The sequence below is a fragment of the Salmo salar genome, chromosome 13 (genome assembly GCF_965601325.2).
Source record: "Salmo salar chromosome 13, fSalSal1, whole genome shotgun sequence".
Lineage (NCBI taxonomy): Eukaryota > Metazoa > Chordata > Actinopteri > Salmoniformes > Salmonidae > Salmo > Salmo salar.
The window spans coordinates 106,377,727-106,638,270 of record NC_138303.1 but is presented as its reverse complement, the minus strand read 5'-3'; the positions used below and the strand labels follow the sequence as shown (position 1 = coordinate 106,638,270).

The 260,544-nt window shown below is 45.4% G+C and overlaps 4 protein-coding genes across 20 annotated transcripts in view; 3 read left to right on the top strand and 1 right to left on the bottom strand.

Moving 5' to 3' along the window:
• The first annotated feature begins 33,722 nt into the window (after positions 1–33,722).
• alpk2 (alpha kinase 2) lies at positions 33,723–56,680 on the top strand. Its single transcript, XM_014138851.3, has 10 exons — positions 33,723–35,342; positions 44,666–46,352; positions 46,644–46,791; positions 51,180–51,307; positions 53,061–53,108; positions 53,286–53,584; positions 53,796–53,884; positions 54,142–54,359; positions 54,554–54,602; positions 54,741–56,680. The coding sequence occupies exons 1-10, from the start codon at positions 33,723–33,725 to the stop codon at positions 54,943–54,945; spliced, it is 4,491 nt and encodes a 1,496-aa protein (XP_013994326.3). The 3' UTR covers positions 54,946–56,680.
• Positions 56,681–67,364: 10,684 nt separating this feature from the next.
• nedd4l (NEDD4 like E3 ubiquitin protein ligase) lies at positions 67,365–189,518 on the bottom strand. Of its 17 annotated transcripts, none has more exons than XM_082960560.1 (32): positions 189,007–189,518; positions 177,501–177,574; positions 161,660–161,741; positions 160,049–160,087; positions 155,732–155,785; positions 130,401–130,451; positions 129,809–129,859; positions 123,651–123,736; positions 123,094–123,202; positions 117,569–117,729; positions 116,938–117,073; positions 116,157–116,369; positions 115,918–115,995; positions 110,935–110,991; positions 108,296–108,322; positions 107,956–108,090; positions 107,356–107,508; positions 99,851–100,051; positions 97,440–97,517; positions 89,709–89,763; positions 86,597–86,655; positions 85,066–85,131; positions 82,183–82,412; positions 80,363–80,484; positions 80,125–80,195; positions 78,881–79,050; positions 77,206–77,266; positions 76,822–76,881; positions 74,166–74,273; positions 73,263–73,359; positions 73,019–73,091; positions 67,365–71,170 (listed from the first exon to the last, which is right to left on the bottom strand). In XM_082960560.1, the coding sequence occupies exons 1-32, from the start codon at positions 189,049–189,051 to the stop codon at positions 71,068–71,070; spliced, it is 3,105 nt and encodes a 1,034-aa protein (XP_082816686.1). In that variant the 5' UTR covers positions 189,052–189,518; the 3' UTR covers positions 67,365–71,067. The 17 variants fall into 17 exon arrangements, with proteins under 17 accessions (XP_082816686.1, XP_082816687.1, XP_082816688.1 ...); XM_082960561.1 differs by having other exon boundaries at positions 123,675–123,736; XM_082960562.1 differs by lacking the exon at positions 130,401–130,451.
• A 10,849-nt stretch (positions 189,519–200,367) lies between these two features.
• prlra (prolactin receptor a) lies at positions 200,368–235,778 on the top strand. Its single transcript, XM_082960556.1, has 9 exons — positions 200,368–200,592; positions 226,071–226,173; positions 228,358–228,490; positions 229,675–229,844; positions 231,694–231,860; positions 233,066–233,207; positions 233,403–233,499; positions 233,630–233,699; positions 233,814–235,778. Exons 2-9 carry the CDS (start codon positions 226,104–226,106, stop codon positions 234,777–234,779), a joined length of 1,815 nt encoding a protein of 604 aa, XP_082816682.1. The 5' UTR covers positions 200,368–200,592; positions 226,071–226,103; the 3' UTR covers positions 234,780–235,778.
• Positions 235,779–244,872: 9,094 nt separating this feature from the next.
• The window catches only part of agxt2 (alanine--glyoxylate aminotransferase 2), a 21,074-nt gene continuing 5,402 nt past the window's right edge, over positions 244,873–260,544 (top strand). Inside the window, exons 1-10 of the mRNA XM_082960555.1 lie at positions 244,873–245,084; positions 251,142–251,230; positions 251,544–251,734; positions 251,923–252,046; positions 252,283–252,377; positions 252,632–252,725; positions 253,561–253,654; positions 254,978–255,078; positions 255,809–255,901; positions 256,122–256,254. Of these exons, the coding sequence (XP_082816681.1) occupies positions 244,985–245,084; positions 251,142–251,230; positions 251,544–251,734; positions 251,923–252,046; positions 252,283–252,377; positions 252,632–252,725; positions 253,561–253,654; positions 254,978–255,078; positions 255,809–255,901; positions 256,122–256,254 (1,114 nt within the window). The 5' untranslated portion in view covers positions 244,873–244,984. The remainder of the gene's footprint in view (positions 245,085–251,141; positions 251,231–251,543; positions 251,735–251,922; positions 252,047–252,282; positions 252,378–252,631; positions 252,726–253,560; positions 253,655–254,977; positions 255,079–255,808; positions 255,902–256,121; positions 256,255–260,544) is intronic.

Below are 260,544 nucleotides of genomic sequence, written 5' to 3'. Positions count from 1 at the left end.
CTCCTCTACGACATGACCCCTCATCCTCTTCGACATGATCCCTAGACCCTCCTCCCTACGACATGACCCCTAGACCCTCCTCCTCTACGACATGACCCCTAGACCCTCCTCCTCTACCACACTCCTGTAGATCTGAAAGGATTGGATAGCTGTGAGCAGTATGGCCATCAGTTAAAGGAATGATGTGGGGCTGATTTATAAAGATGACCGTATTCATTGTAAGATGGAAGATGTGAGGTGTAAATGATTGTATAATTTGCCATGTATAAAACCTGAAACATAAAGTCTGAACAGAGTGGTATGTTAGAATGTAATACTATTTCTATGGTTAGAATGTTTAAAGCTGACTGTAGTATTGAGGTACAATGTTACTTAAGAGGCCAAGCAGTATAAGAAGAGTTCTTCACTAGATACATAAAAATACAAAGGCCATTTTCTCAAAAGTGAGTTTACAACTTCATCAACTTACAAAGCAGAATTACTTTCCCATTGTTCCTCAAATGCTGTGTATGATAAAACATTTTGCTCTGAGTCTCTACTTTTATCCAATGAAAAAAACACAATTTCAAATTTTGCTACATAAGACTGAGTCCAGGTGGTGAGTGACATATGTCACAGCAATGGGTTATTAGGCAAGTGTTTGTGGGTCTCTCATACACCATGGTCTTTACCACTGCATGACCACAAAATCTAGCTTAGCCTTAGCCCAGTAACCCAAAAATGTCACTGCCAATCGTTCAACCACCCCCATCAAGTTAGGTATCAATGCACTCAGTCTTCCCTGTGGCTCGGTTGGTAGAGCATGGTGTTTGCAACGCCAGCATGGTGTGTGCAACGCCAGGATTGTGGGTTCGATTCCCACGGGGGGCCAGTACAAATATTTTTTTACAAAAAATGTAAATAATAAACGTTTAAAAAAAAAATGTAATGCATGAAATGAAATGTATGCATTCACTACTGTAAGTCACTCTGGATAAGAGCGTCTGCTAAATGACTAAAATGTAAAAATGTAGTCAATCCATTCCCTTGGTTTTGAAACTGGAGCCTCCTGATCCTGAATCCATCAGTAAATAAACAAATAAGATCCTAAAACCACAGAGAGCCACAGGGAGAAACAGGGACCAACAGGGAGAAACAGGAACCAACAGGGAGAAACAGGGACCAACAGGGAGAAACAGGAACCAACAGGGAGAAACAGGGAGAAACAGGAACCAACAGGGAGAAACAGGAACCAACAGGAACCAACAGGGAGAAACAGGAACCAACAGGGAGAAACAGGAACCAACAGGGAGAAACAGGGAGAAACAGGGAGACACAGGGATCAACAGGGAGAAACAGGGAGAAACAGGAACCAACAGGGAGAAACAGGGAGACACAGGGATCAACAGGGAGACACAGGAACCAACAGGGAGAAACAGGAACCAACAGGGAGAAACAGGGACCAACAGGGAGAAACAGGGACCAACAGGGAGAAACAGGAACCAACAGGGAGAAACAGGAACCAACAGGAACCAACAGGGAGAAACAGGGAGAAACAGGGAGACACAGGGATCAACAGGGAGACACAGGAACCAACAGGGAGAAACAGGAACCAACAGGGAGAAACAGGAACCAACAGGGAGAAACAGGAACCAACAGGAACCAACAGGGAGAAACAGGAACCAACAGGGAGAAACAGGAACCAACAGGGAGAAACAGGGAGAAACAGGAACCAACAGGGAGAAACAGGAACCAACAGGGAGAAACAGGAACCAACAGGAACCAACAGGGAGAAACAGGAACGAAACAGGGAGGCCAACAGGGAGAAACAGGAACCAACAGGGAGAAACAGGAACCAACAGGGAGAAACAGGAACCAACAGGGAGAAACAGGGAGAAACAGGGACCAACAGGGAGAAACAGGAACCAACAGGGAGAAACAGGGAGAAACAGGAACCAACAGGGAGAAACAGGAACCAACAGGGAGAAACAGGAACCAACAGGGAGAAACAGGGAGAAACAGGAACCAACAGGGAGAAACAGGAACCAACAGGGAGAAACAGGAACCAACAGGGAGAAACAGGAACCAACAGGGAAAAACAGGAACCAACAGGGAGAAACAGGAACCAACAGGGAGAAACAGGAACCAACAGGGAGAAACAGGGAGAAACAGGAACCAACAGGGAGAAACAGGAACCAACAGGGAGAAACAGGGACCAACAGGGAGAAACAGGAACCAACAGGGAGAAACAGGGAGAAACAGGAACCAACAGGGAGACACAGGAACCAACAGGGAGAAACAGGGACCAACAGGAACCAACAGGGAGAAACAGGAACCAACAGGGAGAAACAGGGAGAAACAGGAACCAACCGGTAGAAACAGGGACCAACAGGGAGAAACAGGAACCAACAGGTAGAAACAGGGACCAACAGGGAGAAACAGGAACCAACAGGGAGAAACAGGAACCAACAGGGAGAAACAGGGACCAACAGGGAGAAACAGGGAGAAACAGGAACCAACCGGTAGAAACAGGAACCAACAGGAACCAACAGGGAGAAACAGGAACCAACAGGAACCAACAGGAACCAACAGGGAGAAACAGGAACCAACAGGGAGAAACAGGAACCAACAGGGAGAAACAGGAACCAACAGGGAGAAACAGGAACCAACAGGGAGAAACAGGAACCAACAGGAACCAACAGGAACCAACAGGGAGAAACAGGAACCAACAGGGAGAAACAGGAACCAACAGGGAGAAACAGGGACCAACAGGGAGGAACAGGGAGAAACAGGGACCAACAGGGAGAAACAGGAACCAACAGGGAGAAACAGGGACCAACAGGGAGGAACAGGGAGAAACAGGGACCAACAGGAACCAACAGGGAGAAACAGGGACCAACAGGAACCAACAGGGAGAAACAGGGACCAACAGGAACCAACAGGGAGAAACAGGAACCAACAGGGAGAAACAGGAACCAACAGGGAGAAACAGGGACCAACAGGAACCAACAGGGAGAAACAGGAACCAACAGGGAACCAACAGGGAGAAACAGGAACCAACAGGGAGAAACAGGAACCAACAGGGAGAAACAGGGACCAACAGGGAGGAACAGGGAGAAACAGGGACCAACAGGGAGAAACAGGGACCAACAGGGAGAAACAGGGAGAAACAGGGAGAAACAGGGACCAACAGGGACAAACGGGAACCAATACGGAGAAACGGGAACCAACAGGCAGAAACCGGAACCAACAGGGAGAAACAGGAACCAACAGGGAAAAACAGGAACCAACAGGGAGAAACAGGAACCAACAGGGAGAAACAGGGACCAACAGGGAGAAACAGGGAGAAACAGGAACCAACCGGTAGAAACAGGGAGAAACAGGAACCAACAGGGAGAAACAGGGACCAACAGGGAGAAACAGGGACCAACAGGAACCAACAGGGAGAAACAGGGAGAAACAGGGACCAACAGGGAGAAACAGGGACCAACAGGAACCAACCGGTAGAAACAGGGAGAAACAGGGACCAACAGGGAGAAACAGGAACCAACAGGAACCAACAGGGAGAAACAGGAACCAAGAGGGAGAAACAGGAACCAACAGGGAGAAACAGGAACCAACAGGAACCAACAGGGAGAAACAGGAACCAACAGGGAGAAACAGGGACCAACAGGGAGAAACAGGAACCAACAGGGACCAACAGGGAGAAACAGGAACCAACAGGGAGAAACAGGGAGAAACAGGAACCAACCGGTAGAAACAGGAACCAACAGGGAGAAACAGGAACCAACAGGAACCAACAGGAACCAACAGGGAGAAACAGGAACCAACAGGAACCAACAGGGAGAAACAGGAACCAACAGGGAGAAACAGGAACCAACAGGGAGAAACAGGAACCAACCGGTAGAAACAGGGACCAACAGGAACCAACAGGGAGAAACAGGAACCAACAGGAACCAACAGGGAGAAACAGGAACCAACAGGGAGAAACAGGGACCAACAGGGAGAAACAGGAACCAACAGGGAGAAACAGGGACCAACAGGGAAAAACAGGAACCAACAGGGAGAAACAGGGACCAACAGGGAGAAACAGGGAGAAACAGGAACCAACCGGTAGAAACAGGGAGAAACAGGGACCAACAGGGGGAAACAGGGACCAACAGGGAGAAACAGGGACCAACAGGGACCAACAGGGAGAAACAGGAACCAACAGGAACCAACAGGGAGAAACAGGAACCAACAGGGAGAAACAGGAACCAACAGGGAGAAACAGGAACCAACAGGAACCAACAGGGAGAAACAGGAACCAACAGGGAGAAACAGGGACCAACAGGGAGAAACAGGAACCAACAGGGACCAACAGGGAGAAACAGGAACCAACAGGGAGAAACAGGGAGAAACAGGAACCAACCGGTAGAAACAGGAACCAACAGGGAGAAACAGGAACCAACCGGTAGAAACAGGGACCAACAGGAACCAACAGGGAGAAACAGGAACCAACAGGAACCAACAGGGAGAAACAGGAACCAACAGGGAGAAACAGGAACCAACAGGGAGAAACAGGAACCAACCGGTAGAAACAGGGACCAACAGGAACCAACAGGGAGAAACAGGAACCAACAGGAACCAACAGGGAGAAACAGGGACCAACAGGGAGAAACAGGGACCAACAGGGAGAAACAGGAACCAACAGGGAGAAACAGGAACCAACAGGTAGAAACAGGAACCAACCGGTAGAAACAGGGACCAACAGGGAGAAACAGGAACCAACAGGAACCAACAGGGAGAAACAGGAACCAACAGGGAGTAACAGGGACCAACAGGGAGAAACAGGAACCAACAGGGAGAAACAGGGACCAACAGGGAGAAACAGGGAGAAACAGGAACCAACAGGGAGAAACAGGGAGAAACAGGAACCAACCGGTAGAAACAGGAACCAACAGGGAGAAACAGGAACCAACCGGTAGAAACAGGAACCAACAGGGAAAAACAGGAACCAACAGGGAGAAACAGGAACCAACAGGGAGAAACAGGAACCAACAGGTAGAAACAGGGACCAACAGGGAGAAACAGGAACCAACAGGGAGAAACAGGAACCAACCGGTAGAAACAGGGACCAATAGGAACCAACAGGGAGAAACAGGAACCAACAGGAACCAACAGGGAGAAACAGGAACCAACAGGAACCAACAGGGAGAAACAGGAACCAACAGGGAGAAACAGGAACCAACAGGGAGAAACAGGAACCAACCGGTAGAAACAGGGACCAACAGGAACCAACAGGGAGAAACAGGAACCAACAGGGAGAAACAGGGAGAAACAGGAACCAACAGGGAGAAACAGGAACCAACAGGGAGAAACAGGAACCAACAGGGAGAAACAGGAACCAACCGGTAGAAACAGGGACCAACAGGAACCAACAGGGAGAAACAGGAACCAACAGGGAGAAACAGGGAGAAACAGGAACCAACAGGGAGAAACAGGAACCAACAGGTAGAAACAGGGACCAACAGGGAGAAACAGGAACCAACAGGGAGAAACAGGAACCAACCGGTAGAAACAGGGACCAATAGGAACCAACAGGGAGAAACAGGAACCAACAGGGAGAAACAGGGACCAACAGGGAGAAACAGGGACCAACAGGAACCAACAGGGAGAAACAGGAACCAACAGGGAGAAACAGGAACCAACAGGGAGAAACAGGGACCAACAGGGACCGACAGGGAGAAACAGGGAGAAACAGGGACCAACAGGGAGAAACAGGAACCAACAGGGAGAAACAGGGACCAACAGGGAGAAACAGGAACCAACAGGGAGAAACAGGGACCAACAGGGACCGACAGGGAGAAACAGGGAGAAACAGGGACCAACAGGGAGAAACAGGGACCAACAGGGACAAACGGGAACCAATACGGAGAAACGGGAACCAACAGGGAGAAACAGGGAGAAACAGGAACCAACAGGGAGAAACAGGAACCAACAGGGAGAAACAGGAACCAACAGGGAGAAACAGGGACCAACAGGGAGAAACAGGGAGAAACAGGGACCAACAGGGAGAAACAGGGAGAAACAGGGACCAACAGGGAGAAACAGGAACCAACAGGGAGAAACAGGGAGAAACAGGGACCAACAGGGAGAAACAGGGAGAAACAGGGACCAACAGGGGGTAACAGGGGCCAACAGGGACAAACAGGGGCCAACAGGGACCAACAGGAGGCAAAAGGTGCCCAAGTGGGGCCAACAGAGGCCAAAAGGGGGAAACTGGGATCAACAGGAAGAAACAGGGGCCAACAGGGACCAACAATGGGAAACATGGGCCCATGTTGTGCTAACAGGAGCAACAGGGGCCCAGGAGTGCAACAGGGGCCAACAGGGACCAACATGGGCCAAGGCAGTGGATGCACTGATTGGTCATCTGATGCAGTGGGCCAGGTCAGGTGATAGTGGTGGAGGCTGGGCACTAGTCACTAAGTTTAGCTACGTGTGTCACTGTAATCAACCGCTTGCTGACACAAATTAATCATTTTTACACTTATGACTAATTTCTCCTGATTAAATTGGTCAGATTCTTAAGTATAATTACTGTATAATTATCTCCATCCAATTTCATAATTTAACTTTTTGAAAAGTTAACATCAATGGCACACAATAGAACATAACCTACTGTAGTTCCACTGAGGACCAAGACAAGTTAAGGTGAAGAATGGGTCCCTCTAGAGGTCAGTTTGAGGAATGACAGGCTGAAGTGTGAAGTATGAAGTCTGTGTGTCAGTACCTGAGTATGTGAGGATCCAGACCACTAGACATGGCAGAGAGAGAGTGGGTAAAGAGAGATAGTGGCAGAGAGAGAGAAGTAAAGAGAAAGAGAGAGGTAATAGAGAGAGAGGTAATGAGAGAAAGTGGTAAAGAGAGAGAGGTAAAGAGAGAGAGAAAGCGGTATAGAGAGAGAGAGGTAAAGAGAGAAAGTGGTAAAGAGAGAGAGGTAAAGAGAGAGAGAGAGGTAAAGTGAGAGAGAGGTAAAGAGAGAGAGAGGTAAAGAGAGAGAAAGGTAAAGTTAGAGAGAGGTAAAGAGAGAGAAAGGTAAAGTTAGAGAGAGGTAAAGAGAGAGAGAGGTAAAGAGAGAGAGAGGTAAAGAGAGAGAGAGGTAAAGTTAGGGAGAGGTAAAGAGAGAGAGAGAGAGAGAGAGAGAGAGAGAGGTAAAGAGAGAGAGAGGTAAAGTTAGGGAGAGGTAAAGAGAGAGAGGTAAAGTTAGAGAGAGGTAGGGAGAGAGAGAGAGAGGTAAAGAGAGAGAGGTAAAGAGAGAGGTAGAGAGAGAGAGAGGTAAAGTTAGAGAGAGGTAAAGAGAGAGAAAGGTAAAGTTAGAGAGAGGTAGAGAGAGAGAGGTAAAGAGAGAGAAAGGTAAAGTTAGAGAGAGGTAAAGAGAGAGAGGTAAAGAGAGAGAGGTAAAGAGAGAGGGAGGTAGAGAGAGCGGTAGAGGGAGAGAGAGGTAGAGAGAGAGTGGGTAAATAGAGAGTGGTAGAGAGAAAGAGTGGCAGAGAAAGAGAGGTCGAGAGAGAGTGGTAGAGAGAGTGGTAAAGAGAGGGAGAAAGTGGTAAAGAGAGGTAAAGAGAGAGAGAAAGCGGTATAGAGAGAGAGAGGTAAAGAGAGAGAGAGGTAACAAGAGAGAGGTAAAGAGAGAGGTAAAGAGAGAGAGGTAAAGAGAGAGAGGTAAAGTGAGAGAGAGGTAGAGAGTTAGAGAGAGAGGTAAAGTTAGAGAGGTAGAGAGAGGTAAAGAGAGAGAGAGGTAAAGAGAGAGAAAGGTAAAGTTAGAGAGAGGTAAAGAGAGACAGGTAAAGAGAGAGAGAGGTAAAGTTAGGGAGAGGTAAAGAGAGAGAGAGGTAAAGTTAGAGAGAGGTAGCGAGAGAGAGAGAGAGGTAAAGTTAGAGAGAGGTACAGTGGGGGAAAAAAGTATTTGATCCCCTGCTGATTTTGTATGTTTGCCTACTTACAAAGAAATGATCAGTCTATCATTTTAATGGTAGGTTTATTTGAACAGTGAGAGACAGAATAACAAACAAAAAAAAACGAGAAAAATGCATGTCAAAGATGTTATAAATTGATTTGCATTTTAATGAGGGAAATAAGTATTTGACCCCCTCTCAATCAGAAAGATTTCTGGCTCCCAGGTGTCTTTTATACAGGTAACGAGCTTAGATTAGGAGCACACTCTTAAAGGGAGTGCTCCTAATCTCAGTTTGTTAGCTGTATAAAAGACACCTGTCCACAGAAGCAATCAATCAATCAGATGCCAAGCTCTCCACCATGGCCAAGACCAAAGAGCTCTTCAAGGATGTCAGGGACAAGATTGTAGACCTACACAAGGCTGGAATGGGCTACAAGACCATCGCCAAGCAGCTTGGCGAGAAGGTGACAACATTTGGTGCGATTATTCGCAAATGGAAGAAACACAAAAGAACTGTCAATCTCCCTCGGCCTGGGGCTCCATGCAAGATCTCACCTCGTGGGGTTGCAATGATCATGAGAACGGTGAGGAATCAGCCCAGAACTACACGGGAGGATCTTGTCAATGATCTCAAGGCAGCTGGGACCATAGTCACCAAGAAAACAATTGGTAACACACTACACCGTGAAGGACTGAAATCCTGCAGCGCCCGCAAGGTCCCCCTGCTCAAGAATACATATATAAATGCCCGTCTGAAGTTTGCCAATGAACATCTGAATGATTCAGAGGACAACTGGTGAAAGTGTTGTGGTCAGATGAGACCAAAATGGAGCTCTTTGGCATCAACTCAACTCGCCGTGTTTGGAGGAGGAGGAATGCTGCCTATGACCCCAAGAACACCATCTCCACCGTCAAACATGGAGGTGGAAACATTAAAGCTTTGGGGGTGTTTTTCTGCTAAGGGGACAGGACAACTTCACCGCATCATTTGACGGGGCAATGTACTGTCAAATCTTGGGTGAGAACCTCCTTCCCTCAGCCAGGGCATTGAAAATGGGTCGTGGATGGGTATTCCAGCATGACAATGACCCAAAACACACGGCCAAGGCAACAAAGGAGTGGCTCAAGAAGAAGCACATTAAGGTCCTGGAGTGGCCTAGCCAGTCTCCAGACCTTAATCCCATAGAAAATCTGTGGAGGGAGCTGAAGGTTCGAGTTGCCAAACGTCAGCCTCGAAACCTTAATGACTTGGAGAAGATCTGCAAAGAGGAGTGGGACAAAATCCCTCCTGAGATGTGTGCAAACCTGGTGGCCAACTACAAGAAACGTCTGACCTCTGTGATTGCCAACAAGGGTTTTGCCACCAAGTACTAAGTCATGTTTTGCAGAGGGGTCAAATACTTATTTCCCTCATTAAAATGCAAATCAATTTATAACATTTTTGACATGCGTTTTTCTGGATTTTTTGGTTGTTATTCTGTCTCTCACTGTTCAAATAAACCTACCATTAAAATGATAGACTGATCATTTCTTTGTCAGTGGGTAAACGTACAAAATCAGCAGGGGATCAAATAATTTTTTCCCCCACTGTAAAGAGAGAGAGGTAAAGAGAGAGAGGTAAAGTTAGAGAGAGGTAGGGAGAGAGAGAGAGGTAAAGTTAGAGAGAGGTAAAGAGAGAGAGAGAGAGAGAGGTAAAGTTAGAGAGAGGTAAAGAGAGAGAGAGGTAAAGAGAGAGAGAGGTAAAGAGAGAGAGAGGTAGCGAGAGAGAGGTAAAGTTAGGGAGAGGTAAAGAGAGAGAAAGGTAAAGTTAGAGAGAGGTAGAGAGAGAGGTAGAGAGAGAGTGGAAAGTTAGTGGTCATACGCACATCCTTAAAACCTGAGGCTCTGGGCTAATGAAGCCTACCTGTAAAGAACAAGAAGGCCCGCACAGTGTTTATGCTCCCAATTCATCGCTTTATTGACAACGTTTCCATCCGAAACGGATCTTCGTCAGGTCAAACAGACTGAGTGCTCACATCCCGAAAGAGAGTGACTAATCAGGGTGACTGACATCATTAGGCACTCAGTTGGTCATCATGACGCAACCATGCAAGGCAGAGATCGTCTAGCTCCGGACTGACAACTGATGCTCTTCCTTTGGGGGATTGATGTCTCACATTATAGGCTACCTGCTGGAAAATGGGTGTTAGTGCTTCGTGGTGTCACATTTAAGGTCCCCTCCTACCCATCACAGAAAGCCAGCCACTGTGTGTATCAATATGGGGACCAGCCACTGTGTGTATCAATATGGGGACCAGCCACTGTGTGTTTCAATATGGGGACCAGCCACTGTGTGTTTCAATATGGGGACCAGCCACTGTGTGTATCAATATGGGGACCAGCCACTGTGTGTTTCAATATGGGGACCAGCCACTGTGTGTTTCAATATGGGGACCAGCCACTGTGTGTATCAATATGGGGACCAGCCACTGTGTGTATCAATATGGGGACCAGCCACTGTGTGTATCAATATGGGGACCAGCCACTGTGTGTATCAATATGGGGACCAGCCACTGTGTGTATCAATATAGGGACCAGCCACTGTGTGTTTCAATATGGGGACCAGCCACTGTGTGTATCAATATGGGGACCAGCCACTGTGTGTATCAATATGGGGACCAGCCACTGTGTGTATCAATATGGGGACCAGCCACTGTGTGTATCAATATAGGGACCAGCCACTGTGTGTATCAATATGGGGACCAGCCACTGTGTGTATCAATATAGGGACCAGCCACTGTGTGTTTCAATATGGGGACCAGCCACTGTGTGTATCAATATGGGGACCAGCCACTGTGTGTATCAATATAGGGACCAGCCACTGTGTGTATCAATATGGGGACCAGCCACTGTGTGTATCAATATGGGGACCAGCCACTGTGTGTATCAATATGGGGACCAGCCACTGTGTGTATCAATATGGGGACCAGCCACTGTGTGTATCAATATAGGAACCAGCCACTGTGTGTATCAATATAGGGACTAGCCACTGTGTGTATCAATATGGGGACCAGCCACTGTGTGTATCAATATAGGGACTAGCCACTGTGTGTATCAATATGGGGACCAGCCACTGTGTGTATCAATATGGGGACCAGCCACTGTGTGTATCAATATGGGGACCAGCCACTGTGTGTATCAATATGGGGACCAGCCACTGTGTGTATCACTATGGGGACCAGCCACTGTGTGTATCAATATGGGGACCAGCCACTGTGTGTATCAATATGGGGACCAGCCACTGTGTGTATCACTATGGGGACCAGCCACTGTGTGTATCAGTATGGGGACCAGCCACTGTGTGTATCAGTATGGGGACCAGCCACTGTGTGTATCGATATGGGGACCAGCCACTGTGTGTATCGATATGGGGACCAGCCACTGTGTGTATCAGTATGGGGACCAGCCACTGTGTGTATCAATATGGGGACCAGCCACTGTGTGTATCAATATGGGGACTAGCCACTGTGTGTATCAATATGGGGACCAGCCACTGTGTGTATCAATATAGGGACTAGCCACTGTGTGTATCAATATGGGGACCAGCCACTGTGTGTATCAATATGGGGACCAGCCACTGTGTGTATCAATATGGGGACCAGCCACTGTGTGTATCAATATGGGGACCAGCCACTGTGTGTATCAATATGGGGACCAGCCACTGTGTGTATCACTATGGGGACCAGCCACTGTGTGTATCAATATGGGGACCAGCCACTGTGTGTATCAATATGGGGACCAGCCACTGTGTGTATCACTATGGGGACCAGCCACTGTGTGTATCAGTATGGGGACCAGCCACTGTGTGTATCAATATGGGGACCAGCCACTGTGTGTATCAATATGGGGACCAGCCACTGTGTGTATCACTATGGGGACCAGCCACTGTGTGTATCACTATGGGGACCAGCCACTGTGTGTATCAGTATGGGGACCAGCCACTGTGTGTATCAATATGGGGACCAGCCACTGTGTGTATCAACATGGGAAATTATTGCAGGGAGTAATATTCAGGAAGTTATGTCTGTTGTTATGTGAGGTACCGGTATATGGCTCCTATTAGCTTGTTATCCTCAGGTAAACAGAAGTCGACGTGTTCATTTAACCTAAATGAAGGTTAGTCAGTTCAGAATACATTCTGAATGACATCATCCTGGCGTCTGTCCTGTCTGCTCCTCTCGTTTTGGTTCTAAGATTCATTTATGTTGTTCAGTGTGATTATGACATCAACGGTCCGTCTGTCACAAGACACTATGTTACCGTAGACCCTAGAATTCTCTGATTCCAGAGTTACGCCAAACATCTCAACTCTGGCGCAGTGGCAAAGGGAAAATACTCACGTGTCAGACACCCCCCCCCCCCCCCCCTCCCCCGTATGCATCTGACCGCGTCAGTACCGGGAAGTCAGTCAGGAGTCAAGAACTGGGCCGCCGTTCTACTTATGTGTGTAACACCATTATCCACTTGGCCTGGCTAGAAGGCCAGCAGGCCAACAGGATGGTGGGAGGGATGGGCTGTTTTAAATATAACTGCTGTTGGAAAGCTAACACCAACCCTCTGCATGTCTCTGACACCAACTCCTAGGGATGTTAAGATCGAGGCTGGGACTGAAGGAGGATATCGTTCACAGGCTAGGAGCTCAACAACAACAAATTATCTGGTGTGGGCAGCTTGATTCTCTAATGTTGTTACAAAGTCGCTATTGCACTTAGAGGGCTGTCAAAATGGTGATACAAAGTAGCCATGACACGTTGAGGCCAACAACATGGAGGCAACGTTGTGTGATGGTTGTGTGTTTGCTGGGTCTTTCATGGGTCTAAAGCACGGCTATATTCCATAGATAAAGCCTCTAACAAGAACATGGTCCCGAAGAGCATAGTAGCATTCATTTCATCCACCATAGCATACAACACAGTGCAGTATGTAACATTCACAGTCTGAATGCAGCCCTCTAATGCACAAACACAGTCCTTCCCTCCTGTAGACAGGAACACACACAGTCCCCTCCCTCCTGTAGACAGGAACACACACAGTCCCCTCCCTCCTGTAGACAGGAACAAACACAGTCCCCTCCCTCCTGTAGACAGGAACAAACACAGTCCCCTCCCTCCTGTAGACAGGAACACACACAGTCTCCTCCCTCCTGTAGACAGGAATACACACAGTCCCCTCCCTCCTGTAGACAGGAACAAACACAGTCCCCTCCCTCCTGTAGACAGGAACACACACAGTCCCCTCCCTCCTGTAGACAGGAACACACACAGTCTCCTCCCTCCTGTAGACAGGAAGTATTTACTCAGGAATAATGAAAGACTTGCAGGTGATAAACTGATATTTGTTGACTCAGTGAAGTCACTGAGAGGCACTGGACAGGGCACATCCCAAAAGTAGGAGGGTTTGTTTTACTCATAGGATGCCCTGAGCTCTGTGTACCATGGTCCGAGGGGCCCGGAAGAGGCTGAGGAGTTGGACTGGACAAACAGTACAGTACTGCATCCTCACTAGAGCCCCAGTTTCAGAGTGTTTAATAGTCACATGTACATGGTTGCAGGTGCGATTGCAGGGTACAGTGACAATTTTAGGCTTCAAGCTTCAACATGCAGGACAAAGTGAAATAAACAAATTATAAAAATAGCACTATATACATAATAACAACTGTGGCAGTTTTGAATAAATAAATGTCAATTGGAGTGGAGGGAGAATAAAGACTGTTGGGGGGGGGGGGTGGAATGACCACAGGGGGAGCAGCAGCATGATCATTAAAGGGGTGGGGTGGAATGACCACAGGGGGAGCAGCAGCATGATCATTAAAGGGGTGGGGTGGAATGACCACAGGGGGAGCAGCAGCATGATCATTAAAGGGGTGGGGTGGAATGACCACAGGGGGGAGCAGCAGCATGATCATTGAAGGGTGGGGTGGAATGACCACAGGGGGAGCAGCAGCATGATCATTGAAGGGGTGGGGTGGAATGACCACAGGGGGAGCAGCAGCATGATCATTGAAGGGGTGGGGTGGAATGACCACAGGGGGAGCAGCAGCATGATCATTGAAGGGTGGGGTGGAATGACCACAGGGGGAGCAGCAGCATGATCATTGAAGGGGTGGGGTGGAATGACCACAGGGGGAGCAGCAGCATGATCATTGAAGGGTGGGGTGGAATGACCACAGGGGGAGCAGCAGCATGATCATTGAAGGGGTGGGGTGGAATGACCACAGGGGGAGCAGCAGCATGATCATTGAAGGGTGGGGTGGAATGACCACAGGGGGAGCAGCAGCATGATCATTGAGTGAAATAAAAACAAAAACGTTATAATATACATATTAACAACTGAAACAGTGATGAATGTCGTTGGGGTGGGGGCAGAGTACATTTTTTTTTTGGGGGGGGGGGGGGGGGGGGGGTGAGTCCCTGATGATCTTCTTGGCCTACCTGCGACACCTAGTGTTGTAGCTGTCCTGTAGGGCAGGCAGTGTGCACCAAATGAAGCCTTCGGCTGCACGTATGGAGTTGCCGTACCAGGCTCTTATGCAGCCCGACAGTATGCTCTCGATGGTGCTCCTGTAGAACACTGTGAGGGCCCCCGAGGACAGGCCGAATTTCTTCAACATCCTGAGGTTGAAGAGTCACTATCGTGCCTTCTTCACTACGGTGTCCGTGTGGTTAAACCATTTCAGCTTCTCTCAGATGTGTACACCGAAGAATTCAAAGTTATTGACCGGCTCCACGGTTGTGCCATTGATGAGGATGAGGGCGTGTCCAGCCTGGTTCCTCCTGAAGTCCGCAATCAGCTCCTTTGTTTTGCTGACATTGAGAGAGAGGTTGTTTTCCTGGCACCACGTCGTCAGAGTGCCTACCTCCTCCGTCTCGTCGTTGTTGGTGATCAGGCCTCCTACTGTCGTGTCGTCAGTGATCTTGATGATGGAGTTGGAACTATGTGAAGCCACGCAGTCGTGGGTATACAGGGAGTACAGGAGGGGACTGAGGATACACCCTTGTGGGGCCCACGTGTTGAGGATCAGTGTCGAGGAGGTAATGTTGCCTACCTTCACCTACTGGGGCCTGCCCGTCAGGAAGTCCAGGACCCAGTTGCATAGGGAGGAGTTCAGGGCCGTGAACTTTGTAATAAGCTTAGAGGGCACTATGGTACTGAAGGGCGAGCTGTAGTCAATGAATAGCATCCTCAAATATGTATTCCTTTTGTCCAGGTGGGTGAGGGCAGTGTACACTGCAATGGCGATTTCGTCATTTGTAGATCTGTCAGGGCGGTAGGTGAATTGGAGAAGGTCGAGTGTGTTGAAGAGTTGATATGGTCTTTGACTAGCCTCTCGAAGCACATCATGATGGCGGAAGAGAGTGCTACTGGTCGGTAGTCATTCAGTTCAGTTACTTTCCCTTTCTAGAGAGAGATTGAAAATGTCAGAGAACACAACAGCCAGCTGGTCTGCACATGCTCTGAGGGCACGGCTAGAGATGCTGTCTGGCCCGGCAGCCTTGCGAGGGTTAACACGTTTGAATGACTTACATACGTCCTCAGTGGAGACTGTCAGTGTGTAGACCATGTTGTCATCGAGGGCTCTCCTCGGCAGCTCAGGGTCATTGTGCTCGAATCTTAAGAAAAAAAGGTGTTTAGCTCGTCCGGTAGGGGGGCGTTGGTGACCGTGATGTGGTTGGCTTTGTTTTTGTAACCCGTGATTGTTAGGAGCCCCTGCCACATACGCCTTATCAGCCACTTTGTCTATTGATATGGCAATATGAGCAACACATGTACTGCTCTGAAGACCATGTTCACTCACTGAATACAAAACCACTTGATGTCCTAACATTGTACCCTGCTGTTGTCGTTTCATGAGTGATCATTTCTGCAACCAAATGAGAGACTAGAATAGTAATGTATCTGGATGGAACAACAACGTTATGAACACACATTATACAATAAACAGTCGCAGTACATGAATATGTACATAAACACTATCTGATGACCTTTAACCTCATCACTTGAAAGCTCAATTCAAAGGGGCAACTCCATTCATAGAGTATGTTATGGCTGTCGTCCAGTTAGAAACATGGTTGTCGTCCAGTTAGGAACATGGTTGTTGTCCAGTTAGGAACATGGTTGTCATCCAGTTAGGAACATGGCTGTTGTCCAGTTAAGAATATGGTTGTCGTCCTGTTAGGAATATGGTTGTTGTCCAGTTAAAGAAATACATTTTCTTGTCCGTCTCCATGACAATTTCAGTGAAGGTCCAAGTGACCAAATTTTTACAAATATTTGTATAATTCTTATTTAGACGGCCTACCCCGGTCAAATCCTAACCTGGACGACACTGGGCCAATTGTGCGCCAGCCTATGGGACTTACAATCACGGCCGGTTGTGATACAGCCTGGAATCGAACCAGGGTGTCTGTAGTGACTCCTCTAGCACTGAGATGCAGTGCCTTAGACCGCTGCGCAACTCGGGAGCTGAATGAAGAACAGTTGTGAGGCCATCGCCGTCTGTTACAAAACTGGTTTTCGATGGGAGGTCAGCAGAACTTGACATTTTAAAGAAGAAATTAGAAGAAGTAGTGACCTCTCGTTCCTTTTTACCTACACAGTATAACTGTTTATCTGTTCTAGGGTGCAGGGAGAGGAAGGGAGGGAGAACTTCTACATAAATCTACCTCAGCAACAGGCTCATCCATTCACAGAACCAGGAAGAAAGGAGCTTCCTCGCTCCCCGATCTCACCCCCCCCCCCCGGTCCTCATTAAATTCATATTTTACTGCCGTGTTGAGTTTCTGAGTTTACCGTGGCACCCACCACTCCACACCTGTTGCTGTTCCAAAGACAATGAGACACAACCCATGGTGACACATCAGTTATTATACCCAGGTTATAAAACTGACTCTGTGTGTCTGTATCTGGGTGATGATGTAACCATTGTTGTTGGTCTTCTTGGAAGAGAACGTAACATCAAACAAAACTGAACATGAATCGCACGAGACATACCAGTGACTTCCCACACTAAAAAATAATTGTTGATCTTCTTTGAAATAGTATTAATAATAAGATTAGAGAGGTGTTTATTAAAGGGAAATAGATCGCTGAATGCTGGAGGTCCGAGGCGTGAGGTGCGATTGGATGACGTAACGCCGTCCTGAGAGTCTGGTGGTGGTTGGTCCACTTGACCTTGAGGTGCGGCAGTGATAAGGAGATGCCACAGCCTGAAGGGATGCCAGCCCTGAGGGTACGGCCTGGGAGGAACGAGACGGGGAGAGGGTAGAAAGAAAAAAAAGGGAGAGGGGACGAGGTAGAATGTAAGAGCTGGAGATATGTAGGTAGATGATTTGGGAGAGGGAAGCAGAATGGAACCGGGAATTTAATAAGACACTTGTGGTGAGTTTCCATCAGAGATTTAACCCGGTGTTTTACACAACAACCTCAGACTTTTCTGTTTCCATCTACGTGGGCCGGCACCCGTGTCTAACTGGGCTATGGGTCTGGCGGACCTGCTCTGACTTTTCAGCTGGCATTGGCCCAGCGTTGTTAGGGGAGGGTTTGGCCAGCAGGGATGTTCTTGTCCCATCGCGCACTAGTGACTCCTGTGGTGGGCCAGTTGCAAATGCATGCTGACACGGTTGCCAGGTGTGTGGTGTTGCCTCTGACACATTGGTGCAGCTGGGTTAAGCGGGTGTTGTGTCAAGAAGCAGTGCGGCTTGGCTGGGTTGTGTTTTGGAAGACGCACGGCTCTCGACCTTCGCCTCTCCCAATGAAAACTGACCTTGGTTATTCTAACAGCCCACAGGGCTTTCAGATGAAAACTGACCTTGGTTATTCTAACAGCCCACAGGGCTTTCAGATGAAACCTGACCCTGGTTATTCTAACAGCCCACAGGGCTTTCAGATGAAAACTGACCTTGGTTATTCTAACAGCCCACAGGGCTTTCAGATGAAAACTGACCTTGGTTATTCTAACAGCCCACAGGGCTTTCAGATGAAACCTGACCCTGGTTATTCTAACAGCCCACAGGGCTTTCAGATGAAACCTGACCCTGGTTATTCTAACAGCCCACAGGGCTTTCAGATGAAACCTGACCCTGGTTATTCTAACAGCCCACAGGGCTTTCAGATGAAACCTGAGCCTGGTTATTCTAACAGCCCACAGGGCTTTCAGATGAAACCTGACCCTGGTTATTCTAACAGCCCACAGGGCTTTCAGATGAAACCTGAGCCTGGTTATTCTAACAGCCCACAGGGCTTTCAGATGAAACCTGACCCTGGATATTCTAACAGCCCACAGGGCTTTCAGATGAAACCTGACACTGGTTATTCTAACAGCCCACAGGGCTTTCAGATTAAACCTGAGGGTCTTAGGTATTTTGGTCTTGGTATCAGCTTAAGAGTACACTTAAGGCTTTGTCTCAGACCTGAGTAAATGTGGATACTGGGTTGGGTTCATTACGCACCAAACAGAATAACACGGACTGAAACGGGGAAGGACTACATGGACTTGTCCAAATAAGAAACCCTCATATTCATTTTGTGCTAAAACGTGTCTTAAAACTTTTTCCGTCGCATGCCCTAATGAACATGACCCTGCAGTCTGATGTAAAGCTGTTGTTGCTCTCTTTTTGTCTCATGATTGGTCAACATTCACTTAGTGGAAACATTTCACATGACTAGAATACCATGGACTTAATGAAAAATAACTCAGCCATAGGTCATTATCAATAAAACCAGAAATAATGATGAAATACCTATGTCTCCACCCTAACAATGGAGAGAGATGCTATGCTACTAGCCTAATGTTATGAATATGCATAGTCATCACTTGACAACAGCGATATCATTTTTTTTTCTTCTCAAAGTTGTCTGGATTTTACGTGTCCTACTTAAATCAATACACTAGTAACAACTTAAGCAGTACAAAACTTAATTTGGTCAAATAAACCGCATGTAGCAAATAAGCCATTATATTTTTTTGTTGAACAAATTCGACGCCTTTTCATTGACCTCCATACAAAACGCCTCGGATGGTGAGCGAAAGAAACTAAACAATGCCACCTGCAGGTTTTTGGCCCAGCTTCACCTCTTCCTCGCTGATAAAACGTTACAATACGGTGCAGAGTGTTGGATTTGGCTGCTGGAGAAGACAGGTTTTTGGCCCAGCTTCACCTCTTCCTCTCTGATGAAACGTTACAATACGGTGCAGAGTGTTGGATTTGGCTGCTGGAGAAGACAGGTTTTTGGCCCAGCTTCACCTCTTCCTCTCTGATGAAACGTTACAATATGGTGCAGAGTGTTGGATTTGGCTGCTGGGGGGCAAGGAGGCCCCAGCTCCACTAAACCGTTGACAAATGTGTTCCGTTTTTAAGGGATTGTTAAATAAATGTTATAGCTATTTGTTTTTAATATCATCTCAACTGTTTAAAAGCATAGTCAGAACTACACATGTCCCATTATTCCACATTTAGCTCTCATCAGAGTTCGTCACGAACCAGGCTTCCCTAAAACGGGAAGGAGGCGTGATAACGATGTGATTTTGGAGGTATAGCAAAGGGATACTATATAGCAAGTAACTGCATGTTTTCATGATCAGTAAGTTTATCAATTGTTCATGTCATTTCAGATACATGTGGGTAGCCAATCCATTTGGCATGTATATAGCTAGCTAACTAGGCAAACAACGTGTCATTTAGCTTGCTTCACCAGACTGGCATTCAGGTCCAAGTTTCATACCTCACTGCAGCCATCAAAATAATACAGTGAGTTGATGAGATCATGTTTCCCACTGACTGTGACTTTGACTTCCACCACCAAGGTAGTAACAGGTCGATAAATCCATTCAGAGCGGAGGGGAAAACTCTTTCCATGCTGTTCCGTGCCAATGTTTTCCTCGAACTGAGAAACGGAAGTAACTTTATGTCAGTCCCCCTCGCCAGCCTGGCTCACGAAAAAGGCCACCTGGCAGTAAGAAGCACCTCACATCACTAACTCACGTGGGGCTGGAGCTGGCCTTGGCTCTGCGGGCCGTAGAAATAGAATGACAGAATATGACATCAAATTGAGTTCTATTTCTATGCCGTGGGCTTCTGTTGTCAGTCTGGGGACCTTCTTTCAACTCTCAGCAGATCTATAATGTTGTAACAAGCTATAAGGTTGTTACCACCACGCTCCCCAAGAGAGCCTTTCAGATTCCTCCTAGTGTCTTGTGTCAGACTGTTAACATAGAAAAGCCTTTCAGATTCCTCCTAGTGTCTTGTGACCAACTGTTACTGTAACATAGACAGCCGTTAAGATACCTCCAAATGAATTCTCACCCTCCTCACAACACCGTGGCCCACTGGCCCTGCAGGCTGGTCATTAGCTGGATTCGTGAGATCATGTTGGGCCCTGACGTAAGGCTTTAGACCACTCAGCTGACTTGATCAGTGACTTGATCAGCTGACTTGATCAGCTGACTTGATCAATTTAAAAAACAGATTTAAAGACTCACATATTACTCTAATGACTTCACTGCTGCCGATGAAAAGAAAACAAGACTCTTGAGATCGGTCAGTTCTGGATGTTTGTAAGCTAAGTTAGCTAACACGATGATACTCAGTGAAACTGCAGAAGGCGTAAATATACAGTACCAGTCAAAAGTTTGGACACACCTACTCATTCAAGGGATTTTCTTTATTTTTACTATTTTCTACATTGTAGAATAATAGTGAAGACATGAAAACTATGAAATAACACATATGGAATCATGTAGTAACCAAAAAAGTGTTAAACTAATCAGAATATATTTTATATTTATATCCTTCAAAGTAGCCACCTTTTACCTTGATGACAGCTTTGCACACTCTTGGCATTCTCTTAACCAGCCTCACCTGGAATGCTTTTCCAGCAGTCTTGAAGGAGTTCCCACATATGCTGAACACTTGTTGGCTGCTTTTCCTTCACTCTGCATCCAACTCATTCCAAACCATCTCAATTGGGTTGAGGTCAGGTGATTGTGGAGGCCAGGTCATCTGATGCAGCACTCCATCACTCTCCTTCTTGGTCAAATAGACCTTACACAGCCTGGAGGTGTGTTGGGTCATTGTTCTGTTGAAAAACAAATGATAGTCCCACTAAATGCAAACCAGATGGGATGACGTATCGCTGCAGAATGCTTTGGTAGCCATGCTGGTTAAGTGTGTCTTGAAGTCTAACTAAATCACTGACAGTGTCACCAGCAAAGCACCCCCACACCATCACACGTCCTCCTCCATGCTTCACGGTGGGAACCAAACATGCGGAGATCATCCGTTCACCTACTCTGCGTCTCACTCAAATTTGGACTCATCAGACCAAAAGGACAGATTTCCACCGGTCTAATGTCCATTCCTTGTGGTTCTTGGCTCAACCAAGTCTCTTCTTCTTATTGGTGTCCTTTAGTAGTGGTTTCTTTGCAGCAATTCAACCATGAAAGCCTGATTCACACAGTCTCCTCTGAACAGTTGATGTTGAGATGTGTTTGTTACTTGAACTGTGTGAAGCATTTTTTTGGGCTGCAATTTATGAGGCTGGTAACTCTAATGAACTTATCCTCTGCAGCAGAGGTAACTCTGGGTCTTCCATTCTTGTGGCAGTTCTCATGAGAGCCAGTTTCATCATTGATGGTTTTTGCGACTGCACTTAATTAAAGAAACTTTCAAAGTTATTGAAATGTTCCGTATTGAGTGACCTTCATGTCTTGAAGTAATGATGGACTGCCGTTTCTCTTTGCTTATTTGAGCTGTTCTTGCCAAAATATGGACTTGGTCTTTTACCAAATAGGGCTATCTTCTGTATACCACACCTACTTTGTCACAACAACTGATCGGCTCAAACGCATTAAAAAGGAAAGAAATTCCACAAAAAAGGCACATCTGTTCATTGAAATGCATTCCAGGTGACTCTCATGAAGCTGGTTGAGAGAATACCAAGAGTATGCAAAGCTGTCATCAAGGCAAAGGGTGGCTACTTTGAAGAATCTCAAATCTCAAATATATTTTGATTTGTTTAAAACTTTTTTTTGGTTACTACATGATTCCAAATGTGTTATTTCATAGTTTTGATATCTTCACTATTATTCAACAATGTAGAAAATTGTACAAATAAAGAAAAACCCTTAAATGAGTAGGTGTGTCAAAACCTTTGACTGGTACTGTGGGTTACGTCTCAAATGGCACCCTATTCCCTTTATCGTGCACTAAAAGTAGTGCACTACATGGGGCATAGGGTACCTTTTTAAGACATGAATATAGATGTGGGGTGTTAAGTGTTCAGGATCTGCACACGTCCCAGCTATCAGGTAACTGGCTGTACTGGAGGGACAAGTGTTAGAAATAGCCCCAGAGTCCCTGAAGCTTCAGCTTTGACCTGAGCACGTTACCGTCTCCTTCATCTAGCCCCTGTATAATCAGCTATACGGAAGAAAATACGGTATGTAAAAGCATGCTGAGAATATACCAAAGGGTAGACAACTATTCAGAGAAGTGTTAACACACTGGGCAAAAACTGGTTGAATCAATGTTGTTTCCATGTAATTTCAACCTAAATGATGTATGTTGAATTCATGTTATTTGACAACTCAACCAAATTTATTTTAAAATTAGAAGTTGAACTGATGTCTGTGCCCAGTGGGCACGTTCTCCTTGTGTTGATGTGTGTGGATTTGCAAGGTTTTATATACGTGTTGTCAGTGTCCGTGAGATGAGAAATAGAGTCAATCGCAGGACACAGAACTGAGTAAAACATACGTCTTTACTCTAGAAAAAAGCTCATCATACAAATTCCACGCAGGGATAATACAATAACAACAAACATGACCAACAGTAAAACAATAACGCACAAAACATCATGATAACCAGAGGGTTTAAATAGGGAAGTAATCATAACGAAATGGGAACCAGGTGTGAACAATCAAGACATAACAAATGGACAAAGAAACATGGATCGGTGGCAGCTAGAAAGCCGGTGACGATGACCTCCGAACGCCGCCCGAACAAGGAGAGGCACCAACTTCGGCGGAAGTCATGACAGTACCCCCCCCTGATGCGCGGCTCCAGCAGTGCGATGACACCTGCTTTGGGGACAACCCGGAGGACGAGGCGCAGGGCGATCTGGGCGGCGACGGTGGAAATCCTGCAGCAAGGAAGGGTCCAGTATGTCATCCGCCGACACCCAGCTTCTCTCCTCCGGACCGTACCCCTTCGGACCGTACCCCTCCGGACCGTACCCCTCCCAATCCATGAGGTACTGAAGACCCCTAGCCCGACGCCTGGAGTCCATGATCGCTCTCACAGTATATGTCCAGATGTCCAGAGGTGGCGGGGGAACCTCCCGTACCTCAGATTGCTGGAGAGGACCAGCCACCACCGGCCTGAGGAGAGACACATGGAACGAGGGGTTAATACGATAATTAGTGGGAAGCTGTAACCTATAACATACCTCGTTCAGTCTCCTCAGGACTTTGATTGGCCCCACAAACCGCGGACCCAGCTTCCGGCAGGGCAGGTGAAGGGGCAGGTTTCGGGTCAAGAGCAAGACCCGGTCTCCCGGTACATATACCGGGGCCTCACTATGGTGGCGATCGGCGCTCGCCTTCTGTCTCCTGATGGCCCGTTGCAGGCGTACATGGGCAGCATTCCAGGTGTCTTCCAAGCGCCTAAACCAATCATCCACCACAGGTACCTCGATCTGGCTCTGATGCCACGGTGCCAGAACCGGCTGATAACCTAGTACACACTGAAATGGAGACAGGTTAGTGGAGGAGTGGCGGAGGGAATTTTGGGCCATCTCTGCCCAGGGGATAAACACCGACCACTCCCCCGGCCGGTCCTGGCAATAAGACCGCAGAAACCTACCCACATCCTGGTTAACTCTCTCCACCTGTCCATTACTCTCGGGTGAAACCCCGAAGTCAGGCTGACCGAGATCCCCAGATGCTCCATGAACGCTCTCCAGACCCTAGATGTGAACTGGGGACCCCGATCAGACACTATATTCTCAGGCACCCCGTACGGCCGGGAAAACGTGCGTAAACAGGGCCTCCGCAGTCTGTAGGGCCGTAGGGAGACCGGGCAAAGGAATGAGACGGCAGGACTTAGAAAACCGATCCACAACTACCAGAATCGTGGTGTTTCCTTGTGACGGAGGAAGATCTTTCACGAAATCCACCGATAGATGTGACCATGGCCGTTGTGGAACGGGTAGGGGTTGTAATTTCCCTCTGGGCAGATGTCTAGGTGCCTTACACTGAGCGCACACCGAGCAGGAGGAAACATACACCCTCACGTCCTTAGCTAAAGTGGGCCACCAGTACTTCCCTCTAAGACAGCGCACTGTCAGATCGATGCCAGGATGACCAGAGGAAGGTGACGTATGAGCCCAACAGATCAATCGATCACGAACATCAGGCGGAACGTACTTACGTCCAACTGGGCAGTGGGTGGGAGTGGGTTCCGCACATAATGCCCGTTCGATGTCCGCGTCAACCTCCCATACCACCGGTGCCACCAGGCAAGGAGCCGGGATTATGGGAGTGGGATCCATGGATCGTTGCTCTGTGTCATACATGCGAGACAGTGCATCTGCCTTAGCGTTCTGGGAACCTGGTCGGTAGGATAGAGTAAACACAAAACGGGTGAAAAACATGGCCCACCTTGCCTGGCGAGGATTCATTCTCCTCGCCGCCCGGATGTACTCCAGATTGCGGTGATCAGTCCAAATGAGAAAAGGGTGTTTAGCCCCCTCAGGCCAATGCCTCCATGCTTTCAGAGCTCCAACTACAGCCAACAACTCCCGATCCCCCACATCATTGTTTCTCTCCGCCGGGCTGAGCTTCTTTGAGAAGAACGCACAGGGACGGAGTTTCGGTGGCGTACCCGAGCGCAGAGACAGTACAGCTCCTATCCCAGCCTCGGACACGTCCACCTCTACTATGAACTGTAAGGAGGGATCAGGATGAACCAACACCGGAACCGAAGTAAACAGAGCCTTCAGTTGATTAAAAGCCCTGTCTGCCCCAGCTGACCACTACCGGTCCCCCCTTAAGCAGTGAGGTAATGGGAGCCGCTACCTGCCCAAAGCCCCGGATAAATCTCCGGTAGTAGTTGGCAAACCCTAAGAACCGCTGCACCTCCTTTACCGTGGTTGGAGTCGGCCAATTACGCACGGCTAGAATGCGGTCATTCTCCATCTCCACCCCTGACTCTGACAGACGATACCCTAGAAAGGAGACGGATTGTTGGAAGAACAAACATTTTTCAGCCTTCACATACAGGTCATGCTCCAGCAGTCGACCAAGCACCTTGTGCACCATAGCCACATGCTCGGCGCGAGTAGCGGAGTATATTAGAATGTCATCTATATAAACCACTACTCCCTGTCCGTACAGGTCCCTGAAAATCTCATCAACAAATGATTGGAAAACTGATGGAGCATTCATCAACCCGTACGGCATGACAAGGTACTCATAGTGCCCAGATGTGGGACTAAATGCCGTCTTCCATTCATCCCCTTTCCGGATACGCACCAGGTTGTAAGCACTCCTGAGATCCAATTTGGTGAAGAAACGCGCCCCATGCAATGACTCAGTCACACTGGCTATAAGAGGCAGAGGGTAACTATACTTCACAGTGATCTGATTTAAACCTCTATAGTCAATGCACGGGTGCAAACCTCCATCTTTTTTCTTCACAAAAAATAAACTCGAGGAGGCAGGTGAAATGGAAGGTTGAATGTATCCCTGTCCCAGAGAGTCGGTGACATATGTTTCCATAGCCGCCGTCTCCTCCTGTGACAGAGGATACACGTGACTACTGGGAAGTGCAGCGTCTGCCAAGAGATTTATTGCACAATGCCCCCGTCGATGGGGTGGTAATTGAGTCGCCTTCTTTTTACAGAAGGCGAGAGCCAAATCGGCATATTCAAAGGGGATGTGCATGGTGGAAACCTGGTTTGGACTCTCCACTGTAGTTGCTCCTATGGAAACACCTATACACCTCCCTGAACACTGACGTGACCATCCTGTAAGAGCCTTCAGTTGCCACGAAATAGTGGGGTCATGATAAGCCAACGAGGGAAATCCCAATACCCCTGGAAACGCAGGAGACTCAATCAGAAAAAAATGAATTCTCTCCTCATGACCTCCCCCGCGTTCTCATACAAAGTGAAACCGTGACCTCCCTTATAAGACCCGATCCTAAATGACGACTATCTAAAGAATGTACAGGGAAGGGCACATCAACAGGAACAATAGAAATCCCTAAACTACGAGCAAACACACAATCAATAAAGTTCCCAGCTGAGCCTGAATCTACTAGCGCCTTATGCTGAGAATTCGGGGGAAAACTCAGGGAATTCTATAGAGAGAAACATATGCGCAACAGGAAGCTTTGGGTGAGTTTGGTGCCTACTCACCTGGGATGATCCACCAGCACCCTGCCTGCTGCCTCGATATTCTGGGGTACCTCTCCAGCACCGACCAGCAGTGTGTCCTCTGCGGCCACAGATGGTGCAGGAAATAGCTCCCCCTCCAGTCTCCCTTAGAGCAGCACCCCCGAGCTCCATCGGTGTAGACTCGGAGGAACTGGGGGATGGAACGAATGGACCCCGATCTGGACGTCCGCGGGTAGCCAACAGGTTATGCAGCCGGATGGATAAATCCACCAGCTGGTCGAGGGTAAGAGTGGTATCCCTGCAGGCCAGCTCCCGACGGACGTCCTCTCGTAGACTACATCGGTAATGATCGATCAGGGCCCTCTCATTCCATCCCGCGCTGGCAGCCAGGGTCCTAAAGTCCAGTGCGAAATCTTGAGCACTCCTCATCCCCTGTCTGAGATGGACATAGCATAGGCCCACCCACTTGGGAGCCAGGCCAACCCACTGGGGAGCCAGACCCAGCCAGTCAGCATGCCAATTGCACGCTCCCTCAAAACATGAGACATCTGTGGCATTGTGTTGTGACAAAACTGCAAATTTTAGATTAGCCTTTTATTGTCCCCAGCACAAGGTGCAACTGTGTAATGATTACACTGTTTAATACGTTTCTTGATATGCCACACCTGTCAGGTGGATGGATTATCTTGACAAAGGAGAAATACTCACTAACAGGGATGTAAACAAATGTGCGCACACAATTTGAGATAAATGAGCGTTTTCTGCGTATGGAATATTTCTGGGATCTTTTATTTCAGCTCATGAAACATGGGACCAACACTTTACATGTTGCGTTTATATTTTTGTCCAGTAATATGTTCTGATATTGTGAACTAAACAATTTAACTTCAAAACATCTTAATACATGTAGATTAACAGCATGTAGATTAACGTCATATTATGTGTTGACAAGGATTGAGATGTAATTTGTAAAACACATGGGTCTATTTTATATGTTGTTTTAGTTATTAAATCATGGATACCAAGTATCCTATTAATATCCCACAGGACCTATGTTTTCATTATACATTTTATAACTTTGGGATTCAATTATAGATTCAAATGTATTTAGACATCAAGACGGCAGAATTGTCTTCATTACATTTTTTGAAAACGTTTGCTCAATCAGGTAAGTCAATTAAGAACTAACTCTTATTTGAAGAACTGTTATTTGAAATGAAGACATGTACGACTATCTTTGTAGCTTGGTGTGGACAGTAGACCTGGAGTCATAACAGTGATCTGATGGATGAGACCCCTGCAGTCAGAACAGTGATCTGGTGGATGAGTCCCCTGGAGTCATAACAGGGATCTGATGGATGAGACCCCTGGAGTCAGAACAATGATCTGATGGATGAGTCCCCTGGAGTCAGAACAGTGATCTGATGGATGAGACCCCTGGAGTCAGAACAATGATCTGACGGATGAGTCCCCTGGAGTCAGAACAATGATCTGACGGATGAGTCCCCTGGAGTCAGAACAGTGATCTGATGGATGAGTCCCCTGGAGTCAGAACAGTGATCTGACGGATGAGTCCCCTGGAGTCAGAACAGGGATCTGATGGATGAGTCCCCTGGAGTCAGAACAATGATCTGATGGATGAGACCCCTGGAGTCAGAACAGTGATCTGATGGATGAGACCCCTGGAGTCAGAACAGTGATCTGATGGATGAGTCCCCTGGAGTCAGAACAGTGATCTGGTGGATGAGTCCCCTGGAGTCAGAACAGTGATCTGACGGATGAGACCCCTGGAGTCAGAACACTGATCTGATGGATGAGACCCCTGGAGTCAGAACAGTGATCTGACGGATGAGACCCCTGGAGTCAGAACAGTGATCTGACGGATGAGACCCCTGGAGTCAGAACAATGATCTGACGGATGAGACCGCAGAGTTTCACTACAGCTATGTGACCACAGCTTTATTATTTCTTCATGCCAGAATAGACCAGACTCTGACTAATATCTATCTATCTATCTATCTATCTATCTATCTATCTATCTATCTATCTATCTATCTATCTCTCTCTCTCTCTCTCTCTCTCTCTCTCTCTCTCTCTCTCTCTCTCTCTCTCTCTCTCTCTCTCTCTCTCTCTCTCTCTCTCTCTCTCTCTCTCTCTCTCTCTCTCTCTCTCTCTCTCTCTCTCTCTCTCTCTCTCTCTCTCTCTCTCTCTCTCTCTCTCTCTCTCTCTCTCTCTCTCTCTCTCTCTCTCTCTCTCTCTCTCTCTCTCTCTCTCTCTCTCCCTCTCTCTCTCTCTCCCCCACACACACCACACTCACACCACACCACCACACACACACACACACACACACACACACACACACACACACCTGTGGAGGCTTCTGAGGGGAGGACAGCTCATAATAATTGCCAGAGTGGAGTGAATGGAATGGCATCAAACACTGACACACACACTCCAGAGGGTCAGATACCAACTAGATGTAGAAATGCAGCTGTCTCTTAGCACTAGTCATGTGTTTGTTGATGTATGTTGGTCATAGTCTTGGACACTTTCTGCTTGAAGACATGCCTAGTTTTCACCTTTAGCTCTTTGAAGTCTGAGTTGTCCAACTTTAGAATTGTACAGATCACATCAGCATCCCTTTCTAAAGGATCATCTGTCGTATTTTGGAATTTTTACACTCCAATTGGAATTGCCTCACTTTGTTATGTAATAGATTTAAATCAGTTATCATGTTGGAATTTGCTGTCAGAACTCCTTAGAGTGTTAACTCGACCACACGGCACTACAGAGGGTATTGTGTACGGCCCAGTACTGCCATCCAGGACCTCTATACCAGGCAGTGTCAGAGGAAGGCCACAAAAATGTTAAAGACTTCAGTCACCATAGACTGTTCTCTCTGCTACCGCAAGGCAAGTGGTACCAGTGCTCCAAGTCTGGAACCAACAGGACACTGAACAGCTTTTACCCCCAAGCTATAAGCCTGATAAATAGTTAGTTAAGTAGTTAACCAACAGGACCCTGAACAGCTTCTACCCCCAAGCTATAAGACTGATAAATAGTTAGTTAAGTAGTTAACCAACAGCTACCCGGACTATCTGAGTTTACCCTTTATGCACTCTTAACTGTTTATCATTTACTCTGCTGCCTAGTCACTTTATCCCTACATATATGTACGTACATTTGGGGCTCCCGAGTGGCGCAGAGGTCTAAGGCTAGAGGTGTCACTACAGACCCTGGTTTGATTCCAGGCTGTATCACAACAGGCCGTGATTGGGGAGTCCCATAGGGCGGCTCACAATTGGCCCAGGGTCGTCCGGGTTTGGCCGGTGTAGGCCGTCATTGTAAATAAGAATTTGTTCTTAACTGACTTGCCTAGTTAAATAAAGGTTAAATAAAATATGACCTTGTACCCCTGCACATGGACTCGGTACTGGTTCCCTGTATATATAGCCATGGTATCATTACTCACTGTGTATTTATTCTTTCTGACTGTATTGTGGGATAGGACCGGGATAGGACTGGGATAGGACTGGGATAGGACTGGGATAGGACCGGGATATGACCGGGATAGGACTGGGATAGGACCGGGATAGGACCGGGAAATAAGTATTTCACTGTTAGTCAACACCTGTTGTTTACCAAGCATGTGACTAATATTTGATTTGATTTGATAATTGATTCAATGCATAATGAAGGCTTAATCAATACTATTTGTAATAATGTATCTCTGTTTACATCTTATCAAAGCTTGAATAGTGTCAGGTGGGATTAGTTTGGAAGGATTGGAATGTCTTGTTTTAGAATGTCATGGAAAGTGGTATGTTAGTCAATAGCTGTGGATATATCTTGTTATACTACAGTGCTGAGGTCCAGGCTAAGGTGCCCTTCATCTAAACTGGAATGACAATAATGCAGCACATGGGTGAACTGGTATTTTTCCACAGTCCCTGCCACCAGACACCTACCCAGCTGGATAGCTTAGCTCAGTGCAGAGCAGAGCAGGGTAGGGTGGAGAAAAAGGGGCCATCTCCTTCAAGCACTAATGTCACTGTCAATATACTTTATCTGTGCTTGATTGAGCTTGTCTGTTGCAATGGAACCAAAAGAAACGTTTAAAAAAAAACTGCAAACCCAACCACAGACAACACAACTAAGTATTGTATTTTAATCCCACTTCGCTATCCAAAAATACAGTACAACAGACAGACAGATCATTTGTTTTCAGAGGAGAGTAGCAGATTATTAATTTATAAGTGTCTTGAAAGCGAGAGGGAGATAGTGGTTAATCAACAGCTAAAGGGAGGTAGTGGGTTTATTGACAGCTAAAGCGAGATAGCTAGAGGGAGACTGTGGATTTATTGACAGCTAGAGGGAATCAGTGGTTTTATTGACAGCTAGAGGGAGATAGTGTGTTTATTGACCACTAGAGGGAGATAGTGGGTTTCTTGACTAGATGGAGACAGTGGGTTTATTGACAGCTAGAGGGAGATAGCTACAGGGAGATAGCAAGAGGGAGACAGCTAGAGGGAGACAGCTAGAGAGACATAGCTAGAAGGAGATAGAGGATATGGAGACAGCTAGAGGGTGATAGCTAGAGGGAGACAGCTAAATGTAGACATATAGAGGGAGGTAGTAGGTTTATTGACAGCTAGAGGGAGACAGCTAGAGGGAAATAGTAGGTTTATTGACAGCTAGAGGGAGATATGTATTAGATTGTGGGTTTATTGACAGATAGAGGAAGATAGCTAAAGGATATAGTGGGTTTACTGATAGCTACAAGGAGTGAGTTGATTTATTGATAGTGGGTTTATTGACAGCTAAAGGGAGACATTGAGTTTATTGACAGCTAGAGGGAGATAGCTAGAGGGAGACAGTAGGTTTATTGACAGCTAGAGGGAGACATTGAGTTTATTGACAGCTATAGGGAGATAGCTACAGGGAGATAGCTACAGGGAGACAGCTAGAGGGAGATAGTGGGTTTATTGACAGCTAGAGGGAGATAGGATAGTGGGTTTACTGACAATTAAAGGGAGATAGCTAGAGAGAGATAGTGGGTGTATTGACAGCTATGTGGAGATAACTACAGTGAGATAGCTAGAGGGAGATAGGATAGTGGGTTTACTGACAGTTAAAGGGAGATAGCTAGAGGGAGATAGTGGGTTTATTGACAGCTAGAGGGAGATAGCTAGAGGGAGATAGTGGGTTTATTGACAGCTAGAAGGAGACAGTGGGTTTATTGACAGCTAGAGGGAGACAGTGTGTTTCTTGACAGCTAGAGGGAGATAGCTGCAGGGAGATAGCTAGTGGGATTTAGTTAAAAGGAGATGGTGGATTTATTGACAGCTAGAGGGAGATAGAGGTTTATTGACAGCTAAAGGGAGATAGTGGATTTATTGACAGCTAGAGGGAGACAGCTAGAGGGAGATAGCTAGAGGGAGACAGTTCGTTTATTGACAGCTAGAGGGAGACAGTGGATTTATTGACAGCTCGAGGGAGATAGCAACACAGAGATAACTAGAGGGCGTTAGCTAGATGAGGATAGTAGGTTTATTGACAGCTAAAGGGAGATAGTGGATTTATTGAATGCTAGAAGGAGACAGCTAAAGGGAGAGAGTGGGTTTATTGACAGCTAGCGGGAGATAGAGGGTTTATTGACAGCTGAAGGGAGATAGTGGATTTATTGACAGCTAGAGGGAGATAGTGGGTTTATTGACAGCGATAGGGAGATAGCTAGAGGAGATAGGGTGTTATTAACACCTAGAGTGAAATAGCTAGAGGGAGATCATGGTTTTATTGACAACTAGATGCAGATAGTTAGAGGGAGATAGCTAGAGGGAGCCAGTGTGTTTATTGACAGCTGAAGGGAGATAGCTAGACAGAGATAGTAGGTTTATTGACAGCTAGAGGGAGAAAGCTAGAGGGAGATAGTGTTTTTGGACAGCTATAGGGAGATAGCTAGAGGGAGATAGTAGTTTTACTGACAGCTAGAGGGAGATAGTTGATTTATTGATAGCTAGAGGGAGATACAGTAGCTAGAGTGAGATAGCGAAGTGGAGATAGTGGGTTTAATGACAGCTAGAGGGAGAAAGTGGGTATATTGACAGCTAGAGGGAGATATCTAGAGGGAGATAGTGGATTAATTGACCGCTAGATAGAGACGGTGGGGTTTATTATCCCCTCAAGAAAAAAAATGTCCCGAGTCTGAATCTAGCTGATGATCCCTGTTGTAGGCTATCTATTGCTTATCTTCTCCAATGGTCATTTATTATCAAGCTTTAAGAGATTAGGATCGGTCCTAAGAGACTTAAGGTGTTGTATTATTTTGTGTAATAAGATCCATATTTTACTCCACAGATCTTCCTGAACAAACCCATTCGGAGTGGATGACAGTACGGTAGAATGGACGAAGGAACAGTCGAACAAGAAAGTTGTTGTTACTAGCTCTTGGTGGACAATATCTAAACGACAAGGGCTGGTGTCACCACAACCAGCTCCGGTCCACAGACCCGTGTAGTGCCCAGCCTCGACCCCAGTCTGCACCCACCTGTTGGCCCAGTGACCTCCTACTGACCCAACCCCAGCCTGCACCCACCTCTCAGGGGCCTCCTACTGCCCCAACCCCAGCCTGCACCCACCTCTCAGGGGCCTCCTGCTGCCCCAACCCCAGCCTGCACCCACCTCTCAGGGGCATCCTACTGCCCCAACCCCAGGTTGCACCCACCTCTCAGGGGCATCCTACTGCCCCAACCCCAGGTTGCACCCACCTCTCAGGGGCCTCCTACTGCCCCAACCCCAGCCTGCACCCACCTCTCAGGGGCATCCTATTGCCCCAACCCCAGCCTGTACCCACCTCTCAGGGGCATCCTACTGCCCCAACCCCAGCCTGCACCCACCTCTCAGGGGCCTCCTGCTGCCCCAACCCCAGGTTGCACCCACCTCTCAGGGGCCTCCTACTGCCCCAACCCCAGCCTGCACCCACCTCTCAGGGGCATCCTACTGCCCCAACCCCAGGTTGCACCCACCTCTCAGGGGCATCCTACTGCCCCAACCCCAGGTTGTACCCACCTCTCAGGGGCATCCTATTGCCCCAACCCCAGGTTGTACCCACCTCTCAGGGGCATCCTATTGCCCCAACCCCAGCCTGCACCCACCTCTCAGGGGCCTCCTACTGCCCCAACCCCAGCCTGCACCCACCTCTCAGGGGCCTCCTACTGCCCCAACCCCAGAGGGATGAACTGTGTTGGTGTCGCGGGCGGGATCTGAATCCTGCTCTCCCACGGAAGAAACCAACTTCTTAACCGTTAGCCCAATAGGAAATTCCCTTTTGACTGTGAGCCTGACTCACGTTCGATACATTGACGCTATGGAGGAAGATATACCACCCCTCTTAGAGCCAGACACCCTGACACCAGCCTGCCCCAGCCTTAGCCGCAGACGGATGTACAGGCTCTGTTCTACGGAACCCATACCACCCCTCCTAGACACCGAGCCCAAACCTGCACTCACCTCCCAGGGCCCAGAGCCCCACTGCTGCCCAGGTCCCAGCCCTGACCCCAGAGGGATGGAAGGTGCTGGCTCCATGGAGCCCATATACCCTAAGCCAAATACCCAGACAGAGAACAGCATCACTAACCCTGACACACTTGTCTTAATCCACCCCTCCCAGGGGCCAGTGGCCCCCCATCGCCCCTGTCCCAGTCACAAACGGATACATGGTGTTGGTATTGGTATCAGTGTTGGCCCTATGGAACCTATACCCCCTCACTCAAATACCCAGGCCAGCGTCACTGACCCTGACACACTTAACCTAATCCAGGAGACGCGACAGATGCAACAGATTACCCAAAAAAGTGACACAGTGGAGGACAATGTGACTGACTGTCACTGTGACACACATGTCTTAATGCTAATCACTCAGGATCCGGTGACAGGACTCTTACACCGCCACCACCATGTTAGGACAGAGAAAGAGGACATGGCCCAGTCAGAGGGACTAGCACCGGGCTATCGTGATGCTACACCACCACCTGTCGATGCTTATTGGGTCTTATGTGATAGCATCACTAGTGTGACACATGATGGGACAGAGGGAGCTAGTTTAAAGCCCTCAGAGGAAAACAATGACAGTCCTAACGAGTTGTGGCTGGACGCATGCCAGTATCAGACCCTGGCAGCTGAGGATGGGGAGGGGGAAGAAGGGGCTATTTTGGGTGGGGACGAGTGGGGCCTTTATCCTATCAGAGGCAGCGGTGTCACAGAATGTCCGGACAACACAAAGGAGTCGGGTTTCCTACTGGGAATGGACGCTGCTATTGGTCAGGGAGGCTGTGATTCGGACCAGTGGTTGTCTGTGCCACCTTTTGATAGGTCTGTGTCCACTGACAGCTGGTATAGCACGTTCTCCGACTGGGCTGTCATAGTCCCTGGAGGAGGACCGCGACCCGAAGACTTTACAGGAACAGCTGCACTCACACAGAAACAGGGACAGGCACAAGCATATCCACAGACACCCATGGCCATCCAACACCAGGCAGTGGAGCCCCGAGCCAGCACAGAGAGCCCCATCCTCGCTGGGCCAGAAGAGCTACTGGTAGTGGGTAGCCTCCAGGACAGGGAAGGGGAAGGGGAAGACACCCAGACAGAGGAGTCCCACAGCGGGTGTATATCATCAGCAGGGCAGGGAGATCAGGAGCCTGTTGGTGAGCTGGTGATCACTGAGGATGACTGCTCTGCCTATCCCACAGATAGCCACTCAACCCTGGGTTCATCGTCTGACACACTGGCCTTTCCCACCACCAAACTCTACGGGCTGGTGATCAATACGACTGAGGCGGTGCTGGCTCCTCCGCCCATATCCTTTTCCTCATCTGCCTCGGGAGCTGCTCCTGTGGGGAGAGATGTGTTGGAAATGGAAACAGACATTGATCTTAGCAGGAGAGACAGTTATTTACTAGAGGACAGTGTTGGCAGATTTCAGAAGCAGGTAAGATTTCAGGTTTATTATGTTATTGATTTAGATACTGTAGAAGTTGATCAACAGCAGTGGATTTGTTTGTTTACAACTGTGCAGTTAACAAAATATTTGGTTATTTCTGTGAAATCATTTTATTTTTCGAGATGGGGAAGGTATGTTTTTTTAGACTTACTAACCCAAGGACGCGACAGTGGCGTTGTACTGCCACACACAAACACTTTCACTAGAGATATGTCTTTCTGTCTGTCAGAAACTAACCCTGAGGCGACACTCACCTTTATCATATACTAATAATAGTTCACAACATCAATTTCACTGCAACCTGAAACATCATCACAACATTCAGTATTCCATACCTTCACAGCCAGCCCAGCACCGAGAGAGAGAGAGAGAGAGAGAGAGAGAGAGAGAGAGAGAGAGAGAGAGAGAGAGAGCGAGAGAGAGAGAGAGCAGAGTATAGGAAACTATTCTGTAGGGCAGAGCACTATTCTGTAGCCAGTGGCACGTAGTCCGACTGAGGACTGAAGGTGGTCTGAAACAGCCAAGCCACCCTGATCGCTACAGTATGTTGGTTTATTCACCCTGACTGAGTCAGATGTGGAAGAGTTATGTAGTATCTGTTCCTTGATTTCTCATGTGGGAGCCTAGCTCTGGGCTAGCTCTGGGAGACTAGCTCTGGGAGACTAGCTTTGGGAGACTAGCTTTGGGAGACTAGCTCTGGGAGACTAGCTCTGGGAGACTAGCTCTGGGAGACTAGCTTTGGGAGACTAGCTCTGGGCTAGCTCTGGGAGACTAGCTCTGGGAGACTAGCTCTGGGCTAGCTCTGGGAGACTAGCTCTGGGAGGTTAGCTCTGGGAGACTAGCTCTGGGAGACTAGCTCTGGGCTAGCTCTGGGAGACTAGCTCTGGGAGGTTAGCTCTGGGAGACTAGCTCTGGGAGACTAGCTCTGGGAGGTTAGCTCTGGGAGACTAGCTCTGGGAGACTAGCTCTGGGAGGTTAGCTCTGGGAGACTAGCTCTGGGAGGTTAGCTCTGGGAGGTTAGCTCTGGGAGGTTAGCTCTGGGAGACTAGCTCTGGGAGACTAGCTCTGGGCTAGCTCTGGGAGACTAGCTCTGGGAGGTTAGCTCTGGGAGACTAGCTCTGGGCTAGCTCTGGGAGGTTAGCTCTGGGAGACTAGCTCTGGGCTAGCTCTGGGAGACTAGCTTTGGGAGACTAGCTCTGGGAGCCTAGCTCTGGGGGACTAGCTCTGGGAGGTTAGCTCTGGGCTAGCTCTGGGAGACTAGCTCTGGGAGACTAGCTCTGGGAGGTTAGCTCTGGGAGACTAGCTCTGGGAGACTAGCTCTGGGAGGTTAGCTCTGGGAGACTAGCTCTGGGAGACTAGCTCTGGGAGGTTAGCTCTGGGAGACTAGCTCTGGGAGACTAGCTCTGGGAGACTAGCTCTGGGAGGTTAGCTCTGGGAGACTAGCTCTGGGAGACTAGCTCTGGGAGACTAGCTCTGGGAGGTTAGCTCTGGGAGACTAGCTCTGGGCTAGCTCTGGGAGGTTAGCTCTGGGAGACTAGCTCTGGGCTAGCTCTGGGAGGTTAGCTCTGGGAGACTAGCTCTGGGCTAGCTCTGGGAGACTAGCTTTGGGAGACTAGCTCTGGGAGGTTAGCTCTGGGCTAGCTCTGGGAGACTAGCTCTGGGAGACTAGCTCTGGGAGGTTAGCTCTGGGAGAGTAGCTCTGGGAGACTAGCTCTCGGCTAGCTCTGGGAGACTAGCTCTGGGAGGTTAGCTCTGGGAGACTAGCTCTGGGAGACTAGCTCTGGGAGGTTAGCTCTGGGAGACTAGCTCTGGGAGACTAGCTCTGGGAGGTTAGCTCTGGGAGACTAGCTCTGGGAGACTAGCTCTGGGAGGTTAGCTCTGGGAGGTTAGCTCTGGGAGGTTAGCTCTGGGAGGTTAGCTCTGGGCTAGCTCTGGGAGACTAGCTCTGGGAGACTAGCTCTGGGAGGTTAGCTCTGGGAGGTTAGCTCTGGGAGACTAGCTCTGGGCTAGCTCTGGGAGACTAGCTCTGGGCTAGCTCTGGGAGACTAGCTCTGGGAGGTTAGCTCTGGGAGACTAGCTCTGGGCTAGCTCTGGGAGACTAGCTCTGGGCTAGCTCTGGGAGGTTAGCTCTGGGAGACTAGCTCTGGGCTAGCTCTGGGAGACTAGCTTTGGGAGACTAGCTCTGGGAGCCTAGCTCTGGGAGACTAGCTCTGGGAGACTAGCTCTGGGAGGCTAGCTCTGGGAGACTAGCTCTGGGAGACTAGCTCTGGGAGACTAGCTCTGGGAGCCTAGCTCTGGGCTAGCTCTGGGCTAGCTCTGGGAGACTAGATCTGGGAGACTAGCTCTGGGATAGCTCTGGGAGACTAGCTTTGGGAGACTAGCTCTGGGCTAGCTCTGGGAGACTAGCTCTGGGAGCCTAGCTCTGGGTTAGCTCTGGGAGGTTAGCTCTGGGCTAGCTCTGGGAGACTAGCTTTGGGAGACTAGCTCTGGGAGACTAGCTCTGGGCTAGCTCTGGGAGACTAGCTCTGGGAGACTAGCTTTGGGAGACTAGCTCTGGGCTAGCTCTGGGAGGCTAGCTCTGGGAGACTAGCTCTGGGAGCCTAGCTCTGGGCTAGCTCTGGGAGACTAGCTTTGGGAGACTAGATCTGGGAGACTAGCTCTGGGCTAGCTCTGGGAGACTAGCTCTGGGAGACTAGCTCTGGGAGACTAGCTTTGGGAGACTAGCTCTGGGAGACTAGCTCTGGGCTAGCTCTGGGAGACTAGCTCTGGGAGACTAGCTCTGGGCTAGCTCTGGGAGACTAGCTCTGGGATAGCTCTGGGCTAGCTCTGGGAGACTAGCTCTGGGAGACTAGCTCTGGGAGGTTAGCTCTGGGAGACTAGCTCTGGGAGACTAGCTCTGGGAGGTTAGCTCTGGGAGACTAGCTCTGGGAGACTAGCTCTGGGAGGTTAGCTCTGGGAGACTAGCTCTGGGAGACTAGCTCTGGGAGACTAGCTCTGGGAGGTTAGCTCTGGGAGGTTAGCTCTGGGAGACTAGCTCTGGGAGACTAGCTCTGGGCTAGCTCTGGGAGACTAGCTCTGGGAGGTTAGCTCTGGGAGACTAGCTCTGGGCTAGCTCTGGGAGGTTAGCTCTGGGAGACTAGCTCTGGGCTAGCTCTGGGAGGTTAGCTCTGGGAGACTAGCTCTGGGCTAGCTCTGGGAGACTAGCTTTGGGAGACTAGCTCTGGGAGGTTAGCTCTGGGCTAGCTCTGGGAGACTAGCTCTGGGAGACTAGCTCTGGGAGGTTAGCTCTGGGAGGTTAGCTCTGGGAGACTAGCTCTGGGCTAGCTCTGGGAGACTAGCTCTGGGAGGTTAGCTCTGGGAGACTAGCTCTGGGAGACTAGCTCTGGGAGGTTAGCTCTGGGAGACTAGCTCTGGGAGACTAGCTCTGGGAGGTTAGCTCTGGGAGACTAGCTCTGGGAGACTAGCTCTGGGAGGTTAGCTCTGGGAGGTTAGCTCTGGGAGGTTAGCTCTGGGCTAGCTCTGGGAGACTAGCTCTGGGAGACTAGCTCTGGGAGGTTAGCTCTGGGAGACTAGCTCTGGGCTAGCTCTGGGAGACTAGCTCTGGGAGACTAGCTCTGGGCTAGCTCTGGGAGACTAGCTCTGGGAGGTTAGCTCTGGGAGACTAGCTCTGGGCTAGCTCTGGGAGGTTAGCTCTGGGAGACTAGCTCTGGGCTAGCTCTGGGAGACTAGCTTTGGGAGGTTAGCTCTGGGAGACTAGCTCTGGGAGACTAGCTCTGGGAGACTAGCTCTGGGAGGTTAGCTCTGGGAGACTAGCTCTGGGCTAGCTCTGGGAGACTAGCTCTGGGAGGTTAGCTCTGGGAGACTAGCTCTGGGCTAGCTCTGGGAGACTAGCTCTGGGAGGTTAGCTCTGGGAGACTAGCTCTGGGCTAGCTCTGGGAGGTTAGCTCTGGGAGACTAGCTCTGGGCTAGCTCTGGGAGGTTAGCTCTGGGAGACTAGCTCTGGGCTAGCTCTGGGAGACTAGCTTTGGGAGACTAGCTCTGGGAGGTTAGCTCTGGGCTAGCTCTGGGAGACTAGCTCTGGGAGACTAGCTCTGGGAGGTTAGCTCTGGGAGAGTAGCTCTGGGAGACTAGCTCTCGGCTAGCTCTGGGAGACTAGCTCTGGGAGGTTAGCTCTGGGAGACTAGCTCTGGGAGACTAGCTCTGGGAGGTTAGCTCTGGGAGACTAGCTCTGGGAGACTAGCTCTGGGAGGTTAGCTCTGGGAGACTAGCTCTGGGAGACTAGCTCTGGGAGGTTAGCTCTGGGAGGTTAGCTCTGGGAGGTTAGCTCTGGGAGGTTAGCTCTGGGCTAGCTCTGGGAGACTAGCTCTGGGAGACTAGCTCTGGGAGGTTAGCTCTGGGAGGTTAGCTCTGGGAGACTAGCTCTGGGCTAGCTCTGGGAGACTAGCTCTGGGCTAGCTCTGGGAGACTAGCTCTGGGAGGTTAGCTCTGGGAGACTAGCTCTGGGCTAGCTCTGGGAGACTAGCTCTGGGCTAGCTCTGGGAGGTTAGCTCTGGGAGACTAGCTCTGGGCTAGCTCTGGGAGACTAGCTTTGGGAGACTAGCTCTGGGAGCCTAGCTCTGGGAGACTAGCTCTGGGAGACTAGCTCTGGGAGGCTAGCTCTGGGAGACTAGCTCTGGGAGACTAGCTCTGGGAGACTAGCTCTGGGAGCCTAGCTCTGGGCTAGCTCTGGGCTAGCTCTGGGAGACTAGATCTGGGAGACTAGCTCTGGGATAGCTCTGGGAGACTAGCTTTGGGAGACTAGCTCTGGGCTAGCTCTGGGAGACTAGCTCTGGGAGCCTAGCTCTGGGTTAGCTCTGGGAGGTTAGCTCTGGGCTAGCTCTGGGAGACTAGCTTTGGGAGACTAGCTCTGGGAGACTAGCTCTGGGCTAGCTCTGGGAGACTAGCTCTGGGAGACTAGCTTTGGGAGACTAGCTCTGGGCTAGCTCTGGGAGGCTAGCTCTGGGAGACTAGCTCTGGGAGCCTAGCTCTGGGCTAGCTCTGGGAGACTAGCTTTGGGAGACTAGATCTGGGAGACTAGCTCTGGGCTAGCTCTGGGAGACTAGCTCTGGGAGACTAGCTTTGGGAGACTAGCTCTGGGAGACTAGCTCTGGGCTAGCTCTGGGAGACTAGCTCTGGGAGACTAGCTCTGGGCTAGCTCTGGGAGACTAGCTCTGGGATAGCTCTGGGCTAGCTCTGGGAGACTAGCTCTGGGAGACTAGCTCTGGGAGGTTAGCTCTGGGAGACTAGCTCTGGGAGACTAGCTCTGGGAGGTTAGCTCTGGGAGACTAGCTCTGGGAGACTAGCTCTGGGAGGTTAGCTCTGGGAGACTAGCTCTGGGAGACTAGCTCTGGGAGACTAGCTCTGGGAGGTTAGCTCTGGGAGGTTAGCTCTGGGAGACTAGCTCTGGGAGACTAGCTCTGGGCTAGCTCTGGGAGACTAGCTCTGGGAGGTTAGCTCTGGGAGACTAGCTCTGGGCTAGCTCTGGGAGGTTAGCTCTGGGAGACTAGCTCTGGGCTAGCTCTGGGAGGTTAGCTCTGGGAGACTAGCTCTGGGCTAGCTCTGGGAGACTAGCTTTGGGAGACTAGCTCTGGGAGGTTAGCTCTGGGCTAGCTCTGGGAGACTAGCTCTGGGAGACTAGCTCTGGGAGGTTAGCTCTGGGAGGTTAGCTCTGGGAGACTAGCTCTGGGCTAGCTCTGGGAGACTAGCTCTGGGAGGTTAGCTCTGGGAGACTAGCTCTGGGAGACTAGCTCTGGGAGGTTAGCTCTGGGAGACTAGCTCTGGGAGACTAGCTCTGGGAGGTTAGCTCTGGGAGACTAGCTCTGGGAGACTAGCTCTGGGAGGTTAGCTCTGGGAGGTTAGCTCTGGGAGGTTAGCTCTGGGCTAGCTCTGGGAGACTAGCTCTGGGAGACTAGCTCTGGGAGGTTAGCTCTGGGAGACTAGCTCTGGGCTAGCTCTGGGAGACTAGCTCTGGGAGACTAGCTCTGGGCTAGCTCTGGGAGACTAGCTCTGGGAGGTTAGCTCTGGGAGACTAGCTCTGGGCTAGCTCTGGGAGACTAGCTCTGGGCTAGCTCTGGGAGGTTAGCTCTGGGAGACTAGCTCTGGGCTAGCTCTGGGAGACTAGCTTTGGGAGACTAGCTTTGGGAGACTAGCTCTGGGAGACTAGCTTTGGGAGCCTAGCTCTGGGAGCCTAGCTCTGGGAGACTAGCTCTGGGAGGCTAGCTCTGGGAGACTAGCTCTGGGAGACTAGCTCTGGGAGGTTAGCTCTGGGAGGTTAGCTCTGGGAGGTTAGCTCTGGGCTAGCTCTGGGAGACTAGCTCTGGGAGACTAGCTCTGGGAGGTTAGCTCTGGGAGACTAGCTCTGGGCTAGCTCTGGGAGACTAGCTCTGGGAGACTAGCTCTGGGCTAGCTCTGGGAGACTAGCTCTGGGAGGTTAGCTCTGGGAGACTAGCTCTGGGCTAGCTCTGGGAGACTAGCTCTGGGCTAGCTCTGGGAGGTTAGCTCTGGGAGACTAGCTCTGGGCTAGCTCTGGGAGACTAGCTTTGGGAGACTAGCTTTGGGAGACTAGCTCTGGGAGACTAGCTTTGGGAGCCTAGCTCTGGGAGCCTAGCTCTGGGAGACTAGCTCTGGGAGGCTAGCTCTGGGAGACTAGCTCTGGGAGACTAGCTCTGGGAGCCTAGCTCTGGGCTAGCTCTGGGCTAGCTCTGGGAGACTAGATCTGGGAGACTAGCTCTGGGCTAGCTCTGGGAGACTAGCTTTGGGAGACTAGCTCTGGGCTAGCTCTGGGAGACTAGCTCTGGGAGCCTAGCTCTGGGTTAGCTCTGGGAGGTTAGCTCTGGGCTAGCTCTGGGAGACTAGCTTTGGGAGACTAGCTCTGGGAGACTAGCTCTGGGCTAGCTCTGGGAGACTAGCTCTGGGAGACTAGCTTTGGGAGACTAGCTCTGGGCTAGCTCTGGGAGGCTAGCTCTGGGAGACTAGCTCTGGTAGCCTAGCTCTGGGCTAGCTCTGGGAGACTAGCTTTGGGAGACTAGATCTGGGAGACTAGCTCTGGGCTAGCTCTGGGAGACTAGCTCTGTGAGACTAGCTCTGGGAGACTAGCTTTGGGAGACTAGCTCTGGGAGACTAGCTCTGGGCTAGCTCTGGGAGACTAGCTCTGGGAGACTAGCTCTGGGCTAGCTCTGGGAGACTAGCTCTGGGAGACTAGCTCTGGGATAGCTCTGGGAGACTAGCTCTGGGAGACTAGCTCTGGGCTAGCTCTGGGAGGTTAGCTCTGGGCTAGCTCTGGGAGGTTAGATCTGGGCTAGCTCTGGGAGGTTAGCTCTGGGAGACTAGCTCTGGGCTAGCTCTGGGAGGCTAGCTCTGGGCTAGCTCTGGGCGTATACTGTAGCTCTGAGACTGGCAGCTGGGTCTGGCCCTGTGAAGTGGTCTAAGGAAATGAGAGGCCTAGAGAAACCTCAGATAGACAGAATAGAAATGGCATTGCTAATTATAGTGGATGTTTGATGATAATAGCACGAACCCCAGGATGGAAGCACAGCTAAGGAGTGTAACAAGACTCTCTTCCCCCCTACTCTCTCTCTCTCACACACACACACACACACACACACACACACACACACACACACACACACACACACACACACACACACACACACACACACACACACACACACACACACACACACACACACACACACACACACACACACACACACACACACACACACACACACACACACCTTCAGAGCAGTCTAACAAAGCTCACTCACTGGGTTAAAGGCCTGGGAGGATAAAGGGACATTTTGATTGGGTTAAACATTTTGAGTTGCACAGTTAATAGTGCACTGCCCATAACAGTGCTATAGACCAGACCACTCCCACATTTACAGTAGGTTATATGGAAGGCAGTTGACTCTAATCAACATAATGCAAGTTGTTATATAGCAAGATATGTTTACGACAATCTATGACAACAAATATATGAGAAATAAGTATGTTTTAGATAGATGTCTTCGGGAACAATGTTTATCCTTCTTTATTGTCTAACCTGCTACTAACTTACGACTTATCTGAACATGTCTTTTGAATCTTTGCATATTGAACCTTTCAATATTAACCTGTGTAGTGTGCAGTAATATTTGATATAAAGTATATTATATATACATTGCATGTGACTTGTAATAAGACTAAGCAATTAGCCTATTAAAATGTTTATCTGAGTCCATCAAGATAAATAGCAATGTGCAAGAACACAGAAATAGGTATTGAAGAAAAATCTGAGAATGGAATTCTAAATACAGGTGTATTTAATAACTTTGTAAAATGAATGGATTCACATACAAGGCACATAGCTTAAGTTACAAGGTATTAACAAGCATTAGAAGGCATTGCTAAGCATGTACTATAGATCCTAAGGGTAACTTACAAGACAAAGCATGAACAAAGAGATGCTTACTGGGCCAGAGGTCTAGAAGCCCAGAGGTCTAGAAGCCTAGAGGTCTAGAAGCCCAGAGGTCTAGAAGCCTAGAGGTCTAGAAGCCCAGAGGTCTAGAAGCCCAGAGCTCTAGAAGCCTAGAGGTCTAGAAGCCCAGAGCTCTAGAAGCCTAGAGGTCTAGAAGCCCAGAGGTCTAGAAGCCCAGAGGTCTAGAAGCCCAGAGCTCTAGAAGCCCAGAGCTCTAGAAGCCTAGAGGTCTAGAAGCCTAGAGGTCTAGAAGCCCAGAGGTCTAGAAGCCTAGAGGTCTAGAAGCCCAGAGGTCTAGAAGCCTAGAGGTCTAGAAGCCCAGAGGTCTATAAGCCTAGAGGTCTAGAAACCCAGAGCTCTAGAAGCCCAGAGCTCTAGAAGCCCAGAGGTCTAGAAGCCCAGAGGTCTAGAAGCCCAGAGGTCTAGAAGCCTAGAGGTCTAGAAGCCTAGGAAATGAGAATTGATCATAGGACCTTCCTCCATGGACTGGATACAGGATAAGAGAGAGAACAAGGACTGGATACAGGACAAGAGAGAGAACAAGGACTGGATACAGGACAAGAGAGATCATACATCCATATAGTCAGAGTTATCCTCAGTGAACAGTTACCATAGAGATCATACATCCATATAGATAGCATCAGAGTTCACCCTGTCCAGATACAAGTTGGGTATTGTCCATTGTGCTTTCCTTGTGTTCCTGGACCATTTGTCATGCAGCTCCAGGTGACAGAGAGCACATACATTAGGGCCGAGCCTACACCTTTGGTGACTATTGAACCATTTGAAACATTGTTTATTTCTCCCCATGTAGCACCTTAGAGATGCAGTGCGGAATGTGACAGAAAATAGTGTCTCCCAGCTGGGCGGCTTGTTCATTGAGGGGGAAGATGAAGAGAGAAGATATGGGTCGGTGATCGTCTCCGGTTACCCTTCCAGTAGCAAGGCACATCAGGTGGAGCATCTGTGTGGCGACAAGAGACATCAACAGTCATTTCAGAAGTTTCAATGTACCACAGACTCTGACAGGAACACATACGTGACGGCACACAGAGACACACCGTCCCGAGGCACTAAGGCGGACGTACATGTGTCCCCCAACACAGACAGGAAGGACCTCCAGGAGACAGAGGGGAAGAGGCCACAGTGGGGGAATCCACCATTTTTAATGCCTGTTATGCCTTTAGCTCCTCTGAGTCTCAGTGTGGGCCGATCTCTCTTTTGCCGGACGAACAGCGCTTTGGAAGGGGATACCATCCACGCCAGTCCTAAGAGCTCACTACTCAATGAACAGAAAGGTCAGAGTTGTGGGTTTATACAATCTAATGTGCCCCGACTGCCTGTTTTGCCCGCCTGTTTCCGAGGGAAGATTGATAAGAAGACACCTGTGGTAAACAAAGAGGAAAAACTGCTGTTGACGAAAACAAAGAGGAATACAGGTTCTAGAGATACAACATCAGAGGACAAGGGTGGAAAGTTGACCATTTGCTCTGGTCACAATCTGAACAGGGACTTTCCAGCATCGTCTTCATCAAGTGAGGAATCAACAGCATCTTGGTCTCTTGACAGAAAGAAAAACATCACAGTCCCACATGAGGTCATCTCCCTCGGTAAAGAACTCTCCAACTCTATCATTGTGACCGGTGATCACTTGATGATCTCAGAGAAGGAACGTGTTGCATACTTCACTCTAGACCAGGAGAACCCTCTAGACTCCAGAACGTCCTTGTTGAAACAAATACAATCAGACAGAAATAAAGAACCCAATCACTGCGTTACAGCAGACGTAAAGAAAGGCTCCAAGATGCCTCATAAAACCAGAACACACTCCAAGAAAGACAAACCAGCTGTGGATCACCATCTGGCCACACCAACCTCCAAAACACAAGAGAACCTACCGCTCGGATCTAACATTAAATGTGACCCCCTAACAACACGCGAGGATGGCGACGATGGATCTGTGACTGTCAAAGAGACTATCGTCATAACAGAGAACGTTAACACCAAAGGCCACGCCCACGGGAAGAAGAAGAAACACTCTGGGAAACACTCCCAGAATGCAACAGTGAAGAGCGAGGGGGTAGAGGCCCTGGTTGAGGTGGAGAACAGGGCTAAACAGAAGACTGCTACCAATGGGAAAATAGACACCTTTGTTGCCAAATTTGGACCCAAGGCTGGGAAAACCAAAGATAAGACTACAGCAGCTCTGCCTTGCAAGAAGGACAGTGTTCATTCAGACAGTGCTCAGAAACAACCTGGTGTGAAATCTCTGGTTGACGCTTCTGTCATCAGCCAAGTTGCCACAGTGAGTGACCCTTCCTCCAAGGTGCCCCAGTCTACCATCCCCATTGGCCAGCAGCCCAATGATGATGTCATCAAGCGGCGCCGTCTGTCTGAGGACAAGTTTGGTAAACACGAACCCAAGGCTGCTGTTGAGACGACTCGTAGGAAGGCCTACAGCGATGTACTGAAACAGAGAACACATCATGCACCAAAAGAAGGTGGGAATGCACTGCAGTATACTCTACTATTACACCGACCTGGGTTCAAATGGTATTTGTTTTCTTTCAAATACTTAGAGCGTTTGATTGAGCCTACTTGGAGCGCCACATGGGCAGGATTTGCACTTGAAACAATTCCATTGGTTCGATTACGCAGCTTAACTATTTGAAAGAAAACAATAAATCTATTTGAGCCCATGTCTAGTGTTATGATAACTACTCTAAAATGATTATTAACGATAATATACATTTTCTGTGTAATTCTTAGACATATGTGTATATTTTCTCCAGTGCCCAGAGTGGTGCAGCGGATCCAGGCAGTGCCTGTCAGTGGCGATCCTCAGAGCCTCAGTCTAGGGTGTCAGTTCACGGCTGTCTTTACTGACTACACCGTCACCTGGACCAGAGAGGGGGCAGTGCTGGCTGAGATCAAGAGAAGGTACAGGTCCTGATTTGATTTGACAGTATATTATATTGTCCTTGCCCTTAAATTTTCCCACGGGAGAGCTAGTTACCCTACCCCGTTACCATATTTCAGTGTTTCTCAAATATCTTATTGAATACTCCCAGACATTCCATTTATTTAATCTATTTCAGTACTTACAATGCAATCAGAAGGTATTCAGACCTCTTGACTTTTTACACATTCTGTTACGTTACAGACTTATTCTAAAATTGATTAAATTGTTGTTTTTCCCTCATCAATCTACACACAATACCCATAATGACTAAGCAAAACCAGTTTTTTTTAGAAATGTTTGCTAAATTTTGCCCAGCTCTGGGAGACATAAATATTCAGACCCTTTATTAAGTATTTTGTTGAAGCACCTTGGCAGTGACTAAAGCCTCGAGTCTTCTTGGGTATGACACTACAGCTATTTTCAGGTCTCTCCAGAGATGTTCGATCGGGTTCAAGTCCAGGCTCTCGCTGGGCCAATCAAGGACATTCAGAGACCTGTCCCGAAGCCACTCCTCGTTGTCTTGGCTGTGTGCTTAGGGTCGTTGTCCTGTTGGAAGGTTAACCTTCACCCCAGTCTTAGGTCCTGAGAGCTCTGGAGCAGGTTTTCATCAAGGATCTCGCTGTACTTTGCTCCGTTCAGCTTTCCCTGTATCCTGACTAGTCTTCTAGTCCCTGCCACTGAAAAACATCCCCACAGCATGATGCTGCCACCACCATGCTTCATCGTAGGGATGGTGCCAGGTTTCCTCCAGACGTGACACTTGGCATTCAGGCCAAAGAGTTCAATCTTGGTTTCATCAGACCAGAGAATCTTCTTTCTCATGGTCTGCGAGTCCTTTAGGTGTCTTTTGGCAAACTCCAAGCGGGCTGTCATGTGCCTTTCACTGAAGAGTGGCTTCCGTTTTGGTCCCTCTACCATAAAGGCCTGATTGGTGGAGTGCTGCAGAGATGGTTGTCCTTCTGGAAGGTTCTCCCATCTCCACAGAGGAACTATGGAGTTCTGTCAGAGTGACCATCGGGTTCTTGGTCACCTCCCTGACCAAGGTCCTTCTCCCCCAATTGCTCAATTTGTCTGGGTAGCCGGCTCTAGGAAGAATCTTGGTGGTTCCAAACTTCTTCCATTTCAGAATGATGGAAGCCACTGTGTTCTTTGGGACCTTCAATGCAGCAGAAATGTTTTGGTACCCTTCCACAGATCTGTGCCTCGACAAAATCCTGTCTCTGAGATCTACGGACAATTCCTTCAATCTCATGGCTTGGTTTTTGCTCTGACATGCACTGTCAACTGTGGGACCTTATACAGGCAGGTGTCTGCCTTTCCAAATCATGTCCAATCAATTGAATTTACCACAGGTAGACTCCAATCAAGTTGAAGAAACATCTCAAGGATGATCAATGGAAACACTACCTAACCTCAATTTCGAATCTCATAGCAATACTTATGTAAATAAGGTATTTCTGTTTCTGTTATTTTTAATACATTTGCAAAAGTTTCTAACTATGGGGTATTGTGTGTAGATTGATGAATAAGAACATTAATTTAATCAATTTTAGAATAAGGCTGTAACGTAACAAAATGTGAAAAAAGGGAAGGGGTCTGAATACTTTCCGAATGCACTGTACTAGCTACACCAGATCCAGCTAGGTACACCAGATCCAGCTAGCTACAACTGATCAAATCAAATCAAATCAAATGTATTTATATAGCCCTTCGTACATCAGCTGATATCTCAAAGTGCTGTACAGAAACCCAGCCTAAAACCCCAAACAGCAAGCAATGCATGTGAAAGAAGCACGGTGGCTAGGAAAAACTCCCTAGGAAAAACTCCCTAGAAAGGCCAAAAACCTAGGAAGAAACCTAGAGAGGAACCAGGCTATGAGGGGTGGCCAGGCCTCTTCTGGCTGTGCCGGGTGGATATTACAACAGAACATGGTCAAGATGTTAAAATGTTCATAAATGACCAGCATGGTCAAATAATAATAATCATAGTAGTTGTCGAGGGTGCAACAAGCACGTCCGGTGAACAGGTCAGGGTTCCATAGCCGCAGGCAGAACAGTTGAAACTGGAGCAGCAGCACGGCCAGGTGGACTGGGGACAGCAAGGAGTCATCATGCCAGGTAGTCCTGAGGCATGGTCCTAGGGCTCAGGTCCTCCGAGAGAAAGAAAGAAAGAGAGAAAGAGAGAATTAGAGAGAGCATATTTAAATTCACACAGGACACCGGATAAGACAAGAGAAATACTCCAGATGTAACAGACTGACCCTAGCCCCCCAACACATAAACTACTGCAGCATAAATACTGGAGGCTGAGACAGGAGGGATCAGGAGACACTGTGGCCCCATCCGATGAAACCCCCGGACAGGGCCAAACAGGCAGGATATAACCCCACCCACTTTGCCAAAGCACAGCCCCCACACCACTAGAGGGATGTCTCCAACCACCAACTTACCGTCCTAAGACAAGGCCGAGTATAGCCCACAAAGATCTCCGCCACGGCACAACCCAAGGGGGGGGCGCCAACCCAGACAGGAAGACCACGTCAGTGACTCAGCCCACTCAAGTGACGCACCCCTCCCATGGACGGCATGGAAGAACACCAGTACGCCAGTGACTCAGCCCCTGTAATAGGGTTAGAGGCAGAGAATCCCAGTGGAGAGAGGGGAACCGGCAAGGCAGAGACAGCAAGGGCGGTTCGTTGCTCCAGCCTATCCGTTCACCTTCACACTCCTGGGCCAGACTATACTTAATCATAGGACCTACTGAAGAGATAAGTCAAACTAGCTACACCAGATCCAGCTAGGTACACCTGATCCAACTAGCTACACCAGATCCAGCTAGCTACACCTGATCCAGCTAGCTACAACTGATCCAACTAGCTACACCTGATCCAGCTAGCTACAACTGATCCAACTAGGTACACCTGATCCAGCTAGCTACACCAGATCCAGCTAGGTACACCAATCCAGCTAGCTACAACTGATCCAACTAGCTACACCTGATCCAACTAGCTACACCTGATGCAACTAGCTACACCAGATCCAGCTAGGTACACCAATCCAGCTAGCTACACCTGATCCAACTAGCTACACCTGATCCAACTAGCTACACCTGATCCAACTAGCTACACCAGATCCAGCTAGGTACACCAATCCAGCTAGCTACAACTGATCCAACTAGCTACACCTGATCCAACTAGCTACACCAGATCCAGCTAGGTACACCTGATCCAACTAGCTACACCTGATCCAACTAGCTACACCAGATCCAGCTAGGTACACCTGATCCAACTAGCTACACCTGATCCAACTAGCTACACCAGATCCAGCTAGGTACACCAGATCCAGCTAGGTACACCTGATCCAACTGGCTACACCTGGTGCAACTAGCTACACCTGATCCAACTGGCTACACCTGGTCCAACTAGCTACACCAGATCCAACTAGCTACACCTGATCCAACTAGCTACACCTGATCCAACTAGCTACACCTGATCCAACTAGGTACACCTGATCCAGCTAGCTACACCTGATCCAACTGGCTACACCTGATCTTACTAATTAAAGGGTTGACGATTAGTTGGCTCAGTTGAATTAGGGTACTATTATAGTAATGGTATAGATCACAGCTGAGGGTACTCCACGAGAGGTTTTGGAGACACGACACTATTTGAAAGAACACTTGGTGTTGCTCTCTCTCAGTGTAAGTTACTGTAGCAATATATTTGGCAGATATTAACCCATCAGTATGTGATTATGATTCAGCCATGAGTGGGAGGAAGGTCACGTTTTTATGTAACGCTATGATTCAACTGTGCTATATTGCTGTTATTGTTCCAGAAATCTCCACTTAGTTGGAATATGGCCAGTCACGATTATTGTGTAAGATTATCTGTCTCTACTTACATAATACAACTTTTAGAAATAACATTGTTGAATAATGTCTAAACAGTGAAGGTGAGTCAACACGTATGTTGAGTCAGATGTATGTTTTGAACAGAGACCAAGAAATGAAAGGAATATAGCCTCCAGTCAGACTCTTATTGCTCTCAATATAATCATTTCATGATTCATTAATGAATCAATGTTTTGACAGCAAGCTGCCTTCATCAGGGTTGTTTAATAGAGCAGTGGTTTTCAACATTTTTCGATTAATGTACTACCAACTGAGTTTTGCTCTGCACAGAATACACCTGAAGTACCCCCTCATATGCATTTTACCAGTGAGCCTATGGTCTCATAGGCCAAGTATCCACAGGTCCTAGTGCCCCTGGTTGGGAAACACTGGAGAACAAGCCTTAGTATGAATAGATTATGTTAATTCAGAATAATGATTAAAGGTTTATTCTTTCCTTTCTGCTCTGTGTAGTGCTGGAGATGAGAGCAGAGTGTCCCTCACCATCACCAAGGCATCCAATAAAGATCTGGGAAAGTACCGCTGTAGTCTCCTCTGTTCCCATGCCTCTGTCGTCCTAGACTACCTCCTCACCTACGAGGGTAAGATACGTTAGACTACCTCCTCACCTACGAGGGTAAGACATGTTAGACTACCTCCTCACCTACGAGGGTAAGATACGTTAGACTACCTCCTCACCTACGAGGGTAAGATACGTTAGACTACCTCCTCACCTACGAGGGTAAGACATGTTAGACTACCTCCTCACCTACGAGGGTAAGACACGTTAGACTACCTCCTCACCTACGAGGGTAAGATACGTTAGACTACCTCCTCACCTACGAGGGTAAGATACGTTAGACTACCTACGAGGGTAAGACATGTTAGACTACCTCCTCACCTACGAGGGTAAGACATGTTAGACTACCTCCTCACCTACGAGGGTAAGATACGTTAGACTACCTCCTCACCTACGAGGGTAAGACATGTTAGACTACCTCCTCACCTACGAGGGTAAGACATGTTAGACTACCTCCTCACCTACGAGGGTAAGATACGTTAGACTACCTCCTCACCTACGAGGGTAAGACATGTTAGACTACCTCCTCACCTACGAGGGTAAGATACGTTAGACTACCTACGAGGGTAAGATACGTTAGACTACCTCCTCACCTACGAGGGTAAGATACGTTAGACTACCTCCTCACCTACGAGGGTAAGACATGTTAGACTACCTCCTCACCTACGAGGGTAAGATACGTTAGACTACCTCCTCACCTACCAGGGTAAGATACGTTAGACTACCTCCTCACCTACGAGGGTAAGATACGTTAGACTACCTCCTCACCTACGAGGGTAAGACATGTTAGACTACCTCCTCACCTACGAGGGTAAGACATGTTAGACTACCTACGAGGGTAAGACACGTTAGACTACCTCCTCACCTACGAGGGTAAGACATGTTAGACTACCTCCTCACCTACGAGGGTAAGACATGTTAGACTACCTCCTCACCTACGAGGGTAAGACATGTTAGACTACCTACGAGGGTAAGACATGTTAGACTACCTCCTCACCTACGAGGGTAAGACATGTTAGACTACCTCCTCACCTACGAGGGTAAGACATGTAAGACTACCTCCTCACCTACGAGGGTAAGATACGTTAGACTACCTCCTCACCTACGAGGGTAAGACATGTTAGACTACCTCCTCACCTACGAGGGTAAGATACGTTAGACTACCTCCTCACCTACGAGGGTAAGATACGTTAGACTACCTCCTCACCTACGAGGGTAAGACATGTTAGACTACCTCCTCACCTACGAGGGTAAGACATGTTAGACTACCTCCTCACCTACGAGGGTAAGACATGTTAGACTACCTCCTCACCTACGAGGGTAAGACATGTTAGACTACCTCCTCACCTACGAGGGTAAGACATGTTAGACTACCTCCTCACCTACGAGGGTAAGATACGTTAGACTACCTCCTCACCTACGAGGGTAAGATACGTTAGACTACCTCCTCACCTACGAGGGTAAGATACGTTAGACTACCTCCTCACCTACGAGGGTAAGATACGTTAGACTACCTCCTCACCTACGAGGGTAAGATACGTTAGACTACCTCCTCACCTACGAGGGTAAGATACGTTAGACTACCTCCTCACCTACGAGGGTAAGATACGTAATACGTCACACTCACATCCAAGTTTCAAATCTGGTTTTATTTGCCATGTGCAATGAATATATTGTAAATCTTACTCAACAGGGTTCTCACAATAAAAACAGCGAAATACAAACATATTTTGGAAGTTAACATCCCCCACTGTTTCTGTCTGTCTCTTTCACAGTGCTGAGTGAGATTGTCATCCTGGCTCATCCCCAGAAAAACACCACAGGTGAGTAACGATCTAATGTTGAATTTCAGTTTGATATACAGTATACATCTGAGACAAGGTGTTAGGTAATAAAAGTTCAGAGGTCATTCAAAGGTCATTCATTGTGGAAGCATCTAAATATGTTTTTGCTATATTAAAGGCTCTTTCTGAATGACTGTATTCCTCTCTCTACCTCAGCTGCTCCCACTGAGCTAGTAGGCGAAGAGGAGGTTGTGAAATGTTCCTGTCTGTTGTTCAAAGAGGACTTCCTGTCAGAGCAGTACTTTGATAAGAACCAGCCAGCCAGTCTGGTGACAGAGAAGGAACACTTTGGAGAGGGTATGCACCGAAGGGCCTTCCGGACCAGGCTCAAGGCCGGTATGGTGCCTATCTTCACCCAGGGCCACCACTGTGTGCTCAAGGTACACAACGCTATCAGCTACGGGACCCAGAACAACGAGGAGTTGGTTCAGAAAAACTATAACCTGGCCGTGGAGGTGAGGGTTTATTTACCTTGATATCACCAGACACAGGGTCAGGGGTACGGTTAGGGTCAGAAAAACAGTTACTCTCACTATTTGGCATTGTGTAATACTCTGACCCAGGGTTGGGGTCAATTTCATTTCAATTCAGTCACTTCCTGAACTCTGTTGTAACCATCAGCAGAACTGCTCAGATTTAACACATATGTGTATTGTGTGATTCCAGGAGTGCCATGTTCAGAACACAGCCAGAGAGTACATCAAGGTCTGGACAGCCGTGGCCCAGACACAGGAAGCCTTCGGAGAGGTTCCAGAGTGAGTATGATGTCATCGCTGTCACATCATCATCTGGCGGGGTGTGAGCCTGCAAATCCCAGTGTCAAATCCTAGATGACATCTTTTCTCCTGCCGTTGTGTCCTTGTGTCCCACTCAATTGAACCCCTAAACTTCACTCCAGCTCACCTTGTGTTCCAATCTCTCTGTTAAAGCAAAAACATGACATCCTTTTTTTCACAGTGAAATATGCAAAACAGTAACCTTCCTGTTTCTTCCTCTTCTCTCCCCCTTCCAGGATTATTCCAATATACCTGGTCCACCGTCCGTCTAACGATATCCCGTATGCCACCCTGGAAGAGGAGCTGATGGGGGAGTTTGTCAAGTACTCTGTTCGGGACGGGAAGGAGATCAACCTGAAGAGGAGAGACTCAGAGGCAGGACAGAAGTGTTGTACCTTCCAGCACTGGGTCTACCACAAGACTGAGGGTAACCTGCTCGTCACTGACATGCAAGGTAGGTTACCGCATCTGCACAGTGAGCCAAGGTCCAGTCTGGCTACTGTACTTAACAGCAGTGCAAAGAAAGTATGAGATTAGAAATATAAATCATATATTTACTGTATAAGCATGTGTGACAACTGCTGCTTATAAAAGGGCTTTGTAAATAACTTGAATGACTGATATTTCATTTCTCTCGTTTCATTGTAGGAGTTGGCATGAGATTGACAGATGTTGGAATAGCCACGTGTAAGAAAGGGTGAGTAGTGAAAAATAAATACAATACAAAACCTGATGGTTTAAATCAAAACGATACAAACACTGTTTTCACCTGTGTGTATTGTACATTACGCCTCACAAACCACATGCAATGTCTGGTTCTTTTTTTGTTCTCTAGATACAAGGGGTTCAAAGGAAACTGTGCCACGTCATTCATTGATCAGTTCAAAGCCTTGCATCTGTGCAACAAGTACTGTGAGATCCTTGGACTCAAGTCTTTACAGCCAAAACCCAAAAAGACTGTGGTCCCTAAACCCAAGCCAACTCAACCTGCCACAAAGACTAAAAAGACTATCGGACCCACCGTGAAGAGCAAATCCTGATAGGAGGAGGGCCTTTACATTTTAACATTGTCTCATTCAGATAAGAATCTATTTTTACGAGACCTGATAGTAGACCTAACAGATTTGATACTGGGGAATATCGCCCAATGAATAAACCTGATCTACAATACACTGGAGAACTAGCCGGATGCGTGCTTGTCTATCTGGTGTATAAAGAGACTGTTGGGTCAATGGAAGTACGGCTGTATGAATAAATGTACTGAAGATGTCCTGAAGTGTCATAGACGTCTGCCAGTACTCTTCAGTCAATCTACCTAGGGAGAGGATCTGCTGCTGTCAACCATGAAGGGCTTGTCTCATTCAGTTGAATAGGTTCTCCCATGTATTTCTCACGCTGTGATGAAGCTGTGATGAAGCTGTGATGATTAGAACGAAGAGGCAGTATAATCAGAGATAATAGGTTTCTACCATCTCTGGTATTGTTTCTCTCTTTGATGAGGTAGCATAGCTATAGGCTATGTTGTTTCTTCTGTGTTTTGTCGGTATTCTTTTAGTGTATTTAATTTTTTTTTTTACTTTTTGAGGACACGTTTAATCACATAATTATTGTGTAAGAACATAGATACTTCAAGAAAATTATATAAATCATAGGACTACAATTTTATGCATTTTCTTTGACGTACATGATGAGTGAAAATCTCTATTTATATATTTGTGTTACATGCGTTTGTTTTTGATTTCGTCTTTTGTTGTTGTAAGGTAACTAGAGGTTACCAATAGATGTAATTTGAAATGATGTATAACAGATATTTAAGATGTACAGTATCAAACTGAAAAATATACGATGGTACGGTAATGGTACTGCAATAGCAGCGATATGGTAGTAGCCTGCAGCACACATACAGTTACAGTGACAGAATAATGACGGACCAGTCAGAGTGAGAGAACACCACTTCGCCCCCTGAGATCTCCTCCTCTTGACATCCCAAGCCAGCTGTCTGATGTGCTTGGCCAGGCCAGAATGCCTCTAGCTATGCTGCCCCTGCAGTCTGCCTCAGAGATAAAACGACTCAATATCGCCATCTGCCGGCCTTTTGGGCTACCTCAGCGCTAGGCTACAGTAAACAATGTCCGCCATGTCTGAGTAATCGTCCAGCGGAGGTATTCATTCATACTGACTCTCCGATTCAATACAAAACAAATGATCCAAATCACCATATTGATATTGGGTTATATGTAATCGGATATTGCCTTTTCCATTTTTTATTAGAGTGTAATACTCCTCTGGAGCTTTGCTTGATAAGTTAGATATTATCTTGTGATGTTGGTGGCGCAGCACTCTCAAGTGAATGTGAGTCATGTAGGGCCCCGATACCGATTTATGAATGTATGTTTTTCCTAAACACTTCTCAGTATTTGGTATTCAGACTTAACCTATTCAGTTGCCTCTGTGGGTGTGGCTACCTTGCACCCTCTGAATAAATGTCATTCAACCACTGAAAACCCTCCCACTTGCTGGCCAACAGATTTTCTCGTGAACTTTTCATTCAGTGGGGTTTTCAGTACATGTATCTTAAACCATCCCTTTAAATACAGAATATACTGTAGGAATCAATGAAAGACAGTCATCTATTCGTCTCTTTTTCAGCACCAACTGGTAGATTTAAAAATACTTTGATCTTGTAGATTATTTAGGCACATTTGGGGGTTAGGAAATAGACTGTGTATGAATAAAATAATAAACAGTTTGGAGAGCCTTTATGCCCAGAATATATTGATGAGTAAAACATTCATCCTGAAGTTCAATACATGAAATATTGGAAGGTGGAAAAAAGTGTACAATAAGGATTGAACAATAAAATCCAGCTTAATTCTCACTAATCATCAAGCGTCCAGTCATCTTGAACCGTGCGCCAGGCTCCAGGTTTAACCTGCTATGTGCAGGCTGAGTTCTATGATGACGCAAACAGGCTATGTTACGTGGCCCCCAATTATTGCACAACGTTTGCCTAATATAATCCAATAATACCAGGGAGCCTCAGGAACAATTTACAAGGACGTGACAGGGGAAAGAAAGGTAAATGGATTGAAATGATGCAAAAATAAATATATGTGGGTATTACTGACGGTGGCTAACGATAGTGGCTAATATTTAACACGATACAAATTGTAAAACAAAACAGAGAAAAACTCGGGCATTTAATCCAAACATTCTAAAACGCGTACATCAACTCAGCAGTTTCAGCCCTTCAGAAGCCTATAGCTTGGGTCTCCAAATGTCATCCAAGAAAATCACGAGGGCACGCAATTAAAATCGCAACGGCACAGCTATTTATGTCCTATTTCAATGTGGCCACAATACATTTCATGTTGATATGATTTTCAGTTTGCTTCCATACGGCTGGTTACACAATCCACTTCTCCAAACGGATTACTCATTTATTTAGGTCTTATAAATGTATCAATTAAGGTGCACGGAGAATGCTGTTATTTCTATTTGAAAAAGAAAGCAGATGCTTTTTCCCACTTGGAACTGGCAGGTTCGCTTGACTTTATTCATGGTTTCCTTGTGGTTTTTCTTCCCCCCCCCTCTGCTGCAGTGGAGGCTGCTGAGGGGAGGACGGCTCATAATAATGGCCTGGAACGGAGAGAATGGAATGGCATCAAACACCTGGAAACCATGGAAACCATATGTTTGATACCATTCCACAGATTCCACTCCAGTCATTACCATGAGCCCCTCCTCCCCAATTAAGGTGCCACCAACCTCCTGTGATTGTCTGAAAACCCCCATTAACACCGTAGGCTCCCTCTTTGTGTCCCAGGAGGTGTTGTTTTTCTGATTCTCACTGAAACACTCAACCTTATTGGAATTTAAACTTCCGAAGTGTGAAAGGTCATGTCCTACAGCCATTAAACTAGACACCAAAGACCAACATTATGTACTGTAGAGATATGTTTTTAATTTTGGTTTCATTGACAACAACATAGACAGCACAGAGGACGCAATACCGTTTTCCTCCAGCATCACATGAAAACACAATGGGTCATGTATCTTATCTCTTAAAGATGTCTGTGCATTAGTAACACAGAGAAGGAAATGGGTCAGCAAGCATCGGAAGCTTCATGTTTCAAAATAATCTGTAATCACTTACATTGCAGTCAGCATGTGACCAATCACGACTAGTCATTAAAATCTCATCCAGCCAAACTTTACTCAAACAACAAACTTTATACGCTCTCTGTATTTAGTTTATTACCTTATTTCCCATGGTGGGTAGGAGGAAAACATGCAACAACAATCCCCTGTCAAACCAGCAACAACAAGATTCAAGGCCTGTGAAGAGAGAACCAAACCGCATTGAGTTAACCAACCAGGATATATGGCCATGGACGGTGTGATCCTTACTTCACCTCCACTATCTCTGTTTGACTGACCTCAGGACATGGGGTCGCAGTGACGCTGTTCTCTTCTCACCGTAGCTATATAGTGTAATAATGGCGTTTGACAGCAGAGGACACAAACACCATTGTCACACTCCACAGCTTCGGAGGATAAAGATGGAGGGAGGGAATACCTGGGATGTGGGGAGAGAGAGAGAGAGAGATTAGTAATCTATTGTACATTTGTCCCTGGTGAATTTCACAGGCTGTTGGATGTGTTTCAATGTAGAAATGACCACCTACAAATAGTATTTCAGTCTTAAAATGAATTTAGACTGATAACTAGTGAGACAGCCATGTAACAGTACAGACTCTCTGACCAAGGCCCTTCTCCCCCGATTGCTCAGTTTGGCCGGGTGGCCAACTCTAAGAAGAGTCTTGGTGGTTCCAAACTTCTTCCATTTAAGAATGATGGAGGCCACTGTATTATTGTGGACCTTCAATGCTGCAGACATGTTTTGGTACCCTTCCCCAGATATGTGCCTCGACACAATCCTGTCTCGGAGCTCTACGAACAGTTCCTTTGACACGGCTTGGTTTTTGCTCTGTCATCTGTGAGACCTTATATAGACAGGTGTGTGTCGATCGATGTGCAACTTATGTAAATAAGGTATTTCTGTTCTTTATTTGTAATACATTTAAAAAAAAAAATCTAATTTAGAATAAGGCTGTAACAAAATGTGGAATAAGTCAAGGGGTCTGAATACTTTCCGAAGGCACAGGTGTACTACAGTAGAATATAGTATATAAAGATATATACAGGTGTATTACAGTAGAATATAGTATATAAAGATATATACAGGTGTATTACAGTAGGAAGTAGTACAAAAAGATATATTCAATTGTGCTACAGTAGGAAGTAGTACATAAATATATAAAGATATATACAAGTGTACTACAGTAGGATGTAATATATAAAGATGTAAAGATATATTCAGTTGTGTTACAGCAGGAAGTAGTATATAAAGATATACAGATGTATACAAGTGTACTATAGTAGGAAGTAGAATATAAAGATATACAGGTGTACTACAGTAGGATGTACAGGTCTGCCGTGTAAAGGCTAATTTCTCCTCACATTATGAGCTTCTGTGAACATTCATCCATCTGCAGTAAGGCTCTACTCAGCTATGTGAATAAACCTGCCGCTTGTCAGACGGAGCAGTCAGTCTAGTCCAGTCCAGTCCGATCCAGTCTAGTCCGATCCAGTCTCGTCCGGTCTAGTATGAAATACACCAATTCCCCCTCCTTGATGGTGTAGACTTGTGTTAGTTTCTGATTACCACTAGATGACGTGCTCCTTGAGATCCTACGGTAACTCACCGTGAGACTACTTGTTGGTGGACCGTCTTGGCACCTCTCCCCGTTCCACTCCCTCTCTATAGGCCCCAGGACAGGACTGCTCTCTTTCTCTCCGAGTGCATCCAAAACGACACCATTTTCCCCGAATGCTCAAGTGGTGCCATTTTTAGACACAACATGTGTCTCCTTTTTTGTACCGTCTCATCCAGGCTCTTCAGTAAAGACCAGGTAGCCTACAAGTCCAGTCCGGTTTGCAGCAGTCCGTGGTGGGTTGACGCAGGTCTGTGGTCTGTGGAGAGGTGCAGGTGTGTGGACAGAGAGACGGTCAGCATTTGGGAATGTTGCTTTCCCTTCACCTCCCTTTATGTAGCCAGAAGGGGGTTGTATGGACGAACAGTTAATTCCCCTCAGTGATAAGCGGCAGAGAAGTATCGATTGACCCTGACTAAGTAGTGGAGGAGGGGGGCACCAACACACTAACCTGGTAGGGTAGACAGGCAGGCATCTACAGTACCTATTTAACATTCAGCTATTACTCATAAAGACACTATCTTACACAATATCTTTGTAACTGTAATTTACAGAAACTATAATTATAAAGACAGGAACTGTAAGGTAGCAACTTTACTTTCCCTTCATTGCATGTATTGCCCACCATCTTTTTGTGTGCTTAGTGTTTTTTTTTTAAAAGGATCTAATACCAGTGATGAAGAGCCTGATCCTCATGCCAATGAGAGAACACACCCCATACGACCACAGATGTTATCTTAGTCAGACAGAACTGTCCATATCACTGTCTACATGGTGCAGTGTTCTTCTGAAGTCTTACCAAAGTCCCCTTGCCTGTCACCATCCTCTAGTCTACTGTAACCTGCAGTATGAACAACTCAAATTTTCGACAGCTTGACTTTGAAAAGTTGGACATGGCCTGGGGCCAGGGATGAGAGAAGAATCTCCAAATCTTACCTTCAGCCGTTGTTTACAAACTGTCATAACAGATCCGACAATGAATTAATATTCAAATAAACCACAACATTTGTTGGGACTTACAGTATGTTGGTACTCTTAATGATGTGATCTTGTGAACAATAATCATACTATTTACCTTTTCACATCAACAACAACAAGCTTTCCCCAAAGAAAAGTCTGCACACTGTGTACATGATACACAAAAGTATGTGGACACCCTTTCAAATTAGTGGATTTGGCTATTTTAGCCACACCCATAGCTGGCAGGTGTACACAGCCATGTAATCTCCATAGACAAACAATGGCAGTAAAATGGCCTTACTGAAGAGCTCAGTGACTTTCAACGTGGCACCGTCATAAGATGCCACCATTCCAACAAGTCAGTTTATCAAATTTCTGCCCTGCTAGAGCTGCTCCAGTCAACTGTAAGTGCTGTTATTGTGAAGTGAAAATGTCTAGGAGCAACAACGGCTCAGCCTTGAAGTGGTAGGCGCTTGGTGCGTAAAAATCACCTGTCTTCGGTTGCAACACTCACTACCGAGTTCCAAACTGCCTCTGGAAGCAATATCAGTGCAATAACTGTTTGTTGGGAGCTTCATGAAATGGGTTTCCATGGCCGAGCAACTGCACACATGCCTATGATCACCATGCGCAATGCCAAGCGTCGGCTGGAGTGGTGTAAAGCTCGCCACCATTGGACTCTGGAGCAGTGGAAACGCGTTCTCTGGAGTGATGAATCATGCTTCACCATCTGGCTGGACGAATGTGGGTTTGGCGGATGCCAGGAGAACACTACCTGCCCGAATGCATTGTGCCAACTGTAAAGTTTGGTGGAGGAGGAATAATTGTCTGGGGCTGTTTTTCATGGGTCAGGCCCTTTAGTTCCAGTGAAGGGAGATCTTAACGCTACAGCATACGACATTCTAGACGATTCTGTGCTTCCAACTTTGTGGCAACAGTTTGGGGAAGGCCCTTTCCTGTTTCAGCATGACAATGCCCCAGTGCACAGAGCGAGGTCAATACAGAAATGGTTTGTCGAGATTGGTGTGGAAGAACTTGACTGGCCTGCACAGAGCCCTGACCTCAACCCCATCGAACACCTTTGGGATGAATTGTAACGCCGACTGTGAGCCAGGCCTAATTGCCCAACATCATTGCCCGACCTCACTAATGCTTGTGGCTGAATGGAAGCAAGTCCCCACAGCAATGTTCCAACATCTAGTGGATAGCCTTCCCAGAAGAGCGGAGGCTGTTATAGCAGCAAAGGGGGGAACAACTTCATATTAACGCCCATGATTTTGGAATGAGATGTTGGACGAGCAGGTGTCCACATACTGCTCATGTAGTGTATGTCAAAATGTAATTGATGTTACTCTGAGCATTTTTCTGTGTTACAATATCAAGTCCCAACAGAGGTCAACTGAGGTCAAGTTCATCCAGAAACCTGTGGCTCATTGATAGGTCACTGATTGAAACGACACGCCACCTTGGGTATGCTCAGTATTTCTCTTACTAAATATCTTTCATTGAAAATAAAAAGTGTTACTACCTGTTGGTGACAGTGCAGTTGTGCAGCAGTTTACACCCAGGTGTCCTCTAGTTTTATGAAAACAGCCGTGTTGCTGGAAGGATTTCTGGCCCCTGGTTTGTTTGTGAGAGACAGAGAGAGAGAGCTAGCGAGGGGGCTTGATAACATGTGCCAGGACAAACAGGCTGATTTTATTTGCTCGTCCTTGGAACACATAAAGTCCTAGATCGCCCGTGTGAATGAACTGGGTTTCCTTCACCGAAACAAAAAACACGTGCACGCAACACACCTGCCTCACAGCATCATCAACAGCTTTGTGTAATGTATGCCTAGGCATTTTCCCTCTTTACGGAATGATATGACACTCAATGAAATGTCACAATATAGCTAGACTTCTGTCCAGTACTCACAATGAAATGTCACAATATAGCTAGACTTCTGTCCAGTACTCACAATGAAATGTCACAATATAGCTAGACTTCTGTCCAGTACTCAAAATGAAATGTCACAATATAGCTAGACTTCTGTCCAGTACTCACAATGAAATGTCACAATATAGCTAGACTTCTGTCCAGTACTCACAATGAAATGTCACAATATAGCTAGACTTCTGTCCAGTACTCACAATGAAATGTCACAATATAGCTAGACTTCTGTCCAGTACTCACAATATAGCTAGACTTCTGCCCAGTCCTCACAATGAAATGTCACCATATAGCTAGACTTCTGCCCAGTACTCACAATGAAATGTCACCATATAGCTAGACTTCTGCCCAGTACTCACAATATAGCTAGACTTCTGCCCAGTACTCACAATATAGCTAGACTTCTGCCCAATACTCACAATATAGCTAGACTTCTGCCCAGTACTCACAATATAGCTAGACTTCTGCCCAGTACTCACAATATAGCTAGACTTCTGCCCAGTACTCACAATATAGCTAGACTTCTGCCCAATACTCACAATATAGCTAGACTTCTGCCCAGTACTCACAATATAGCTAGACTTCTGCCCAGTATTCACAATATAGCTAGACTTCTGCCCAGTACTCACAATATAGCTAGACTTCTGCCCAATACTCACAATATAGCTAGACTTCTGCCCAGTACTCACAATATAGCTAGACTTCTGCCCAGTACTCACAATATAGCTAGACTTCTGCCCAGTACATAAGTTCCGGAACTCCAATTTGAGCAGCAGCAGCTGAAAAATGAGCTCCTACAAATATTGAAATTTACATGGTTTTTAGAGTGAAGTACATCGGAAAAAAGCAAAAGAAAACTGCAAGACTGAATAGGAGAAAAAACAAGCAACAAACAAAGAAGATAGGCTTTTGAAAAATAACTATTTTTCATAAAATTGTAGTTATCTTAGCAAGCTGAATTGTTTACCAGTTGCTAAGCAGTTGCTAGGGACTCTTTTGGAAGAAGCTAGCTAGCTAACGAAGAACAACAAAGAATATCTAGTTAACAGAAGAAAAGAAAGAGAAAATCAGGACAGAAGAAAAAGGATATCAAAGTGAAACAGTTCTCTAAAGACACAGGAGACAATAATACAAGAAACAACACTTCTGTAGCTTGTCAACTATGTGTCTGTCTATCCCTGTTCTCTCCTCTCTGCACAGGCCATACAAACGCTTCACACCGCGTGGCCGCTGACACTCTAACCTGGTGGTCCCAGCGCGCACGACCCACGTGGAGTTCCAGGTCTCCGGCAGCCTCTGGAACTGCCGGTCTGCAGCCAAAAAGGCTGAGTTCATCTCAGCCTATGCTACCCTCCAGTCCCTAGACTTCCTGGCGCTGACGGAAACATGGATTACCACAGATAACACTGCTACTCCTACTGCTCTCTCTTCGTCTGCCCACGTGTTCTCGCATACCCCTAGAGCATCGAGCCAGCGGGGTGGTGGCACTGGAATCCTCATCTCTCCCAAGTGGACATTCTCTCTTTCTCCCCTGACCCATCTGTCTATCTCCTCATTTGAATTCCATGCTGTCACAGTTACCAGCCCTTTCAAGCTTAACATCCTTATCATTTATCGCCCTCCAGGTTCCCTTGGAGAGTTCATCAATGAGCTTGACAAGTTCCTTTCCTGAGGATGGCTCACCTCTCACAGTTCTGGGTGACTTTAACCTCCCCACCTCTACCTTTGACTCATTCCTCTCTGCCTCCTTCTTTCCACTCCTCTCCTCTTTTGACCTCACCCTCTCACCTTCCCCCCCTACTCACAAGACAGGCAATACGCTTGACCTCATCTTTACTAGATGCTGTTCTTCCACTAATCTCATTGCAACTCCCTTCCAAATCTCCGACCACTACTTTGTATCCTTTTCCCTCTTGCTCTCATCCAACACTTCTCACTCTGCCCCTACTCGGATGGTATTGCGCCGTCCCAACCTTCGCTCTCTCTCTCCCGCTACTCTCTCCTCTTCCATCCTATCATCTCTTCCCTCTGCTCAAACCTTCTCCAACCTATCTCCTGATTCTGCCTCCTCAACCCTCCTCTCCTCCCTTTCTGCATCCTTTGATTTTCTTTGTCCCCTATCCTCCAGGCCGGCTCGGTCCTCCCCTCCTGCTCCGTGGCTCGACGACTCACTACGAGCTCACAGAACAAGGCTCCGGGCAGCCGAGCGGAAATGGAGGAAAACTCGCCTCCCTGCGGACCTGGCATCCTTTCACTCACTCCTCTCTACATTCTCCTCTTCTGTCTCTGCTGCTAAAGCCACTTTCTACCACTCTAAATTCCAAGCATCTGCCTCTAACCCTAGGAAGCTCTTTGCTACCTTCTCCTCCCTCCTGAATCCTCCTCCCCCTCCCCCCCCCCCCCTCCCTCTCTGCGGATGACTTCGTCAACCATTTTGAAAAGAAGGTTGACGATATCCGATCCTCGTTTGCTAAGTCAAACGACACCGCTGGTCCTGCTCACACTGCCCTACCCTGTGCTTTGACCTCTTTCTCCCCTCTCTCTCCAGATGAAATCTCGCGTCTTGTGACGGCCGGCCGCCCAACAACCTGCCCACTTGACCCTATCCCCTCCTCTCTTCTCCAGACCATTTCCGGAGACCTTCTCCCCTTCCTCACCTCGCTCATCAACTCATCCTTGACCGCTGGCTACGTCCCTTCCGTCTTCAAGAGAGCGAGAGTTGCACCCCTTCTGAAAAAACCTACACTCGATCCCTCCGATGTCAACAACTACAGACCAGTATCCCTTCTTTCTTTTCTCTCCAAAACTCTTGAACGTGCCGTCCTTGGCCAGCTCTCCTGCCATCTCTCTCAGAATGACCTTCTTGATCCTAATCAGTCAGGTTTCAAGACTGGGCATTCAACTGAGACTGCTCTTCTCTGTGTCACGGAGGCTCTCCGCACTGCTAAAGCTAACTCTCTCTCCTCTGCTCTCATCCTTCTAGACCTATCTGCTGCCTTTGATACTTTGAACCATCAGATCCTCCTCTCCACCCTCTCCGAGTTGGGCATCTCCGGCGCGGCCCACGCTTGGATTGCGTCCTACCTGACAGGTCGCTCCTACCAGGTGGCGTGGCGAGAATCTGTCTCCGCACCATGCGCTCTCACCACTGGTGTCCCCCAGGGCTCTGTTCTAGGCCCTCTCCTATTCTCGCTATACACCAAGTCACTTGGCTCTGTCATATCCTCACATGGTCTCTCCTATCATTGCTATGCAGACGACACACAATTAATCTTCTCCTTTCCCCCTTCTGATAACCAGGCGGCGAATCGCATCTAAGCATGTCTGTCAGACATATCAGTGTGGATGACGGATCACCAGCTCAAGCTGAACCTCGGCAAGACGGAGCTGCTCTTCCTCCCGGGGAAGGACTGCCCGTTCCATGATCTCGCCATCACGGTTGACAACTCCCTTGTGTCCTCCTCCCAGAGTGCTAAGAACCTTGGCGTGATCCTGGACAACACCCTGTCGTTCTCCACTAACATCAAGGCGGTGACCCGATCCTGTAGGTTCATGCTCTACAACATTCGCAGAGTACGACCCTGCCTCACACAGGAAGCGGCGCAGGTCCTAATCCAGGCACTTGTCATCTCCCGTCTGGATTACTGCAACTCGCTGTTGGCTGGGCTCCCTGCCTGTGCCATTAAACCCCTACAACTCATCCAGAACGCCTCAGCCCGTCTGGTGTTCAACCTTCCCAAGTTCTCTCACGTCACCCCGCTCCTCCGCTCTCTCCACTGGCTTCCAGTTGAAGCTCGCATCCGCTACAAGACCATGGTGATTGCCTACGGAGCTGTGAAGGGAACGGCACCTCCATACCTTCAGGCTCTGATCAGGCCCTACACCCAAACAAGGGCACTGCGTTCATCCACCACTGGCCTGCTGGCCCCCCTACCTCTGAGGAAGCACAGTTCCCGCTCAGCCCAGTCAAAACTGTTCGCTGCTCTGGCACCCCAATGGTGGAACAAGCTCCCTCACGACGCCAGGACAGCGGAGTCAATCACCACCTTCCGGAGACACCTGAAACCCCACCTCTTTAAGGAATACCTAGGATAGGATAAAGTAATCCTTCTAACCCACCCCCCCCCCCTTAAAAGATTTAGATGCACTATTGTAAAGTGGTTGTTCCACTGGATATCATAAGGTGAATGCACCATTTTGTAAGTCGCTCTGGATAAGAGCGTCTGCTAAATGACTTAAATGTAATGTAATGTAATGTAATATAGCTAGACTTCTGCCCAGTACTCACAATATAGCTAGACTTCTGCCCAGTACTCACAATATAGCTAGACTTCTGCCCAATACTCACAATGAAATGTCACAAAATAGCTAGACTTCTGCCCAGTACTCATAATGAAATGTCACAATATGGCTAGACTTCTGCCCAGTACTCATAATGAAATGTCACAATAGCTGCTCTCTTCTTCCTGGAAAAGTCAAGGACATGACCACTTTATTCTGGTCAAGGGAAGTTGGTTTAAAGTAAAACCTGCGAGCTTAAAACGTTTGCTATTGCATAAATAAATGGAACAGAAAACCACTATAATTGTTAAAGGGAGAGCATTGTCTAAAAATGTAATATCCTTAACACTACGTTAAATAACATTGGAAAATTAGGGGTACTTTATCAGTTAAACTCGGGAGGCCTTTTTTGGGTGCATTTTCACCTAAAACGACGTACCCAAAGTCAACAGAAAACTCTAATAAGTATTATTGGATGTTAAAACAAGAACCATTTCACACAACAACACTGAGTTTCCATGTTTCAGTTTTAATTTGACTCAAGTTATATGAACCGCAAGGGCTTGTTGTGGAATTTAACAAAAGTGAACTTTTAATTTTCTCCATGAATAAAAAAGAACAACCCCTAAAAAACAAGTACATAAGGAGAGAGGGAGGACACTAGTGAACCACTTAGTGGAGCAGGAACAGAGCGATGAACAGATAACGGAGAGGAAGAGAGGAGGAGAGGAAGAGAGAGAGAGAGAGAGGAGGACGAGTGTGAAGATCCATTCTTCACGACTGTCACTTTATATTAGCAGCAGGCAGATTTACAGGACTATTGGGGTACGCCCAAATGGCACCCTATTCCCTATATAGTGCACTAGTTTTGACTAAGGCCCATAGAGCTCCGGTCAAAAGTAGTGCACTACATTGGGAATAGGGTGCCAATTGGGACATAATTTAGATATTGCACCGGGGTAAACAGGTGCTCTTCTCAATGAAAAATAAATCACATTCAAGTTAATGATAAAAGACATACGACAGGCAGGTAGGCATCATGACCTTAGTGTGATGGATAAAGTGCCCTTTAGGTTTAGTGGTGTTAAAAAATAAGAAAATAAACAATACCAAAACAAAATCTGCATCGCAAATGGCACCCTGTTACTTAGTGCACCACTTTTGACCAGGGCCCATAGGGCTCTCTGACCAGGGCCCATAGGGCTCTCTGACCAGGACCCATAGGGCTCTCTGACCAGGACCCATAGGGCTCTCTGACCAGGGCCCATAGGGCTCTCTGACCAGGGCCCATAGGGCTCTCTGACCAGGGCCCATAGGGCTCTCTGACCAGGGCCCATAGGGCTCTCTGACCAGGGCCCATAGGGCTCTCTGACCAGGGCCCATAGGGCTCTCTGACCAGGGCCCATAGGGCTCTCTGACCAGGGCCCATAGGGCTCTCTGACCAGGACCCATAGGGCTCTCTGACCAGGACCCATAGGGCCCTCTGACCAGGACCCATAGGGCCCTCTGACCAGGGCCCATAGGGCCCGACCGGGCCCTAGGGCTCTCTGACCAGGGCCCATAGGGCTCTCTGACCAGGGCCCATAGGGCTCTCTGACCAGGACCCATAGGGCTCTCTGACCAGGACCCATAGGGCCCTCTGACCAGGACCCATAGGGCCCTCTGACCAGGGCCCATAGGGCTCTCTGACCAGGGCCCATAGGGCTCTCTGACCAGGGCCCATAGGGCTCTCTGACCAGGGCCCATAGGGCTCTCTGACCAGGACCCATAGGGCTCTCTGACCAGGACCCATAGGGCTCTCTGACCAGGACCCATAGGGCTCTCTGACCAGGACCCATAGGGCTCTCTGACCAGGACCCATAGGGCTCTCTGACCAGGACCCATAGGGCTCTCTGACCAGGACCCATAGGGCTCTCTGACCAGGACCCATAGGGCTCTCTGACCAGGGCCCATAGGGCTCTCTGACCAGGGCCCATAGGGCTCTGGTCAAAAGTAATGCACTATTATAGGGAATAGGGTGGTATTTGGAACACAACAGACATGTTCTATTGGAAGAACTTGCTGCTCTTCTATTAGTGGCAAATCACAGCCACCTCTCACAGTTCAGCTTCATGTGTTATTCATTATTAATACTTTATTATTACATGTTATACATGTATATATAATAATGAAACAATTTCTAAATGTTTTTCAAGAAATGAATTTACAGCATTATAAACAGGGAAGGATAAGCATAACAGTATTGATATTACCATTGTGAGGAAAACCTCTGAGTTCACAAAATGGTTCCTTTTTATCCCAAGAAGGATCTTAGTTTAAACCAAAGAGAATAAGCAAACACAAGATAACATTTTCATGCTGTTTTCTTGGCACTACAATAACCATGTTATTATTTAAGTCACCCTAATATCATTGTTTTCCAATGGCCAGATTTACACAGTCTTCTTATACACAGTCAAAATAGTAAACGTTTATCATCGGTACAAATAAGTCAGAAGTGTGTTTTCCATAACAATGATAATAATAACGACATTAAAATTCAAATAAAAATTATCCCGTTCCTTCTTGGCTTGCAAAATAAAATAATAACGAGTCCTTGTAGTGAGAAAAAGCCCCGTGCATTTCCCTGGTGGATAGACCTTATTCTACAGACAGGTAGAGGGAGGGAGGGAGGGAGGGAGGGAGGGAGGGAGGGAGGGAGGGAGGGAGGGAGGGAGGGAGGGAGGGAGGGAAAGAGAGAGAGGGCGAAAGAGAGAGAGGGCGAAAGAGAGAGAGGGCGAAAGAGAGAGAGGGCGAAAGAGAGAGAGGGCGAAAGAGAGAGAGGGCGAAAGAGAGAGAGGGGGAAAGAGAGAGAGGGGGAAAGAGAGAGAGGGGGAAAGAGAGAGAGGGGGAAAGAGAGAGAGGGGGAAAGAGAGAGAGGGGGAAAGAGAGAGAGAGGGAAAGAGAGAGAGAGGTAGGGAGTGAGGTAGTGAGAGAAAGAAAGGGAGGGGGGAGAGAGAGAGAGAGAGAGAGGAAGGGAGGGAGAAGTAGGGAGAGAGGTGGGACCAGGCAGGCATAGTAGTCGAACAGTGAGAGAGACATGGCTAGGCTTATATCCTCATTAGTGAATCTGTGATTGGTTAGCATTCCTAAGGTTATCTGGTAGTGTAGTACTGTAGCAGTAAGGTAACCTGGAGAGGAGTTAAGTAGTGATTGATCAATGCAGGATTCCAATCGATCAGTGATTATATATACACAATGCAGTAACCAGCAGGTTAACTTAGAGAGAAGAGTAGTAATTTGATTCCTTTCATACAGAATGCAGTAACCAGCAGGTTAACTTAGAGAGAGTAGTAATTTGATTCCTTTCATACAGAATGCAGTAACCAGCAGGTTAACTTAGAGAGAGTAGTAATTTGATTCCTTTCATACAGAATGCAGTAACCAGCAGGTTAACTTAGAGAGAGTAGTAATTTGATTCCTTTCATACAGAATGCAGTAACCAGCAGGTTAACTTAGAGAGAGTAGTAATTTGATTCCTTTCATACAGAATGCAGTAACCAGCAGGTTAACTTAGAGAGAGTAGTAATTTGATTCCTTTCATACAGAATGCAGTAACCAGCAGGTTAACTTAGAGAGAGTAGTAATTTGATTCCTTTCATACAGAATGCAGTAACAGGCAGCTTAACTTAGAGAGAAGAGTAGTAATTTGATTCCTTTCATACAGAATGCAGTAACAGGCAGCTTAACTTAGAGAGAAGAGTAGTAATTTGATTCCTTTCATACAGAATGCAGTAACCAGCAGGTTAAGGCTATGCACTCCACAGCACAGTGAAGTCACAGGGATGGTGGGTGTCAAATACAACAACAGGAGAGATATTCATATTGAAAAGCATCAGAGATTCCAGCACTGCAGATTTCAGACAGGGGTGCAGTGTTTTGCATTGGCTACACTGTAGTGGCCATGTTCCCCAGCACCTTGACATAGGAGAAGACAGACATGGCTCGTTGTCTCTGTCACATTCACTACAGTCTCAAAGTAACCTCGGTGGTTGATCATGTGCATATAACATGCTTGCAGGATGACCCTGCTACGGCCACGGTCTGCAGCTGTAGAATGGCAGTCAGTCAGTTGTTTTTTTAACGTTCTGTGGCAGTTGGTTTTTAAACGTTCTGTCCTGTGGTGGTGTGTCGTCTCCGTGGTGGTATTCAACCAAGATGGCTGACGTTAGTTTAATCGACACCCTCGAAGCCTTGAGCGTTCTCCACAGCCATCAGCAGCCTCTCTCGGAGGTCATCAAACGACTCGTAGGTAGGCAGGTCCAGCCTGTTGAAGCTGGAGAAGAGAATCACAGGGTTTGTTATCTCTCACAGCAGTCTGATTTATTCAGGATACATAGGGGCGAAATAATGGAAACACTCAAATCATCATATCAACAACCCATAGAAAACACAGTACATTCAGAAAGTATTCAGACAGTGGCTTTTTCCACATTTGGTTACGTTACAGCCTTATTCAAAAATTGATTAAATAGTTTTTTTCCCACTCATCAATCTACACACAATACCCCATAATGACAAAGCAAAAACAGTTTTTTTATGTAAAAATGTACATAAGTATTCCGATCCTTTACTCAGTACTTTGTTGAAGTACCTTTGGCAACGATGACAGCCGTGAGTCTTATTGGGTATGACGCTACAAGCTTGGCACACCTGTATTTGGGGAGTTTCTCCAATTCTTCTCTGCAGATCCTCTCAAGCTCTGTCAGGTTGGATGGGGAGTGTCGCTGGACAGCTATTTTCAGGTCTCTCCAGAGATGTTTGATCTGGTTCAGGTCCAGGTTCTTGCTGGGCCACTCAAGGACATTCAGAGACCTGTCCCGAATCCACTCCTGCGTTGTCTGGGCTGTGTGCTTAGGGTCGCTGTCCTGTTGGAAGGTGAACCTTCACCCCAGTCTGAGGTCCTGAGCGCTCTGGAGCAGGTTTTCATCAAGGATCTCTCTGTACTTTTCTCCGTTCAGCTTTCCCTCGATCCTGACAAGTCTCCCAGTCCCTGCCGCTGAAAAACAGCCCCACAGCATGATACTGCCAACACCATGTACATCGTAGGGATGGTGCCAGGTTTCTTCCAGATGTGACGGTTGGCATTCGGGCCACATAATTCAATCTTGGTTTCATCAGACCAGAGAATCTTGTTTCTCATGGTCAGAGTCCTTTACAAACTCCAAGTGGGCTGTGATGTGCCTTTTACTGAGGAGTGGCTTCCGTCTGGCCACTCTACCATAAAGGCCTGATTGGTGGAGTGCTGCAGAGATGGTTATCCTTCTGGAAGGTTCTCCCATCTCCACAGAGGAACTCTGGAGCTTTGTCAGAGTGACCATAGGGTTCTTGGTCACCTCCCTGACCAAGGCCCTTCTCCACCGACAGTTTGGCCGGGCAGCCAACTCTAGGAAGAGTCTTGGTGGTTCCAAACTTCTTCCATTTAAGAATGATGGAGGTCACTGTATTATTGTGGACCTTCAATGCTGCAGACATGTTTTGGTACCCTTCCCCAGATCTGTGCCTCGACACAATCCTGTCTCGGAGCTCTACGGACAATTCCTTCGACCTCATGGCTTGGTTTTTGCTCTGACGTGCACTGTCAACAGTGGGACCTTATATAGACAGGTGTGTGCCTTTCCAAATCATGTCCAATCAATTGAATTTACCACAGGTGGACTCCAAACAAGTTGTAGAAACATCTCAAGGATGATCAATGGAAACAGGAAGCACCTGAACTCAATTTCAAGTCTCATAGGAAAAGGTCTGAAAACTTATGTAAATAAGGTATGTTTTTATTTATTTAATTTGCAAAAAGTTCTAAAAATCTGTTTTCTCTTTGTCATTATGGGGTATTGTGATGTCATTATGGGGCATTGTGATGTCATTATGGGGCATTGTGATGTCATTATGGGGCATTGTGATGTCATTATGGGGCATTGTGTGTAGATTGATGAGGGGAAAAAACCGATTTAATCAATTTTAGAATAAGGCTGTAACGTAACAAAATGTGAAAAAGGTCAAGGGGTCTGAATACTTTCAGAATGTACTGTACAATGTGAGATTTTCATGTTTCACAAATGTCATGTTCACTACTTCATAAAAGTAGTTTAACCAGACCACAAACTGTAAGATCAATACATACCAGGTGTGTGCTCTGGGCAGCTTATCAGCTGTTCCCCACTGCTCAATGGTGAACAGCTGAGGCCCATTGGAACCTGACATGACATGGGAGAAGACAGAAGTGGTACTAAAACACACAGTACCAGTGCAGGTATGGATGGAACACAGAGAAGTGTACTATTGGGCTGTACACTGCTGTTACTACACAGCCCTGCTCATAAACAGCTATCCTAGCCTACTGTAAGCATTGAGTTGCTATCTCTCACCATAGAGTTCAGCAAAGCCGTTCATAGGGACTCTGGACGTCCCGGTGACAAACTGAAGCAGACGGATCCTCTTCTCAGCATCCATCAGCAGGACAGCCTGCAGGGTGGGACACACAGAACTAAACACATTAGGATGTTGGAACTGGACACGCATTCAATTCAATACAATAATTTATCCCCTTGGGTGGGTTATAGGTTTCACTGAGGTGACTCATTCCAGGTGTAGGTCCTTCAACTTCTAATGAGACAAACATGCGTCTGAAGCTAACTAGCAAAACAATATCCCAAAAGGACTCTGGGGCACATGACACTATACTGTACAGAATCTGTTTAAACCAGTCCCCTGAATCAGACCATCTGGACTGGGGGGGTTCTCCTCTGTTCTGTATCACTGTGTGTGTGTGTGTGTGTGTGTGTGTGTGTGTGTGTGTGTGTGTGTGTGTGTGTGTGTGTGTGTGTGTGTGTGTGTGTGTGTTTTAAAAGTGCTGGTGGACCCAGATAGAGTGACAGGGCAGATAACCAGGCCAAGTACTACTCTGACCTACTCTTTTATCAGAGAAAACATGACCGGTTTAAACAAAACAGACTTTGCTCTTTAAACCCTACACAGGTTTTGGCCCCAAAAATGATTGACTACCGTGTCAACTGAATGATACATGTAGTCGTATGTGGTGAATTATTTCCCTCTCATTAATGATTGGTAACAACAACTGGTGGTCTGAGTAGTTCAGTGTTTCTCCTGCTGGATATTAACCCACCCACACAGATAATGTTTCATTAGGACTGATGTAACCTTTCACACACATTGCTGGGCTAAACATAGGTAGGTGTGAGTGAGTAAGTGAGTGAGTGAGAGAGAGGGAGAGAGAGAGAGGGCGAGTGAGAGAGCGAGGCCTGTCTTACCTTCCAGAACCACTGTATAACTGGGTGGTTGGGGCAGTATCCGTTCTTGTAGACGGTGTGTTGTCTCCAGTCATTCACATCCACGTCACCCAGACCACACATCAACAGCTAGGGAAAACACACAACACCAATATAAAAGATCTCTATCACTCACATACTGGCCAACTAACATACAGAAATGACAGCACTCAGAATAATATTGTTGATCACTCTTTTCTAGAGAACACAGGTTAGGTATTAAGAAGCATCATTCTGGGTTTCTAATATCCAAACACAGGGGCCCTTAGACAACAGAGACAGAGAAACAGAAACCCATGGTTCCTTTAGCCTACAGGGTCATTCCATGTTATTTCTGCAAGCCAAGACACCCACAATCTCAGATTGTTCTGAAATGGTTTCTGCAGTTAGAAACAGATAAGATAAGCATTCCTGCAACATCATTTAGTTGAAAGACGATTTGAACTCTGAGAAATGTAGCTAATTGATTGAACCCAAATTGTCCATTTCAATTGATAGGATTCATATAATATTCAATAAATATAGTACCCAACATCTGATTTGCACAAAAACTTATTCTTAACAATAATTAAGATGTGAGGAATCCAAATAAATGGGCAAATGCCACACACGGACCTCCCAAACCACACACTTATCCCACCCCACCTCAAAAACCATCACCAAATTCACAGAAAATAAATGACAGTATGAATAAACAATACTCTAAGCCACAGCTTCGTACTACTTGTCAAACATAGAAAACTGATACTGTATACTGGCTGTTGGGTGGGCGGCGTTTGACCATTTATTTGGATTCATCACATCTTAATCATTGTTAAGAGGTTTTTGTGCAAATCAAATGTTGGGTACTATATTTATTGAATATTATACGAATCCTATTATAAATTGAAATGGACAATTTGGGTGCAATCAAATAGCTTAATTTCTCAGAGATCAAATTATATTTCAACAAAATAATGTTTATCTTATCAGAACAATTTGAGATGGTCAGTGTCAAAATACAATTTCTTGTGCTTTTTAAGGTGGAATGATCCTACAGACAGACAGAAACGTAGCCTACAGACAGACAGAAACGTAGCCTACAGACAGACAGAAACGTAGCCTACAGACAGACAGACAGAAACGTAGCCTACAGACAGACAGAAACGTAGCCTACAGACAGACAGACAGAAACGTAGCCTACAGACAGACAGACACGAGCCACAGCGCGCGCGTAGCCTACAGACAGACAGACAGACGTAGCCTACAGACAGACAGACAGAAACGTAGCCTACAGACAGACAGACAGAAACGTAGCCTACAGACAGACAGACGAGCCTACAGACGCGCGTAGCCTACAGACAGACAGCGAAACGTAGCCTACAGACAGACAGACAGACGTAGCCTACAGACAGACGCGTGCAGACAGACGCGTAGCCTACAGACAGACAGTCAGAAACGTAGCCTACAGACAGACAGACAGAAACGTAGCCTACAGACAGACAGACAGAAACGTAGCCTACAGACAGACAGACAGAACGTAGCCTACAGACAGACAGACAGAACGTAGCCTACAGACAGACAGACAGAAACGTAGCCTACAGACAGACAGCAGAAACGTAGCCTACAGACGACAGACAGAAACGTAGCCTACAGACAGACAGACAGAAACGTAGCCTACAGACAGACAGAAACGTAGCCTACAGACAGACAGAAAACGTAGCCTACAGACAGACAGACAGAAACGTAGCCTACAGACAGACAGACGTAGGCTACAGTCACACAGACAGACACTTAGCCTACAGACACAGATAGAATGAAATGTAGCCTACAGTCAGACAGACAGAAACGTAGCCTACAGACACACAGACAGAAATGTAGCCTACAGACACACAGACATAAATGTAGCCTACAGACACAGATAGAATGAAATGTAGCCTACACACACAGAATGAAATGTAGCCTACAGACACAGATAGAATGAAATGTAGCCTACAGACACAGATAGAATGAAATGTAGCCTACACACACAGATAGAATGAAATGTAGCCTACAGACACAGATAGAATGAAATGTAGCCTACAGACACAGATAGAATGAAATGTAGCCTACACACACAGATAGAATGAAATGTAGCCTACAGACACAGATAGAATGAAATGTAGCCTACAGACACAGATAGAATGAAACGTAGCCTACAGACACAGATAGAATGAAATGTAGCCTACAGACACAGATAGAATGAAATGTAGCCTACAGACACAGATAGAATGAAATGTAGCCTACAGACACAGATAGAATGAAATGTAGCCTACAGACACAGATAGAATGAAACGTAGCCTACAGACACAGATAGAATGAAATGTAGCCTACACACACAGATAGAATGAAATGTAGCCTACACACAGTGCTTTATCTGCCATAGACACAAATTAGAGCAGGAATGTGAAGGTTAAACTCAACCATGAAACCATAATAATTAATTATGTTGCTTTTCTGTTTTAGCGATACACTTTAAAGTGAAACTACATCTAAATCTATTTATTGGTGCGACGTTTGAAAATGTTGTTTGAGAACTAACAATGAATCACGTGACGGAGCATATGACTGTAAATCCCAACACTATAAAGATGGCAAAACAACAACAATAATACTGTACCTCAAGCTCGTTTTCATCAAATATCTTGATGAGGTCGATGAGAGTGAGTTCAGTGAATCCCTGTTGGACAAAAATACGGGGGAAATAAAAACTGTAAATCACAATGTTGAACAACTATTGGAGTGATTACATGCAAGATTTACTCAAACTTCAGTTGCTACAGGTACAGACTTTCAACTGAACAGAATCAGGTGGCTAGAAGTTTTATCTGCAGTACGACGGTTATAATATAAACCTCAAAACCTCCAGATAGTCTTTCTAAAGATGGTCTCTCTACACTTCAAAACAAGGCCTGTTGACCTATTGGTCTGGGTACAAATCATTCTGCTTCACTGTCACCAAATAACAAGAGGTATTACCGCATACAGTTAAAGCAACACTCACCTCCAAGAAGGCATTCATCTGTTTCTGGACCCGGTTCACAAACCTCCACTGAATGACAAGACTGTTAGAAAACAGAACAATTAGTAGTGCCAACCTAGATACTAGTTACATGGACTAATATCACATTATGACAAATCAATATCTACAAAGACTGTCAATGCATTTTTAACCCTTTACACTCGTGGGAATTGGCCTATATGGGCAGGGCTAAAATGTCTCTCACAGAAGAAATATGAAAAGCATATGCATAAACATGGTAGCAATAGAAAGGGAACAGTTTGGAGATTATGGGAAAATGATTAGACTAAAGTTGAGGACAACAGTTCACCTGACAAGACTGAATCCAAACATTGGATTGTTGATTTCATGTGCATTTTACATTTAAAATGTCCTTTTCACCGCATTTGTGGATGAGGAAATCTGAAAACACTCTGGATACATTCAGTAATGCTGGGTAGGTGTAAGATGAGACCAAAAAAATGAGAAGGGTTTGAGTGAGAGGTCTAACCGGTGTTTCCAAGTGGCCACACACCTCTCCAAAATGTGCACAGTTCCCAAGAGTGTTCAAAGCTGTCATCAAGGCAAAGGGTGGCTACTTTGAAGAATCTCATATATAAAATATATTTTGATTTGTTTAACACTTTTTTGGTTACTACATGATTCCATGTGTTATTTCATAGTTTTGATGTTTTTACTATTATTCTACAATGTAGAAAATAGTCAAGAAAAACACTGGAATGAGTAGGTGTTTCCTACTCCTGTCTTTCAAAGATAATTCGTTAAAAAAAAAATAACTTCACAGATCTTCATTGTAAAAGGTTTAAAAATCGTTTCCCATGCTTGTTCAATGAACTATAAACAATGAATCCAGTGATGGTCCCAGTGATGTACTGGGCCGTACTGTAGTGATGGTCCCAGTGATGTACTGGGCCGTACTGTAGTGATGGTCCCAGTGATGTACTGGGCCGTACTGTAGTGATGGTCCCAGTGATGTACTGGGCCGTACTGTAGTGATGGTCCCAGTGATGTACTGGGCCGTACTGTAGTGATGGTCCCAGTGATGTACTGGGCCGTACTGTAGTGATGGTCCCAGTGATGTACTGGGCCGTACTGTAGTGATGGTCCCAGTGATGTACTGGGCCGTACTGTAGTGATGGTCCCAGTGATGTACTGGGCCGTACTGTAGTGCCTTACAGTCAGATGCCGAACAGTTGCCATACCACCTCAATATCTCATCTTTCTAAATACATGGAGTCCTCTTCATTTACAGCATTTCTCTCACTCAGACAACAAAACATTTGCAAAAATTGCCCAATTATCAGGCGGTATGTGGGCAACTTCTTGTTGTGTGTGGTGCTCAAGTTCAGAACGGTTATCAGCCAAAATCCATAGAGCACTGAAGCGCAGAGCCTGAGCTCTGACGTCATGCATAGCATGTTACTGTACAGCCACTACGTTCCAATTTAGGTGCGGATCAGTGTCCAAATCTGCCATTTTCAACCCGTATACAGGTACAAGTATAAAGGGTTAATACCGACTAATGACAAATAAACTTGAATATTGAGTCTTGAATCAAATTACAAAACCCCAAAGGGAAGTAATTCAATTAAATGGCGTCACATAAAAAAAAAAATCTAAAATAATGTTTGTGATTCAAGATGAAAGGTGAACTTACTCGATGTATTCCATTTTGTTGTGGTTGGTCACCACCATGTCACCACCACTGGGTTTCAGATCCACCTGATACGTCTGTCCAAAGTTATCCTCATCGATACAGAACCGCAGGTCCAGCTCAGTAGGATCATTCTCCAGGATCCACTTCAGAGAGTTGTAGTATTCACTGTCCTACAAGGTCAAAGTGGTGGGGAAACAAAGACATGACATATTGTGTGTGTGTGTGTGTGTGTCAAACTAGTTTTCTAGATTAAAGTCTGACTCCACTCAATGTGTATGCTTATGAAGCTGTTGTTTCTGGCTAGACACTTTTTAAATCTCCTAACTCATTCAGTGGTGTAAAAATACTTTAAAGTACTACTTAAGTAGTTTTTTTGGGTATCTATACTTTACTACTTTACCACATTGTATATAGACTTATTTTTCTACTGTGTTATTGACTGTATGTTTGTTTATTCCATGTGTAACTGTGTTGTTGTATGTGTCAAACTGCTTTGCTTTATCTTGGCCAGGTCGCAGTTGTAAATGAGAACTTGTTCTCAACTTGCCTACCTGGTTAAATAAAGGTGAAATAATATATTTTTTTAAACTACTGATATTTTGACAACTTTTACTCCAGTACATTACTAAAGAAAATAATGTACTTTTCATACATTTTCCCTGACACCCAAAAGTACTCATTACATTTTGAATGCTTAGCAGGACAGGAAAATTGGAAAATTCACACACATACCAAGAGAACATCCCTGGTCATCCCTACTACCTCTGATCTGGAGGACTCACTAAACACAAATGCTTCGTTTGTAAATGATGTCTGAGTGTCGGGAGTGTGACCCTGGCTTCCTATAAATAAAAAAATAAAATAAGAAAATCGTGCCGTCTGGTTTGCTTAATATAAGGAATTAAATGATTTATACTTTTGATACTTAAGTATATTTCAGCAATCACATTTACTTTCGATACTTAAGTATATTTAAAACTAAATACTTTTAGACTTTTACTTAAGTCTTTTACTTCAGTCATTTTCTATATAAGGCATCTTTACTTTAACTCAAGTATGATAATTGGGTACTTTTTCTAACACTGAACTTTAAATCTCTGAGATTAAACTAGCTAATGAAAGTAATGTTAATGATGAGATGATTCCAGGGCCTCACCACTGACTCCATGTCTTTCAGTGTAATCTCTGAGATTAAACTAGCTAATGAAAGTAATGTTAATGGTGAGATGATTCCAGGGCCTCACCACTGACTCCATGTCTTTCAGTGTGATCTGCTTCCCGAGCATCATCTTGTAGAATGGTCTGATGAAGAAGCCTGAAGAGAGGAGACAAGACAGCGTTCAATCAGACCTGGGGTCAAAAGATACAAAACGTACTTACAAAATGGACAATCAAAGACCTATTCTATTGTCTGTGGCATTGTGATGATAATATTTAGCATAAATACCAGAGCTTCTGATATACAAGAGCAGCTGATCTTACCGTCCAATAGCTTCCCATGGAACACGGCCATCCCTGCCACTCGACCAATGAACTTGAAGTATGAGAGGTGGTCCTCGTTACACAGCCCAGAGTTAGGGTTGATCTGTAGTGTGTAGTTATCTCTGCAGAGACAAGAGACAGAGGTTGGGGTCAGATGTGAAATGTGGCACACATTACCAAAATAATTTCCACATGTGGGACTATAAAGTTTATCTAACAGGGCCTGAAACTGACTTCTTGGTCCACCAGCCACTGTGGCAGGTAGACTTAAAATTTACCAGCCACTAAGATTTTTTACCAGCCCAATATCCCCCCCCCCCCATTATTAAACCAAAAACAACTCCGGATGAACATGCGTTGTGATGTTTCTATAATAATACATGTATTAGTCGTAAGAAGTGATGTGGTATATTACTCAATTACCCCCCCCCAACAAAAAAAAAAATTTGCAACCCGAGTCTTAACTAAAATATCACAGATGACACAAAAAATATCAGCTGCCCCTTTAAGGGCGGGAGGTTACCACGGCAACAAGTGGATTCGGGAGTCGTCAGTGACAGTGTGCATGTGAGTTAGAGAATCTGCTAAATGACTAAAATGTAAACAAAACAATGTAAATAGCCAAGAAACACAAGAACAAAGTCTCACTTCAGTAGACTTGAGTAAATTAGACCAACGGTGTGCAGCGCTTCTAAAAATGTATCATCTTCACCTCTTGAATCAGTGCGCCCCCAGCTCCCCAGCCAGGCAGGCTAACCTATATTATAGGACTCCTAGCTAGTTCTTTGTGTGACTAGCTACCAGATATGAAACACATCGACATAAACACTTTTTGAAAACTGCTACTGCAGCATTTATTTTGCTGTAAATGAGCTCATACTTCTAACTCAATTACTATTCGCTAACGTGAGTGAAATGCTTGCACTGTGGAGCCCTGACCACCCGCCACATGGCTGGTGTTCATTTTAGGAACCTGGTATCTGATCTAACCAATCAAATCAAGGATTACATCCCAGAACAGAAGTCAATGATCTGAAGTCACTTCCTAAGGTCAGGATTAGGATTTGTTTGGGAGATGTATGGTCAGAAAAGTAAATGGAGAAAGAAACAGGCATGTGCAAACTTTCCCTTTTGAGTCAAATGTCCCTGATTTTAAGGCTGGAAATTGTCTATATGCTGTTCTTCTGAGGAAAGCGTTGATTTTCAGGAAGCCAGAGTGAACGAGAGGAAGAGGGAGCCCATAAAACAGGAAATTGTCTGTGTCTCTTTTCATGACCATCTCTAGAATTTCTCGTTCCTGTTTTCGACACTATACAATAGAGCAGTGGTTCCAACCTGTGGTCTGCGGGGGTACTGCATGTATTTTCTTATTTACTTTTTTCCCTTCCAAAATGAATAACAGTTGGGAGTATTAATGGTATTATAAGCAATTTTACATTACTTTTCACAGTGCGAACTGTAAATAATAATAATACATTTATTACATTCACTGCAAAAATTTACCAAATTTGACTATATATATATATATATATATATATATATATATATATATCTATATATATACTATATATATATATATATATCTCTGACACTGCAAAATGGTGGTCCTCAAGAGTTTTTGATGAGGATTTAGATTTTGTGGTCCCTGGAATGGAAAAGGTTTGGGAAGCGCAGCAGTGAAGTGCACTGCAGACCCCAGAACTCGTCTCTTCCTCAGCTGTCATTACCAAACTGCACTGACGAACGAGAAATGTGCACATTTTCATTTGTACTTCTGTAAGTTGCTATAAGTGGTGGACAATGATAGAGACAGTACATACGTGGCTGAGTATTCAAAGAGTCCATAGTAAGGGTTGAACATCTCCTTAGACAACAGGAAGAACCACTCCCTGGCCACACCTCCGTAGTCCAGCCCCTTCTCTGACTCAAACTCGATCCAGAGGCGGGCCTTCAGGATATCTGGTCTCTTCAGAGACATGATACGGCGATACGACTCCTCAAAGATGTTGGTCCTGTGTAGCTTCATCTCAAACCTGTTAGGGATGTCCGCCTGGGGACACAATAGATGAAAATACATCATACACACATCCAGTGTTCCTAAAAGGGAATACAAACAAAAAAAATACATGTCTACTCTAAAATGTAGTTTGCCAGTTTATTTAAGTTGAGTTTACTTAAGTATTATTTATCTGTACAGGGGATGGATGGTTGTTCATATCACAAGCGTTTGGGTTAAAAGCCTCTTTCAGTGGTTCTAACCAGGGAACACACAAGGAGAAAGAAGAGGACTCATTTCTCTAAAGATGAATGATAACTAGGATGTGTGAGGTAAAGTAAAGTGTTTTTGCACTGAATGTAAAACAACATGCCACATTTGACAACTTATTTACAGTGAATGAATTAAGAATTAGGCGGGCCTAATTAATGAACAATTAATTCAGAGTCGCTGAAATGAAGGGTGTTGAAGGATATTTCATATGCAGTGCCATGCAAAAGTATTCAGACCTTTTGGATTTCTTCACATACATTTTTATTGTGTTACAAAGCGGGATTAAAATTAATTCAATTGTAATTTTTTGTCAACAATCTACACAAAATACTCTTAATATCTAAGTGGAAGATGAATGAGAAATTAAATAACCAAAATATAGTCGTTGCATAAGTACTCAGCTCCTTGAGTCAATACATGTTAGAATCACCTTTGGCATCAATAACAGCTGTGAGTCTTTCTGGGTAAGTCTCTAAGAACTTTGAACACCTGGATTGTACAATATCTGCCTATTATTATTTTCAAAAAATCTTCAAGACGTTGATGATCATGGCTAGACAGAACTGTTTAAGTCTCCCCATAGATTTTCAATCAGATTTAAGTCATAAACTGTAACTTGGCCACTCCGGAACATTCAATGTCTTCTTGGTAAGCAACTTCTTTGGTCTTGTGTTTTAGGTTATTGTCATGCTGAAAGGTGAATTCCTTTCCCAGTCTCTTATAAAGCAGACTGAAGCAGCTTTTCCTCTAGGATTTTGCCTGTGCTTAGCTCTATCCCGTTTATTTTTTATCCTGAACAAGTATTTGCCGATGTCAAGCATACCCATACAATGATGCAGCCACCACCATCCTTGAAAATAAGGAGGCAGTTACTCAGTGATGTCTAGTGTTGGATTTGCCTTAAACATTAGGCTTTGAATTTAGGCCAAAAAGTGTATTATTTTTTAAAAAATTTTTGTCTTGTTGTATAGAAGATGCAAGTTCTGGAATATTTGTATTCTGTATTATTTGTTTTCTTCTTTTCACTCTGTCATTTAAGTCATTATTGTGGAGTCACTACGATGTTGTTGATCCATCCTCAGTTGTTTTCTCCCATCACAGACATGGAACTCTGTAGCAGTTTTAAAATAATGGTAACATCCCTGAGCAGGTTTATTCCTGTCCTGCATCTCAGTTCAGAAGGACAACTGTCTTTGATGTGTCTGGGTGGTTTAATATATAATCCACAGAATAATTATTAACTTGACCGTGCTTAAAAGAGATTTTCAATGTCCGATTTGTTAGTGTCACCCATCTACCAATCCCTGCCCTTCTTTATGAGGCTTTCGAAAAGCTCCCTGGTCTTTGTAGTTGAAGTTCAATACTTGACTGAGGGACCTTACAGATGTTGTATGTAGGAGGGACAGAGAAAGGGTTAGTTATTCAAAATCATGTCAACCCCTATTATTTAACACAGACTGAGTCCATGTAACTTTACTCCTGAACTAATGTAGGATTGTGTGATTTGTTAAGCCACATTTTACTCCTGAACTAATGTAGGATCGTGTGATTTGTTAAGCCACATTTTACTCCTGAACTAATGTAGGATCGTGTGATTTGTTAAGCCACATTTTACTCCTGAACTAATGTAGGATCGTGTGATTTGTTAAGCCACATTTTACTCCTGAACTAATGTAGGATCGTGTGATTTGTTAAGCCACATTTTACTCCTGAACTAATGTAGGATCGTGTGATTTGTTAAGCCACATTTTACTCCTGAACTAATGTAGGATCGTGTGATTTGTTAAGCCACATTTTACTCCTGAACTAATGTAGGATCGTGTGATTTGTTAAGCCACATTTTACTCCTGAACTAATGTAGGATCGTGTGATTTGTTAAGCCACATTTTACTCCTGAACTAATGTAGGATCGTGTGATTTGTTAAGCCACATTTTACTCCTGAACTAATGTAGGATCGTGTGATTTGTTAAGCCACATTTTACTCCTGAACTAATGTAGGATCGTGTGATTTGTTAAGCCACATTTTACTCCTGAACTAATGTAGGATCGTGTGATTTGTTAAGCCACATTTTACTCCTGAACTAATGTAGGATTGTGTGATTTGTTAAGCCACATTTTACTCCTGAACTAATGTAGGATTGTGTGATTTGTTAAGCCACATTTTACTCCTGAACTAATGTAGGATCGCCTAAACAAAGGGGCTGAATACTTATGTAACGACTTAGATTTTAGTTACACATTTTTTTATACATCTTTAAAAATATAATTTTTATTCTACTTTGACAGAGTATTTTGTGTAGATTGATGACAACAAAAAAATTACAATTATATCAATTTTAATCCCACTTTGTAACACAAAATGTTAACAATCCTAGGGGTCTGAATACTTTTGCAAAGCACTACAATGTTGAGCAGCAAGGTAACATTTCTTACCGGTTTCTTCAACTTCTTTCTGAAGTAATCGTATTTCTGTTTGAATTCTCTAGAGTATGGCACAGCCTGCAATGGAAAGAACAAGTGTCAGTCAGTCAATATAACTGTCTATTCTAGAGAGAGACAGAGTGGCTTATCTTGGTCATGAAAGACAGTATCTTTGTAATGTGCAATGCTGTATACGGCATCATGGGGAGAGTATCTTTGCCTTATGTTAAACCACAATACTGTATATGATGGTAACAGTATATTTGGCTCATAGAAAACCACACATACATGCCCTGTCTATGCTATAGAGAGAAAGGGTGGCTTATCTTGGTTGTAAAAGACAGTATCTTTGCCATGTACAATACTGTATATGATGGTGACAGCATATAAATTAGGAATTAGAATGGACATGAACCTTCTTATTGATGGCTTAAAGTTCAGCCATTTTGGTCAGGGAGTTGGTCAACCATGGTTTGCCAGTGCTGTGATAAGATGGTGTAAAATGATGAATTTCAAGAATTTATCTGCACTAAATTTGTTAGATAAAATGCCAATAAGCTAAAATTCCATATAAACAACACAGTCAATCCACAGCCAGCCATACACTGTCTGAAATCAGTTGATAGGAGACAAGTTGTAAATACAAGTACTGATATTTTATCATAATAGTACTCACTGCTTTCCAAGAAAACAAAAACTTAAGACATTTATGGTCTGTTTGCATATATTTTAGAGGATATTTATACAGAAAATGTGTATTAAACCCATATAAACTGTATTTATGATTATATGACAATATTTTAGGTTGACAATAATTATATTACAAAATGTCTGCTATATCACATGCCTTACTTTTATTTAACTGCATAAGTAAAATAAGGATTATGCCTCTACTGCCATTCCAATTAGACTGGTTTGAATTTATACCTGACCAATACGGCTGCTATTTTCAGCCCATTCTGGAACTTTGAGGATTTATGGCATAGCCATCATCATGAAAACCCATTTGTGCATTAGCTAGAATTTCACAACACTAGCTAGCTAGCTAGAGAGAGTATTCCGCATTGAGTGTGTGAACTGGCGTTGATAGCATCCCTGCCTTTTGTTTCATTTGGATTGATTTGAGACTGGTTCAGCAAGCCGACACTAGCTAGCACATTTTCGTGAACATTTCGATTTTCATAAATACTGATTCTACCACCACAAAACACCTAATCTAGAAGTAGAATATGATAGTGATGATTTGCTCACGAAAGCCCCCTGTCAATGTTAGCTACAGGTTTATCGTTTTCTGGTAAGATTAACTGACTCTTGAGGATGAAAGGGGGTTCAGTGGACGATTTCACTCTGGTAACATTTTCTAATGTTAGTACAGCCAAACTTACTTTTAGCTATCCCTTAAGTGTTTGCGAGTTAAGACAGATCAGTGCAGACGGCCGTCACACTATCTGACGTGAGATAATGGACATAGCCCCTCTAGTAATTTAATAGGATCTCAGTGGGTGACAATATCTTCGCCTCATAGTAAACCAGAGATACTCACAGGCCCTGTGATAGCAGGACTCTGTAGACGAGGATCCTCCCATTGAGTGGCTTTGGTGTCTGAAGGTGACAAAATAACAGGAATATGGTTATACTGTATACCGTAATATACCACTAAAATAAAGCTGTAGCAGAAGAAGGAAAAAATCTTAAAAAAAAAAAAGGTTCCATCTTCAATTTTTTTGTTTTGTTGTCATTTGTTAATCTGTGAAATCCATTCCATCACTCACTCAATGAGTCAGTCAGCCACAACATCAACTGCTGACATCCTGCTTGTTAAATTGAGCACACTGTGAAGCTTTGAATAATGAATGCAGGTAACCTGATACATAAAGATTCAGAGGTATTGATCTATGAGGACAACATACAGAGACAGATAGACAGAGACAGTTACACAGAGACAGAGAGACTCTACAGCTCTACAGTGACACCCAGGGTTTTTCTGTATCAAAAAGGGGTTTGTGGTGGCCGTGGCAGGGGGGTGTGACAATGGGAAGACTGTAGAAGCCCCCGTCTTGGCGGTGTAGAGACATTTTTAAGCCAATGTCCTGCTCTTCTACACATCTTGCCATGGCGAATGCGGTGTTCTTTTTTTCATACATAACAAAATCAATAGTGATAAATTAATTGTTTTGGGAATTTTCGATTGTCCCTCACTTTAATTTTGGTCATTGTTAGTTCTCAAAGACGATATTATAAAAAAAATATATAGGTCCATTATCTTCTCTACCTACTTTACATCTGGTTTTAGACAATTAAGTTTACACTGAAAATGTTTTTCCATCCCCAAAAAACAAATACATTTGTATCTATCTATCTATATCTATCTATAGTATACAAAACATTAAGAACATGCTCTTTCCATGCCCCAACAAATTGAGGCTGGTTTGAGGGCATAAGGGTGGGGGTGCAACCCAATATGAGGAAGGTGTTCCTAATGTTTGGTATATTCAGTGTAAGGAAAGTACTCAGACCCCTGGACTACACATTTTGTTACGTTACAGCCTTATTCTAAAATGGATTACATATATTTTTTCCACTCATCAATCTACACACAATACCCCATAATGACATCACAATACCCCATAATGACAAATTTAGCAAATTTATAAAAAACTGAAATATGACATTTACATAAGTATTCCGATCCTTTACTCAGTACTTTGTTGAAGCACCTTTGGCAGCGATTACAGCCTTGATTCTTTGTGGGTATGACGTTACAAGCTTGGCACATCTGTATTTGGGGAGTTTCTCCCATTCTTTTCTGCAGATCCTCTCATTCTGTCAGGTTGGATGGGGAGTGTCGCTGCACAACTATTTTCAGGTCTCTCCAGAGATGTTCGATGGGTTCAAGTCCGGGCTCTGGCTGGGCCGCTCAAGGATATGCAGAGACTTGTCCTAAAGCCACTCCTGTGTTGTCTTGGCTGTGTCCTTAGGGTCGTTGTCCTGTTGGAAGGTGAACCTTCACCCCAGTCTGAAGTCCTGAGTGCTCTGGAGCAGGTTTTCATCAAGGATCTCTCTGTACTTTGCTCCCTTCATCTTTCCCTCGATCTTGACTAGTCTTCCAGTCCCTGCCACTGAAAAACATCCCTACAGTATGATGCTGCCAACACCATGCTTCACCATAGGGAGGGTGCCTGATTTCCTCCAGATGTGATGCTTGGCATTCAGGCCAAATAGTTCAATCTTGGTTTCATCAGACCAGAGAATCTTCTTTCTCATGGTCTGAGAGTCCTTTAGGTGTCTTTTGGCTAACTCCAAGCGGGCTGTCATGTGCCTTTTACTGAGGAGTGGTTTCCATTTGGCCACTCTACCATAAAGGCTTGATTGGTGGAGTGCTGCACAGATGGTTGTCCATCTGGAAGGTTCTCCCATCTCCACAGAGGAACCCTCTCGTTCTTGGTCACCTCCCTGACCAAGGCCCTTCTTCTCCGATTGCTCAGTTTGGCGCGGGCGACCAGCTCTAAGAAGAGTCTTGGTGGTTCCAAACTTCTTCCATTTAAGAATGATGGAGGCCACTGTGTTCTTGAGAACTTTCAATGCTGCAGACATGTTTTGGGTACCATTCCCCAGGTCTGTGCCTCGACACAATCCTGTCTCGGAGCTCTATGGACAATTCCTTCGACCTCATGGCTTGTTTTTTGCTTTGACATGCACTGTCAACAGTGGGACCTTATATAGACAGGTGTGTGCCTTTCCAAATCATGTCCAATCAATTGAATTTACCACAGGTGGACTCCAATCATGTTGTAGAAACATTAAGCATGATCAATGGAAACACCTGAGCTCAATTTCGAGTCTCATAGCAAAGTTTTGTATTTTTAATAAGTGTGAAAACATTTAGAAAACCTGTTTTAACTTTGTCATTATGGGGTATTGTGTGCAGATTGATGAGGACAAAATGTATTTAATCGATTTTAGAGTAAGGCTGCAACGTTACAAAATGTGGAAAAAGACAAGGGGTCTGAATTTACGAATGCACTGGATATACGGACCGCCCAGTTTATTAGGTACACCTAGCAGGTACATCTAGTACCGGGTCGGACCCCCCTTTTCCTCCAGAACAGCCTGAATTCTTAGGGGCATTCCAAAAGATGTCGGAAACGTTTTGCCCACAGGATTGCCGCTGACTGGATGTGTTTTGTTTGTCACATCATTCTCAGTAAACCCTAAACACTGCCATCCATTTCTGTGAAGCTGGATCCCTCACGCCTGGCACCGATGATCACACCATGCTCACCAAGTCTCCTAGGTAAAACATTTTTCCCATTCTCACATTCAATCGAACAGTAACTGAACGCCTTGAAGCCCATCTGCCAGCCACGTGACTCACTGTCTGTAGGAGCGATTCATTTTCGTGAACGGGATTGTGTATGTAATAAGTTAGGACTTAGACAACCCGGGGAAAAAAACACATTGGGAGGTTAGTAGAGAGAGAGCGAGAGAAAGACTGAGTGAGAAAGAAAGTGAGAGAACGAAAGAGAGAGAACGAAAGAGAGAGAAACATTGTCTGACCGTTTGAGGGAGAGAGACGGTCTTCAAGTATCCAAGAGAAAGAGATCAAAACAGTCAATATGTTAACACAGGGAGAGAGGGAGAGCCCTGGAACTTACTGTGGTCAATGTAGAAGGTCCTGCCGTCTGCATGGACCCGTTCCTCCCAGCCAGGCTAGAAAGAGAGCACAGTGAGTAACTGACTCAGACAGACGGGGATGACAGACAGCAGGGAAGGAGTGACACCAGTGACACCTGGTAATACCAGCACATCCATCCAGACCAGTACACCATTGATACAGTGACCATCCAGACCAGTACAGTACACCACCATCGACACAGTGACCACAGTGACAGTGACGCAGCGAGCCACAAACACACTGACTGTCAGTGGGACTGTGGGACAGAGAGAGAGAGCAGGCTAGGGGCGAGATTAGATTAGTCCACTAGCTTCAGTCTGACCCTGTCCCAGTCGGGTAGAGAGACGGCTGTGTATCAGGAGGAAGACCACCATACCTTTACATTTGCTTCATATGGTGGAGACCGAGAAAATAAAAGGGAGTCCACTCACATCATGCAGCACACCGGAATAGAATAGAGTGGACCACTACCTCCTCACCACCCTCCCTGGAGACCACTACCTCCTCACCACCCTCCCTGGAGACCACTACCTCCTCACCACCCTCCCTGGAGACCACTACCTCCTCACCACCCTCCCTGGAGACCACCACCCTCCCTGGAGACTACTGCCCTCTTCACTACCCTCCCTGGAGACCACTACCTCCTCACCACCCTCCCTGGAGACCACCACCCTCCCTGGAGACTACTGCCCTCTTCACTACCCTCCCTGGAGACCACTACCTCCTCACCACCCTCCCTGGAGACCACCACCCTCCCTGGAGACCACTGCCCTCCCTGGAGACCACTACCTCCTCACCACCCTCCCTGGAGACCACCACCCTCCCTGGAGACCACTACCTCCTCACCACCCTCCCTGGAGACCACCACCCTCCCTGGAGACTACTGCCCTCCTCACCACCCTCCCTGGAGACCACCACCCTCCCTGGAGACTACTGCCCTCTTCACTACCCTCCCTGGAGACCACCACCCTCCCTGGAGACTACTGCCCTCTTCACTGCCCTCCCTGGAGACCACTACCTCCTCACCACCCTCCCTGGAGACCACTACCTCCTCACCACCCTCCCTGGAGACTACTGCCCTCTTCACTACCCTCCCTGGAGACCACCACCCTCCCTGGAGACTACTGCCCTCTTCACTGCCCTCCCTGGAGACCACTACCTCCTCACCACCCTCCCTGGAGACCACTACCTCCTCACCACCCTCCCTGGAGACTACTGCCCTCTTCACTGCCCTCCTTGGAGACTACTGCCCTCCCTGGAGACCACCACCCTCCCTGGAGACTACTGCCCTCTTCACTACCCTCCCTGGAGACTACTGCCCTCTTCACTGCCCTCCCTGGAGACCACTGCCCTCTTCACTACCCTCCCTGGAGACTACTGCCCTCTTCACTACCCTCCCTGGAGACTACTGCCCTCTTCATTACCCTCCCTGGAGACCACTGCCCTCCCTGGAGACCACTGCCCTCCCTGGAGACCACTGCCCCCCGGAGCCCTGCCCCCCGGAGCCCTGCCCCCCGGAGACCACTGCCCACTTCACTGCCCTCCCTGGAGACTACTGCCCCTCTTCACTACCCTCCCTGGAGACTACTGCCCTCTTCACTACCCTCCCTGGAGACCACTACCCTCCGTGGAGACTACTGCCCTCCGTGGAGACTACTGCCCTCCGTGGAGACTACTGCCCTCTTCACTACCCTCCCTGGAGACTACTGCCCTCTTCACTACCCTCCCTGGAGACTACTGCCCTCTTCACTACCCTCCCTGGAGACTACTGCCCTCCCTGGAGACTACTGCCCTCCCTGGAGACTACTGCCCTCTTCACTACCCTCCCTGGAGACTACTGCCCTCTTCACTACCCTCCCTGGAGACTACTGCCCTCTTCACTACCCTCCCTGGAGACCACTGCCCTCCCTGGAGACCACTCCCCTCCCTGGAGACCACTGCCCTCCCTGGAGACCACTGCCCTCCCTGGAGACCACTGCCCTCCCTGGAGACCACTGCCCTCCCTGGAGACCACTGCCCTCCCTGGAGACTACTGCCCTCTTCACTGCCCTCCCTGGAGACTACTGCCCTCTTCCATTGCCCTCCCCTGGAGACTACTGCCCTCCCTGGAGACTACTGCCCTCCCTGGAGACCACTGCCCTCCCTGGAGACTACTGCCCTCCCTGGAGACTACTGCCCTCTTCATTACCCTCCCTGGAGACTACTGCCCTCTTCACTGCCCTCCCTGGAGACTACTGCCCTCCCCACTGCCCTCCCTGGAGACTACTGCCCTCCCTGGAGACTACTGCCCTCCCTGGAGACTACTGCCCTCCCTGGAGACTACTGCCCTCCCTGGAGACTACTGCCCTCCCTGGAGACTACTGCCCTCTTCACTACCCTCCCTGGAGACCACTGCCCTCCCTGGAGACCACTGCCCTCCCTGGAGACTACTGCCCTCTTCACTGCCCTCCCTGGAGACCACTGCCCTCCCTGGAGACCACTGCCCTCCCTGGAGACTACTGCCCTCTTCACTGCCCTCCCTGGAGACTACTGCCCTCCCTGGAGACCACTGCCCTCTTCACTACCCTCCCTGGAGACCACTGCCCTCCCTGGAGACTACTGCCCTCCCTGGAGACCACTGCCCTCTTCACTGCCCTCCCTGGAGACTACTGCCCTCCCTGGAGACTACTGCCCTCCCTGGAGACTACTGCCCTCCCTGGAGACCACTGCCCTCTTCACTGCCCTCCCTGGAGACTACTGCCCTCCCTGGAGACCACTGCCCTCTTCACTGCCCTCCCTGGAGACTACTGCCCTCCCTGGAGACCACTGCCCTCCCTGGAGACCACTGCCCTCCCTGGAGACTACTGCCCTCTTCACTGCCCTCCCTGGAGACCACTGCCCTCCCTGGAGACCACTGCCCTCTTCACTACCCTCCCTGGAGACCACTGCCCTCCCTGGAGACCACTGCCCTCCCTGGAGACCACTGCCCTCCCTGGAGACCACTGCCCTCCCTGGAGACCACTGCCCTCCCTGGAGACCACTGCCCTCCCTGGAGACTACTGCCCTCCCTGGAGACTACTGCCCTCCCTGGAGACTACTGCCCTCCCTGGCGACTACTGCCCTCCCTGGAGACTACTGCCCTCTTCACTACCCTCCCTGGAGACTACTGCCCTCTTCACTGCCCTCCCTGGAGACTACTGCCCTCCCCGGAGACTACTGCCCTCCCCGGAGACTACTGCCCTCCCTGGAGACTACTGCCCTCCCTGGAGACTACTGCCCTCCCTGGAGACTACTGCCCTCCCTGGAGACTACTGCCCTCCCTGGAGACTACTGCCCTCTTCACTACCCTCCCTGGAGACCACTGCCCTCCCTGGAGACCACTGCCCTCCCTGGAGACCACTGCCCTCCCTGGAGACCACTGCCCTCTTCACTACCCTCCCTGGGGAACACTACACTCCCTGGAGACTACTGCCCTCTTCACTGCCCTCCCTGGAGACTACTGCCCTCCCCACTGCCCTCCCTGGAGACTACTGCCCTCCCTGGAGACTACTGCCCTCCCTGGAGACTACTGCCCTCCCTGGAGACCACTGCCCTCCCTGGAGACCACTGCCCTCCCTGGAGACCACTGCCCTCCCTGGAGACCACTGCCCTCCCTGGAGACTACTGCCCTCCCTGGAGACTACTGCCCTCCCTGGAGACTACTGCCCTCTTCATTACCCTCCCTGGAGACTACTGCCCTCTTCACTGCCCTCCCTGGAGACTACTGCCCTCCCCACTGCCCTCCCTGGAGACTACTGCCCTCCCTGGAGACTACTGCCCTCCCTGGAGACTACTGCCCTCCCTGGAGACTACTGCCCTCCCTGGAGACTACTGCCCTCTTCACTACCCTCCCTGGAGACCACTGCCCTCCCTGGAGACTACTGCTCTCTTCACTGCCCTCCCTGGAGACCACTGCCCTCTTCACTACCCTCCCTGGAGACCACTGCCCTCCCTGGAGACTACTGCCCTCCCTGGAGACTACTGCCCTCCCTGGAGACTACTGCCCTCCCTGGAGACTACTGCCCTCCCTGGAGACTACTGCCCTCCCTGGAGACTACTGCCCTCCCTGGAGACCACTGCCCTCTTCACTGCCCTCCCTGGAGACTACTGCCCTCCCTGGAGACCACTGCCCTCCCTGGAGACCACTGCCCTCCCTGGAGACTACTGCCCTCTTCACTGCCCTCCCTGGAGACCACTGCCCTCCCTGGAGACCACTGCCCTCTTCACTACCCTCCCTGGAGACCACTGCCCTCCCTGGAGACTACTGCCCTCTTCACTGCCCTCCCTGGAGACTACTGCCCTCCCTGGAGACTACTGCCCTCCCTGGAGACCACTGCCCTCCCTGGAGACCACTGCCCTCCCTGGAGACCACTGCCCTCCCTGGAGACCACTGCCCTCCCTGGAGACTACTGCCCTCCCTGGAGACTACTGCCCTCTTCATTACCCTCCCTGGAGACTACTGCCCTCTTCACTGCCCTCCCTGGAGACTACTGCCCTCCCTGGAGACTACTGCCCTCCCTGGAGACTACTGCCCTCCCTGGAGACTACTGCCCTCCCTGGAGACTACTGCCCTCCCTGGAGACTACTGCCCTCTTCACTACCCTCCCTGGAGACCACTGCCCTCCCTGGAGACCACTGCCCTCCCTGGAGACCACTGCCCTCTTCACTACCCTCCCTGGGTAACACTACCCTCCCTGGAGACTACTGCCCTCTTCACTGCCCTCCCTGGAGACCACTGCCCTCCCTGGAGACCACTGCCCTCCCTGGAGACCACTGCCCTCCCTGGAGACCACTGCCCTCTTCACTACCCTCCCTGGAGACCACTGCCCTCCCTGGAGACTACTGCCCTCCCTGGAGACCACTGCCCTCTTCACTGCCCTCCCTGGAGACTACTGCCCTCCCTGGAGACTACTGCCCTCCCTGGAGACTACTGCCCTCTTCATTACCCTCCCTGGAGACTACTGCCCTCTTCACTGCCCTCCCTGGAGACCACTGCCCTCCCTGGAGACCACTGCCCTCCCTGGAGACCACTGCCCTCCCTGGAGACCACTGCCCTCCCTGGAGACCACTGCCCTCCCTGGAGACCACTGCCCTCCCTGGGGAACACTACACTCCCTGGGGAACACTACACTCCCTGGGGAACACTACACTCCCTGGGGAACACTACACTCCCCACTACCCTCCCTGGGGACCACTACCCCAGACACTGAACATTGTGCAGTCTGGGGGGGCTGAGTGGGGGCTGGGGGACTCTGATGGAGAATGAGAAGGGGGTGATGGGGGGGGGGGGACGAGCATAGAGAGGAGGGGGGAGCGATGAGACAACACAGTCATCCAACCATCATGCCAGTTATGAGAGAGAGAGAGAGAGTGCAGTCTGCAGCACAGGGCATAGGGCAGGCAGTCACAGTAAGACAAGGCAGGCAGAGGAAGGCTGCGCTGTACGGTTGCATTCAGCACCAACCTCCTCTGGTAGGTTTGGTAGGGTCTGCCAGTAAGACGGGCGTGGCACATAAGACGTCCCCCCCCACGCCATGGAGAGAACAGAGAGAAAACAAACACACCGCTAGCGCCAGGAAGCCTCATTTCATTTAGAAGAATAAGGGGTACAGCTACATGTCAAGTGTGTGCATTCTCCTCAAAGTGAGGGTTTGTCAAATTGTGAGAATTGCTTATACGTACAGATGTAACGATTCACCGATAAGCATCTGTCCGTGGTACCCCAAACAGATCCAAATATAGCATGCACCGGTCAGGAAATAGATTCAAACTTTACGAATTTACGCTTATTTGATTTTTTACTTTCTTTCAACCTTCAGAAAATACCTAATATTTTGTGACAACTGCGTCTTCTTCACTGTCAAACTAAGAATGCATTTATGCTAGGCATATTCCTGACCTGGCACATCTGCCCATCCGTCACCTTCAGCATTCAAATGTTTGTAGAATGACTTGTGCGGAATTAGGCTTTTTTTTATCTTTATTTAACTAGGCGAGTCAGTTAAGAACAAATTGTTATTTTCAATGACGGCCTACTGGGGAACAGTGGGTTAACTGCCTTGTTCAGGGGAACAGTGGGTTAACTGCCTTGTTCAGGGGAACAGTGGGTTAACTGCCTTGTTCAGGGGAACAGTGGGTTAACTGCCTTGTTCAGGGGCAGAATGACAGATTTTTATCCTTGTCAGCTCGGGAATTCGATTTTGCAACATTTCGGTTACTAGTCTAATGCTCTAACCACTAGGCTACCTGCCCCCTAGTTGAGTGACAACCAATGGCATTTGCTACATTTTTATTTTATCAAATGCGCTGTTGAAAATTGCGTTTTCCCGGGATAAAAGTAGCCTTAACAGTTAAAGCTATCTGCCTATACATGCTGATCTGGGCTGACAGATTGTATTCCGCTTGTTCAGGTTCACCATCAGCAATAGTTTTGGTAGTTTTGCTTGAAACCATCAGTATATATTATATGGTCATTTTTAGATATACAGGGTAATGATGGTAAAAACATATATAAATATTGATACATCACTAGTGCTAACACTTTTAATGTACAAAAATGGGGACAAACAGAAAACATTTCCCCCCTAACTGATAGCGGTGTGGTAGAGGCCCAGTTTCCCTTATGGCTTACATACACCATATTAACACACACACAGATCCAGCTCAGAGAGGCCCGGCTCAGAGAGGCCCGGCTCAGAGAGGCCCGGCTCAGAGAAGCACAGCTCATGAGCTTCATCAGCAGCAGATTTCAATTTAGAATGAAAAATGTATGTGATTATGCAACAAATGTTCGTATTGCGTCGAACTGAATCGCATTGATTCGTTCCTCTAATCAAACCGAATTGTTTCAAACTAAAACGTTTGGTTCCTGTATCTTATCAGAGCCATTGTATCTAGACACGTATCGAATCATCTTGAAAGGGAAAGATGCACATCCCTACTTATACCTAGCCAGTGTCTTTAGAGCTACAGAGTTCCTAGGTAGTAGAGGCTGGTGATCGATTCACATTTGGAATTCAGCAACACTCTACTCTCATTTCACACTGTGCCCGCCCGGCTTGCTTCATTCCCACACTCAACAAAAAAAAGGTCAAGTGTGCTTCCACTCCAAAGCTTTGCCAGGCCAGTCCATGACTTAAGCAGTTCCACAATAATAACCTCAAAAGGAGGACCAGGCAAAATGTCAGCATGTATTAAGTAGGTCTGGGACGATACCAGCTTCACAATACTTTTTCCATGGCAACAATGAAAACACGAAGCTGATCGACACTATTTGATCCCTTTAAAACCAGCTGTGGGTAAAATATTGTGTGCTTCAGCTTGGAAAATAAATACATGTAACTCTGGATGACAACATTATGATGTTTGTTTCCAACAGAAGTTATATCCACTTTGTGTTTTGTTTCCTTGCCACGATACTAACAAGTATGGTGATACTGGTATCGTCTCGGCCCTAGTTATAATCTCAGAACGGAAAATTATTCCGAGCAACAACAATTAATGCTTCATATTTTGTACATTGATGATTTCGCCCCATTCTGTAAAGGTGATATGTGATTGTTTAATGTTGAAATAAAATGTGCATTAAGATAATCCAGAGGAAAGGTGAGCTAGAGAGTACTTGGTCCTTCAGGAGATATAACGATTATGAAGGGTTATGAAGGGTTCAAAAGAGGTTAGAAACTGTACTTACAGGAAGAGGCCCCAGGTCACCAGGGTCCAGAGAGGCCTTTGTTCTCATGTGGACTGGATACTTCAACCTTGGGTCCTCCTGATGGGGAAATAGGAGAAAAGAGGACAGAGCGCAAGAGACAGAGAGAAAGGAGAGAGAGAGAAAGGAGAGAGAGAGAGAGAGAGAGAGAGAGAGAAAGGAGAGAAAGGAGAGAGAGAGAGAAAGGAGAGAGAGAGAAGAGAGAGAGAGAAAGGAGAGAGAGAGAGAAAGGAGAGAGAGAGAGAGAAAGGAGAGAGAGAGAGAGAAAGGAGAGAGAGAGAGAGAAAGGAGAGAGAGAGAGAGAAAGGAGAGAGAGAGAGAAAGGAGAGAGAGAGAGAAAGGAGAGAGAAAGGAGAGAGAGAGAAAGAGAGAGAAAGGAGAGAGAGAGAGAGAAAGGAGAGAGAGAGAGAGAGAAAGGAGAGAGAGAGAGAGAGAGAAAGGAGAGAGAGAGAGAGAGAGAAAGAGAGAGAGAGAGAGAGAGAGAGAGAGAGAGAGAGAGAGAGAGAAAGGAGAGAGAGAGAAAGGAGAGAGAGAGAAAGGAGAGAGAGGAGAGAGAGAGGAAGGAGAGAGGAAGGAGAGAGAGAGAGCGAGAGACAGGAAGGAGAGAGAGAGAGCGAGAGACAGGAAGGAGAGAGAGCGAGAGACAGGAAGGAGAGAGAGCGAGAGACAGAGACACACAGAGAGAGACACACAGAGAGAGACACACAGAGAGAGACACACAGAGACAGACACACAGAGACAGACACACACAATGTTCAAATCTAAATAATCCAATGTGCTGTCAATTTGACACAGGAGGGGCCAATCATTTAATTTCAGATAGATAACTATCCACACAATCTTTATTAACCACACAAAAATAAATGTACCCACTTTGCTTGGAATAAACCACATTCAATACAATCTCTCCTACTACACTCAAATTGATTACATTTCTTAAGGAGGTCCAACTACTGTAAAGTGGGGCTGACGAAATGAGATTGAGTGAGTGAATTTTTTTGATACTACTTTTGTACACCAGAGGTCGCCTCGCCCCCTCTAGTCTATACTGTAGACTAGAGCTGTTAGCTGTTGGCTCGGACACTTTGTTTTTAGACAAATGGGTCTGCGCAGAAAGCATTTTTTTAGGCTGTTCGCCTACTTGGCAGAACATCACCAATTTGCATTGATCAACAATCTGTAAATATGACAGATTTATCAAACCAGCTAATGTTCTATAGTCCCTGGGCAGGTCAATACTTATTTTTTTTAAGTACTAACAGTCATAAGAACATAAAACAAAATGGTTAGCACAATGGTTAGCACTATTATCAAACAGCAGCAGATAACAGGGCCAAGGGGAAGGAGCAGGGCCAAGGGGCAGGGCCATGGGGCAGGGCCAAGGGGCAGGGCCATGGGGCAGGGCCAAGGGGCAGGGCCATGGGGCAGGGCCAAGGGGCAGGGCCATGGGGAAGGAGCAGGGCCAAGGGGAAGGAGCAGGGCCAAGGGGCAGGGCCATGGGGCAGGGCCAAGGGGCAGGGCCATGGGGCAGGGCCAAGGGGCAGGGCCATGGGGCAGGGGCAGGGCCAAGGGGAAGGGGCAGGGCCAAGGGGCAGGGCCATGGGGCAGGGGCAGGGCCAAGGGGAAGGGGCAGGGCCAAGGGGCAGGGCCATGGGGCAGGGCCAAGGGGCAGGGCCATGGGGCAGGGGCAGGGCCAAGGGGAAGGGGCAGGGCCAAGGGGCAGGGCCATGGGGCAGGGCCAAGGGGCAGGGCCAAGGGGCAGGGCCAAGGGGAAGGGGCAGGGCCAAGGGGAAGGGGCAGGGCCAAGGGGAAGGGGCAGGGCCAAGGGGAAGGGGCAGGGCCAAGGGGAAGGGGCAGGGCCAAGGGGAAGGGGCAGGGCCAAGGGGCAGGGCCATGGGGCAGGGCCATGGGGCAGGGCCAAGGGGCAGGGCCAAGGGGAAGGGGCAGGGCCAAGGGGAAGGGGCAGGGCCAAGGGGAAGGGGCAGGGCCAAGGGGCAGGGCCAAGGGGCAGGGCCAAGGGGCAGGGCCAAGGGGCAGGGCCAAGGGGCAGGGCCAAGGGGAAGGGCCAAGGGGAAGGGGCAGGGCCAAGGGGAAGGGGCAGGGCCAAGGGGAAGGGCCAAGGGGAAGGGGCAGGGCCAAGGGGAAGGGCCAAGGGGAAGGGCCAAGGGGAAGGGGCAGGGCCAAGGGGAAGGGGCAGGGCCAAGGGGAAGGGGCAGGGCCAAGGGGAAGGGGCAGGGCCAAGGGGAAGGGGCAGGGCCAAGGGGAAGGGGCAGGGCCAAGGGGAGTATGAGGACTGGCTGATACTGTACAATAGCAGTAGACCTAGTAGCTGCAAGACGATGATGAAAAGGAAAAAGAGGGAAGAAGAATTAGAAGTAGCAGTATCATCTCACCCATGTGGTGAGCCTGCTGTTGTGGTCTATGAAGAAGGGTCTTCCGTTGGGTGCTATCCTCATCTCCCACCCCGGGGGCAGGAAGCTCTGCTGGGACTGATGTCCTGACTTGGGGGAGCTGTAGGGGGAGGGCTGGGGGGACTGGGGGTTGGAGAGGGTGTCCTTCACCGCCCGACGCACAGCTATGTTGTTGGCTGCCCCCTAGAGTAGGACAGAACCCAACAGACTAGAATGTGAAGGACTCATATGTCTTCAGCTCATGTGTGCCACACTAAGGAAATTCCTAGCAAGTAGCAACAATTTGTTGCACGGCAAAAGTTCCTATATATACAGTCTTAACTTCCGAATCACTTTTAAAGCAAATATGTCCAACTTAATTAGGCCAGTACCTACATACCCCTTAAAAAACACATTATCTTTCTGTTCCTTGATGATATCTGACTTTTAATACGAGAGAAAAGGTTGTCTTAATTATTCTGTTATCTCCTATGAAAAATGTAAATGACCACTTTGACAAGTTGAGGACTTCACCTCAATCTACTCTCTCTCTCTCCGTAAGTCTGAGAAAAACACTTCCCCAGTCCCTCCTCCAATCTTTAATTAACTCTCCTTCCAGTTTCCCTCTCTAGAAAGTTCCTCACCACTCAGATGAGGCTGCCATGAAAACAACTTATTTTGATTTTGTACATGCATTGTATTACAGTGCCAACCATAATTGACACAACAACCTTGTTCACTTGGGTTCTAAGATAATGCAGCATTATAATTACATATGACCTGCCCATTAGTGTAATTAACTGTGGGCTTTAATTGCTGTAATAAACAAACAAGTCTAGAGGGAGATTACCACCTGATCCCTCACTCCTGTTCATGTTCCTTTAGCTTGAGGTCTTATAATACAATTAAATGACGCATCTGATAATGAACAGTATTTAAAATCCTTAAGAGTCTATCGACGCACCCGTGCATCAATCTAAGTAAGTAAATCCCTATCAAAATCCAGCAGTTTAAGCTAGAGAGATGTTTTCTTTTGCATGGGCTGTGTCTTAAAATCCACCGCCTCCTCCGCTGATATCGCCGCCTCCCGCATCTGCAGTGAAAGGTGGCAAAGCTAGAGCGGTGTTTGTCATACTATGAGACATCTGGAAAAATCGGTCTTCTACAAACTTTTTCTGTGAAAAGACGAGACTCTCACGAACACCGTTTTGCTCTATGACCCCCACAAGCATCAAGGGACTAGTCTGAAGTCGGTACAGCCTCGTCTGCCAACTTCTGTCTGTAGCGTCCCAACAGTTTGGGCTACACACTAATATGACCCCTATGTGGAAAGTTGAGTCTCTCACGAACACGTACATTTCGGGTGTTTTGCTCTAGAATGCCCAAAAGTCTCACAAGACTCATCTTAAGGTCCCCACTACCTGTATAAAAAAAGTGTATATATGGAGATAGTTCAGTGACAAAAAAAGGGGTTAAATGCATGTATAAAATATATTTATACGGTGCATTCGGAAAGTATTCAGACCCCTTGACATTTTCCAAATTCTGTTACATGACAGCCTTATTCTAAAATTGTTACATAATTTTTTCCCCTCATCAATCTACACAAAATGACAAAGCAAAAACGGTTTTATATTCTATTTTTTGCTATTTTATTAAAAATAAAAACCTGAAATACGACATTTACATAAGTATTCAGACACTTTACTAAATACTTTGTTGACACACCTTTGGCAGCAATTACACCCTCGAGTCTTCTTGGGTATGACGCTACAAGCTTGGTACACCTGTATTTGGGGAGTTTCTCCAATTGTTTTCTGCAGATCCTCTCAAGCTCTGTCAGGTTGGACGGGGAGCGTTGCTGCACAACTATTTTCAGGTCTCTCCAGAGATGTTCGATTGGGTTCAAGTCCGGGCCACTCCAGAACATTCAGAGACCTGTCCTGAAGCCACTCCTTCGTTGTCTGGGCTGTGTGCTTAGGGTCGTTGTCCTTTTGGAAGGTGAACTTTCTCCCCAGCCTGAGGTCCTGAGTGCTCTGGAGCAGGTTTTCATCAAGGATCTCTCTGTACTTTGCTCTGCTCATCTTTGCCTCAATCATGACTAGTCTCCCAGTTCCTGCCACTGCCACCACCATGCTTCAACGTAGGGATGGTGCCAGATTTCCTCCAGATGTGATGCTTGGCATTCAGGCCAAAGAGTTCAATCTTGGTTTCATCAGACCAGAGAAGGTTGTTTCTCATGGTCTGAGAGTCTTTAGGTGCCTTTTGGCCAACTTCAAGTGGGCTGTCATGGCTATTTTACTGAGGAGTGGCTTTTGTCTGGCCACTCCAGCATAAAGGCCTGATTAGTGGAGTGCTGCAGAGATGATTGTCCTTCTTGAAGGTTCTCCTATCTCCACAGAGGAACTCTACAGCTCTATTCATCACATTTTCTTTAACCAATTTTGGTTTTTAATGTAGGGCCAACAGACAAGTTCCTTACTTTTCCCCCTTACATTTTTGTGGTAATGCTGGTTGTATTTTTGGGTCGAGCAGACATAACTCCACCAGTCCTATTTATGATATCATTTACAAAAGATTATACCTTTTTTTATTTTTTGAAAGAAATACATATTTGTTTAATCAATTAGTATATTTCAGTTTAACCACAATATTTGTTGTATTATTTGTTCTCTCTTTTCTGTTGGATTAAACTGAAATTGCAACCAACTTTCTATGGCTTGTTTTAAAAATAACCTTTTGGAGATGATTTCATTTTCAAATAACCGAAAGTGAGAGGTCGTAATCTGAATAAAGGGAAAAAGGCCATTCTTCAACAAGGTGTGAGACATTCTTTCTAATCTGTTAGTGAACCAGGTTGGATTTAAGCATAACTTGTGTATGACTGATGCCTTTAGTGAGAGGTCTAATGCTTTAATATTTTATAATTTCTGCCCTCCGAATTCATATTCATTATATAAATAGGCCCATTCATTTTGTCTGCCGTTCCAAAGTAAATTGAATATTTTTTGCTCATATCATTTAAAAAACAAGTTGCTAGGTGTAGGCAAGGCCTTAAGCAAATGGTTAAGCTGGGAAATGACTAAAGAGTTAAATCAGGTTAAACTGGGATATGACTAAAGAGTTACAATTGAAGTCGGAAGTTTACATACACCTTAGCCAAATACATTTAAACTCAGTTTTTCGCAATTCCCTGTCTTAGATCAGTTAGGATCACCACTTTATTTTAAGAATGTGACATGTCAGAATAATAGGAGAGAGAATGATTTATTTCAGCTTTTATTTCCTTTATCACATTCCCAGTGGGTCAGAAGTTTACATACACTCAATAAGTATTTGGTAGCATTGCCTTTAACTTGGGTCAAATGTTTCGGGCAGCCTTCCACAAGCTTCCCACAATAAGTTGGGTGAATTTTGGCCCATTCCTCCTGACAGAACTGAGTCAGGTTTATAGGCATCCTTGCTCAAACACGCTTTTCAGTTCTGCCCACACGTTTTCTATAGGATTGAGTCAGGGCTTTGTGATGGCCACTCCAATACCTTGACTTTGTTGTCCTTAAGCCATTTTGCAACAACTTTGGAAGTATGCTTGGGGTCATTGTCCATTTGGAAGACCCATTTGCGACCAAGCTTCAACTTCCTGACTGATGTCTTGAGATGTTGCTTCAATATATCCACATACTTTTCCTGCCTCATAATGCCATCTATTTTGTGAAGTGCACCAGTCCCTCCTGCAGCAAAGCACACACACAATATGATGCCGCCACCCCCGTGCTTCACGGTTGGGATGGTGTTCTTCGGCTTGCAAGCCTCCCCCTTTTTCCTCCAAACATAACGATTGTCATTATGGCCAAACAGTTATCAGACCAGAGGACATTTCTCCAAAAAGTACAATCTTTGTCCCCATGTGCAGTTGCAAACCGTAGTCTGGCTTTTCAATGGCGGTTTTGAAGCAGTGGCTTCTTCCTTGCTGAGCTGTTTTATTTTTATTTTTATGACGATGTAGGACTCGTTTTACTGTGGATATAGATACTTTTGTACCTGTTCCTCCAGCATCTTCACAAGGTCCTTTGCTGTTGTTCTGGGATTGATTTGCACTTTTCACACCAAAGTACGTTCATCTCTAGGAGACAGAACGCGTCTCCTTCCTGAGCGGTATGACGGCTGCGTGGTCCCATGGTGTTTATACTCGCGTACTATTGTTTGTACAGATGAACGTGGCACCTTCAGGTGTTTGGAAATTGCTCTCAAGGATGAACCAGACTTGGAGGTTTACAAAAACATTTCTGAGGTCTTGGCTGATTTCCCCATGATGTCAAAGCAAAGAGGCACTGAGTTTGAATGTAGGCCTTGAAATACATACACAGGTACACCTCCAATTGACTCAAATGATGTCAATTAGCCTATCAGAAGCTTCCAAAGCCATGACATCATTTTCTGGAATTTTCCAAGTTGTTTAAAGGCACAGTCAACTTAGTGAATGTCAATTTCTGACCCACTGGAATTGTGATACAGTGAATTATAAGTGAAATAATCTGTCTGTAAACAATTGTTGGAAAAATTACTTGTGTCATGCACAAAGTAGATGTCCTAACTGACTTGCCAAAACTATAGTTTGTTAACAAGAAATTTGTGGAGTGGTTGAAAAAAGAGTTTTAATGACTCCAACATAAGTGTATGTAAACCTCCGACTTCAACTGTAAATCAGGTTAAACTGGGATATAACTAAAGAGTTAAATCAGGTTAAACTGAGATGACTAAAGAGTTAATCGGGGTGATTTTTACACTGCTTAGACTGAGGTTTTTAAAACACAAAAAGACCATTAAAAAAAGGACAATAATCATTCAGATCACAACATTCCCCTGAATATAAGGCTAAGCACGCGCGCACACGCACACACACACACACACACACACACACACACACACACACACACACACACACACACACACACACACACACACACACACACACACACACACACACACACACACACACACACGCACACGCACACGCAGTGATGAGTGAGGTTAACCTGATAGGGCCAACAGCTGCTAACCTCACTTCATTACGATTATGTAACATTTCAACATCACCCGAACACAGATCACCGACACACCTTCCAGATGACCCAAAGAAACAGCGCTCTGGTTCTCTCCTTCCGCCTGGATATCTAACACCTTCTATACTCTATATTGGTAATGAAATATTCTTCAATCAAGTGGTGGCAGAAATCAGAAGACGTCGTTAAAGACAATCTTAGAAGAAAAAAAACATCCCACTGTCACCGAGTTCTCAGAAAGCGTATTATCAACACATTGAACTGAGAATCCATATGACGCCATTTGTCATCTCTTAAGAAGCATCATAAAAAACGCTATTTCTCAGCCATTCCCTTTCCACACAGTGTATACAAATTATTCAATACCACAATAAGGCTTAACAAAGGGTATGACAGACAGAGAAATAACAGGGTGAGCTTTGTCCCACATATTCACGTTCGCTTCGAGCCGAAAGCTTGCTTCAGATATTAAATCAGCGAAGCAGCAGAGCCTCTCAATCTATTGTGACATAACGTCTGGGACTTTTAGATGAGGCTGATAAAGGTAATAATGGAAACCAGATGATCTTTTCGGAAGCTCAATGAAGACACTTCCTTCCGCCCATAGCCTGGGGGGGTGGGGTTAACGGACAGGGGGGGTGGGGTTAACGGACAGGGGGGGTAACAGAATACTGACGTGTGGTTTATCAAGTCACATCAGAGCCGTTCAGTCCACCACATAATATAACCCTCTTCTTACATCTGGTGCACTTCTGCATCCGGTGACCAACAAGGAGTGCTGTGCCCTATTGTCACAAGCCTAGACCAATCACAGGTGAACTTGTCACATGGAGAATAACTAAAGCGTTCAGTGCTTTCATTGCATCTCATAGCAGATTAGTCATGACCCACTTCCAGGACAGGGTCCTGCATCCATCCATAAGCTGTGGAGTTTCAGTTTATTGCCTGGGCTGCATATGAATGAATCTCTCCCTCCCTCCCCTATGGTTTCAGTTCACTGCCTGGGCTGCATATGAATCTCTCCCTCCCTCCCTCTCTCTCTCCCTCTCCCCCCCTCCCTCCCCTCTCCCTCCCTCCATCCCTCCCTCTCCCTCTCCCTCCCTCTCTCGCCTATGGAGTTTCAGTCCATTGCCTGGGCTGCATATGAATCTCCCTCTCTCCCCATCCCTCCCTCCCTCTCCCTCCATCCTATGGAGTTTCAGTCCATTGCCTGGGCTGCATATGAATGTGTCTCTCTCCTTACGTCCCAAATGGCACCCTATTCTCGATGTAGTGTACTACCTTGTACCAGAACCCAATACGGACTATGTAGGGAATAGGTAGCCATTTGGGATGTAGCCTTCGTTAACTCTGGAGAGATCACACGTTGAGGAGATTAGAAAAGGAAAAAGATCTTTCCCTGATCATAGCTAAGCCATGCCAAGCCTCACCATGGTTCAACAATCAGTCAGACTTCAGCACTTTGAAACCCATTATATTCAGATTACTGAATTGAATGACATTGCTTGAAGTTAGTGGTGTTTAAAAATAAAATGTCAGCTTCAAAATGATCTTCAGATGAAAGATGCTCTCACAACGTGACATAAGGTTAAACTGAGGTGGTTAAAGTACTGGCTGAGAAGGAGTAAATGAGGTAAACAGCATTACAACGGTCAAGGGAAGATAATGACAGAACAGTGGCATGCAGCAGAGTGGTGCTGAATATGTGAATCTGAAAGACAGAAAGAGGAGACAGACAGGACAATGATAGAGGTAGGAGGAAGAGAGGATGAAGAAGAGAAAATGAAGAAGGAAGAGAGGCTGAACCTGAAACAGAGAGGAGAGGAGAGGTAGAAGGACATGAGAATGTTAGACGGGAGGAGAGCGGATGACGGAACAGAGAGTGTTAGACGGGAGGAGAGCAGATGACGGAACAGAGAGTGTTAGACGGGAGGAGAGCAGATGACGGAACAGAGCGTGTTAGACGGGAGGAGAGCAGATGACGGAACAGAGCGTGTTAGACGGGAGGAGAGCAGATGACGGAACAGAGCGTGTTAGACGGGAGGAGAGCAGATGACGGAACAGAGCGTGTTAGACGGGAGGAGAGCAGATGACGGAACAGAGAGTGTTAGACGGGAGGAGAGCGGATGACGGAACAAGGGAGGAAAGAAAAGTGTTGTCTAGAGGGCGGGTAGAGTGGTGGTGGGGTGCTCTCATCAGATAGATAGATAGATAGATAGATAGATAGATAGATAGATAGATAGATAGATAGATAGATAGATAGATAGATAGATAGATAGATAGATAGATAGATAGATAGATAGATAGATAGATAGATAGGAGAGATAGATAGGAGAGATAGATAGGAGAGATAGATAGGAGAGATAGATAGGAGAGATAGATAGGAGAGATAGATAGGAGAGATTGAAGGAAGGAAGTCCAACAGGACAGGCTGGATAATCTCACCTCTAAGGGGGAGGACAGGGTAACGGTAGGGGAACTGAGACTACGGGCGCGGCGTATTTGCGGTTCAATCAGGTGGCTATTGTTGTTGGCTGAGGAAGAGGTGGAGGCGGCTTCAGCCCCGGAGTCAGAGGTACTCGCCTCGTCTTCAGTGTGCTGTCAGGGAGAGACTTTTTAGTTAACACAGGTAGAAGGAGGAACAAGGCTGTGTGTGATAGACAGATGAAATGTGAGGGAAGTTACAGGGTAAGGAGATGATCCGGCAGAAGAGAGATCATCCAATGAATGCACGAGATACACGCACACCATTTTAAATTTCCACTGAAATCTCCCATTTATCAATACTTCCGAGTTACGTGCACATTTCTCAAGTTAGTATTTGGCACATAGTAAAAAATAGAGTACGAGAGGAGAGGGAGGAAGAGGGACAAACTCAAGGTGACCTGAAGTAAGACATGCACCCAGAGCCACACTTTAAGACAGGACGAGAGGACGAGAGGAAGAGTGGGACAATGCCCTGATGGAATGAGGACAGAAGAGGGAAGGAGGAGTAAGCCCAGGCCCATGCAGTCTCTCTGTGCCCCAGGTGAGGCCTCTAAGTACCTGGAGGATAGGCTTGGTCCAGGTGGTGCAGCGGTTGTTATGATTGACGTAATACGTGCGTCCCTTGGCGTCCTTCCTCTCCTCCCATCCTGGAGGTAGGCCTGGTGTGGTCAGGGCATAGGCTGCCGATTGAGACTGAACCAAGCAAGAGAAGCAAAAGTTATTCGCGCCGGACAATATGGCCACCTGGAACAAACTTGTGTAAACTGTATTTTTTTACACATTGATAAGAAATATAGAAACAGTGGGAGTGGCTTATTGACAACAAAAAACAGTAATGCAGTACAACAAGTAGCCTAGTACTATTGTACTACAATACTGCGACTCCTCAGAAACTCACAGAAGCAGGCCAGCAGAAGCAGGACAGCTTTAGAAAAAACAAACACACAATGACAAACAAACCACATAGAACAGCTTTCAAACCTGACATATATAGTAAGACTCACTCAAACATCCATCCATCCATCCATCCATCCATCCATCCAAACATACAGTGCATTCGGAAAATTATTCAGACCACTTGAACTTTTCCACATTTCGTTACGTTACAGCCTTATTCTAAAATGGATTACATTTTTCCCTCCTCATCAATCTACACACAATACCCCATAATGTCAAAGCGAAAATATTTAAAAAATACCTGTATCAGACTCGAAATTGAGCTCAGCTGCATCCTGTTTCCATTGATAATTTTTGCATTTTATTGAACTAGGCAAGTCAGTTAAGAACAAATTCTTAATTACAATGACGGCCTACACCGGCCAAACCCGGATGACACTGGGCCAATTGTGCGCCGCCCTATGGGACTCCCAATCACGGCCTGTTGTGATACCACCTGGAATCGAACCAGGGTGTCTGTAGTGATGCCTCAAGCACTGAGATGCAGTGCCTTAGACCGCTGCGTCACTCGGGATTGGAGTCCACCTGTGGTAAATTAAATTAATTGTTCATGATTTGGAAAGGCACACACCTGTCTAAATGAAGTCCCACAGTTGACAGTGCATGTCAGAGCAAAAACCAAGCCATGAGGTTGAAGGAATTGTCCGTAGAGCTCCGAGACAGGATTGTGTTGAGGCACAAATGGGGAAGGGTACCAAAAAATGTCTGCAGCATTGAAGGTCCCCAAGAACACAGTGGCCTCCATTATTCTTAAATGGAAGAAGTTTGGAACCCTCAAGACTCTTCCTAGAGCTGGCCGCCTGGCCAAACTGAGCAATCGGGGGAGAAGGGCCTTGGTCAGGGAGGTGACCAAGAACCCGATGGTCACTGACAGAGCTCCTCCGTGAAGATTGGACAACCTTCCAGAAGGAAAACCATCTCTGCAGCACTCCACCAAATCAGGCCTTTATGGTAGAGTGGCAGATGGAAGCCCACTTGGAGTTTGCCAAAAAGGCACCTAAAAGACTCACTCAGACCATGAGAAACAAGACTCTCTGGTCTGATGAAACCAAGATTGAACTATTTGGCCTGAGTGCCAAGCGTCACGTCTGGAGGAAACCTGGCACCATCCCTACGGCGAAGCATAGTGGTGGCAGCATCATGCTGTGGGGATGTTTTTCAGCAGGAGGGACTGGGAGACTAGTCAGGATCAAGGGAAAGATGAACGGAGAAAAGTACAGAGAGATCCTTGATGAAGTCCTGAGCGCTCTGGAGCAGGTTCTCAGACTGGGGCGATGGTTCACCTTCCAACTGATCAACGACCCTAAGCACACAGCCAAGACAACGTAGGCGTAGCTTCGGGACAAATCTCTGAATGTCCTTGAGTGGCCCGCCAGAGCCCGGACTTGAACCTGATCGAACATCTCTGGAGAGACCTGAAAATAGCTGTGCAGCAACGCTCCCCATCCAACCTGACAGAGCTTGAGAGGATCTGCAGAGAAGAATGGGAGAAACTCCCCAAATACAGGTGTGCCAAGCTTGTAGCGTCATACCCAAGAAGACTCTAGGCTGTAATCGCTGCCAAAGGCACTTCAACAAAATACTGAGTGAAGGGTCTGAATACTTATGTAAATGTGATATTTCAGTTTTTTATACATTTGCAAACATTTCTCAAAACCTGTTTTTGCTTTGTCATTATGGGGTAGTGTGTGTATATTGATGAGGGGAAAAAAACGATTTAATCCATTTTAGAATAAGCCTGTAACGTAACAAAACGTGGAAAAAGTTAAGGGGTATGAATACTTTCCGAATGCACTGTATATAGTAAGCCACTCTTAAACCTTACATACTGTACAACCTAACATACCTAGTAAGACACTCAAACTGCTCATTACAGATTAAAATACATCCCAGGTGGTGATGATGTGTGGACCTATCAGGGGAGCAGCAAACAAAACCACACGCACATATAAATATAAATTCACAGCCACTGAACTTCATATGAAGAAATGTATACACTTATTGACTTGGTAAGTGAGCTGAACTCTCCCATTGAGGGGTCACAACACAGAAGCAGGAGGGGAAACAGGTGGTCTAGTCTCCAGTCTCTAAGTCCTAACTTCTTAACCACCAGCTTGATACATAACGTTGGTGGGGAGGGAGGGGGACAAAACTAAAACGGTGCAGAGAGAGAGGATATTCATATGGCAGAGGTGCACTGATATACAGCAGGTAGATAGATGTGCAGTATATAGAATGGGACAACAATGATGTACAGCAGGTAGATAGATGTACAGTATATATAATGGGACAACAATGATGTACAGCAGGTAGATAGATGTACAGTATATAGAATGGGACAACAATGATGTACAGCAGGTAGATAGATGTACAGTATATAGAATGGGACAACAATGATGTACAGCAGGTAGATAGATGTACAGTATATAGAATGGGACAACAATGATGTACAGCAGGTAGATAGATGTACAGTATATAGAATGGGACAACATTACTGATGTACAGCAGGTAGATAGATGTACATTATATAGAATGGGACAACATTACTGATGTACAGCAGGTAGATTTGGACAACATTACCATGGGCTCCTCAACTCCAGTGACTGTTAAAGCTCTGGTTCTTCTGGTCTGGGAGCTCTGCTGGTAGAACACAGCTTTCTTTAGAGGGAAGGGGGGGTCTGAGGCAGGGGGGTCAGGGACAGATATGACCAGTGAGGGTGAGGCAGGGGGGTGGGGTCAGGGACAGATATGACCAGTGAGGGTGAGGCAGGGGGGTCAGGGACAGATATGACCAGTGAGGGTGAGGCAGGGGGGTCAGGGACAGATATGACCAGTGAGGGTGAGGCAGGGGGGTGGGGTCAGGGACAGATATGACCAGTGAGGGTGAGGCAGGGGGGTCAGGGACAGATATGACCAGTGAGGGTGAGGCAGGGGGGTCAGGGACAGATATGACCAGTGAGGGTGAGGCAGGGGGGGGGGGGGTCAGGGACAGATATGACTAGTGAGGGTAAGGCAGGGGGGGGTCAGGGACAGATATGACCAGTGAGGGTGAGGCAGGGGGGTGGGGTCAGGGACAGATATGACCAGTGAGGGTGAGGCAGGGGGGTCAGGGACAGATATGACCAGTGAGGGTAAGGCAGGGGGGTCAGGGACAGATATGACCAGTGAGGGTAAGGCAGGGGGGTCAGGGACAGATATGACCAGTGAGGGTAAGGCAGGGGGGTCAGGGACAGATATGACCAGTGAGGGTGAGGCAGGGGGGTCAGGGACAGATATGACCAGTGAGGGTGAGGCAGGGGGGTCAGGGACAGATATGACCAGTGAGGGTAAGGCAGGGGGGTCAGGGACAGATATGACCAGTGAGGGTGGGGCAGGGGGGTCAGGGACAGATATGACCAGTGAGGGTGGGGCAGGGGGGTCAGGGACAGATATGACCAGTGAGGGTGAGGCAGGGGGGTCAGGGACAGATATGACCAGTGAGGGTAAGGCAGGGGGGGTCAGGGACAGATATGACCAGTGAGGGTAAGGCAGGGGGGGTCAGGGACAGATATGACCAGTGAGGGTGAGGCAGGGGGGTCAGGGACAGATATGACCAGTGAGGGTGAAGCAGGGGGGTCAGGGGCAGATATGACCAGTGAGGGTGAAGCATGGGGGTCAGGTAGGTGATGTGTGGAGGAGCAGGAAAGACTAACATGGGGAAGGAGGTGACTTTAGAGTCAGAGAGTCCAGGGGTTGAGGCGGGGGACAGTAGGAGTACAGCTGGGTGAGGAGAGAAGCCATGCCCCGGGGGGAGAGACTCCTGTGATGGTAGGGACAGGAGACGTGGAGCATACCCAAACAGCTGACCACACAGGAGGAGAGGTGAGGGAAGGTGCACATGGAATCACATTACCGTGGGTGGATCATAGTTGTGGATTATCATTGTTTGATTGGATTACGGGTTGAGAGTGAAGTAGTATATAAACAGCTGAATAAAAAGCTTTTAATTTGAGAAATCTGGAATTGTTAGAATGATTATTGTTAATGGATGCAGAAAGGCAATAATTGTTAAGCTTTATTTTGTTTCTTTGAGAATCATGTGAGATGGATCTGACTAGCGTCACAGGTGTTGATGACAGTAGAGCACCAACTCACACAAAGAGAGTGGAATGCAAAGTGAGATAACACCACCCACCCACTCAGCCAATGTTAAGGAGAACTAGTGTGACTGATCTAGCAGGCTACAGGCACAGTCACACCAAATAACTCTGGGACTCTTTCTAACCTTTTCTTCCCCTCAATGCTTTTTTTAGTCATTACTGGCGCTCACCCTTCACTACGCCAGGTCGCAGTTGTAAATGAGAACTTGTTCTCAACTAGCCTACCTGGTTAAATAAAAGGTGAAATAAAAATAAATAAATGACTGGCGCTCACCCTTCATTACTGGCGCTCACCATTTTCTTTGTCATTAGCCACAATAACCCTTTTCTTTGTCATTAGCCACAATAACCCTTTTGTCAATAACAATAAGTATTTTGTCAATAACAATAAGTATTTTGTCAATAACAATAACTCTTGATAAGCCTTATGGAGAAACATGGAACTACATTGCACTCTTTACTGCACTTAACACATAAACCTACATTTCAAAAAGTACAAATAAAACACTTTAGCTGCCATATAATGAACCAACAACCAACATTTCCTTTAAGCAGCGAGCGTGCACACGCACGCAGCTCCCCAGGGGCTGCCATGCAGAAGAAATATCAGTCCGCGCAGAGAACAACGAAATTGAACTTCACACAGCTTTCTGGACTTTTCCCCCGTTAGTTAACACCATCAACGTTTCCCTTTACTGTGGGAATTGTGATCGAATCAGCACAATATTTGCCACTTTCAATGCAACATACCAAAATAAAAAAAACTATGCAAGACTTACATGCTGACCAGACCGCTGCGCATGTGATTTTGTCCACCCACACCAGACACGATCAGGACACGCAGGTCAAACTATAACTAACTATATTAATTTGGGGACAGGTCAAAAAGCATTAAACATTTGGCAATTTAGCTAGCGAGCATGCTCTTGCTAGATAATTTGTCCTGGGATATAAACATTGGGTTGTTATTTTACCTGAAATGCACAAGGTCCTCTACTCCGACAATTAATCCACAGATAAAAGGGTAAAAGTTTGTTTCTAGTCATCTCTCCTCCTTCAGGCTTCTTCTCCTTCTTTGGACTTTATACGGCGGTTGGCAACCAACTTTAAGGTGCATTACCACCACCAACTGGACTGGAGTGTGGACCTCAGTTCATCCTTCAATCACCCACATGGCGCTCGTTGACACACGCGAGCAGTGTGGTCAGCATGCTGGTATGCAAAACTAACTATGCGAGAGATTTTGTTGTAGGCAGAATGCATCGGAGTAGAATTTTATTGCATTGACAGGTACAACTCGGGCTCATACTTTACACAAGGCGGTGTGCCATAACCAATCAGAGCTGCAGTAGGCCTATATGCAAAGAGATCACTGCCGTATATGGACCTGTGCCATTCACTTTGAACTGGACTGTGTTTACAGCATGAGTCGCTGTGAATAGATGAGCTTGTTTTGAGATCAAAGCGAGAGCTACATGCAGCAACATGTGTACATTTGTTCATATCCTTTGCTAGTTAGTGAGTTATTAGCCCAGATAGAGATAATGTGTAGTCATCAATGGGGGAGTGATTGCTTCATACAAGAACACAAAACGTGTACATTTCTAGACATCTTTGAAAAGCGAGTCAGGTAAAGAGGGGTTTTTTTGTCTTAAAGGGACAGTGTTGTATTTTGAGACAGGCTTGAAAAATCTAAGTAACCAATAGGCAGCATAATTTGCCTGATTATCTATAATAATGTTATGGGAATAATGATGCATTTTATTTAGTAAAGTGATTTCTTGCATCAAACAACATTTTCAGTCACCACATTGTCTGAAGGACAAGTGGATAAACAGGTTAATGTCAAGTCCTGCATGTTTATTTCTTTTTTCTTCCAAAAGGTACTTGAATAGAACAGCTATTTCCATGTTAAAATGTTATGGGATGCATTTTCTCCATTGTTTTTGATGGTAGGCCACTCTGGTAGGCCTACATTATGATCAAATAGCCACAGTAGCCTACTTGGGCACTGTTAAAACTAACTTAAAGTGGGTACAGCCTCAGTCTTCATGGGTACAGCCTCAGTCTTCACGGGTACAGCCTCAGGCTTCACGGGTACAGCCTCAGTGTTCACAGTAAATACGCGCCAGAAGATGCACAGAGTTTTCACTATGTTGAAGTTTGCACTCAGTAAACCTGAAATTTGCTCAGTGATGACATTTTTTTTTTTAGGGAACATTGCCGACAACTAAGTTTCACCCCGGGGCGAGTCAGAGAGGGGTCAACTGCACAGGGCTGATCCGGACTAATAACGTGTAGCTAGCTTCCCTCCCTTCTGCAATGACTGAGGTAGTCTCACACACTGTCCACGTCAAGGACCATTCACAACAGCCTTGTCACAGCTTATTTCTATAGATATACTTTAGTCCGTCTGAGGGATAGTTCACTCCACAGCAAGAGAAACACTGCCCAGTCAGGGGAAGAATAACATAACCAACCAACCATGCTCAACCTACACATCCCTTTTCATTCCCAGGAAAGTGTGTCAAACCAAACCGGTATATGGGACAGATTGAGCTACATGTGGAAACTGAAATCTTCCCTTTGACAGCAGACCTGGGTTCATAGAATCCAAACCCAAATACTTAAGATGTATGTAATTGAGCTTGCATGGTGCAATGGTACCAATAGAGTAGTCTGCCACTCCAGGTAGGCTAGAGAAAATACTCAAAGTACTTTGAAAGATTTCAAATATTATATGAACCCAGATCTGCAACCTACACGTGCTTCCTAAGAAAGTGTGTCAAACCACAGAAACATATGGTGACTGGATTTAGCCTCTGACTGTGACAAATCCAGTCTAGAAAAAGCCTCATTCTGCTACAGTTGTAAAACCCTAGCTACACACTCATTCCACTTAACACTCATTCAGGTCCTGTTGTTGTAAAACCCTAGCTACCCACTCACTCATTCAGGTCAGTGAGATAAAAGGCTGACATCAGCACCTGTGCTTTTCCCTTCAGAAGCCCTGGCTCCCTGGGCTACTGTGACTCAGATCTCTGTCGAGGATGTGTTTGATTAGGAAAGATAGAATTACTGCCACTGTTACAGAAACACAGAGCCTGACACTGCAGAGTGAATCACCACCAGGCAGTAAGGAATCACAACAAGCAGAGAGGAGGAGGGGAGAGGACAGGAGGAAGACAGCAGGAGAGGACAGGAGGAAAGGAGAAGAGGGGGGAGGAGAGGAGGAGGGGACAGGAGGGAAGGACAGGTGGGGAGGAGAGGACAGGAGAGGACAAGTGGCGAGGATAGGAGAGGATAGGAGGAGGACAGGAGGAGAGGAGAACAGAAAGAGCTGCCTGTGAAGTAAAGGAATTGGAAGGAAGAGGTGGAAGAACAGAGGAGAGGAGGAGAGGAAGAAAGAGTGTGTGTATCGTACCGCTGGAGGAGGCTGGGCCTGGTCACTGACCCCATCTGTCATACTGGAGGAGCGCAGCCTGGAGGTCAGATGACTCTGCTGAGAGGAGACGGAGGGATTGTTTTCTTACGACTTTTTCATTCTCATCTTTTTGGCTACAAGAACAAATGTTTTCACACATACTGGAATGGTGCTAATGAGTAAGGTTAAAAAGTGGTCAATTTGCCTCTAACCGACTCAAACTGGTCAGTGATTCTCACCACAGCCGCGGCGTGGCTGGGGACGGCCACCTCTCCGTTGATGTCAGGCGGGGGGCCGGATGGGGCTGGAGAGAGAGAGAGGTGCAGGTTGATCTCCTCTGAGAACTCCTGGAGGGGCGGAGGGGCAGGCGTTTGGGGGATGGCCGTCACCATTGAGGAGGAGGGGCCAGGTAGGGGGCCGTCTGGACTCTCTTCAGTGATTGGCTCAAACGACTGCGCAGAGAGAGAGAGAGGCAGAGAGAGAGAGAGAGGCAGAGAGAGAGAGAGGGGCAGAGAGAGAGAGGCAGAGAGAGAGAGAGGCAGAGAGAGAGGCAGAGAGAGAGACAGAGAGAGAGGCAGAGAGAGAGGCAGAGAGAGGGAGAGAGGCAGAGAGCGAGAGAGAGGCAGAGAGAGAGAGAGAGGCAGAGAGAGAGGCAGAGAGAGAGAGGCAGAGAGAGAGAGGCAGAGAGAGCGAGAGAGAGAGACAGAGAGGCAGAGAGAGAGAGACAGAGAGGCAGAGAGAGAGAGGCAGAGAGAGAGAGGCAGAGAGAGAGAGGCAGAGAGAGAGAGGCAGAGAGAGAGAGGCAGAGAGAGAGAGTGTGAGAGTATGTACTGTACCACTGACTAGTTTGGAAAATCCTTCTGTATTCTGCAGTAAAGATAAGGCATTTATCCATTAACCTATTTTAAGTAACAATGTAGGCGTAATATTGTCCTGGTATGTAGCAATAGATGACCTTGGATTTACAAAGATATTGATTAAAACATATTGTACAGTTGAGGGGTCAAAGGTCAGACTCACATCTTCCATGTCTCTGGGTTCTGTGTGTTCATTCTCCAGGTCTTCAGAGATGTGTCGTCTGGACCTGAAAACCCGGTGGGCCTGGATGCTGTTCGCCCGCTGCTGATTGTCATTCTCCACCTCCGAAACATCATCCCTGTAGAGAAGAGATAATTAACATTTTACATGTTGGTGCACAGAGAGAACAAGAGAGGACCTAGCACCAAGCCCTGGAGGACACCAGAAGACCTAGCACCGAGCCCTGGGGGACACCAGAGGACCTAGTACAGAGCCCTGGGGGACACCAGAGGACCTAGTACAGAGCCCTGGGGGACACCAGAGGACCTAGTACAGAGCCCTGGGGGACACCAGAGGACCTAGTACAGAGCCCTGGGGGACACCAGAGGACCCAGTACAGAGCCCTGGGGGACACCAGAAGACCTAGTACAGAGCCCTGGGGGACACCAGAAGACCTAGTACAGAGCCCTGGGGGACACCAGAAGACCTAGTACAGAGCCCTGGGGACACCAGAGGACCTAGTACAGAGCCCTGGGGGACACCAGAAGACCTAGTACAGAGCCCTGGGGACACCAGAGGACCTAGAGCAGTTCTGATAACTGTGTGTACAGATAACGTAGCTGTGTATACATACACGTTACTGGGTCGTTTCCACTGTGTATAGCGGTTGTTGTGGTTGACGTAGTAGGTTCTGCCCAGGTTATCAACCTTCTCCTCCCATCCTGGGGGCAGTGGGGGCTGGACCGCCTGGGGCCTCTGGACGCTGGGATCGGCGGAGTCGTTCACTTCCCAGCCCTGAGAAGCACAAAGGCACAGGAGGAGAGTGCTCAAAGATACAGACAGAGAGAGAGAGACACGGCACAGCCAGGAAACAAAACACAGCTCTTTCCTTTTTGTGTACCTTACATTCCACTGTCTGTCTGAGATCTCGCAAGAAGGTTGGAGACATGAGATTTTCAGTTCTATTTTTTTCAGTTCTCCTGCTAAATGTTAACCTGGGTACCCGTCTGTTTAGCTACAATTCTACTCTTACCCTGTGTCATATGCCAAAGATGTTTAGCAAGACAAAGAGTGGAATGATAGCTATACGTCACCCTATCTAGGCCTCATTTTACTGAGTGAAAAACTACAAGCCATCTTGCCCACTCCCTCTCTCTCTTACTCAGATTAAGTCACTGGCACACAGAAGCACACAGAAGCACACACACACACACACACACACACACAATTTAATTTTCCATTAGATCAGACTTTTGAAAATGAAAGGAAGTGGGGAAGTAAGTGAGCGAGTGAATGGTGTTTCCAGAAAGAGAGGCCAGACCAGAACAGACTAGATGTTTTCTCCAGACTCCCTGTTGGCAGTAACAGACTTTTGTTACTCCACCTCCACAACTGTATGTATGCATGTACAGTGGGGGAAAAAAGTATTTGATCCCCTGCTGATTTTCTACGTTTGCCCACCGATAAATAAAGGATCAGTCTATAATTTTAATGGTAGGTTTATGTGAACAGTGAGAGACAGAATAACAACAAAAATATCCAGAAAAACGCATGTAAAAAATGATAGAAATTGATTTGCATTTTAAATGAGGGAAATAAGTATTTGACCCCCTCTCAATGAGAAAGATTTCTGGCTCCCAGGTGTCTTTTATACAGGTAACGAGCTGAGATTAGGAGCACACTCTTAAAGGGAGTGCTCCTAATCTCAGTTTGTTACCTGTAAAAAAGACACCTGTCCACAGAAGCAATCAATCAATCAATCAGATTCCAAACTCTCCACCATGGCCAAGACCAAAGAGCTTTCCAAGGATGTCAAGGACAAGATTGTAGACCTACACAAGGCTGGAATGGGCTACAAGACCATCGCCAAGCAGCTTGGTGAGAAGGTGACAACATTTGGTGCGATTATTCGCAAATGGAAGAAACACAAAATAATTGTCAATCTCCCTTGGCCTGGGGCTCCATGCAAGATCTCACCTCGTGGGGTTGCAATGATCATGAGAACAGTGAGGAATCAGCCCAGAACTACACGGGAGGATCTTGTCAATGATCTCAAGGCAGCTGGGACCATAGTCACCAAGAAAACAGTTGGTAACACACTACGCCGTGAAGGACTGAAATCCTGCAGCGCCCGCAAGGTCCCCCTGCTCAAGAATACATATACATGCCCGTCTGAAGTTTGCCAATGAACATCTGAATGATTCAGAGCACAACTGGTGAAAGTGTTGTGGTCAGATGAGACCAAAATGGAGCTCTTTGGCATCAACTCAACTCGCCGTGTTTGGAGGAGGAGGAATGCTGCCTATGACCCCAAGAACACCCTCTCCACCGTCAAACATGGAGGTGGAAACATTATGCTTTGGGGGTGTTTTTCTGCTAAGGGGACAGGACAACTTCACCGCATCAAAGGGACGATGGACGGGGCCATGTACCGTCAAATCTTGGGTGAGAACATCCTTCCCTCAGCCAGGGCATTGAAAATGGGTCGTGGATGGGTATTCCAGCATGACAATGACCCAAAACACACGGCCAAGGCAACAAAGGAGTGGCTCAAGAAGAAGCACATTAAGGTCCTGGAGTGGCCTAGCCAGTCTCCAGACCTTAATCCCATAGAAAATCTGTGGAGGGAGCTGAAGGTTTGAGTTGCCAAATGTCAGCCTCGAAACCTTAATGACTTGGAGAAGATCTGCAAAGAGGAGTGGGACAGAATCCCTCCTGAGATGTGTGCAAACCTGGTGGCCAACTACAAGAAACGTCTGACCTCTGTGATTGCCAACAAGGGTTTTGCCACCAAGTACTAAGTCATGTTTTGCAGAGGTGTCAAATACTTATTTCCCTCATTAAAATGCAAATCAATTTATAACATTTTTGACATGCGTTTTTCTGGATTTTGTTGTTATTCTGTCTCTCACTGTTCAAATAAACCTACCATTAAAATTATAGACTGATCATTTCTTTGTAGGTGGGCAAACGTACAAAATCAGCAGGGGATCAAATATTTTTTTCCCACACTATATACAGTACCACTCAAAAGTTTGGACACACCTACTTATTCAAGGGCTACATTGTAGAATAATAGTGAAGACATCAAAACTATGAAATAACACATATGGAATCATGTAGTAACCAAAAAAAAGTGTTGAACAAATCAAAACATTTGTTATACTTCAGATTCTTCAAAGTAGCCACCCTTTGCCTTGATGACAGCTTCGCACACTCTTGGCATTCGCTTAACCAGCTTCACCTGGAATGCTTTTCCAACAGTCTTGAAGGAGTTCCTACATATGCTGAGCACTTGTTGGCTGCTTTTCCTTCACTCTGCGATCCAACTCATCCCAAACCATCTCAATTGGGTTGAGGTCAGGTGATTGTGGAGGCCAGGTCATCTGATGCAGCATTCCATCACTCTCCTTGGTCAAATAGCCCTTACACAGCCTGGAGGTGTGTTGGGTCATTATTCTGTTGAAAAACCAAGTATAGTCCCACTAAGCACAAACCAGATGGGATGGCGTATCGCTGCAGAATGCTGTGGTAGCCATGTCGGTAAAGTGTGCCATGAATTCACCAACTGTGTCACCAGCAAAGCACCCCCACACCATCACACCTCCTCCTCCATGCTTCACAGTGGGAACCACACATGCAAAGATTATCCGTTCACCTACTCTGCGTCTCACGATGACACGGTTGGAACCAAAAATCGACAATTTCTACTCATTTCTACTCATTTGCAGCAATTCGACCATGAAGACCTGATTCACACAGTCTCCTCTGAACAGTTGATGTTGAGATGTGTCTTGAACTCTGTAAAGCATTTATTTGGGCTGCAATTTCTGAGGCTGGTAACTCTAATGAACTTATCCTCTGCAGGAGATGTAACTCTGGGTCTTCCTTTCCTGTGGCGGTCCTCATGAGAGCCAGTTTCATTAGAGAGCTTGATGGTTTTTGCGACTATTCTTGAAACCTTCAAAGTCCTTAAAATTTTCCAGATTGACTGACCTTCACGTCTTAAATAAATGATGGACTGTCATCTCATTTGAACTGTTCTTGCCATATGGACTTGGTATTTTATGAAACAGGGCTATCTTTTGTATACCAACCCTACCTTGTCACAACACAACTGATTGGCTCAAACACATTAAGAAAATAAATTCCACAAACGAACTTTTAACAAGGCACACCTGTTAATTGAAATGCATTCCAGGTGACTACCACATGAAGCTGGTTGAGAGAATGCCAAGAGTATGCAAAGCTGTCATCAAGGCAAAGGGTGGCTACTTTGAAGGATCTAAAATATATTCGGATATGTTTAACACTTTTTTGGTTACTAAATGATTCCATGCGTGTTATTTCATAGCTGATGTCTTGACTGTTATTCTACAATGTTGAAAATTTGTCCAAACTTTTGACTGGTACTGTATATACAGTGCATTCGAAAAGTATTCGGACCCCTTGACTATTTCTACTTTGTTACGTTACAGCCTTATTCTCCTCATCAATCTACACACTATACCCTATAATGACAAAGCAAAAACAGGTCGATTTCTTTTCAATTTCTTAAAATTAAACACAGAAAATCCTTATTTACATAAGTATTCAGACCCTTGCTATGAGACTCGAAATTGAGCTCATATGCATCCTGTTTCCATTGATCACCCTTGAGATGTTTCTACAATTTGATTGGAGTCCACCTGTGGTAAATTCAATTGATTTTACATGATTTGTAAAGGCACACAACCGTTTATATAAGGTCCCACAGATGATGTCATGTCAGAGCAAAAACCAAGCCATGAGGTCGAAGGAATTGTCCGTAGAGCTCCGAGACAGGATTGTGTCGAGGCACAGATCTGGGAAAGGGTACCTGCATTGAAGGTCCCCAAGAACACAGTGGCCTCCATCATTCTTAAATGGAAGAAGTTTGGAACCACCAAGACTCTTCCTAGAGCTGGCCACCTGGCCAAACTGAGCAATCAAGGGGAGAAGGGCCTTGGTCAGGGAGGTGCCCAAGAACCTAATGGTCACTCTGACAGAGCTCCAGAGATCCTCTGTGGAGATGGGAGAACATTCTAGAAGGACAACCATATGTGCAGCACTCCACCAATCAGGCCTTTATGGTAGAGTGGCCAGACGGAAGCAACTCATCAGTAAAAAAGGCACATGACAGCCGGCTTGGAGTTTGCCAAAAGGCACCTAAAGACTCTCAGACCATGAGAAACAAAATTATCTAGTCTGATGAAACCAAGATTGAACTATTTGGCCTGAATACCAAGCATCACATCGGGAAGAAACCTGGCACCATCCCTATGATTAAGCTTGGTGGGAGAGTAGACTGGGAGACTAGTCAGGATTGAAGGAAAGATGAATGGAGCAAAGTAGTTTGGAACCTGCTCCAGAGCGCTCAGGACCTCAGACTGGGGCGAAGGTTCCCCTTCCAACAGCACACAGCCCAGACAACGCAGGAGTGACTTCGGGACAAGTCTCAATGTCCTGGAGTGGCCCACCCAGAGCCCGGACTTGAACCCGATCGAACATCTCTGGAGTGACCTGAAAATAGCCGTGCAGCAACGCTTCCCATCCAACCTGACAGAGCTTGAGAGGATCGGCAGAGAAGAATGGGGGAAACTCCCCAAATACAGGTGTGTCAAGCATGTAGCATCATACCCAAGAAGACTCAAGGCTATAATTGCTCCCAGAGGTGCTTCAACAAAGTACTGAGTAAAAGATCTGAATACTTTTGTAAATGTGATATTTCAGTTCTTTCTTTTTAATTCTTATAAATTTGCAAAAATTTCTTAAAACCTGTTTTTGCTTTGTCATTATGGGGTATTGTGTGTAGATTGATGAGGGGAAAAAAGTTTTCAATCCATTCTAGAATAAGGCTGTAAAGTAACAACATTTTGAAAAAGTCAAGGGGTCTGAATACTTTCCGAATGCACTGTATGTAGGAAAAATATATTATTTTCTAAAAATCAGGACTGTACTGAATTTGTTAAAATGCTATTTTAAGCTTAATGGTTAGGTGTAGGGTTTGGGGTTAAGGTTAGCGGTTTTGGGGTTAAGGTTAGGCTTAGGAAAAACACACATTTTTACTCCCCAAAAAGTCCTGACATTTCACGTTAAAAAAAAAGCTGTGTGCGCTTGTCCGTGTCCCTGTCTTCTTACCTCCGCCTCTTCCCTGGTAATCCCTTCAGTGGTCTCTTCCTCCGGGCCTCCAGTCTTTGGCAGGTAGGCCATCTTTAGCCGTAGATAACCCTTCACCCGGGACTTGTGGCTGGAGACAGAAGAGGACACCAAAATGGCAGTTAATTGGGAGTTATTCAAAAGAAACCGGAGGTAGAAATAGATGGTTTTACCCAGAGCCATGAATTTCAGAGAGTTGGGCGATGACACTACAACATTCTATGGAAGCCCTGTTAGAGCCCCATAAACAATACATGGGGAATATTTTAACAATGCTATTAAAGTTAATGTCTAGAATTAGAACGATATTTGGAATTCAACAGAAACCAGAGAGGTGGAATGACAACAGTCTTAGCTAACAATGATTACAGTACAGTTACTTTAAACCAAATACCATAATGACATAAGCCTGTAGTTTCAGTGATATCTATCTAACCATGAATCTCCTTTGGATTAGCAACAACAGGTGGACATTGTTTGTGGGTAACTTGAGTGTGTGTGTGAATGTGTGTGTGTGAGTGTGTGTAGTTCCCTGTCACCTTCGTCGGTAGTCTGGAACTGACCTTCGTGGCCGTAGGAGGAAATCTTTAAACGTGTACGGCCGCTCCATCGTAGGGTCCTCGGTCTACAACACAAAGACACACCAATCAATCAATCAATCAATCAACCAATCAATCAAATGTATTTCAAATCTATTTTTATATTAGTGCTTGTCAAAGTGCCTTACAGTAACCCGGCCTAGACACCGAAAAGCAAGCCAAGTTTACAGACATGAAAACATATCAAAACATGTAGCTATAAAATAGAAAAACCACACTGTCCATCACATAAACACATTGTCAGACCAGAGTCAAATACATGTGATACGCTTGACCAGTACAATCTGTCCACCATGCACACTAGTTAAGCTAGCCTGAATCAAGAGCACAGCAAATATTTGAGAGGATGTGCCAGATTAAAGTTTTTCTCCCAGGTCTGATTTACATGCAGTACATGAAAACATAAACACATTATGTTGTAGCTATGAAATAAAAAGCCACACACACACTGCCATTCCATCACATGAAGATAAACCTTTGGTGACCGTCCTGTTGAAGTAGTTAACGAATGTCTCCCATTTCTTAGTTAACAGCCTTGTGTGTGTGAATGCAGAGTAGACCCTCTCTTGTTTCATAGTTAACTAACAGCCTTGTGTGTGTGAATGCAGAGTAGACCCTCTCTTGTTTCATAGTTAACTAACAGCCTTGTGTGTGTGAATGCAGAGTAGACCCTCTCTTGTTTCATAGTTAACTAACAGCCTTGTGTGTGTGAATGCAGAGTAGACCCTCTCTTGTTTCATAGTTAACTAACAGCCTTGTGTGTGTGAATGCAGAGTAGACCCTCTCTTGTTTCATAGTTAACCTCTTGAGGATACCCTAGGATAGGGGGCGCCACAGCGCATTTTGAAAAAAAATCGTTCCCATTTTCAACGGCCTACTAATCAAACTCAGAAGATAGGGCATGCATATACTTATTATATATGGATAGAAAACACTCTAAAGTTTCTAAAACTGTTTGAATGGTGTCTGTGAGTATAACAGAACTCATTTGGCAGGCAAAACCCTGAGACATTTTCTGACAGGAAGTGGATACCTGATGTGTTGTATTGAGTTCTAACCTATCCCATTGAAAAACACAGGGGTTTAGGAATATTTTGGCACTTCCTATTGCTTCCACTAGATGTCGCCAGTCCTTTCACAGTGGTTTGAGCCTTATAGAGTCAAAACTCAGTGAATGACAGGAGTTTGAAATTGGTCACAGGGGATGGGCCATCACCATTATGACGCCGGCGGCCATGTCTGCCCCCACCTTTGGAAACGGTTTTAAAGGCAATGAAATCATCCCCCTCGAATCTTATTGGCTCTCTTGGTGTTAGTGGCCCTGAACATTTATTTTATACAACGTTTGACATGTTTGAACGAACCTACATGCGCGAGGATTGCTTTCAGTATGAAGTGCAGAGCTGCGTTTGGAGAGAGCCATAGGACGCGCTACCAACATCAGGCTAATGGAACGTGAAGTATGGACTTTTTGACCGAAAATACATCTGTTGTGGACCTGGGATGCTTTCTGATGAAGACAACTAAAGGTAGGCGATTATTGACAATATTATTGAAGATGAGATGGTTCATACTGTTGCATCCAAGATGGCGCCGAGCACTGTATATTAGCTGATTTTCTGAGTATCGCATCTCCTTTTATCGCAAAGTGTGATTACCCAGTAAAGTTAATTTAAAATCTGGTATGACGGGTGTTCTCAAGAGATATTCATCTATAAATGTTAGATTGACAATATACATTTAAAAAATCGTTATAGTATAGCAATTTATTGAAACGTAGCATTGTTTACCGGGACGCTTTTGAGGGGAAATTAGGTAGTCAACGTCAGACAGAGATGTAAAATGCTGTTTTTATATATAAATATGACCTTTATTGAACAAAAGAATGCATGCATTGTATAACATGATGTCCTAGGGGTGCCATCTGATGAAGTTTGTAAAAGGTTAGTGCTACATTTAGCTGTTTATTGATAATATGTGATGGAAGTGGTTGGTCGGAAAATGGCTATGAAGCTGCTTTTTACGATGGACTCATCTAATATAATCTAATGATTTGCTTTTCCTGTAAAACCTTTTTGAAATCGGACGACGTGGGTCGATTCAGGAGAGGTGTATCTATAAAAAAAAAAAAAAAATATTTTTAATTTTTGTAAAAAATTATGATAATTTTTTAATGCTAATTGGCGATATGATTTTTCGCTGGATTTTGATCCCGCTAACGGGATCAGATGCTCAAGAGGTTAACTAACAGCCTTGTGTGTGTGTGTGTGTGTGAATGCAGAGTAGACCCTCTCTTGTTTCATAGTTAACTAACAGCCTTGTGTGTGTGTGTGTGTGTGAATGCAGAGTAGACCCTCTCTTGTTTCATAGTTAACTAACAGCCTTGTGTGTGTGAATGCAGAGTAGACCCTCTCTTGTTTCATAGTTAACTAACAGCCTTGTGTGTGTGAATGCAGAGTAGACCCTCTCTTGTTTCATAGTTAACAGCCTTGTGTGTGTGTGTGTGTGTGAATGCAGAGTAGACCCTCTCTTGTTTCATAGTTAACTAACAGCCTTGTGTGTGTGAATGCAGAGTAGACCCTCTCTTGTTTCATAGTTAACAGCCTTGTGTGTGTGTGTGTGTGTGAATGCAGAGTAGACCCTCTCTTGTTTCATAGTTAACTAACAGCCTTGTGTGTGTGTGTGTGTGTGTGAATGCAGAGTAGACCCTCTCTTGTTCCATAGTTAACAGCCTTGTGTGTGTGTGTGTGAATGCAGAGTAGACCCTCTCTTGTTTCATAGTTAACTAACAGCCTTGTGTGATAAACTCAGAGGTAAAGTGGACTGACAGACCAGTCGGTACTGGCTGGGTTTTAAGCAGCTATGAAACTCGAACCCTGTAGACTAAAAGTCTGGTGTGTTGGGGGAATGTAGAGAGACGCTGAATCCCAAATAAACTCCAAGACAAGATACTTGTGTCGATCTGAGAGGACTGGATAGGTGTAAGTGATATGAGGACTGGATAGGTGTAAGTGATATGAGGACTGGATAGGTGTAAGTGATATGAGGACTGGATAGGTGTAAGTGATATGAGGACTGGATAGGTGTAAGTGATATGAGGACTGGATAGGTGTAAGTGATATGAGGACTGGATAGGTGTAAGTGATATGAGGACTGGATAGGTGTAAAAGTGATATGAGGACTGGATAGGTGTAAAAGTGATATGAGGACTGGATAGGTGTAAGCATAAGCAATATGTATTGCGATTCGATACTATGATTTTATTGCTCACCATAGGACTGCTGCAGATAGACAAGACAGCACCATGACAACGCCTTTTGATCAGTCAATAAAAGTGCTGAAAACAAATCGTCTCCCTATTTAAAAAGAAGCTGGAGAACAAGCTATTATGGATTTGGATTTCAGTCTAGGTACAGCCAACTAGTGCAAAAATAATATTGCCAAAATGCAACTATCTTCCCCCCCCCCCATTACTAATAGCTACTAGCCCTGAGTGGAGACAGCACCCGTCAGTGACACTACCCCAAGGAACAGCAGATCACTCAGGACTAGTAGCTAGACAGTGGAGACAGCACCCGTCAGTGACACTACCCCAAGGAACAGCAGATCACTCAGGACTAGTAGCTAGACAGTGGAGACAGCACCCGTCAGTGACACTACCCCAAGGAACAGCAGATCACTCAGGGCTAGTAGCTAGACAGTGAAGACAGCACCCGTCAGTGACTACCCCAAGGAACAGCAGATCACTCAGGGCTAGTAGCTAGACAGTGAAGACAGCACCCGTCAGTGACGACCCCAAGGAACAGCAGATCACTCAGGGCTAGTAGCTAGACAGTGGAGACAGCACCCGTCAGTGACTACCCCAAGGAACAGCAGATCACTCAGGGCTAGTAGCTAGACAGTGAAGACAGCACCCGTCAGTGACGACCCCAAGGAACAGCAGATCACTCAGGGCTAGTAGCTAGACAGTGAAGACAGCACCCGTCAGTGACACTACCCCAAGGAACAGCAGATCACTCAGGACTAGTAGCTAGACAGTGAAGACAGCACCCGTCAGTGACGACCCCAAGGAACAGCAGATCACTCAGGGCTAGTAGCTAGACAGTGGAGACAGCACCCGTCAGTGACACTACCCCAAGGAACAGCAGATCACTCAGGACTAGTAGCTAGACAGTGGAGACAGCACCCGTCAGTGACACTACCCCAAGGAACAGCAGATCACTCAGGACTAGTAGCTAGACAGTGGAGACAGCACCCGTCAGTGACACTACCCCAAGGAACAGCAGATCACTCAGGACTAGTAGCTAGACAGTGAAGACAGCACCCGTCAGTGACGACCCCAAGGAACAGCAGATCACTCAGGGCTAGTAGCTAGACAGTGGAGACAGCACCCGTCAGTGACACTACCCCAAGGAACAGCAGATCACTCAGGACTAGTAGCTAGACAGTGGAGACAGCACCCGTCAGTGACTACCCCAAGGAACAGCAGATCACTCAGGGCTAGTAGCTAGACAGTGAAGACAGCACCCGTCAGTGACGACCCCAAGGAGCCAGAGCCTCTACACTGTCAGAGCTTTCAGAGGTGAATCACCATGACTCATGAATACTTCAACAGAACAGGCCACAAAGACACGGTGAGAAAGACAACACCCACCCAGCGTGACTAAGACCTATAGGTCCACAGAGAACAGACACACAGGGCAGTATGACACCTGACTGGCTGGCTGGCTGGCTGGCTGGCTGGCTGGCTGGCTGGCTGGCTGGCTGGCTGGCTGGCTGGCTGGCTGACTGACTGACTTCTGTGGTCAGGGTTATGTTCAGTAGGTACCAAAGGGAAGAAAATGCTCAGAAAAGAGTGAGACTGAGGGACTTATGTGAACTTGTCCAATAACTAGGGCTGTGAAGATACTAGTATTGTGATATTTTTTACATGGCAAAAAATGTAAACATGAAGCAGACCAAACTATTTGGTCCTTTAAAACCAGCTGTGGGTAAAATATTGTGTGCTACAGCTTGGAAAATAAATACATGTGACTCTGGATGACATTATGGATGTTAGTTTCCAACATTAGGGCTGTTTTCCTAAAGAAGTTATATCCGCTTTGTGTTTTGTTTCCTTGCCACGATACTAACGAGCATCGCGATATTGGTATCGTCTTTGCCCTATAAGAAACACCCGTTGGCAATCAGTTGCAAAACGTTTTGAAACTAATGAACATGAACCAGGTCTCTGTGTCCATCCAGAAGAAGCACAAGTTTACATCAGACTTGATCTCATGTTAATTCCTCCACCATAGGGACAACAGTAGGTGGTGCGTCATGATTAATAATTAACCTTACCACCTACGCAGATAGGCTTTTCACCACTTTCAAAAGTAGTTACCTCTTAGACTCACTACCGCACTGCTTTAGGGTCAAGCTATTTGACTGGCTTGATTGCTCAGCCACTCAATCAAGAGCCAAACATTCTTTGACAATGAATCATTTATGAGCAGGACTAAAGATTATTTGACAAAGGGTCATATAATCATTAGCGGCACTGCACTCTGAACTGCCAGAGATCATTCCATAGTTGGCCAATTATTATTATTATTATCATTATTTTAGAAGATAGATCATGTTCCTTTCATAAAACAATGAATCTACTTAAAACTTGATTAAACTACTTGAATCCGGCATTCATTTTAGGACTACAACTCTGTTTGTTATTGTGGCTTACCACCATCGAGGGATGCATGGTTTCTTTTTCCGTCAGCTCCAGTCCAGGGTAACCCTCCTCTCCTCAGACCCTGTACTGGCCCTGTTGTTTACATTCCTACCGGGTTTATTTCCACTCCTAACAGGGGGCTAGTCGCTCTCACTCTCCAGTGTTGTTGCTACTTAAAAAGCCTACGACAACAGGTTGCTCAAGAGAGGTTGCTAACTCTTCCCCCTCCCCTATGTCCTCACAACCTTCAGAGTTCACTAGGCAGAACAAACATGCTGTTTAAAACCAGTAGAGCATTCTAAAACCAAACAATGTGTGTGTGTGTGCACAGATATGCACACACACTGACCAGGAAATAAACACACACGTCGTACACAGACAACACACTCACCGGTAAATGATTGAGAGGCACATCGACCTGTCCCAGGAAATCATCCCTCGTCTGCAGAAGAAAGAGAGTACAATAATTGTCAGTCAAAATGGAGATTAATACTCTGACCACTGTGAAGAATGCCAACTGACTCCATTTCCAGCAGCAGGTCTTGAAGGCAAGGAAGACCCGACCACAGGAATGAGGGGGAATTATACTCCATATTACTGTTGCTGCTATAGCTGTGAAATAGAATCAGTTTATTTTGACAGGTTGTCACAGGCGTGGTAAGAAGCAGGTGCACTGAGAGGAGAGGTCAGGGGAGCGCTGATGTCACTGGGGTGGTAGGTCATGTAGGTAGAGGTACTATCACTTTAGACAGAGGGGGAAGATCCCATGACCCAGCGAGAGGAACAACCACCACCACCAGACGAGAGCGAGGGAGCGAGAGACAGGAGGAGAGGTAGCCAAAGGTTGTGCCAGCCACATGAAGTAGTCATTCTAACCACCACCATCATTATTGCCAAGAGGAAAAGGTCAGAGGTCAAAGGTGAACGTGATTGACTGGTCAGGTGACTTGACCGGTACTGTAGTCACACCAGACCAAGATTACCTGTCCAAGGTTGAAAAGCCCATTCTTGGAACGGTCAGAGTCCAACAGAGCCTGTGTAGTGGGATACAACTGGTTAAGACAAACAGAGAGGGAGAAGCAGAGAGCTAGTAGCTAGAGCCACAGGCTGAATGAGCATGTAGGAAGGAAGTAGGTGTGGTAGGAAGGAAGTAGGAAGGAAGTAGGTGTGGTAGGAAGGAAGTAGGAGTTGTAGGGAAGAAGTAGGTCTTGTAGGGAAGAAGTAGGTGTGATAGGAAGGAATTAGGTGTAGTAGGAAGGAAGTAGGTGTAGTAGGAAGGAATTAGGTGTTTTTGTGGATTGGAGTTAAGAAACTGTTTATTGTTTGCCTCTGGGATTCTGTAGGTGTGTTCAAATAGCCCTAGCCAACTGAGACTTCTTTATGTCAAGGGTTATATACAGAATGTCAAAAGGTGAGGAAATGGGAAAATAATATCAACGCAAAAAGGTTGGGGTTAAGCCACTGGAAAACCTTTACTTCAAAAGCAATGACAGAAACCGCTGGCCATTTTTTAACTTAATACTGAGCCAGTCGACACACTGGACTTTCCACTGACATTTAGCCAGACAGAACACAAGAACAGAACAGTAGCTAGCTGGGCAGTAGACAGTCTAGGCTACCTCTCTGGTTTAAATAACTGCCATTCTATGATGAAAGGTTACCAGTCACAGAGAGAGCCAAACCTGGTCAACGTTTGCTCTAGCCTGCTTGGAGTGCCAGATGGGCGGGGCTTACAGTTTTGGGACTATTCCATTAAGCCAGGCAAGCTCAATCAAGCATAGACAAAGCATTTGAAATGAGATAAAATAGTATTGAAGCCAGGTCTTAGTAGAGCACACAGACAGGTCACAACACATCTCTCATGTGTCTGTGTTATTGGAACTGGTGAGAGGAGAAGGGACGTATGGTACAGATTACAGGACTTGTCTTAAAACAGCAAATAGTATTTCAAAACCCTAAAAGGTCACTCTATACTTTTGGCAGATAGTCCGTAATATCTAGCCTACAGTAGAGGGCCAGTAAGTATGCCATCACCATGGATACCACTTGCTCTATTCACTCACTGGTCAGGTGTGGCAGCACTAATACAGGTACACACACGAGAGCACAAGTTGTGTCTGAGATATTATCAAGCGAACAGTTTCTGGATGGAACATAAGGGTTTATTATTGATGCCTCTGCTTCCGCTTCACTCAATCACTGTTTAGGTGCGACACTACACAGGAAAACATGTTGTTATCTAAAAAGGGACTAGTCAACTGGTTGATTCTTTGGTCATTAGGCTGTTGGTCGACCAAGATTGTTTTATTCGAGCAGTAACATATATTTATATATTTGTGCCAATCTCAGTGAATTAATCCATTGCGGATTAAAAGTCAATTTATGCTTGATCTGAAAATGTGGTCGGAGGCTCCATATGGAGGGTGTGACGTAATCGCCATGCGCCTCCCAATGCAGAGGGTTCGGTATAGCTCCTCATTGACATGATTGGCTGACAGTAAGTATGGGTGGTACATCCTGTAGAAAACACAAACTCACTTCCTTCACCACAGCTCTGCACTGCTCCACGAAGCACAAGAAGTGTGAATGCCCTGATTTCTGCAGCGGCCGTATCACCGTAAATGCTGCACGGCCAATGCAGACGTCAGATTAACCATGTAGTACCCAGATGCACAATACACTGCCCTCTCCAGAACGCGCCCTCTCCAGAACGCGCCCTCTCCAGAACGCGCCCTCTCCAGAACGCGCCCTCTCCAGAACGCGCTCTCTCCCACCAATTTGTGCACATTCATTGTTTCATAACTTTATTGTGTGAATTGTTTGCATTTGATTGTTAGTGTTGATTGTTAGTGTTTATCAATTCCCCATTACATATATAACCACTAATACCTTTACCATTAATTCCTAATCTACACTTTTTATTACTTTGGTTACAGGAATTTATTTTAATGCATTCAATGTCATTATACCAGTCTTCTCGTTCTCATTGTGGGCTTATTGTTTGCAGAGTGCACAACCTATGCTATACTGGTGAGAAACAAGTTTTGGTTTATTTGATTATACATAGAAGTAGGCCTATAGGCTACCTGGCCTGATTATACATAGAAGTAGGCCTATAGGCTACCTGGCCTGATTATACATAGAAGTAGGCCTATAGGCTACCTGGCCTGATTATACATAGAAGTAGGCCTATAGGCTACCTGGCCTGATTATACATAGAAGTAGGCCTATAGGCTACCTGGCCTGATTATACATAGAAGTAGGCCTATAGGCTACCTGGCCTGATTATACATAGAAGTAGGCCAATAGGCAACCTGGCCTGCGCACAAATGTAGGCCTATAAACGTGCCCATTTGGGGATCTGATAGCATTTTTGATTGGCTTAATGCTCCACCACTAATGAGCTGTCGAGCTTCTCAAAGTAATCTCTTCTTCACCTCAAACAGCAGGCAAACAAAGTCTGTTTTTACATCCATTGAAAATGACAATAGTTCCTCAATGTATTTGAAAAATCTTTCCAGCTCTCTCCCTTTTGCTAACCACTCAGAGTGAAATGGGAAAATGCTCTGCTCCAGTGGAAACGGCATAAAACAGACCGACCTGATAACTTCTTCTCAGTGCTCGACTTGGACTGAAATAGGTTCCGGTATGCATTTTGGTTGGTGGCACTGTTTATAAACTTTCAGGTAAATGTGCATATGAAAACCATAACTGACATGCAGATCAGTAGAAATGGTAAGATAAATTGGCATTCCACATGAGAAAGGTTGCCGACTCCTCGTGTAGCTTTTTACCGGCAACTTCAGGAGAGTAATGGCAGAACGCCAGCAGGAGAATAGTTGGTTCAGGTTAAGGTTTTTTCTTCTGGTTATCTCTGGCTCCCTTGAGTCATGTGTGCCTTATTTCATTAGTAATAATAAAGCATCACTGTATATAGTTCCTTTTATTAAAACACTTAGGGTGTGTCTATATGGAAAAATACACGTTAAAAAATGTTGGCCAATCGATTGGTTGAAAGAACAGATGATTTTCGGTCGACTAAGGTTTTAGCCAGAGACAGCCCTAAAAGGGACAGTCTGTGCTGTGGATGCTGGACAGTAAATACGGGTTTGTGTTTTTATGCCTGGGTAGAGGATTAGACTCCCATGGTCATGCCCACATAATGTGCCTTTTAAGATATGGTTGACAAGGCTGATATGGGCCAGGCTGACCATTGGGTGAGATTTCTGCTTTCAACAGGGGTCACAGCTGAGCCTACAGCTGTCTCCATGTGCCATCTTGCACTGGAAGGAGGAGGAAGAGGAGGAGGGAGAGAGAGTTAGCATATTACTCCTCACTGGGAGGGAGGGAGGAGAGAGGGAGTTAGCATATTACTCCTCACTGGGAAGAGGGAGGGAGGGAGTTAGCATATTACTCCTCACTGGGAGGAGGGAGGGAGGAGGGGAGGAGGAGGGAGAGAGGAGAGTTAGCATCACTGTATACTCCTCATTGGGAGGGAGGGAGGGAGGGGATAGAGTTAGCATCACTGTATACTCCTCATTGGGAGGAGGGAGGGAGGGAGGGAGAGAGAGAAGGGGAGGGGGATAGAGAGTTAGCAGCACTGTATACCCCTCATTGGGAGAAGATTAGAAACACTCAGTGAACCCACACCTATGTTGAATCACTAAAACAATACAGAAATTCACTATGGAAAAAGATGGAACAGCGCATCAGAAATCAGCTCAATGTCATTGAAGAATCTAGAATCTAACCACTTCTGGGAAAATTAGAAAACTCTAAACAAACAACAACACAAAGAGTTATCTATCCAAAACTTTCTTTCTGGCTCTATAACAAAGAACAATCAGCTGAAAAATATACATGATCAAATACAAATCTTAGAATCAACTATTAAAAGACTACCAGAACCCACTGGATTATCCAATTACATTGAATAAAACTACTGGACAAAATACAAACGATCCAACACAAAATAGGCCTGTGGGGTTGATGGTAACCTAAATTAAATGATCAAATATAAAGACCACAAATTCCAATTGGCTATACTAAAACTCTTTAACATCATCCTCAGCCCTGGCATCTTCCCCAATATTTGGAACCAAGGACTGATCACCCCAATCCATAAAAGTGGAGAGAAATTTGACCCCAATAACTACCGTGGGATATGCGTCAACAGCAACCTTGGGAAAATCCTCCGCATTAAAATTAACAGCAGACTTGTACATTTCCTCAGTGAAAACAATGTACTGAGAAAATATCAAATTGGCTTTTTACAAAATTACCGTACGACAGACCACATACTCACCCTGCACAACCTAATTAACAAACAAACCAAAACAAAGGCAAAGTCTTCTTATGCTTTGTTGATTTAAAAAAAGTTTGAGACTCAATTTGGCATGAGGGTCTGCTATACAAATGTATGGAAAGTGACGTTGGGAGAAAAACATACAACATGTACACAAACAACAAGTATATGCGGTTAAAATTGGCAAAAAACATTTTTTTTTTTCAACTGGGCTGAGGGATGAGACAGGGATGCAGCTTAAGCCCCACCCTCTTCAACATGCATGTCAAGAAATTGGTGAGGGCACTAGAACAGTCTGCAGCACCTGGCCCTACTAGAATATTAAGTCAAACGTCTACTGTTTGCAGATGATCTGGTGCTTCTGTCCCCAACCCAGGAGGGACTACAGCAGCACCTAGATCTTCTGCACAGATTTTGACAGACCTGGGCCTTGACAGTAAATCTCAGTAAGACAAAAATAATGGTGTTGCAAAAAAGGTCCAGCTGCCAGGAACACAAATACAAATTCCAGCTAGACACCTTTGCCCTAGAGTACTCAAAAAAACTATACATACCTCGGCCATCACATCAGCCCCACAGGTAACTTCTACATAAACTCAGCAAAAAAACAGAAAGGTCCCTTTTTCAGGACCCTGTCATTCAAAGATAATTTGTAAAAATCTAAATAACTTCACGGATCTTCATTGTAAAGGGTTTAAACACTGTTTCCCATGCTTGTTCAATGAATCATAAACAATTAATGAACATACACCTGTGGAACGGTCGTTAAGACACTAACAGCTTACAGACGGTAGGCAATTTAACTTAGGACACTAAAGAGGTCTTTCTACTGACTCTGAAAAACACCAAAAGAAAGATGCCCAGGGTCCCTACTCAGCTGCGTGAACGTGCCTTATGCCTCCTTGCAGCATGCCTCAGGACTGCAGATGTGGTGAGGGCAATAAATTGCAATGTCTGTACTGTGAGACGCCTAAAACAGCGCTACATAGAGACAGCATGGACAGGTGATCGCCCTCGCAGTGGCAGACCACGTGTATCACCTGCACAGGATTGCTACATTCGAACATCACTCCTGCGGGACAGGTACAGGATGGCAACAACAACTGCCCAAGTTACACCAGGAACGCACAATCCCTTCATCAGTGCTCAGACTGTCCGCAATAGGCCGAGAGAGGCTGGACTGAGGGCTTGTAGGTCTGTTGTAAGGCAGGTCCTCACCAGACATCACCGGCAACAACGTGGACACAAACCCACCGTTGCTGGACCAGACAGGACTGGCAAAAAGTGTTCTTCACAGACGAGTCACGGTTTAGTCTCACCAGGGGTGATGGTCGGATTCGTGTTTATCATCGAAGGAATGAGCGTTACACCGAGGCCTGTACTCTGGAGCGGGATCGATTTGGAGGGTCCGTCATGGTCTGGGGCGGTGTGTCACAGCATCATCGGACTGAGCTTGCTGTTATTGCAGGCAATCTCAACGCTGTGTGTTACAGGGAAGACATCCTCCTCCCTCATGTGGTACCCTTCCTGCAGGCTCCTTCTGACATGATCCTCCAGCATGACAATGCCACCAGCTATACTGCTTGTTCTTTGCATGATTTCCTGCAAGACAGGAATGTCAGTGTTCTACCATGGCCAGCGAAGAACCCGGATCTCAATCCCATTGAGCACGTCTGGGACCAGTTGGATCGGAGGGTGAGGGCTAGGGCCATTCCCCCCCAGAAATGTCCGGGAACTTGCAGGTGCCTTGGTGGAAGAGTGGGGTAACATCTCACAGCAAGAACTGGCAAATCTTGTGCAGTCCATGAGGAGGAGATGCACTGCAGTACTTAATGTAGCTGGTGGCCATATCAGATATTGACTGTTACTACTGATTTTAACCCCCCCTTTCTTCAGGGACACATTATTCCATTTCTGTTAGTCACATGTCTGTGGAACTTGTTCAATGTATATCTCAGTTGTTGAATCTTATGTTCATACAAATATTTACACATGTTAAGTTTTCTGAAAATAAAAGCAGCTGACAGTGAGAGGAGAGGACTTTTCATTTTTTGATGAGTTTAATTGTGAACGATCTGAGAGACAATGCAAGGGCTTTCTACACCATCAAAAGGAACATGACATTTGAAATACGAATTAGGATCTGGCTAAAAATACTTTCATCAGTTATACAACCCACTGCCCTTTATGGTTGTGAGGTCTGGGGTCCGTTGACCAACCAAGAATTTAAAAAAAATGGGACAAACACCAAATTAAAAGAGACTCCATGCAAAATTCAGCAGAAATATCCTCAGTGTACAACATAAAACACCAAATAATGCATGCAGAGCAGAATTAGGCCGATACCCACTAATGATCAAAATCCAGAAAAGAGCCGTATTCTACAACCACCTAAAAAAAAGGAAGCAATTCCCAAACATTCCATAACAAAGCCATCACCTACAGAGAGATGAACCTGGAGAAGAGTCCCCTAAGCAAGCTGGTCCTGGGGCTCTGTTCACAAACACACCCCACAATGCCCCAAGACAGCAACACAATTAGATCCAACCAAATCATGAGAAAACAAAAAGATAATTACTTGAAACATTGGAGAGAATTTATAAAAAAACTGAGCAAACTAGAATGCTATTTGGCACTAAACAGAGAGTACACAGTGGCAGAATACCTGACCACTGTGACTGACCCAAAATGAAGGAAATCTTTGACTATGTACAGACTCAGTGAGCATAGCCTTGGTATTGAGAAAGGCTACCATAGGCAGACCTGGCTCTCAAGAGAAGACAGTCTATGTGCACACTGCCCACAAAATGAGGTGGAAACTGAGCTGTACTACCCAATCTTCTGCCAAATGTTTGACCATCGAGACACATTTTTTCCCTCAGATTATACAGACCCACAAAGAATTTGTAAACAAATCAAATTTCGATAAAATCCCATTTCTATTGTGTGAAATACCACAGTGTTTAATCACAGCAGCAAGATTTGTGACCCGTTGCCACAAGAAAAGGGCAACCAGTGAAGAACAAACATCATTGTAACTACAACCTACAGTTGAAGTCGAAGTCGGACTCCAACCTATGTAAACCATAGCCAAATACATTTAAACTCAGTTTTTCACAATTCCTGAAATGTAATCCTAATAAAAATTTGCTGTCTTTGGTCAGTTAGGATCACCACTTTATTTTTCATCACATCACATTCCCAGTGGGTCAGAAGATTACATACACTCAATTAGTATTTGGTAGCATTGCATTTAAATTGTTTAACTTGGGTCAAACGTTTTGGGTAGTCTTCCACCTGCTTCCCACAATAAGTTGGGTGAATTTTGTCCCATTCCTCCTGACAGAGCTGGTGTAACTGTAGGCCTCCTTGCTCACACACGCTTTCAGTTCTGCCCACACATTTTCTATAGGATTGAGGTCAGGGCTTTGTGATGGCCACTCCAATACCTTGACTTTGTTGTCCTTAAGCCATTTTGCCACAACTTTGGAAGTATGCCATTTGTCCATTTGGAAGGCCCATTTGCGACCAAGCTTTAACTTCCTGACTGATGTCTTGAGATGTTGCTTCAAAATATTCACATAATTTTCCTGCCTCGTGATGGCATCAATTTTGTGAAGTGCACTAGTCCCTCCTGCAGCAAAGCACCCCCACAACATGATGCTGCCACCCCCGTGCTTCACGGTTGGGATGGTGTTCTTCGACTTGCAAGCCTCCCCCTTTTTCCTCCAAACATAACGATGGACATTATGGCCAAACAGTTCTATTTTTGTTTCATCAGAGCAGAGGACATTTCTCCAAAAAGTATGATCTTTGTCCCCATTTTCTGGCTTTTTTTATGGCGGTTTTGTAGCAGTGGCTTTTTCCTTGCTGAGCGGCTTTTCAGGTTATGTCAATATAGGACTTGTTTTACTGTGGATATAGATACTTTTGTACCCGTTTCCTCCAGCATCTTCACAAGGTCCTTTGCTGTTGTTCTGGGATTGATTTGCACTTTTCACACCAAAGTACGTTCATCTCTAGGAAACAGAATGCGTCTCCTTCCTGAGCGGTATGACGGCTGCATGGTCCCATGGTGTTTATACTTGTGTACTATTGTTTGTACAGATGAACGTGGTACCTTCAGGCATTTGGAAATTGCTCCCAAGGATGAACCAGACTTGCGGAAGTCTACAATTTTTTTTCTGAGGTATTGGCTGATTTCTTTAGATTTTCCCATGATGTCAAGCAGAGGCACTGAGTGTGAAGGTAGGCCTTGAAATACATCCACAGGTACACCTCCAATTGACTCAAATTATGTCAATTAGCCTATCAGAAGCTTCTAAAGCCATTAAATCATTTTCTGGAATTTTCCAAGTTGTTTAAAGGCACAGTCAACTTAGTGTATGTAAACTTCTGACCCATTGGAATTGTGATACAGTAAATTATAGATTACTTAATTTGTCTGTAAACAATTGTTTGAAAAATTACTTGTGTCATGCACAAAGTAGATGTCCAAACCGCCTTGCCAAAACTATAGTTTGTTAACAAGAAATTTGTGGAGTGGTTGAAAAACGAGTTTTAATGACTCCAACCTATGTAAACTTCCAACTTCAACTGTATATTGATGTTTTTTATATTCCCTTTTGTACTTTAAATATTTGCACATTATTACAACACTGAATATATACATAATGACATTTGAAATGTCTTTATTCTTTTGGAACTTTTGTGAGTGTAATGTTAACTGCACATTTTTTATTTTTTTATTTCACTTTTATTATCTATTTCACTTGCTTCCCATGCCAATAAAGCCCCTTGAGAGCGAGAGAGAGAGAAACAGACTGGAAGGAGAGAAGGGGGGCTAGGGTCAGTAGACAATCAGGGATCAAACAGCAGGCCCCCGACCCTTAGCTGTTTTTTCAGCTGAGCGACAGGAGAAATATAGGCCTACACAATAAAGCCTAACCTATTCACTGGAAAAGCCCCTGAGTGGGGTTAGGTTGAGTTACAATGCCATGCAACCCCCACAAGGAGCCTGAAAAAGCTCCCACAACAATTCCCTTCCCAGCCCCCGGCACAGCACATGCATGTTGACAAAAATAACGTTGGAGACCCCCAAGCTAATATACCCTCGTGACAGCCAGCCAGCCAAAGCTCTTTGTGAATGGCAATTGCACTAGCTCTGAACTGGTCTGGGTTAAGGCTGTGGCGAGGGCATAGGCCTAACTATAGAAATGTAATTGCTTCCTGGCATGGGTACACTAAATATGGCCACCAGCCCACCCATCCCAAAACATTGACTTGAATGGGGATGCCCTTTCCGTTCTAGTTATTTTATTTCTATAGGCAAAGCTGTCTGTCTCCAGCCTGGCACACACACTGTGCTTTTCTCAGGCCAGGGGCATTAGCCTACTAGGCAGGCAACCACAGGGCACCTGGGGAATCATGGCTGTCATTAAGGTCTATAAAAGGGGGTTTCCCCTCCTATGGGTAGCAAGGTAATACCATACATCCGAACGTTAAGTGTCCTATATGTGAGAGCAGGGTAACTTTATTCTGTAGCGGGAATGTTAAGTGGCTAAATTTATTTGTTTGTTTCCATATTTGGTCCCAAAAAAAATCTAAAGATTCTGAAGAGATGTGGTATAGGGAGGAGTGTTCGAACAGTTGGTGGGTGACATTCCTCTGACTTCAGTGGCTGCTAAAGTTAGCAGAGATCAGTCATACAGACACTAGAAATCCCACTGAAATGATAAGCCCAGTCAAAACATAGAGGTGCTGCCTTAGTATGCCATGTACCAACTTAGCGTGTACCCTCAACTGAAATTCAACTCACGCACTGACATGAGCAGACATTCAAACTAAAAGGTTCATACAAAACATATGTCTATGACCTGTTCGGTCACGCCATTCAATGTCAATATCATTAGCCAGTCTTAAAAGTGACAATGCTGGCCCAATAGTAATATAAAAACATGTCCAAATAGCTGAGTGAGGACATATAACCTCCCAGCCAGTAGCAGTAATCCTGGCTGGTAGTGGGAATAGTCTGATACACCTCATTAAGATGCAACTAAAGAGGGGTGGCAGACTCCAGTAATAGTTCTGGATGATTCTGGTCCTGTCCTGACACAGTGGTCATTAGATAGTCTAAATGCCAAGCTATAAACTACGGAAACCAACAACAACAACAACAACAAAAACTGTTTTGAGAGGCCTATGTTTTCGACGTGTGAGAAACAGTTTAAATGCTGTTAGGTCTGCATCTCAAATCAAATCTTATTGGTTAGGAAATGGAGGGCCGTTTAGTAGTGTACTCTTCTGTTATAGTATTGTAGATACAGTTGATTATTTACACCTTTATCAAAAGACTCAAAGCTATAACAACATGCTGATATTGATAGCTTGTTAAACTTCTTTAATAGTCATTTGGAGTCGTAATGATATCTTAGATCTGAATCACCCAGAAGGGGCAACTGTTCTGAGGGAGCCACACCGACCCATACCAACCCATAGGAGACACCACACCGACCCATAGGAGACACCACACCAACCCATAGGAGACACCACTCCGACCCATAGGAGACACCACTCCGACCCATAGGAGACACCACTCCGACCCATACCAACCCATAGGAGATGCCACACCGACCCATACCAACCCATAGGAGACGCCACACCGACCCATACCAACCCATAGGAGACACCACACCGACCCATACCAACCCATAGGAGACACCACACCGACCCACACCAACCCATAGGAGACACCACACCGACCCATACCAACCCATAGGAGACACCACACCGACCTATACCAACCCATAGGAGACACCACACCGACCCACACCAACCCATAGGAGACACCACACCGACCCATACCAACCCATAGGAGACGCCACACCGACCCATAGGAGACACCACACCGACCCATAGGAGACGCCACACCGACCCATACCAACCCATAGGAGACGCCACACCGACCCATACCGACCCATAGGAGACACCACACCGACCCATACAAGACGCCACACCGACCCATACCAACCCATAGGAGACACCACACCGACCCACACCGACCCATACGAGACGCCACACCGACCCATACGAGATGCCACACCGACCCATACGAGACGCCACACCGACCCATACGAGACGCCACACCGACCCATACGAGACGCCACACCGACCCATACGAGACGCCACACCGACCCATACGAGACGCCACACCGACCCATACCAACCCATAGGAGACACCTCACCGACCCATACCAACCCATAGGAGACGCCACACCGACCCATACCGACCCATAGGAGACGCCACCCCGACCCACACCGACCCATACGGACGCCACCCGCCACGACGCCACACCGACCCATACGAGACGCCACACCGACCCATACGAGACGCCACACCGACCCATACGAGACGCCACACCGACCCATACGAGACGCCACACCGACCCATACGAGACGCCACACCGACCCATACGAGACGCCACACCGACCCATACGAGACGCCACACCGACCCATACGAGACGCCACACCGACCCATACGAGACGCCACACCGACCCATACGAGACGCCACACCGACCCATACGAGACGCCACACCGACCCATACAAGACACCACTCCGACCCATAGGAGACACCACACCGACCCATACGAGACGCCACACCGACCCATACCAACCCATAGGAGACACCTCACCGACCCATACCAACCCATAGGAGACACCACACCGACCCATAGGAGACACCACACCGACCCATACCAACCCATAGGAGACACCACACCGACCCATACCAACCCATAGGAGACACCACACCGACCCATACCAACCCATAGGAGACGCCACACCGACCCATAGGAGACGCCACACCGACCCATACCGACCCATAGGAGACGCCACACCGACCCATAGGAGACACCACACCGACCCATACGAGACGCCACACCGACCCAGGCCATAGGGGACACCACACCGACCCATACCAACCCATAGGAGACGCCACACCGACCCATACCAACCCATAGGAGACGCCACACCGACCCATAGGAGACGCCACACCGACCCATACCGACCCATAGGAGACGCCACACCGACCCATACCGACCCATAGGAGACACCACACCGACCCATACAAGACGCCACACCGACCCATACCAACCCATAGGAGACACCACACCGACCCACACCGACCCATAGGAGACACCACACCGACCCACACCGACCCATACGAGACGCCACACCGACCCATACGAGACGCCACACCGACCCATACGAGACGCCACACCGACCCATACGAGACGCCACACCGACCCATACCAACCCATAGAAGACACCACTCCGACCCATAGGAGACACCACACCGACCCATACGAGACGCCACACCGACCCATACCAACCCATAGGAGACACCTCACCGACCCATACCAACCCATAGGAGACGCCACACCGACCCATACCAACCCATAGGAAACGCCACACCGACCCATACCAACCCATACGAGACACCACACACCGACCCACACCGACCCATACGAGACGCCACACTGACCCATACGAGACGCCACACCGACCCATACGAGACGCCACACCGACCCATACGAGACGCCACACTGACCCATACAAGACACCACTCCGACCCATAGGAGACACCACACCGACCCATACGAGATGCCACACCGACCCATACCAACCCATAGGAGACACCACACCGACCCATAGGAGACGCCACACCGACCCATACCAACCCATAGGAGACACCACACCGACCCATACCAACCCATAGAAGACGCCACACCGACCCATACCAACCCATAGAAGACGCCACACCGACCCATACCAACCCATAGGAGACACCACACCGACCCATACCAACCCATAGAAGACGCCACACCGACCCAGGTCATAGGAGACACCACACCAACCCATACCAACCCATAGAAGATGCCACACCGACCCATACCAACCCATAGGAGACACCACACCGACCCATACCAACCCATAGAAGACGCCACACCGACCCAGGCCATAGGGGACACCACACCGACCCATACCAACCCAGGCCATAGGGGACGCCACACCGACCCATACCAACCCAGGCCATAGGGGACGCCACACCAATTCATACCAACCCAGGCCATAGGGGACGCCACACCGACCCAGGCCAACCCAGGCCATAGAAGACGCCACACCGACCCATAGGAGACGCCACACCGACCCATAGGAGACGCCACACCGACCCATACGAGACGCCACACCGACCCATACGAGACGCCACACCGACCCATACGAGACGCCACACCGACCCATACGAGACGCCACACCGACCCATACCAACCCATAGAAGACACCACTCCGACCCATAGGAGACACCACACCGACCCATACGAGACGCCACACCGACCCATACCAACCCATAGGAGACACCTCACCGACCCATACCAACCCATAGGAGACGCCACACCGACCCATACCAACCCATAGGAAACGCCACACCGACCCATACCAACCCATACGAGACACCACACACCGACCCACACCGACCCATACGAGACGCCACACTGACCCATACGAGACGCCACACCGACCCATACGAGACGCCACACCGACCCATACGAGACGCCACACTGACCCATACAAGACACCACTCCGACCCATAGGAGACACCACACCAACCCATACGAGATGCCACACCGACCCATACCAACCCATAGGAGACACCACACCGACCCATAGGAGACGCCACACCGACCCATACCAACCCATAGGAGACACCACACCGACCCATACCAACCCATAGGAGACACCACACCGACCCATACCAACCCATAGAAGACGCCACACCGACCCATACCAACCCATAGGAGACACCACACCGACCCATACCAACCCATAGAAGACGCCACACCGACCCAGGTCATAGGGGACACCACACCAACCCATACCAACCCATAGAAGATGCCACACCGACCCATACCAACCCATAGGAGACACCACACCGACCCATACCAACCCATAGAAGACGCCACACCGACCCAGGCCATAGGGGACACCACACCGACCCATACCAACCCAGGCCATAGGGGACGCCACACCGACCCATACCAACCCAGGCCATAGGGGACGCCACACCAATTCATACCAACCCAGGCCATAGGGGACGCCACACCGACCCAGGCCAACCCAGGCCATAGAAGACGCCACACCGACCCAGGCCAACCCAGGCCATAGAAGACGCCACACCGACCCATACCAACCCAGGCCATAGAAGACGCCACACCGACCCAGGCCATATGGGATGCCACACCGACCCAGGCCAACCCAGGCCACAGAAGACGCCACACCGACCCAGGCCAACCCAGGCCATAGAAGACGCCACACCGACCCAGGCCAACCCAGGCCATAGAAGACGCCACACCGACCCAGGCCAACCCAGGCCATAGGAGACATGCCCCTTTCAAACAGATCTAAAGATAGCACAAGCACAGCCAGATCTTAAAGAGGCTGTGGGAGTGTTTGTTCCTATTTATTACCTCACCCTCTGCAGGGTTAGAAGACAACCAGCTGCATCGAGTTTTCTGGAGAAATGGAGAGCCTGTGACGATACTTCCTCTTTTGGAAGTTAAGAAGGCGACCCTCCATCTGAACTCTTCCTCCATATTTACTGAACTGGTTGAACAGTGCAGAAGAGAACCTCGGAAAGTATTTTTTTCCCTTCTTGTCAGGAGCAGAGAGAAAGAAATGCCGGTCAGGCTACGTTGGGTTACTTTACTATTACATCAACGTAAAGACAATTGTGTGCGTGTGTTGAGCACTAGTTTCCAAAGCCCGTCTCCCATTTGTTTTCCTCAGGTTTTCCTAGTGAATGAGACTCCATCTAAGTGTGTAAAAGTTCACATGCCTGTGGTTGTGAAATGAAATAAAAGCCGGTACAGTGGAGATCAGCAGCAGCAGCAGCAGCTCCTGGCCAGGCTGCCCTGGGGCTACTTGACATTCTCACTTCCCAGAATGTGACCACCCCCTTCCCGCAAAGCCGGCATGCATTTTTATTTTATTTATTATTTTATAACACAATACTTGGAGTCAAAGTGCCAATATAACATTGTCCAAAATAATATACCAATATGTAACTGAATAGATCCCGCCCCCAATCCCTACTGACCGTAAGACATGACTGGGGCCAAGCTTCCTGACATCCAGGACCTATATACTAGGCGGTGTCAGAGGAAGACTCAGAAAATTGTCAAAGACTCCTGTCACCCAAGTCATAGACTGTTTTCTCTGCTACCGCACGGCAAGCAATAACAGAGGTGCCAAGTCTAGGTCCAAAAAGCTCCTTAACAGCTTCTATCCCCAAGCCAAGAGACTGCTGAACAACTAATCAAATGGCCACCCGGACTATTACATTGACCCCCCCCCCCCCCTCCCCCCTGTTTTTTACGCTGCTGCTACTTGCTGTTTATTATCTATGCATAGTCACTTTACAAAATGACCTCAACTAACCTGTAGCCCCACACATTGACTCGGTACTGGTACCCCTGTATATAGTCTCGTTATTGTTATGTAATTTTCTTGTTATTTAAAAAAAAAAAATCACTTTAATTTATTTAGTAAATATTTTCTTAAGTCTATTTCTTGAACTGCACTGTTGGTTAAGGGCTTGTAAGTGAGCGTTTCACAGTAAGCGCATGTGACAAATAAAATTTGATTTAATTTACTGTCTGGTGAGGAATAAATGTATTTCTATAAATAAACAGTTTTTCATGTGTTTAGAACATTCACTGACTCTCAGATGCCTTTGAAACCATCTGAATTATTGATTACTCTCATAACTCAAATACAGGCTACTTCCCAAATTGCAGACCACCAATAAGTTGCAATTACCTTCAACATAAAACTTTTTGAAATACTTCAAAGCTTGTGTGTAAACTTTAAAATACACTACCATAATGATATATTTACTTCCAATAATCATTACCTGACCATTTCCCAGGCTTATATCCTGTACGGTAGGGGGATCACCATTCTGACTGAAAGAAATCTTGAAGTGAGGCTGCCGCTTGCGCGGTTCTCTCCTGATGTTGAAAGTACAGCCATCTTCAATATCCATACTTTGACCGTCCATCTCTGAAGGGTTTCCTTCAATGCCCTGAGGATCCCGAACATCACCGAACGTCTGGTGGTTCCCACGGGGCAGCCGCTGATGCGAAGAGCTTCTCTCCAGCCGGATCTTGGGGTAACGTACCACACGCCCTCCCTTGGAGCCAGTGAAGCCCAGATCGGTGCCCTCACTTGTGGCCACAAGGTTCATGTTGTTGGCCTGTCTGGCTTGGTCCTGCTGTCCAAGCTGGAACACAAGCCTTTGAGTGTTGCCAGGTTGACCCGGGTCAGAGTTCTGCTGCTGGACGGACCAGCGGCAGGGCCCAGCTCCTTGACTGCCAGAGCCATAGCCGATCCTGAACTGCTGGACTTCAGATCCATCTGAGGAGTTCCTTGAGATGTGGAAGCCTCCGATGCTGATTCCCGGTGAGCCTCCATTTCCGTTAGACATAGCTGAGCTGACCTGACCGCTTGAGTCATCTTGGGGTGTGACGCAGAAAACCCTTCGCTTGGGTTGAGCAGGCTCTGTGGGCTGTCGATTCCCATCATGAGGCATGGCAGAACTGGAGCTCCCTGAAGCCTCTCGGCTGTAGTGAGGTGGTGAGCTGACCGTAGATGAAGCCTCTCGGCTGTAGTGAGGTGGTGAGCTGACCGTAGATGAAGCGTCTCGGCTGTAGTGAGGTGGTGGTGGTAGAGCGTAGTGGTAGTTCCTGTCTGGTTCTGTGTAGGCCGGAGCAGGTCCCGGGGTGTAGCTGGGTGGCGGACATTGTGGTGGCTCTTCGGCTCCAACAGGCCCGGCACCGGAGGACCGTTGGAGAGAGATCTGCATAGAAGAACTCTTTGTGGGCCGTGGCTCGGCAGAAGTCAGCTGGGGTATAAACATGGAGGAGCTTCGTTTGAGTGAGGAGTCTCCAGGACCTCCATGACCAGCGAGGGGGCTCTCAGACACGGGACGAGGCCCAAAGTAGATCTCTCTCTCAGGCCGTTGCCAAGGCACAGAGAAGGCACTCATAGGCAGATCTCTCTCAGGACACCAGGAGAAGGTAGTTGATTCTGGGCTGCTCCAGCGCTGAGGCCGGTGAGGCTGCTGCATGTGGAATGTCATGGCGACATCGTTGCCGTCCTGGTTCTGGGACTGCCCTTCCAGCTCCTCCATTTCTGGAGCTGTGTTGCTGCGGCCAGAGCCAAAGTACAGACGCAGCCGGTGAGACATGTTCACCTCCTGCTCTGTCTCAGTGTCTGATCCAGTCGCCCACTTCTCAGCTGGCTGATCCCCTTTCTCCCCTCCCTCCCTCTATCTTTTTTCTCTCGCTCCCTCCCACAGTGAACAGCAGAGCTGGAGGAAAGAGGAGCAGCGAGTCAGCACAATAACAAGAGAGGCAGTGCCAGGGAAACTCCAAGCTACAAACTCCAGGCAAAAGGGGGGTGAGAGAGACCGAGAGGAAAAGAAAGCGAGAGACGGAAACAAACAACAACAAAAAAGAGACTAAATCTGCCAAACTGTTAGCACTGGACAGTCTAGCAATAGTCTAGCAAACTGTTAGCACTGGACAGTCTAGCAATAGTCTAGCAAACTGTTAGCACTGGACAGTCTAGCAATAGTCTAGCAAACTGTTAGCACTGGACAGTCTAGCAATAGTCTAGCAAACTGTTAGCACTGGACAGTCTAGCAATAGTCTAGCAAACTGTTAGCACTGGACAGTCTAGCAATAGTCTAGCAAACTGTTAGCACTGGACAGTCTAGCAATAGTCTAGCAAACTGTTAGCACTGGACAGTCTAGCAATAGTCTAGCAAACTGTTAGCACTGGACAGTCTAGCAATAGTCTAGCAAACTGTTAGCACTGGACAGTCTAGCAATAGTCTAGCAAACTGTTAGCACTGGACAGTCTAGCAATAGTCTAGCAAACTGTTAGCACTGGACAGTCTAGCAATAGTCTAGCAAACTGTTAGCACTGGACAGTCTAGCAATAGCGACAGACAGCAGAAATAGCCGGAGTGACAAGCAGCATTCCAGGCATGATTGGATAAGGGCACCCGGCGCTCCTGCCTCTACTGAGGTGAGGGTAGGGTGGCCGTGGTCATGTGACTGCTCTCCACCCTTCACCCCACGTTTGTGTGAGTGTGTCACCGCCCCCAGCCTAAACGGAGCCGGGGGGGGGGGGGGGGGGGGGAAACAGCACCAGACCTGGGTTCAAACAGTATTTATTTCAGACAAGCAGGCTCAATCAAGTTACCCTCGAAGTATGTGAAAGAGAACAGCACCCTGTCTCTCAGCTGGTCCTTATCCGTCAGTGGACCAGGGCCCAGTGGAAGGGGGACACAGAGCTGAGTCAGGCGGCACAGACCTGACAGAGCCATAAATCTATTGTAGTTGTGTTCATCCCAGATCCCACACACTGGGCTCGGGACGACAGGGGCCCGAGAAGACAGTTACACAACGGCATCTTACTCGACCCCAGTCCTCCCCCCTTCAGGACAAACAAACCTGAGTGACAACACATGTACACAGTGGTAGCCTGCATGCTGACAGTAGTTGTGAAACTGCTCTCTGTGTGTTTATATTTGGAGACCGGCAGTTTAAAGACTCATATTACAAAAACAGATCTAAAACACATATGAAACTGATTGAGATTAAATGGTTGGTGAAACCTGAAGATTTATCATTTCACAATTGACAGTGAGAAATGTGAAGGGAGTGTGAATACAACAATGTGTAAAGTAGAGGTAAAGAAACACAGAATGTGACTCAGATCTTCAGCTCTGTGGGGAAAGGGATCCAGAGGGGCGGGAACTGGGAGGTAACGGATCCACAGCCTCGGTCACTACAGATAATAAGCAGCTGTCTTCCGTCACGGTCCACAGTGGAAAACAAGCCAAGCTTTTAAATGAAGCTTCTGCCTCTGCTCTGGCGCTGAAAGGCCCAGTGTACAACAGGACTGCATACGAGGGCAAATGCTGCTGCTGGTTATAAAACCTGCCTCTGTGTGTGTTGTTGATTGGAAAATGTCAGATATGATGACACTGTACTGTACACTGGGTTTGACACTGATTCAACAGTAATGCTTTATGCCATGCCGCCTGCCCCTTAGCTCCAAGGGGGCCACCAGCCAGGCTCTCCCTGGGCCCTTGGTGTGTTTGTGTGCTTGGAAACAATCCCCCTCTCTCACAATCTGGGACATTGTTTATTTGCCCCCCCCCCCCCCCTTCTGACGCACCATAAGATGTCAGACTACTATCATTGTGTGTGTGTGTGTGTGAGACAGACACACAGGGGAGAGAGACTGAGTGGCTCAGCTGCCGCTGTCATAGCCAGTCACCAGAACAAAGCAGCCACTATGGTTACTGTACATATGCCTCTCAAACCATATCACCGGCTTTGTCCATTCTCTCTCTGGCTGCATGGAATCAGAAGTTCCCCTAATCCACAACCTGGCAGCTTCAGGACTACCACACAATCTTTATGACCATCAGCTGCATGTGAAAGACAACTCAAAAGACAAAAGAACCACAATCTATTTTCCTTTGTGTCAGAGCAACAAGACTGTGTAGGGGAACATTTAGAGTGGCCCCCTCCTCAGACTTATGAGGGAAGAGTCTGGCTGGAGGCTGCCGTTGCTCTCTCCCTGTCCCTGCAACCTAGAGGCTGTGGACATGCTGGAGGCTGCCGTTACACTCTCCCTGTCCCTGCAACCTAGAGGCTGTGGACATGCTGGAGGCTGCCATTACACTCTCCCTGTCCCTGCAACAGAGAGGCTGTGGACATGCTGGAGGCTGCCATTACACTCTCCCTGTCCCTGCAACAGAGAGGCTGTGGACATGCTGGAGGCTGCCGTTGCTCTCTCCCTGTCCCTGCAACAGAGAGGCTGTGGACATGCTGGAGGCTGCCATTACACTCTCCCTGTCCCTGCAACAGAGAGGCTGTGGACATGCTGGAGGCTGCCGTTGCTCTCTCCCTGTCCCTGCAACCTAGAGGCTGTGGACATGCTGGAGGCTGCCATTACACTCTCCCTGTCCCTGCAACAGAGAGGCTGTGGACATGCTGGAGGCTGCCATTACACTCTCCCTGTCCCTGCAACAGAGAGGCTGTGGACATGCTGGAGGCTGCCGTTGCTCTCTCCCTGTCCCTGCAACAGAGAGGCTGTGGACATGCTGGAGGCTGCCATTACACTCTCCCTGTCCCTGCAACAGAGAGGCTGTGGACATGCTGGAGGCTGCCGTTGCTCTCTCCCTGTCCCTGCAACCTAGAGGCTGTGGACATGCTGGAGGCTGCCATTACACTCTCCCTGTCCCTGCAACAGAGAGGCTGTGGACATGCTGGAGGCTGCCATTACACTCTCCCTGTCCCTGCAACAGAGAGGCTGTGGACATGCTGGAGGCTGCCGTTGCTCTCTCCCTGTCCCTGCAACAGAGAGGCTGTGGACATGCTGGAGGCTGCCATTACACTCTCCCTGTCCCTGCAACAGAGAGGCTGTGGACATGCTGGAGGCTGCCATTACACTCTCCCTGTCCCTGCAACAGAGAGGCTGTGGACATGCTGGAGGCTGCCATTACACTCTCCCTGTCCCTGCAACCTAGAGGCTGTGGACATGCTGGAGGCTGCCATTACACTCTCCCTGTCCCTGCAACAGAGAGGCTGTGGACATGCTGGAGGCTGCCATTACACTCTCCCTGTCCCTGCAACAGAGAGGCTGTGGACATGCTGGAGGCTGCCATTACACTCTCCCTGTCCCTGCAACAGAGAGGCTGTGGACATGCTGGAGGCTGCCATTACACTCTCCCTGTCCCTGCAACAGAGAGGCTGTGGACATGCTGGAGGCTGCCGTTGCTCTCTCCCTGTCCCTGCAACAGAGAGGCTGTGGACATGCTGGAGGCTGCCATTACACTCTCCCTGTCCCTGCAACAGAGAGGCTGTCCCAAGACAAGACAGAGAGTAAAGTCAGCACTACAAGCAACCGTCCTTCTCTTTCTGTTGCCAGAAGCCTGAACACAGACACACAGACACACAGACACACAGACACACAGACACACAGACACACAGACACACAGACACACAGACACACAGACAGACAGACAGACAGACAGACAGACAGACAGACAGACAGACAGACAGACAGACAGACCAGACAGACAGACAGGCAGGCAGGCAGGCAGGCAGGAAGACAGGCAGGAAGGCAGGCAGGAAGGCAGGCAGGCAGACAGGCAGGCAGACAGGCAGGCAGGCAGGCAGGAAGACAGACACACAGACACACAGACACACAGACACACAGACACACAGACAGGCAGACAGGCAGACAGGCAGACAGGCAGACAGACAGGAAGGCAGGCAGGAAGACAGGCAGGAAGGCAGACAGACAGGCATACATTCCCCCAGGACAACCATCAAGCTATACAAAACATTCCCAGGGAGATTCAGAGCAGAGAAACTGGATCAGGCCTTTTACTTTAACTGCCTTTTAATATTAGTCATCTATGGCAGGCAACATTAGAGGAAGATTTAAGTATCATCGTCAAGGAGACAGAGGACACTGTAGTCTACAGTCCTCAAGAATGCAAGACATTTTAGATGGAAAAGAAATCACATTCCCAGCATTTCTTACGTGAAAAGAAAATAAGAATTCAAAATTATGACATAATAATTTAGGAGTAACTGCAGAGGCAATAAATAGTCTCTTTATAACCAAGTCAGTCCTGGCTGCCAGTGAGAACAGCTAACTATTGTGTCCTGGAGAGGAAAGCCCCATCAAACACACAACACTGGGGACATAGAGTCTGAAGTTCGGCACTGAAAAGAGCAGTCCTCCATTTAACATATTGGACTTCTCAGAGCAACACATTCTGGGCCCGTATTCATGCTGATCTAGGATCAGGTCCCTTTTGTCCGTGTAATTGTATTCATGATCTTCTAAAAAGGCTACACTGAGGCAGAAAAGGATGTTTATATGACAGGGAATATATACAAAACCTTGTAGAGAGCCTATCCAACTGACAATTTCTTCGAAAAAAATATAAACTACTGGATCCAAGACTTAAAAAGAACTGATGTTGGCAGAAGATGGAAAGTTGGAGCATAACTAACGAAATTACAGGATCGGTGTGTCCCCCCGCGGGATGGTTGAGCTAACGTAGGCTAATGTGATTAGCATGAGGTTGTAAGTAACAAGAACATTTCCCAGGACACAGACATATCTGATATGGGCAGAAAACTTAAATTGTTAATCTAACTGCACTGTCCAATTTACAGTAACTATTACAGTGAAAGAATACCATGCCATTGTTTGAGGAAAGTGCACAATTATGAACTTGAAAATGTATCAATAAACCAATTAGGCACATTTCGGCAGACTTGACAACATTTTGAACAGAAATTAAATGGTTAATTGGATCAGTCTAAAACGTTGCACGCACACTGCTCCCATCTAGCGGCCAAAATCAAAATTGCGCTTAACCTGGAATAATACATTGTGACTTTTCTCTTGCATTTCAAAAGATGGAACAAAAAACAAACGTTTTTTTCTTTGTATTATCTTTTACCAGATCTAATGTGTTATATTCTCCTTCATTAATTTAACATTTCTACAAACTTCAAAGTGTTTCATTTCAAATGGTATCAAGAATATGCATATCCTTGCTTCAGGTCCTGAGCTACAAGCAGTTAGATTTGGGTATGTCATTTTAGGCAAAAAATGTCAAAAAGGGACAAATCCTTAACAAAAATGTAAGCTTAGTCCAGTATAAACTAATGTATATAATTTATTATACAAGAAACAAAATTGACAAATTCTACAGCACAACGGCAGTAATGTCTTAAGTGTAAAACTAATAATGACTGAATAATCCATGCTTTCTGGGAATCCTATGGAGTCCCGAAGTGGTGGGCGGAGCTAGAAAGTTGGCTGTCAGAAGTATTACAATGTAAACGTAATCTGTCTGTCTGCATATTTCAAGAAAGGGTGACCGAGAAAAAACTACAGATAGAATTTAAGGACAAGTGACAAACAATAATGCAAGCACTAGGGATGGAGGTGTGACCAGGCACACTAGGGATGGAGGTGTGACCAGGCACACTAGGGATGGAGGTGTGACCAGGTACACTAGGGATGGAGGTGTGACCAGGTACACTAGGGATGGAGGTGTGACCAGGTACACTAGGGATGGAGGTGTGACCAGGTACACTAGGGATGGAGGTGTGACCAGGTACACTAGGGATGGAGGTGTGACCAGGCACTAGGGATGGAGGTGTGACCAGGCACTAGGGATGGAGGTGTGACCAGGTACTAGGGATGGAGGTGTGACCAGGTACTAGGGATGGAGGTGTGACCAGGCACTAGGGATGGAGGTGTGACCAGGCACTAGGGATGGAGGTGTGACCAGGCACTAGGGATGGAGGTGTGACCAGGTACACTAGGGATGGAGGTGTGACCAGGTACACTAGGGATGGAGGTGTGACCAGGTACACTAGGGATGGAGGTGTGACCAGGTACACTAGGGATGGAGGTGTGACCAGGTACACTAGGGATGGAGGTGTGACCAGGCACACTAGGGATGGAGGTGTGACCAGGCACACTAGGGATGGAGGTGTGACCAGGTACACTAGGGATGGAGGTGTGACCAGGTACACTAGGGATGGAGGTGTGACCAGGTACACTAGGGATGGAGGTGTGACCAGGTACACTAGGGATGGAGGTGTGACCAGGTACACTAGGGATGGAGGTGTGACCAGGTACACTAGGGATGGAGGTGTGACCAGGTACACTAGGGATGGAGGTGTGACCAGGTACACTAGGGATGGAGGTGTGACCAGGTACACTAGGGATGGAGGTGTGACCAGGCACTAGGGATGGAGGTGTGACCAGGTACACTAGGGATGGAGGTGTGACCAGGTACACTAGGGATGGAGGTGTGACCAGGTACACTAGGGATGGAGGTGTGACCAGGCACTAGGGATGGAGGTGTGACCAGGTACACTAGGGATGGAGGTGTGACCAGGTACACTAGGGATGGAGGTGTGACCAGGTACACTAGGGATGGAGGTGTGACCAGGTACACTAGGGATGGAGGTGTGACCAGGTACACTAGGGATGGAGGTGTGACCAGGCACTAGGGATGGAGGTGTGACCAGGTACACTAGGGATGGAGGTGTGACCAGGTACACTAGGGATGGAGGTGTGACCAGGTACACTAGGGATGGAGGTGTGAGCATGCGGGTCAGTGCAGATGAGATGTAGTCATTGTTCGTGTGTGTCTGTAACTTGTTGTTCATACGTATATGTACAAGTTTAAGTTTGTATATGTACAACAACAAAAAATGTAAAAATTAAAAGGCTAAACTGATCCTGATCAAAACTCTTGCTGCTTTATAAATAAGGGCCCTGATCATGTGTTCTCCAAGAACTCAAACAGAATGTGCCAATTCTAGAAATAGAATTTTTATGGTCCCTAAGAACAGGTGTTTTAGGGACCATAGATAAGATAAGGACCACAGATAAGCTACTTATTAATGTCATTTGAAGGGGGATTGCAGACAACATTGGACAACAAGAGAATCAGAAATTACCTTCTGTTGACAGAGCGAGAAAGAGAGCATTGAATACAACAAATTGATTAGATGTTGTTAGTGATAGTTAAGAGGATTTGCATGGCAACACACTATCGTCATATTGTTATCAATAACAATGTACTACTGTCATACAACAAATGTGTATATTAAATACAACAGAATATCTGAAAAAAAGAATTTCTGTTACGTAAAAAGAGGATATTTTTTTTACCAAAAGTACATTTCAAAATTATAAGATCATTTTCAATGAAATCAAACAGACAAAAAGAGAAAACGATGGAACGTCAAGGAAGAACTTTTGAACTCTTGAAATATAATCATCATTCAGAGTATAAATTTCACAAAAACTGAATCTTACCAATCTGTTTTCATCAAACACCTCAAAGAGTAGTCTGTGGTTCAGAGGACAAACCTGTGATGACAGAAGGGACACTTTTAGTGCAGTCCTGTAATAAATGTGCAGTCTAGAAAAATAGCTGCTTGCTTCATACACAAAAAGTATTGCATAAAAGCTTTACACACACACACACACACACACACACACACACACACACACACACACACACACACACACACACACACACACACACACACACACACACACACACACACACACACACACAGACAATGAATTAGCATATCTAGCAGGTAGAAAAGATAGGATACGGGGTCGTTAAAAAACGACAATACACAGAGAAATCTGTGTCTACACTTGACACTTAAATGCAACTTCTGCTACCAGGGGCCTCCCGAGTGGTGCAGCGGTCTAAGGCACTGCATCGCAGTGCTAGCTGCGTCACTACAGATCCTGGTTTGAACCCAGGCTGTGTCGCAGCCAGCTGCGACCGGGAGACCCATGAGGCGGCACACAATTGGCCCAGCGTCGTCCGGGTTAGGGGAGGGTTTGGCTGGCCGGCCGGATTGTCCTTGTCCCACCGCGCTCTAGCGACACCGATGGCAGGCCGGGCACAATGCTGACACGATCGCCAAGTGTACAGTGCTTCCTCCGACACATTGGTGCGGCTGGCTTCCGGGTTAAGCGAGCATTGTGTTAACCTGTATGGGATAGGGGGCAGTATTTTCACGGCCGGATAAAAAAACGTACCCGATTTAAACTGGTTACTACTCTTGCCCAGAAACGAGAATATGCATATTATTAGTAGATTTGGATAGAAAACACTCCGACGTTTCTAAAACTGTTTGAATGGTGTCTGTGAGTATAACAGAACTCATAAGGCAGGCAAAAACCTGAGAAAATTCCAAGCAGGAAGTGGTCTGTCTGCGAATTTGTAGTTCTCCTTTTGCTTCTCTATCGAAACTACAGGATCTGTGGGGTTACGTGACACTTTCTAAGGCTTCCATTGGCTCTCTAAAGCGTTCAGAAAGCGGATTGAGGCGTCTCCTGTCTCTGGGCAGAGTATGGTAGCTCAGTTTGTCAGTGGACTGCCTGGTGACTAAGAGATTGGAAATGCGCGTTCACGAGATCGCCATTTTTTCTTTTGTCTTTTGAATGAATACACTATTGTCCGGTTGGAATATTATTGCTATTTTATGAGAAAAATACCATAAAAATTGATTTTAAACAGTGTTTGACATGCTTCTAAGTACGGTAATGGAACATTTTGAATTTTTTTGTCTCGAAATGCGCTCGCGCGTTACCCTTTGGATAGTGACCTGAAAGCACGAACAAAAACGGAGGTATTTGCACATAACTATGGATTATTTGGAACAAAAACAACATTTGTTGTGGAAGTAGCAGTCCTGGGAGTGCATTCTGACGAAGAACAGCAAAGGTAATACAATTTTTCTAATACTAATTCTGAGTTTAGCGAGCCCCGAACTTGGTGGGTGTCAAATTAGCTAGCCGTGATGGCTGAGCTATGTACTCAGAATATTGCAAAATGTGCTTTCGCCGAAAAGCCTATTTTAAAATCTGACATAGCGATTGCATAAAGGAGTTCTGTATCTATTATTCTTAAAATAATTGTTATGTATTTTGTCAACGTTTATCATGAGTAATTTTGTAAATTCACCGGAAGTTTTTGCTGGGAATGTATGTTCTGAACATCACACGCCAATGTAAAAAGCTGTTTTTGGATATAAATATGAACTTGATTGAACAAAACATACATGTATTGTATAACATAATGTCCTAGGAGTGTCATCTGATGAAGATCATCAAAAGGTTAGTGCTGCATTTAGCTGTGTTTTGGGTTGCTTGCTTGCTTGAAAAATGCTTGCTTGAAAAATGACTGTGTGGTTATTTGTGTCTATGTACTCTCCTAACATAATCTAATGTTTTGCTTTCGCTGTAACGAGGGTCTTATCTTTCAAATGGTGTAAAATAGTCGTATGTTTGAAATATTGAAATTATTGCATTTTTGAGGTTTTTGTATTTCGCGCCACGCTCTTCCACTGGCTGTTGAATAGAGTGGGACGCTAACGTCCCACCTTGCCCATAGAGGTTAAGAAGCAGAGCCGCTTGGCAGGGGTCGTGTTTCGGAGGAAGCATGGATCTCGACCTTCGCCTCTTCCGAGTCAGTACAGGAGTTGCAGCGATGGGACAAGACTAACTACCAATTGGATACCACAAAACTGGGGAGAAAGTGAAGAAAAAAAATTGTATATAAAAAAAATATATATATAATAACACTTCTATCAGAATACGAATATCGCATTGAAAAGACATGTCTAGATGCACTAAAGTCGCATTGTAGTCAGATCTGGCTGATCACTTCAGGAGGTGGTCAGGGACGCTTTGTGTGCGGAATTCTCCTCAGTCTGGACACAACCAGGCTACCGAAAGGGAATACAGTGGGTGACGTCAGCAGCACTTCACCCACAAAACTCCAGAAATGTGTGTTTTGGGAGCAAGAGGGACCTTTTTTTTAGGGGGGGAGGATTTTGTTTTCTGGCGTGTGAGGAATGATTTTGCTGGCTTCATAAATGCTAGCCAGCTAACATATCTAGATTTTTTTTTTTTTTGGTTAAAAGTTATGCTAACCTGTTGGCAATCCTTTTAACTTTGCTGGCTAGTGACAGAGGTTAGCTGGCTAGTTAGCTACAGTAGTTGCCTAGTTACAGAGGTTAGCTGGCTAGCTAGCTACAGTAGTTGGCTAATACCATCATCAAGTGGTTGTTGTGTTATCCGATTTAGCCTGTTCCACTGTTTGCAGAATCCATACTGGCAGTTGACTATAACGCAGGAAAAGAGAATCCGGACACGATGTGGATACGGTAGACATTTAAATGTAGGTGTAGAAGCATTACGCGTACAGAACTCCATGATCAGAACTCCATGATCAGAACTCCATGATCAGAACTCCAAAAGTTGCATGAACTGTCAAGGCTAGACACGGCCTTAGAGATAAGATATCAGACCTCGATTTCAGTTTAACTCTGGTTTTTAGCCCGTGTGTCACAATAGCTTCCGGCTGCCAAACCTCAGCATGCTCTGTTGAGAGTCAGTCTCCATCTCTAATCGCTAACAATAGGCTACAGCTGAACGTAATCGCTAACAATAGGCTACAGCTGAACGTAATCGCTAACAATAGGCTACAGCTGAATGTAATCGCTAACAATAGGCTACAGCTGAATGTAATCGCTAACAATAGGCTACAGCTGAATGTAATCGCTAACAATAGGCTACAGCTGAATGTAATCGCTAACAATAGGCTACAGCTGAATGTAATCGCTAACAATAGGCTACAGCTGAATGTAATCGCTAACAATAGGCTACAGCTGAATGTAATCGCTAACAATAGGCTACAGCTGAATGTAATCGCTAACAATAGGCTACAGCTTAATGTAATGGCTAACACTAGCCCTGAATGTAATCGCTAACACTAGCCCTGAATGTAATCGCTAACACTAGCCCTGAATGAACAATTATTCCTCTAAGAATATCCAGCTAAATGAATCACATATGTGTGGATGGGCTTGTAAACAATGCAATTGGTCCATTTGATGACATAGTTTGAGGGCTGGAAGTTTTCCATAGTAGTGTTGAATGGCAATATAATGGGGGTGTAGCAGCACCAGACCCATGAACAAAAATGGAGAAGGATAATGACAGGTATAATGTGTTTACATACAGTGCCTTCAGAAAGTATTCATACCCCTAGAGACTTATTCCATATTTTTTGTTACAGCCTGATTAGAAAATGGAATAAAACATAAAATAATGACAGCTCACCCATCTACACAAAATACCCCACACAATGAACAAATTAAAACATGTTCTTAGAAATGTTTTCAAATTGATTGAAAATGAAATACAAAAATATAATTTACATAAGTAAATCATAGCCCTGAGTCTATACTTTGTAGAGGCACTTTTTGCAGCGATTACAGCTGTGAGTGTTTCTGAGTAAGTCTCGAAGAGCTTTGCACACCGGGATTGTGCAACATTTGCCCATTATTCTTTTGAAAGTACTTCAAGCTCCGTCAAGGTGTTGTTAACATGCATGGACTCAGGGAGCTGAATATTTATGCAACGACTATATTTATGACACATTTCTTTTTTTTTTATGTTCGAATTTCTTAGAATTTTCTTCGAATGTTAACAAAAAAATACAATTAAATACATTTTAATCCAACTTTGTAAAACAAAATGTGAAGAAATCCAAGGGGTCTGAATACTTTTGCAAGGCACTGTAAATGTAAAGAAACTCACTCTGAAATAGAACTCCTCGTTCCATTTGGGATTTAGAGTCTGAAAGAAAAGAATAGATAAACAAGTTCAGTGAGGCTGGTCAGTTGGTGTGTTTCCTGCATGCTGTGAAACAAATAGCCTACACTTTCTTTAAAATCAGTCTGTAAACTAAGTGAGAAGACTCATTAAAATACCTCCGGTTATTAAAATAAGAGAAACACCACAATGTCAATGAAGTTTAGGAACACCGCAATGTCAATTTTACAAGGTAGTCTGATTAAGCTACATGTTACATCCTTGATAAAGTAACATCTCTGTTAAAATAACTTCTCTCTTCCACCATGGTGAGAGATCTCTTCCTTCTCTTTGACTGAGAAGACACATCATTCCGTGCCAAACAGGAGAACCACTCCAAAATATGTTAAGAGATGGATCCAGTCCTGGGCCACCTTGCTGCTTGAGCAAAGAGAAACCCTCTATGTGGTATCTGATATTAGCAGAACGTCACTGGTAATGTGATCCATACATCGCTGTCAGGGACAATCTTTGACCTGTTTCTTAGGAGAGTTTACAATCAATCCTGCTGGGCTCATCTATAACATTGTCTTGTCTAGTATCAGTTTGGGCTAAGATCATAACGGACAAGGTGGACCTGATCCTAGATCTGCAATCCTTCTCAGAGACGTTTTATGAATACCGGCCCAGAATTAGCCTTATATTGCCACAGGTGCACAGTGCTTTGACTGCGGCAGCAGCACACCTTCATAAACCCGGAGTGACTGAAATAAAAGGGGCTTCTGCTCCACATAGCAGCACATTGTCAGCTATTTATATCCCAGCCAGAGCCATGGACAGCATACGGCTGACTTCATGGGAGGGCTAGGGAGGCTGGCTGTCTCCAGGAAGGGGATAAGCTGAGTCTCTCTGGCCGTCATCACAGGAGATTTACCCAGAGAGGGAGAAGATGGTGGTTGGGAATAATAATAATGTGGCATCCGTATTGTTTTTATTCTGACAGGACTGGAAGGAAGATGGAAGGAATTGTCCTTCTTGTGAAATGTGATGTCAGGTTTTTCATACATCAAATAAAACTGGGCTACATTCTATGAAGCAAACGCCAGTGCGAGCACCTCTATGCTATTTATAGCTAATTTCTTCCACAATCCTGTTAGTTAGGTTAGGCCTAGAACACGACAATACTTAGAATCCTGAAACAGGGCTTCCAAAATACCCTCAAGAGGTCCCTCAGATTGTGTGTATAATTAACTTGATATGCTGAACTGTATGAAACAGCTCCCACTGGTGGTAAGGGAGTTCACCCACATAGCCTTAATATTGGGGAAAGGTGTTCACGTCAGACTACAGTAGTGTTCTGGGGCCGTCTCCAGCTGGTCATCATCCTCCCTCTAACTGGGTTTCACACAATACTATTCACATTGCTCAGTAGTGTAAACAGCAAACAGGAAACACTTTCTCGGCTCAGATTCATCAACAATAAAAAAAACAAAAAACAATAACTGTTGTTTAAAAACCACAGGGCACAAGAAGGAAACACCAGAGGATTAGATAATAAACTACAGACAGACTTCCTGATGAATTGATAAATCAAACATTATTGTCCCCAGGGGTTACCTTTTTAATGGTTTTAGTCTGAACTAAGGCAAGCTCTCTGTTCTCATCCGCAATGTAGAGCGACAGCTTGACATAGGGATCACTGCAGAGAGAGAAGGGAAAAGAGAAGAGAATATTATTAAGACAGTTGATGATGAGACCTTCATGCTCAAGTTAATGACAACAAAGGGCTACTGTCTCAAGACAGTGTGCTGCAGGGGTGAAGCCTGAACCTGTTGCCAGGGGTGAAGCCTGAACCTGTTGCCAGGGGTGACGCCTGGGCCTGTTGCCAGGGGTGACGCCTGGGCCTGTTGCCAGGGGTGACGCCTGGGCCTGTGGCCAGTACTGTAGCACTATGTGTTGAATGCAAGGCCTTGAGGCGTTACAGTAACTCCTAGGTTTTTGAACAGAGTGACATGCCGATTGTGCTTCTACAAGCATTCATCAAAGAGGGTGTGTCTGTGTGTGTGTGTGTGTGTGTGTGTGTGTGTGTGTAAGAGAGAGTGAGAGAGAGAGAGACAGAGCAGTGGCCAATAAGACTCCCGTCTGTAGCAGCGATACAGTACAGACACAGGGGCCAAGGAGCCTCTCAGTCTGCAACACAGTATTTCCATTGTTTAGTCAAGAAGGATCAGGCTTTGACATAAACACACAATTAGACTCAGCAGCAGGGAGACTTTAATTAGTAATTGAGGGCTGGAGAGCAGCCATGATCTTGTTGTTGTTGCTCTCCCTTGGGAGTCTTCCTCCCCTCGAGGCAGAGACTGTCTGGGCACCAGGCAGGCTCTTCTGAAGGAGCAGGGTAATAGCCTAGCTAAAGATGATCTCTCTAAAAACCAAACCACAGAGATTTCTGCTCGGTTTTTAGCAACTATAATAAAACAAGCCTGATATATTTTTTTTTTTAAAGCACAAAATGCACGCACACACACACTTCTATTTTAAGCATCAGTGTTTGTCAATAAAACAATAGAGGCTAATTCAGCTGGGTGTTGTCCAATGTCATGAAGGTACACGTGTAAGCAGTTTCGCTGCCTCTGTGGTATCTGTTACCAAGTTAGAATTTCAGGTTTGTGAAACTGACTGCCTGTTGTTTTGTTGAGTGATTGAAGCTGGCAGTACAGGACTACTGACCAGGCAGGCTCCTGATGTCACAGTGATTTAGCTGAGTCAGGAGTAGTAAGGACAGGCAATATAGTGGGTTTGAGCCTGTGTGGCCTGGTACACTGTCTGAACAGTATTTACATGAGTCTTTATAACGCATTTGGTTAATATTTTATCATTTGTAATGACCGAACAATGGGAATATAGAGCAGGGTTTCCGTTACCCGGTAATTGCCGGCTTTTGGCCACCAAAAAATGAATAGTCGATAAATAAAAATGTCTAAATTGAACGGGAGAAAAACAAACATTACAGGCTAGCATGTCTTTGGGGTATGATATAAAATGCTAACCTCCCCTGTTATTGTACTGGTGAGAGGTTAGCATGTCTTGGTGGTATGATATAAAATGCTAACCTCCCCTGTTATTGTAATGGTGAGAGGTTAGCATGTCTTGGTGGTATGATATAAAATGCTAACCTCCCCTGTTTTTCTATTAGTGAGAGGTTAGCATGTCTTGGGGGTATGACATAAAATGCTAACCTCCCCTGTTATGGTACTGGTGAGAGGTTAGCATGTCTTGTGGGTATGACAGAAAATGCTAACCTACCCTGTTATGGTAATGGTGAGAAGTTAGCATGTCTTTGGGGTATGATATAAAATGCTATCCCACACCACTTTACACTGTAAGCTGGAGGCAGTAAGCATATTGAAAACATACTTAACTGTTTGAACCCTGAATATTTGACTTTATATTATGAGGCATATTTTACCTTGCTTGAAAATCTGACTATAGAATAATTGCCTCCATGTTTTTTTTATGAAGACTTAAATTGGCAGCGTGTGAGTTTCAAGTTTGGGGAAGCATACAACTTATCTTACTAGGGATGCACAAAATAAAATCAAAATCGGATGATATTAGTTAAAAATGGCAACATCGGTATTGGCCCGACGTCTAGTTGGGAGCAAAACCGATGTCGAAGCTGCCGTGCGTACCTATATAACGTAATGACGCCACGGAAAATGTTGCGCTACACAGCATTCCTAACCTAGCCCACAATGTCTGCTGTGTGGATCGAGCAGTCAACAAGTTGAGCAGTCGTTTGAAAGAGTAAGAAAATTTCAGCGAGACAACTCAGGGGCGAAATCCATTAACGCCAAGATAATGGAATTCATTGTCCTTGACAATCAACCGTTCTCTGTCGTGGGTGATGTTGGCTTTCGCCAACTGGTCGAGCACCGGTACACACTACCAAGTGCGCTATTTTTCAGATGTTGCCCTACCGGAGTTACACAGTAATGGAGTCACTGCTATTAGCTTCACGACATACTATGGAACGCCGTTTGGGTCATTGCGTGTCAAAAAAGATACACGTAAAATAACACTATTTGAAGCGTTAAATAAGCTTTTAAATTTGACATGTCAAATAACAGTTCTATTATAGAATGTTGTGTGTTCTGGATTTGCACGTCCAATCACCACCACTACAATCAGTAGCACTGTCAAAGCTGTACAAAAGTCTGCAAACAAGCAGACACCGGCCACGAATGATACGTTTAACAATACCGCATTGGTAATAAAACATTTGTTCGACCACAACTTCTGGGGTAGCTAGCTAGCTTTAGCTTGGTACCTAGCTAGCACCAATACAACCAGCCTGAAAACAATGACCAGTAGAAACTGCAGTCATTTTCATTATTTTTAGCAATGATTTAGGAATCCTTGAGTAAGTATTAGCTAGGTTGCCACTTGTTGTTCACCTATTGAAATTGAACTTCAGTTCATGAAAATAAATATTTAGCCAGCTACTTAACCCTGTTGCCCAAAGCTAACGTTATAAGCAGCCAGCTAGCTTCATCTGGCTAGTAAGGCCTCGACCGGACCGGGTTATGTGTTGTGAAGCTTGCCACAGTAAGAATTAGGCACAATAGTGGAATTTCCAGGTTGCATTCAAAATAAAAGTATATCATTGACAGTTACGCAAACGAATAAAAAAATAGTAGAATTATTCTATACTTTTTATTTTGAAGGCTAACCGCAAAGTCCACTGTTGTGGCTAATCCTTATTGTGGCTAGCTTCACATAGATGGGTCCGACCACCATTAATCAAATAAGAACTGTCTTATAAATAAGGGTTATTTTAGATGACACCTAGCTATATAGTTCGCTAGCTAACTGTAGCTACTGAAACAGATTGTCGCTTTGCTATGTTTTGGGGGAAGAACATTGTTTGCATCCATGAGCTAGCTAGAAATTTAATTTAATTTTTTTCCTGGCCAGCACTGTAGGTTCCTGGAATTAAAAACACATTGTTTGTGGCTGGTGATTGCTTGTTTGCAGACTTTTTTGTACAGCTTTGACAGTGCTACTGTAACTTTTTTGACACGCAAAGACCCAAACGGCGTTCCATAGTATGTCGTGAAGCTAATAGCAGTGACGCTATTACTGACTGCAGTCATTTTCATTATTCTTAGCAATGACTTAGGAATCCTTGTGAGCAGGTATTAGCTAGGTTGCCACTTGTTGTTCGCCTATTGAAATAACAACCAATGACGACAGCCTAGAGAGAGGAGGTGAGGGTCCTGGGAGTGGTGCCAGGAAAATAACCTCTCACTCAATGTCAACAAAACAAAGGAGCTGATCGTGGACTTCAGGAAACAGCAAAGGGAGCACGCCCCTATCCACATTGACAGGACAGGAGTGGAGCAGGTGGAAAGTTTCAAGTTCCTCGGCGTACACATCACTGACGATCGGAAATGGTCCACCCACACAGACAGACAGTGTCTTCAGGAGGTTGAAGAAATTTGGCTTGGCACCTAAAACCCTCAAACTTTTACAGATGCACAATTGAGAGCATCCTGTCGGGCGGTATCACCCTCTGGTACGGCAACTGCACAGCCCGCAACTGCTGGGCTCTCCAGAGGGTGGTGCGGTCTGCCCAACGCATCATCGGGGGCAAACTACCTGCCCTCCAGGACACCTACAGCACAGAATGTCACAGGAAGGCCAAAAAGAAAATCAAGGCCAACAACCACCCGAGCCACTGTCTGTTCACCTCGCTATTCATGCAGAAGGCAAGGTCAGTACAGGCGCATCAAAGCTGAGAAGGAGAGAGTGAAAAACAGCTTCTATGTCAAGGCCATCAGACTGTTAAATAGCCATCACTAGGCGGCTTCCACACAGTTACGTAACCCTGCACCTTAGAGGCTGCTGCCCCATATAAACTCAGCAAAAAAAGAAACACCCTCTCACTGTCAACTGCGTTTATTTTCAGAAAACTTAACATGTGTAAATATTTGTATGAACATCAGATTCAACAACAGACATTCCACAGACATGTGACTAACATAAATTGAATGTGTCCCTGTACAAAAGGGGTGGTCAAAATAAAAAGTAAGTCAGTACCTGGTGTGAGTACTGTAGGGGGGGTGGAGGTGGAATATGACCCTAGTCCTCACCCTCCGATCCAACAGGTCCCAGACGTGCTCAATGGGATCGAGATCTGGGCTCTTCGCTGGCCATGGTAGAACACTGACATTCCTGTCTTGCAGGAAATCCCACACAGAACGAGCAGTATGGCTGGTGGCATTGTCATGCTGGAGGGTCATGTCAGGACGAGCCTGCAGGAAGGGTACCACATGAGGGAGGAGGATGTCTTCCCTGTAACGCACAGCATTGAGATTAACTGCAATGACAGCAAGCTCAGTCCGATGATGCTGTGACACACCACCCCAGACCATGACGGACCCGCCACCTCGATCCCGCTCCAGAGTACAGGCCTTGGTGTAACGCTCATTCCTTCAACGATAAACACGAATCCGACAATCACCCCTGGGTGAGACAAAACCGCAACTCGTCAGTAAAGAGCACTTTTTGCCAGTCCTGTCTGGTCCAGCAACGGTGGGTTTGTGCCCATAGGCAATGTTTTTGCCAGGGATGTCTGGTGAAGACCTGCCTTACAACAGGCCTACAAGCCCTCAATCAGCCTCTCTCAGCCTATTGCGGACAGTCTGAGCACTGATGGAGGGATTGTGCATTCCTGATGTAACACGGGCAGTTGTTGTTGCCATCCTGTAACTGTCCCACAGGTGTGATGATCGGATGTACCGATCCTGTACAGGTGTTGTTACACGTGGTCTGCCACTGCAAGGAAAATCAGCTGTCCATCCTGTCTCCCTGTAGCGCTGTCTTAAGCGTCTCACAGGGCGGACATTGCAATTTATTGCCCTCACCACATCTGCAGTCCTCATGCCTCCTTGCAGCATGCCTAAGGCACGTTCACGCAGATGAGCAGGGACCCTGGGCATCTTTCTTTTGGTGTTTTTAGAGTCCGTAGAAAAGACTCTTTAGTGTCCCACGTTTTCATAACCTTAAGCTGTTAGTGTCTTAACGACCGTTCCACAGGTGTATGTTCATTAATTGTTTATGGTTCATTGAACAAGCATGGGAACAGTGTTTAAATCCTTTACAATGAAGATCTGTGAAGTTATTTGGATGTTTACGTATTATCTTTGAAAGACAGGGTCCTGAAAAAGGGACGACTCTTTTTTTGCTCAGTTTACATAGACTTAAAATCACTGGCCACTTTCATAATGGAACACTAGTCACTTAACAATGATAACGTATTTTTGCTTTACTCATCTCATATGTATATACTGAATTATATTCTACTGTATTTAGTATTTTAATACCACTCCGACATTGGTCATCTTCAGATATTTCTGAAGATGACCAATCTTTTACTTTTAGCTTGTGTGTATTGATGTGAATTGTTAGATATTACTGCACTGTTGGAGTTAGAAACAAAAGCATTTCGCTACACCCGCAATAACATTTGCTAAACGTGTGTGTTACAAATAAAATTTGATTTGAGATAGGTTTTACAACAGTTCTACTAAGGGGTTAATGTGTGGCAGTGTTATCCCTTGAATGGGGGTGGGTGTCATTTTTATATACATACATATAGTTGAAGTCTGAAGTTTACATACACCTTAGCCAAATACATTTAAACTCAGTTTTTCACAATTCCTGACATTTAATGCTAGTAAAAATTCCCCGTCTTTGGTCAGTTAGGATCACCACTTTATTTTAAGAATGTGAAATGTCAAAATAATAGTAGAGAGAATGATTTATTTCAGCTTTTATTTCTTTCATCACATTCCCAGTGGGTCAGAAGTTTACATACACTCAATTAGTATTTGGTAGCATTGCCTTTAAATTGTTTAACTTGGGTCAAACATTTCAGGTGGCCTTCCACAAACTTCCTACAATAAGTTGGGTGAATTTTGGCCCATTCCTCCTGACAGAGCTGGTGTAACTGAGTCAGGTTTGTAGGCCTCCATGCTCACACACGCTTTTTCAGTTCTGCCCACAAATCTTCTATAGGATTGAGGTCAGGGCTTTATGATGGCCACTCCAATACCTTGACTTTGTTGTCCTTAAGCCATTTTGCCACAACTTTGGAAGTATGCTTGGGGTCATTGTCCATTTGGAAAACCCATATGCGACCAAGCTTTAACTTCCTGACTGATGTCTTGAGATGTTGCTTCAATATATCCACATAATTTCCCTTCCTCATGATGTCATCTACTTTGTGAAGTGCACCAGTCTCTCCTGCAGCAAAGCACCCCCACAACATGATGCTGCTACCCCCGTGCTTCACGGTTGGGATGCTGTTCTTCGGCTTGCAAGCCTCCCCCTTTTTCCTCCAAACATAACGATGGTCATTATGGTCATAGGACATTTCTCCAAAAAGTACAATCTTTGTCCCCATGTGCAGTTGCAAACCGTTGTCTGGCTTTTTTATGCCGGTTTTGGAGCAGTGGCTTCTTCCTTGCTGAGCGGCCTTTCAGGATATGTCGATATAGGATTCATTTTACTGTGGATATAGATACTTTTGTACCTGTTTTCTCCTGCATCTTCACAAGGTCTTTTGCTGTTGTTCTGGGATTGATTTGCACTTTTCACACCAAAGTACGTTCGTCTCCTTCCTGAGTGGTATGACGGCTGCGTGGTCCCATGGTGTTTATACTTGCGTACTATTGTTTGTACAGATGGACGTGGTACCTGCAGGTGTTTTGAAATTGCTCCCAAAGATCAACCAGACTTGTGGAGGTTTACAATTTTTTTTCTGAGGTCTTGGATGATTTCTTTAGATTTTCCCATGATGTCAAGCAAAGATGCATTGTCTGTGAAGGTAGGCCTTGAAATGGATCCACAGGTACACCCCCAATTGACTCCAATGATGTCAATTAGCCTATCAGAAGCTTCGAAAGCCATGACATCATTTTCGGGAATTTTCCGAGCTGTTTAAAGGCACAGTCAATTTAGTGTATGTAAACTTCTGACCCACTGGAATTGTGATACAGTGAAATAATCTGTCTGTAAACAATTGTTTGAAAAATTACTTCTGTCATGCACAAAGTAGATATCCTAACAGACTTGCCAAAACTATAGTTTGTTAACAAGAAATTTGTGGAGTGGTTGAAAAATTAGTTTTAATGACTCCAACCTAAGTGTATGTAAACTTCCGACTTCAACTGTACACACACACACACACACACACACACACACACACACACACACACACACACACACACACACACACACACACACACACACACACACACACACACACACACACACACACACACACACACACACACACACACAGGATGGGGAAACCCTGTTGTGTGGGATCCACTCCACAGTTGTCCTGTGTGGCCCAGTTGGTAGAGCATGGAGCTTGCAACAACAGGGGTGTGGGTTCATTCCCACAGTAGACATCGGCTAAACGACAAAAATGTAAATTGCACTCCTAGTGAGGGAAGTTAGCTAGTTATTGCTTTTCCATGGGCTTTGACTTATTCTAATCGAGCCTATTGTTGGAGTTGATGTTCATTATCATGTAAATAGGTCAACTCCAGGTTTAGGCTGCGAAAAGTGAAGATGGCGCCGAAGAACATGGCTGACGTTTTACATTCTCCCAACCAAGTGTGCAATTCTGTATTTTTGTTATAACTTATTGTGTGCATAATGTTGCTGCTACCGTCTCTTATGACCCGAAAATAACATCAGAAAAGCAATTACTCACCGCGGACTAGAATAAACTTTTTCCTTTAACGAGAAGGATATCCTGCTTTCACTGGAACCGGCCCAGATCCACACCTTTTGCGTGAAGAAGATGCCGGAAAAGGGGACGCAGATCGGGGATCCTTCTGAGAATCCGTAGGCGAGCGAGTAAACTCCAAATGCCTTCCATTCTTCTTGCTAACGTGCAATCGTTAGAAAATAAAACTGATGACCTACCATTAAGATTATCCTACCAACGGGACATTAAAAACTGTAACATCTTATGTTTCACCGAGACGTGGCTGAACGAAGAAACGGACAATATAGAGTTGGCGGGATTTTCCATGCACCGGCAGAACAGACTCTACCTCTGGTAGAACGAGGGGTGGTGTTGTGTGTCTATTTGTCAATAACAGCTGTCGCGCGATGTCTAATATTAAAGAAGTCTCGAGGTATTGCTCGCCTGAGGCAGAGGACCTTATGAAAAGCTGTCGACCAGACTATCTACCAAGAGAGTTCTCATCTATATTATTTGTAGCTGTCTATTTACCACCACAGAATGAAGCTGGCACTAAGACCGCTCTCAACCAACTCTATAAGGCCATAAGCAAAGAAGAAAATGCTCACCCAGAAGCAGCGCTCCTAGTGGCCGGGGACTTTAATGCAGGCAAACAAATCAGTTTTACCAAACTTTTACCTGCATGTCACATGTGCAAACAAGGGGGGGAAAAATCCTAAACACCTTTACTCCACACACAGAGATGCATACAAAGCTCTCCATTTGGCAAATCGGACCATAATTCTATCCTCCTGTCCTGCTTACAAGCAAAAACTAAAGCAGGAAGTACCAGTGACTCGCTCAATACGGAAGTGGGTAGATGACGCGGATGCTACGCTACAGGACTGTTTTGCTAGCACAGACTGGAATATGTTCCAGGATTGAGCCAATGGCATTGAGGAATACACCACCTCAGTCATCAGCTTCATCAATAAGTGCATCGATGACGTCGTCCCCACAGTGACTGTACATACATATCCCAACCAGAAGCCATGGATTACAGGCAACATCCGCATTGAGCTAAAGGCTAGAGCTGCCGCATTCAAGGAGCGGGAGACTAATCCGGACACTTATAAGAAATCCCGCTATGCCCTCAGACGAACCATCAAACAGGCAATCTTAAACCTGTATTGACGCTTTGAATCCTACTACACTACACAGCTCTGACGCTCGTCGGATGTGGCAGGGCTTGAAACTATTACGGACTACAAAGGGACGCCCAGACGCGAGCTGCCCAGTGACGCGAGCCTACCAGACGAGCTAAATGCCTTTTATGCTCGCTTCGAGGCAAGCAACACTGAAGCATGCACGAGAGCACCAGCTGTTCTGGATGGCTGTGTGATAACGCTCTCGGTAGCCGATGTGAAGGAAACTTTTAAACAGGTCAACATTCACAAAGCCGCTGGACCAGACAGATTACCAGGACATGTACTCAAAGCATGCGCAGACCAACTGGCAAGAGTCTTCACTGACATTTTCAACCTCTCCCTGACCGAGTCTGTAATACCTACATGTTTCAAGCAGCCCACCATAGTCCCTGTGCCCAAGGAAGCAAAGGAAACCTGCCTAAATGATTACAGCCCGTGGCACTCACGCTTTGAAAGGCTGGCCATGGCTCACATCAACAGCATCCTCCCGGACACCCTAGACCCACTCCAATTCGCATACCACCCCACCCCAACAGATCCACAGATGATGCAATCTCAATCGCACTCCACACCGCCCTTTCTCACCTGGACAAAAGTAACACCTATTTGAGAACGCTGTTCATCGACTACAGCTCAGCGTTCAACACCATAGTGCCCACGAAGCTCATCACTAAGCTAAGGACCCTGGGACTAAACACCTCCCTCTGCAACTGGATCTAGGACTTCCTGACGGGCCACCCCCAGGTGGTAAGAGTAGGCAACAACATGTCTGCCACGCTGATCCTTGACACTGGAGCCCCTCAGGGGTGTGTACTTAGTCCCCTCCTGTATTCCCTGTTCACCCACGACTGCGTGGCCAAACACGACTCCAACACCATCATTAAGTTTGCTGACGACACAACAGTGCTAGGCCTGTTCACTAACAACGATGAGACGGCCTATAGGTAGGAGGTCAGAGAACTTGCAGTGTTGTGCCAGGACAACAACCTCTCCCTCAATGTGTGCAAGACAAAGGAGCTGATCGTGGACTACAGGAAAAGGCTGAACAGGCCCCCATTAACATCGACGGGGCTGTAGTGGAGCGGGTCGAGAGTTTCTTGGTGTCCACATCAACAAACTATCATGGTCCAAACATACCAAGACAGTCGTGAAGATGGCACGACAAAACCTTTCCCCCCCTCAGGAGACTGAAAAGATTTGGCATGGGTCCCCAGATCCTCAAAGGGGTCTACAGCTGCAACATCGAAAGCATCCTGATAGGTTGCATCACCGCCTAGTATGGTAACTGCTCGGCGTCTGACCGTAAGGCGCTACAGAGGGTAATGCGTACGGCCCAGTACATCACTGGGACCAAGCTTCCTGCCATCCAGGACCTATATAATAGGCGGTATCAGAGGAAAGCCCATACAATTGTGAGACTCCAGTCACCCAAGTTATAGACTTTTCTCTGCTCACGCACGGCAAGCGATCCCGGAGCGCCAGGTATAGGACCAAAAGGCTCCTCAACAGCTTCTACCCCCAAGCCATTAGACTGCTGAACAATTCATAAAAATCGCCACCAGACAATTTACAATGACAAACCCCTCCCCCCTCTTGTACACTGCTGCTACTCACTGTTTTTTTGTTACCTATGCATAGTCACTTCACCCCCAACTACATGTACAGATTACCTCAACTAGCCTGTACCCCAGCACACTGACTCGGTACCGGTGCACCCTGTATATATCCTCGTTATTGTTATTGTGTTACTTTTTATTTTAGCCTACTTGGTAAATATTTTCTTCTTCTTGAACTGCACTGTTGGTTAACCTCTTAGGGCTAGGGGGCAGTATTTACACCGCCGGATAAAAAAGCGTACCCGATTTAATCTGGTTACTACTCCTACCCAGTAACTAGAATATGCATATACTTATTAGATATGGATAGAAAACACCCTAAAGTTTCTAAAACTGTTTCAATGGTGTCTGTGAGTATAACAGAACTCATATGGCAGGCAAAAACCTGAGAGATTCCTTTACAGGAAGTGGCCTGTCTGACCATTTATTGGCTTTCTTTGACATCTCTTTCCAAAACAAAGGATCTCTGCGGTAACGTGACACTTCCCACGGCTCCCATAGGCTCTCAGAGCCCGGGAAAAAGCTGAATGTCGTCATTCCAGCCCCAGGCTGAAACACATTATCACCTTTTTCATGTGGCCGATCAGGGGACAGTGGGCTTAGGCGCGTGCACTGGTCGCCCCCGTCTTTCTTTTTTTCCCTCTATTTACCGAAACGCAGATTCCCGGTCGAAATATTATCGCTTTTTTACGAGATAAATTGCATAAAAATTGATTTTAAACAGCGGTTGACATGCTTCGAAGTACGGTAATGGAATATTTAGAAATTTTTTGTCACGAAATGCGCCATGCTCGTAACCCTGATTTACCATTTCGGATAGTGTCTAGAACGCACTAACAAAACGCCGCTGTTTGGATATAACGATGGATTATTTGGGACCAAACCAACATTTGTTATTGAAGTAGAAATCCTGGGAATGCATTCTGACGAAGAACAGCAAAGGTAATAACATTTTTGTTATAGTAAATCTGATTTTGGTGAAGGTTAAACTTGCTGGGTGTCTAAATAGCTAGCCCGTGATGGCTGGGCTATGTACTTAGAATATTGCAAAATGTGCTTTCACCAAAAAGCTATTTTAAAATCGGACATATCGAGTGCATAGAGGAGTTCTGTATCTATAATTCTTAAAATAATTGTTATGCTTTTTGTGAACGTTTATCGTGAGTAATTTAGTAAATTGTTAGTAAATTCCCCGGAAGTTTGCGAGGGGTATGCTAGTTCTGATCGTCACATGCTAATGTAAAAAGCTGTTTTTTTATATAAATATGAACTTGATTGAACAAAACATGCATGTATTGTATAACATAATGTCCTAGGGTTGTCATCTGATGAAGATCATCAAAGGTTAGTGCTGCATTTAGCTGTGGTTTGGGTTTATGTGACATTATATGCTAGCTTGAAAAATGGGTGTCTGATTATTTCTGGCTGGGTACTCTGCTGACATAATCTAATGTTTTGCTTTCGTTGTAAAGCCTTTTTGAAATCGGACAGTGTGGTTAGATAAAGGAGAGTCTTGTCTTTAAAATGGTGTAAAATAGTTATATGTTTGAGAAATTGAAGTAATGTGTTTTCTATCCAAAGCCAATAATTATATGCATATTCTAGTTTCTGGGCAGTAGTAATAACCAGATTAAATCGGGTACGTTTTTTATCCGGTCGTGTAAATACTGCCCCCTAGCCCTAACAGGATATACTAGCCGGTGTCAGAGGAAGGCCAAAACATGGTCAAAGAATCCAGTCACTCAAGTCATAGACTGTTCTCTCTGCTACCGCACGCAAGCGGTACCGGAGCGCCAAGTGTAGGTCCAAAAGGCTCCTTGACAGCTTCTACCCCTCCCAAGCAATAAGACTGCTGAACAATTAATGGCCATAGGGACTATTTACATTGACTCTTCCTCCCCCCCCCCTTTGTTTTTACACTGCTGCTACTTGCTGTTTATTATCAATGCATAGTCACTTTACAAAATTACATCGACTAACCTGTACCCCCACACATTGACTCGGTACTGGTACCCCCTGTATATAGCCTCCACATTGACTCTGTACCGGTACCCCCTGTATATAGTCTCCACATTGACTCTGTACCGGTACCCCTGTATTTAGTCTCCACATTGACTCTGTACCGGTACCCCTGTATTTAGTCTCCACATTGACTCTGTACTGGTACCCCCTGTATATAACCTCCACATTGACTCGGTACTGGTACCCCCTGTATATAACCTCGTTATTGTTATGTAATTTTCTTGTGTTACTTTTTGATTTTATATATTTTTTTTACATTAGTTTATTTAGTAAATATTTTCTTAACTATTTCTTGAACTACATTGTTGGTTAAGGGCTTGTAAGCATTTCACAGTAAGGTTGTATTCGGCACATGACAAAATGTGATTTGATTTTGATTTGATGCAGGCCTGTAGCAGAGCCTGGGGAGAGGGGCTGTATGTAGGTCTGTAGCAGAACCTGGGGAGAGGGGCTGTATGTAGGTCTGTAGCAGAACCTGGGGAGAGGGGCTGTATGTAGGCCTGTAGCAGAACCTGGGGAGAGGGGCTGTATGTAGGTCTGTAGCAGAACCTGGGGAGAGGGGCTGTATGTAGGCCTGTAGCAGAACCTGGGGAGAGGGGCTGTATGTAGGCCTGTAGCAGAACCTGGGGAGAGGGGCTGTATGCAGGCCTGTAGCAGAGCCTGGGGAGAGGGGCTGTATGTAGGTCTGTAGCAGAACCTGGGGAGAGGGGCTGTATGTAGGTCTGTAGCAGAACCTGGGGAGAGGGGCTGTATGTAGGCCTGTAGCAGAACCTGGGGAGAGGGGCTGTATGTAGGCCTGTAGCAGAACCTGGGGAGAGGGGCTGTATGTAGGCCTGTAGCAGAACCTGGGGAGAGGGGCTGTATGTAGGCCTGTAGCAGAGCCTGGGGAGAGGGGCTGTATGTAGGTCTGTAGCAGAACCTGGGGAGAGGGGCTGTATGTAGGTCTGTAGCAGAACCTGGGGAGAGGCCACTGCCACACACCAGAGCTAAAGAGGGTCTCAGGGTACAGAGGCTCAGTGAGGCAGAGTAAACACTTAAAGTACTTTCTGCTGTGGTTTCCAGTCCTTTCTCCTGAAGCTATCTAAAGCTTACTGATTTCCTTTATGAACAGGAAATCAGTAAAATCTTTGAAATTGTTGCAGGTTGTATTTATACGGCAGATAGCCTAGTGGTTAGAGCGTTGGGCCAGTAACCGAAAGGTCGCTGGATCGAATCCCCGAGCTGACAATCTGTCATAACTGAACAAGGCAGTTAACCCACTGTTCCCCGGTAGGCCATCATTGTAAATAAGAATTTGTTCATAACTGAATTGCCTAGTTAAATAAAAAAGGTAAAATAAAAATACAGAACAAAAATATAAAAACGTAACTACCCCTCCAACTACAGCCATTATAGAACCTTGGCTCTTCGTGAATGCCTCTGCATATCAACGCATGTAATCCACCAACAAATGAACAAGCAGAGTTACCTGTGCGTCCCAGATGGAACCCTATTCCCTATATAGTGCACTACTTTTGACCAGAGCCCTATTGTGGTGCACGAATAGGGAGCCATTTGGGACGCACATCACTAGAAGGCCTTGCTGCACTCCACAGAACACAAACAATAGAGTAGAGTAGAAAATGTTTAACTGAAAAGGGGGTGTGCGCTTTAGAAAGCTAATGAGTGAATGTGTTGTTTTCTTTTGCACTGGTCAGGAGGGCATTGGAATTCATTAGTAACAACACACAGATCTTACGCAATGGAGCATGAAGCAACAGATATGCAGGTTGGTTATCTATCCGTGTGTCTTCACAGGATGGTTAGGTTATATTACCACTATTATACAGTGACAACTGCTTTTAAGCAACCCCTTTGATTCCTACCTGCATTTACCACAACAACAAAAAAAATAGGCCTCTGTTTAAATTAACATTTTAAATCTCGTCAGCATAAAAACTAATTGTTAAGCTTTTATTTTAGACATTTTCAAAAAGGGGAGCGGGACAAAGCTCTTGCATAATTTCTCAAAAGAAAACCTTGGTAGAAATCCATGGGTAAACCGGATATGACAATACCTCATTTTCTCTTAACTTATGGATCTTGGTCATGTGACTTGGAAGTAAAGTGAGTTTAGTAATCATTGAGAATGTTTGGCTCAAGGTTTACTGATCTAGGTTTGGCTCAAGGTTTACTGATCTAGGTTTGGCTCAAGGTTTACTGATCTAGGTTTGGCTCAAGGTTTACTGATCTAGGTTTGGCTCAAGGTTTACTGATCTAGGTTTGGCTCAAGGTTTACTGATCTAGGTTTGGCTCAAGGTTTACTGATCTAGGTTTGGCTCAAGGTTTACTGATCTAGGTTTGGCTCAAGGTTTACTGATCTAGGTTTGGCTCAAGGTTTACTGATCTAGGTTTGGCTCAAGGTTTACTAGACTAGGTTTGGCTCAAGGTTTACTGATCTAGGTTTGGCTCAAGGTTTACTAGACTAGGTTTGGCTCAAGGTTTACTAGACTAGGTTTGGCTCAAGGTTTACTAGACTAGGTTTGGCTCAAGGTTTACTAGACTAGGTTTGGCTCAAGGTTTACTAGACTAGGTTTGGCTCAAGGTTTACTGATCTAGGTTTGGCTCAAGGTTTACTGATCTAGGTTTGGCTCAAGGTTTACTGATCTAGGTTTGGCTCAAGGTTTACTGATCTAGGTTTGGCTCAAGGTTTACTGATCTAGGTTTGGCTCAAGGTTTACTGATCTAGGTTTGGCTCAAGGTTTACTAGACTAGGTTTGCGCAATGTCTTTGGAATGTTCTAGAGAATTCAAAAAGGGCAGCAGTGGTAGCCAAACGCACAGAAACACGGCCTAGCTCATGCTCACCTGGCTCCGATAATGTCTTTCTTTGCCAGATCAATGCCTGCCACAACCTTGACACGGAGAACTCGGGTTTCATTCTGCAAAAGAAAAATGAAAAACAAACATTTTATAATAAAAACATCACACAACAGTTGAAATGCTTTGAATGGATAACATTGTTGGCAGCCTGAGTATGTCTTGGCCAATTGGCCTACTTCTAAAAGAAAAAGTAGTGTTAGATAACTGTAGCTGTGCCTGTATTTTTCATCCTATAGCTTGTTATCCATCTGCTTTTTTCTTTATGGTGAGTAAACATGTCGTCAGCGCTTTTATTTCCCTGACTGATCAAAACTAATTTTTCTCCACGCTGTCTCGTCTCTCTTGCAGCAGACATATAGGGAGCAATATGTTTGGAACATCAAATCGCAATATCGAATCACAATACATATTCACCTAGTGTACAAAACATTAGGAACACCTTTCTAAGATTGGGTTGCACCCCCTTTTGCCCTTAGAACTGCCTCAATTTGTCAGGGCATGGACTATACAAGGCGTCGAAAGGGTTCCACAGGGATGCTGGCCCATGTTGACTCCAATGCTTCCGACGGTCATGTCAAGTTGGCTGGATATCCTTTGGGTGGTGGACCATTCTAGATACACACGGGAAACCGTTGAGCGTGAAAAACACAGCAGCATTGCAGTTCTTGACATGCTCAAACTGGTGTGCCTGGCACCTACTACCATACCCCGTTCAAAAGCACTTAAATCTGTTGTCCTGCCCATTCACTCTGAATGGCACACATACACAATCCATGTCTCAATTGCCTTAAGGCTTAAAAATCCTTCTTTAACCTGACTCCTCCCCTTCATCTACACTAATTGAAGTGGATTTAACAAGTGGAGGGATCATAGCTTTCACCTGATCTATGTTATGTAAAAAGCAGGTGTCCTTAATGTTTTGTACATAGTGTAAAATCGTGAGAATCGCAACACATATGGTATCAGCACCTAAGTATTGTGATAATATCGTATCGTGAGGTCCATGACCATTCCCAGCCCTACTTGCTCTTCACTCTCACTGAAGACTTGACTAGGATTATCATGAATTTATATAGCCCATTAGCCTACCCTTTGACCTACAAACATACAGTATCAGTCAAAAGTTTGGACACACCTACTCATTCAAGGGTTTTTCTTTATTTTTTACATTGTAAAATAGTGAAGTCATCAAAACTATGAAATAACACATATGGATTCATGTAGTAACCAAAAGTGTTAAAATCAAAATATATTTGAGATGAGATTCTTCAAAGTAGCCATCCTTTGACTTGACAGCTTTGCGCCCTCTTGGCATTCTCTCAACCAGCTTCACCTGGAATGCTTTTCCAACAGTCTTGAAGGAGTTCCCTACTCCGAACATGCTCTACCCCTATTCGACTGACAGGTTAGTATTTTATCCCACTGTGTGTAAGCAGAGTAAGTGCTCCAATCAGCCGAACCAACCGTGCCAGTCACAAACAAGGCAGTCTTGGAACAAAGGCATAAGAGCTGCAAACCAGGTCAACAGTACCTGTAGTAAGGTGTGGTACTGTAAACTACTTTGAGCAACCTTTCCCACGTACCTTCATCCATGTGTGTCGTCTATCTAAAGTTACCTTACCGGTGAAGAATACATGGCACAGTCCCTGTCCAATCTAGGCCTCTCTCCGCCTCATAATAGGGGTAGGTAGTGTTACAACTAGCTTTCAAACTGAACATGATAGGGTGTCTTGGTCAAATTCTTGCCTATGAGTCTTAATTCAAAGTTTATTGGTGGAGTAAACAGTTTTGCAAATGTTATCGCAGGTGCAGCGAAACGCTTATGTTTCTAGCTACAACAGAGCAGCAATATATAGCACTACAATAACAATACACACATCATCCAAAAGTTTATAAAATAATTAAGACATAGAATGAGCAGTATCAAACTGAGAAATATCTGAGTCCAGAAAAAAATTATACACTGAGTATACAAAATATTAAGAACACGTGCTCTTTCCATCATAACCTGACCAAGTGAATCCTGATGAAAGCTATGATCCCTTATTGATGTCACCTGTGACATCCACTTCAACCAGCGTAGATGAAGGGGAGGAGTCAGGTTAAAAGAAGGATTTTTAAGCTTTGAGACATGGATTGTGTATTTGTGCCATTCAGAGGGTAAATGGGAAAGACAAAAATACTTAAGTGCCTTTGAACAGGGTATGGTAGTAGGTGCCAGGCGCAGGGGTTTGTGTTAAGAACTGCAACGCTGATGGGTTTTTCACGCTCAACAGTTTCATGTGTATCAACAATGGTACACCACCCAAAGGACATCCAGCCAAATTGACAGAACTGTGTGAAGCACTGGAGTCAACATGGGCCAGCATCTCTGTGGAATACTTGACACCTTGTAGAGTCCATGATCCAACCAATTGAGGCTGTTCTGAGGGCAAAAGATGAAACAAGATTATAATCACGAAACTAGGGAGAAAAAGGAGGTACATTTTTGTGTATATATATATATATATATATATATATATATATATATATATATATATATATATATATATATATATATATATATATATCTCAAATCAAACTGTCACATGCGCCGAATACAACAAGTGTAAACTTTACCATGAAATGCTTACTTACAAGCCCTTAACCAACAGTGCAGTTCAAGAAGGAAATATTTACAAAGTAGACTAAAATAATAATAATAAAAAGTAACACAATAAGAATAATATAACAGAACAGCGCAAACTGGCTCTAACCAGAATAGAGTGGGAGGCCCCGGTGCGAGAGGATAAGTACTTTGAGGCGTATGTTTTTCAAACTAGACACTCTACAAGTCCTCAACTGGCAGCTTCATTAAATAGTACACGCAAAACACGTCAACAGGCGACTCCGGGATGCTGGCCTTCTAGGCAGAGTTGCAAAGAAAAAGCCATATCTCAGACTGGCCAATAAAAAGAAAAGATTAAGATTGGCAAAAGAACACAGACACTGGACAGAGGAACTCTTCCTAGAAGACCGGCATCTCGGAGTCGCCTCTTCACTGTTGACATTGAGACTGGGGTTTTGCGGGTACTAATTAATGAAGCTGCCAGTTGAGGACTTGTGAGGTGTCTGTTTCTCGAACTAGACACTAATGTACTTGTCCTCTTGCTCAGTCGTGCACCAGGGCCTCACACTCTTTCTATTCTGGTTAGAGCCAGTTTGTGCTGTTCTGTGAAGGGAGGAGTACACAGCGTTGTACGAGATCTTCAGTTTCTTGGCAATTTCTCGCATTTCTCAAAACAAGAATAGACTGATGAGTTTCATTAGAAAAGGTCTTTGTTTATGGCCATTTTGAGCCTGTAATCGAACCCACAAATGCTGATGCTCCAGATACTCAACTAGTCTAAAGAAGGACAGTTTTATTGCATCTTTAATCAGAACAACAGTTTTCAGCTATGCTAACATAATTGCAAAACGGTTTTCTAATGATCAATTAGCCTTTTAAAATGATACACTTGGATTAGCTAACACAACGTACCATTGGAACACAGGAGTGATGGTTGCTGATAATGGGCCGCTGTACACCTATGTAGATATTCCATTAAATAAAATCTGAAAAGCCATTTCCAGCTACAATGATCATTTACAACATTAACAATGTCTACACTGTATTTCTGATCAATTTTGTGTTATTTTAATGGACCAAAAAAATTGCTTTTCTTTCATAAACACACACATACATTATATATATATATATATATATATATATATATATATATATATATATATATATCACACACACACACACACACACACACACACACACACACACACACACACACACACACACACACACACACACACACACACACACACACACACACATACACACACACAGTATCATATATATATATTTTTTTAAGTGTACAGGCCTCCCGAGTGGTGCAGCGGTCTAAGGCACTGCATCGTCACTCCAGATGCTGGTTTGATCCCAGGCTGTGTCGCAGCCGGCCGCGACCGGGAGGCCCATGAGACGGCGCACAATTGGCCCAGTGTCATCCGTGTTAGGGGAGGGTTTGGCCGGCCTGCTTGTCCTTGTCTCATCTAGCGACTTGTGTGGCAGACCGGGCACAATGCACGCTGACACAATCGCCAAGTGTACAGTGTTTCCACCGACGCATTGGTGCGGCTTGCTTCCTTCCGGGTTAAGAGAGCATTGTGTCAAGAAGTTCACTGGTGAAAGACTGGCCTCGGCTTCTTTAAAGCATTACTTAAATAACTGTTGTTGGCTTCCAGAGGAAATTTAGGAATTTTCCAAGTACAGAAGCTATGCCATCTCCTGGGACCGGATGCTCTCTAAGAATACCTTTGAGGAACGTGTGTGAAATCTGCAAGCTACTTCAGTTGTTAAGACATCAGACTCCCTCTACAATCCCAAAACAGAGAAAACTTGTTTATGATGAGAAATTGGTAGCAAGGTAGCCCAACTTCACCCCATATTTGATACTGATTAATGACATTCAATTGAATAAGAAGTCATTGCTCAACTTGAGATTCTTAAAAATAATTTTTTGGGGTGGATTAATAAATTAGGTTATAGCTAGGTTTCCATCCAATTGGCGACAGATTTTCATATGAATATTCAAACATCTGCATTAAAAACAATACGCCCATATTACCACCTGAATTGTTTCCATCAAATTGACTCTTTGCAGATAAAAGGCTGTGTGTGATGACATAGCGCAAAAAACAAACATTTTGCAGCTCAATTCCCATGCACAGAATTAAAGAAAAGTTATTCAGTACATGGGAGTTAAAATGGTTTCCATTTTCAACTCTACTGATGATTCTTTCACAAAACAAAATGTTGCATTATATAGCGAGTGTGCCCACTGGTATTGTCACATCGCTGTTGGCTAGAGTGCACATCTGTGCGCTGTTGGCTAGAATGCAGGTATAACCTATATGAGATTATAATGGACCAAAAAAAACATTTTTTTTTTTTTTTTAACTTGTCTGCCGTCAGCCAAGCATCGATTATCATGTCAACAGAATAAGACCCTCGGTATCTAATGGAAAGGATCACCTTGCACTTTCACCAACCTGTGAAATTCAACATAACTTATTTCATCTGTAGCCTAATAAACAGCATGCTTTCCCCACGAGTCGGAGTGAAGATCACACACACACACACCACATAAATGGCGTGACTCCAAGTTTACTTCCATTTGGATGTTATATCAGTATTTGCGCATCAAAGCGTTTCCACCGCCTTTTCTCACATCATTCATTTTACCGACACAAAAAGATCACACCGTGTGGAACAAACATTATCTGTCTGCATTTATAACCTTTTACCATAACGTTCAGTTTCCATCACAGCTGTCGTGATTATTTTTATACGGTATGTATGACTTCACTCGGATAAAAACTCGGATAAAAACTGTGGAAACGTGATTAGTCATAATTGAAATAGTGTCACCATGAATACACAGTGAATAACAATAAGGAGTAAAAATAACATGGCTATATACAGGATGTAGAAAATAACATGGCGCAGCAGTCTAAGGCACTGCATCTCAGTGCAAGAGGCGTCACTACAGTCCCTGGTTCGAATCCAGGCTGTATCACATCCGGCAGCGTCGTCCGGGTTAAGGTTTGGCCGGGGTAGGCTGTTATTATAAATAAGAATTTGTTCTTGACTGACTAGCTAAATAAAAAAGGTACAATGTTTTTTTAAATTAAATATACAGGAAGTAGAAAATAACATGGCTATATACAGGAAGTACCAGTACTGAGTCTACGTGCAGGGGTACGAGGCAATAAAATGGCTATATACAGGGAGAAGCAGTGCTGAATCTGTGTGTTGGGTTACGAGCTAATAACATGGTTATATACAGGGAGTACATGTACCAAGTCGATGTGCTGAGGTACAAGGTAATAACATGGCTATATACAGGGAGTACATGTACCCTAGCACATCGACTTGGTACAAGGTAATAACATGGCTATGTACAGGGAGTACATGTACCAAGTCGATGTGCTGGGGTACAAGGTAATAACATGGTACATGTACTCCCTTTTATATAGCCATGTTATTACCTTGTACCCCAGCACATCGACTTGGTACATGTACTCCCTTTTATATAGCCAAGTCGGTGTGCTGGGGTACGAGATAATTGAGGTAGCTACACATACATAAATACATACACAAAAGTATGTGGGCACCCCTTGAAATTAGTGGATTCGGCTATTTCAGCCACACTCGTTGCTGAAAGGTGTATAAAATCGAGCACACAGCCATGCAATCTCCATAGACAAACATTGTCAGTAGAACGGCCTTACTGAAGAGCTCAGTGACTTTCAACGTGGCACCATCACAGGATGCCACCTTTCCAACAAGTCAGCTTGTTAAATTTCTGCCCTGCTAGAGCAGCTCCAGTCAACTGTAAATGCTGTTATTTAGAAGTGGAAATGTCTAGGAGCAACAACGGCTCAGCTGAGAAGTGGTAGGCAACACAAGCTCACAGAACGGGACCGCCAAGTGCTGAAGCGCATCAAAATTGTCTGTCCACAGTTGCAACACTCACTACCGAGTTCCAAACTGCCTCTGGAAGCAACGTTAGCACAAGATCTGTTCGTTGGGAGCTTCATGAAATGGGTTTCCATGGCTAAGCAGCCACACACAAGTCTAAGATCACCATGTGCAATAGTAAGCGTTGTATGGAGAGGTGTAAGAAAGCTACCTGCCCGAATGCATAGTGCCAGCTGTAAAGTTTGGTGGAGGAGGAATAATGGTCTGGAGCTGGTTTTCATGGTTCGGGCTAGGCCCTTTAGTTCCAGTGAAGGGAAATCTTAATGCTACAGCATACAATGACATTCTAGACGATTCTGTGCTTCCAATTTTGTGGCAACAGTTTGGGGAAGGCCCTTTCCTGTTTCAGCATGACAATGCCCCCGTGCACAAAGTGAGGCCCATACAGAAATGGTTTGTCGAGATCGGTGTGGAAGAACTTGACTGGCCTGCACAGAGCCCTGACCTCAACCCCATCAAACACCTTTGGGATGAATTGGAACGCCGACTGCGAGCCAGACCTAATCACCCAACATCATTGCCCGACCTCACTAATGCTCGAAGCTGAACAGAAGCAAGTCCCAGCAGCATGTTCCAACATCTAGTGGAAAGCCTTCCCAGCAGAGTGGAGGCTGTTACAGCAGCAAAGGGTGGGGACAAACTCCATATTAATGTCCATGATTTTAGAATGAGATGTTTGACAAGTAGGTGTCCACATACTTTTTGTCATGTAGTGTACAGTGCAGTCGGGAAGTATTCAGACCCCTATTTTTTTTGGGCCACTTTATGTTACGTTACTGCCTTATTCTAAAATGTTTTTCCTCAATCTACACACAACACCCCATAATGACAAAACGAAAAAAGGTTTGTAGTCTGGGTAGCCATTTGATTAGCTATTTAGCAGTCTGATGGCTTGGGGGTAGAAGCTGTTCAGGGTCCTGTTGGTTCCAGACTTTGTGCACTGGTACCACCTGCCTGGTAGTAGCAGATAGAACAGTCTATGACTTGGGTGGCTGAAGTCTGACATTTTTTGGGGCCTTCCTCTGACACCGCCAGCTATAGAGGTCCTGGATGGCAGTGAGCTCGGCCCCAGTGATGTACTGGGCCATAATCGCACCCCTCTGTAGCGCCTTGTGCCTTTCAGTTGCTGTACCAAGCGGTGATGCAGCCAGTCAAGATGCTCTCGATGGTGCAGCTGTATAACTTTTTGAGGATATGAGGGTCCATGCCAAATCTTTTCAGCCTCCTGAGTAAGAAGAGGCTCCGTCATGCCCTACAGTTGTGTGTGTGGGGACCATGTTAATTCCTTAGGTTATGTCGACCCGCTCCACTACAGCCCCATCGATGTCGATGGGTGTGTGCCTGCCCTCCATTTCCTGTAGTCCACGATCAGCTCCTTTGCCTTGCTGACGTTGATCAGGTTATGTTAGGTTATTGTTGGAGTAGTGTCGGAGCTGGAGGGCTTCTCCCTCTATTCTAGGAGTACCTAAATGCCCCAGGACAGGACATATTTATGTTGTTGTAAGAGTTAGGCCTAGTCAACACTGTGTCCTGGCCCAATTTTCATCCTCACCTTTCAAAATGAACAGCCTGGTTTAATACAATCATTCATTGCATTAGCTATGTCAAACAGATTACCTACTCAAGTTGTCGTTCAACATTAATGTTCTCATTCTCTATTAACTTACCTGGTTACAGTTTTTTTTTAAACTACAGGTAAATAAATGTAACTTCATTTGATAAACAAATAGGCCTAATGCACAACTGTGTTTTTAGTCCGCCCGAATCCTTTTCTGTACCGATTCTGGAAGAGAAAAAACAAAATCACCCCCCAGCTCTGTAGCATGAGTCTCTTCAGGAAGGAAAGGAGCCACCCCAGCCAGCCAGCCTGCCAGCCACCCCAGCCAGCCTGCCTGCCAGCCACCCCAGCCAGCCTGCCTGACACCCCAGCCAGCCTGCCAGCCACCCCAGCCAGCCTGCCTGACACCCCAGCCAGCCTGCCTGACACCCCAGCCACCCTGCCTGCCAGCCACCCCAGCCAGCCTGACACCCCAGCCAGCCTGCCTGCCAGCCACCCCAGCCAGCCTGCCTGCCAGCCACCCCAGCCAGCCTGCCTGCCAGCCACCCCAGCCAGCCTGCCTGCCAGCCACCCCAGCCAGCCAGCCTGCCTGCCACCCCAGCCACCCTGCCTGCCAGCCACCCCAGCCAGCCTGCCAGTGTGTCTGCCTGCCACCCCAGCCACCCTGCCACCCAGCCTGCCACCCCAGCCAGCCTACCACCCCAGCCAGCCAGCCAGCCTGCCTACCACCCCAGCCAGCCAGCCTGCCTACCACCCTTCCTGCCACCCCAGCCAGCCTGCCAGCCTGCCTACCACCCTTCCTGCCACCCCAGCCAGCCTGCCAGCCAGCCTGCCTGCCTGCCACCCCAGCCAGCCAGCCAGCCTGCCTACCACCCCAGCCAGCCAGCCAGCCTGCCTACCACCCCAGCCAGCCAGCCAGCCTGCCTACCACCCCAGCCAGCCAGCCTGCCTACCACCCCAGCCAGCCAGCCTGCCTACCACCCTTCCTGCCACCCCAGCCAGCCTGCCACCCCAGCCAGCCAGCCAGCCTGCCTGCCACCCCAGCCTGCCTGCCACCCCAGCCAGCCTGCCACCCCAGCCCAGCCAGCCAGCCTGCCTGCCACCCCAGCCAGCCTGCCTGCCACCCCAGCCAGCCTGCCTGACACCCCAGCCAGCCTGCCTGACACCCCAGCCAGCCTGCCTGACACCCCAGCCAGCCTGCCTGACACCCCCAGCCAGCCTGCCACCCCCAGCCCAGCCAGCCAGCCTGCCTGCCACCCCAGCCAGCCTGCCTGACACCCCAGCCAGCCTGCCTGACACCCCAGCCAGCCTGCCTGACACCCCAGCCAGCCTGCCTGACACCCCAGCCAGCCTGCCTGACACCCCAGCCAGCCTGCCTGACACCCCAGCCAGCCTGCCTGACACCCCAGCCAGCCTGCCTGACACCCCAGCCAGCCTGCCTGACACCCCAGCCAGCCTGCCTGACACCCCAGCCAGCCTGCCTGACACCCCAGCCAGCCTGCCTGACACCCCAGCCAGCCTGCCTGACACCCCAGCCAGCCTGCCTGCCACCCCAGCCAGCCTGCCTGCCACCCCAGCCAGCCTGCCTGACACCCCAGCCAGCCTGCCTGACACCCCAGCCAGCCTGCCTGACACCCCAGCCGTCTCCCATACACTTTAGTCTCTTTTATTTTTTTTTATTTTTTTTAACTACAATGGAAGTTGTGATGCCAAACGGCTAAACAAAATCAATGACACTCTGTGAGCTAATGTTTACACCGTCATATACATAATAGCTGAAAACAAACCATGTCACTAATTATGATAAGTGCTAGCAATGGGTGGGGGTGGGAATGGGAATGTGGGGGACAATAAGCTTGTAACAGCCCAGGCGGCTTACCCAGCTGTTCCAAGTAGCCCTATGTGAGGAATGAATAATTATGCCCACCTTTTCCTGAAGACTGTCATGACTCCAAATACTTAAGAGTCTCCCTGGTACCAGGGTTCTGAATTCCGACACAGTCAGTCACACCACTTACTGTTTCGATGCGCACAAATAATGAATTCCATTATTAGCAGCAACTGTGACCTATAGCCTTATTGTGCATAGAATATTAATGAAATGCCTATAAGCCCTAGACACTAAAACTTTCATGCACATTGAGAAAGTATTCGCCCCCAACACTGGCATTGCTTACACAGAGAAAGGCAGTGAAGGAACTCCTCGTCCTCTGCTCTTCATCTCTAAAGGAATGTTACGAGAATAGCAGGCAGATTGAAACAAAGCGTTGCTGTTTTTAGCGGTTTAAAACTGGGTCGTCCCAAAAGTGCTGCCTCTGGAAACCATTTACTGCAGAGGTGTTTTAATTACAGTATGAGGCCAGATAATTTTAACTACATCCTCAATGTTTAATTGGTGTCCAACTTCATGGGAGTGTAATGTTGAAATCAAGGGCATGTAGCCTAGGTTACACACACACACAAGAAGTGTTAAGTTACTGCCATTAGAATCTACTTGGGAGTGAAATCACTTGTCAATGGTCAACATAATGTCCTTTATAATGGTCATTGAAGACAGTCAGATTCAGCCCTTGATCATGACTCAATTCCATTACATCACACATAAGAGTCATTTGGACGAAGGCGTATTCTGTACAGGGCTTTGTTAAAGAACTCAAGCTGAACATTAACACGCATCGCTTGCGGTACGGCTTTGGAAGCATAAGGACCTTATCTTTCATATGAGCGACAAATAATAACAAACATGTTATATTGATATACACATTTATAGGGTTAGAGCTCAGATGGTTTTTTTGTGTTTTTTAATTGGATTTCAAATTAGACGTTAACGTTACATTGATTGACAGACACTGTAGCTAACAGTAGTGATTGTCACTGTAACGTCAGTTAGGTAACCTTAACTAGTAAAAATGCCATAACTAGCTAGTTAATGTTTATCTTAGCCAAATTGTGTTTAACTGTCGGCTGCAACTTAAAACCATGTACAGTGACTGTATATGTTTCTGTAGGAAAAACGTGCGATTGAGTAAGAAAGCGTAACGTTAACACAGTGCAGGGCTACTCAAATAGTTTTTTTTTTTTTTAAATCTAAATAACGTTAACGTTAGTTCATCTTATCCAGCTAACGTTACGTACATACCTCAAATTGGAATAAGTATTGTCGAGGAAACTAGCTAGCTAGCTAGCTAGCTATCATAACAGCTGAGCAACTGGCCTCCACTAGCTACTAAAGATGGCTAACATTCCTGTTGGAGCGGAACGACACATTGTAACGTTAGCTAGCTTGGACATCGTTAGTTCGCCATACAGATAGTTTACTAAAACACTACACATCGAGATATGAGATATTCACTTACTTCATCTTCGGAGAGGCCATGTATGGGTTCAAAATTCGTAGCCATATAGCCTGAGGAGCTAACACAAAAAAAACACACAGCTAGCTGGCTAGCCTGAACAATAGCAAAGTGTCCCCTCCTCAATGAATGTGTGGGTTCCTCTGTTGATAGATCGAATCCTTCATTGGCACAAGCAAATAATGCCGTTTTTTTTTTGTAATCCTCTCCAGTGTGATGTTATGTTTGGTCAAAAATAATAAATGTGGAAAGGGGGCCACTAACATTACAGTATTTCGGTTTTGGTTGAGAATTCAGAGACTCCAGTTGCTTCTTCCAGTTCAACTCAAAGCTAATATCCTTCGGTTTGTCCAAAAACGTTGGTGACAGCTGACTTCGAGTGAGTAAAGACAAATTAAGCCAACCACACGGGTTATAGAACTACTGAAAAAGCAAACTGGCCAATAAAAAAAAGGTGCTAGGGCGTCTTAAAACTGTCTTATTGTTTCAGGTTGTGCAGGTTCCTGAAACGTTGCTTTGCCAGACTGAGCAGTTTTGCTTGTCATATAGCGCCACCTTGAGGTTAGACTTTGGCGCATACCAGGTAGCTAGGCATTCACTATATGTGGAGGCAGAAGACAGATTTTCTTTTGTGTCTGGTTTGAGCTACTGTAGCTATCTATATCTGCATCATCAACAAACTATTGAAATGTTGGACTAGCGACAGAGGGCTGTTGGTCACTGATCGCAGGTACCTTTCTCCAGGGATGCTGTGCCTGTGTGTGTGTGTGTGTGTGTGTGTGTAAGGCAGAGGATGCATTTCTGGTTTTAAGTAAATTGATAATAGAATATAGTTTAACTTTTCTATTTGATTCTATTCCTTTTGTATTTTCCAATAAACTGTATGGCTCAAACTAATCCATTATATTAAAAACGGTATCCTATCTAAGAAATTATTATGTTTATAGTAATCCTTTGACCATTTTCTCTCCAAGGTCAAGCAGTATAGTATGTATTTGCAGACAAGGCAGGTTTTATTCTCACTTTAAATGCTGATTTGAACATTAAGATTAGAGCTTGATTTGGGTTGATATAACTGTCATTTGTATTTGTCTGAGACCTTTTTTCATAAAATGGTCACTTTAATCTCAATTTGCCACTATCACTGTAATACCACTAGATGTCCTCAAAGCATCACAGCCCCTGCTGTCTCAGCAACTCACACATAGCACTGAAGACACGGACACAACAGTCATTGCAAGAGAGCATTAGGAACTGTACACATCATGTGTATGTAAACTACCATTGTTTCAGTGAGTAAATAAGCTGGCAGGATGGCAACTGCACCGTTCATAACCTCTGAATGACTAGCCATCCACGTGAATGCACCTTAATACTGGGTGAACTCGCACAACACACTCATCTGCTTCACTCTCACACACCTCAAGGCGAAACCGCTCATAATTTAGTAGCTACCCATCTGTAGTCTGCATATCCAGATGAGCGAGATCGGCCTTGGGAAAACGCATTTGTATGTGTAGCCTGTTTAATATTTACTGTACCCATCATTTGCAAAGGAATATAACATGACACACAATGAGTCTTTTAAATCAATCTGTGGACCAGATGGGGCTATTATATAATGTTATTGCTTCTAAGTAGAGGTTGAATCGGGAGGGGTAAAGAGATTTCCCAGATCTCCCCAAACAACCAAATGCCATCTGACAGGAAATGTACTGTATGATTTTATGAGCTGCTCGTTTAGTTTATGGTGTGTATTCTCTTCTCTCATACCATGATACCTTTAAGAGCCGCCATAAACCCAGAAAATACAGTCAAGATATGAAGATTATTATTTATGATCTCTATATGATCTGCCTTTAAGCCATTGTTTTCAGATCCCAGCGGTCTAGTCTTTATAGACAGACATATGCAGCTCTTACCCATTGGCTAAGGGACATACAGAGTTGGAGGCTTCCAGTTTGGAATTACAGACATACATAACTAGTTGATGACAGAATAGAATAGAATAGAATAGAATAGAATAGAATAGAATGGAATGGAGGGAACTTCTGAATCATCAGGGTATTCTTAGAGTATTATTGCAGAGGAGATTGGTCAGTAGAAAAGGTTATCCAGGCATATCAACCAGCCGTCATAATCTCTATGTCCTTGGTTGGTGTGGAGCTCTACATCACATCTGCCCCATGAAGCATGCAACCGATCCCGCTGTTGCCGGGTAATGGCTCGTTTCGTCACCCATCTCAGTGTTCTAGAAGAGAGAGGAGCTAAGTGTCAAAGTGGACCACACTAAAGAGGGATGGACTGCGTTCCTAATGGCAACCTATTCCCAACATACCTCCCTATGGGAGCTGGTCAAATGTGGTGCACTATATAGGGAATATGATGCCATTTGGGACGTAGCCAGTGTGAAACAGCAAACAGCTGGAGTGGCCTTGCCCTGGCATGCTGCTGATGCAGAGGCATAGAGCTCAATCTCACAAGGATTAGAGGGATCAGAGAGGATGCACATTGCATAGCATTCCTCCAGCAGGAGAAACGGGAATGAGAGCTTGTGTGTGTGTGTGTGTGTGTGTGTGTGTGTGTGTGTGTGTGTGTGTGTGTGTGTGTGTGTGTGTGTGTGTGTGTGTGTGTGTGTGTGTGTGTGTGTGTGTGTGTGTGTGTGTGTGTGTGTGTGTATGTGTATGTGTGTGTGTGTGTGTGTGTGTGTGTGTGTGTGTACTGCTGTCAGTACAAGCCCCTCTGGGACCCAGTTGACTGAAGTGAACTGTGTGTACCTACCCAGCAAACCAAAATTGGTGCTGTGAACATTCCCAGAACAATTAATTAGGTTGCCCCAAAAGTTCTAATAACACAAAAAACTGTCCAGTTGAAAAATGTGATGTTCCAAAAAGGTTCCCAGAAAACATTGCATTATTACATTGCCTGGTCACCTAATAATAACCTATAGTCTGTGGTGGTTGTTACAGGTGTTGTGCACAACATTTTTGTGAATGTTAGAAGACCATTCCAATGATATTTCATTTTTATTTTAAATGTTGTTATCAAAAACATTATTTGAATGTTTTGGGGATGTTATCATCCTAATGTTAGATAAAACCCTAACTAGAACTTAATGGTAATGTTAGCTAATGTTCTGGGAATTTTTCCGGTTTGCTGGGTAGGCAGAGTACCTTCTGTACAGGGCAATCATACTGCCAATACATAATTGTGTGTGTGTGTGTGTGTTTAATTTGGCACCAGATGTTATATTATACAAATATTTTTTCTCTTATTTTTAAAATTAGAACATATCACCACCATAACAGTATTTGTAAAGTATAGGATTTTAATCCAAAGTCATTCAGACATTATAATACCTCTGTGTATGCAAATCATGTCTCTTCATATTCCCTTTTCTGCATTCCAGTTAGAAAAACTGTTTGTCTCTCAGTAAGTAATGACAGTATCCTGGGCAAGTGTCAGGGATGAGGGAAAACCTGGTTTCTCTTGCTCAAACACTAATATTACAAGGAAACTGCCAGTTCTCAGGGATAAGGGATACGTGAACTGCAGTGATTTTTTGTTTCTCACCCCCAGAGAGAGAAATCTTTCCAGAGCTTTCTTTGAAAGGTACAGTTTAGGCCTCACAACCGGTCGTGACCGGGAGTCTCATAAGGTGGCGCACAATTGGCCCAACGTCGTCCGGGTTAGGGGAGTGTTTAGCCGGGGGCCTTTACTTGGCTCATCGCGCTCTAGGGACTCCTTGTGGTGGGCCGGGCACCTGCAGGCTGACCTCGGTAGTCAGTTGGACGGTGTTTCCTCGGACACATTGGTGCGGCTGGCTTCTGGGTTAAGCGGGTGGGTGTTAAGAAGCGCGGCTTGGTGGGTAATGTTTCAGAGGACGCATGACTTGACTTTCGCCTCTCCCGAACCCGTTTGGGAGTTGCAGTGATGAGAAAAGCTCGTAATTAGATTGCAATTGGATATCATGAAATTGAGGAGAGAAACAAGAAGATATATTTTAAGTTATGGGTGAAACTGGGTGGATATCCATCTTCCATTATGATATCCTGTCTTCATTTAGGGTCAAATACCAATTATATAGCACCACTAGAATATTCACACTTCCTGTTGCTGCAGGATTAATTTCCTGCTGTAGCAAACTGGCTCTAATTAACATTCTACATCTGTACATGAATGTATAGGAGGAGCGGGAGAAATGCGCCGCTGTAAAAAATAGGAGAACATCTCAGGTACCGTACTGCATGTAGCTTATAGGTGGAGGCCAGGGACATGTATAGGAGCGGGAGAAATGCACCACTAGGACTAATTGGATAGCACATATGTGACCTCTCTGATACGGAAATGAGTTTGAGGAGAAACCACCCCATCATTGTTGAATGATCAAATATATTTCAAGGTTAGCAATTTCCTGGGTCATCCATTCTCAATACTTGATGATGAGCTGGTCTTGGTTTGCTTATAATTCTGGTCCTAGTTTGCTTATAATGTTTCAGAGGGGTAGAGTTAAAAACGGAAGACACATTTCGTTTGAATGAATTCAGTTGGCAACTGACTAGGTATCCCCTTTCCTTAATGTTTATAAATGTTTACAAATAATGAAATATTTATAAATGGTTTAATGTGAATTTTGATGTTTATATTGATGTGTTGATGTGAATTGTGTGCATTGAAGTGTATTGATGGGTTCATCTGTAAAAGAGACCTTGGTCTCAGCATGACTCACTGTTAAAATAATCGTATAATAAAACAAAATGCTTTTAAGTGTTACCTAGTTTTTTCCTAGAACAAAGCAACACGTCCCTAAGCAAGTCACGTTACATTGTCTCCAGGAGATGCGACCATTCTAATTGCCCTCAATGGGAGGAACCACTAACCAGGAACTGGGAGAAACAGAACTGAAGTACAATAAACGCGGTGTTTGAAGGTATGGTACACCTTTACATCTGTGATCAGTCATAATGTGTTTTTACAATGTTTGACTTAGAACACCAGTAAATCCTGTGTGTTTGAGTAGAGAGGACGAACAACTTGACTTGCGATTGTAAAGCAGTAAAAATACAGGCAGACCTCATAACAAGCATGGCACTGTCACTCTGTACGCAAAATAGCTCTGACACACATAATTACCACACCAGACATGCCAACAGGGGTCTCTTCACAGTCCCCAAATCTCGAACGAATTCAAGGCAATGTACAGTTTTATACTGTATAGAGCCATGATCGCTTGCCACATGGAGCTCCCTTCCATCTCAAATTACTCAAGCAAAAAGCTAAATTAGCTACAAAAAAAACGAATTAAAAAAAGAAAACTCACCTCACGCCTCTCCCCTATCTGACTTAATTAAATTGTAGACCTATGTACATGTACAGTACCAGTCAAAAGTTTGGACACACCTACTCATTCAAGGGTTTTTCTTTATTTTTACTATTTTCTACATTGTAGAAAAATAGTGAAGACATCATAACTATGAAATAACACATATGGAATCATGTAGTAACCAAAGAAGTGTTAAACAAATAAACATATATTTTATATTTGAGATTCTTCAAAGTAGCCACCCTTTGTCTTGATGACAGCTTTGCACACTCTTGGTATTCTCTCTACCAGCTTCATGAGGTAGTCACCTGGAATGCATTTCAATTAACAGGTGCACCTTGTTAAAAAATAAATGGTGGAATTTCTTTCCTTCATAATGTGTTTGAGCCAATCAGTAGTGTTGTGACAAGGTAGGGGGGGTATACAGAAGATAGCCCCATTTGGTAAAAGAACAAGTCCATATTATGGCAAGAACAGCTCAAATAAACAAGAAGAAACGACAGTTCATCATTACTTCAAGACATGAAGGTCAGTCAATATGGAACAGTTCAAGAACTTTGAAAGTTTCTTCAAGTGCAGTCGCAAAAACCATCAAGCGCTATGATGAAACTAGCTCTCATGAGGACCACCACAGGAAAGGAAGACCCAGAGTTACCTCTGCTGCAGAGGATAAGTTCATTAGAGTTACCAGCCTCAGAAATTGCAGCCCAAATAAATGCTTCACAGAGTTCAAGTAACAAACACATTTCAACATCAACTGTTCAGAGAAGACTACGTGAATCAGGTCTTCATGGTCAAAATGCTGCAAAGAAACCACTACTTAAGGACACCAATAATAAGAGACTTGCTTGGGCCAAGAAACACGAGCAATGGACATTAGACCGGTGGAAATCTGTCCTTTGGTCTGATGAGTCCAAATTTGAGATTTTTGTCTTTGTGAGACGTAGAGTAGGTGAACGGATTATCTCTGCATGTGTGGTTCCCACCGTGAAGCATGGAGGAGGAGGTGTGATGGAGCTTTGCTGGTGTCAGTGATTTTATTTAGAATTCAAGGCACACTTAACCAGCATGGCTACGACAGCATGCTGCAGCAATACGTCAATACGTCATGTGCTTTTTTTATTTTTATTTATTTTATTTAACTAGGCAAGTCAGTTAAGAACAAATTCTTATTTACAATAACGGCCTACCGGTTAACTGTCTTGTTCAGGGGCAGAACGACAGATTTTTACTTTGTCAGCTCAGGGATTGAATCCAGCAACCTTTCGGTTACTGGCCCAATCACCTGCCACCCCATGCTTAGTGGGACTATCATTTGTTTTTCAACAGGACAATGACCCAACACACCTCCAGGCTGTGTAAGGTCTATTTGACCAAGAAGGAGAGTGATGGATTGCTGCATTAGATGACCTGGCCTCCACAATCACCTGATTGAGCTGTTCTTCTCTATTAATGTTGTCAGACTGACTCTAACATGCAGGTGGGGTAAAGTCAGGCGCAGGAGACCAAGGTACGTGAACCACACGTTTTAATGAACAAATTTCACACAGTTCCGTAAAACAAGGCAGGGTACAAAAATCCAACAGAGGATAGAACCCTAAAAGAGTCGGGACGCAGCCCAGCAAACCCTAATGCCTAATATGGAACGGCAGAGGAAAAATCAAATCCCCCCAACCTACATAAAGACGACACAAAATAATCCCGCACAAACCCAAACCAAAACCAGACAGACTAAATACCCCACTAATGAATAAACACAAAACAGGTGCTAACCTAAACAGACATTACCAAATGAAACAGAAAAGGAGATCGGTGGCAGCTAGTAGGCCGGCGACGACGAGCGCCGAGCGCCGCCCGAACGGGGAGAGGCGCCACCTTCTGTGGACGTTGTGACAAATGTTCTGTATTATGTCATGTTTCATGTCTTCTGTGGACCCCAGGAAGAGTAGCTGCTGCTTTACCAACAGCTAATGGGAATCCTAATAAATACTAAATACTATACCTGGATAAAATGGCTTATTACTAATACACAGCGGACATATAGAGTTGAAGTCGGAAGTTTACATACAACTTAGCCAAATACATTTAAACTCAGTTTTTCACAATTCCTGACATTTAATCATAGTAAAAATTCCCTGTCTTAGGTCAGTTAGGATCACCAATTTATTTTTAGAATGTGAAATATCAGAATAAGAGTAGAGAAAATGATTTATTTCAGTTTTTATTTCTTTCATCACATTCCCAGTGGGTCAGAAGTTTACATACACTCAATTAGTATTTGGTAGCATTTCCTTTAAATTGTTTAACTTGGGTCAAACGTTTCGGGTAGCCTTCCACAAGCTTCCCACAATAAGTTGGGTGAATTTTGGCCCATTCCTCCTGACAGAACTGAGTCAGGTTTGTAGGCCTCCATGCTCGCACACGCTTTTTCAGTTCTGCCCACAAGTTTTCTATAGGATTGAGGTCAGTTGTGAGTTGTGATGGCAACTCCAATACCTTGACTTTGTTGTCCTTAAGCCATTTTGCCACAACTTTGGAAATATGCTTGGGCTCATTGTCCATATGGAAGACCCATTTGAGACCAAGCTTTAACTTCCTGACTGATGTCTTGAGATGTTGCTTCAATATATCCACATAATTTTCCTGCCTCATGATGCCATCTATTTTGTGATGTGCACCAGTCCCTCCTGCAGAAAAGTACCCCTACAACATGATGCTGCCACCCCCGTGCTTCACGGTTGGGATGGTGTTCTTCGACTTGCAAGCCTCGTCCTTTTTCCTCCAAACATAACGATGGACATTATGGCCAAACAGTTCTATTTTTGTTTCATCAGACCAGAGGACATTTCTCCAAAAAGTACAATCTTTGTCCCCATGTGCAGTTGCAAACCGTAGTCTGGATTTTTGATGGCGGTTTTGGAGCAGTGGCTTCTTCCTTGCTGAGTGGCCTTTCAGGTTATGTCGATATAGGACTCGTTTGACTGTGGATATAGATACTTTTGTACCTGTCTCCTCTAGCATCTTCACAAGGTCCTTTGCTTGGAAGGAGACAGAACGCGTCTCCTTCCTCAGCGATATGTCGGCTGCGTGGTCCCATGGTGTTTATACTTGCGTACTATTGTTTGTACAGATGAACGTGGTACTTTCAGGCGTTTAGAAATTGCTCCCAAGGATGAACCAGACTTGCGGATGTCTACAATTTCTTTTCTGAGGTCTTGGCTGATTTCTTTAGATTTTCCCATGATGTCAAGCAAAGAGGCACTGAGTTTGAAGGTAGGCCTTGAAATACATCCACAGGTACACCTCCAATTGACTCAAATTATGTCAATTAGCCTATCAGAAGCTTCTAAAGCCATGACATCATTTTATGGAATTTTCCAAGCTTTTTAAAGGCGCAGTCAACTTAGTGTATGTACATTTCTGACCCACTGGAATTGTGATGCAGTGAATTATAAGTGAAATAATCTGTCTGAAAACAATTGTTGGAAAAATTACTTGTGTCATGCACAAGTAATTTGCCTAACCAATTTGCCAAAACTATAGTTTGTTAACAAGAAATTTGTGGAGTGGTTGAAAAACTAGTTTTAATGACTCCAACCTAAGTGTATGTAAACTTCCGACTTCAACTATAGGTCTTACTGGATGTTGATGAAGGTAATGTAGGCTAACCGTGTGAATCTGATCTGATGGTTTTCATGCATGTTTTCTATATATCCTTTATAATGTCCAGGGCCAGTGAGGAGGTAGCAGCAATCAAAAGAAAATGTTGCGTCTGACCTCAAATCAGATAATCAACTATAATGTGGTGTGGCTAACATGCTCAGACCATCCTTAGCTATGTCCAGTTCAGACTTCATCTGTAGGCTAGGCCGGGCTATAGAAGTATGATAAGGCTGAAGAAAGACTTTGACAACAACACCATATCTCCCATCTCAACAATGTCTGCTATGCACAGTTCTTCAGGGTTAAAATCCATTTGCTAAAAAACGTCCAACTGTGCAGTGGCTGCAAAACCCTTCCCACGCTATGTTCATTTTTGTAATGCATGGCGTTATGGTAAATATATTTTCATAAAATCAAAAATATAACCTGAAAAATGTAGACTAGTAGTCTCATGGCTGTCGCTACAGATGAGGACGATCTAATAAAAAAGAGTAACTCAGTCGGTGTCTCAACTTACTGTTGAGAGTTAGAATAGTAGAATACACAAGGTGTCATTTCTAAACTTGGTTGTGTATCAGATGTTTTCCTCTTGTTATATGTCGCTCACTGACAGTCACTCCAATTAGCCCATGTCAGTTAAAATGTTTTATTTGTAGAAACCTGGCCGAATTAACGACCGGGCACGCAGGGCACCCATTGATTTTGTTAGTCACTCTCACTCAGATATCATATTAACATGGCATTAGTAAATGCAAAAATGTGTAGAATTGCAGGAAATTAGCTTTTAAAACTGTAAAAATGTCTCCCCACTGCATGGCTAAATGTGTAAACCAAACGTATTTGTTTACCTTTAGTTAATTAAAATACTTTTTCTGCTAATGTAGGGCAGGCCAGCCCCCGAAGTGACTCTTCTTATAAACTGTACTCAAGAATTTCCTGTGTTGTCTTAGGAATTCAGCCTTCTCTGTGTTGACCTCACCAACCTCTTTCTCATGAGCTATGGGCCATGGTACAAGCCATGGTTTCTTTGTCTCTCTCTCTCTCTCTCTCTCTGACCATGCTTAGAAAAATTCCTTGTAAAGCTTACAATATGTTTCATTGTGCACATGTTACACATCAAGAAATATATTGAGGCAAAAATTACAGACAGTGTAGCCTACAAATAGAACTCAACTGGCCATCACAGAGAGACAGATACACAGCTTGATTATATGTTTAGAGGAGCTATTCTGTGTATAAAGTGATGAGGAAAGGCAAAAAAGTACTTAGCCGTTCTACAAGTGGTCTGAGGCTGTCGGTAAATAACGAGCGTTTTCAAGTGCAACTTTACTTACAATGGTTATGTTTAACAGTTCAGAGATTTAAAGATGCTCCTACGAAGGTTCTAACGATGAATTTAGCCTTAAGATGCTTTTGGGAAACTGAGCCCAGGACTCAGGGTTAGACATAACGTAGTAAACAAAAATCCGGGGCATTCAAACGTTTGGTATGGTATGCATTAAGTTGTGGATGTCCATCATCCATTTCGTATGATATGTTCCGAATTATAATTCATACAATGTTACGAATTTGCAATATGTATGATATGTTACGAATTCCAATTTGTTGATGCTAAAGTTAGCTAGGTTGCTAGGTGGCTAACGTTAGCTAGGCTAGGGGTTAGAGTTATGAGTTAGGTTAGGGGAATGGTTAGCTAACATGCTAAGTAGTTGCAAAGTAGCTAAAAAGAAGAAAGTAGTTGCAAAGTAGCTAAAAAGTAGAAAGTAGTTGCAAAGTAGCTAATTAGCAAAAGTTGTCTGTGATGAAATTGGAACTCCTTCTTAAGTAATATAATATATACCATTTAGCAGACGCTTTAATCCAAAGCGATCTATAGTCATGCATGCATATATTTTAAGCATGGACTGCCCTGGAAATCTAACCCACAACCCTGGCAGTGCAAGTGCCATACTCAACCAACTGAGCCATACAGGACCACAGTAACCTTCTGTTTTATGGCAAACATAACATAACATATTAGTTTGAGTGTCCCGGATTTTTGTTGACCATGTTATGTCTAGTCTATGAGACCAACCTGACATAACTGCTGCGCTAAATGCAATTTAACTGTTGGATCTCCTATAGATGGATAGATGATGGGCCATCAAAACCGATAGTCTGAAGGGAGTGACATCACATTATAAACACATAGATCAACTGGGGAGATGAAATGAATGAACATTGAAATATGTTGCTTGTATTGAACTCAAAGTGCATACATTTATTGCATTTAGCAGAGCGACTTCCAGGAGTATAGAGTGTACTGTATCTAAATGCGTTGGAGCTGGGCGGAGTTTCTAGATCTTGTGGGAGGGAGCGGGTCAACACCGTCAACTCCTCTCTCGCCCTCAGGACCGGAGATGCTGAAAGCTCTTTAGTGTTGGGTTTAGTCTTGAGGTGCATGGCTGTGTGTGTCCTCGTTCTGTGTTATAGCCAAGTATCCCATTACACAACAACAGATATCAACAAAGTTTCCGTTGGAGCGCCGTCGCATGGGAGTCAAGCTCCTCTGGAAAGCATAAGGAATTAAAGGAATTGGCTGGACTTCGCCGAATGCAAGTGAGGTGAGTAGGCTACATTACATAGCCTGATTTGATTTACTTAGCCAGGATAGCCCACTTGGTAACATTGACACTGGTTTCCAGGGATGGAAGCTAGGTGGGTGGGCGATCTAGTTAGTTTCATCAGCTAACTTCCAAAGCATAAATAGACTACAATAAGAAATACGTTTTAATACTTTAAAAATACAAACTTTAGCACAACACTTCATAATTTACAGTAGGTTAAGAAATATCATAGAAAAGAATGATCATTTAAATGAATCACTATATTCTCTGCACCATATGCTAATATGTAACTCTATTATATGTAGGACACAGCAGGGCCGGTGCCAGAACGGATCAGTTGGAGGGGCATTTGATTTCCATAGGGGTCAAGTTTTTTCATATTAAAGACATATAATTTAACTGTAAAAATGTATTGCCTTTTAATGTAGCATGAACACAGCCAGTCATCTGATTGTCAAATAAATCACATCGTAGGCTGTGCATGAGTTTGGAGAACCTTACAATTTTCCTACCATTTCCACGAAGCTGCGTGCCAGTTTGGATTATCATATGCGCATTTTCATGGAACAGTAGTACAATTTCAATAATAACGTTTTCGTTTCTCAAAATCATTGTGACTTGGTTAATCATAAAATTCTTAATTAAAATGAGAAAAAAAATCTCAAAGTAAAAATTAAACTAAGGCAAGAGCACCAGCCGCATTGTAAACTAAACAAAATACATAAATCCTACAAAATAAAACAGTAGAAAATATCAGGATGAAAATCCAGCTACTTTCAATCGCATGAATCTCTCTACTTCCACCTGTCTGCCTCAATTTCTATCTGTCTTGACTTGAACTATAGCTAGTGAAGTGCAACATTGTATCATGTCAATCAACTTGGTTAGGCAAAGGATGTAAAACGTGCAAAGAATGTAAAACGTGTTTTTTTTGTCTTTTTTTTACTTCGTTGCCTTACTGTGTGAGGTGAAGACAAAATTACTGAGAAACTCAGTTTATTAGTGGTGGAAATGGTGAGTTAAGACAATCAGAACATCCCCAAATGGGCACTTTCCTACATTTGTGCGCAGCAGGCCAGGTAGACCGACTAATATGCATGCTCAGGTGCGTGTGCTCCCTTAACATTAACAGACCAAACCAGACACGTGCTCACTGCTCACATGGAACACTCCAAACAAAATATAATACACAATATTGACAAAACTCATAGATGGTTATGAAATAAATCAAAACTTGTTTCTTACAAGTGTAGCAGGTTGTGAACTCTGCAAATATATTTTATTTATTTATTTCACCTTTATTTAACCAGGTAGGCTCAACATTTGAAATTATTCTCAAATTATTATCTCCACAAATATTTTAGATGCTTTTCACTGGCAGCTGCAACTCAATAATCAGCTCGGCCAATTCATGACCCCACCATGTAAAAAAACAAGTTATGTAATCATTGGCCAATGTTGACTTTTTAAAATTTATTTGGTCTACAAATCAGTCGGACAGTATTTTTGACAGTATTTAAATCTGAAGACAGTGTGTTTTTTAGGGACTGGAATGCATCAGAAAGGTGTTGGGAAACTCAGAAGATCATCAGGCAATAATTCTGTCATCAGTACCACTATTGTTGTATGATCTTCCAGTCTGATTTAGCACCTAGTCTTGTCCAGTCTGATTTAGTGGCTGGTCTTGTCCAGTCTGATTTAGTGGCTGGTCTTGTCCAGTCTGATTTAGTGGCTGGTCTTGTCCAGTCTGATTTAGTGGCTGGTCTTGTCCAGTCTGATTTAGTGGCTGGTCTTGTCCAGTCTGATTTAGTGGCTGGTCTTGTCCAGTCTGATTTAGTGGCTGGTCTTGTCCAGTCTGATTTAGTGGCTGGTCTTGTCCAGTCTGATTTAGTGGTTGGTCTTGTCCAGTCTGATTTAGTGGCTGGTCTTGTCCAGTCTGATTTAGTGGTTGGTCTTGTCCAGTCTGATTTAGTGGCTGGTCTTGTCCAGTCTGATTTAGTGGCTGGTCTTGTCCAGTCTGATTTAGTGGCTGGTCTTGTCCAGTCTGATTTAGTGGCTGGTCTTGTCCAGTCTGATTTAGTGGCTGGTCTTGTCCAGTCTGATTTAGTGGCTGGTCTTGTCCAGTCTGATTTAGTGGCTGGTCTTGTCCAGTCTGATTTAGTGAGTGCCTGGTCTTGTCCACTCGGTTCTAACGACTCGTGGGCTTTTTACAGGGAAACAGTAGGTTTGTAAGTGTTCATGAGAGTCTTATCTTTCAGTGATGGGGTCATACTATTTTATAGCTTCAACCAGTCAAAAGATAGAGCCACATTTTAGATAGAAAACAGAAACCTTTCTGTTCATTACAACCGCATCTAGCAGCTCCTGGAGGTTACTGACCAGCTCCTGGAGGTTACTGACCAGCTCCTGGAGGTTACTGACCAGTGGAGGCTCCTCAGAGGAGGAAGGGGAGGACCCTCCTACTCGGTGAATTAAACATTTTTTTTAAGAGTGAATTTTAAAGAGTGAATCATGAATGAATCTAGTACTGAAAACATCAGCTACAGCTAGCTAGCACTGCAGTGCATAACATGTGGTGAGTAGTTGACTCAAACAGAGAGAAAGACAAGGAGAATCAGCAGAGAGAGATATTTAATATTATTTTTCTCCAGTTTCACTTAAGCTAGCTACTGCAGCTAATTTAGCCTACTCTACAATGTGACTGAGAGAGGAAAGATATTTATTTTAGCTAGCAGGTTAATGCTATCCATCACTCCAACTCTTCCAATTCAAGGAAAGCTTTCGGTTTTATTAATTTATTGCCACCAGGGCCCGCCGGTGTAACTGCTAAACTACTTGCTGTACACTACTGTGTGATAGTACACATGGATTGGATTGTGTGGTTTTACTAGCGCCTTAGTTCTTGCAGCTACTGTATGTTGACTATGACTAAGGTTTGGCATGGAGAGGTTTTTTTCCACCTGGTCACAGAAAGCTGTTGTGTTGTGCACTGAAGTCTACAAGTGAAGGGAAAATGTGAGAGGATGAGAGCAGGTAGATGTGATGATGCTGTTTGTATGTGGCTGCTATGAAAGTGAACTGTGTGTGCGGGTGATCAGAGGTGTATTCATTCTGCCAATTCTGTTGCAAAATGTTTTTTCAATGGAAAAAAACGGAACGAAACAGGTATGAACCTACCTGAATGTGTCCAATAAACTCTTGTAACATTTTGCAACTAAAACTGTTTGGACTAATGGTTACACCCTAGATCAGCTAGATTCAGGCAAGAGTCTGCAAGGCGGTATTGAATGTGTCACTGTCTGTCACCTTGGTTACTAAAAAATATCTCTCGACCTGTGCACCTTATGTTAGAAACTTTCATTTGTAGGCTAGGTTGTAGCAACGTCATGATGGGTAGGGGGCAAATTCGAGAATCATGTAGGATCCTAAACCTGTCAATGTTACATTGAGCTTGGTGAATGGAGTGAATGGACTGACAGTCATCCAATATGCTGTAATAGAAATAAGGCCATGCTCATAAAAAAATGTATTGTCCTCCCTAATCTTACATGGCACTGACCCCCACTGTTACTGACATAATCCCCGTTCTATCAACCAAGAGTAAATTTCCTCTCGCGACCCCATTTTTAAATCGGTCTTTCTTCTAAACTAAGCTAGAGCCTTTTTTACGGCCATTTTTTTATGCTATCTAGCTAGGCTAATGTTTGCAACGCGAGCTAGCTAGCTAAATATTATAGCTAGAAAAGCTTAGCTATCTGCCAAAGAGCTTGCTAAGACTATGTATATAACATACGGTACAATCAACGAAATACACTATATATACAAAAGTATGTGGACAACCCTTCAAATTAGTGGATTCGGCTATTTCAGCCAAACCCGTTGCTGACAGGTGTATAGAATCGAGCACACAGCCATTCATAGACAAACATTGACAGTAGAATTACCTTACTGACAGTGGGGGCTGCTGAGGGGAGAACGACTCATAATAATGGCCAGAACGGAGCAAATGGAATGGCATCAAACACCTGGAAACCATGTGTTTGATGTATTTTATACCATTCCACTGATTCCGCTCCAGTCATTACCACAAGCCTGTTCTCCCCAATTCATATACCCTGATGAAGACAGCTTTTCTGTTGAAATGTTGGTTATTAGGTTATTATTGCATCTGAGCTCCTAGAATTAGCGCCTTTTCTTTTTCAAGAACTCCCCAATTAAGGTGCCACCAACCTCCTGTGCTTACTGAAGAGCTCAGTGACTTTCAACGTGGCACCGTCATTGGATGCCACCTTTGCACCAAGTCAGTTCATCAAATTTCTGCCCTGCTAGAGCTGCCCTGGTCTACTGTAAGTGCTGTTATTGTGAGGTGGAAACGTCTAGGAGCAACAACGGCTCAGCCGCAAAGTGGTAGGCCACACAAGCTCACAGAATGGGACCGCTGAAGCGCCTAGTGCGTCCAAATCATCTGTCCTCGGTTGCAACACTCACTACTGAGTTCCAAACTGCCTCTGGAAGCAACGTTAGCACAATAACTGTTCGTCGGAAGGTTAAAAAGGGGTTTCCATGGCCGAGCAGCCGCACACAAGCCTAAGATCACCTTGAGCAATGCCAAGCGTCTTTCTGAAGTGGTGTAAAGCTCGCCGCAATTGGACTCTGGAGCAGTATAAACGCGTTCTCTGGAGTGATGAATCACGCTTCACCATCTGGTAGTCCGACGAACGAATCTGGGTTTAGCGGATGCCAGGAGAACACTACCTGGCCCAATGCAAAGTGCCAGCTGTAAAGTTTGGCGGAGGAGGAATAATGGTCTGGGGCTGTTTTTCATGGTTCAGGCTAGGCCCTTTAGTTCCAGGGAAAGGAAATCTTAACGTTAGAGCATACAATGACATTCTAGACAATTCTGTGCTTCCCACTTTGTGGCAACAGTTTGGGGAATGCCTAACAATGCCCCCGGGCATAGAGGTCCTTACAAAAATGTTGTGGAAGAACTTGACTGGCCTGCACAGAGCTCTGACCTCAACCCCATTCGAACACTGTTGGGATGAATTGGAACGCCGACTACGAGCCAGGCCTAATCGTCCAACATCAGTGCCCTACCTCACTAATTCTCTTATGGCTGAATGGAAGCAAGTCCCCGCAGCAATGTTCCGACATAAAGTGTTTTTTGCAAAGTTACCTGCATGTTACGTTGCCTACTGATATCAGTCCACCCGTAACAACGTAAGTATTATGAAACTTCTATTCAATCAAATAAACCTCAAGTAGCAAATAAGCCATACATTTTTTGTTGTTTGCCAAATTCGACACTCTCATTGACGTCCATACAAAAACTCCTTGCTTGGTGGGCGAAACAAAGAAAAACGCCACCTACTGGAGGGAGACTTTTTCGCAGAGTTGTGGTTCTCTCTTCCTCTTCCTCTCTGTGCACAGTCATATTGGCTCGCTAGCAACATGACATCGTTTCTATTCTAGAGGCAGTGCAAACGCAAATTGAGCTTGCCCTCCAAGACCAGCCCAACTCGGGTTGACTTCAAAGTGTGAGGCTTTAGATTTTTCTCCAATTCAAACAGAGGTAAGCTACAACAAGACTTGCTCTTGGTTTGAGCCATGAGAAAAGACCATACGCCTTAGATCGGATACGCCTTAGATTGGATATGTCTTAGATCAGATATAGGATTTCCCAGGATTTCCAAAAACCGGAAGTCCCAACTTGTAAACGAGAGAAACGCCTATTCCAGCATCCGAACAGTACACCACAGAGTACACTGTAACCGCCAACTTCCCTTCAATTCACATAGCTGAAATGACCTCACAAGAGAAAGCATCCAAGCCATGTGTTGCCCATGTATCTGATGCTGTCATACTCTTTTTGAACAGACAGCATCAGATACGTAGACTCTACGTACTGAGACAGAGGGGAGCTGTTTCACTGTCCAGACAGCATCAGATACATAGTCTCTACGTACTGAGACAGAGGGGAGCTGTTTCACTGTCCAGACAGCATCAGATACAGTCTCTACGTACTGAGACAGAGGGGAGCTGTTTCACTGACCAGACAGCATCAGATACAGTCTCTACGTACTGAGACAGAGGGGAGCTGTTTCACTGACCAGACAGCATCAGATACAGTCTCTACGTACTGAGACAGAGGGGAGCTGTTTCACTGACCAGACAGCATCAGATACATGGTCTACACATGCTGAGACAGAGAGGTGCTGTTTCACCCTCTTGGATGCTTTATCTGAGATGTATCTTTCAGTTGTTTTTTTTGTATTATTATATTATATTTTATTTGGATGGGCAAGGAGGTGCGGTAGGGCGGGCCAGGCCCCCTAAGGTCCTCCCATAACGTCGGCCCTGGGACACCCTATCCTACATGTGAGGCAGCGGGTAGCTTTGAGGTTTAACCATTGGGCCAGTAACCGAAAGGTTGCTGGTTTGAACACCAGAGCCGATAACGTGAAAAATCTGTCGCTGTGCTCTTGAGCAAGGCACTTAACCCCAATTGTTCCAGGGGTGCTGGACAATGGCGATCGTTTCCGTGACGATTCTCCTTGCGGTTGTCTCAGGGTAAACACATTTCCATAACACATGGGTGTAAAGTGTGTAACATGATAAATATAAGCACCGGACACACATAATTCCTCTAACATAGCAATCGATCTTATATTGGTGAATGTCTGGCTAAAGTTGGGGCTAACTTTTTAGATAGCATATTAAATATTTGACTGTTCCTGCTTGTTGTCCTGACATTTCACATTCCATACTTTGACTGTCACTTTCCTCTATTCTGTTCAAAGCACGCTGCTGTGCTGTGCCAATTTCTCAGCAGCCGCTGTCAGAGACGTGACACAGATATACGCCTCCATTTAGCTTTTTCCTAAAGGTAAAAGGTTAGGAACATAGGCTGTATAGTCTACACAGTCGGTATCATACGTATTCACCCCCCTTGAGTTTTTTCACATTTTGTTGCTTTATAAAATGGGATTCAAATTGATTTAATTGTGTGGTTTTTTTGTCATGGGTCTACACAAAAAACTTGACAATGTCAAACTGAAAAAAAAAGTTTTATACATTTGTACTCATTTATAATAATGAATTAACTAAAATGTAAAAGTATTCACCTCTTTTGTTTAGGCAGGCTTAAATTAGTTTAGGAGTAAAATGTGGCTTAACAAATCACACATTAAGTTACATGGACTCACCATGTGTGAAATAATAGGGGTTGACATGATTTTTGAATGACAATTTTGTTTGAGTGTGGCTGAAGATCAGCGAGGTTTCATGGGTAGAACCTTCAACAGGTTGTCCCCGCCTCTGTCCCCCATACATACAACATCAGTAAGGTCCCAAAGTCAAATATTGAATTTAGCACAGATTCAAGTACAAAGACCAGGGAGATTTTCAAAAGCCTCAAAGAAGGGCAGTGATTGGTAGATGGGTAACAATAACAAATTAGACATTCAATATCACTTTAAGCACGATCAAGTTAATAATTGTGCTGTGGGTGATGTATTAAACTACAGAGACACATCAAAGATACAGTCATCCTTCTGAACTGAGCAGGAGAACAGGAATGAAACTGCTCAGGGATGAAGCTATGATTAGTGAAACAGCTACAGAGTTCAATGGCTGTGATGGGAGAAAACTGAGGATGGATCAGCAACAATAATGATCTAAATGACAGAGTGAAAAGAAGAATACAAATATTAAAAAAAAACATGCATCCTGCAACAAGGCACTAAAGTAATACCCCAAATAGAAAAACACAGCAAAGGAAAACACTTTTTGGCTTAAATGCAAAGCCTAATGTTTGAGCCAAATCCAACACTAGACATCACTGAGTAACTGCCTCCTTATTTTCAAGGATGGTGGTGGCTGCATCATGGTATGGGTATGCTTGACATCGGCAAATACTGGGGAGTTTTCAGGATAAAAACCAACGGGATCCTAGAGGAAAGCCTGGTTCAGTCTGCTTTACATCAGACACTGGGAGAGGAATTCACCTTTTCAGCAGGACAATAACCAAAAACACAAGACCAAATCTACACTGGAGTGACTTACCAAGACTACGTGGCTTTGGCTTACTGTCTAGCCATGATCCCCAACACCTTGATAGAGCTTGAAGAATTATGAAAAGAATAATGGGCAAATATTGCACACTCCAGGTGTACCGAGCTCTTAGAGACTTACCCAAGAAGACTCACAGCTGTAATCACTGCCAAAGGTGATTCTAACATGTATTGACTCAGGGGGGTGAATACTTATCTAATCAAGATGTATTCATGTTTTATTTTTTATTAATCTTTTTTTTAAGTATTTTTTTCTTCCACTTTTCACAGAGTATTTAGTGTAGATCGTTGACGACAAATTACAATTAAATCCATTTTAATCCCACTTTGTAAAACAATAAAATGTGAATGAAATCCAGGGATGAAAACTTATAAAACCCACTGTAGTCGAGGCTAGCTAGTAGTAAATGAATCGGTGGAAAGTGCTGATTTGTGAATTGTATAATGAGATTTTCCCTGTGAGTCAATAAGAAATCCTGCTGTGTGCTTGTTTTGAATTGAGGAGACTAGCTGTCAGCTGAGAGAGAGAAGCAGCACACTGCTCTCTCTTTTAGCACTGAGATGTGCATTTGTATCATGTTTGTATCATGCCCTTGATTATATCTAATTAGCTCTGTAGGTGTCAAGTCAACTGCCATTTTTAGTTTAGCCAAACTAATCTAATGATAACATTGGTAATAAAAAAACATGGTTATTAACAATGATTAACACTCCCAGGATTTATCACATCAACCACAGTCCTAAAATGAAATCTAGGCTACATTCATCTTGGAAAAGGGACAAGTTTGTTTGTGTGAGTGTGGTTGGCACGTGTTGTGCCAAGCAGCAAGGTTTGGTGTGCAGAACCTTCAACAAGGTTGTCATTAGAGGTGGTGGTGGTAGAAGTGGGTATTGCTGTGCTTGTGTCTGTGTCAGCATCCATACAATTAGGAATTAACACTTAAGGTCAAGCCCCTGTGGAGGTTGTGTGCAGATAAAGGTTGTGTGAGATTGATTTATCTCTAAGCTGTCTCACAGTAGCTGTGGTGAGGTAATGGCAATTAACTCAAATCAAATCAAAGTTTATTTGTCTCGTGCGCCAAATACAACAGGTGTAGACCTTACAGTGAAATGCTTACTTACAGGCTCTAACCAATAGTGCTAAAAAGGTATTAGGTGAACAATAGGTAAGTAAAGAAATAAAACAACAGTAAAAAGACAGGCTATATACAGTAGCGAGGCTATAAAAGTAGCGAGGCTACATACAGACACCGGTTAGTCAGGCTGATTGAGGTAGTATGTATGTGTAGATATGTTCCGATTCAAACTAAATCTATTTGTATAGTTGTGTACAAGGCTAAGCTGCTCATCTACACGCTTTCACTTTTCTCTGTCTCTCCATCTCTCTCTCTCTCTCTCTCTCTCTCTCTCTCGACCAATGATTCAGTATTCCATAGTTTCCATGGCATGTCCCTTCAATGTAAAAGTGCAGTAGTTACTCATAGTTATTTCTATAGCAATGAACCTTTTTTTACCTACCATATTTAACCTGGCAAGGCCCTTTGATCTGCTTGGAAATGTGGGCAGCCCAGGGGTTACTCTGGAAACGGGGGCAGCCCAGGGGTTACTCTGGAAACGGGGGCAGCCCAGGGGTTACTCTGGAAACGGGGGCAGCCCAGGGGTTACTCTGGAAACGGGGGCAGTCCAGAGGTTATTCTGGAAATATGGGCAGCCCAGGGGTTCTCTGGCTACTAAATAACCTCGTCTCAGGGCTGCTTTGCTACTGAGCTACCTAGGCTAGGCTACTAGGCTACTCAGAAGTAGAGGGTGTAGCAGCTCTTGGAGGTGGAAGAAGAGAATGTTTTCATGACTCTGTGTACAGTGAAAACACTGAGTCATAAGACATGGTGAGGGTGAAGGAAGTATGTGAGACAGGACAGAGGTGTAAACACTTACGATATTTACTGTAAGCAACATATGGCACAATATGTTGTGCCATGTGTTTGTCCGTGCATATGTCTGTATGTGTCACGTCCTGGCCAGTATAAGGGTTAATTGTTATTGTAGTTTGGTCAGGACGTGGCAGAGGGTATTTGGTTTATGTGGTTCGGGGTGGTGTTTTTTCTAAAAAGGGCATTTGATTTAAGTATTCCGGGGTTTTTGGGCACTGTTTCTTGTTTAGCGTGTGTGAGCCTAACAGGACTGTCTAGTAATCGTGAGTTTGTTTTGTTATTTTTGTATGTTCGTTTTTGAGTTTATTAAATGTTCAAAATGAACTATCTCAACTCTGCTGCATATTGGTCCTCTTTTTCCGACGATGATTTCGCTATATCGTCTGACGACGAAGAAATCCCTGACAGAATCTCCCACCAAACCAGGACCAAGCAGCAGAAGAAGGAGCAGAGGGAATTTGAGTTGAGCAAAAGAGAGAAATGGACATGGGAGCAAGTTATGGCCGGAGAGGGCCCATGGAGAAAGGCGGGTAAGGACCGGGAACGTTACCGAGGAATGCGACTGGCGTTGAAGCACGAGAGGCACCCCCAATAATTTTTTTGGGCGGGGCCACACGGGTAGTTTGGCTAAGCCAAGGAAGAGCCAGAAGCCAGCTACCCGTGGTTATATGGAGGAGCGTATGAGGTGGAGAGCGCCATGTTTCGCTGAGGAGCGCACTATCTCATCCATACGCACACACAGTCCGGTGCGCGTTATTCCAGCCCCTCGCAGGTGCCGTGCTAGAGCGGGCATCCAGCCTGGTAGGAGGATGCCTGCGCAGCGCATCTGGTCGCCGGTACACCTCCGAGGACCAGGCTACCCAACTCCCGCTCTACGCACGGCTACCATCAGGCCCCTGCACAGCCCAGTCTGCCCTGTACAAGCACCCCGCTCGTACAGGGCTACTAGTTCCATCCAGCCAGGACGGGTTGTGCAGGAGGTAAGATCAAGACTGCCTGTGCGCCTCCATAGCCCTGGGTTTCCAGCTCCTGTCTCTCGTGCGGACCCGGAAGTGCGTCAGCCCAGTCCGACTCGTCCTGTTCCCGCTCCCCGCACTAGCCTGGAGGTTCGTGTTCCCAGTCTGGTACGTCCAGTACCAGCACCACGCACCAGGCTTCAAGTGAGTCATCCCAGTCCGACGTCGCTAGAGCTGCCCGTCAGTCAAGAGTCGCCAGAACTGCCCGTCAGTCAAGAGTCGCCAGAACTGCCCGTCAGTCAAGAGTCGCCAGAACTGCCCGTCAGTCAAGAGTCGCCAGAACTGCCCGTCAGTCAAGAGTCGCCAGAACTGCCCGTCAGTCAAGAGTCGCCAGAACTGCCCGTCAGTCAAGAGTCGCCAGAGCCGCCCGTCAGTGAGGAATCGCCAGAGCCGCCCGTCAGTGAGGAGTCGCCAGAGCCACCCACTAGTCAGGAGCTGCCAGAGTGGCCAGACTGCCCGGAGATGCCAGAGTGGCCAGACTGCCCGGAGATGCCAGAGTGGCCAGACTGCCCGGAGATGCCAGAGTGGCCAGACTGCCCGGCGATGCCAGAGTGCCCGGCGATGCCAGAGTGCCCGGCGATGCCAGAGTGCCCGGCGATGCCAGAGTGGCCAGACTGTCTTCCGGGGCATGTCAGAGTTGCCCGACTGTCTTCCGGGTCTGCCAGAGTGGCCCGTCTACCCGGAGCTGCAGGGGTGGGTCGTCTGCCCGGAACTGCCAGAACCAGAGCCACCTCCAGATATAGGTGGGTTGGGGAGGGGGGGTGTAGCACAGTGCCGTCGTTGACGGCAGCCACCCTCCCTTCCCTCCCTTTAGTTAGGGGCATTTTTTTTGGGGGGGGGGGGGGGGGTTGTTATTTTTGAGGTGCTTCCGGGGTTAGCACCTTTAGGGGGGGGTACTGTCACGTCCTGGCCAGTATAAGGGTTAATTGTTATTGTAGTTTGGTCAGGACGTGGCAGAGGGTATTTGGTTTATGTGGTTCGGGGTGGTGTTTTTTCTAAAAAGGGCATTTGATTTAAGTATTCCGGGGTTTTTGGGCACTGTTTCTTGTTTAGCGTGTGTGAGCCTAACAGGACTGTCTAGTAATCGTGAGTTTGTTTTGTTATTTTTGTATGTTCGTTTTTGAGTTTATTAAATGTTCAAAATGAACTATCTCAACTCTGCTGCATATTGGTCCTCTTTTTCCGACGATGATTTCGCTATATCGTCTGACGACGAAGAAATCCCTGACAGTATGAGATGTCTCTCTGCGTTAAATGTTGGTGAACCATTGGTGAGAACACCATGCCAGGGGCCCTGCTCAACATGTCCATTCACTACAGTTATATATCTTTCCAGTACAACAGTGACAACCTTCTGGATGTTTCGAATACAATGAATCTCATCCTACAAATGGTCCATGATGCTCTGGTTCAGTTTTTACACTGTGTAAATAATTTGACCTAAACTCTTAGAAAAAAAAGGGTTTTAATGGTATTCAGTGTCCCTCCATGTGTGCTCTGTGTACCTACAGTAGGTGTACCTTGGTGTGTTCTGTGTGCTCTGTGTACCTACGGTAGGTGTACCTTGGTGTGTTCTGTGTGCTCTGCGTACCTACAGTAGGTGTACCTTGGTGTGTTCTGTGTGCTCTGTGTACCTACAGTAGGTGTACCTTGGTGTGTTCTGTGTGCTCTGTGTACCTACAGTAGGTGTACCTTGGTGTGTTCTGTGTGCTCTGTGTACCTACAGTAGGTGTACCTTGGTGTGTTCTGTGTGCTCTGTGTACCTACAGTAGGTGTACCTTGGTGTGTTCTGTGTGCTCTGTGTACCTACAGTAGGTGTACCTTGGTGTGTTCTGTGTGCTCTGTGTACCTACAGTAGGTGTACCTTGGTGTGTTCTGTGTGCTCTGTGTACCTACAGTAGGTGTACCTTGGTGTGTTCTGTGTGCTCTGTGTACCTACAGTAGGTGTACCTTGGTGTGTTCTGTGTGCTCTGTGTACCTACAGTAGGTGTACCTTGGTGTGTTCTGTGTGCTCTGTGTACCTACAGTAGGTGTACCTTGGTGTGTTCTGTGTGCTCTGTGTACCTACAGTAGGTGTACCTTGGTGTGTTCTGTGTGCTCTGTGTACCTACAGTAGGTGTACCTTGGTGTGATCTGTGTGCTCTGTGTACCTACAGTAGGTGTACCTTGGTGTGTTCTGTGTGCTCTGTGTACCTACAGTAGGTGTACCTTGGTGTGTTCTGTGTGCTCTGCGTACCTACAGTAGGTGTACCTTGGTGTGTTGCAGCCCTGGAGGAAAATGTCAGCACAATCAAAGAACTTAGAATAACTAGAAATGGCAGCCATTTGGAAACACAGTAACTAGTCCAATCACACACCAGGATGTTTATTAACCCAAATACATTTTTCAAGAGCCATCCTCTTGAATTGGTTGTGTGCGTGTGCGTGTGCGTGTGCGTGTGTGTGTGTGTGTGTGTGTGTGTTATCCCATGCCCCAGGATACCTCTCAGTGCACAACAGCCCAGTCCCCATCCTGTATCAACAGAATCATGAGGAGGCTGGTCAGGCCGGTTTACACTTTACTGTTTAGGTCACATGACGGTCAAGGTTCTTCTGACAAGGCCTCAGAGTGTGTCAAGGTTAGTGTGTGTGTATGTTTCACTTTTCTTTTCTTTTTTCCTTTATTTAACTAGGCAAGTCAGTTTAAGAACAAATTCTTATTTACAGTGACGGCCAATGAAGAAGGATATCTAAACAACTACACACTTACACACTAATTACCTGCTATTCCAGTCTGAAGGCAGCACCCACCCGAGCCATTCAAAACCCTACTAGCCTAGAGGAGTCATACCTGAGCCCCTTAATAATTAAATATCCCTAATCGTTATTCACCCAGGGAGCGTCAGGATACAGGCCTATCAGAAGAAGCCCTAAGATCTCCTTACCGTACAGTGTGTTAACTCGGGGATTTGATACCTCACACCTTCTGAAATGAGTCTGTAACCTATTCTGTTCTCTGAACAAGCATTGGGTGTTGGGAATCAACAACACACTAGGCTACATTAACGTGCTCTGCTGTTCCCCTTTGGTCCAGGCTGAAAGATCAAACATAACCCTATTGTTTGAGGAGGAGCATTGTTTGATCTTGTAATTGTAATACACCCCTATCCCACTGTCAGGAGGAATCAGAGAGAGAAAAAGGAAGATGCTGTAGAATTCAGCGTAGGCTACCTCATTGGCCTTGACAGTGCTCTGACTGTTCTAAACTCCTTGTGAGTAACAAATGGTTGTTTGATCATAATCAGTCATTGTATCGGTGAAAGGGAGGTAAAGAGAAAAATACCATTATCTAGGAATAATTGTAATCATTCCCTCACATAAAGTATCACCCCATGGGGTTGCCATGGACACCACCTCTCTTCTAGGATGCCATCTCATCTTTAGACTCAAGGTTCTAGAATTGCTTTTAGTCCAAAGAACGTTGATTCATTTCATAGTTTTATTCCAAAGAAAGTGTATTTATTTTATGATTTTATTCCAAAGAAAGTGTATTTATTTTATGGTTTTAATCCAAAGGAAGTACAGGTCCAAGTACAGTGTAGTAAAATAATTCATTACTACTTATTTTAGCAGGTTTACTGGTATCAGGGTGTAGATTTCCCATAAAGCCATTTATTTATTTGTTTTTAGTTTAACTACTAATGACCTAGACCCAGGGTTATCCTAGACCCAGGGTTATCCTAGACCCAGGGTTATCCTAGACCCAGGGTTATCCATGACCCAGGGTTATCCATGACCCAGGGTTATCCTAGACCCAGGGTTATCCTAGACCCAGGGTTATCCTAGACCCAGGGTTATCCATGACCCAGGGTTATCCTAGACCCAGGGTTATCCTAGACCCAGGGTTATCCTAGACCCAGGGTTATCCTAGACCCAGGGTTCTATAGTTATTCCAAAGAAAGTTGATTTATTTCATGCTTTTATTCCAAAGAAATCTAGTTTAACTACTAATGACCAATAAATAAAGTACAAGATATTAAGCTAACCCATTGTTATCTAGCCTACTGACTTAGATATGGCCTATAGTTGAGATTTAATTTAACCTTTCAATCACGATAAAGTATCTAGAGGGATAAACCAGCAAGGGATAAAAAAAGGGGGACCTGAGTGAGCAAAAGGTGAGAACTGTGAGAACGAAGACATTTAGGGTCACTATACAGACGTTGAATCAATTTATGTTTATGAGCGTCCCTGTTTGTTTGCCTTCACTCACTTTGCCAGCTTAGCGGGCTGCAGCTTAGTGATGCTATGGTTATGTAAGACAGAGCTATATACAGCCGGAGGACAATCCTCCCCTCCTTTCAACCACTTCAACTCTAATCTGACAATTATCAGATTAGGGTGACGTAGAAATCAATTTATATCCATCTATCTCCATGATTATGTCTGTTGGGAAATGTAAATATTGGTGATCAATATCAATTAACGTTTTGTAATGTAGGTCTAATTGCGGCAACTTCAAAATATTGCCATCTACAGAGTTAGCCATCCCTGAGACCAGCCTGGTAGCTCGTATTCGTCTGTAGGTTAATAATGAAGAGATCTACAGAGTTAGCCATCCCTGAGGCCGGTTTGGTAGCTCGTATTCGTCTGTAGGTTAATAATGAAGAGATCTACGGAGTTAGCCATCCCTGAGACCGGTCTGGTAGCTCGTATTCGTCTGTAGGTTAATAATGAAGAGATCTACAGAGTTAGCCATCCCCGAGACCGGTCTGGTAGCTCGTATTCGTCTGTAGGTTAATAATGAAGAGATCTACAGAGTTAGCCATCCCCGAGACCGGTCTGGTAGCTCGTATTCGTCTGTAGGTTAATAATGAAGAGATCTACAGAGTTAGCCATCCCCGAGACCGGTCTGGTAGCTCGTATTCGTCTGTAGGTTAATAATGAAGAGATCTACAGAGTTAGCCATCCCCGAGACCGGTCTGGTAGCTCGTATTCGTCTGTAGGTTAATAATGAAGAGATCTACAGAGTTAGCCATCCCCGAGACCGGTCTGGTAGCTCGTATTCGTCTGTAGGTTAATAATGAAGAGATCTACAGAGTTAGCCATCCCTGAGACCGGTCTGGTAGCTCGTATTCGTCTGTAGGTTAATAATGAAGAGATCTACAGAGTTAGCCATCCCTGAGACCGGTCTGGTAGCTCGTATTCGTCTGTAGGTTAATAATGAAGAGATCTACAGAGTTAGCCATCCCCGAGACCGGTCTGGTAGCTCGTATTCGTCTGTAGGTTAATAATGAAGAGATCTACAGAGTTAGCCATCCCTGAGACCGGTCTGGTAGCTCGTATTTGTCTGTAGGTTAATAATGAAGAGATCTACAGAGTTAGCCATCCGTGAGGCCGGTCTGGTAGCTCGTATTCGTCTGTAGGTTAATAATGAAGAGATCTACAGAGTTAGCCATCCCTGAGACCGGTCTGGTAGCTCGTATTCGTCTGTAGGTTAATAATGAAGAGATCTACAGAGTTAGCCATCCCTGAGACCGGCCTGGTAGCTCGTATTCGTCTGTAGGTTAATAATGAAGAGATCTACAGAGTTAGCCATCCCTGAGACCGGTCTGGTAGCTCGTATTCGTCTGTAGGTTAATAATGAAGAGATCTACAGAGTTAGCCATCCCTGAGACCGGTCTGGTAGCTCGTATTCGTCTGTAGGTTAATAATGAAGAGATCTACAGAGTTAGCCATCCCTGAGACCGGTCTGGTAGCTCGTATTCGTCTGTAGGTTAATAATGAAGAGATCTACAGAGTTAGCCATCCCTGAGACCGGTCTGGTAGCTCGTATTCGTCTGTAGGTTAATAATGAAGAGATCTACAGAGTTAGCCATCCCCGAGACCGGTCTGGTAGCTCGTATTCGTCTGTAGGTTAATAATGAAGAGATCTACAGAGTTAGCCATCCCCGAGACCGGTCTGGTAGCTCGTATTCGTCTGTAGGTTAATAATGAAGAGATCTACAGAGTTAGCCATCCCCGAGACCGGTCTGGTAGCTCGTATTCGTCTGTAGGTTAATAATGAAGAGATCTACAGAGTTAGCCATCCCCGAGACCGGTCTGGTAGCTCGTATTCGTCTGTAGGTTAATAATGAAGAGATCTACAGAGTTAGCCATCCCCGAGACCGGTCTGGTAGCTCGTATTCGTCTGTAGGTTAATAATGAAGAGATCTACAGAGTTAGCCATCCCCGAGACCGGTCTGGTAGCTCGTATTCGTCTGTAGGTTAATAATGAAGAGATCTACAGAGTTAGCCATCCCTGAGACCGGTCTGGTAGCTCGTATTCGTCTGTAGGTTAATAATGTAGTAAGGTACGGTGGAAGCTTATGCAAGAGGGCTTTATAAACAAAAAGAGTTCAATGCATCGATCGACGAGACTTCAAGGAGGGTCAGCCTACTTTCTGATACAGAGTGTGTTATGATAAACTGTGTTCACTGTCTTCAATACAGTGGCAGCTGCATTCATATAATCGATTTTCCCCATAGTCTATAACCAGTATGAATGTTAACTGAATGATTTGTTATCTGCTATTTAATGAAAGGCATGCCCTATTCTTATAAAGGAAGTTAATTTTAATTCTTAACGTCTTAAGTAACTAATCAATATGCTTTCTGAAAAATAGCTTCTCGTCAATCCAGATACCCAGATATTAATAAGCGTGGACACGATCAATGTGTAAATCATCAGATACATTTTTACGTGATTTGGAAAATAACACATAATTAGTTTTGCCTGCATTAAGTTCCAATTTCAGTTCAACAAAGGCTTTCTGCAAAGCATCATTTATTATGATTTGTTATTTATTTCACCTTTATTTAACTAGGCAAGTCACTTAAGAACAAATTCTTATTTACAATGACGGCCTAGCGGGGAACAGTGCCTTGCTCAGTGGCAGAACGACAGATTTTTACCTTGTCAGCTCGTGGATTCAATCCAGCAACCTTTCGGTTACTGGCCCACTAGGCTACCTGCCGCCCCAAAAAGCCGATTGTAGTTCTGTTAGAGCGCTGTCAACAGAATGCACAGCGGTATCATCCTCATACACGTGTTAGCTCCTCAACCTGAGGTTTGGCTAAACTGGACCAATGATTCAGCATACCATAGTGCCAAAAGTACAGTAGTAAAACACAGAGTTTATTTTCCCACTAAATAACCTTGTCTCAGGGATGCTTTGCTACTGAGCTACCTAGGCTAGGCTACTAGGCTACTCAGAAGTAGAGGGTGTAGCAGCTCTTGGAGGTGGAAGAAGAGAATGTTTTCATGACTCTGTGTACAGTGAAAACACTGAGGCATAAGACATGGTGAATGTGAAGGAAACACTAGTGGTATTTACTGTGAGACAGACCCGTCACAATATGTTGTACCATGTGTTTGTCTGTGCATATGCGTCTGTGTGGTGCGAAAACCATGCCAGTAGGCCTGCTTACCATGTCCATCCACTAGATTATATTATGTACAGTATCTTTCCAGTACGACAGTGACAAGCTTCTGGATGTTTCCATTACAATGAACGTCATCCTACAAAAGGTTCCATGATGCTCTGGTTCAGTTTTTATACATCATTTGACCTAGGTTGCCTCCTAAATGACACCCTATTCCCTACATCGGGGATGGGCAGCTCCAGTCCTCCGGGGCTGGAGTGGTGTCACACGTTGTCCACATCCCACAGCTGATTAAACTAACTGAATTCTGAACTGAAGATAATAATCAGTTGATTGTTGGAGTCAGGCGTGTTAGCTGGGGCTGGGTTAGAAGTGTGACACCTATCAGGCCCCCTGAGGACTGGAGTTGCCCATCCCTACCCTAGTGCACTACTTCTGACCAGAGCCACAGGGCTTAAAAGTAGTGTACTATGTAGGGAATAGGTTGCCATTTGGGACGTAGTCCTGGTCATGAGAGATACCATTCATCAGACACAAGGGCCAGTTTGAAGACGCTCAGCAACCTCTATGTGCCATTCAGAAGATGAACAATAAGAAGGGAGTGTAATGAGACCAATGTCTTTTTCACCAGGGAGCTCTGCAATAACGATGTCCATCGTGTAGATACAGCGCCTTCATAAAGTCTTCATACCCCTTGTCTTATTCCACATCTCAATTAAACATTGATTAAATCGATTTTTTTTCCCTCTCTCACCCATCTACACACAATATCCCATAATGACAAAAGTTAAAAAATTAAAATGCAAATATATTGAAAATGAAATTTACATAAGTATTCACACCCCTGAGTCAATACATGTTAGAATCACCTTTGGCAGTGATTTTTACAACAGTCTGTCTGAGTAAGTCTCTAAGAGCTTTGCACACCTGGACTGTACAATATTTTCATATTACTATTTAAAAAATTCTTCAAGTCTTGCTGTAGATTTTCAAGACGATTTTAAGTCAAAACTGTAACTAGTCCACTCAGGAACATTCAATGTCGTCTTGGTAAGCAACTCCGGTGAATATTTGGCCTTGTGTTTTAGGTTATTGTCCTGCTGTTTGTGTGTGTGTGTGTGTGTGTGTGTGTGTGTGTGTGTGTGTGTGTGTGTGTGTGTGTGTGTGTGTGTGTGTGTGGTGTGTGTGTGTGTGTGTGTGTGTGTGTTATCCCATGCCCCAGGATACCTCTCAGTGCACAACAGCCCAGTCCCCATCCTGTATCAACAGAATCATGAGGAGGCTGGTCAGGCCGGTTTACACTTTACTGTTTAGGTCACATGACGGTCAAGGTTCTTCTGACAAGGCCTCAGAGTGTGTCAAGGTTAGTGTGTGTGTGCGTACTGTGATTCATATAGAAAGATATCTAAACAACTACACACAGTGTCTAAAGACTACTTTGTTGAGCCATCGTACCTACTGTACACTCTTAGAAAAAAAGGTGCAATCTAGAACCTAAAAGGGTTCTTCGACTGTCCCCATAGGAGAACCCTTTGAAGAACCCTTTTTGGTTCCAGGCAGAACCCTTTTGAGTTCCATGTAGAACCCTTTACAGAGGGTTCTACATGGAACCCAAAAGAGTTCTACCTGGAACAAAAAAGGGTTCTCCTATGGGGACAGCTAAAGATATGTTTTGGATTCCTTTTTTCGAAGATTGTGGCTTTTGTAGCACTCTCCAGTTGGTGTACTGATGTTTGACGACCAGGCCCAGGTCAGGTTCTAATTACCTGCTATTCCAGTCTGAAGGCAGCACCCACCCGAGCCATTCAAAACCCTACTAGCCTAGAGGAGTCATACCTGAGCCCCTTAATAATTAAATATCCCTAATCGTTATTCACCCAGGGAGCGTCAGGATACAGGCCTATCAGAAGAAGCCCTAGGATCTCCTTACCGCACAGGGCGCAATCTGATACCTCACACCTGAAATTGCAGTCTGTAGCCTCTTAACACCTAGGATGCTATCCTAGACCTAGGGTTATCCTAGACCCAGGGTTATCCTAGACCCAGGGTTATCCTAGACCCAGGGTTATCCTAGACCCAGGGTTCTATAGTTATTCCAAAGAAAGTTGATTTATTTCAAGCTTTTATTCCAAAGAAATCTAGTTTAACTACTAATGACCAATAAATAAAGTACAAGATATTAAGCTAACCCATTGTTATCTAGCCTACTGACTTAGATATGGCCTATAGTTGAGATTTAATTTAACCTTTCAATCACGATAAAGTATCTAGAGGGATAAACCAGCAAGGGATAGAAAAAGGGGGACCTGAGTGAGCAAAAGATGAGAACCGTGAGAACGAAGACATTTAGGGTCACTATACAGACGTTGAATCAATTTATGTTTATGAGCGTCCCTGTTTGTTTGCCTTCACTCACTTTGCCAGCTTAGCGGGCTGCAGCTTAGTGATGCTATGGTTATGTAAGACAGAGCTATATACAGCCGGAGGACAATCCTCCCCTCCTTTCAACCACTTCAACTCTAATCTGACAATTATCAGATTAGGGTGACGTAGAAATCAAGGCACCATGGAGTAAATACCAACGTCACTCTGGGGGTCAGAAGTCGTGGAGGTAACAAGGTAGCTAGATGGAGTAATATAGTTAAATCAGTGTTACTTCATCGGCTTAGTGGAAGTAGCAGTTAGGCATGCAGAACAGATGATCTCTGCCTGGCTGCTATTAGTTAGTCCCTTCAGTTGATTTTTTTTATTTTCGCGATCCACAGTCCTGCAAATGGGGGTTGCACTGCAGTCTGATCAACACTGCTACTGCTGTTTCTTTAAGGTAGTTGTTGTGAAATTGTTAGGTTAGATTACTTGTTAGATATTACTGCATGGTCGGAACTAGAAGCACAAGAATTTCGCTACACTCGCATTAACATTTGCTAACCATGTGTATGTGACAAATAAAATTAGATTTGATTTGGATTTGTTTCTCCTTGGTTATGATGACACATAAGCCCTCAGTGTTACACAATCAGATGTGCTGTACATGCCAGCTGGAAAGAGGAGGAGCTTTGTTCATCTTTGCACACATGGGGGAAAACAATATCCTTTTTCTCCAGCTTTTCTGTCATGTTTACTCTTCTCTGCAGGCCTGAAATATATTTTTATATCATTCTATATACGGTACTTCAAAAATTCAATTGACTCATGACTACTTCAAAGTAGCAAGGCTATGTGATTCCAGCTCTTTCTCAGGGTGTTAAGATAAAATGCTGACCTGGGATGAACCCATGAATTGCTCAGTAATAAGACCTTATGCACAGCACACTCCAGCTGTCAGAGAGATTCACACATCTTTCTGGCTCGCCTTGCACACAGATTACATCACAGTGTAGAGAACCTTGTTGGTCCCCATGAACAGAGCCTAATTGACCTCGTTAGTTACCCAGTTACCCAATTAGACAGGATGTCAGCATGCAGAGGATCCACTCTACAGAGAATACAGGGAGGAAACTCTGTTGCTGAGGGAATATTTTTCCCTCAGCAGTTTCAGGTGTATGATCAAATAAAACATGTTTAATACTCTGCCTGAAAAGCTGAATTCTCCAGCTATTTGTTTCTGTTATTATTTTCTATCAAAATATCACAGCTATTTTCCTCAGCTTAGTATTATATTCTGATCTTCTATTGATTTTCACCTGAATGGTGGTAAACATCAAGACAACATGAATAAATATTTTACAAGCATCAAATCAAATCATTTGTTTTATTGATCACATATACATGGTTAGCAGATGTTAATGCGAGTGTAGCGAAATGCTTGTGCTTCTAGTTCCAACAGTGCAGTAATATCTAACAAGTAATATAACAAATTCACAACGACAATGTAAGGGGATGGAATCAGAATATGTACATATAAATATATGGATGCGCGATGGCCGTGCGGCATAGGCGAGATGCAATAGATGCAATAAAATACAGTATATACATATGAGATGAGTAATGTAGGATATGTAAACATTATTAAAGTGCCATTATTTAAAGTGACTGGTGATACCTTTATTAAATCCATTTATTAAAAGTGGCAAGAGATTTGAGTCTGTATGGCCTTCCCTGTAGCTCGGTTGGTCGAGCATGGTGTTTGCAACGCGTGGTGTTTGCAACGCGTGGTGTTTGCAACGCGTGGTGTTTGCAACGCGTGGTGTTTGCAACGCATGGTGTTTGCAACGCCAGGGTTGTGGGTTCGATTCCCACGGGGGGCCAGTATGGAAGAAAAAAAATGTATGAAATGAAATGTAAGTCGCTCTGGATAAGAGCGTCTGCTAAATGACTAAAATGTAAATGTAAAAAATGTATGTTGGCAGCAGCCTCTCTATGTTAGTGATGGCTGTTTTAACAGTCTGATGACCTTGAGATAGAAGCTGTTTTTCAGTCTCTCGGTCCCAGCTTTGATACACCTGTACTGACCTGGCCTCCTGGATGATAGCGAGGTGAACAGGCAGTAGCTCGGCTTGTTGTTGTCTTTGATGAACTTTTTGGCCTTCCTGTGACATCAGGTGCTGTAGATGTCCTGAAGGGCAGGTAGTTTATACCCGGTTATGAGTTGTGCTGACCTCACTACCCTCTGGGGAGTCTTGCGGTTGAGGGCGGTGCAGTTGCCGTACCAGGCGGTGATACAGCCTGACAGGATGCTCTTGATTGTGCATCTGTAAAAGTTTCTGAGGCTTTTAGGTGACAAGCCAAATTTCTTCAGTCTCCTGAGGTTGAAGAGGCGCAGTTGCGCCTTGTTCACCACGCTGTCTGTGTGGGTGGACCATTTCAGTTTGTCCGTGATGTGCACATCGAGGAACTTAAAACTTTCCACCTTCTCCATTACTGTCCCGTCGATGTGGACAGGGGGGTGGTCCCTCAGCTGTTTCCTGAAGTCCACGATCATCTCCTTTGTTTTGTTGACGTTGAGTGAGAGGTTATTTTCCTGACACCACACTCTGAGGGAATTTCCATGACTGTGGAAATTCAATGGGGCCATGGATGGATTAGAAAATGTCATTTTAAAACTACACAAGTTGCGGTTAGAAGGTGAACTCAACCACCTGGACAAGGCTAGGATGGACCAGTTGAACCAGGTTGACACTGACCTTCACTAACACGCCAGTCTAGAATGGCTGTCTTTCCAAATCTGGTCTAGTTGAGGCTACTAATACGCATACTTACAGTTTGCATTATTTCCTGAGGATGGAGGTACAGACCCTTTTATGTAACAATAAAGATATAATAAGTAAATGAGTTAGAAACCATTGAGACATCACCTTTTTCATTATGTAACTGGTCAGATGGCAAGAATTTGTTCGGTTAATTAAAAAAAAAAAAAATCCACTAATAACACAAGTTGATAAACTGCATTTAAAATCATCAAGTAGGATTACACAAAAAAACGTATTTCCATCGTGGTCTTCAGTCTGACTTTGGCCAGCATATACTGGTAGTAACCATGTTGTTTCCCCTAGCATCAAGTCTTGTTTCTACTGATCACAGACAACCAGGGGTTCAATTACATGATGTCGCCTGTCTTGTGTTATAGTGTTCAGAGACACCTGATAGGTTGATCAAATGTATTTATATAACCCTTCTTACATCAGCTGACATATCAAAGTGCTGTACAGAAACCCAGCCTAAACCCTCAAACAGCAAGCAATGCAGGTGTAGAAGCACGGTGGCTAGGAAAAACTCCCATGAAAGGCCAAAACCTAGGAAGAAACCTAGAGAGGAACCAGGCTATGAGGGGTGGCCAGTCCTCTTCTGGCTGTGCTGGGTGGAGATTATAACAGAACATGGCCAAGATGTTCAAATGTTCATAAATGACCAGCATGGTCAAATAATAATAATCACAGTAGTTGTCGAGGGTGCAACAAGTCAGCACCTCAGGAGTAAATGTCAGTTGGCTTTTCATAGCCGATCATTGAGAGTATCTCTACCGCTCCTGCTGCCTCTAGAGAGTTGAAAACAGCAGGTCTGGGACAGGTAGCACGTCCGGTGAACAGGTCAGGGTTCCATAGCCGCAGGCAGAACAGTAGAAACTGGAGCAGCAGCACGGCCAGGTGTACTGGGGACAGCAAGGAGTCATCATGCCAGGTAGTCCTGAGGCATGGTCCTAGGGCTCAGGTCCTCTGAGAGAGAGAAAGAAAGAGAGAATTAGAGAGAGCATACTTAAAGTTCACACAGGACACCGGATAAGACAGGAGAAATACTCCAGATATAACAGACTGACCCTAGCCCCCCGACACATAAACTACTGCAGCATAAATACTGGAGGCTGAGACAGGAGGGGTCAGGAGACACTGTGGCCCTGTCCGACGATACCCCCGGACAGAGCCAAACAGGCAGGATATAACCCCACCCACTTTGCCAAAGCACAGCCCCCACACCACTAGAGGGATATCTTCAACACCAACTTACCATCCTGAGACAAGGCCGAGTATAGCCCACAAAGATCTCCGCCACGGCACAACCCAAGGGGGGGTGCCAACCCAGCGACTCAACCCACTCAAGTGTCGCACCCCTACTAGGGACAGCATGGAAGAGCACCAGTAAGCCAGTGACTCAGCCCCTGTAATAGGGTTAGAGGCAGAGAATCCCAGTGGAGAGAGGGGAACCGGCCAGGCAGAGACAGCAAGGGCGGTTCGTTGCTCCAGAGCCTTTCTGTTCACCTTCACACTCCTGGGCCAGACTACACTCAATCATAGGAATGTACGGAAGGACCAAATCGGAAAGATGGGTAGGAGCAAGCCCATGTAATGCTTTGTAGGTTAGCAGTAAAACCTTGAAATCAGCCCTTGCCTTAACAGGAAGCCAGTGTAGGGAGGCTAGCACTGGAGTAATATGATCACATTTTGGGGTTCTAGTCAGGATTCTAGCAGCTGTATTTAGCACTAACTGAATATTATTTAGTGCTTTATCTGGGTAGCCGGAAAGTAGAGCATTGCAGTAGTCTAACTTAGAAGTAACAAAAGCATGAATTAATTTGGTCATGCTTCATGCTTGGTCTATTTCTATCTCTGTTTTCCCAGAATTCAACCTGACTTGCGAGGCAGTGAGGAGGCATGATGTGGAGAGACGTGGGAGTAACACTGATACTGTCACTAATCCTGCCTGTGGTTGCTCAGGGAGCACGTAAGTCACAGACCACAAAGTGTGTGTGCGTGCGTGTGTGTGTGTGTGTGTGTGTGTGTGTGTGTGTGTGTGTGTGTGTGTGTGTGTGTGTGTGTGTGTGTGTGTGTGTGTGTGTGTGTGTGTGTGTGTGTGTGTGTGTGTGTGTGTGTGTGTGTGTGTGTGTGCGCGTGTGTATGATATTGCCACTAATCTGCATGTGGTCACTCGGAACATATAAACCAAAGACCAGGCCATGTAACCTCTGATTGGATTTGGATTACAATGTCCATATATAACTGGCTGAATTAAAGGGAGACAGCGTGTCCAGAATGATTAAGACTATGCATGGAGCATATCAACAGTGTCGGCTGAAGGCTGTATCACATCCGGCTGTGATTGGGAGTCCCATAGGGCGGCGCACAATTGGCCCGGTGTCGTCCAGGTTTTGCCAGGGTAGGACGTCATTGTAAATAAGAGTTTGTTCTTAACTGACTTGCCTAGTTAAATAAAGGTTAAATAAAATTATGTAAAAAATTGACTGTAGTTTCAGTACTATGCCCCTCCCAGTAGACACTGGAAATACACTACTACCATATCTAGATAACTTGTGCATTTTTAATGGGCCCTAAACAGCCACAAGTAAAATGGACACTTTAGATATTGATATATTCTAGATAGATATATTTTGACCTCAATGGGAAAACTAATAAAGGTCAAATAAAATGAATAAGGAAATAGCTGGTCTAACTGTGAAAGGTGTTGCGTGTTGTCTCACAGGTGTTGTGTGTTGTCTCACAGGTGTTGCGTGTTGTCTCACAGGTGTTGTGTGTTGTCTCACAGGTGTTGCGTGTTGTCTCACAGGTGTTGCGTGTTGTCTCACAGGTGTTGTGTGTTGTCTCACAGGTGTTGCGTGTTGTCTCACAGGTGTTGCGTGTTGTCTCACAGGTGTTGCGTGTTGTCTCACAGGTGTTGCGTGTTGTCTCACAGGTGTTGCGTGTTGTCTCACAGGTGTTGCGTGTTGTCTCACAGGTGTTGCGTGTTGTCTCACAGGTGTTGCGTGTTGTCTCACAGGTGTTGCGTGTTGTCTCACAGGTGTTGCGTGTTGTCTCACAGGTGTTGCGTGTTGTCTCACAGGTGTTGTGTGTTGTCTCACAGGTGTTGTGTGTTGTCTCACAGGTGTTGCGTGTTGTCTCACAGGTGTTGCGTGTTGTCTCACAGGTGTTGCGTGTTGTCTCACAGGTGTTGCGTGTTGTCTCACAGGTGTTGTGTGTTGTCTCACAGGTGTTGCGTGTTGTCTCACAGGTGTTGCGTGTTGTCTCACAGGTGTTGCGTGTTGTCTCACAGGTGTTGTGTGTTGTCTCACAGGTGTTGCGTGTTGTCTCACAGGTGTTGCGTGTTGTCTCACAGGTGTTGTGTGTTGTTGTCTCACAGGTGTTGCGTGTTGTCTCACAGGTGTTGCGTGTTGTCTCACAGGTGTTGCGTGTTGTCTCACAGGTGTTGTGTGTTGTCTCACAGGTGTTGTGTGTTGTCTCACAGGTGTTGCGTGTTGTCTCACAGGTGTTGCGTGTTGTCTCACAGGTGTTGCGTGTTGTCTCACAGGTGTTGTGTGTTGTCTCACAGGTGTTGCGTGTTGTCTCACAGGTGTTGTGTGTTGTCTCACAGGTGTTGTGTGTTGTCTCACAGGTGTTGCGTGTTGTCTCACAGGTGTTGTGCTGCCTTCTGTGCCTGTTGTCTGACCTGGTTTATCGGTTGTCTGACCTGGTTTATCGGTTGTCTGACCTGGTTTATCGGTTGTCTGACCTGGTTTATCGGTTGTCTGACCTGGTTTATCGGTTGTCTGACCTGGTTTATCGGTTGTCTGACCTGGTTTATCGGTTGTCTGACCTGGTTTACCGGTTGTCTGACCTGGTTTATCGGTTGTCTGACCTGGTTTATCGGTTGTCTGACCTGGTCTACCGGTTGTCTGACCTGGTTTATCGGTTGTCTGACCTGGTTTATCGGTTGTCTGACCTGGTTTACCGGTTGTCTGACCTGGTCTACCGGTTGTCTGACCTGGTTTATCGGTTGTCTGACCTGGTTTATCGGTTGTCTGACCTGGTTTATCGGTTGTCTGACCTGGTTTATCGGTTGTCTGACCTGGTTTATCGGTTGTCTGACCTGGTTTATCGGTTGTCTGACCTGCTCTTCCGGTTGTCTATCCTTCAGGCCACACTCCCCCAGGAAAGCCCAAGCTGACCAGTTGTAGGTCCCCAGATAAGGAGACCTTCACCTGCTGGTGGGAACCAGGCTCTGATGGGGGACGACCCACCACCTACTCCCTCTTCTACCACAAAGAGAAGTGAGTGGTTATGCAGACATACCACATGCCCACTGGCAAGGAGGTGGACACCCACGAAGCAACACCCCCCCCCCATGCCTGCATTACCCCCTATCACATGCTCCCTCCTAAAACACATTGGTCACTTGTCTTGGACACACCTTCACACACAGGCTTAGGTACAAACACACTGGTGTTTTTTCAGGAATTGTTTATGTACACACAAAGGCAAAGGATGTTGACTTGTTTTTTTCCCCGTCATGTAAATAGCAAGACTGAAAAATCATAACAATGCCTCCACACGAACACTTGTTATTCTGACTCCTGTCCGGACATGTTGTTCCTCACTAATATCACATTGTCATCTCTGTGTCAACGCTATCTGTCTGTCTCTGTCTCTCTCTCTGTGTCCCTGTCTCTCTTTCTCTCTGTCCCTGTCTCTTGTCTCTCTCTCTGTCCCGTTCTCTCCAGCTCTGACACGGTCTATGAGTGTCCAGACTACTTTCCTATCTGTCTGTCTCTGTCTCTCTGTCTCTCTCTCTGTGTCCCTGTCTCTCTTTCTCTCTGTCCCTGTCTCTTGTCTCTCTCTCTGTCCCGTTCTCTCCAGCTCTGACACGGTCTATGAGTGTCCAGACTACTTTCCTATCTGTCTGTCTCTGTCTCTCTCTCTGTGTCCCTGTCTCTCTATCTCTCTGTCCCTGTCTCTTGTCTCTCTCTCTGTGTCCCTGTCTCTCTGTCCCTGTCTCTTGTCTCTCTCTCTGTGTCCCTGTCTTTCTTTCTCTCTGTCCCTGTCTCTTGTCTCTCTCTCTGTCCCGTTCTCTCCAGCTCTGACACTGTCTATGAGTGTCCAGACTACCTCACTAACTGTCTCTCTGTCTCTAACTGGAACTAACTGTCTCTCTCTGTCCCTGTCTCTCCAGCTCTGAAACAGTCTATGAGTGTCCAGACTACCTCACTAACTGTCTCTCTGTCTCTAACTGGAACTAACTGTCTCTCTCTGTCCCTGTCTCTCCAGCTCTGAAACAGTCTATGAGTGTCCAGACTACCTCACTAACTGTCTCTCTGTCTCTAACTGGAACTAACTGTCTCTCTCTGTCCCTGTCTCTCCAGCTCTGAAACAGTCTATGAGTGTCCAGACTACCTCACTAACTGTCTCTCTGTCTCTAACTGGAACTAACTGTCTCTCTCTGTCCCTGTCTCTCCAGCTCTGAAACAGTCTATGAGTGTCCAGACTACCGTACAGCGGGGGCCAACTCCTGTTTCTTCAACAAGAATGAAACATCCATCTGGGTCAACTACAACATCACTGTAGTGGCCACCAACGCACTTGGCAACAACTTCTCTGACCCTGTGGATGTAGACGTGGTCTATATAGGTAAGAAACTTGATCCCATGGGCGTGGTCTATATAGGTAAGAAACTTGACCCCATGGGCGTGGTCTATATAGGTAAGAAACTTGACCCCATGGGCGTGGTCTATATAGGTAAGAAACTTGACCCCATGGGCGTGGTCTATATAGGTAAGAAACTTGACCCCATGGGCGTGGTCTATATAGGTAAGAAACTTGACCCCATGGGCGTGGTCTATATAGGTAAGAAACTTGACCCCATGGGCGTGGTCTATATAGGTAAGAAACTTGACCCCATGGGCGTGGTCTATATAGGTAAGAAACTTGACCCCATGGGCGTGGTCTATATAGGTAAGAAACATGACCCCATGGGCGTGGTCTATATAGGTAAGAAACTTGACCCCCATGGGCGTGGTCTATATAGGTAAGAAACTTGACCCCATGGGCGTGGTCTAGAGGATATACAGAGAGACTATACAGAATATACAAAGAGAGTATAGAGGATATACAGAGAGACAGTATATAGAATATACAGAGAGACAGTATATATAATATACAGAGAGACAGTATATATAATATACAGAGAGACAGTATATAGAATATACAGAGAGACAGTATAGAGGATATACAGAGAGAGTATAGAGGATATACAGAGAGAGTATAGAGGATATACAGAGAGAGGATAGAGGATATACAGAGAGAGGATAGAGGATATACAGAGAGAGGATAGAGGATATACAGAGAGAGGATAGAGTATATACAGAGAGAGAGTATAGAGGATATACAGAGAGAGAGTATAGAGGATATACAGAGAGAGAGAGTATAGAGGATATACAGAGAGAGAGTATAGAGGATATACAGAGAGAGAGTATAGAGGATATACAGAGAGAGAGTATAGAGGATATACAGAGATAGAGTATAGAGGATATACAGAGAGAGGGTATAGAGGATATACAGAGAGAGTATAGAGGATATACAGAGATTGTCACGTCCTGGTCAGTATAAGGTTAATTGGTATTGTAGTTTGGCCAGGACGTGGCAGAGGGTATTTGTTTTATGTGGTTCGGGGTGGTGTTTTGGAAAATAGGGTGTTTGATTTAGTGTTTCCGGGTTTTTGGTTTATGGTCTGTGTGTATGTATTTCTATGTGTTATCTAGTTAGTTGTATGTCTATGTTTGGTTAATTGGGGTGGACTTCCAATTGAAGGCAGCTGTGTGGTGTTGCCTTTGATTGGAAGTCCTATATTAGTTGGGTGTGTTTGTTTGTCTAATTGTGGGAGATTGTCTTTGGATTTGCTGTGTTGCCTTCAAGGCTGTCATTTTGTCGTTCGTTCTCTGTTGTTATTTTTGTGTTCATTTTGGATGGAATAAATGTTCAAAATGAACAACCGCATGCCTGCTGCGTTTTGGTCCATTTCTACCGACGACAACCGTGACAGAGATAGAGGATATACAGAGAGAGGGTATAGAGGATATACAGAGAGAGTATAGAGGATATACAGAGAGAGTATAGAGGATATACAGAGAGAGGGTATAGAGGATATACAGAGAGAGTGTATAGAGGATATACAGAGAGAGTATAGAGGATATACAGAGAGAGTATAGAGGATATACAGAGAGAGTATAGAGGATATACAGAGAGAGTATAGAAAATGTGCTACACACTTCCATTGGAAGAGTTCCAAAATAGCTTGAGAATAGAGAAAAAAATTGTCATTGGACTGTAGTAAAAAAGGTCATAAAAAGTATGGCATGCCTTAATATGAATGTTTATTCTTCAGGTTATCACTAAGCAGACAAATACTCCCAAAATATGGCCCTTGTGTCTGTTCTTCTATGGTCATTGACATTAGCATCTGTCTGTCCCTCCTCTTCAGTCCAGCCACATACACCAGAGAACGTGACGGTAGGGGTGTTGGAGGACGAAGATGGTCCCTTCCTCAGGGTGTCATGGGAACCGCCCCGTAAGGCCGACACGCGTTCCGGCTGGATCACCCTCATCTACGAGCTCAGGGTCAAACTGGAGGAGGCAGAGGAGTGGGAGGTACTTAAACACAACTACAATTTTGGCCACAGAAACCACAAGCTAGAACGTTCAAAACGTTCACAATGGCAACCACAATCATGAAGTGATGCCTTTGCAGCTACACTGAAGAAGAGGAAGTGATGTGATTAGAAATGATTTATTGGGAGCGGACAGTTTGTAACCTCTAGGCCAGTGATCCTCAAATCCTGCTCTTAAAGAACTGCTGTACCAGCATGTGCTCAGCAGTGAAACACTTGACTCGCTAATCAAGTTGTTGAAGATCAGTTGAGGCTAGTGTGACGAAGGCATTAAAGCTCAGCTGGGATAAAGAGCTGGAGTATACTGCAGGTCTCTAGGATCACCGTTTTCTAAGCTACATCAAGTATTAGCTACACCAGGCTTTCCTAACTTTGTTTATTTTTACAAATTGCGATTGTTTATACCGATCTAAAATGACGCATACATCCCATGATGCTTTGGGCTAGAAACAAGCAGTAAAATGCCAGAGGAAGACACAACACTGACACGCATGAGGGAATTTATTTTCCATATTCATGATTATTATTGTTGTTATTATTATTTTTATTATTATTATCAGTAAATAGCCTACCTGATAGATGTCAAGAGTCTTGTTAAACTATGTATAATTGCAGGACATTTTTGTTGTAAAAGGGGGGAGAAAAAGGTTGGGAGCCCCTGATCTACACTGAGGTAGCAGTTAGCCTTTCTAGGCACAACCCAGTCATCTGCCCTACAGCTACAATGCTAGACTGGCCAATGTCTTTATCACAGGACCTGTTAAATAATGATGAAATATACTTCCCTAGTTAAAGATTGGTCATTATTGCTGAACTATATGAATAATCAACCAGTTAGACCAAAACACAAAACCATCAAGGATCGTTCAGAGAAAGTTCCTGGAAACTTTTCCAGACGATCAAAGTTATCATTAACTATGTAACCCATATATCATTACTCAGAAAAGGGTCCGGTCTGTTTCTTAGAAAGTTAATGCAGGAAGTAAAATCAATCCCCTGTCCTGTGTGGCTAAGGTCGAGGGTTTAATTCCCACAGGGGTAACATACACACACTAGAAATGTATGCATTGCACTGCTTTGGATGAAAGTATAGGTTTATAAAAGTACTCATAGAAAGCATCACATCAATACCCTTGTGGTTATTCACAATCTCTAATATTATCTTGTGTGTCTTTTCCCTAACAGGTGCACCGCGCAGGTCAGCAGAAAATGTTCAACATCTTCAGCCTGCACTCTGGTGGCGTCTACATGGTGCAGGTCCGCTGCAAGCCAGACCACGGCTTCTGGAGCGAGTGGAGCACCGCCAGCTATGTCAAAGTTCCAGACTGTAAGTCTGCCAACCACGCCTCTATACTTGTCATAGTTTTAAATAATGTCTAGACAGCACCGCAGTCACTAATGTGCTGTGCTGCTTCCAGCCTCTTGGAGGAGTGTATGTGATGTCTGTCAGGCAGTAAAAAAAGAAACATTTCTCTTTCAAAAGAAGTTGTATTGTAATGTTATTTTGTTGTTGTGTTGACAGACATCCCCCGGGAACAATCCATGTGGATCCTGATCGCCGTCTTCTCTGCCTTCATCTTCTTGATTCTCATATGGATTACCACCATGAACAGAAGCAGGTACAAAGAAACCTTCTGAAGTCACGATCATGAGATTAGATGAATCAATGAAGAAGCTGATTGCATAGCAACAGTATTCTCCATTCATGAACAGCTCACTCACTCAGTCACTCTCTCTCTCTCCCTCTAGTGTGAAGCACTGTCTACTACCTCCCGTTCCTGGACCTAAAATAAAAGGATTTGATCAACAGCTTCTCAAGGTAAAGTGACTTCATTAGTTCACTCAATGTCTCAATGTTTCTCAGGGTTAAGTGATTCCATTGATTCCACCGTCTAATTGTCCTTTCCACTAAACCTCTTTGCTCTGTCTACAGAAGGGCAAGCCAGAAGAGGTATTCAACGCCTTGGTAGTCCAAAGTTTCCCTCCGAGGTCTACTGACTACGAGGATCTGCTGGTGGAATACCTGGAAGTGTACGTCAACGAGAAACAGGAACTGATGCTGGAGGGAAAAGACCTCCAAGATGTTGGCTGCCTCAAGTCCAAGAGCCAGTCGGACAACGACTCGGGCCGGGGCAGCTGTGATAGCCACACCTTGCTGATGGAGAAGTGTGGAGGTGTGGAGTCCAAGGAGGAGTCGAGCTACGAGGGACCCGAGCTACTGCAAGGCCAGGCGGGGTCTTGGGAGAGGCTGGAGAGGGGAGACAGCCAGGAGGTGGACACCCCAGATTCATCAGATGGGAGGGTTAAGACCTGGCCATCAGTCTTCTCCCCGTCGATCCATGGATCCTCCTTTCCCCACCACCCAGAGTACAGAGACAGCCTGGGAGAGTACAGCGAGTACCATCTCAGCAGATCCCCATCCGCTGGAGTTGCTTACCACTGGGAGGCCCAGCACCACCCCCAGGCCCACAGCAACTTCAACATCCGCAATCTGGAGCGCCAGAAAGAAGCCACGGGGCTTGGGCTGCCCCCCTCCCGGTCCATGGAGTACGTGGAGGTCCAGAAAGTGAACCCGGAGAACCAGCTGGTCCTGAAGCCCCTCTCCAGCCACGGCCGGGGCCCCTTCCAGGTGCAGTTCGGCGGGGCCGGGGTGGACTACAGTAAAGTCAACGGGGTGAACAATGACAACGTGCTCTTGCTGCAGAGGCAGAGGCAGATGGCTGAGGCTGGGCGATACTGTGACTACCAGGAGAAGGAGGGGGGTTCGGCTGAGAGATATCCCACACAGCAGCAGGGCAAGATGGCCAAAGACGGACCTGTAGCTACCCAGCTCCAGGACAGCACGTGCCTGACCACCAGCGGCTATGTGGACACTGCCCCCACGATGCCCACCTTCTAGACTAATCTACCCTGCATGAGGGTCTGAAAGACGGTCTGTGTGCTAAACTCCCTGCTCCTCCTGTAGTCACGAGCTGGGTTGTGACGTCAGACAGTTAGCTATTGTGACTCTCCCTTCTGTCAATCTCCAGCTCAGAATAGGAGTTTTGTACATTAAGGATGCCTGGATCGATAGTTCTCTGGAGGATAAAAACTGTTCTCTCTAAGGCTAAGCTAACATCCCAAAAACTTACAAACACTTTGAGATAGTGAGGAGAGTTTCTGTCAGAGGCGGAACCAAAACCCTTTAGCTCACTCACAAACTGTTAAAGAACCAACTATATATATATATGTGTGTACTTCATGCAAGAACCGATGGAAAACAGTTTTATGCTTCAGAATCCACAGAATGAATATCTATATATATATATTTTTTTATGTACATGATTATTCATGATATTGAATGTATTTGATCATAATGGTGTAAATTCAATTGTATGCTAATTATTACTTATTTCAGCTCTGTTGTCTCTCAATGTAATGCAAATTGAAACTGATTTCCAAAAGGTACTACTGCAGACTGTATCCTCAACCGACTTGCAAAGTATACTTTTCTGTAGACAGATATTATGCGGGTGTATGTGAAATGATTCTTGTAGAACCACAACTGGGGAAACCTCTAAATGAATCCAAATGTATTATTCTGACTTTTATAAATGTGTCTAGTCTCAGAGAGATACTGTACCACGTGATGATTCAGTTTCTGGTTTAGAAAACTATAGTTATAGAAAACGTTTTCTATAGCTGTAAGTACAATTTTGTATTAAAGAAAATAATAAAGTACAAAGGTAAAAAGCACTACAGAAAGAAATACAGGGATATTTTTCCATACAGTTTATTTTGGTGAAAGTACATACAGATTCATTACTATATTGATTATTTGTTCAATCAAGTATATTGATGATTTGTTCTATCTGTGAATTAAAATGCTGCTCATTAAAGATGTAATATAGACAAAGTACTATTTATTACTTCTTCTAGATTATTCCCATGAATTGACTTCTAAATTAGCCTCGGAAGTAATTATTAGACAATAGAACCAAACCTGCAATGACAGTATAAAAAGACACACATCAGTCTTCAATGCACCATCTGACATGTTCTATAGAGGAGCATGAAGAAAGGTTAAACACATATCCTGTCTCACATCTCTAACATATTGCTAGGTGCTTTTCACTGTTGACAGTATTAAAATACAACAACTCCGGTACCAAAACACTATTACAAACAAGCTACAATGTGAAATCGCATTTAGACCTCAAAGAGCTCACATCTCCCATAATGATAGAGTAGACGGGGAGGGGACAGGAAATTGGGTCGAATTCCTGACCATTGCTCCAGCTAGCTAGCTTTTGCCAGGTTAGTTTTAAGTAATTAATATCAAGTAACGTTAGTTAGCTAGCTGCCTTCCTTCAATGCTTGGTGGCTTTATAGACAGGGAGGTTATATTAACCCTTAGAGTTGACGTACGCAGCCCGAGGAAATCTTATTATCAAAATAATAAAATCCCCATCATACTCCGTCAATTTAAAATAGAGATATTCGTTATTTTGCATGGGCTGCGTCTCAATCCACTGCATCCTTCCTCATCCGCAGTGAAAGGAGATAGCTAGAGTGGTGTTTGTCAGACCATGAGACATCCTGAAAATCGGTCTTCTCACGAAAACGCCTGTAGCGTCCAAACGGTTTGTCCTACAAACCCCTGTATGGACTGATGAGACTCTCACGAACACAGTGGTGTTTTACTGTTTTGCTCTACGACCCCCACATGTGTCACGGGACTTGTATGATGTTGGTACATCCAATCTTCTGTCTGTAGCGTCTGAATAATTTGGGCCACACCCTAATATGGTAAAATGGCGCCGAAGAGGATAGGTGACGTTTTACATGCTCCTAACCAACTGTGCTATTTTGTTCATTTTTTTTTTGCGTTGTTTGTAACTTATTTTTGTAACTTATTTTGTACATAATGTTACTGCTACCATCTCTTATGACCGAAAATAAATATATTCTGGACATCAGAACAGCGATTACTCACCTCAAACTGGAAGAAGCTTTTTCCTTGAACGAATCTGGAGAGAAGGATATACAGCCTTCCCGGGAACAAGCCCAAATTCCCTTCATTTGCGTGAAGAAAAGACGAAAGAAAAGGGGGCGCAGGTCGGGCTGCCTTCTGAGGATCCGTGTGAGTAAACTCCCACAGCCATTCGTTCTACTAGCTACCGTGCAATCATTGGAAAATATAATTGATGATCTACAATTAAGATTATCCTACCAACGGGACATTAAAAACTGTAATATCTTATGTTTCACCGAGTCGTGGCTGAACGACGACACGGATAATATAGAGCTGGCGGGATTTTCCATGCACAGGCAGAATAGAGAAGATGCAACGTCTGGTAAGACGAGGGGCGGGGGGTGTGTCTGTCAATAACAGCTGGTGCGCGATGTCTAATATTAAAGAAGTCTCGAGGTATTGCTCGCCTGAGGTAGAGTACCTTATGATAAGCTGTAGACCACACCATCTATCAAGAGAGTTCTCATCTATATTATTCATAGCCGTCTATTTACCACCACAGACCGGTACTGGCACTAAGACCGCACTCAACGAGCTGTATAAGGCCATTAACAAACAACAAAATGCTCATCCAGAAGTGGCGCTCCTAGTGGCCGGGGACATTAATGCAGGCAAACTTAAATCAGTTTTACCTCATTTTTACCAGCATGTCACGTGTGCAACTAGAGGAAAAAAACTCTAGACCACCTTTACTCCACACACAGAGATGCATACAAAGCTCTCCATTTGGCAAATCGGACCATAATTCTATCCTCCTGATTCCTGCTTACAAGTAAAAACTAAAACAGGAAGTACCAGTGACTCACCCAATACAGAAGTGGTCAGATGACGCGGATGCTACGCTACAGGACTGTTTTGTTAGCACAGACTGGAATATGTTCCGGGATTCATCCAATGGCATTGAGGAGAACACCACCTCAGTCATTTGCTTCATCAATAAGTGCATCGACAACGTCATCCCCACAGTGACCGTATGTACATATCCCAACTAGAAGCCATGGATTACAGGCAATATCCGCATCGAGCTAAAGGCTAGAGCTGACGGTTTCAAGGAGCGGGACACTAACGCTTCTAAGAAATCCCGCTATGCCCTCAGATGAACCATCAAACAAGCAAAGCGTCAATACAAGGATTAAGATTGAACCCTACTACACCGACTCTGACGCTCGTCAGATGTGGCAGGGCTTGAAAACTAGTACGGACTACAAAGGGAAACCCAGACGCGAGCTGCCCAGTGACGCAAGCCTTCCAGATGAGCTAAATGCCTTTTATGCTCATTTCGAGGCAAGCAACACTAGAGCACCAGCTGTTCTGGATGACTGTGTGATAATGCTCTCGGTAGCCGATGTGAGCAATGCCTTTAAACAGGTCAACATTCACAAAGCCGCGGGGCCAGACGGATTACCAGGATGTGTACTAAATAGCAGGCGCGAACCAACTGGCAAGTGTCTTCACTGACATTTTCAACTTCTCCCTGACCGAGTCTGTAATATCTACATGCTTCAAGCAGACCACAATAGTCCCTGTGCCCAAGGAAGTGAAGGTAACCTGCCTACAAGATTACCGCCTGTAGCACTCACGTTGGTAGCCAGGAAATGCTTTGAAAGGCTGGTCCTCACTCACATCAACAGCATCCTCCCAGATACCCTAGACCCACTCTAATTCGCATACCGCCCCAACAGATCCACAGATGACGCAATCTCAATCGCACTCCACACTGCCCTTTCCCACCTGGACAAAAGCAACACCTATGTGAGAATGCTGTTCATTGACTACAGCTCAGCGTTCAACGCCATAGTGCCCACGAAGCTCATCACTAAGCTAAGGACCCTGGGACTAAACACCTCCCTCTACAACTGGATCCTGGACTTCCTGACGGGCCGACCCCAGGTAGTAAGGGTAGGCAACAACACGTCTGCCAGGCTGATCCTCAACACTGGGGCCCCTCAGGGGTGTGTACTTAGTCCCCTCCTGAACTCCCTGTTCACCCACGACTGCGTGGCCAAACACGACTCCAACACCATCATTAAGTTTGCTGACGACACAACAGTGCTAGGCCTGATCACCGACAATGATGAGAGGAGGTCAGAGAACTGGCAGTGTGGTGCCAGGACAACAACCTCTCCCTCAATGTGAGCAAGACAAAGGAGCTGATCGTGGACTACAGGAAAAGGCAGGCCAAACAGGCCCCCATTAACATCGACGGGGCTGTAGTGGAGTGGGTCGAGAGTTTCAAGTTTCAGACTATCATGGTCCAAACACACCAAGACAGTCGTGAAGAGGGCACAACAAAACCTTTTCCCCCTCAGGAGACTGAAATGATTTGGCATTGGTCCTCAGATCCTCAAAAGGTTCTACAGCTGCACCATCGAGAGTATCCTGACCGGTTGCATCACCGCCTGGTATGGTAACGGTTCGGCATCTGACCATAAGGCACTACAGAGGGTAATGCGTACGGCCCAGTATTTTATTTTTATTTTTATAATTTCACCTTTATTTAACCAGGTAGGCTAGTTGAGAACAAGTTCTCATTTACAACTGCGACCTGGCCAAGATAAACGCAAAGCAGTGTGACACAGACAACAACACAGAGTTACACATGGAGTAAACAATAAACAAGCCAATAACACAATAAACAAGTCAATGACACAGTAGAAAAAATAAAGTCTATATACAGTGTGCAAAAGGCATGAGGAGGTAGGCAATAAATAGGCCATAGGAGTGAATAATTAAACTTTAGCAGATTAACACTGGAGTGATAAATGAGCATATGATGATGTGCAAGTAGAAATACTGGTGTGCAAAAGAGCAGAAAAGTAAATAAAATAAAAACAGTATGGGGATGAGGTAGGTAGATTGGGTGGGCAATTTACAGATGGACTATGTACAGCTGCAGCGATCGGTTAGCAGCTCAGGTAGCTGATGTTTAAAGTTGGTGAGGGAAATAAAAGTCACCAACTTCAGCGATTTTTGCAATTCGTTCCAGTACATCAGTGGGGCCAAGCTTCCTGCCATCCAGGACCTATATAATAGGCGGTGTCAGAGGAAAGCCCATAAAATTGTCAGTAACTCCAGTCACCCATAGACTTTCTCTGCTACCACACGGCAAGCAGTACCGGAGCGCCAAGTCTAGGACCAAAAGACTCCTTAACAGCTTCTACCCCCAAGCCATAAGACTGCATTCCAGGTGACTACCTCATGAAGCTGGTTGAGAGAATGCTAACAGTGTGCAAAGCTGTCATCAAGGCAAAGGGTGGCTACTTTGAAGAATCTCAAAAATAATATATATTTGGATTTGTTTAACACTTTTCTGGTTACTACATGATTCCATGTCTTCACTATTATTCTACAATGTAGAAAATTGTACAAATAAAGAAAAAACCTGCAATTAGTAGGTGTGTCCAAACTTTTGACTGGGACTGTATATTATACGGGGTGAGATACGTTCAAGACCTGATGCGCGTGAACTAGTGATGCAAGGGTTAACTCATAACCCACAGTTGAGGACAGGTTTAGTTAGGGTCATTATGGTTCTCTATGGCCTCTATGGGGTGCCACAAGGTTCAATCCTTGGGCCGACTCTTTTCTCTGTATACATCAATGATGTCGCTCTTGCTGCTGGTGATTCTCTGATCCACCTCTACGCAGACGACACCATTCTGTATATTTCTGGCCCTTCTTTGGACGCTATGTTAACCTGCTTGGGATAGGGGGCAGTATTTTCACGGCCGGATAAAAAACGTACCCGATTTAATCTGGTTATTACTCCTGCCCAGAAACTAGAATATGCATATAATTAGTAGATTTGGATAGAAAACACCCTAAAGTTTCTAACACTGTTTGAATGGTGTCTGTGAGTATAACAGAACTCATATGGCAGGCCAAAACCTGAGAAGATTCTATATGGGAAGTGCCCTGTCTGACCATTTCTTGGCCTTCTGTAGCCTCTTTATCGAAAATACAGGATCTCTGCTGTAATGTGACATTTTCTAAGGCTTTCATTGGCTCTCAGAAGGCGCCAGAACGTGGAATGATAACGGCAGTCTCTGGGCGAAAAACAGTAGGGGTTTTGGAGAGTGGTACTTCTGAGAACAATGGCACTGGTGCGCGCGTGCATGTGACAACACCATTTTCTTCTTTCAGTGTTTGAACGGATACAACATCTCCCGGTTGGAATATTATCGCTATTTTACGAGAAAAATCACATAAAAATTGATTTTAAACAGCATTTCACATGCTTCGAAGTACGGTAATGGAATATTTTGAATTTTTTTGTCACGAAATGCACCTGCGCGTCACCCTTCGGATAGTGTCTTGAACGCACAAACAAAACGGAGCTATATGGATATAACTATGGATTATTTGGAACCAAAACAACATTGGGTGTTGAAGTAGAAGTCCTGGGAGTGCATTCTGACGAAGAACAGCAAAGGTAATCCAATTTTTCTTATAGTAAATCTGAGTTTGGTGAGTGCCAAACTTGGTGGGTGTCAAAATAGCTAGCCATGATTGCCGGGCTATCTACTCAGAATATTGCAAAATGTGCTTTAACTGAAAAGCTATTTTAAAATCAGACACCGCGATTGCATAAAGGAGTTCTGTATCTATAATTTTAAAATAATTGTTATGTTTTTTGTCAACGTTTATCGTGAGTAATTTAGTAAATTCACCGTAAGTTTTCGGTGGGTATGCTAGTTCTGAACAAAACATGCTAATGTAAAAAGCTGTTTTTTGATATAAATATGAACTTGATTGAACAAAACATGCATGTATTGTATAACATAATGTCCTAGGAGTGTCATCTGATGAAGATCATCAAAGGTTAGTGCTGCATTTAGCTGTGGTTTTGGTTTTTGTGACATATATGCTAGCTTGAAAAATGGGTGTCTGATTATTTCTGGCTGGGTACTCTGCTGACATAATCTAATGTTTTGCTTTCGCTGTAAAGCCTTTTTGAAATCAGACAGTGTGGTTAGATTAACGAGAGTCTTGTCTTTAAAATGCTGTAAAATAGTCATATGTTTGAAAAATGGAAGTTTTCGGATTTTAGAGGAATTTGTATTTCGTGCCACGCCGATCATTGGATATTGGAGCAGGTGTTCCGCTAGCGGAACGTCTAGAAAATTGTGTAAAATAGTCATATGTTTGAAAAATTGAAGTTTTTGCATTTTTTTAGGTATTTGTAATTCTGACTTGAATATGTGGACAACTACAAATACCTAGGTGTCTGGTTAGACTGTAAACTCTCCTTCCAGACTCACATTAAGCATCTCCAATCCAAAATTAAATCTAGAATCGGCTTCCTATATCGCAACAAAGCATCCTTCACTCATGCTGCCAAACATACCCTCGTAAAACTGACCGATCCTTGACTTTGGCGATGTCATTTACAAAATAGCCTCCAACACTCTACTCAGCAAATTGGATGCAGTCTATCACAGTGCCATCCGTTTTGTCACCAAAGACCCATATACTACCCACCACTGCGACCTGTATGCTCTCGTTGGCTGGCCCTCGCTTCATATTCGTCGCCAAACCCACTGGCTCCAGATCATCTATAAGTCTTTGCTAGGTAAAGCCCCGCCTTATCTCAGCTCACTGGTCACCATAGCAGCACCCAATAGTAGCATGCGCTTCAGCAGGTATATCTCTCTGGTCACCCCCAAAGCCAATTCCTCCTTTGGCCGCCTTTCCTTCCAGATCTCTGCTGCCAATGACTGGAACGAACTGCAAAAATCACTGAAGCTGGAGACCCATATCTCCCTCACTAGCTTTAAGCACCAGCTGTCAGAGCAACTCACAGATCACTGCACCTGTACATAGCCCATCTGTAAATAGCCCATCTAACTACCTCATCCCCATACTGTATTTATTTTATTTTTCTTGGTCCTTTGCACCCCAGTATCTCTACTTGCACATTCATCTTCTGCACATCTATCACTCCAGTGTTTAATTGCTATATTGTAATTATTTCGCCACTATGGCCTATTTATTGCCTTACTTCCCTTATCCTACCTCATTTGCACACACTGTATATAGACCTTTTCTACTGTGTTATTGACTGTATGTTTGTTTATTCCATGTGTAACTCTGTTGTTGTTTGTGTCGCACTGCTTTGCTTTATCTTGGCCAGGTCGTAGTTGTAAATGAGAACTTGTTCTCAACTAGCCTCCCTGGTTAAATAAAGGTGAAATAAAATAAAATATAAAATGTAATATTGTGTGGATGAAGGACAGGTGGGTGGCGCGCATGTGTAATAAAGATAAAACAATACCTTGTATAATTTTTGTGCAATTAATATCTATATGCTACATTGAGGTTTTTCTTTCATTATTTTAGGCTATCTGGCATTAGTGGATCAGCCTAAATTTTAGAGCCTATCTGTAGGCCGTGAAATGCGAAATGCTTTTGGGAACAGGCAGAAAAAGTTCATGTCAATCCATGGAGGCAAAAAGGGTAAATGTCGGAGTTTAATTGAATAAGAGAATACTGCGAAATAGAGTTGAAAATAAAGAGAAGGTAGGGACAGAAAATGTATGTTTGGAAAAGATTGGTGAAGGAGTATAAGAGGATTGATGATAGCAGTGCCGTCTATGATATCTGTGATGATTGTGAGGCACTATACAAATTCGACTCTAAGAAGAAGGGGACTTCAAATGGGGAAATTCAAGGGAACTGTAGGCTACTGTTCAGATGGGTTAAATATAAATGTAAATCTGGACACTGACTATGGGTCTATAACCTCTCACATAGCCTTAATATTAACTCCTGCAGAATTAAGGATTTCTTGCAGAAAAATGATACACCAAACCAAATATAGGCAAAATGTTGAATGGAGAACAGGCGTGGAGAAATAGGATTTCTTTCAGCGTCTTGAGAGAACGTGAACACTCAGATACCTTCTCTAGAGGTGCTTTCTTTATCAGCATCATAAAATATGCATCCAAGACGAACTGAAATCTTTTCAGAAACATGTTAGGTTGTTTTCACAGCATTCTATTTCCTTACAACCAGTCCAATTGATCTTATTTGGAAATCTTGCACAGAAAATCTTTCCCGTTTTTTTTTTCTAGTTGTTGTATTTTCTCCCCCGGTCCCTAAACATCTTTGTTCCGGGAAAGAAGACAGAAAAAACTTACTGATGTCAACTACAGTGAACCAAAATATAAATGCAACATGTAAAGCATTGGACCCATGTTTAATGAGCTGAAATAAAAGATCCCAGAAATGTTCCATATGCACAAAAAGCTTATTTCTCTCAAATCTTGTGCTCAAATTTGTTTACATCCCTGTTAGTGAGAATTTCTCCTTTGCCAAGATAATCAATCTACCTGACAGGTGAAGCTAATTAAACAGCATGATCATTACACAGGTGCACCTTGTGCTAGAGACAATAAAAGGCCCCTCTAAACCGTGCAGTTTTGTCACACAACACAATGCCACAGATGTCAAGTTTTGAGGGAGCATGCAATTGGCATGCTGACAGCAGGAATGTCCACTAGTGCAGTTGCCCGAGAATTTTTATGTTATTTTCTCTACCATAAGCCGTCACCAACGTCGTTTTAGAGAATTTGGCAGTATGTCTAATCGGCCATTTTTTTTTTAAGGTACTGTATCTTTGACCAACAGATGCATATCTGTATTCCCAGTCATGTGAAATCTATAGATTAGAGCCTAATGGATTTTTTTCAATTGACTGATTTCCTTAGCTTATATGAACTGTAACTCTAATGCAATATATTGACTTACAAATCAAAAGGTGTTTGTTGGTGGATTGGTGATTTACATTTGTGGATTGGTACTTATTTGTACAGATCGTAATACACGAATACAAAATGCATGCTGTGTGTTCACAATACATTTGGCATGATATTGATCCCATAATAGTACCAGCTTGTCACAGATTGCACCACCAAGACATGATTACTACTTAAGAGTCGGGGCTCGGCCGCTCATTGGCTGAATTTGCTCTCCACCCTTTTCAGCAACTTTTCAGGGAAAAACCTGTAATTTCTGCATTTGTCGATTTCATTACTGTAACAGTTCCCGAGAACGACCTACAGGACGGCATCTTACCTGCTGTAGACATCATGCATAAGGTTTTCTCCCGATTCAATGGCCCATGTTTGGATCGGGTAAAATACTCCTACAATGCCTTTACTGGCTTGGCAAAATTCCATCGGCCTAGTGGTAAGTTACCTTGGTGATGTCGACTTTTAAACAGAGACCGACCACACAAGACTTAACTTCTTGTTTGGATAATATGTATCGGAATGTCTGTCTGCGTTTTTTGGTTTTGCGGTCTAGTTTGATTGCTTTTGTGGACCTTTTAGTTGGCTAAATATAGTTGTGGTCATTAGAACTTTGCACTTCGTCTTGCAGTAGAGTAACGCTTGTTGAGCGCAACGATTCAACCTGCAGTAGAGTAACGCTTGTTGAGCGCAACGATTCAACCTGCAGTAGAGTAACGCTTGTTGAGCCCAACGATTCAACCTGCAGTAGAGTAACGCTTGTTGAGCGCAACGATTCAACCTGCAGTAGAGTAACGCTTGTTGAGCGCAACGATTCAACCTGCAGTAGAGTAACGCTTGTTGAGCGCAACGATTCAACCTGCAGTAGAGTAACGCTTGTTGAGCGCAACGATTCCATTAATAACCTTGTGTAATCTTTATATTAGGCCTAGGTAAAACTTGAGCTTTGACAGTGTAATATTATATTACTTGGATTGTTTTTCACGCACAAACAGTGCATACAGAAACAATGACATGGGGCTTTATTCTTTATTTTCAGTATGTGCAACTTGTTTGTAAAGATAATTTTGTGGTTGAAGTTCAGTTCACTGATCTATTTATTCACCTAAAAGCCTTATTGATAATCAACAACCTATACATTTGTTAAGTCTATTATAGAGGACTGAGCAATGAGCATGCTGTTTGGATACAAGCCAAGTCATTGTAAATGTTTGAGCACATTAATTAGGTGTCCCATTTGTTTATTGCTTATTTGATATGATCATATTATTGTTTTATTATAACCAATTTGTATCATTTTGTGCATGACAACCATGCATACTCCACAAGAACCCTGACCTGTTCACCGGACGTGCTACCTGTCCCAGACCTGCTGTTTTCAACTCTCTAGAGACAGCAGGAGCGGTAGAGATATTCTCAATGATTGGCTATGAAAAGCCAACTGACATTTACTCCTGAGGTGCTGACCTGTTGCACCCTCGACAACTACTGTCATTATTATTATTTAACCCTGCTGGTCATCTATAAACATCTTGGCCATGTTCTGTTATAATCTCCACCTGGCACAGCCAGAAGAGGACTGGCCACCCCTCATAGCCTGGTTCCTCTCTAGGTTTCTTCCTAGGTTCTGGTCTTCCTAGGGAGTTTTTCCTAGCCACTGTGCTTCTACATCTGCATTGCTTGCTGTTTGGGGTTTTAGGCTGGGTTTCTGTACAGCACTTTGTGACATCAGCTGATGTAAGAAGGGCTTTATAAATACATTTGATTGATTGATGCCACCAGGGGTCTCTTCGTAGTCCAGAACGTACTCTGGAAAACGCACAGCCATGACTACATGTACAGGAACTCTATTCCACATCATGCAATCAGTAAAGTCAGATTTAAAACACAGATTAAACTACACCTTATGGAACAATGTGGACGGTGAAGAGACACATACACAAGCGCACGCATGCATACGCACACACGCCAGCAGAGCACTCTACACACATGTATGTATTGTGCTATTATACACTGCTCCAAAAAATAAAGAGAACACTAAAATAACACATCCTAGATCTGAATGAATGAAATAATCTTATTAAATACTTTTTTCTTTACATAGTTGAATGTGCTGACAACAAAATCACACAAAAATAATCAATGGAAATCCAATTTATCAACCCATGTAGGTCTGGATTTGGAGTTACACTCAAAATTAAAGTGGAAAACCACACTACAGGCTGATCCAACTTTGATGTAATGTCCTTAAAAGAAGTGAAAATGAGGCTCAGTAGTGTGTGTGGCCTCCACGTGCCTGTATGACCTCCCTACAATGCCTGGGCATGCTCCTGATGAGGTGGCGGATGGTCTCCTGAGGGATCTCCTCCCAGACCTGGACTAAAGCATCCACCAACTCCTGGACAGTCTGTGGTGCAACGTGGCGTTGGTGGATGGAGCGAGACATGATATCCCAGATGTGCTCAATTGGATTCAGTTCTGGGGAACGGGCGGGCCAGTCCATAGCATCAATGCCTTCCTCTTGCAGGAACTGCTGACACACTCCAGCCACATGAGGTCTAGCATTGTCTTGCATTAGGAGGAACCCAGGGCCAACTGCACCAGCATATGGTCTCACAAGGGGTCTGAGGATCTCATCTCGGTACCTAATGGCAGTCAGGCTACCTCTGGTGAGCACATGGAGGGATGTGCGGCCCCCCAAAGAAATGCCACCCCACACCATGACTGACCCACCGCCAAACCGGTCATGCTGGAGGATGTTGCAGGCAGCAGAACGTTCTCCACGGCGTCTCCAGACTCTGTCACGTCTGTCACGTGCTCAGTGTGAACCTGCTTTCATCTGTGAAGAGCACAGGGCGCCAGTGGCGAATTTGCCAACCTTGGTGTTCTCTGGCAAATGCCAAACGTCCTGCACGGTGTTGGGCTGTAAGCACAACCCCCACCTGTGGACGTCGGGCCCTCATACCACCCTCATGGAGTCCGTTTCTGACCGTTTGAGCAGACACATGCACATTTGTGGCCTGCTGGAGGTCATTTTGCAGGGCTCTGGCAGTGCTCCTCCTGCTCCTCCTTGCACAAAGGCTGAGGTAGCGGTCCTGCTGCTGGGTTGTTGCCCTCCTACGGCCTCCTCCACGTCTCCTGATGTACTGGCCTGTCTCCTGGTAGCGCCTCCATGCTCTGGACACTACGCTAACAGACACAGCAAACCTTCTTGCCACAGCTCGCATTGATGTGCCATCCTGAATGAGCTGCACTACCTGAGCCACTTGTGTGGGTTGTAGACTCCGTCTCATGCTACCACTAGAGTGAAAGCACCGCCAGCATTCAAAAGTGACCAAAACATCAGCCAGGAAGCATAGGAACTGTGAAGTGGTCTGTGGTCACCACCTGCAGAACCACTCCTTTTATTGGGGGTGTTTTGCTAACTGCCTATAATTTCCACCTGTTGTCTATTCCATTTGAACAACAGCATGTGAAATTTATTGTCAATCAGTGTTGCTTCCTAAGTGGACAGTTTGATTTCACAGAAGTGTGATTGACTTGGAGTTACATTGTGTTGTTTAAGTGTTCCCTTTATTTTTTTGAGCAGTATACATGTTGTATTTTAGATATGTAGTGGTGAAATAATGTTATATGTACCATTTTGTTCTTGTTTTTGCCTTAACTTGTTTGGACCCCAAGAAGAGGTCCAAACAGCCTTGGCAGGAACTAATGGGGATCTATAATAAACCCCAGGAAGAGTAGCTGCAGCCTTGGCAGGAACTAATTGGGATCTATAATAAACCCCAGGAAGAGTAGCTGCAGCCTTGGCAGGAACTAATGGGGATCTATAATAAACCCCAGGAAGAGTAGCTGCAGCCTTGGCAGGAACTAATTGGGATCTATAATACTGGGCCTTCCCTGTGGCTCAGTTGGTAGAGCATGGTGTTTGCAACGCCAGCATGGTGTGTGCAACGCCAGGGTTGTGGGTTCGGTTCCCACGGGGGGCCAGTACAAAAAAATGCATGAAATGAAATGTATGCATTCACTACTGTAAGTCGCTCTGGATAAGAGCGTCTGCTAAATGACTAAAATGTAAATGTAAATGTAAACTAATGGGGAGCTGTAATAAACCCCAGGAAGAGTAGCTGCTGCTTGGCAGGAACTAATGGGGATCTATAATAAACCCCAGGAAGAGTAGCTGCAGCCTTGGCAGGAACTAATGGGGAGCTATAATAAACCCCAGGAAGAGTAGCTGCTGCTTGGCAGGAACTAATGGGGATCTATAATAAACCCCAGGAAGAGTAGCTGCAGCCTTGGCAGGAACTAATGGGGATCTATAATAAACCCCAGGAAGAGTAGCTGCTGCTTGGCAGGAACTAATGGGGATCTATAATAAACCCCAGGAAGAGTAGCTGCTGCCTTGGCAGGAACTAATGGGGATCTATAATAAACCCCAGGAAGAGTAGCTGCTGCCTTGGCAGGAACTAATGGGGATCTATAATAAACCCCAGGAAGAGTAGCTGCTGCCTTGACAGGAACTAATGGGGAGCTATAATAAACCCCAGGAAGAGTAGCTGCAGCCTTGGCAGGAACTAATGGGGAGCTATAATAAACCCCAGGAAGAGTAGCTGCAGCCTTGGCAGGAACTAATGGGGAGCTATAATAAACCCCAGGAAGAGTAGCTGCAGCCTTGGCAGGAACTAATGGGATCCTTAATAAATACAAACAAACAAAACAACAACAAAGGTCTCTGGTCTCCCATCCATAGTTGTAAATCATTGTATCCTGAGATGACCTGTACATTACATTATATAGTGCAAATATACATATCAAACTGTCACCCCCCCCCCCCCCCCCTCTAAATTAAGGATAATTGATTGTACCATTTTAAATAGGACAACTAGACTGCTCAAGTTGGACACACTAGCACACCTTGCCTTTTTGACCTAGGGCCAGGGGGTTCAGAAAGCCTGTCTCGGCTAACTTAATTACAGTGCAGGAAAGCCTAAGTACATGTAAGAAGGCCTAAGTACATTTTAACTGTACCTGTCACAGTACAGTACCTTGACCAAGGGCCAAAGGGTCATGGACTAATTCTGCCTCTGCTTACAGTCTCTAAATACTAAGGCTAAGCCTGAAATGGCAACCTGTTCACTATATTGTGCACTACTTTTGACATGAGCCCTGTTCAAATGTAGTGCACTGAATAGGGTGCCATTTCGGACGCAATATAAGTATTTTCCCTGTGGCTACCTGGCTGGTGTACAGTAACGGGTCTAGAGGTAACTATCTGGCTGGTTTACAGTTAACTATCTGGCTGGTGTACAGTACAGTAACAGGTCTGGAGGTAACTATCTGGCTGGTTTACAGTAACAGGTCTGGAGGTAACTATCTGGCTGGTGTACAGTACAGTAACAGGTCTGGAGGTAACTATCTGGCTGGTGTACAGTACAGTAATAGGTCTGGAGGTAACTACCTGGCTGGTGTACAGTAACAGGTCTGGAGGTAACTACCTGGCTGGTGTACAGTACAGTAACAGGTCTGGAGGTAACTATCTGGCTGGTGTACAGTACAGTAACAGGTCTGGAGGTAACTATCTGGCTGGTGTACAGTACAGTAACAGGTCTGGAGGTAACTATCTGGCTGGTTTACAGTAACAGGTCTGGAGGTAACTATCTGGCTGGTTTACAGTAACAGGTCTGGAGGTAACTATCTGGCTGGTTTAAAGTAACAGGTCTGGAGGTAACTATCTGGCTGGTTTACAGTAACAGGTCTGGAGGTAACTATCTGGCTGGTGTACAGTAACAGGTCTGGAGGTAACTACCTGGCTGGTTTACAGTAACAGGTCTGGAGGTAACTACCTGGCTGGTTTACAGTACAGTAACAGGTCTGGAGGTAACTACCTGGCTGGTTTACAGTACAGTAACAGGTCTGGAGGTAACTATCTGGCTGGTTTACAGTACAGTAACAGGTCTGGAGGTAACTATCTGGCTGGTTTACAGTAACAGGTCTGGAGGTAACTATCTGGCTGGTTTACAGTAACAGGTCTGGAGGGAACTCGGTATCACCACAGGGCTTTGGTGTTAATAATAGTAACATGCTCATGAAATCTCTCGCACGTCTCACTGCATTGCAGCAGGCAACCGTCAACACATCTATTTCTGACCAAGGCTATGTCTGAAATCGCACCCTATTCCCTTTGTGGAGAAATACTTTTGACCAGAGTTCACAGGGCTCTGGTTGAAACTAGTGCACTGTATAGGGAATAGGGTGGAATTTTGGATGCAGACATAGAGCTGGATTCAATCCGTATCGCTGAAATTCAGTGCTATAGCGTGATTGAAATGTAAAGGTAATTTCCGATTGAGCCGACATTTGCAGCGTTTACCATGAATGTACTTTCCACTAACGTGGGAACATTGCTTTTAAATTTCTATTGCGCTTCATCGCAGCTCTTCAGCGCTACGGATGGAATGGGGCCCTTAATCTTCTTTCCAATCCTCTCCTCTTCCAGGTGCATTACTTAAAAAGTCTGCAGTTAAACACACAGCCCCTGACCTCCCTGAGATGCCCCCATGTAGCTTTACTCCAGAAGTATACAAGGTACAGTAAGAAGGCAGGGTTTACATTAACAAAGTTGGAGTGTCAAACTTAGAACAGTGCTGGGTTTGAGTCAATTCCATTTTAATACAGTCAATTCAGGAAGTAAACTAAAATTCTAAATTCCTGAGCAGAAAATTATAATGCGGAAATTTAGAATTTCACTTTACTTCCTGAATTGACTAAATTGACCCCCAACCCTGTTGCGAAGTTTCAGTAACAGTGTATTCATCTTAGTATAGTATGTATAATTTCTTGCCTTTTATAATATAATCTACCCAGGACATTCATATTGAACATGGGATCTTTATTCTAGGACATGTCCAAAGAGCGTATGATGGAGATTCGGAGACAGTACTGCAACCCAATGACCATGAAAGTGACCTACTACAAGAAGCCAGTGTACATCCACCAGGGACACATGCAGTGGCTGTGGGACGTGGACGGGAGGCGCTACCTAGACCTGTTCGCTGGCGTTGCCACTGTCAGCGTGGGGCACTGCCACCCGTAAAAACCTTTCATATACCCATCACCATCCACCTAGCCTGAGTACCTGTCTACAGTATTTAGCTTGACAATGAACAATGGGGTTGGAAAGAGCACAAACACATCTGGGACCAGGCTACTGTATTTAAATGAAGTTCCAAAGATCCTCTGAACATTTCTAAGTTGTTTCTGATGTTGTGTCTCTGTAGAAAGGTGACAGAGGCGGCAGAGAAGCAACTGCGAAAGCTGTGGCACACAACTAACATCTACGTGTATTCCCCTCTGCATGAGTACACTGAGAAGCTCGCTGCCACCCTGCCAGACCCGCTGAAGGTACAGTACCATATCTTCGCTTGTTTGTTCTGTTTATTTCTATGTATGATTACTGTGACGTTTCACCACCACACACACAGAACTTTATCTGCGATGTTGGTCCGTTTCCGCAGTTCCACATGTTCCGGATTACCAAATGACCAAACCCATGGGCATCCATTGTATGGATTTCTATTGAGACAAAGCGCCATAATTGCAAACATGAATATCCTGTCTGTACCTGTGTTTCCTGCTAGGTTATCTACCTGACAAACAGTGGCTCTGAGGCCAACGACATGGCTATGCTCATGGCTAGGCTACACACAGGAAACTTTGACGTCATCACACTGAGGTAACCCTGGCTACGGTTTGGTTTTTATTGGTTTACTGAATGAATGTTCAACTGTGATAATAAGTGGTTGTTTAGTCTCTTTTCTACGCAGTGTGTTAACAGACTGATGGAAAACAGTGTATGGTGGTAGTACCTTCTACTCTCGTGTTACCTCACAGGAGAAGTCTGACCTGCTTCCTCACTCAAAACAGGGAGAACAGTCTGATCATAAACTAAACTGTGAATTAACTCGCCTGGTCGCCTGTCTGTTGCAGGGGGTCCTACCATGGTGGCAGTCCACATACTATGGGTCTCACCTCCAATGCAGCCTATAAGTATCCTGTTGCCTCTGGGTTAGGCTGCCACAATGTAAGTATGAGATGACGATCACTACTGTCTGTTACCAGGGCCGGCCCGCTTATTAGGCTGCCGCCTATGAGGGCAGCTTTTTCTGAGCTAAACTGACCAGGACGCACCTCCAACAACACATAAAACCTCACATAATTCTGCTCCAAAACAATGACACTTTCTCTCAACCAGTGGCATGTGGGCTTTTTAGGTGAGCGCTGACGCCGCCCTGTGATAAGCAGTGCCCACTTTGTCAAAGACAAGGATGCAAAATATTTATCTTGTCCATTCCCAGCATGCCTCTCTAGGGTGCTGTTGGAGAGATGCATCTCTGCAGCGCTCCACCAGCGTTCTGTCCAAAAACATTATCTGGCATAAATCATGTAGCAGATACAGGATATGGTAGAAAGAGTATGTGGCCTTTTCTGTAGCCTACAGGCTGGAGATAAAATGGATGACAATGTAATGAGACGGACACTTCAATGCTTCAATGTCTGGAAAGATACATATATAAAATACATATATTAGACGTCTTTTCAACATAATTTTGCTTACTGGGACTATTCCAGTAGGGGTGGCAATTGTGTGGTCTTGCCTAGGGCAGCAGAACGGCCAGGACCAGCCCTGTCTGTTACTATGTATTAATGAAGTTTTAGGTCCCAGGACCTGAGTTTGATGAATGACAGAATAGTCATTTTCCACCCATGACACTTTATATCTTACATTCTTACATTCTAAACTACAATGGCCGATCTATTACAGCAATCTGGGTTTTAAAACCTCTGAGATTTATTTGAAGCTATGCCACAGTGAGTATGAGACAGGTTTAACCTGAATTTGGCTCTTCTCCTCCCAGACCATGTGTCCTGATGTATTTGCTGGCCCATGGGGAGGAAGCAACTGTAGAGACTCCCCAGTCCAGACCATTAGGGACTGTAGCTGTCCTCAAGGTACAGTAAAACACACACACACACACACACACACACACACACACACACACACACACACACACACACACACACACTCACACCGAGTGTAGTCATCTATGAACCACCAGGGAGGTCTTATGAGTCTCCAAATTACACACACGTGCGCAAACACAGACACAACCCCACCCACCCACCCAAACACTGAAACTCAGCATTAGGCTTAGACTGTATCCTGCCTTCTGGTTGGTTCAACCTTCAACCCACTGCAGCTTAGTTAGAGACGGATATATCCTTGAACACACTGAGCACAGGGTGAGATGGGATTTATATCATTAGGAGTGTTTACATAGGTCATACTGATCTAGGATGAGAATTTGAGCCAGTTTGCTACAGCAGGAAAATAATCCTGCAGCAACAGGAAATATGAATTACTATTTGGATTAAACATTTTTGTTGAGGTTGATACATTTTTTGTGAGGGCAAATCAAGTGTGACATTACATTATTATTTTTTTAAGTGGAAATGATAAACTTTTTAGAAGCCTTTTTAAACCTTAAGTACACAAGTTAACATTTTGTGCTGTGCAGGAACATTTCTCAGCAACAAAACAGTGATCAAATTAGGCTAACATTCTACATCTGTAGCCCGGGCTTTATTATATCATGTGACCAAGCCTATTATTACACTGCCTATTTTGTGCATTATAATACATAACGCTACAGTGATATTTTATCTATAGAAAGTCAATGTATTTTCCAACATCGACTGTTAATGCTGTTATGTGCTAAATCCTGTTTTGTCTGTGCTAAAGTATGTCGCAGACTATAGACAGAGAGGGAATTTTAGTCATATTCAATCAAAACCTGTATCTGGTTGTAAAACTCCAGTAGTATGTTATTCCGCTCAGTTGAATAAGGGTGAGGATTATGAAGCAAACCTGAAAGTCAGTCTAAAGCCAAGAATACTTTTTGTACAGTCCAGTTCAAAAGTCCTATTTTTATCAAACATTTACCGTTTCCATGAAAATTCTTCAACCCATTCACTTTATCTTACGTTAGCTGTCTGTCAGCTAGTAACACTACTGCACCTGGAAATCTGTCAAACAAGATGCAGATCCAGTGTTTACACCACCTTGATAGAGGAAGTTTAATTAAGGGTAATAATGTGTAACAGCATTAATGCTGTTTGTTTGTTGGTAGTGAAACACATTATTACCCTTGATTGCTGACACGCAAAACATTTTTATGGGGGGACTATATCGACAATGGACTAATGAAACAAATACCAAAAAGAGAATTTTATGTTGGAATTTTCCTTTAATTTACTGTCGTTCTTCAATTACAGGATCATGTACGGCGAATGACAAATACATTGGGCAGCTGAACGAGGTCTTTGCCACCAGTGTTCCCAGTCGTATCGCAGCTTTCTTCGCTGAACCTATTATGGTACAGTTCTTATGGTTCAGTTATCATTGCAACATCTCCATCGCTACAAAAAGTAGGGATAAGGCAAATTATATGGCTTTAAACAAGAAGCTGTGACTAAAAACACATAAAGTAAGAACAATGTAGCAGATTGCTATGGGGAACAATCACAAGCTGAAGAAGCCAACTCTTAATTGGCTATCATTCCAGCTCAGCTAACAAAGGCTAATTATCTTCATAGGAGAGACGGGCTGAAGTATATTTATCTCTACATAAGCTATTGACTACTGGTTCTAGTGGTCATGCTTTAGCATTGTTGCTCCTGAGTGGTGCAGCGGTCTAAGGCACTGCATCTCAGTGCTAGAGGCGTCACTACAGACCCTGGTTCAATTCCAGTTTCACAACCGGCCATGATTGGGAGTCCCATAGGGCGGCGCACAATTGGCCCAGCATCATCCGGGTTAGGGTTTGGCCGGGCTAGGCCGTCATTGTAAATAGTTAAAAGACTTGCTTAGTTAAATAAATGGTTATTTCTAGCTCCATATAATCTGACAAGTACAGACAATTAAATGTACATGTAATTATTTATCTTCTAGGTCCAATATAAACGTGACTCGTTGTGGAGATGTTGCATTACAGATTTGTCATGTATTTGAGTGTTTACTGCTGAAAATAAACAATTGTCACAGGATAGTTGTGGTTTCATATATTGTTTAATTGTTATCTTATATTGCTTTGTGTATTTCTACAGGGAGTTGGAGGAGCTGTCCAGTACCCCAAGAACTTCCTGAAGGATACCTACAAACTTGTGAGGGAGAGAGGTGGGGTCTGCATTGCAGATGAGGTTAGCTACGTTTTCTATATTCCATCCTTGTATGTATATTTTCAATATTCCTATTTGTTTATATATCATTAATTACATATAACAAACAACAACTATATAGACGCTTCAGAAATCATGAATAAGCAAGTCATCATGCTACATGGATGTCAAAATGGTTACGCCCACATAAATCTGTATGTCAACCATGTTTCCTGTTTGTACCTGGTCTTCTCTGCATCAGGTCCAGACAGGGTTTGGCCGCACAGGAAGTCACTTCTGGGGGTTCCAAGGTCATGATGTCATACCAGACATGGTCACCATGGCAAAGGGCATCGCTAATGGCTTTCCTATGGGAGCGGTTGTCACGACACCTGGTAAGACAGGAAGCACTTTATTTATTTATCACCTCAGTGGAGGGGAAGAAGGTATAGCACTTCACACTCTGTCACACACATGTCCATAGCTACTGTTTAATAAAACAATGACTGCATGACACATGCTGAATAGAATAGAAACGTCTTCTGTCTTCCTCAACACACACACACACACACACACACACACACAGGGTCAGCAGCAGTGCAGCGTCTCTTGATGGAGAGCGATTGTGGGGGTTTAGGAATGGAAAGGAAACTCCAGGGTGATGTTGATTCTTACATAACGGATTTGCTCACTGCCATCATCCTTCAGTCAATTCAGGATGTAAATAGAAATTCTAATTTGATTTCTCTTAATTGAAAAGTCATCACATCATGCTATACAGTGGAAACTAACTCTGGAACCTTACAGGTTCTATAACTGAAAACCCGAATACAGGTTCTGTAAGGACAGTGATGCAGGTTCTGTAAGGACAGTGATGCAGGTTCTGTAAGGACAGTGATGCAGGTTCTGTAAGGACAGTGATGCAGGTTCTGTAAGGACAGTGATGCAGTTTCTGTAAGGACAGTGATGCAGGTTCTGTAAGGACAGTGATACAGGTTCTGTAAGGACAGTGATACAGGTTCTATAACTGAGAACCCGAATACAGGTTCTGTAAGGACAGTGATACAGGTTCTGTAAGGACAGTGATGCAGGTTCTGTAAGGACAGTGATGCAGGTTCTGTAAGGACAGTGATGCAGGTTCTGTAAGGACAGTGATACAGGTTCTATAACTGAGAACCCGAATACAGGTTCTGTAAGGACAGTGATGCAGGTTCTGTAAGGACAGTGATGCAGGTTCTGTAAGGACAGTGATGCAGGTTCTGTAAGGACAGTGATGCAGGTTCTGTAAGGACAGTGATGCAGGTTCTGTAACTGAGAACCGCGAATGCAGGTTCTGTAAGGACAGTGATGCAGGTTCTGTAAGGACAGTGATGCAGGTTCTGTAAGGACAGTGATACAGGTTCTGTAAGGACAGTGATACAGGTTCTGTAACTGAGAAATGTGATACTGGTTCTAAAAGCGAGAGCCGTGATATTCAGTACCTGTCAAAAGTTTGGACACCTATTCATTCAAGGTTTTTTCTTTATTTTTACTATTTTCTACATTGTAGAATAATAGTGAAGACATCAAAACTATGAAATAACACATATGGAATCATGTAGTAACCAAAAAAGTGTTAAACGTATCAAAATATATTTTATATTTGAGATTCTTCAAAGTAGCCATCCTTTGCCTTGATGACAGCTTTGCACACTCTTGGCATTCTCTCAACCAGCTTCATGAAGTATTCACCTGGAATGCATTTCAATTAACAGGTGTGCCTTGTTAAAAGTTAATTTGTGGAATTTCTTTCCTTCTTATTGCGTTCGAGCCAATCAGTTATGTTGTGACAAGGTATGGTTGGTATACAGAAGATAGGCCTATTTGGTAAAAGAACAAGTCCATATTATGGCAAGAACAGCTCAAATAAGCAAAGAGAAATGACAGTTCATCATTACTTCAAGATATGAAGGTCAGTCAATGCGGAACATTTCAAGAACTTTGAAAGTTTCTACAAGTGCAGTCGCAAAAACCATCAAGCGATATGATGAAACTGGCTCTCATGAGGACCGCCACAGGAAAGGAAGACCCAGAGTTACCTCTGCTGCAGAAAATAAGTTCATTAGAGTTAACAGCCTCAGAAATCGGCAATTAACTGCACCTCAGATTGCAGGACAAATAAATGCTTCACACAGTTCAAGTAACAGACACATCTCACAACTGTTCAGAGGAGACTGCGTGAATCAGGCCTTCATGGTCAAATTGCTGCAAAGAAACTACTACTGAAGGACACCAACAAGAAGAAGAGACGTGCTTGGGCCAAGAAACACGAGCAATGGCCATTAGACCGGTGGAAATCTGTCCTTTGGTCTGATGAGTCCAAATTTGAGATTTTTGGTTCTAACCGCTGTCTTTGTGAGATGCAGAGTAGGTGAATGGATGATCTCTGCATGTGTTGTTCCCACCGTGAAGTATGGAGGAGGTGGTGTGATGGTTTGGGGGTGCTTTGCTGGTGACACTGTCAGTGATTTATTTAGAATTCAAGGCACACTTAACCAGCATGCCTATCACAGCATTCTGCAGCGATACACCATCCCATCTGGTTTGCGCTTAGTGGGACTATCATTTGTTTTTCAACAGGACAGTAATCCAACACACCTTCAGGCTGTGTAAGGGCTATTTGACCAAGGAGAGTGATGGAGAGCTGAATCCGATGACCTGGCCTCTACAATCACCTGACCTCAACCCAATTGAGATGGTTTGGGATGAGTTGGATCGCAGAGTGAAGGAAAAGCAGCCAACAAGTGCTCAGCATATGTAGGAACTCCTTCAAGACTGTTGGGAAAGCATTCCAGGTGAAGCTGGTTGAGAGAATGCCAAGAGTGTGCAAAGCTGTCAAGGCAAAGGGTGGCTACTTTGAAGAATCTCAAATATTGAGATTGACATCAGACAACACACCACTGTCTCTGTGTGCCAGTGCATGTTTTGAGGTGTGAGGCAACATAACCAGCTAACCCTTCCAGGATCAGTCTCAGCTTTCAACAGGTCTCAGAGTGTAGTAATAATCACTATTGTAATGTGGTATTGATTTCCCTTGTTCTGGATTCCTCCACTTTTCAGTCCGTGGCCTGTGGTCTGTATCAAGGGTTGGAACCCGTTCAAGGAACAGAACCCAAACTGAAAGTGATCTATACTGTTCCGGAACAGAACCGTTATTTTAAAAACATGGGAACTGGTTAATAACAGAATTTTTTTTCCAGTCCCACAAAAATCACAACAAAGCACCTATGCAAGCCCTCACTCATAAAGTTATTCCATCGTCTGCCAGCTGGAAATCTTTGACAGTGGGGGAGTGTGTGTAGGTTACTTGCCGCTCCCCTCTGAAGCATAGGTTACCTACTGATGACGTTACAAGCGCAATTCAGAAATTAGAGAGCGATGTTTAATTAGAGAACAATGGATTTACTTTTTCAATGCTAGTTAAGGACTGAGTGTACAAAACATTAAGGACATCTGCTCTTTCCATGACATAGAATGACCAGGTGAATCCAGGTGAAAGCTGATCCCTTATTGATGTCACTTGTTAAATCCACTTAAAAAACAGTGTAGACGAAGGGGAGGAGACAGGTTAAAGAAGTATTTTTTTAAGCCTTGAGACATGGATTGTATGTGTGTGTGTGTGTGTCATTCAGAGGGTGAATTGGCAAGACAAAATATTTAAGTGCCTTTGAACGGGGTATGGTAGTAGGTGCCAGGCCGGTTTGTGTCAAGAACTGCAACCCTGCTGGGTTTTTCACGCTCAACAGCTTCCCGTGTGTATCGAGAATGGTCCACCACCCAAAGGACATCCAGCCAACTTGATACAACTGTGGAAAACAGCATCCCTGTGGAACACATTTGACACCTTGTAGAATCCATGCCCCAATGAATTGAGGCTGTTCTGGGGGCGAAAGGGTTTGCAACTCAATATTAGGAAGGCTTCCTTAATGTTTTATGCACTCAGTGTATATTTTCACATTGGACTTAACTACAAAAAGGTGAGATGTTTTGAATTTTAGTGTTGTTCTGCACAGCTTGTTAGCTAGCTGGCTAACGTTTGCTCTGGTCCAACGTTAAACCAACTCGGACGTTGACATTCAAAGTTACTCCATAGAAGTCGCTCCTCCTAGGTATAATTCTGTGGTACTAATTCAGATAATGCATGTCATAACAAAATGGCTAGCGCTTCAATGCAAGCTTGCTCACCCTCAAAATGTCAGTTGCATCTCTAGCCCTATCATGTGACTGGTAGCATAGTGTGTGTTTGTCTTTCAGTATGACTAAACCGTGCTGTTACGGTAAAATACAATTTGCTCTTCATGACTTTCCTTTACAGATGAAATCACTTCCCCACTCCACAGCAAGCTGCTCTATCTGCACTGATTGGTAAAGTCATTTAATGTTGAGCGAAATGTTTAAAAAATATATATCTCAGAGGTTTAAAAAGGAACAGAAGGGAACAATATAAACATGTACTTGTTTAACCAGTCTAACCAGTTGAGAACTTTGTTGCTGGTTGGAACAGAACTAAAAAAAGAATGGTTCTGTTCAGAACGATTGGAAAATAATTTTGGTTTCAACCCCTGGTCTGTATACACGGATAAGCTCTGTTCAGTTCACACGTGTTCATCAGACCAGGGTGTAATCAGTTCAACATCCCCCTGATG

Excerpts from the sequence above, each read along its gene's own strand:
- alpk2 (XM_014138851.3), top strand. The coding sequence starts at position 33,723 with ATGGAGGAAGATATACCACCCCTCTTAGAGCCAGACACCCTGACACCA. Across the intron at positions 53,585-53,795 it reads ACTATAACCTGGCCGTGGAG|GAGTGCCATGTTCAGAACAC; the intron begins GTGAGGGTTTAT and ends GTGTGATTCCAG. Across the intron at positions 54,603-54,740 it reads ATAGCCACGTGTAAGAAAGG|ATACAAGGGGTTCAAAGGAA; the intron begins GTGAGTAGTGAA and ends TTTGTTCTCTAG.
- nedd4l (XM_045692587.2), bottom strand. The coding sequence starts at position 148,028 with ATGTCTCACCGGCTGCGTCTGTACTTTGGCTCTGGCCGCAGCAACACA. Across the intron at positions 108,323-110,934 it reads CTGGAGTTGAGGAGCCCATG|CTGTCCTGCTTCTGCTGGCC; the intron begins GTAATGTTGTCC and ends TTTTTTCTAAAG. Across the intron at positions 76,882-77,205 it reads AGATGAATGCCTTCTTGGAG|GGATTCACTGAACTCACTCT; the intron begins GTGAGTGTTGCT and ends TTTGTCCAACAG.
- prlra (XM_082960556.1), top strand. The coding sequence starts at position 226,104 with ATGATGTGGAGAGACGTGGGAGTAACACTGATACTGTCACTAATCCTG. Across the intron at positions 231,861-233,065 it reads AGGAGGCAGAGGAGTGGGAG|GTGCACCGCGCAGGTCAGCA; the intron begins GTACTTAAACAC and ends TTTCCCTAACAG. Across the intron at positions 233,208-233,402 it reads CTATGTCAAAGTTCCAGACT|ACATCCCCCGGGAACAATCC; the intron begins GTAAGTCTGCCA and ends TTGTGTTGACAG.